The sequence below is a fragment of the Haliotis cracherodii genome, unplaced genomic scaffold (assembly GCF_022045235.1).
Source record: "Haliotis cracherodii isolate W230 unplaced genomic scaffold, xgHalCrac1.p SCAF_9, whole genome shotgun sequence".
NCBI lineage: Eukaryota > Metazoa > Mollusca > Gastropoda > Lepetellida > Haliotidae > Haliotis > Haliotis cracherodii.
The window spans coordinates 9,101,246-9,389,603 of NW_027266343.1; the positions used below are offsets into that span (position 1 = coordinate 9,101,246).

The following is a 288,358-nucleotide window of genomic DNA, read 5'->3' on the forward strand; positions in this document are numbered from 1 at the left end:
TCATGCCTTCAGGCGATTAAAAATATGTCATCAAAACATCCACTTTTAATCGAAATTCTCGAATTATTTAATGATCTTGCTACTGGCCAATATGATATCGTCTTTTGTTGGTTACCAAGCCACGTTGGTATCATTGGTAACACAATGGCCGATACTGCTGCAAAAGCAGCCCTCAACAAATCTGTGACACCACTTCTGATCCCATACACTGATTTTAAACCCATGAGTCGATCTTACATCCGAGATCTTATGCAACAGAAGTGGGACACCCAAGTAGGTATCAATAAATTACATGAAATTAAACCAAATATCGGTTACACCTACCTGGGCTGTCAGTCCAGATTTGAAGAGGTCATTATGCGACGATGTCGTATTGGCCATTCAAGATATACACATGAGTATCTTTTAAATGGTGAGGATCCTCCGTTTTGCATCCCTTGTGATGAAAGAATCACAGTCAAGCATGTCCTGCTTGATTGTATTGATTTTTCCATCACAAGGGATAAATATTTCAATGTTAAAACAATTAAGGACCTTTTTAATGATGTTAATTCTCGTTTACTGTTATGTTTTTTAAAAGAAATAGAGCTTTTTCATAAATTTTGATGTGTTCAATGTATTGTTTTTAAAAATTGTTAGTGCGAATTTCATAACTTAGATTGTTAGTGGCTGTACCCTCGAGGGGGGTTGAAGTAGCGTAAAAGTATTGTCCCCCTAAGAGGGTATGTAAGTCCCATATCAATCGAAGTATTTTTCTGCACTCTAGGCTTTTAAACGTAGTATCTTCGTTCCTTTAATCTAAGGCTTATCTGGTACACTGTCGCCAGTGACTGAATGGATGATATAAATCCTGCCGGGGTCCATGCAGCAAGCAAAAGTACTGTAAGTCCCCATGGTCCCCAGTATGGTGATCTCCCTTCAGTTGCTGACGATTTCTAGCCCATTTTTATATTGTGGTGTTCATTAATGCTTACTGCCTTTTAATATTCTCAACTAGTTTTAAATCAAGTCTGTGATATTCTAGTTATTCTACTGTCCTTCGTTGACAGCTTTTTATTCAGTTTGAATATATGTATCATAAATGTTTCATAAATGTATCATAAATGTAACTTCTCGTCACGATATGGCTGAAATATTGCCCATGTGACGTTAAATAATAACTCACTCACTCACTCACATACGTGTATGCCAAGACATGTAAATGCCAATTCCATAATTCCTGAAACTATTGGAGAGTGTTTGCTGCCTGTAGGTGCTCAAGATATTGAAATACATGTGTTCTGCCTTGCTTTATAGTATGAAACTGACCCCTTCGGACGTCGAAAGATGAAATTCTGTCTCGAAATAACTTGATCAGAACTATAGTCATCGCCGAGAGGTCATACCTGTGGCATTTGCCATATTGCCGTTTCTGGGGGCAACTTAGTAAATTGTTTTTCGGGCACATGCAGAGTGGATCCAGTGCGCATGCGACCCAGGGTTCCAAGAGCAGCTTCAGAGCAAAAGGTTCATTGCGGAAAACTAGAAATCCCCCCTCGTATTCTGTGTAGGGTGAAAATGTACAAGGAGCATCGCCGTAATAGGAGAACATCAGTAGAGACGTGTGCTGTGCCACTGAGCCGTGCCCCGGGCACATCAGGAAGCCTGTATACGTCGCTTTTTCGAACATCTTGTCAAGGTTGTTTGTAATTACGACTGAAGCGTCCATGTATATGACGAATTCAGCTGTGTTGATGTGTGCCTGAAAAGGCACTCGTGAAGAGCAACCTCCTCGTGGTGAGTGCTGGGTAGCGCTAATAGCTCTTCCCCCGTGTGGAACCGGGGTAGAATATTTCCACAGCACCCCATTGCTGGTCGTAAGAGGCGACCAAAGTGGGCAGCCCGTTTGCCGTGGGTTGCGTCCCTGTGTCGGCGGAGGACGGGAGTCTGGTAGTTGAGGGCACTGGTTCCTGGAACTGTGTTCCTTTGCCCAACACACTACTTCGACCCTTACTTCGCCTAGACGGGTGGTAAGATGGGCCCGGTCTTATCAATCGGCTGGTCATGCCAGGCCCTGTGCGTAATATTGTATATGCACACATGTGTTGTATTGTAATGTATATTTTGGTCTTGGCCATGCATACCTTGTGTATATTATCAATTTTGGATTGTATAAATTGCCTAGAGTCTTACGCCAGAAGGCGGTGGCTCATGGGCCAATCTGGTACTTTCGACCTCTGTGTTCTGTATGTCTTCAATTTCTTGTCATGGGCCGAACCAGCCTGGCATTTTATTTGTTAGACAAATGCAGCTATTCATGTTGTTTTTACTGGAGTATACCACCTCTGTATCCCTGATGTTTGCATGTTGGAGATCCGGTGCAATTAAACATCGCTCTTTGTAGCACTCCATGGTGGGTGGGGAGCAGGGGTGCTGAATAAATTACTTTCATCATGGCTCACAATCATTCTGGTTCCAACCGCAATGAAAAGAAGAGACGACTCGAAGCTGAGATTTTATCATCTGATGATGATGTCTCGATTTCACAAAATTCTAATTCTTGGGCACGTTTTATAGTTGTTGAATCACGAAATCAACTACCCTTGAAAATTAATCCTTTTGCTATCTCTAAAGCCATTGCAGGTATTTGTGGTGAAGTCAAGAATGTTTCACGCCTCCGGACCGGTTCTCTTTTGGTAGAGTGTGCACGGAGACAGCAAGCTATCAATCTTTTGAAATGTACTACATTCGCAAACACTGAAGTTGCTGTCTCTGCGCACAGAACGTTAAACTCAAGTCGAGGCATCATCCGCGACAGAGCCCGTTGTCTGGCAGAAATGACAGAAGAGGAAATTCTTGATGAACTCAATGATCAACATGTCACGTCAGTGAAACGTTTCACAAGAAAGGATGGAGATAACATTGTCCCAACAAATACTTATTTGTTCACCTTTTCACTGTCGACCATACCACAATCTATAAAGGCAGGATATTTTAACATCGGAGTGGAGGTGTATGTCCCCAATCCACTCCGATGTTACAAGTGTCAGAAGTTTGGACACGGTTCCAAATCATGCGATCGGCCGATTGTTTGTCACCGTTGTGGTGCAAATCATGACGCCTCAGATTGTTCAGCTGACCCCAAATGTGTGAATTGTAAGGGTAAACATGTTGCATCTTCAAAATCATGTCCTCTTTGGCAACATGAGAAAGATATCTTGACAGTCAAATGTCAAAACAACATTTCTTTTCAGGAAGCAAGAAAAGTCATTGCCAGCCGGTCACCTCCATCAGGGCACACTTATGCTGCTGCTGTCTCTCGACCTTCTACCACAAGATCTATAGAATGTCAAACTGACCTGACATGGGCACACTCTGAACACCCTGTGCCTGTGGTTACAACATCTGAGAGTCAGACAGATGATTCAGATACTCAATCATCTGGCATCTCTCCAGCATCTCAGGTTGTGACTCAGACTATGGCCCAACCTAAACCGACTCCTGAATTACCAGCAACTAACAAACCATCGACTGAAATGCCCAAAAAACAAAAGAAGAAACAAAACAAGAAAATTACTACTAAGATCCCTACTGTCACTGAAACATCTGTTGATGTTCAGAATTTCTTTGATCCTCTCGAGATGGATGTTACTCCATCTACTATGAGTGGTGACTCTTCTTCACGTTCACGTGAGCGATCTCCTATAGAACCGCCATGAACCATTCAAATATTTTTCAATGGAATTGCAGAGGACTTAGGCACAATTTTAACGAGCTGCAATTATTAACAACAGATTTAAGTCCATCAGCAATTTCTTTACAAGAGACGTACTTAAAAAATACAGATAAATTTGAATTAAGGCAGTATAGTTCCTATCATTCTTTTTCTCCTCCGGGAGATAAAGCTACTGGAGGTGCTTCTATGTTGGTGCGGCGGGGCGTTGTTCACAGTCCTGTTCCGCTTGACACGAATTTGCAAGCAGTTGCAGTTAGACTTACACTGCATATTGCCTTCACACTTTGCTCCTTATACATTCCTCCATCTTCAAATCTTCAGCGTAATGATCTACAAAAACTATACGACCAGCTCCCAAAGCCCTGTGTCATCATGGGTGATCTAAATGGGCATAATCCTTTATGGGGAAGTTCAACCATTAATCAAAAGGGAAAAGTGATCGAAGATTTTGTTTCCGATAATGATCTTTGCATTTTTAATGATGACTCAGACACTTACTTACACCCTGCTACTGGTACCTATTCATCTTTAGATCTGTCTTTGACGGATTCAGTTTTGTTAAATGAATTCTCATGGTCCGTCCATGACGACCTATGTGGGAGTGACCATTTCCCCACGGTGCTTAAGCCCATTAATCCCGCTGATGATCCACCTTCACCTCGATGGAATTTTGTGAAGGCTGATTGGCTTTTATTTCAATCTTTATGCAAAGATAAATTACAACCTACGTCTTTTCAGAATGTTATTGACCCCATTCAGTTGTTCTCAGATCAACTGAATGAAATTGCTGATGAATCAATACCTAAGTCCTCTGTCAACCCACGTATTCGTAAACCATGGTTTGATGACACGTGCAAACAAGCTAGGAAATGTCGTAAGAAGGCGGAGAAATACTTCCGTAAACATCCTACTGTCCATAATTTAAACACTGTCAAAATTTCAAATGCTAAGGCAAGACGTCTATTTAAACAAAATAAACGTCAATCATGGAGGAACTATGTCTCCAATATAAACACTCGTACCCCTATGTCCAAGGTATGGAACATGATCAAAAAGATCAAAGGCAAGGGATCAAATTCTACAGTAAACCATTTAAAGGATGGTGACACTTTGCTAACGGATAAATCTGCTATTGCCAATAGACTTGGGAAAACTTTATCTCAACATTCGTCTTCATCAAATTACGTTCCCGAATTTCAAAAATATCAGCTTCAACAGGAAAAGAAAAAAGTAAATTTTACATCTGATAATGGTGAAGATTACAATGAGGTATTTTCACTACATGAGCTACATACTGCCTTAGGGCAAGCTCATGATACAGCAGCAGGCGCTGATAATATTCATTATCAGCTACTTAAACACTTGCCAGAATCATGTCTTGAAACTATGTTGAATATATTCGATGATATTTGGACAGCAGGGACATTTCCACCTTCATGGCATAAAGCCATTGTTATCCCCATACCCAAACCTGGGCGGGATCATTCTGATCCATCAAATTACAGACCTATATCTCTAACTAGCTGCGTTTGTAAAACTATGGAACGCATGGTAAATAATCGATTAGTGTGGTACTTGGAAACGAATAATCTTCTTACCAATATACAATGTGGTTTCCGGAAGAACAGAAGTACTATCGATCACTTAGTGCGTTTAGAATCATTCGTTAAAAATTCCATTGTAAATAGACAACATGCTGTATCGATCTTTTTCGATTTAGAAAAAGCATACGATACAACATGGAAACATGGTATTTTAAAAGATCTTCATGATTTTGGATTACGAGGCCGTCTGCCTCATTTTATATCACAATTTTTAACAGACAGGCAATTTCAAGTCCGCGTGGGTTCTACCCTGTCTGATCATTATAATCAGGATCAGGGTGTCCCACAAGGCAGTATTTTGTCTGTCACTTTATTTAGTATAAAAATTAACAGTTTGTCAAAAGTTTTAAATGATTCAGTTGATGGATCACTTTTTGTGGATGATTTTAATCTATCTTGCCGTGGAAAAAATATGCACACAATAGAAAGGCAATTACAATTATGTCTCAATAAAATTAACAAGTGGTGTCTAGAAAACGGGTTTAAATTTTCCAAATCAAAAACTAATTGTATACATTTCTGCAGAAAATATAAGCCACATAAGGACCCTGAACTATTTCTGAATGGCACTCCTATCAAAGTTGTTAAGGAGGCCAAGTTCTTGGGACTTATTTTTGATAACCACTTAACTTTCCTTCCACATATTAAATACCTTAAAGCTAAATGCCTGAAGGCACTCGACTTATTGAAAGTAGTTTCTAATTCAAAGTGGGGAGGGGATCAAACAACTCTCTTACACTTATACAGGTCACTCATTCGTTCAAAACTTGATTATGGCTCCATCGTCTATGGTGGAGCCTGCAAAAGTAATTTACAAAAACTCGATACCATCCATCATCAAGGCCTGAGGCTTTGCCTTGGAGCCTTCAGAACGTCTCCTATTCACAGTCTTTATATAGAAGCAGATGAGCCTTCTCTTAAACAACGCCGACTAAAATTATCTTTACAATACATCACTAAATTATATTCTAATCAGTCCAATCCAGCTTTTGAATGCATCTTCAATCCTCTCTACGAGGATCTTTACAATAAGAAATCAACACTTACTCCTCCACTCGGAATCAGAATAAAATCTGCAATATCAGCTTCGAATATTCAACTTCAAGATATAGCTCCTACTAAACTTTTCTCATCTCCTCCTTGGCAAATGGTAAAGCCAGAAGTAGACCTGACATTAACAAAACTAAAGAAATCAGATACTAACCAATTAATTTACCAACAAGAATACCTTCAACTAAGAAACACTTACGACACTTATAAATCTATATTTACAGATGGATCCAAGGATGGTGGCGCAGTTGCTAGTGCCACTGTCATTGGATCCAGAACAATCTCTTCACGTTTACCTGATAACAGTTCAATATTCACTGCAGAAGCAAACGCCATTTTTACAGCACTTAAATATGTCAGTAATCAATCTAAACATAAACAATTCATACTGTTTTCAGATTCTCTTTCATGCCTTCAGGCAATTAAAAATATGTCTTCAAAACATCCACTTTTAATCCAAATTCTTGAGTTATTTAATGATCTTGCTACTGGCCAATATGACATCGTGTTTTGTTGGTTACCAAGCCATGTTGGTATCATTGGTAACACAATGGCCGATGCTGCTGCTAAAGCAGCGCTCAACAAATCTGTGACACCACTTCTGATCCCATACACTGATTTTAAACCCATTATTCGATCTTACATCCGAGATCTTATGCAACAGAAGTGGGACGCCCAAGTAGGTATCAATAAATTACATGAAATTAAACCAAATATCGGATATACCTTCTTGGGCTGTCAGTCCAGATTTGAGGAGGTCATTATGCGACGATGTCGTATTGGCCACAGCAGATATACTCATGAATATTTACTAAAAGGTGAGGATCCTCCGTTTTGTATCCCTTGTGATGAAAGAATCACAGTCGGGCATGTCCTGCTTGACTGTGTTGATTTTTCCATCACAAGGGATAAATATTTCAATGTAAAAACAATTAAGGACCTTTTTAATGATGTTAATTCTCGTTTAATATTATGTTTTTTAAAGGAAATAGAACTTGTTCATAAATTTTGATGTGTTCAATGTATTGTTTTAAAAATTGGTAGTGCGAAATTCATAACTTAGATTGTTAGTGGCTGTACCCTTGAGGGGGGTTGAAGTAGTGTAAAATTATTGTCCCCCTAAGAGGGTATGTAAGTCCCAAATCATTCGAAGTATTTTTCAGCACACTAGGATTTTAAACGTAGTATCTTCGTTATTTTAATCTAAGGCTTAACTGGTTCACTGTCGCCAGTGACTGAAGGGATGATATAAATCCTGCCGGGGTCCATGCAGGAAGCAAAAGTACTGTAAGTCCCCATGGTCCCCAGTATGGTGATCTCCCTTCTGTTGCTGACGATTTCTAGCCCATTTTTATATTGTGATGTTCATTAATGCTTACTGTTTTTATTATTCACAACTAGTTTTAAATCAAGTCTGTGATATTCTAGTTATTCTACTGTCCTTCGTCGACAGGTTTTTATTTCGTATAATTATGTGTATTATTAATGTACTTCTCGTCACGATATGGCTGAAATACTGCCGATGTGACGCTAAATCTTAACTCACTCACACTGTGCCTGAAAAAATCAGATACTGCATTAGAAATGTCAGTTTATAACATGTATCATTATCCTATGGAAGTTTTGAATCATTGCAATATTACCATGCTCTAAAATATTGGAATGAGTGTTACAATTTATATTGTCCTAAATGGGTACTTGGGCTAAGGTTTGGGGAAAATAATGTGGGGTTATTGTTAGTGGGGTAGGTCATCGATGAAAAAGATCCCAGACGCATTATTATTTTGAATTGTTGAAGACACATTTCCAGTTATGAAATACGGCATATCATTTAAGCATTTCCCAATTTTCAGAGCCTTGAGGGAATCTCCTTTTGGTTTTGATGTGTATTTGGTTTTCAAATAAAAATATTTTTATTGGATCTTTGATGAGTGAAATATGGGAAAGTGTTCAGGCAAACAAAGACACTGTAACAAAATGCCCACTTGAGTGGACCCGACTTTGGAAGGTGTTTGCACTGTACCTGAATCATGAGTGGTTTCCAGGAATAGCCTTTGAGGAACTGTATCCGTGATGGTAGAAGGCGGAAGGGATATGTCTTGACAACAGCTTTCCCATATGTCGTCACCTGCAATGAAAATCTCAAACTTCACGACTCAGATTTTGGCGTAAGGGACCTACCGTTTTGATTCCGGTGTTTCTGTTTGTCTGTTTATCTCACTGTGTGTCTGTCTATTTGTCTGTCTCTGTGGCTGTGTGTTTTGTGTTGTGTTGTGTTGTGTTGTGTTGTGTTGTGTAGCGTCGCATTCAGCAATATTCTTGCTATGGGTAAGGTGAGGTGAAGTGGGGTTTAACGTCCCATTCAAAATTATTGCACTTATATAGCGACGTGAAGTTAACATGAATACCCCACTCAGACAGAGTATACTGACTTCGGGCCGATAAGTCCTTGTTTTATCCCCTTACTTCAGAGCGCCAGGCAGGGACACAACAAGTACCATCGTGTAATGTTTTTGGTATGACGCGGCACTCGTGAAGAGCAACCTCCTCGTGGTGAGTGCTGGGTAGCGCTAATAGCTCTTCCCCCGTGTGGAACCGGGGCAGAATATTTCCACAGCCTCCCATTGCTGGTCGTATGAGGCGACTAAAATGGGCAACCTGTTTGCCGTGGGTTGCGTCCCTGTGTCGGCGGAGGACGGGAGTCTGGTAGTTGAGGGCACTGGTTCCTGGAACTGTGTTCCTTTGCCCAACACATTACTTCGACCCTTACTTCGCCTAGACGGGTGGTAAGATGGGCCCGGTCTTATCAATCGGCTGGTCATGCCAAGCCCTGTGTGTAATATTGTATATGCACACCTGTGTTGTATTTTGATGTATATTTTGATCTTGGCCATACATAACTTGTGTGAATTCTCAATTTTGGATTGAATAAATTGCCTAGAGTCTTACGCCAGAAGGCGGTGGCTCATGGGCCAATCTGGTGATGTTGACCTCCGAATGATGTATGTTTCCAATTTCTTGTCATGGGCCGAACCAGTCTGGCATTAAATTGGTAGACAAATACAGCTGTTCGCGTCATATTCTCTGGAGTATAGCATCCCTGTATCCCTGGTGTCTGCATCCTGGATATCCGGTGCAATTTGACTCCGTCCTTGTTGTCACTCGGTGGTGGGTGGGGAGCAGGGGTGTGGAATAATTTTCTTTCATCATGTCACTACAACAATCTGGTTCCTCTCGAAATGAAAAGAAGAGACGTATTGAGGATATAGATCAATCAAATGGAAATACTTCTTCAAACATTGATACTTGGGCTAGATTCCTAGTTATTGAGGCTAGGGATCAACTACCCATTAAACTGAACCCGTTTGCTATCTCTAAAGCAGTATCTGGAATTTGTGGAGAGGTGAAAAATGTCACCCGTCTCCGTAGTGGCTCACTTCTGGTTGAGTGTGCACGGAGACAGCAATCTCTCAATCTTTTGTCTATCACAACATTTGCTAATATTGAGGTTGCTGTGTCTGTGCACAGAACATTGAATTCTTGTAGAGGCATCGTTCGCGACCGGGCTCGTTGCTTGTCGGACATGTCGGAAGAGGACATTGCTGCGGAGTTAGAAGAGCAAGCTGTTACTGCAGTGAAACGTTTCACTGTCAAGAAAGAAGGTGTCATAACAAATACAAACACATATCTCTTGACGTTTGCGCGTACATCGATTCCGCAATCAATTCAGGCAGGTTACATCAATATCGGAGTGGAGGTGTATGTCCCCAATCCACTCCGATGTTACAAATGCCAACAGTTCGGTCATGGGTCAAAATCTTGTCACAACTCTGTGGTGTGTCATCGTTGTGGTGGCTCCCACGACAACTCCGACTGTGTAAATGATGTACAATGCTTTAACTGTCATGGCCCACATCCTGCCTCATCAAGGTCCTGCCCTGTGTGGCAAAGAGAATCAAAAATCATGAAAATTAAAAGTGAACAAAACCTATCATACCTAGATGCCAAGAAACTCTTCACTAATCAGACCTCGACTCCTTCTCACTTAACCTACTCTGCTGCAGTCACTCGTTCTGTAGCAATGTCCTCTATTTCATGTCAAACTGACTTGACATGGGTCAAGTCGAAACATCCTGTTGACAAAGATTCAATCCATCAGATTATTGCCGAAGTCACTCAGTCTAGTGCTGGATCTCAGACAGAGAGTCAGCCTGACAAACAATCCTCAACGTCTGTTTCACAACCAGCCACAGTTCCTTTAACAAGAAAAGAAAGAAAAAAACTAAATAGACATTCAACTCCAACCGTCCCTACACCTTCTGAGGTTCCTCTACAGAACCCTTTTGGACCTCTGGATATGGAGGTCACCCTGTCCTCACAGGACAGGCGGAGGAATAGTTCCTCCTCACATTCACGTGAAATATCTCCGATTGAGCCACCATGACTAAATTGCCCAATCTAATGCAATGGAATTGCAGAGGACTTAGACATAATTTCAATGAGATCCAATTATTGATACAAGATTTCAAGCCGTCAGCACTATGTCTTCAAGAAACCTACCTCAAAAGTACAGATAAGTTTACTTTAAGACAGTACGATGATTATCATTCCTTTTCTCCTCCTGGAGATAAGGCAACAGGAGGATCAACTATCTTGGTGCGACAGGGCATCATACATAGCCTAGTCCCTCTTAATACAAATCTTCAAACTGTTGCTGTTCGTCTGACTCTCCACATTGCTTTTACGTTGTGCTCCTTATATATTCCGCCTTCCTCTGATCTTCGTCAATCTGATCTTCAAAATCTATATGATCAACTTCCAAAGCCCTGCATTATCATGGGTGATCTGAACGGACACAACCCGTTGTGGGGAAGTCCAAATGCTAATAATAAAGGAAAAATCATTGAGGATTTTCTTTCTGACAATAACTTATGTATCTTTAATGATGATTCCAGCACTTATTTACATCCAGCCACTGGTACTTATTCTGCCCTCGATCTGTCACTCACAGACTCTACTTTATATAATGAATTTGCATGGTCAGTCCATGATGACCTCTGCGGGAGTGATCATTTTCCCACTATACTTAAAACTGTTAACCCTGCTGATGAACCACCGTCATCCAGGTGGAACTTTACCAAGGCCAATTGGTCCTTATACGAGGTACTGTGTACTGACAAATTAAAACATAACATTTTCCAGAATATTCCAGATCCGATACAGTTGTTTTCGGATTTATTGAATGACATTGCTGACCAAACCATTCCGAAGTCCTCTGCAAATCCCCATATTCGTAAACCATGGTTTACAAATGACTGCAAACAGGCCAGAAAGTGTAGGAAGAAAGCAGAAAAATATTTTCGCCGACATCCTACAGTCCATAATTTGGATAGAGTTAAAATTACAAATGCCAAGGCACGACGTGCTTTTCAACAGAATAAGCGTCAATCTTGGAGGAACTATGTCTCCAAAATAAATTCCCGTACGCCCATGTCCAAGGTGTGGAACATGGTTCAGAAAATAAAAGGCAAAGGCTCAAAATCTTCTGTTCATCATCTTCAGGATGATGACAGGTTATTAACGGATAAAACTGACATTGCAAATAAGCTTGGAGAAACGTTGGCAAAACATTCTTCCACATCTAATTATGTCCCGGAGTTTCAAAAAATTAAGAAACAACAGGAAAAGATCAAATTAAATTTCACTTCTGATAATGGTGAAGACTATAATGAAGTCTTCTCATTACATGAGCTACACACCGCCCTTGGGCAAGCTCATGACACAGCAACGGGTGCTGACAACATACATTATCAGCTTTTAAAACATTTACCTGAATCCTGTCTGGAGACACTTTTAGATATATTTGATCAAATATGGATATCTGGGAATTTTCCTCCTTCATGGCATAATGCCATTGTAGTTCCAATACCAAAGCCTGGCCGGGATCATACAGATCCCTCTAACTATAGACCTATATCCTTAACAAGTTGCGTGTGTAAAACCATGGAACGAATGGTGAATAATAGATTAATTTGGTATCTGGAAACCAATAATCTAATTACAAATATTCAGTGTGGTTTCCGAAAAAATAGAAGTACTATCGACCATTTAGTACGTTTGGAATCCTTTGTGACAAATGCTATTGTAAACAAACAGCATGTAGTATCAGTCTTTTTTGATCTTGAAAAGGCCTATGATACTACTTGGAAGCACGGCATTCTAAAGGATTTACATGATTTTGGTTTGAGAGGCCGTTTGCCTCATTTCATATCCCAGTTTTTAACAGACAGACAATTTCAAGTCCGAGTGGGTTCAACCCTGTCTGACCATTATACTCAGGATCAGGGTGTCCCACAAGGCAGTATTTTGTCTGTAACATTATTTAGTATCAAGATTAACAGTCTGTCAAATGTTTTGAATGATTCCGTTGATGGGTCGCTATTTGTAGACGACTTTAACATTTCTTGTCGCGGGAGAAACATGAACACTATTGAGAGACAACTGCAGTTGTGTCTCAATAAAATCCAGAAATGGTCTCTTGCTAACGGTTTTAAATTTTCTAAAACAAAAACTAATTGTATGCACTTCTGCAGAAAATATAGACAGCACAAAGACCCCGAACTATTTCTATCTGATACACCCATAAAGGTAGTTGAGGAGACCAAGTTCTTGGGGCTTATTTTTGACCGCCACCTAACATTCTTGCCACATATAAAATATCTCAAGGCTAAGTGTCTGAAAGCACTAGACCTGCTGAAAGTCGTATCACACTCTAAATGGGGTGGGGATCAGACAACCCTCCTCCATTTGTACCGATCTTTGATCCGCTCAAAATTAGACTACGGTTCCATCATTTATGGTGGAGCCTGTAAAACTAATTTACAGAAACTAGATACAATTCATCACCAGGGCTTGAGACTCTGTCTTGGAGCTTTCAGGACCTCTCCTGTCGATAGTCTGTATGTAGAGGCTGATGAGCCTCCGTTGAAACAGCGTCGTTTAAAACTTGCATTACAGTATTTAACAAAACTAAAATCAAACCCGTCCAATCCAGCTTATGATTGTGTTTTTAATCCTCTCTACAAGGAGTTATTCCAAACTAAACCAAAACTGGTTCCACCTCTGGGGATCAGATTAAAACCCCATGTAACAGCAGCTAATATAGACCTTGATATTATTGCACCCTACCGTTTATTGTCCACGCCTCCTTGGCAATTGGTCAAACCAGAAGTAGATCTTACACTTACCAACTTTAAGAAATCTGATACAAACCAATTAATCTTTCAGCAAGAATATGTCCAGTTACGCTCTAAATATAATTCTCACCGCTCCATCTTCACAGATGGATCCAAGGACGATGGCAAAGTTGCCAGTGCCACCATCATTGGTTCAAAAACCGTTTCCTCCAGATTACCGGATAACAGCTCAATCTTTACTGCTGAAGCTAAGGCTATTCACACAGCCTTGACATATATTCAAAAACAAACTGTATGTAAACGCTTCATCATTTTCTCCGATTCTTTATCATGCCTACAAGCACTTAAGACTGTTACCTCGAAACACCCGTTAATTCTTGATATTTTAGAACTTTATAATGACCTTGCTACTGGCCAATACGACATCGTACTTTGTTGGTTGCCTAGTCATGTTGGTATTGCTGGTAACACACGAGCTGATGCTGCAGCTAAAGCAGCTCTTGATAAACCAATGTCCCATCTTACCATTCCCTACAGTGATTTTAAACAAGGCATCAAGGAATATATTCGTAGTTTGATGCAGAAAAGATGGGACACCCAAGTAGGTATAAATAAACTTCATGAATTTAAACCCACATTAGGCTATACCTACTTGGGTTGCCAGTCCAGACACGACGAAGTTGTCCTGAGACGATGTCGCATTGGTCACAGTCGCTACACCCACGAGTATTTATTGAAAGGTGAGGATCCTCCGTTTTGTGTCCCTTGTGATGAAAGAATCACGGTCAAGCATGTCCTGCTTGACTGTGTTGATTTTTCCATCACAAGGGATCAATATTTCAAAACATCATCTTTTAAGGATCTTTTTACAAATATCAACTCTCGTTTAATTATAGATTTTTTAAAACATATTGAATTGTTTTCAAAATTTTGATAAATAATATTGTATATAAACTATGTTTTAAAACTTGGTAGAATAAATTAAAAACTGTGATTGTAAATGGCTGTATCCTCGAAGGGGGTTAAAGTACAGTAAAACTATTGTCCCCTGGAGAGGATCCATAACTTCCATTCTTTCAAAGTAAATTTATAGCTATCACATTTTTAATCGTAGTATATTTGTTCGTTTTAATTGGTGGTTACTCTTGCCTACAATCGCCAGCGACTGAAGGGATGGTGTAAATCCTGCTAGGGAGCCGTGCAGGTAGCAAAAGCATCGTAAGTCCCCTCGGTCCCTAGTGTGGTGGCCGAACATTGGTTGCTGGCGATCTATAACCCGTTTTTATATTGTTTTGTTGAATTGTTCCATTGTTCTTTTATATACTCTCAAACTAGTTTTAACTAAAATCCGTGATACTCTAGTTATTGTACTGTCCTTTGTCGACAGGTTTTATAGTTCATTTTTGTGTTTCATGACTATATAACTTGATTTAGTCACGATATGGCTGAAATATTGCCGATGTGACTATAAACCATAACTCACTCACTCACTCACTTTGGTATGACGCGGCCGGGGATTCAACCCCCGACCTTCCGCTCTCCGGGCAGACACTCTATCACTAGGCCACGGAGGTGGTATATATGAAATGCGAGTTTGACAGAATTGTGTCTCTAGGTTGATAAGAATCAGCACCCACTTGCACAAAGTGATCTTAGCCCTCAAATGATCGTAACTCCCATACTTTAACATAGGCTTACAATAGTCTTAGCACTAAGACCGCTTTGTGCAAGTGGGCCCAGATATGTACACGTGGCTTTCTTAACCTCGAGCTTTCCTCCAACATTAAACCAACACGACGTCATGCAACTGGAATACTGTTCAAAGCTGCTTTAAACGCAACTAACTCACTCAAAACCTCAATTACGCTCTTCTATCTCCGAGGTACATACAAAGCGTCGTGCCAAGCACCATCTTCCCGAGGCAAGCGACTTAACTGACTATAAAAGTTCAGTTTCCACCCTTGCCGAACGAGGCTGGTATTATGGAGTTACATTTTAGCTGGACTAACGAGTCTATGCATAGTCCAATCAAAATCGCGCACCGAAATCGAAATCCGGTTCGTAAACCGTCATGCAGATTTCGGTCGATTGCAGGATTTGCACAGCATGTGTACCGCCACCTCGTTTCACCAGATATTTTCCAAATCTTTTCAAGTTTTTAATCAAGGTGCTCACGTGATTTGATGCACTTCGCGATGTAAGCCCCGTTTTATCACAATATTGATCTTGATTATCGATCAGATCGTCCTGACTGGGCGCCACTATTTTGTGTGAAGCAAACGCAAGTGATACGAGAGGTGGAATCTGATTGGTCCATAGGAAAAGCTTAGAAGGGACATAATTGCTAATAGCCCCTGGTGGCGCATCTATCGAGCCGAGTAATTCCAGCCTATACGAGCGCATATTCGAATTTCCAGAAATGATGTCATGATAGAACAATGTTTTATCGTGAAATAAACCACGCTTCGTTCTTCATTGCTCTTGCGATGTGTCCCGTATCCATAAAAAATGCCGACCATTTTTTTAATATTTCAGTATAATGCCCATAATTATTTTATCACGACTAGGACCATCTCCAGTTATTGGGTACATACTTAAGCTGGTTCCCGGCTCCCTATGCGCGTCGTCAACTATATTGTGATATGGGAGACGGGGCCAAGCTTTGGTTTATACTGTACATCAGCAGACGGGAACTCAGTCAAGAATTGACCTATCATTTCCTGTTATACATACCATATCCCTCTGCTCCTTCTTCAAACCAATGTCGTAGAAGTAGAATGAGAAGTTGCTTATGAATGGAAAGACCTTTTCATGAAGGGACTGTATTGTTTGCTGAGCCTCAACGTAGTGATTGTCTGACGCCGCCATTAAGAAGACATACTTTCGTTGTTCTTGTTTTACGCCAAATATTTCCGGTAAGCGGTTGAGGGCGTCATCCCTCAGTTTCATCACCGGTTTAAGGATGCTGCGTAGATTTTCTGGGCTGTTCACGGGAGGCAGTTGTTCGGTGCAGTTTGGATCATGACACCATGCTACATAACGGAAAAAAAATATTTAAGGACTGACTGTTTATTTAATTGCCCTCAATTGAGGTAATGAATCGAAAAACCGATGTGCAAACTGTATTTGCACAAAAGTTTGCACAGCGGAAAAAAACAGGCGAGCGAGCCTCCACGTTTGCTGTTTCATTCCTTCTCGGCCTTCGGACCCAAAGGGTAGTTTGGACAATGAATATGCATGAATTTAACTAAATGTCCTGATCATGACAATGCACGTGAGCAGAAAGGGAATTCCCTCGACTGTAATATTGGGATTCCCCGACATTCCGTGATAATAAGTGTAGTCCGCTTCGGTGGGCGTGGTTTAATTTTTTACATTTATTGGAAAACGAATGCAATAACACGTGACCAATTCAGCTTATCAAAATGCTTGAATTGCAATGAACACAACGAAAAAAATTAATTATATTATCATAAAGCAGCATGAAGTTATAATTTATTTTATAACGAAGTTAAAGGGTCTCACAAAATCATGATTTCTTTATTCACGTTGATCACAATGAAGTCTTTAAATGGCATTTGGAAGTGATACACATTGAGAAGAGAATTATACATCCTTAAATTCTCTTCCTTATTGATCATAATGTTCATTTCAAAATCATGGTTAAATATGTTATATATAGACCTTGCGTCGTTATATCGGACTATTCGTTATATCCATCTTATCGTTTTATCAGTCTGACAATTTATTATATCCGAACATTTACATATCCAACAATACGTTATAACCGACAATTTATTATCCAATTATTCACTATATCCAACTTTTCTTTATTGTGACTTTATTATGTAATGCGAAAATTCGAAACATCCGAATATTCATTAGAACAACTATTCATTATATCCGTTTATTCGTTATGTATGATTATTTATTATATTTCGACCATTCGATACATCCGATTATTCATTGTTCTGTACAACATATGGATAACAACTTCTGCTTTATTGCAGATTACCCTCCCCGTGGTGAGTGCTGGGTAACGCTAATAGCTCTTCCCCCGTGTGGACTCGGGGTAGAATTTGTCCACAGCACCCCATTGCTGGTCGTAAAAGGCGACCAAATTGGGCAACCCGTTTGCCGTGGTTTGCGCCCCTGTGTCGGCGGAGGACGGGATTCTGGTGGTTGAGGGCATTGGAGCCAGGAACAAGTGTTCCTATTGCCCAACACACCACTTCGACCCTTACTTCGCCTAGACGGGTGGTAGAATTGGCCCGATTCTATCAATCGGCTGGTCACGCCATGCCCTGTGCATGGATATGTGTCAATTTAGAAACATGATGTCAAATAATTTATGATGATCAAATATGTTCATAACTATGCCAATGTAATTATTGCCTAGAGTCCTATGCCAGAAGGCGGTGGCTCATGGGCCAATCTGGTGATGTCAACCTCCGAATTCTATATGTCTCCAGGCACTCGTGAAGAGCAACCTCCTCGTGGTGAGTGCTGGGTAGCGCTAATAGCTCTTCCCCCGTGTGGAACCGGGGTAGAATATTTCCACAGCCCCCCATTGCTGGTCGTATGAGGCGACTAAAATGGGCAACCTGTTTGCCGTGGGTTGCGTCCCTGTGTCGGCGGAGGACGGGAGTCTGGTGGTTGAGGGCACTGGTTCCAGGATTAGCGTTCCTTTGTCCAATACACCACTTCGACCCTTACTTCGCCTAGACGGGTGGTAGGATGGGCCCGGTCCTATCAATCGGCTGGTCATGCCGAGCCCTGTGCATTTATTGTATTTGCACAAATTATAATTTTGACTTGTATTTCCACTTTAGGTCTTGGCCAAATTTGTTTATAAAACACTATTGATTTTGAACTACGTGTATATTTTGAATTGCCTAGAGTCTTATGCCCAGAAGGCGGTGGCTCATGGGCCAATCTGGTGGATTGATTAATTTTTAATTAGTCTGCTTGAGTATACCATCTCAGTATCCTTGGTGCTGCCAGCTGGAGATCCACTGGTATTTAGCATTGTCTTTATGATACTCCATGGTGGGTGGGGAGCTGGGATGGCGAACCTTCTATAATCAACCATGGCTCAACAAAAAAAACAAAAACGTGCATTGGATGAATGTTTGTCCTCTGATGAAGACAGTACATTGAACAGCTTTACTGATAGTTGGAGTAGATTTTTGGTGGTATCCTCAAATAATGGTGAACCTCTAAAACTAAACCCTTTTGCAACATCAAAAGCAATTTATGGTCTAGTTGGTGATGTACAAGCTGTTAAGAAAATTAGGTCTGGCTTCCTTCTCATAGAATGTAAAACAGCAAAGCAGTCTGCCACTCTATTAGCCACTAAACAACTCGCCAATACTGCAGTTTCGGTTTCACCACACAAGTCTTTGAACAGCAGTAAAGGCATCATTAGAGACAGGGACCGTTGGCTCTCTGATATGAGTGTAACTGAAATTGAAGCTGAATTACAAGGTCAAGGCGTAACTAACGTCAAACGGTTTACTTCCAGGAGAAATGGTGACATTGTGAAAACTAATACCTATCTGCTTTCTTTTTCACAGCCCAAACACCCTAAATCTATCAAGGCAGGATATTGTTATATCGAAGTGGAACAATATATTCCAAATCCACTTCGGTGTTTCAAATGCCAAAAGTTTGGCCATGGTGCCCAGTCATGTAGAAATCATATGACATGCTTCCGTTGTGGTGCAGCTGCCCACGACGGTACAGATTGCCTGACATCTCCCAAATGTGTCAATTGCTTTGGTGAACATATGTCTTCATCGAAGTCCTGTCCCATCTGGCAGCATGAATATGAGATTGTTAAACTCAAACTTCAACGCAATCTTACATACCATGAAGCAAAACTTGTACTAAAAGCATCCTCTCCACCAACAGCCGGTAAGTCATACTCTACAGTTGTTTCTCGCCCTTTAACCAAATCGGTAAAGTCTGTTACATGTCAGACCGATATCACCTGGGTTAATACAGAGACTTATTCAGTCACCACTCCAAGTTCACATGTAGAGAATAGTGTTTCATCAGAATCACAGACTGATCCTATACCAACAGAGTCATCTCCCAAAGTTAAAAATGCCAGTAAGAAAGTTGATTACTCGAAACAATCTGATCGAGTCCCCAAGGGTTTACGTGACCCTGTGCAGATATACAATAAATTCCAGTTACTGGAAGACATGGATGTTTCCCCTCATCCCCGTGCGCGCAACAGAAGTAAGTCGCCTCGGACAGGGAAAAGTAGATCCCCTGTACTTCCACCTCCTATAACATGAATAGTACAGACACACTAATTCAGTGGAATTGCAGAGGTCTAAGGACTAATCTTTCTGACATTCAATTATTGGTACAAGATTATAAACCATCAGCAATTTGTCTTCAGGAGACGTATCTCAAACAATCAAATACATTTGACCTCCGTCAGTACAGTTCATATCATTCATTTTCTCCTCCGGGTGTTAAGGCTACTGGAGGGTCTTCCATCCTGGTGCGACAGGGTGTGATTCACAGTCCTGTATCCCTTAATTCCAATCTCCAAGCTGTTGCAGTCCGACTCACTTTGCACGTTGCATTTACACTGTGCTCTCTATATATTACTCCCACTTCTACTCTTCAGCCCTCTGATCTACAATCTCTCTATGACCAGCTTCCTAGGCCGTGTATCATAATGGGTGATTTAAACGGTCATAATCCCTTATGGGGTAGCAACAATATTAATTCCAAAGGGAAGCTCCTTGAGGAATTTATTTCCAATAATAACTTATGTATTTTTAATGATGGTTCACATACGTATTTACATCCTGCTACTGGGACGTATTCTGCGTTAGATCTGTCACTATCAGATTCTAACTTGTTAAATGAATTTACTTGGTCGGTTCATGACGATTTGTGTGGAAGCGATCATTTCCCTACAGTTCTGAAAACAAATAACCCATCTGACGTTCCGCCCTCATCCCGGTGGAATTTTAATAAAGCCAACTGGTCTGTGTTTCAAAACCTCTGTACTGACAAGTTAACACGTGACATTTTCGAGAACGCTCCTGATCCTATTAAGTTGTTCTCAGATCAACTGAATGCAATTGCTGATGACACGATACCCAAGTCCTCTGCAAACCCACACATACGAAAACCATGGTTTGATCATACATGCAAACAAGCTAGAAAGATACGGAAAAAGGCAGAAAAATATTTTCGCCGAAACCCTACTGTTCATAATTTGAATCATGTTAAAATTACAAATGCTAAAGCACGACGCACTTTTAAACTGAATAAACGTGTGTCATGGAGAAATTATGTCTCAAGGATCAATTCCCGAACCCCTATGTCCAAGGTTTGGAATATGATTCAGAAGATTAAAGGAAAAGGTTCCAAATCTAGTATTCACCACCTAAAAGATGGTGATCATATCCTAACCAATAAAACTGATATCGCAAATAAATTCGGCGAAACACTTGCTAAACATTCTTCATCAACAAATTATGTTCCACAGTTTCAGAAATACCAGAAACTAGAGGAAAAGAAAACTATTAATTTTACCTCAGATAATGGTGAAGATTATAATGAAGTGTTTTCACTCCATGAGTTACATACTGCCCTTGGCCAAGCTCATGATACTGCGACAGGAGATGACAATATACACTATCAGCTCCTGAAGCATTTGCCTCAGTCCTGTCTTGAGATACTTTTAGACATTTTTGATCAGATTTGGACTTCGGGAAATTTTCCTCCATCATGGCACAATGCCATTGTAATCCCCATACCTAAACCTGGACGGGATCATTCTGATCCATCAAATTATAGACCAATATCATTAACTAGCTGTGTTTGTAAAACTATGGAACGCATTGTCAATAATCGTTTAATATGGTACCTGGAAACCAACAACCTCATTACAAATATTCAGTGTGGTTTCCGTAAAAATAGAAGTACCATTGATCATTTGGTACGTTTAGAATCGTACGTCAAAAATGCCATTGTCCACAAACAACATGCTGTATCGATCTTTTTTGATCTTGAAAAAGCATACGATACGACTTGGAAGCATGGTATCCTTAAAGATTTACATGATTTTGGTTTGAGAGGTCGTTTGCCTCAGTTTGTATCCAAGTTTTTAACAGGCAGACAGTTTCAAGTTCGTGTGGGTCATACCCTGTCTGACCATTATCATCAGGATCAGGGTGTCCCACAGGGCAGTATTCTGTCTGTTACTTTATTTAGCATAAAGATTAATAGCCTTTCCAAAGTTTTAAATGACACAATTGATGGGTCACTTTTTGTGGATGACTTCAATGTTTCATGTCGCGGCAAAAATATGCGTACTATAGAAAGACAACTACAGTTATGTCTTCATAAAATTCAGAAATGGTCACTTGAAAATGGCTTTAAATTTTCTAAAGCCAAGACCAACTGTATTCATTTTTGCAGGAAGTACAAGTTCCATAAAGATCCCGAACTGTTTTTGGATGGCACTCCTATCAAAGTTGTTGAGGAAGCCAAATTCCTGGGACTTGTTTTTGATCGGCATTTGACTTTTCTGCCCCATATCAAATATCTTAAGACTAAATGCCTGAAGGCTCTGGACTTGCTGAAAGTCGTTGCAAATTCAAAGTGGGGTGGTGATAAGAAAACCCTCCTTCACTTGTATAGATCCTTGATCCGATCTAAATTGGATTATGGTTCTATTGTGTATGGTGGTGCTTGCAGAAGTAATTTAGAGAAATTAGATTCCATACACCATCAGGGATTAAGGCTCTGTCTTGGCGCATTTAGAACATCTCCCATTGATAGCCTATATGTGGAAGCTGATGAACCTTCTTTACAGCACCGTCGTATCAAGTTATCCCTTCAGTATGTTACTAAATTATACTCCAACCCATTAAACCCTGCTTACACCTGTGTTTTCAAACCTCCTTATGAAGAGTTGTTTCAAAATAAATCTACGCTGGTCCCACCTCTGGGAATTCGGATAAAACCCCACATTAATGCTGCTAATATTAATCTAGATCTTGTTTCTCCTTGTCGACTTTTGTCTTCTCCACCTTGGCAAATAGTTCGGCCGGAAGTTGATCTTACTCTTACTCAATTTAAAAAATCTGACACGAATCAATTGGTCTTTCAACAGGAATATCTACAATTGAGAGCAAAATATGAATCACATCGCTCAATATTTACAGATGGGTCCAAGGATGGTGACAAAGTAGCGTGTGCCACTGTCATTGGAGCAAAAATTATATCTTTCCGAATACCAGACTGTAGCTCAATTTTCACTGCTGAAGCAAAGGCTATTCTGACTGCCTTGGAATATGTGCGACATCAATCGAGATGTAAACAATTTGTTATCTTTTCAGATTCCCTGTCATGCCTTCAGGCACTAAAACATGTATCTTCCAATCATCCATATGTTCTTGACATTTTAGAATTGTATAATGATCTTTCTACTGCCCAATACGACATCGTTTTTTGTTGGTTACCGAGTCATGTCGGCATAACCGGAAACACACAAGCTGATGCTGCAGCTAAAGCAGCTCTGGATAAATCTCTCTCCCACCTTCTTATACCGTATTCTGATTACAAACCTTATGTCAGCAATTATGTCAGGCGGTTAATGCAGACAAGGTGGAATACCCAGTTAGGTGCAAACAAACTTCACCAGATTAAACCAACTATAGGCTATACTTTCTTGGGTTGCCAGTCCAGGTATGATGAAGTTATTCTACAACGATGTCGCATTGGCCACAGTCGTTATACTCACGAGTATTTATTGAAAGGCGAAGATCCTCCCTTTTGCATCCCTTGTGATGAGAGAATCACTGTCAAGCACGTTTTGCTTGATTGTGTAGAGTTTTCTCTCACAAGGGATACTTTTTATCAAGTTTCAAATTTAAGGGATCTTTTTATCAATGTCAATTCTCATTTAATTATAGATTTTTTAAAGGAAATAGATCTGATAAGCAGCTTTTGAGTAAATGTGTTTTAACTTAGTTAGATGCAATTGATAACTTCTATTATTCTGGTTGTGGCATTTTATGGGGTTGAAGTACAGTAAAATTATTGTCCCCTGATAGTGACACATAAATCCGCATAATATTTAGTACATTGCTGAGAACTAGAATTTTAATACGTTTCCTATTTTGATTTGAATGTGTCTTAATTTATGGCTAGTATTGTCTACTCCTACCAGTGACTAAAGCTATGACTTAAATCCTGTTGGGGATTCATGCAGGTAGCTAAAGTACTGTAAGTCCCCATGATCCCCAATAAGGTGGTCTGGCTTTAGTTACTGGTGGTATATAGCTCGTATTTTAAAAATTAAAATAAAATGTAAAGTTGCTGTATATATGTTTGTTAGAGGTTTTAGAGTTGAATTTGTTAGTTTTTAGACTTCAATCTGTGATACCATGCTAAAGTTTTACTGTCCTTTGTGACAGATATTTATCTTTCAAATTGTTCTCGTCACTATATGGCTGAGATACTGCCGATGTGACGTAAAACTTTAACTCACTCACTCACTATATGTCTCCAATGTTCTGTCACGGGCCGAACCAGCTGGGCATTTCTTTTGGTAGATAAATGTAGCTTTTCGTGTTGTATTTACTGGAGTATACCACCCCTGTAACCCTGGTGTTGTAGACTGGCTTCCTCTTCGGCATCGTCCTTTTTGACACTCGATGGCGGGTGGGGAACAGGGGTGCCGAATAAATTCCTGTCATTATGGCGCAACAAAACCCTGGTTCAAATCGTGAAAAAAAGAGAAGACTCGAAAATGACAGTTTAACTGAAAATGTGATTCAAAACAATGATTCTTGGGCTCGCTTCTTGGTAATCGAGGCTGCTGATCATCAACCGTTAAAACTAAACCCTTTTGCTATTTCAAAAGCTGTTTCCGGAATTTGTGGTGTCGTAAAAAATGTAACCCGTCTTCGGTCTGGCTCCTTACTTGTGGAGTGTGCACGGAGACAGCAATCTCTGAACCTTTTATCAATTACTCAGTTTGCCAATGTTGATGTTGCTGTGTCCGTGCACAGAACACTGAACTCGTGTCGGGGAATTGTTCGGGACAGAGCTCGATGCCTGTCTGATATGTCAGAACAAGAAATTGTGTCTGAACTGGAGGATCAAGGTGTTACGTTTGTCAAACGTTTCACCAGAATCAACGATGGAGTTGTCACCAATACGCATACTTACCTGTTCACTTTTGCGCGTTCTTCCTTACCGCAATCAATCAAAGCTGGTTATGTTAATATCGGAGTGGATATGTATATCCCAAATCCACTCCGATGTTTTAAATGTCAAACTTTTGGCCATGGTTCTAAATCATGTGCTAAACCTGTCAAATGTCATCGTTGTGCTGGCAGCCATGAGGGTAACGACTGTGAGGAGGACATTGTTTGTGCTAACTGTGGTGGCCAACATTTGTCTTCTTCTAAGTCGTGTCCTGTTTGGCAGCTTGAATCAAAAATCAATAAAATGAAATATGAAAATAACATTTCTTTTGCAGATGCAAGAAAACTGTTCACTAAACAATCCACTACTCCATCACATCTTACTTACTCTGCCGCAGTTACACGTTCTGCAACTATATCTACTGCCACTGCATCAATCACATGCCAAACGGATCTGTCATGGGTCCATTCTGATCAGCCCCTTAATACCGCTGGAATCAGTCCACCAACTTCTGATAATCACACCAGTTCCGCAACCCAGACTTCTACTCAGTCTGACACTCAGACTGATACTCTGACTGTTAGTCAGCCGGACACAGTTGTCCAAGAAAAGAACAAAAGCACTGAACCACTTGACAGCTCACTTGACAAAAAGAAAAAAAAGAAATTAAATAGAAAACAATCATCTCCGGCAGCCTCGCCCCCAGAACTATCTCTTCACAACTCCTTTGAGCCTCTTGACATGGAGGTAACTTTGTCTGTACAGGACAGTAGGAGTAATTCGTCCTCACGTTCACGTGTGAGATCTCCAATTGAGCCTCCATGACTCAATTGTCCAATATGATACAATGGAATTGCAGAGGACTTAGAAACAATTTTAATGACATTCAATTATTGATACAGGATTTTAAACCGTCTGCTTTATGTCTTCAGGAGACGTACCTTAAAAGTACAGATCAATTTGATATCAGACAGTATAACTGTCATCATTCATATTCCCCCCCAGGTGACAAAGCAACTGGGGGGTCGTCTATCTTGGTTAGACAGGGCGTGATTCACAGCTCTGTTGCTCTCAATTCAAATCTTCAAGCTGTTGCTGTTCGTTTAACTTTGAACGTTGTCTTTACGCTATGTTCCTTGTATATTCCTCCATCTACTTTGCTTCGACTATCTGATCTTCAAAATCTGTATGATCAGCTTCCCAAGCCATGTATCATCGTGGGTGATCTGAATGGGCACAACCCCCTGTGGGGAAGTGTTACCACAAACAATAAAGGGAAAATACTTGAGGAATTCATTTCTGATAATAATTTGTGTATCTGTAATGATGATTCGAACACCTATCTACATCCTGCAACTGGAACATACTCAGCACTTGATCTGTCTCTCACAGATTCAGAACTATTTAATGAGTTTGAATGGTTGGTCCATGATGACCTCTGCGGAAGCGATCACTTTCCCACCATTCTAAAAGCTGTACATCCAAATCCTGAAACCTCCACATCCAGGTGGAATTTTACAAAGGCCAATTGGTCATTGTATGAAACATTGTGTACTGCAAAATTAATCCCTCATCATTTTCAAAATGTTGAAGATCCCATTCAATTGTTTTCAGATCAGCTCAATGAAATAGCTGATCAAACAATTCCTAAGTCCTCTGCAAATCCTCATATTCGCAAACCGTGGTTTACCTACGAATGTAAACAGGCACGAAAGTGTAGGAAGAAAGCGGAAAAGTACTTCCGCCGACATCCCACAGTTCATAATTTAGATCAAGTTAAAATTACAAATGCAAAAGCCAGGCGGGCTTATAAACAAAATAAGCGTCGTTCTTGGAGGAACTACGTCTCCAAAATAAATTCCCGTACTCCTATATCCAAAGTATGGAACATGATACAAAAAATTAAAGGCAAAGGATCAACGTCTACTGTTCACCATCTTAAGGAAGGTGATCAGTTATTAACTGGTAAATCAGCCATTGCAAATAAACTTGGTGAAACATTGGCAAAACATTCGTCATCGTCTAATTATGCCCCTGAATTCATAAAATATCAGAAACAACAGGAAAAGAAAAATGTTAATTTTCACTCTGATAACGGGGAAGACTATAATGAAGTGTTTTCCTTCCATGAGCTACATACAGCCCTAGGGCAAGCTCACGATACAGCGGCTGGTGCTGATAATATTCACTATCAGCTCCTGAAACATTTGCCTATATCATGTCTAGAAACACTATTGGCTATCTTTGACCAAATATGGACGTCGGGGAATTTTCCTCCTTCGTGGCATACTGCCATTGTAGTCCCTATACCAAAGCCTGGTCGGGATCATACAGATCCTGCAAATTACCGTCCTATATCTTTAACCAGTTGTCGAAATCCTGTCCTCTTTGGAATCATGAAAAGGAAATCTTAACTGTCAAATGTAAAAACAACATTTCTTTTCAGGAGGCTAAAAAAGTCGTTGCCAGCCGGTCACCTCCATCAGCGCACACCTATGCTGCTGCTGTCTCTCGACCTTCTACCACAAGATCTATAGAATGTCAAACTGACTTGACATGGACACACTCTGAACACCCTGTGCCTATGGTTACAACATCAGAGAGTCAGACCAATGATTCAGATAGTCAATCATGTGGCATCTCTTCAGCATCTCAGGTTGTGACTCAGACTATGGCCCCACCTAAACCAACTCCTGAATTACCAGCACCTAACAAACCATCACCTGAAATGCCCAAAAAACAAAAGAAGAAACAAAACAAGAAAATTTCTACTAAGATCCCTACTCTCCCTGAAACATCTGTAGATGTTCACAATTACTTTGATCCTCTCGAGATGGATGTTACTCCATCTTCCATGAGTGGTGACTCTTCTTCACGTTCACGTGAGCGATCTCCTATAGAACCGCCATGAACCATTCAAATATATTTCAATGGAATTGCAGAGGACTTAGGCATAATTTTCATGAATTGCAATTATTAACAACAGATTTAAGTCCATCAGCAATTTGTTTACAAGAGACGTACCTAAAACATACAGATAAATTTGAATTAAGGCAGTATAGTTCCTATCACTCTTTTTCTCCTCCGGGTGATAAAGCTACTGGAGGAGCTACTATTTTGGTGCGGCGGGGCGTTGTTCACAGTCCTGTTCCGCTTGACACAAATCTGCAAGCAGTTGCAGTTAGAATTACACTGCATATTGCCTTGACACTTTGCTCCTTATACATTCCACCTTCTTCAAATCTTCAGCGTAATGATCTACAAAAACTATACGACCAGCTCCCAAAGCCCTGTGTTATCATGGGTGATCTAAATGGGCATAATCCTCTATGGGGAAGTGCAATCATTAATCAAAAGGGAAAAGTGATCGAGGATTTTGTTTCCGACAATGATCTTTGCATCTTTAATGATGACTCCGATACGTATTTACACCCTGCTACTGGCACGTATTCATCTCTCGATCTGTCTCTGACAGATTCAGTTTTGTTACACGAATTCTCCTGGTCAGTCCACAATGACCTGTGTGGAAGTGACCATTTCCCCACCGTACTTAAACCCATTAATCCCGCTGAGGATCCACCTTCCCCTCGATGGAATTTTTTGAAGGCTGATTGGCCTTTATTTCAGTCTTTATGCAAAGATAAATTGCAACCTACGTCTTTTCAGAATGTTACTGACCCGATTCAGTTGTTCTCAGATCAACTGAATAAAATTGCTGATAAATCAATTCCTAAGTCCTCCGTCAACCCACGTGTTCGTAAACCATGGTTTGATGACACTTGCAAACAAGCTAGGAAATGTCGTAAGAAGGCGGAGAAATACTTCCGTAAACATCCCACTGTCCATAATTTAAACACTGTCAAAATTTCAAATGCTAAGGCAAGACGTCTATTTAAGCAAAATAAACGTCTATCATGGAGGAACTATGTCTCCAAAATAAACACTCGTACCCCTATGTCCAAAGTATGGAACATGATTAAAAAGATCAAAGGCAAGGGATCAAATTCTACAGTTAACCATCTGAAGGATGGCGATACTTTACTAACTGATAAAACTGCTATTGCCAATAGACTTGGGAAAACATTATCTCAACATTCGTCTTCATCTAATTACGTTCCCGAATTTCAAAAATATCAGCTCCAACAGGAAAAGAAAAAAGTAAATTTTACATCTGATAATGGTGAAGATTACAATGAGGTATTTTCACTACATGAGCTATATACTGCCTTAGGGCAAGCTCATGATACAGCAGCAGGCGCTGATAATATTCATTATCAGCTACTGAAACACTTGCCCGAATCATGCCTTGAAACTTTGTTGACTATATTCGATGACATTTGGACATCAGGGACGTTTCCACCTTCATGGCATAATGCCATTGTTATACCAATACCCAAACCTGGGCGGGATCATTCTGATCCTTCAAATTACCGACCTATCTCTTTAACTAGCTGTGTTTGTAAAACGATGGAACGCATGGTAAATAATCGATTAGTGTGGTACTTGGAAACAAATAATCTTCTTACCAATATACAATGCGGATTCCGGAAAAACAGAAGTACCATCGATCATTTAGTGCGTTTAGAATCGTTTATTAAAAATTCCATTGTAAATAGACAACATGCTGTATCGATCTTTTTCGATTTAGAAAAAGCATACGATACAACATGGAAACATGGTATTTTAAAAGATCTTCATGATTTTGGATTAAGAGGCCGTCTGCCTCATTTTATATCACAGTTTTTAACAGACAGGCAATTTCAAGTCCGAGTGGGTACAACCCTGTCTGATCATTATAATCAGGATCAGGGTGTCCCACAAGGCAGTATTTTGTCTGTCACTTTATTCAGTATCAAAATTAACAGTTTGTCCAAAGTTTTAAATGATTCAGTTGATGGATCACTTTTTGTGGATGATTTTAATCTATCTTGTCGGGGTAAAAATATGCGCACAATAGAAAGGCAATTACAATTATGTCTTAATAAAATTCACAAGTGGTGTTTAGAAAACGGGTTTAAATTTTCCAAATCAAAAACTAATTGTATACATTTCTGCAGAAAATATAAGCCACACAAGGACCCTGAACTATTTCTGAATGGCACTCCTATCAAAGTTGTTAAAGAGGCCAAGTTCTTGGGACTTATTTTTGATAACCACTTAACTTTCCTTCCACATATAAAATACCTAAAAGCTAAATGCCTGAAGGCACTCGATCTCTTGAAAGTTGTTTCCAATTCAAAGTGGGGAGGGGATCAAACAACCCTCTTACACTTATACAGGTCACTCATCCGTTCAAAACTTGATTATGGCTCCATCGTCTATGGTGGAGCCTGCAAAAGTAATTTACAAAAACTAGATACGATACATCATCAGGGTCTGAGGCTTTGCCTTGGAGCCTTCAGAACGTCTCCCATTCACAGTCTCTATATAGAAGCAGATGAGCCTTCTCTTAAACAACGCCGACTAAAATTATCTCTACAATACATCACTAAATTATATTCTAATCCGTCAAATCCAGCTTTTGAATGTATATTCCATCCTCTCTACGAAGATCTTTACAAAAAGAAATCAGCACTCAATCCACCACTCGGAATTAGAATAAAATCTGCAATATCAGCTTCGAATATTAAACTCCAAGATATAGCTCCTACTCAACTTTTCTCATCTCCTCCTTGGCAAATGGTAAAGCCAGAGGTAGACCTGACATTAACCAAACTTAAGAAATCTGATACTAACCAATTAATATACCAACAAGAATACCATCAACTAAGAAACAATTATGACACTTATAAATCTATATTTACAGATGGATCCAAGGATGGTGGCGCAGTTGCTAGTGCCACTGTCATTGGATCCAGAACAATCTCTTCACGTTTACCTGATAACAGTTCAATATTCACTGCAGAAGCAAACGCCATTTTTACAGCACTTAAATATATCGGTAATCAAGCTAAACATAAACAATTCATACTGTTTTCAGATTCTCTTTCATGCCTTCAGGCAATTAAAAATATGTCTTCAAAACATCCACTTTTAATCCAAATTCTTGAGTTATTTAATGATCTTGCTACTGGCCAATATGACATCGTCTTTTGTTGGTTACCAAGCCATGTTGGTATCAAAGGTAACACAATGGCCGATGCTGCTGCTAAAGCAGCCCTCAACAAATCTGTGACACCACTTCTGATCCCATACACTGATTTTAAACCCATGATTCGATCCTACATCCAAGATCTTATGCAACAGAAGTGGGACGCCCAAGTAGGTATCAATAAATTACATGAAATTAAACCAAATATCGGATATACCTTCTTGGGCTGTCAGTCCAGATTTGAAGAGGTCATTATGCGACGATGTCGTATTGGCCACAGCAGATATACTCATGAATATTTATTAAAAGGTGAGGATCCTCCGTTTTGTATCCCTTGTGATGAGAGAATCACAGTCAAGCATGTCCTGCTTGACTGTGTTGATTTTTCCATCACAAGGGATAAATATTTCAATGTAAAAACAATTAAGGACCTTTTTAATGATGTTAATTCTCGTTTAATATTATGTTTTTTAAAAGAAATAGAACTTGTCCATAAATTTTGATGTGCTTAATGTATTATTTTATTAATTGGTAGTGCTAATTAATAACTTAGATTGTGAGTGGCTGTACCCTCGAGGGGGGTTGAAGCAGCGTAAAATTATTGTCCCCCTAAGAGGGTATGTAAGTCCCCAACCATTCGTAGTATTTGTATGCATACCAGACTTTTAAATCGTAGTATATTTGTTAGTTTTATTCAATGGCTAAACTTGCATATAATCGCCAGCGACTGAAGGGATGGTATAAATCCTACCGGGGTCCATGCAGGAAGCAAAGGCACTGTAAGTCCCCATGGTCCCTGGTGTGGTGATCTCCCTTTAGTTACTGACGATCTCTAGCCCATTTTTATATTGCGTTGTTCCTTACTACTTAATGCTTTTAACTGTTCTGCAACTAGTTTTAAATCTTATCTGTGATATTCTAGTTCTCATACTGTCCTTTGATGACAGCTTTTTATAAAGTTTAAATATTTGTATATTTCATATCTAATTTCTCGTCACGATATGGCTGAAATATTGCCGATGTGACGTAAAGCAGTACCTCACTCACTCACTCACTTTAACCAGTTGTGTCTGTAAAACCATGGAGCGAATTGTAAATAATAGATTAGTCTGGTTCTTAGAAACCAATAATCTACTAACAAATATTCAGTGTGGTTTCCGCAAAAATCGTAGTACTATTGATCATTTAGTACGATTGGAATCGTTTGTAAAAAATGCTATTGTCCACAAACAACATGCAGTGTCAGTATTTTTCGATCTTGAGAAAGCTTACGACACTACCTGGAAGCATGGCATTTTAAAAGATTTACACGAGTTTGGTCTGAGAGGCCGCTTACCACATTTTATATCACAGTTTTTAGACGGCAGGCAATTTCAAGTCCGAGTGGGTTCAACCCTGTCTGACCATTATAATCAGGAGCAGGGTGTCCCACAAGGAAGTATTTTGTCAGTTACTCTATTTAGTATTAAAATCAATAGTCTTTCCAAGGTTTTAAGTGATGCAGTGGATGGATCACTTTTCGTAGATGATTTTAATATATCTTGTCGTGGTACAAATATGCACACTATTGAGCGACAGCTACAACTATGCCTCAATAAAATACAGAAATGGTGTCTAGAGAATGGGTTTAAGTTTTCCAAAGTCAAAACAAACTGTATCCATTTTTGCCGCAAATATAAGCCGCATAAAGACCCTGAACTATTTTTGGCTGGTTTTCCTATTAAAGTTGTTAAGGAAGCCAAGTTCTTGGGTATTATATTTGATAATCATCTAACATTTTTACCACATATCAAATATCTGAAGACTAAATGTCTGAAGGCAATTGACTTGTTGAAAGTTGTTTCTCATTCAAAATGGGGAGGGGATCGGACAACACTCCTTCATTTATATCGTTCTCTCATCCGTTCCAAACTCGATTATGGCTCTATCATTTATGGTGGGGCCTGTAAAAGCAACTTAAAATTATTAGATTCAGTACATCATCAAGGCCTGAGACTTTGTCTTGGAGCCTTTCGAACTTCACCAGTCGATAGCCTATATGTAGAGGCAGATGAGCCATCTCTAAAACAACGTCGAATCAAACTTTCGTTACAATATGTGACTAAATTGTACTCAAACCCTTCGAATCCAGCATATGAATGTGTGTTTAATCCCATGTATGCCAAATTATTTCACTCCAAACCAAAACTTGTTCCTCCTCTGGGGTTCAGAATTCAGCCACATATTACAGCAGCTAATATTGATCTTTCTATTATCTCACCTTCCCGGCTACTGTCTACACCTCCTTGGCAACTAGTTAAACCAGAGGTAGACCTCACTCTAACTACCCTAAAGAAATCTGACACCAACCCATTGGTATATCAACAAGAATATGCCCAATTAAGGTCCAAATATGATTCTCATCGATCTATTTTTACCGATGGTTCAAAGGATGGTGGCAAAGTTTCAAGTGCCACTGTCATTGGATCTAAAAGAGTATCTTCGAGAATTCCTGGTACTAGCTCTATTTTTACAGCTGAGGCCAATGCTATTCTTATAGCATTGGAATACATTCAAAACCAATCATCTCAACAGTTCATCATCTTTTCTGATTCCTTGTCATGCCTTCAGGCCATACATAATTGTTCTTCAGATCATCCGCTGATTCTTAATATTTTAGAATTGAATAATACCCTCGCCACTGCCCAATACGACATCGTATTTTGCTGGCTGCCCAGTCATGTTGGAATTGCTGGTAACACTATGGCTGATACTGCTGCAAAGGCAGCACTCAACAAATCAGTAACACCACTTCTTTTACCTTACAGTGATTACAAGCCAATAATTAGATCCTACATCAAAGATCTAATGCAAAAGAAGTGGAACACCCAAGTAGGTATAAACAAACTTTATGCTATAAAACCAACAATAGGGTATACCTACTTGGGTTGCCATTCGAGACATGACGAAGTTGTTTTGCAACGATGTCGTATTGGACACAGTCGATGTACACACGAGTATCTTTTAAAAGGTGAGGATCCTCCATTTTGTGTCCCTTGTGATGAGAGAATCACAGTCAAGCATGTTTTGCTTGACTGTGTTGATTTTTCTCTCATAAGGGACAATTATTATCATTCAACGTCTTTAAAGGATCTTTTTTATAATACCAGTGCTCATTTAATACTCGGATTTTTAAAAGAAATACTATTATTTGATAAATTTTGAATTGTTTTAGAATAGTTGGATATTCTTGTCAACTGAAATGTATGAAGGCGGTGCCACTCAGGGGGTTAAAGTAGTGTAAAATTATTGTCCCCCTGACTGTGGCACATAATTCCATCTATATTGAAGTAATTAATATCAACTAGTGTTTTAATTCCTTGATTGTGTTTTGATTTTTAATATTGGTTAATATTTCATTCAACCACACGTGACCAAAGTGATGACATAAATCCTGCTGGGAATCATGCAGGAAGCAAAAGTACTGTAAGTCCCCATGATCCCCAGTTAGGTGGTTTAGCTTTGGTTACCAGTGGTCTATAGCCTGGTTTTACTTTCAAATAACTAATACACTGAAGACTTCTTTGTTTTAATATTGCTCAGGTAAGTTTTATGTCTACACTGTGATAATTACCTTACTGTTTTACTGTCCTTTGTCGACAGGTATTTTTATCATAATAAACTTGTTCTCATCGCGATATGGCTGCAATATTGCCGATGCGATGTAAAATCATAACTCACTCACTATTGCAGATTACGACGTTTCGATGTTATCAAGTTGGACTCCAGCGTCATAACGGTGTACGAATCTACATCCAACGTCTCTATGTGCAATAAACCAGAAGTTGTTATCCATAAAGTTCTACGTTTTCTTACTTACTTACCAACTTCTAGGTATCAAACAATTCGTTATACCGACTATCCATCGATTCGTTATATCTGACTATTTACTGGACTCGATTATTATCATTCAGAGTTGACTGTGATTCACAATAGGAAAACGCTCAGGACTAAACTGAAATACGAGGAACGCAGAACATGTGTCATGTGATAGTATGTATTTGGGGGGAAGAAGGAAACAATTAAACTGAAATTGTAAGGGTTGACCAATCTTATGGCGTTTTCGTCTTGTTCCTCAGAAGTACATGACCATATCTAGAAGGCATCAATTCAGGATTTTTCAGAGAAAATGAGTGAGTGAGTTTGGTTTAACGCCGCTCCAGTTATATCGCGGCGTGTCAGCTTCATGTGGGAGGAAAGCCCGAAATGATGCAGGTCTCAGACGTTTACCACTTCGGTGAAACCCACGAGCACGGGTATGGTGCTGACAAACCTAGAAACATAATCGGGGTGAACCGGGATTCGAACCCACAATCATAGGTTTCTGGCGTGCCCAAGGGACGCAACTCTGAACAGCGAATCGCGTGCCTTAGACGACTGGGCCACCCGTGCCCCCTCAGAGAAAATGAGAAATGGATCGGTTTATTTTTTCGTATAAATACCTTCAATGACTATTGTCATTATGTTACTCACCGTCTGGAGATGCATCCTTTGTACATTTGCCTCTTCTTCCCATTGTTTTCAACAGACCCTTGTCTGCCAGCACTAGAGTGAAGACAGGATGTTATTCATAGCAACAACTGCATTTCCATGAAGTCCTTGTATCCAGAGACCCCAACAACAAGGTCCAAACCACTGTCTACTGGAAACCTACCCATTCTGACCAGTAAGTCTGGCATCATCTCAACACTGACCAAGAAAGCCATCTCTTAGGCTCTAAGAACCGTCCTCCAAACTAATGGCCCACCCCACCCCACCCCACCCCACCCCACCCCACCCCACCCCCACCCTCCAACAAGCAAACTCCCAAAGGAGTAATCTATGACATTAATTATTACTGTGGCGACTCCTACATCGGCGAAACCTTCCGCCCAGTAGATACCCGCATCAAAGAACATAAGACTTCAACAGCCAAAGCAGACGGCTTTGAGTTTCAGAGCATATCTCCTTATATATTTATGGGCACTCGTGAAGAGCAACCTCCTCGTGGTGAGTGCTGGGTAGCGCTAATAGCTCTTCCCCCGTGTGGAACCGGGGTAGAATATTTCCACAGCACCCCATTGCTGGTCGTAAAAGGCGACCAAATTGGGCAACCTGTTTGCCGTGGGTTGCGCCCCTGTGTCGGCGGAGGACGGGATTCTGGTGGTTGAGGGCACTGGAGCCAGGAACCGGTGTTCCTTTTGCCCAACACACCACTTCGACCCTTACTTCGCCTAGACGGGTGGTAGAATTGGCCCGATTCTATCAATCGGCTGGTCATGCCATGCCCTGTGCTTGGAATAATTGGAAGTCGAAATATTATATCAAACAGTTTGAAATCACGATATATGATACCCTATTTATGTATATCTGTATTTTGCCTAGAGTCCTATGCCAGAAGGCGGTGGCTCATGGGCCAATCTGGTGATATGGACCTCTGAATTCTGTGCTTCTTGAGAGAGGTGTCATGGGCCGAACCAGCCTGGCACTTATTCTTTTAGTTCTCATAGCTATTCAAGTTTATATTTGCTGGAGTATACCACCCCTGTAGCCCTGGTGTTGCAGGCTGGCTTCCACTGGAACACCGTCCTTGTTGACACTCGATGGTGGGTGGGGAACAGGGGTGCTGAATACTATTCCTTTTACCATGTCTCACACCAATCAATCTGGTTCAGCCAAAAACAACAAACGTAGACATGTAGATTCTACTCATTCTGATGAAGAAATAAACATATCTCCGGATATTTCTGAAGATTCTTGGCCAAGGTTCATCGTCATTGCTTCTGCAGACGGTAATCCATTGCGACTCAATCCTTTTGCTATCTCCCTTGGTATCAAAGGTGCATGCGGAGAAGTTCAAAATGTCACACGCCTTCGTTCAGGTTCGCTGTTAGTTGAATGTGCACGGAGACAACAATCTGTTAATCTGTTGTCCTTACAACAGTTTGTTAACACTAAGGTTGTTGTCTCAGTGCACAAGACACTGAATTCCAAAAAAGGCATCATCAGGGACCGCGCTCATTGTCTGGCTGACATGAGCGAAGAGGAAATTGCTAATGAGCTGAAAAGCCAAGGAGTAACTGATGTTAAACGTTTTACGAGGAAAAAGCAAGATGGAACAATCACACAAACGAATACTTACCTTTTCACCTTTTCTCTATCAGTCCTTCCCACTTCCATTAAAGCCGGATACTTCAACATCGGAGTGGAGGTCTATGTACCTAACCCGCTCCGTTGTTTCAAATGCCAGCAATTTGGACATGGTGCCAAGTATTGTCGTAACAATGCAGCATGCTTCCGTTGTGGTGGAGCTCATGACAGCTCCGAATGCACAAACACCACCAATTGTGTTAACTGCAGCGGAGGGCATATGGCATCTTCCAAATTCTGTCCAAAGTTTGAATATGAAACAAAAATCCTAAAAATCAAATGCAACAACAATATTTCTTATCATGAAGCTAAAAAGTTAATACCTCTTCCATCGCAAACTCCTTTGGCTAAATCTTATTCAGCTGCAGCTTCCTCTCCCTCACCAACCAAAACATCTGTTCAGTGTCAGACATCGATCTCGTGGGTTACTGATCAATATATCATCCCTGATCCTATTATAGCTCTTCCAGGAACATCAACATCAGAGACTCAAACTGATGTTCTACCAGCTGCACCAGACACTCCTGATGCCATGAAACAAATTGAGAATGTTGAGGGCACTGCCCACCTGTCAAACAAGGAAAAAAAACAGCTAAAGAAAAGAGCCAGGGCCCTCCAACACTTGGAGGTGCCTTCTCATACGTCCAACCCTGTTGAGGTTCACAATTCGTTTGAACCTCTGGAGATGGAGGTCACTCCTTCCAACTCCATACCTGGGAGTGGTCCTCCCTCACGTTCCAGATCACCAGTTGAGCCACCATGAGTAGCTCTACAAATATCATCCAGTGGAATTGCAGAGGACTAAGAAATAATTTTAATGATTTGCAGTTATTAATACAAGATCATAAACCATCAGCATTTTGCCTCCAAGAGACTTACTTGAAAACCACGGATCTAATGGATATCAGACAGTATAATTCGTATCATTTCTATTCACCTCCGGGTGCTAAAGCAACTGGAGGTTCTTCTGTCTTGGTGAGGCAGGGTGTTATTCACAGCCCTGTAACTCTTGATACCCCACTTCAAGCTGTCGCTGTCCGTGTAACAATGCACATTGTTCTTACCCTGTGCTCTGTTTACATCCCTCCATCGTCTTCTATGACGCAGACTGACCTTCAGGCCCTGTATGACCAGCTCCCGAAGCCGTGTATTATTGTGGGCGATTTCAATGGACATAACCCGCTTTGGGGCAGTGCGCATACAAGTAGCAAAGGAAAGACCATAGAAGATTTCATTTCTGACAACGATTTGTGCATATATAATGATGGTTCAGACACTTATCTACATCCTGGAACAGGTACCTACTCTTCTCTGGATTTGTCAATTGCAGATTCAGAAATACTGAATGAATTTGAATGGTCAGTCCACAATGACCTCTGTGGAAGTGACCATTTCCCTACTATTTTAAAGCCTGTGACCCCTTCTGATGTTCCTCCATCATCAAGATGGAACTTTAATAGAGCTAACTGGGCCTTCTATGGAACTCTCTGTACAAACAAACTTAAACCTAATCTTTTTATTGGTGTTCCTGATCCTATCAAATATTTTTCTGATGAATTAACAAAAATTGCTGATGAATGTATTCCTAAGTCCTCTGCGGTCCCTCACATACGAAAACCATGGTTTAATGATGCTTGCAAACAAGCTAGGAAGGCCAGGAAAAAGGCCGAGCATTATTTCCGCCGCCATCCAATGGTGCATAATCTAAATAAATTCAAGATTATGAATGCTAAAGCCAGGCGCATATTTAAACAAAACAAACGCCAATCTTGGCAACAATATGTCTCTAAAATAAATTCACGTACTCCATTGTCTAAGGTATGGAACATGATTAAAAGAATTAAAGGTAAGGGTTCGAAAACTAGCATCCACCATCTTAAAAATGGGGATGACTTGTTGACAGATACTTCAGATATTGCCAATAAACTTGGTGAAACCCTGTCTAAACATTCTTCCTCGTCGAATTATGTCCCTAAATTCCAATACTACCAAGAGCAGCAAGAAAAGAAATCTATCAATTTCAAATCAGATAATGGGGAAGATTATAATGAAATCTTCTCCATGCATGAGCTCCATACTGCTCTTGGGCAAGCTCATGATACTGCTTCAGGATCGGATAATATACATTATCAACTCCTCAAACATTTACCACAATCATGTCTAGAAACCCTTTTAACAATATTTGATGATATCTGGACTTCAGGTGAATTTCCTTCTTCGTGGCGTGAAGCTATTATTGTTCCAATACCTAAACCTGGTCGTGATCATACTGATCCTTCAAATTATCGACCAATTTCATTGACCAGCTGCGTTTGCAAAACAATGGAACGTATGATCAATAATCGCTTAGTTTGGTACCTGGAAACCAATAATCTACTAACACATATACAATGTGGTTTCCGTAAAAACAGAAGTACCATCGATCATTTAGTTCGTTTGGAAACTTTTGTTAAAAATGCCATCATAAACAAACAACATGCAGTGTCTATCTTTTTCGATTTAGAAAAAGCATACGACACTACATGGAAACATGGTATTTTAAAAGATTTACATGATTTTGGGTTGCGAGGTCGTTTGCCTCAATTTATCTCCAATTTTTTATCAGACAGGCAATTTCAAGTTCGTGTGGGTTCCACCCTGTCTGATCATTACAATCAGGATCAGGGTGTCCCACAAGGCAGTATTTTGTCTGTCACATTGTTCAGTATTAAAATAAACAGCTTATCTAAGGTTTTAAATGATTCCATTGATGGATCTCTATTCGTGGATGATTTTAACATTTCATGTCGTGGTAAAAATATGCATACTATTGAAAGACAATTACAGTTATGTCTAAATAAAATCCATAAATGGTCATTAGAAAATGGTTTTAAATTTTCAAAATCAAAAACGAATTGTATACATTTTTGTAGAAACTACAAATCACATAAAGACCCAGAACTAGTTTTGGATAGCACTCCTATTAAAGTTGTAAAAGAAGCCAAGTTCTTGGGCATTATTTTTGACCATCATCTGACCTTTTTACCACACATAAAATATTTGAAAAATAAATGCCTGAAGGCCCTTGACCTTCTGAAAGTCGTTTCAAATTCAAAGTGGGGAGGGGATCAGAAAACCCTCCTCCAACTCTACAGAGCCCTTATCCGCTCCAAACTGGATTATGGCTCCATCATCTATGGTGGAGCCTGTAAAAGTACTTTAAAATTATTAGATACAATACATCATCAAGCACTGCGGCTTTGCCTTGGTGCATTCAGAACATCACCCATTAATAGTCTGTACGTGGAGGCTGACGAGCCATCTCTCAAACACCGTCGTATAAAACTATCATTACAATACGTCACAAAACTATTTTCCAATCAATCTAATCCAGCATATGACTGTGTTTTTCATCCTCTGTATGAGGATCTCTATCAAAAGAAACCATCCCTCAATCCACCCCTTGGAATAAGAATAAAACCTGAAATAACTGCTGCAAAAATTGACCTCAATAACATTTCTCCCACTCAAATACTGTCGTCTCCTCCGTGGCAACTGGTAAAGCCAGAAGTAGATCTTTCCTTAACTAAACTAAAGAAATCAGACACTAACCAACTTATGTATCAGCAAGAATATAATCAATTAAGAAGCACTTACAACACTTCCAAGTCCATATTTACTGATGGATCCAAGGACGGTGAAGCAGTTGCTAGCGCCACTGTTATTGGATCCAGAACAATATCATCCAGATTACCGAATGTCAGTTCAATTTTTACAGCAGAATCACAGGCAATCTTAACAGCTCTCAAATATATTAATACTCAGTCTAAACATAAGCAGTTCATCATATTTTCTGATTCCCTTTCCTGTCTTCAGGCCATTAAAAATATTTCATCTGAACATCCACTGTTACGTGAAATTATTGAATTACATAACGATCTTGCGACTGGCCAGTACGACATCGTCTTTTGTTGGTTACCTAGCCACGTTGGAATTATTGGTAACACAATGGCCGATGCTGCTGCAAAAGCAGCACTCAACAAATCTGTGACACCACTTCTGATCCCGTACACTGATTTTAAACCTGTGATTAGATCTTACATCCGTGATCTAATGCAAAAGAAGTGGGACACCCAAGTAGGTATCAATAAATTACATGAAATTAAACCAAATATCGGTTACACCTACTTGGGTTGTCAGTCCAGATTTGAAGAGGTCATTATGCGACGATGTCGTATTGGCCATTCCAGATATACACATGAATATTTGTTACAAGGTGAGGATCCTCCATTTTGTATCCCTTGTGATGAAAGAATCACCGTCAAGCATGTCCTGCTTGATTGTGTTGATTTTTCCATCACAAGGGATAAATATTTCAAAGTTTCATCCTTAAAGGATCTTTTTAATATCAGTGCTCATTTAATTATTAACTTTTTAAAAGAAATTGAATTGTTGACCAAATTTTGATTGATATGTTTTGTATATAGTATAGTTTTTAAAATTGGTAAAATAAATTTGTTAACTGAGATTGTTAGTGGCTGTATCCTCGACGGGGGTTGAAGTAGTGTAAAATTATTGTCCCCCTGAGAGGGTATGTAAGACCACGTCTTTCAAAGTATATTTATTTTGGCCACATTTTTAATAGTAGTATATATGTTCGTTTACCTTTGGCTCAATTTGTCATAATCGCCAACAGCTGAAGGGATGATGTAAATCCGGCTGGGGTCCATGCAGGTAGCAAAAGTAATGTAAGTCCCCATGGACCCTAGCATGGTGATCTGCCTTCAGATGCTGGCGATCTACAGCCCATTTTTATATTGTACTGTTTCATGACTATCTAATGATATCTTTTTATTGTTGTATGCTAGTTTTAAACATTCAATCTGTGATATTCTAGTAATTTTACTGTCCTTCGCTGACAGGTTCTTATTTGGTTTACATATATGTTTAAATATTGTATAACTTCTCGTCACGATATGGCTGAAATATTGCCGATGTGACGTAAAGCATAAACTCACTCACTCACTATATATTTATGTCTAGATTATTTTATAGGTCGTCGAATATAGTGGCGTTACAGTATTAAAGAAGTTGTTATCCATAAATTGTGTCTACTTTGTCAAACAACAAGAAACAAACAAAACCTTTGAAAGGCATATAGAAGTGATAAACATAAGGAAGAGAATTTGTGGATGTCAACTTCTTTATTATGAGGAACACAACGTTTCGGTGTAAATGCTTACTCCTTCATCAACCCTAACACCTGATGAAGAGGTAAGCATATACTCCGTAACGTTTACCTCATAATAAAGAGATTGACATCCATACATTCTCCTCCTTAAAACAAAAGCATCTAGATGTCTCATCGGACGGGATCAATGATAAGACGATGCGCTTGTTTCTGCAGCCCAGGGGCGTTATTGGAGCTTGACAGCATAATGGTATTAAAAGTACCATTATCTTTGTTTGCTTGTTGTTTAACTACGCACTCAGCAACGGCGACCTGTAAATTATCACGTCTGGACCAGACAATCCAGGGTTTCATATTGTGGACAACCATCAAGGTCATCGGATTACAATGACACACAATCAACCAATTCTCCGAACCCGACCACCCGATCCAATTACCTATTACGATCAGCATAGGTTTCTGGGGACATATTCTAACCAGGATTCCCTACTCAGTCAACATATTTGCAGGCTGAAAAACAATTCTATACAGATGGATGACCCGTGAAGATTCCGGGGTAGAATAGGTCTTCAGCAACCCATGCTTGCCGTAAAAGGTGACTATGCTTGTCGTAAAAGGCGACGAACGGGATCGGGTGGTCAGGCTCGCTGACTTGGTTGAAGCATGTCATCGATGCCAATTGCGTGGATCGATGCTCATGATTTCAATCACTGGATTGTCTGGTCCAGATTCGATTATTTACAGACCGCCGTCATATAGCTGGAATATTGCTGAGTGCGGCGTTAAGCAACAAACCAACCAACCAACCAACCAACCAACTATACAGATGGATACTCACACCGTATCTTTTCCGCGTAGAGGCTTTGTATATACGCTATGGTTTCGTCCGTGGGATTCTCGTGAAAAAGATCCGTATCTGAAATAACATACTTCATAAAGGTTACAGGCACACGATACAACGTTCGAGGCAAGGCATTATTTTGCTTAACACTGTTGATATGCATACTTCCTGGAAATTGTTAAGAATTGCACCAATAACCACATTCATGGTTCCATCGTTATTATAATGAATGCATTGTAGTCGAGTACGTTTGGGCAAGCTTCCATTTGAAGACCCAGGTAAATGGAGGATGCTTTCGGGTTTTCTAAGAAATTGCCTGCAGCCACAACACCACAGCGGTGTTTGGACGTCTTCGGTATATCATGCTGATATACTCACCGCCAACAGCCCGGCCGCGTCATACCAAAAGACGTTAAAAGATGGTACTTGTTGTTACCCTGTCTGGCGCTCGGCATAAAGGCGCTAAAACAAGGACTGGTCGGCTCGGAGTCAGTATGCTGTGTCTGTGTGGGGTATCCATATGCATGTTAAACTGCGGCATGGTATCTTAATGAGCTAGCACTATTAATCGGCATCAAGCAGCCACACACACACACTCGCGTACATGCACGTCGCTATATACGTGCAATAATCTTGGACGCGACATTAAACCCCGTTTCACCTCACCGCCAACAGAAACGCGAACCGTCGAAACATATATAGAAGTGTGTACGTTTTAAGAAGACAAGTTTCCAAGGGGTTTCCACTTAACGGCAAAACTTACAATCAGTCAAGTGTTGGCACAGAGTGTCTTTATTTTTATCACGATATGCGCACGTGTTTTCCAAACTTTACACGCTAATCCTGCAGGAGACAAATGGTGTATCTCGAGTCATGGATCCATGACGTCACATGTGATGCGTTCATGAACGTCGGTTCATCGAACCAATCTTATATCTCTTGAAAATGAGTAATTCTTCATATATTCACCAACATGTATGGCATTCGCGTTTCTTTTGGTGGTGAGTATATCCCTGTGAAGATGAAGAAGCGTATACAGTAAACTACGGTTATAACGAACTCCAAAGGACCACTAATTTTAGTTTGTGATAACCGTAGTTCGTTATAAGCATATATACAGCATATGTTCAACAGCTTCCCAGGACTAAAAAATAAGTTCGTTATATCAGTCAGTTCGTTATAAGGGTGTTCGTTATAAACGTAGTTTACTGTACTAAAATTGCGGCGAAATTGTTACACTCAGTTCCGTTCAGAGACATCTTTTTTGGATTATGTGCAGTATAGCCCTTGGGAATGTACTTGAAATACTCACTCCCAGGACCATAGCTACGAAATGCATACTCCTAAACTATTAAACTTTTATGATGTTTCTGAGCCAGGAAATCACTGGCCATTCAATCTGGCCAAGTGTAACGGACGCAGCTATAGGCCATTTTGCAAACTGATAGAGTAAATATTTATTGAACATGTCATGGTTTAAGTCGGAGAAATCTCTCGAATCTACAATGTGCTTCTTTAATCAACAGATTCAAGTGATATCTCCATTACAGAAACGCAAAGCTAGATTTATGGTGTGAGAAATCACCTTTACTTGACATCTAATATCACATTATAATACACTGCAAACAGTGCAAATCGTGCTATACAATGCTATGCGGAGAACCGGGGGCACGGGTGGCCCAGTCGTCTAAGGCGCCGCGATTCGCTGTGCAGAGTTGCGTCCCTTGGGCCAGAAACCTATGATTGTGGGTTCGAATCCCGGTTCACCCTGATTATGTTTCTAGGTTTGTCAGCACCATACCCGTGCTCGTGGGTTTCACCTAAGTGGTAAACGTCTGAGACCTGCATCACTTAGGGTCCCCCCCCCCCCCCCCCCCCCCACACACACACACACACACATTAAGCTGACACGCCGCGATATAACTGGAATACTGTTAAAAACGGCGTGAAACCCAACTCACACACTAACTATAAGCAGAACCCTATAAGTGTGATGCAGCATAGAAACATCGTGCAGCCGTTTCTTCACACACAAAAACTTTGGTCAGTTAAGCTGCCTTGCACTTATTCCAGGTTAGTCCTACACATTTGGGATATTTCCGCCCATAACATTACGCTACCAAAGCAAAACCTGTCCACATCCCTACCTCTCCAATCACCTCGACGCAGCATAAATCTTGATTCGTAGCTAAACCAAACAGTTCTCCATCTCGGGTTCATCGACTCAATGTGACTCAATGCGACTCAGTTCGTGCTTGACACCTCTTACGTTTTCATTAAAGGCGATGTTGCATCATAATAACAACACCGACCTGCCTCAAAATTGTGTTCCGCACTGTCCAGTCAGATACCTTCAGTAATCCTCGGATTGCTTCTTATGATCGATGCAGTTGTACGAAACGGTCCAGGGCCATTGTACCACGTGGACAGCGATAGGTTGGTTATATGACGTACCATGCTCTTGACACCAAAGTCTATAGATAGTGCTCTGGACCAAATTACCATAGTTACAACCGACTGCGATTGTTCTGCTTCCAATCAATCATCGGGCAACTGTGACCGTTGTTCTTCAGGTAGTCGTTGATGACCTTCAGAGTTCGGCAATCTCAGACAACGTGTTGACCTACAAGAACCCTCCACTTTCTTTATGAAGAGGGGCGGTGGGGTAGCCTCGTGGTTAAAGCGTTTGCTCGTCACGCTGAAGACCCGGGTTCGATTCCCTACATGGGCACACTTTTTGAAGCCCATTTCTGGTGTCCCCAGCCGTTATATTGCTTGAATATTGCTAACAGCGGCGTAAAGTCACAATCACTCACTCACTCACTCGTGTTATTAAGACCTATTCTTGATGGTTCACGTGCGTCTATCTCGTGGTTTTCTTGTGTAGCGTTCCTCTGTCTGTCTGTTTGTTGTTTAACGCCGAACTCAGCGATATTCCAGCTATATGACGGCGGTCTGTAAATAATCGAGTCTGGACCAGACAATCCAGTGATTGACATCATGAGCATCGATCCACGCAATTGGGATACGATGACATGCATCAACCACGTCAGCGAGCCTGACCACCCGATCCCGTTAGTCGTCTCTTACGACATGCAAAGTCGCCTTTTACAGCAAGCATAGGTTTCTGAAGACCTATTCTACCCCGGATCTTCACGGGTCGTGTAGCGTTCCTTGATTGCTGCTTTTGGTCGTTTTGTCATCATTACTTTGGTACCCAATAACATCGTATTCTTGCTTCACATATAATGCACCGCTCATTCATGTACATCAATATCACCTCGTCGTCAATACTTTACAGGTGATGCAGCTAGAACATTGCTGAGTACGGCCTTAAATAATTTAACAAATGAGCAAACCAACTTCAACAATCCAAGACCCGGACCCGTACAAACGTCATGCAGAATATGGTTTGATAGATACTCTACCTGTCAATGCCTGTGCCAGTGATGGTCGTATTTCATCAGGTTTGTGGTTCAGTAAGTTGCAAAATGGTGAAAACAGGGTCCCAAGGGCAAACCCTGAAATAGAGAGCTATCATATGGCATCTAGTAGGACCTGGAATCAGCTAATGTTTTTGAAATTCAAAAATAAAATTCACAAAATCATTTTTGCTTATGGCGTTTTGAAATCGAATGCGCTGAAACAAATTATTCTGTTGTTTCCTTTAGTTTTGTTTGATGTTTTCTTTAGTATTGTCATTGTTTAAAGTTATGACATTATACCGTTCTATCATGACATTGAAGAATGCTTAATTCTGATTGGTTAAAATGGTTTCCTGTTTGCTGCGGAAACCCCTTTTAAATATATTAAGCTTTTCACACAGAAAACGCGCGCATGAGTACATCGATAGCCTGCATATCGATTAATAAAAAATGGCTGCCGATCGATCACCCATAGGAACTGTGAAACGCATCGATATTTCCTCTTTTACACGCCGGGTCTCTAATACATACCCGGTAAACGGCTTTCGCGAAATTGAAAGACAGCCTTGCGCCTAATAGAGGAAATACGGTAGTGTGATATCGGATGTTTTTGGCGACAATATGATGTTCTAGGCCGTAACCCTGACTGCTTCGATGATGAGATTACAAGACTTGACGAAGGCATAACAATTTCGCCATTGCAACAACCGACAATGAAAGTAAAATATAACATTATAAAAATGTGTTTGGAGAAACCTTATTCATGAAATGTTGTTAACAAACCTTTTTGTGATCAATAGTTATTGTCATCTCCATCAACCACCACCGTAAAGATTTGGCAGAAGGGGGTTTAAAGACCATCAGAAAACACTCGTCCTTTCGAAAGGCCACGAAAACAATTTCCCGACATCACTGACGTCACAGCTTATCACACTTGATGAAATTCATTTCAGGACAAGCACAATTATGAAAATCATACACGAACCACTATTTCGGAGTCAAACATTGCTTTCACACACAGGCTTTGAATCCGTGAAATCTTGATCGCGAAAGTACTCGGTTCCAAATTAAAATACAGAGGTATCTACTCAACAGTGCGACTACATCAAATTTCAAAACAAAGTTGTTTTATCTCCTAAATCACTGGATTATGGGTGCTGACTCATACACATAAAATAACAGTATCATATCATATCCACACACACGAACACAGCATCATCTCTACACACAGGTTATCTTATCCACACACACAACTCATACACACAGTACTACATCTACGACATTCCTCCGGCCCGTGAAGATCCGGGGTAGAATAGGTCTTCAGCAACCCATGCTTGTCGTAAAAGGTGACTATGCTTGTCGTAAAAGGCGACTAACGGGATCGGGTGGTCAGGCTCGCTGACTTGGTTGATGCACGTCATCGATCCCAATTGCGTGGATCGATGCTCATGATATTAATCACTGGATTGTCTGGTCCAGACTCGATTATTTACAGACCGCCGTCATATAGCTGGAATATTGCTGAGTGCGGCGTAAAACAACCAACCAACTACATTTCCCCGCAAGATGGTAGTGTCCACAGAGCCACGAGAACTACCGTTATTCCCACTAGGGTACTCACCAAACGCAACAGACGCAAACCCAGCTTGCAATCGTCTGTACTTCATGTTCGAGCCGTATTGATGGGACGGTTAAAGTCTGAAAATAACATTGGAAAATATGAAAACGGTACCGACGCCAACGACACGTTGAAAATATGTTACATATCTACGTACACGTGTCTAATTAATATAACACGTCAACCCTGCGATTTATCTTCATTTGAATATCGGCTAAAACAGATCCCAAAAGGGCGTAAAAGGTGACAATTACACACACAAACATAGGTGTATGCTATTGTTTTATGTTATGTCGTAAGGCATGTAAACTGGTGGGTAAAAGAAAACATACACTTGAAAGTTGGATTTGAATTTTTTTTAAAGTACAAACTTTATCAAAACGTTGCTGGGCTAAATATAATATCCGAGTGAGTGAGTGAGTTGGGTTTAACGCCGCTTTTGACAGTATTACAGTCCTATCGCGGCGTCTCAGCTTAATGTGGGAGGAAAGCCTGAAGTGATGCAAGTCTCAGACGTTTACCACTTCGGTGAAACCCACGAGCACGGGTATGGTGCTGACAAACCTAGAAACATAATTGGGGCGAACCGGGATTCGAACCTACAATCATAGGTTTCTCGCGTGCTCAAGGGACGCAACTCTGCACAGCGAATCGCGGCGGCTTAGACGACTGGGCCACCCGTGCCCCCTATTTGATGTGACTTAGAGCCACATTGCTATTGGTAATATAGTGAGGTACATGTAGCTCTTTTTCTGGGTGTAGAACTTGTGACTGCTCTGTAAAACAATCATTAAGGAACTGATTCGATTTCATTATAAAATATGCCACTGTGATATATTGAATGGTAATGCTAATTTGACAAAAACTAGTAATTTGGACTTCTTGAAATCAGTACATTTATACAAACTTTATCAAAACAGGTTTAAACTAACATGAGGCTATAAATCCCGGATAAAAACTTATTGTTTACTCATGACGCCAAACTGAACAAAAAGTTAAACATGATCTCCAGTCAATGGCACTGTCCTTGGGTCATTGTTCATTCGAATGAAAACAATCTGCAAGATATCGATTTCACTGGGAGTACATAATCTGCCCGATTTATTGCAAACTTATAGCGTTTCACCTGGGCGTTGCCCTACATCTGAGATGTTGTATTCGAGAGCGCAGTTCTCGCTTCCGTAAACATTTTGTATCTTCTTATGTTATGTCCTAATTTCTTTCACAAACTAATGACTTATAACCTATGTATAAACCTTTTCTTTACCAAATTCTACTTTACGGCTTGGTTTTGTAACAATAAAAGCTGTCATTTATATCAATATTAATTTTAAAAATAGTTTCTGCAATTGGAGCTGTTCACCCAAACACGTCAAAAGAGAAGGAAAACATCTATCCTCTGACTATTACGTTGTCCTAAATAAGTTCCAGATCTACGTTAGTATACGTTTAGTGTGGGAATGCATGTTAGTGCGACAATAGTCTACACACACCGAATACACATACTACACACATGACAAGGACTACACACAAGTACTTACATATCATCAATGCTAAAACTTATTCATACTGATCAGCATATTCTAGTCAGTCCGGCCTCGTGTAATTATCAAGGGACTGTCTTGCGTTATTACTCACCTATCACAAAACTGAATGTTAAATGTATATTCAGACCGGTCAAATGATACAGGATGTAGTCAGGCTGACCTCATGAGGTCATGTAAACTTACCAGTTATCCCCCGCAGTCACATACACAATAAACCCAACTATTACAAGCCGGACCCTTTAGTCGAGATCTACTCGTAGTGTACACTGCCTGTCTGTGACATTCATCACATGACACTATTGTGTGATATAGTAGAAAACGCAGGCGCAGATATTGTAAAGGTTACAAAGCGCAGAGAGCATGAATAGCCTAACACGTCCTCGTCAGATTTCCAGTTTTTATCAGCTATATGGCGTGCTCGTTGTTGCGAAACATACGTTTTTTAACGTTGTCTTATTTTAACCTTAGTGCTGAAGTTACTGTACAGTCTAGATGGTGTTCGGTTGTTTTGGGATTTGTATCCCACGCAGTTGATCAATGTCGTGAAGGTGGCCATCAGTACTTATAGTACATTGACCGTATCACAGATGATGTCACAAGTATGTCGTGAATGTATCTGCCAATGTGGTAACCTCCCATTTGTCCGACAGCTTATACCGGGATAAGTCAAGGTTGGTTAGCCAAGCAGTAGTATATTTTACCTTTCATTAACGAGGAACAGGTGAGGTTAGGTGAAATTGTGTTTAACGTCGCGTCCAAGATGATTGCACTTATATAGCGACGTGCATTTACGTGTGTGTGTTTGTGTGGCTGCTTGTACTAGTCCGGACTGTTGCCGATTTATAGTGCTAGCTCATTGAGATACCATGCCGCAGTTTAACATGAATACCCCACTCAGACACAGTATACTGACTTCGAGCCGACCAGTCCTTCTTTTAGCTCATTAATGCCGAGCGCCAGACAGGGTAACAACAAGTATCATCTTTTAACGTCTTTTGGTATGACGCGATCGGGGATCGAACCCCTGACCTTCCGCTCTCCGGGCGGACGCTCTACCACTAGACCACGGAGGAGGTCTTAAAGAGGAACAGACCAGAAAACACACGTTTTGAGGAAGTTACGGGATTGGTTTATTATGCACTCATAATCATCGAATCATACCAGAAATCACACTTTTTGAAGTATTCATTACATTATTGCTATATACACAATACACACTGATCACAGTTCAGTACAATGTCTGTTTTCAGCTCAGCGTCAGCAAATGTCCAACAGCTTCCAAGAATTCAAGAGGTGTCTTCTGCCCTCTAACCATTTCACCACATTAGGATTACCAGCTGGGTCAAGGAAGACCTACAAATGTGGTTAACATTTCTTACGAATTATAACGGCATTTCAGTGTTTCAGGACCAACTGTGGGTGGACAGCGATTTCCTCCAGCTGTTTTCAGACGCAGCGGGTGGCGCCGGCTTTGGGGCCTACATGCAGGGCAAATGGTTTAACGGCGCATGGCCACCCCAGTGGGTGACGGATGGAACCACACGGGACTTGACGCTCCTGGAGCTGTTCCCCATCACACTGGCCATCCAAATCTGGGGCAAGCAACTCGCAAACAAAAAGGTCCTCTTTTACTGCGACAACCAAGCCGTCGTAACAATAATCAACAAGCAGTCAACCAAGGCCCCCAGAGTGATGAGCCTACTCCGTCGCCTAATCCTGCAGTGCCTCCGATATAATATTATGTTTAAGGCAAAGTATGTATGTTCCACTGCTAACACTATTGCCGATGCTCTCTCGAGGTTTCAGCTCAAACGCTTCCGAGAGGCAGCACCAGCCGCGGACCAGAACCCAACACCTATCCCGTGCAACATATGGCTGATCTGAGGCAGGAAGCCGGCAGACTCCTACAACAATCTCTGTCTACAAATACATGGGTCACTTACCAAACAGGCATCAATGCCTTGCACCAGTTCCGGTCCGCACACCAGCTACAAGAGGTGTGGCCAGTCCCGCTGGGTCAGGTTGTCAATCAATCAATCAATCTTTATTTCAAGTACTGAAAAGGCCATAGGCTTATAGTACATATATACATACAGTAGCAATGGGTGCAATAGGAATTACTTATATCGTAAGAAAATATCACATCTATAATGCAGAGGATCTGATGTTCATTGCATGATATATATACATTGAAAGATATTTTGTGACTGTTTCATTTTGGGATGACATGAGGATATAAAATTTGTCTATTCTAGGATTCAGATAAAAATAGTTATGTATGTATTCTTTTCATGATATTTGCATACAATGGACAGACTAGCAAAAAATGGTATTCATCTTCTATCTCTTTGCAAGTACAATATTTACACAATCTGTTTTCCCTTGGTATCGCTAAATGTCTACCTTTTTCTATTAGAAGGTCATGAGAACCACATCTGAAACGGGATAGTGCTGTTCGGAATTTCTTAACATTTATATCCAAAAGATATTTTTCGGTCAGAATGAATGATTTAAAACAGGTGTAATGCTTTAACTTATTATGTAAGTTTAGTGAAGAGTACCACTTTTGAAAATACATATCTTTTAGCCTTTGTCTTAAATTATATATGAAACGATCTGGATCAGGTTGTAAACTTTATTGCTTATCTGTCGGTCACTCACCACTCCCCTAACACAGTCAAGACTTACATTGCAGCGCTGTCTTCACACCACAAATTCCAAGGGCTCACCGACTGTACAAACCATTTCCTGGTAGGCAAGTTTTTAACAGGCTTACACAAATCAGCGGGCCGACCAGACACCAGAAAACCGATCACTGCAGACCTGCTGCAGGTAGTAACCAACAATCTGCCTCACGTATGCTCATCAGCATATGAAGCCCGGCTGTTCAAGGCAGTCTACTGCACAGCCTTCTTCGGTTTCTTTAGGGTTAGCGAACTGGTCCAAACTGGACCCTCAAAAGCAGGTTGCGCCATCAAGAAATTTAAGCTTCTCGGGCAACCCCCAGCAGCTTCCAATCCATTTACGACACTCAAAGTCTGATCAGTACAGGATGGGGACAACAGTTACAATGTCATCTATACCAGGTAATCCGCTATGTCCGGTAGTCGCCATCAAGCACTACCTGGAGGCGCGCCCCTCCGGCCCACAACATGCATTCGTTCACTTCGACCATTCCCCGTTACAAGGTACCAATTCCAGGCACTCCTAAAAAAGGCCTTAGCACACAGCAACATAAACACGGCCCGCTATTCTTCGCACTCCTTCCGCATTGGGGCAGCCACATCAGCAGCCATGAACGGGGTGCCCGAACACCTCATACAACAATACGGCAGGTGGAAATCAGATTGCTACAATGCTTACATACACTTACCAACAAATTCAATGTTGCACAATTAATTCCAATAGCCTTTCACGGTACTTACTACACTTCTTATTGTTTACAGTTTGGATGGTGGGATCCAGCTACATGGCCAGGGCACGGCAGTACTTGCTCCTGAAGGGCACCAGTCCGAACCAACCGAGGATGCTATGGCTGGCACGAGGGGATGAGGTGGAAGGAGCTGGACACCATTCTAGATGCACAGGTCAAGGCGACACGGCGCAGCCCCAGAGCCCTCATCATTCACCTGGGCTCCAACGACCTGTGCTCGGTCAAGGGCAGCCAACTCTACCTTGACATGGTGGCATCAATCCTTCGGATACAACTCCAGCTTCCTGACACCAAGATCATCGTATCATCAATGATGCCCAGGCGCTACTGGCACGATGCCAGGGACCCACTAAAGATCGAGGGGATGCGGAAGAATATCAACCGCCGACTGGCCAACCGAGTCAAAGAGCTCGGCGGTACAATGGTGCCACATCCCCAGATCCTGGCATCAGACAAGACATGGTACGCCTGGGAGGGCGTCCACCTCAGTGACAAAGGACTGTGTGTGTTTACGGACAATTTGTTGCATGCCCTGGCGCTTGTTTTGCGCCAGTAAGGATATTATCTCCACAGGTTAGTGTTTCCTTTCAGTACATAGGCAAGCCGGGCAACAATGCTATCTCCGCGTATCGCGTGGCCGTGGGTGTGGGGTAGCACTCTGGTGCTTTGTGGCGGGGTTCTTGTGGGCTACACTGCTAGTAACAATTTAACTTGCTTCCAAATTAATACTCGTGCTTAAGGCTACCTGCTTTTCAGCGGGAACCTTTCCGGGGTTACCTGCTTTTCAGTGGGAACCTTGTCTTTCCCGACTTTTCAGCCGGGGAATCGTAAAATAACATACGTTGGGGCAAACAATTGCCACGTATATGGGCCCGGCGGCGGAAGTCGTCTTGTCAAGCGGTAGCTGACAGTTGGGTCCGTGGCGGGAGCCGCATAATGGTTTTGCTAATGGGGCCAGGCAGTGGGATCTGCTTTGGCCGGCTACCTGGGGCCGGGCAGCGGTAGTCTGACTTAGGCCAGCAGCGTGGAGCTGCTTTTGGCAGCGTGGGAGTTGCCAAGCAATGGTAGCGTTTAAATATGCTACCGTGGGGGCCGGACAGAGGTAGCAGTCTCAGGCCAGCAGCGCTAGCTGCAATCGCCGTTGGCCACGCGCGTGGCCATGGCAACGGTAGCATTTTGGTATACACAATAAGCAGCTAAGTAGCCCACTAGTACCTGCACACCCTCGGCCATTTAACCCAATCTCATCTTCTGTTTTTATTATAGGCACGGGCATCCACGGCTCGGTGGCCCGTGCCTCTCCTTGGCATATCACGGGATAATTACATTTAGTACTAACTACTAAATGACTTTATCGCGCGTATCCAAACCATGGGCTAATTATGTCTGTAACCCAATCACCCCTCGTAACTCAATCACCCCCGGGCCACCACTCGGCACCGTGCCCGGGGAAAAATCCCGCGCAAGCATCATCCCGCCCTTTGTTAGTCCGTCATTCGCGAACAGCCCTTCTCCAAGTACACACGTGTGTCACTGTATCTAATCGCCTTCCCACCCACCCACCCAGCTTGCCACTCATTTTATTTCTTTTTCAGCCTGACGTGTCCTCTTCACCTGGAATGCTAATCACTTCTTTTCTTCAGCATTTATTCTATTCCAGGTACCAGCAGAGCGGATTGTTTATATGTAAATAAACCTTTACATATGTAAAATTGGTTTTCAGGGCCCTTGTATATATGTACATACTTTTAAACGATTCTGATATATGTAAATAAACATGACTTCTTAATAGCTGTATATATGTATATATGCAATACCTGTCTCAACAATAAACTATGTCGAGGTGTGCGGGGTTCTTGTGGGCTACACTGCTAGTAACAATTTAACTTGCTTCCAAATTAATACTCGTGCTTAAGGCTACCTGCTTTTCAGCGGGAACCTTTCCGGGGTTACCTGCTTTTCAGTGGGAACCTTGTCTCTCTTTTCCGACTTTTCAGCCGGGGAATCGTAAAATAACATACGTTGGGGCAAACAATTGCGGGCCCGGCGGCGGAAGTCGTCTTGTCAAGCGGTAGCTGACAGTTGGGTCCGCGGCGGGAGCCGCATAATGGTTTTGCTAATGGGGCCAGGCAGTGGGATCTGCTTTGGCCGGCTACCTGGGGCCGGGCAGCGGTAGTCTGACTTAGGCCAGCAGCGTGGAGCTGCTTTTGGCAGCGTGGGAGTTGCCAAGCAATGGTAGCGTTTAAATATGCTACCGTGAGGGCCGGACAGCGGTAGCAGTCTCAGGCCAGCAGCGCTAGCTGCAATCGCCGTTGGCCACGCGCGTGGCCATGGCAACGGTAGCATTTTGGTATACACAATTAGCAGCTAAGTAGACCACTAGTACCTGCACACCCTCGGCCATTTAACCCAATCTCATCTTCTGTTTTTATTATAGGCACGGGCATCCACGGCACGGTGGCATATCACGGGATAAATCGCTAATATGCATGGTCATGGAACTAATCAACTGATTGGTGCTGCTCCCCCACCGAGGAAGAAGGTCTACGGAGTCAGAGGGAAGGCTGGTCTTAAAGAGGAACAGACCAGAAAACACACGTTTTGAGGAAGTTACGGGATTGGTTTATTATGCACTCATAATCATCGAATCATACCAGAAATCACACTTTTTGAAGTATTCATTACATTATTGCAATATTGCTATATACACAATACACACTGATCACAGTTCAGTACAATGTCTGTTTTCAGCTCAGCGTCAGCAAATGTCCAACAGCTTCCAAGAATTCAAGAGGTGTCTTCTGCCCTCTGACTAGCTTCTCTTTGAGACGCACCAGCCTTCCGTCTGACTCCGTAGACCTTCTTCCTCGGTGGGGGAGCAGCACCAATCAGTTGATTAGTTCCATGACCATGCATATTAGCGATATTGTGTACGTTATGGCCATGTGATTAGTTCTGGGAATGTGCATATTAGCGGTATTGTGTACGTTATGGCCATGTAATTAGTTCTGGGAATGTGCATATTAGCGGTATTGTGTATGTTACGGCTATGTGATTAGTTCCGTGAACGTGCATATTAGCGATATTGTGTACGTTATGGCTATGTGATTAGTTCCGTGAACGTGCATATTAGCGATATTGTGCACGCTACGGCTATGTGATTAGTTCCATGACCATGCATATTAGCGATAATGTGTACGTTACGGCAACCTGATTAGTTCCGTGAACGTGCATATTAGCGATATAGTATATTGACGGCTATCTGATTTGTTCCGTGAACGTGCATATTATTGATGTTATTGTGAGCGTTACGGTTATTTAATTAGTTTCCTGAACGTGCATATCCTGTCAGTATTACGGGTACCTTATTGGTTTCCTGAACGTGCTTATTAGTGATATCATTAATGTGCACGTTACGGCTATCATATCCTGTTGACATAAAAAAAAATGATATGATATGATATGTATGATTTATGTAGCGCTTTGTCAAGAGATGGTCCCTGCTCAAGAGCGCTCAGTCACATGGTCTTTGAAAGAAGTTGGTCTTGAGTGTTGACCGGCAGCTGCTGATCATGATATCCTCGGATCTCCTGACAACTGGAAGCTCATTAAATACAGCAGGGCCAGCTCTGCTAAAGGTTCTGTTTCCATACCTTGTTGTCCGGACTGATAGCACCACCGTCTGTTGTTCGCATGCAGATAGCAATGTTCTCTCAGGTTGGTAAACTTGTTATATGGCAGCGTAGCTTATTGTTACACCATAGTGCAATTGTTTCTGTTGAGATTCAGTAGAAGTTTATAGCATTATGTTTTGACAATAATTAGTTATTGGGAATGTAGTACTACACTACTGCCTAGAAGTTCATTCCCCTTACACGCATGGGCAACGCGTTACGCAACCAGTGTGCATCGGGTTGGTCACGCGTGTGATACCCGTGTGCAACGCGTTGCACACGGGTGTGCACCCCGTCCGCCACTCGTGTGCAACGCGTGACACACTCATTAGAGGGGGAACAAACTTTTGACCAAAGGAGGACCCGTCTTAAGCTGAACCTGGAGGTGGTAACAAGGAGAGAAAATTTTGTTATCCTGACGAAAAATGATAATACACATGTATTTACTAATGTCTCCTTTCTTTATGTGATTTTGTGGGAATGACATGAATACTGTTGTGTTTAAATAGATCTGTCTTGTTTTATACGACCATTGCTTCTAAATCCGATGGTGTTAAGAGAATACATGGTCCTGGAACATGTTATTGCAATTGAAATGCTTTTATTGTGATTTGACATTAACCGTCTGTAGTAAAACTTTCAGTGATAATATGTATGAGGTTTGTCGGCGCATTGTTTTTATTGGACCCTAATTACTTTATGATGACTTGGACTCTTTATCTCAGCTCCATAGCCGTGAGGCTGGAAAAGAGCAGCATGTAATTAATGAGGGTGGGTAATATAATTGAGGATACACTTGAGGGAGAGAATACTAATTACCGTACTACAGGAAGAGGCCTGTAGACGTAAGCGCAGGGTTGTGTTTTAGCTGGCCGTTCGATAATGGCCGCCAGGAGAAGTGAGCTTTGACTGCGTCATCTAAAATAAATAATAAGATACAGCAGTGTTATTTTCACGGGTCTGTTGAATAAACTCCCAGCTCTGCGGTCAATGTATCTTCTACTTGATCCTTGATACATCATTTTGGCATTCACAATATATAGTATTTCAACGTACAAAAGAGCACTGTTCTAAAGCAATTCCGCGGGAGTAGTTGTTACCTGTGCATTACTGTATTTTCCCAGTGAGTACCCGAATGATATAGCAGAAATCTAGACTTGTTCGCGACCTGTGCTCGCCATTCGTAAGCGCATTTTTATTGAAAGTAGAAGGACGTATGGTCACATTGATCAACAAAAATAAAATACAGTTTTGGAAATGTAGGTATATTTGTGGGGAGCATCGGTAATGGTGATGCAGTTTTGGTAAGTCACTTGCTTGGTAATTGTGCGATCTTTGTGTACACTATTTTGACTTGCAACACAAAGTAAATATTTCATCTGAACATTGCTTATTTTCCCGTGTGTATATGTTTACATTCAAAATATAAACAGATTTCACTAAGGAAATTTATTAAACGCCTAAATATTCAGTTTATTTTACAAATTAACTGAAAAATATGTCCATCTTTAGTAATATGATAACGAATTCCAAATATTTGTTTATGTTTGATATCATCACCAAGTACAGTTCTGTATTGTTTGGCTTCTTTTCTTAGCATAATTAATATATTGTGATATTATAAGCTCTTTTTACTCGTCTTTATCATTTTTAGTCAGTCGGTTAAATAAATGAATGGACTATTCAGTCAATTTGTAAAATGACTGAAATATTTAGATATTTAATAAATTGCCTGAGTGAATCATATTTTACACATTGACTGTAACATATACACGCTTACAAAAGAAAATACTTGTGAAAACAACGTCTATCGCGCATCGAAAAACTTCCCAACCAAACGGAAAGGAACAAGAATGATTCTGTTCAAAGCTGCAGCGAATGAATGAAAACAAAATGCAAATATCATTATTACAACCTACCAAAGTTATAATGTATCCGGGAATATCAGCATAAAGGAACAATATCCATTGCGTCTGCAGCTGTACAAAATTACTTATTCGATGTCAAATGTCTATGTGAGAATCAAATACTTTAATAATAATTATTTGGAAACAATATTTGGAATATATATGAAATATATTAACATATTTAAATATATCGTTTTTAAACGTTATTTAAATGTATCGAATAGTATAACCCGTGATCACTTAGTTTGTTTCCATTGTTTCACATAGGTGCCAAGTTAGCTGAGAAAGCCCACGTGAAAACTATTTTTTATAATGTCCACGGTTCTTTAAAACATACATTGAGTTAGATAACAATGAACACCCAGTCAGTGTATTATCGGTTACCCTTTGAACAAAGTATGTTGTTTTTACATCTGTACTTCACGCCATGATATGAGTGTATTGCCTAGGTAAGTAAACCTACCTTCACATGTAAACACTTACTTTTGACATATCCACTCTGCAAGATAACAGTAATTAATCAATCAACGTATTTCCTGTTGATCCTGTGATGTCTGGGAATGATCAGTTGATTTACAACAAAAGTAAAGCAACTGACCATACATCTCTTGCTGGGCTGCCGCGTGCATATCACATAACTCACATTCCACCTCACTTCAAACCTGGATTTAGATTGAATAATTACCCCAGGTACAAGAAAGACCAAATTTGAACCTTTATAATCTGAGTGGTGCTACAACTAAGTATACATGTTATAAATTCATTAACTGAGCAGCAAGTGAATTACGACAAATACACAAGTGTAGGGTTATACCAGAAAATGTGGATGACAACAAGGGAGTAGTAATTGTATCATCCACGCAATCCGAAATCCGCAAATGCTTTCACTCAGGGATACTTTTTTATTATTAAACTGTAACCATCAGGTGTATTTCAAAATAACGACATCCGATGAGCTTTCGCCGTTATTTGTCTGTTTGTTTAGGCTGCAGAAATTAATTACCATGTGCCCTTTGTTGAAATCTTCATAGATCACGGGTAACCAATCAGTTTTCAAAAATGCGTAAGCTTATTTAGCTGTCCTTGTAGACTGGTAGCCCAGTCTCTTGTCACGCTCGGTTGCCTTAACGAGCAAATTGACTCACGGCAGCTAGAAAGCCCAAGCGGAAATCCAAAGGTCGTATTACCTGAAGAATCAACCTTCATTTGCGAAATATCTACTGCTCTCAAAATTAAAGTCAGAACTTTCTAACCAAGGATTACCAGTTGAAACAGGTCGGTGGCTGAACATTCCCAGGGAAGACAGCCAGTGTCCACTCTGTGAATCTTTCACTGTGGGAGATGAATTTCATTATTTATTTCAATGTGAAGCTTTTCACCAACGGCGATATGAACTCTTAAATAAGCAATATCTTAAGTTTCCAAACATTTAAGAAAATTATGACCACTAACAGTGTAAGAAATCTAAAAGGCCTATCTAAATTCCTTAACAATGTGTACAATTGGTAAATTGTATTAGTATCCACGTATCCTATTTTTATTATTTTGTTTAATTGTACATAATAAAAATTGTACATAATCGTATGTCATGTTATTCTAAGAATAAATGAGTTTGAGTTTGAATCCGACACCCGAGAAGAAGCCAGAGATTAGTGCCCCTTTTTGAATAGTTTACAATCATGTGTTTTTGGGTTAGCTGTGTTGCCTTAAACGTATTTTTATTTCAAAAGAAATCTGGATCGGTAAACAAGCAAAACCTGCTTATGTAATACCTCTCCAGGTAACAACTTAACACAGCTGGATATATATAAGAGAGTGATGAACATAAACATAAAAAATGCACAAATGAAACACACGAAGCCAATACACTGAAGCAAGTGGTGTCTGTGAAATAAGGTAATGCAGTTTTCCTTTACTACATGCATAAAATTAAGCTACTCAAACCTTTTGCTATTGACAATGATGTCGTGAACTGATTTAAGAAGAGTCATGTTTGTAGAACTGATTAAATACTGCCACATAATATCATTTTTAGACCATACCCATGTGTGTAGAAATACACAGTGTTTCTGATATTATCGTATTTTTTGACAGTTATAGAAAAAGTGAATTGCATCTTCAAGGTGATATCCACGAGTGCAGTCTGTTATGTCTGATACATGTCGTCTAAACTTATCAGCGTTTTAGTCACTGCATCCGAGCCTAAGGCGCAGTGGACAATTTGGCATGATCTATGAAAATATTTGAAGTCAAAATTTTTATTAGTAATTGCATCAGAACGATTAATTAATGATTTGATTTCTTTTAATGAGCGAGCATTAGTTACTTCATCGGATAGAGGGTTCCGCAGGTTGATCATATCCAGAAGAAATTATTATTAAGCATAGGTCTGTGTTCTACATTTGATTGTTTGTATGTTGAATCTATTTTTAAGGTCATATTTGCTTTTATCAGAGAATTGAATATACACTTTTCAAATATTTTGGCTGAGCAACTTGTGAGTGCTACAGGTCTATAATTTGAGCATTCATGTTCATCGCTGACACTGACACCGCATCAGCCCGGCAGTGGACTTGACACAGTTATTTGCGCACCGATTATATAACTCCTACAGACAGGGTGGGGTGGTTGTTTAAAGCGAAACGGACGACCCCGTCTGTTATCTAACAAATGCTGTGCGGCGCCTTTGATCTTGCCTCAAAACATACACCTTATAGTAGTAAACGACGATCAGGATGGCCTGGAAATAAACACAATTCTGTCTGCCCAGTGTATCCACAATTAACTAGAATGCTTCATATCCACAAATATATATATAGAAAATAGATATTTGCCCACAGCAAATATTCATTTGCTTAATTGCATCAGTGTGGTTTATCAGAACATGTACAATGCTTTCTTACGCTTGGTGAGGCAGACTGAAATTGAACATTAGGATAACGTCAGCAGGGATAAAAGAGGTCATACCAAAGAACTTTAATTACTAGTGGAAAAGTCAGACATTCCAATCAACCACTACAAGGCCAGGCCGGATCTCAAGGTTGACCAGATCAACACCCCAAAGGAACATCTCTACGTCAAACAAGGAGTCCCTTTCGTCATGGTGCACAAGAAGTGGGGACAGGACATCGAGTACGACATCACAAACTACACAGACTTGTACTACTTCTTCCAGAGTAGTGGCGTACCGACCTCAAACCACTTCGTCGCCAATACCGCCGCCCTCCTTGCCAAGAGTCTCTACCAGAATCCCAACCCCTAGGATGAGAAGCTGACCAAGAGACTACTAGAAGGATACCGCCGCTAGACTTCTAGCCACACATGCTCGCCAGCCGACGCCGTGCCTCCCCACGCTTGCCCCCCCCCCCCCCCCTCCCCCCCCGCCCAACTTTATCACCCACTCCCACCCAGCCAAACCCCAAACCCCTTAACTTTGATTGAATAGGCTGTAAACTTATATATTTTTTTGGGGGTGGTGGGGGTGGGGGTGCACTTCTTTATTTAATCATTATGCTTTTTTACCCTAATAGTATAAGTGCTTCCCCGTGTGCGAGATAGGCTTAAGTCGGAAAGCGCACGTTAAATCTCCGAGGTACTTATCTACCAGAACTTTATTTGCTGTTCTGGTCATACATAAATATATGTAAGTTACGTACATGGGGAGGCTAGATTATTTACAGCTAACTAGCAATATAGTGCAAATATTATGTTCAATAAAAGAATACGTTGATAGATCTATAGCACACTTTTTGTACTATTAAGCAAACTGTGGACTTTTAAGACATTTTCGCTTATTGTAATAACATCTAGCTAACAAATCATGTCTATCTCTGAAATCCACAAGCATAGTTGCTGTCAAACCTAAAAAAACATATTCAGGGAGGCCAGTTTTGACTTGCCAAGCACCTTAATGTGAGTTTATTTTTAAACTGTCAAAAGCGATTGTCCCTTCAATACTAGTATATGGCTGGAAGCTGTCTCTCGGACTGTTATGAGTTATGATGTATTTTATGATATTACTGGGGAATGTTCAAATTAGTTACTGTCATTTAATCCAACGTTCTAACTGTCAACTGTCTCAACAGGACCATAGGTTTGGTTATATATCTCCTCCCTGTCTCTATGTCTTAAGTTGTTAATCGGTAACTGCGGTCCAAATGTATCAACTTATTCATCTATTGTTGCATACTTGACTGATTTAAACATATCTAATTGATCATGAACTACTCAGGCAGTCAAGCACCTGTATCAGAAATGTAAATCTAGCCATGTTTCATGTAGTCCCCCAAAAATGCCGATGAAACGTGACATATAAATTTACTCACAGACAATATATTTTTCGTGAGAGTGAAGCACATTTTTATTAAAGTTTTATTAACAATTTCATAAACTATAATAATATTAATATTAAAATTCATCATCACTTGCCAAGTTTATGAACATGTCCCCATTTGGGAGATGTCACATATAAACAAGGATTCGAACTAAGTTTGATCGTCTTTGACACTGAGGTTTATCCCCACTTTGCCAGCAAACTGCAGAAGAATAACAGTGTGTGAGTGAGCATCGTTTCTATGTTTATACAAGAAAAGATGTTATGCCAAAAACGCTCACAGTAGTTAGTGAGTAAACTCACGACCTATCATGACCTGGTTGAGTGACTTTCTCCAATCAACGTGAAAGGATTACCCACAGAGAAAGAAAGGATTAAAGTCACCCATAAATCTTATCCTAACGTAGTACTCCAACTTCTAAATGCCTCTCAAAGAAGGATTAAAATCCTAAACATATCTTATCTACGTGGTATAGGTACTCACTCACAACCTCTAATAATAAACTGTTACGTTTGGTATCCCCAGCAATATTCATTATGGTCATTGGGCAAATGTAAAAATCACAAACCCTAACGAGATTCTGTCTACATGGTCACTCCCGGTGATTGTGAAGATCTCAAATTCTATCAACAGTCAGACAGCATGGCTGTTCATATTCATTTACAACATCCTCTTATAATTAGTATAAAAGTTTCCCACACAAAACCTTCTTTTATTTATTCTTTCAAAATACAAAACAGAAAGTGGGGTGTGGGGAAATGGGACATATTCCTACGTGAAATAATGAGACATTAGTAGTGGTGCCGGCTATATCATAATTGTACTGTCTAAAGCATAAATTTGGCGAACGAAAAACGTTATATTTGCAATCAAATGGAATGACTCGTGTGGGCAAATGAATATGTGCGCAATCCACAAACAATCATTTTATTAATGGCGAACATTTACCAACCCGCGACAATCGTGTCAACACGGTGGTTCCCCTAGCAATAAATTCGCATCTAAATTCACTACTGTTCTTCTGTCGGCTAGCCACAATGACGGGTTCCTAGTGGAATGGTTCATGCCATAAAAGTCTAACAACCGAACACTAATTAAGACGGGCCGACCTTGTATTTACGGTCTGGTGAACACAGCTCAATGGCTGCTCATTAACTCAAATTTCACATCTCACTGTTTTGTTTTATCTCACTATTCATTTGATAATTTTGTCAACTTCAACTGGAACCCGGTCCCGTGTTACACGCGTGGCACACGCGTGTGCAACGGGTTGCACACGCGCTGCACACCCGTTGCACACCCGTGTGCAACGGGTGCTCACCCCGTGTGCAACCCGTTGAGCACCCGTGTCACATGCGTGTTACACGCGTTCTCAACGCGTGTTAGGGGAATGAACTTTTAGGCAGTAGTGTATCTAATGTAAGCAGTGGTGTGGATGTTACTATATTTAGATGTTTTTGGAGTCAAGTATATTCTAGAATGTTCTGGAACGGCTACACTAACCCAGCACCTTGAAGCTTGAGGGGTTATTTAGACGCTATAATGGACAAGCGCGTGCCTTCTCATCTCACATTACATCAAGACCAGCGGATGTGTGAAGATAATTGTTTTCACCCTGAATATCCAGCCTTGGCCTATTTAGAAAGCTTGACCACTGTTGCTGCTAGGTAAATACTATTACCACTGCTTTTATATATAATACTGCCATTGTAATAATACTGTCGTTGTATATTGTACTACCGCTCTATTGTGTACTACCATTGTGATTGGTGTGCAGTAATTTGTGTTGATTTGTGAACCTAGTTAATCTTGTAATACAATTGTTACTTGTATACCATTTCTTTGTTGTTGGTTGGTTTGACACTGAATTCTTGTATCTATACAATTTTGAGTTTACCTATTGCCTCTGTATGGAAGTCGGCACGTAACACACTGCAGCCATGGAGACATATGTGGATAAATATTTGATTAGTTATGTGAATGCACATCTGTAGTGTATGCAGGATGATTATAGTCGTCATGGACTTCAAACTCTGGTATCTGTAACAGTAGAAACATCTATCGAACGCCCTGCCAATCACATAAATCAACAACAAAAACGTCGAGATGAATTGATTAAGGAGTTCTGTGGTTGGCTAAAGTGGCGTACGCCATTGGTTCCTCAGAATTAGTTGATCATACTTTCAGCGTGACTGGCAACACGTTAAAGACACATAGCAGTATCACTGGGAACATCACAGAGAGGAGGAGTCCCGAGCACGCAACATGACGACTCAACTCACACTACTAATACTGAGACCACAGTGTGTTGGTTCACTGTGCAGCTTGTAGCATCTCCGGACACACGAGACAGCCGAGCCATGGATCCAACGATTGTTCCGATTCTTCTTGTGTTACTTCTTGGCGTTGTGGAAGGTGTGGGTTGTGTCTGAGTTTGTTTGATAAAAGGTGGCTACAAACAATCAAGCTAGTCGAAACATCAAAGTTTTACACAACGGTGTTTTACTATATATTATTAGTTATTTCACGGTTGTTCATATGTTCAGTTAAGAGAAAGGTAAAAATGACAAAAATACCATATTGCTTTAATCGACGTATCTGTGTTGGGACCAACTGGCGCCTACGTATAACCGGAGATTGATTTTATATAGCTGGTTAAGTCCTCAAATAATGATCCCGACTTTGGGGACACGTCTTGGGGGTGCCCAGTTATGTTTTCCTGATGTCTATTTTTCAGCTTGTGTCAATGTAGCTCTTGACAAAGCAGCTAAACAGAGCAGTGTCTATAACAATCGATATCTTGGGACCTCATAAGGTCGTTGATGGGAATAGGGTTAACAGAAATACTAAACAGAGTTGTCAACATACTGCACATGGCGACTATTCCCCTTTCTGGCAGGTCGTCCTCCAGGCCACCTGTCATTGACAGTGTTCTCATTGTCTCCAGAGAAAGCATATTTCGTAAGAACCCATCAGGAAACTGCCAGTTTTATCAAACTTCACAAACCCGTGAAGATCCACGTTAGAATGGGTGTTCAGCAACCCATGCTTGCCGTAAGAGGCGACTACCGGAATCGGGTGGACAGGCCCGTTGACTGGGTTTCTACATGGCATCGTATCCCATTTGCGAAGATAGAGCTTGAATCCAGGGCCCACTTGTACAAAGCAATCTCAATCGTAAGCCAATGTTGAAGTATGGGAGTTACAATAATCTTAGCGCTAAGATTGCTTTGTGCAAGAGGGCCCAGACTCGTTTTTTTTTTATTGTACAGACCGCGGTCATATCGCTGGAATATTGCTGCTCAGTGTACCGTTAACAACAAACAAACCTGTGACACTTCACTTTACATCCGCTCCAGTTCCTCACTACAATTGGCAGGAAATGGCAGTAATTGTCGAGAAGGAAACGTGGTCATAAGGCATTAATCTCTTGTATATAACGCTCCATTATTACGCTGATAAAAATTAATATGGGTGTGCGAATTAATTCTTCACATATGCAGGCAAAGCAAATCCATAAACAAATAAGTGATTATTATTAGTACATGGTATACTAAAACCCTGCATTATGTATGGTCTTCACTGAACCCTTGAAAGCGCTTTGATAAGGCCACGTTTCCCCATGGCAACTCAGTGTGTTAGAACGCCACAAAAACGTACAGCAAATTAATATCAGTTTTGTACATCATTTAGATAATATAACGACAACGTGAATAGAGCATGTTTGGAGGGTCATACCTTATGTACGTTGATTTGAAAGGCGACAAGTCATTCAATTAACAACAGTAAACTACGTTTATAATGAAAACGCTCATACCGAACTGACGGATATTACAAACCGTGTTTGGGTCCTGTCCCTTTGATGTATAAAGGCTTTATATGTGCCCATAATGTACTACGGTTATAATGAACTATAATTAGTGGTCCCTTTAAGTTCGTTATAAACGTAGTTTACTGTATATTATATCCATTGCTTTCCAATGAAATTGAAATACAGGTAACTGTGTTCTCCTGCCAGGTGGTAGAACTCATGACTTAACAGTGACCATGTATGGGCATCACCTGCCCCTCCCCTGTCCCTCCCCTGTCCACCTACTCTGGCATACTTAGTCCGACCGAGAGGGAATTCGTCAACTGTACCTCCCCGTTACTGGGCGCTACGTCAAGCTCACCAAGGTTGTTGACAATGATGAAGACGTCCTCAATTTCTGCGAGATCGAGATTTAAGGGACTCCGTCATGTGTGGGTACGTTTCTTTCGAATACTTCTTTTGACAATACAGTGATTGATATCATGCGCATCGATCCACGCAATTGGGATTGATGACATGTATCAACCAGGTCAGCGAGCCTGACCACCCGAACCCTTTTACGACAAGCACAATCTCCTTTTACGGCAAGTATGGGTTGATGAAGACCTATTCTAACCCGGAAGAGGGGCTTGATCACAGATATAGATGGGATACAGTGGTCCGTTTTACCGTTTGTACCTTTGGACCACCACTCGTAGCCAAAAACTTTGCTTGGGACTCTTCATACATCACTTGGAAGTCAATGGTGCCTTTTCTCTACCCGGATCTTCAGGGTCTACGAATAGATAATGGTGCTGACAAACCCAGAAATATAATCAGTGAAAATCAGAGACTCAAACCCAAAATTATAGGTTATTGCCTAAATAACTGCAGCACCTTAGATAGCTTGGCCACATGTGCCCCTCATTCCTTAGAGCATGTAGTGTGTGGAAATCTACAAGGGAGAGAAGAATCTTTAGATCTTAGCATCTCCTCACATGACAACAAACACTTGAGACAGTAACAACTTTATTTGGCAAATGTAACATTGCATCATAGCAGATAAGACAGAAGATTTGCACTTATTACCAGCAAGTGTTACCAGCAACTGTACAACACAATAGTCAATGACCATAAAGGATACATAATTAATAAAAATTGCATTTCATGAAGGAAAGTACATGTCAACAGGATAAACATGAACGATGGACTTCATGGTGCTAATCTCAACGGTTCTGCTTTTATACATCAATAGTTCTGCTTTTATACATCAATAGTTCTGCTTTTATACATCAATAGTTCTGCTTATATATATCTATAATTCTGGAACCAAAGTGACCTTATACTTTAAACAAAAAGAAATGACCTTCAGAGAAATTTGGAGGTCAGCACACTTCCCAGGTAAGTGCAAAGAAACATTTTAGACCTCTAGTGTTCTTCAAATCAAACTATTTTGAGACAAAATGATCAAATTTCATTTCCAAACAATTCTGATCAAACTGTTTAAAGGTCATATAAGCTATCCTGCTTAATGAACAAGTTCAAAGTAAAGTGACTATTTACTTATTTCGGACTCCATAAGGGGAATTTAGACCAGTTCCATGTAAAGCAACTCTTAGAGGTTTACCACTTTGATGAAACCCATGACCACAGGTATGGTGCTGACAAACCAAGAAACACAATCAGAGAAAATCTGCTTTCAAACCCAAGATCAGGGGTTTCTGGCACATCTATGTGAAGAAACACAAACACACTCCAGAATCACAGGAAAGAATCTTTTTATCCTCCCGAAGCCAACTAGATTCTGATTGCACTATCCCTCTGAATATTGAAGTTATAAATAAAAAAATATACTTTACTGTACAAGGCCTGAACTAAATGGAAGAATAACTCATAATTAGAGAAAAACAGCAGTTTGAGGTCAGGTAAAAATAGATAAGTTGGTAATGGTATCTATATAATAAGGCTCACAGTAGCAAAAATTGATATGCATAATAATATGAAGACTTCTTAAACACCATAACTGGGACTGCTCAGTAATGCTTGATAAATGACACACAGAAATAACTGTAGCTAGGCAATAAGCTTGGTGTCTACATGTTGTACATTCATTTGTGTTCAAATGATACCGGTTAAGTCTACACTGATAATGCTGATGAAACATATTCTGTTTGTATTCCTTTTCAATTAGAAATGTCTTTCTGACTTAGTATTTATCACGTTGGGTAGGGATTACATGTGGCATCTTCCAAATACTAATACATACATGCATAAGGGGTTTGGAAGGAGATCTTGTCAGATATCTTTGACATGCTCTAGTGGCATTTTGAATCTGACGTATCAACCAAGACAGGATTGACTAAAGGACTTCAACTTTTTGTACGATTTCAGTTCAGAGGGAATAAGAAGCAAGATGAAATCCAAAAGTGAGATATGAGGGAAAGAATTAATAGTTTACTTTTTAGTGTATTATCGAGGATCATGATCTGAATTTGGTTTAGTAGAAGTTCAATTAATGACACTACAGTTGTGTTGATATGTTAACCATATTTATACTTGATTAGGTTGTGATACAAATCTGAAAGTTACAGTGCTATATGTACAGATAAGAATGAACATCACTTGTAATGTCTGTATAGCTATTAGAGGAAACAGACAAGACATATTATGGTCATATTTAAAATGATGACTATCAGAAATGCTCCAATCACGTGTTACTCACTGAAAGAAAAGGATTGTTATAAGTATAAACAAGAAACCCTGACAAGATCCATCTGATAATTTGTGCTAGGAATGGAACACTGGAAGTTCAACCACAGCATTAAGTATTGCATACCATGACATAAGTTGCATCACGTTGGTGCTTAATACACATGACTGGACAAAAGATCAATTGGACACACTGAGATTCAAAGGTATTATGTGAGCACCTTGCAGTGACTAGCACTCCTTCACAGCCAAAGACTAGCTTGTGTTTCCTAGGTATATGCCATGCTCCTGTTTCACAAGTCCCCGTCACAGTTCATGTCATAAAATTGAAGAGATCAAAGTGTTTCAGTGGCATTAGAGAACTTAAAGATGAGAAAGCCTAATTTACACATCAATCCTGTACTGTGAGGACTGATGAATTGGCAAGTATATTATAGGCTAATACTTCGTCATGTGTATTATCATTGAGATACATTAATGTTACACATTATAAAAAAAAATTGACCTTTATCTGGAAATGTGGAATTTATCTAGGCCTTTCCATTGGCATATTTAAGAATAGGTCACAAATAATGCAAAACCATGTCTCAATTGAACTAGTTTAGTTATACGCAGACTAAAGAAATTTGCACAATCCCACTGAGATCAAATACGTAAAGACAAATATCTAAGGCTTGCTGAGGATCGTTTTACTTTTACAAACAAGTCTTGATATGCTTTAAGCTTGGGAGACACAAGGCAGAAATTGAAATTATCATCCAAAATTATTCTTACAAATTTTTCAGTTAATAAACAGTAATAACCATTATCTTGAGAGTAAATAGTACAGCTAACCAGCTTTGTGGCAGAGATTAGTGATGCCACTTGATTGTGATGTCATCGTTCACCATGGTCTGCAAATCACTCTGAAGCAGTTTCATAGGCTCGGGCATATTGAGTCCCATCCAGCTTGAATCAAGACCTTCTATCACTACCTTGTTTGTCTACCACTTCAAACATCACAATGTTTATAAGTCACCGTGGAGCACAGTCCCCATTTAGGTATACATACATGAATTTTACATACATCTGTTTTTGAAGTGGGTACAAATGTGTATATATACTACTCAAAAGAAGTTAAGGATCACCCAATTCTTTCATATTGGTAATGTTAATCTGTCACGGCATAAGAGATTAACTATTGTAATATGAAAGAATCATATGATCCTTAACTTCTTTTGAGTAGTATATTTGTGGTGAATAATAATCGGTAATGTGATGAGCATAACTTAAAGAGTCTTTTAATAAAACACCATTCCACTTGGGACAATGTGAAAACCATTCCTAGAATCACCCATTTCTACCCAATAATACAAATGTTAATTTGAAACAAAGTTCACTATTAAGTTAGCCACAACAGCAAAATATCACAGACATTAGAAACGTTGAACTGAGAGAAAACGGCTCCTTATACTAATGGCACTAGCAGCACACATGTCACACTGCTTGTTGCTCCCGAAGTGTGAGCATTGTACCCTCCTTGCGTATCACAGTTGCTTCCTTCCTTGACCCGCCATCTGCCTAGTTCTGAACCTTCCAAGACTGGAAAGCCCGTAGGTTGTACTGGAACACAACAAAGCCACCATATATAAATCCACAGTCCCAAAGGGCCGACCATTACATATTCTGGTTGGGGCCTTGGATTTTATTGAAAATGTAATTTGTTCCTGAAAGTTCTTGAAAATATTGTTGGAGCAGAAAGAAAATGTCTGTCACAAAATGTGTTGGTTTTTTAAAAATATTTTGGCTCATAGTTTTAACTTAAATAATATCTGGTCCTGCAGCTGCAGCTGAAAAAAATATATTCTCAATACAAGTCCCAGGTGCCCACACCTTCTCCCCCTCCACCCCCGAATATTAAACGGTTGGCCCCTTAACAGCTACCATTACTGACACATAATTCAAAGTGGCAAGTTCAAATTTATTCAAATAACTAATTACAACTGATTATTATCTTGGGGAACGTGTGTGAACATATGTAATAAAACATACGTGAAATAAGCCTACTTATTTTCAATAATTGGTTTGATCTGTGTATATAATATACATATACTAATTTTTTATAATGCGACTAAGCATGCTTAATAAAGTCAATATTTCGGTTTGCACAACCCTAACATTGTTATTTAAGTCAATCACATCAACTGAAACACGCTTAAGTCATAAGGTAATTAAGGTAACTAGGTAAGGGTATCAAAAAACATATGCACACAATGTGAACAATTGTGAATGATCTAATCTATACGGCCAACACAGTTTAGAGATGTATCTAGTACCTGATACAAGGAAAGAATGTGTGATACTGTTACTATGATAAAATGAACATATAATTATCAAAAAGTAAATTAAATCGTTTGTGATTTTTAGATACTCAAAAATAACCAGGCAACAATTTAATGTCAGAGTGGCCCGCAAGAGTCTGATTACACACAGACATATAGAACCAAGGTCTAAAACATACCTGGCAAAAGTACCAGTATGAAATCAGTGAGCAAATACTGCAATACTATTTGTAAGAAAACTGTTGGGACTTGATAATTAATACCTATAAATGATGGTTGATGAGGTAAACAATGTTGGTCCATTTGATGTGTAACTGATAGATATAACATGCTTTATACAACAATTGCATTGCAGCGATTTATGGAATCAGAACCCGTATATATATATACTGTTTGTTGCTGAAAACAAGCACAGCAGTACTGAACACATGGAAGATAGTATAACACTATGTAGATATATCTCTAAATAATATCAAACAGAACATCAACAATTGTTTCATGTTAACACAAATAATGCATTGTCTTGTACATATATACAATTTACATCACACGACTTCAGATTTATTGTAACGTTTAGAAGTAGACACCAAATGCCATAGATATAAATTGACTTGTTTGAGAATTATGGAGATAAATGGTTATTTCTTTCATTGAAGAGGCTATTTCCTTCATATAAGTGGCCCTTTCGCATGAATGAGGCCAGTTCTTTCAATTAAGAGGCCATTTCTTTCATATAAGAGGTCCTATTTCACTTACGAGGCATAATTTAATATAAGTGGCCCTATTAATACAAGAGGCCATTTCTTTCATACAAGAGGTCATATTTCATATATGAGGCCACATTATCATATAAGTGGGCATGTTAATACAAGAGGCCATTTCTTTCATTTTAGTGGCCTGATGTCATGTAAAAGGCCATTTCTTCTTTCATATAAGAGGCCATATTTAAAATATGACCATATTTAATATACAAGAATATATTTAACATAATAGGCCATTCCTATTATGAATGAGCCCAGGAATCTGAAACACTACACTGTCAAAACAAAAACATCAACAAAACATGAATAACTTAGTTAAATATTGATCACAGCAACTAGAGTTCATAAACAAGATAATATGTATCTAAACGAACAACATTTTTGCAGTGCTGTGAGTCGATGCTGGCATCAGATGAGCGTGTACACTTGCGTGTATATGAAGGCTACCAGAATACATACCTGGTACAGATGAATGTGTGACAGCTATTGTAGGCTTGTATGTTTTGCTAATGATACAACACTGTTTTCAAGCTGTTGGGTTAGCATCAATACCTTTCAAGCCAGATATGAAAATGTTTATATTATTTACAAAGTATTAATCTATTCATAAGATAGAAAGATCTTCACATATTTCTTAACATCAATAGCTCCAATATGATCTTCTAGGACCCTACAAGCCTACACTTAATTTTAACACAGCATCTGCATTGTCTCATGCAATGCTTTTCTTATGCAACGCATTTCATTAAAGCATATCATGCATAGATACATGTGATATCTTACAGACCTTTTCCTAAGCCTACATATACATGAATACATTCATACAATTTCTGTAGTTTCATATCTACTCAAAAGAAGTGTAACAAAAATTGGGTGGTTTTCAATCTCATTAAAATCAGATCTTAGTTCTCGCTATCGTTAAACAAAGATCTGGAGACATCCCATTACGGGTCATGTCTGAACGACCTTTCATCCAACCAATCAGAGCGTCAAGATTACCAGATCATGAAAGTGACAGTCGGAATGTGTTTTCTGATCATGCAACCACGAAATATTTAACACAGGGTATTCCGAACGACAGCTACGGGCTTTACGATTATATCCATACAAAAAAGTAATTCCAGAATGTTCTTCTTATCAGTTTTACAATTTTAATCGAGAATATGTCAAAATATGTTTCGAAACATAGTCGCCAGTATGAAACTAGTGTCGTAAAGCTTGAGAAAGCTGCCTTCTGATTGGCTAATGTCGATTTCTTGTCAGTCATTTCATTGTTCGGTCAAAATTAATGAAAGGTCGCTCTGATGTGACCCCTCATGGGATGTCCTCAGATCTTTGTTTAGCGTTAGCGAAAACTAAGATCTGATTTTAATGAGATTGGGTGTTTTTTTACCTCTTTTGGGTAGTATATATGGCATATGAGCAATACATGCAATATGTCAATATAATCGGAATATGAATCATATCCTTTGACTTTCTACTTTAAATATTACTTCACAATATGACCAAATGCAATCTCCTGAAAAACAGATCATAGTGTTCACAAATGTTATACAAAAATCTAAGGACATCCCATTCCAGGTCACAACAGAAAGACCTTTCATCTGACCCATCTGAGTATTTGTTTGTTTGTTTATTTGTTGTTTAACGCCGCACTCAGCAATATACAAGCTATATGACGTGTCTGTAAATAATCAAGTGTGGACCAGACAATCGAGTGATTGATATGAGGGTCGATCCATGTAATTGGGATACGATGAAATGCATCAACCAAGTCAGCAAGCCTGACCACCCGATCCCGTTAGTCACCTCTTATGACAAGCATAGTCGCCTTTTACGGCAAGCATGGGTTGCTGAAGGCCACTCATCTTCACGGGACAATCGCAGTGTGGTATGTAAGATTGTGAAAGTGAAAATCTGAATGTGTTATCTACTCATGCAAACTTGAAACTATTAACACAGGTATTTCGAAAGACAATTATGGAGCATATGACTGATTCTGTCTCTTGCTTCAGTGGGATAACCATGTGAATAGGAAGACTTTGCACAGCCCATGGGAAGTACTGCCATAAAATCTGAGTGATCTATTTGACAAATATTGAATCGAGAACTTTGTCAAAATAATTTTCAAAACATTTTGGAAAGGAAGTCACCATTTTGAGTGGAAGTGATTCGGGCTTAATGCTGCTTTGAACAGTATTCCAGTTATATCAAGATGTGTCAGCTTTAAGTGGGAGGCAAGCCCGAAGTGATGGATGTCTTTGAACAGTATTCCAGTTATACCAAGATGTGTCAGCTTTATGTGGGAGGCAAGCCCAAAGTGATGGATGTCTTTGATGTTTACAACTTTGGTGAAACCCAAGAGTACGGGTATGATGCTGACAAATCTAGACTTAAATCCATGATCATAGATTTCTGGCATGCCCAGAGGATGCAACTCTGCACAATGAATTACAGTACCTTAGACGACTTGGCTATCTGTGCCCCCTGCACCATTTGAAACTAGTGCCGAAAAGCATTTTGATTGTCTAATGTCGATTCCTGTTAGTCATTTCATCAGTCGCTCATAGTTCGCAAAAGTTCATTCTGACATGACCTGTAATAGGATGCCCTCCGATCCTAAGGTGGTGGAAGCTAGCACTTAGATCTGATTTTAATGAGACATTCGGTCAAATGAAAGTATTTTACAAAACGTCCAGAAAAATCCCAGCAAGATCACAGTGTCCACCTCAATATTATTCTTAGCTGACTGTGCCAGCCACGTTACATCATTCATAAGGATGCATAGCATACACTGCATTAATTTTGCCATGACAGATATCACATGAACTAGAATGCACTTAGTAAAAGGCAGCAGGTTTAATATTTTCCATAAGCTGGAACAAATCTACACAAGTGGAGTCTTTGGTCATGGTGAATGGAAGCTTAATTTGATGGTTTCATATGCAGCATGAAATTTCATGAAATGCATTTAAGTTGGTTGTGTATGGAAGAGACCTGCCTAAAATGAAACCAGCTTTGCCACTGTACCTAGATACTATATAAGAGCCTGAACAAAAGTAATTTTACCACAGGTTTTACAAAAGGAAGTCCTGATAAATGTAGTTCTTCCAGAGATTAAATCTGAATCTCTTGAAGCTGTACTGACAATCCTTGTGGAATCACCTTCCCCATATATCAAATGTTCAGTCAAAACAATTATTAAAGTATTGAAAAATTATATTAATCAAATACATGTATATACATCCATGGCAAGCTGGTTTCATTTAGTTTCATAATCAATCCATGACTTCTGGAGCATGCAATAACTTTTGTGACATTCCATGACTTCTCCAGAACATTCCACAGCTGTCATCCTTTTTCAATGCTAGTCTCATGAATTGCTTTAATCCAGTGTGTATCACCCACATGTGAAGTAGTGTCAGTTAAGGGACCAAACACAAGGACACACATCCATAAATATTTCAATCACAACATTTTCATCACTGTTCTGACACAAAAGTTATTTGTCCAAATACGAAGCACATGGATAGTAAAGGCAAATTGTCCGACTTGTGTTGATTTTTTTCCTCAAATCGCTTTCACCACAACATTGCAGGGTGCTGTTGCAATTTTAGAAGCACCATAGTCACATGACCAACAAGCAGCAAGCAGGACCACGCACTAAACACAGGTCTCAGGAGTAAGAGCAACTCGTACATTTTTCACCCGGCGAACAAGAGTTCCGATATCCGTCATGCACGGAACATGTTGTGGTGACCTCGCTGGGCTCAGGGCTTCATTGATCAGGTGTTTGGGTGACCTTGGTGGGGTTGACCTCTCCGAGGAACACCGCTGCGACCTCAGGGTCATGTTACTGGCGTCAGATGAATTGATGACTGACATCACAGACTCGTTCTCATCATCGTCATCCGGGGAAGGCATTATCTCAGCATTTGGCGAGGGAATAATGTGGTTGATATACTTACTAGAGTTTCCAAAGCAGCAGCAAAAGAAACCAGACACAATTTAGTACAAACTCATCACACATTGAATGGATTTCAATAGGACAATATGGAGTGAGTGTGTGAGTGAGTATGGTTTAACGCCGCTTTTAGCAATATTCCAGCAATATCACGGCGGGGGACACCACAAATGGGCTTCACACATTGTACCCATGCTGGGAATCGAACCAGGGTCTTCGGCGTGACGAGCGAACGCTTTAACCACTAGGCTACCCGACCTCCCCTAGGACAATATGGACATAAACATGGTTGTTGGTTTGTTGTTCAACGCCGCACTCAGCAATATTCCAGCTATATGACAACGGTTTGTAAATAATCGAGTCTGGACCAGACCATCCGGTGATTGACATCATTGGCATCGATCAACACAATTGGGACCGATGACATGCGTCAATGAAGTCGGCAAAACCTGACCACCGATCACGTTAGTCGCCTCTTACGAGCATAGTCACCTTACGGCAAGTATGAGTTGCTGAAGACCTATTCTACTGAGGAAAGTGCCTGACAGTAATCATCCTGTAAACACTGCATCCAGATTAAAAGAGGTCAGACTTATGTGTTTTTGTATCAGCCATTTTTCAAATAATGGCAGCACCTGATTTACTCTTGAGTTGGTTTGACTTCAGCAATAGTCTGCCAATATACATATATATATCAGGCTTCAGCAATAGTCTACCTTTCAGGGTGGAGCCTACCAAGAAAGGGATTCACACACAGAACCATTTAGGGATCTGAACCCAGGTGTCAAACAAGACAAGCCAACTCCTTCACCACTAGGCCACAAGCCAAGGGGTACCGACACATTAATTTACGCAACTAGTCCAAAAGCTCATTTGGACTATTGGTTAAAGTACCGTAACTACATGTTGGAGAGAACAAGAAGTCCTTCCACACGTTCACTTGTTCTGAGATTTATGGACTACTGGACTATGTCCATCTCTCACCCTAGTGCTTCTCAACTGCTTTTGTACTATCAATTCTGATATTTTCTTACTTCAAATCATATTCCATAACAAAGAAGTGAGTGGTATTCTTGTAAAAATATATATTTATTTCTGAAATAATTAAAATAATACTCAAGCACAGCTACACAAAACACATACAGTCTACAACAATATGACACGCTATATAACAGAAATGGGTACTACACATGACAACATATAGGGAAACACTAAAACAGCTCTCGGTAAAACATCAAATTCATGCTCTTCAGCAAACTAACAAATGTATAATAATTGCATACAGTTGGATCTTTATATTTCAAATAAAACAAAACATAAATTGTAGATAACTTGATGCCTCTTGTAAAAATGCTTTAAACCATCAACTTCGTAAAATACCTTCGTATGTGCAACAACACAGGGGCCATTTGCACAAAGCGATCTTAGCGCTAGACTAATGTAAGCCTATGTTAAAGTATGGGCGTTCCGATCATCTTAGCGCTAAGATCGCTTTGTGCAAGTGGGCCCAGGTCTAATTAAAACAAGGTTTCCTGGTCGCCAAACTTCATGAAGACATTATATGAAACATTCTGCTTATAATTGCTTCACACTGTTTTGATACTGAAATTCATATCATTCTTTGATTCATTTAGTTTCATTTGAAATTGGCAATAAGTAAGTTGGCAGAATGTCATTCTCTGTGTGCAAAATAATGAAATTTTCTTGACTTCTGGCAGTATTTCATTCAAACATTTTTCACAAGTGATATTAACATTTCTACATTTTCATAAATGTTGTTATATTATGCAGACCAAACTCCCATTAGTCTTCAATCTACATATGTGGGGAATGCCAAATTTTCTTGGGAATAAGGGAGTTAATTTGGACAAATCAATGACAAGGGACGGAACTCTTGATGCAGTTTCCATAGAATCAGCAGTGACAGATTTGGCAGAAATTGAATGTAATTTGTGCCAATATTAGACTTATTGATGATTATTTAAAGACCACATCCAGAAATCACAAACTATTTTTGTATGTGTGATGTGGCAGCAGGAAATATGCATGTGTCATTTTGGAATTTGTTTCATTTTTGATAATGTAAGGAACTTTGGGCCAAATTAAGAATAAAAATAACTAATCAGTTATTGCAATTACTTTTAATTATTTCAAATATTTTATTAATTTTTATGTCCTGTAATTGAATTACCATGGGATTTCATAAACAGCAAACACATTTTATCAAGCATACACTTAGAATACCCTTTCACCTGACTCACAAATGCGATTAAAGTTTGTGTATAATATCACCTAGTCCCTGAGATACAAAGGTTTGGCATTGATAAAATAAATCTGATTAAATTTTGGCTTTCAAATCAGTTTAAAAAATGTTAAAAATTCACTCATTTCAGAAAAAATGATAAATATGTATATTTACATACAATTGCCCAAACATAAGAAAAATGTTGAACGTTGTCAAATAAAATATTGCATGTATTCCTTATGGGAGATACTTCAGATGTAAAAAATTGATATAATTTTTATCCAATTTAAAAAATTCACAAAACTGATATAGATGACATGTTTCTCCTCATCCTTTCAAGGTTTAATATCTTTATATTTCATCAATAACCAGTAGCATGTAATAATACATTTTCTCTTTGAAACTTAATGTATTGTATCATGGCCACTGTATCGAGATATGATTCATATCGTGTGACACCTGTATCGTGACAATCTCATTAAAACCAGATGTAAGTTCTCGCTGCCGCAAAACAAAGATCTGAGGATATCCCATAACTGTTCACGTCAGAACGACCTTTCGCAAACGTGTCCCACTACTGAAATAACTAACAAGAAGTCGACATCTGCCTATTAGAAAGCAGCTTTTTTGAGCTTTACAGCACTTGTTACAACCTAGTGACTTCCATTTCCGACTAAGCTTGAATAATATGCTGACACAGTTTTCCATTAAAATTTTGAAAACTGAACAAACAAATATTCCGAAATGTCTAATATATGGTTGAGATTGTATGGCAGTGCTTCCCACATACTGTGCTACGCCTCCTCCGTTCAAAGCTTTATCCTACAAAAGCAAGAGATAAATGATAATTTTGATGGAATCAGTCATTTTGAATACCCTGTGTTATTGTATTCCGACTGTCACTTTCATGATCTGGTAATCATCGCTTTGATTGGTTGGATGAAAGGTTGTTCTGAGGTGACCCATAATGGGATGTTCCTCAGATCTTTATTTGGCTATAGCGAGAACTTAGAACTGATTTTAATGAGATTGGTATCGTGACATCCCTAGTTCAACTATACTATGCTCACAGTATGAAATACGACTTGCAAAACACATTCAACATTCAAACTTAAGATATGGTACATAAATTGGTACAACTACCGTATTTTCTTGAGTATAGTGCACACTTTTTTTCGGAAAAACACAGCTGTGTAGAAGGGGGTGCGCATTATACACGAATTATGAGTTTGGATGTTTTTTCCTCCCATGGAAAGACATTACGTACCGTGAGCACGAAACACCGGAAATACCATGTCAACAAATCCATACTGAAGTACGCAAAATAATTATGTAATTACACTGTCTGTCTATAAAAAGTGTTCTTTGTATTTCTGGACTTATGTTTGTAACTTACTTCATTAATTTTATTCAAAATTCCTTATAATATTGTTTTTATTAATTTCGGCGAAATCGTTTGTGAAGCGATCGGAAGATCGCACAACTCACCGTTATTAACAGCAACCACGGTCAGAATACCGCTATTGACGCCTTGAAACGAACTTTAGTTGACAGAGAATGGATACATATATCATAAATGACATACTTTGACTCGTTAAAAGTCATATTTGTTTTTGTTTGACGATTCTATGTCAACATGAAATTCTCGCGCTCACGTGCTCACGTGCACGTGAGCCTTGACGGTGACTGGTCAGACATGTTCCATGTAAAAAATAATACCCGGGAATAGCGATCAGCTGCTTCGCTTAGGGTTATTATTATTTTAAATATGTTTAGTAAAGGCTGCATATAATTAAGAAAATAATGGAATATATTATTCCTGATAAATCAAATAGTTTCAGATACAATTGTTGCCGATCCTTGCATTAAAAATCCTATAAAGTTATATCACTGGGTGTGTCTTGACCGAATCACCGGTCGATTCCAAGAAAACGTGTGTACAGCTGATTGCTGTTTCCTGATTAGTTTACGAGAAAATACACAAGGTAATCTTAATCCCTAGATATAAAACAATGCCTAGCAGAACAATAAATACTATTTAAACGGTAAATAAATATGTCTGGTGATTTTTTATCTCAAATTTCGAATTTGTACTGACGAAGTTTCTCAGCACCCGTTCGTTTGCCGGACTTCGCTGAAAGGGTACGGTGTAAATTTTTTCTGCGCATAATATTCAAATTTCTTTTTTTCCAAAATATTGAACCCGCTAGAGGGGGGTGCGCATTATACATGGGTGCGCACTATACTCAAGAAAATACGGTAATTTGATTTCATTTTTTATTGAAATATTTAGACTCAGTTGACTATAACAAAATTACAATTTAGATTTTTATATGTAGGCACTCTGACAAAACTCTTTTCATACTTTCTTAATTCAACTTTTGATTACCTCCCCTTAAACAGGTCATCGATAACAGGTCGGCAGTTGCAAACGATAGTACTTTCTGCTTATGTGTATGTCAGGATTAAATACATCGACTAAAAACATTTCTAACAAGCTAAACAGGTATGAGACAATTAAAACAAAATAATATTACAATTATTTGTTAATAAAATCAACAACATATATTTTAACAGGTACAAAAAACTTCATTCCTCTGTCAAACAGTCTTTCTATTTCTGCAAAAGAAACAAAAGAAACATGACATATAGACAGCATGCAAGATATCAACGTTTCCTTTCAAACTTCTATTTACAAACCTCAGCACACTGATAACTGAACTAAGTTCCCAAACAAACACAATATGCAACTGAATATGTTAAACAACACGAGGTACCATGCCAATTGTCAGTGACAATAACACAACTGCTGTTCAACAATGCAAAAAAGTATTACACAAGCATGACACGATGCTAAGCAACAGTGACAAGCAATGGTACTGGGATACTGATTGTGGAAGGTAATTCACATTATCATGAGTTCTCTGTTCCTAAATCAATGTCAGGATTTATGTCAAAGAGAAATTGTCGAAAATATATAAATCTATCTTCCTGAGGCAACAAAGTTAACTGACAATAAAAGTCCAGTTTCCATCCTTGCCAAACTTTTCGAAATGGGGAGACAAAAAGGTCACTTGGTCCTGTTTCAAACAACATAGAGCTATGTCTGTCAATGTTAAACTGTGAGAGTGACGACTAACTTAGCACTAAGATCACTTTGTGAAAAAGGTCTGTTTCCAGCACACACCACAGAACTTTGTCTGTCGTAAGTCAATGTTAAACTACAGGAGTTACCATAGTCATAATGCGAAGAAAACTGTGTGAAAAACATCCCATGGTCCTGTTTCAAGAGCTGTCATAAAGCTATGATTGTAAGAAGTCATGTTAAAATATGGATTATGAGTGAGTGAGTGAGTTGGGTTTAATGTACTGCGGTAACAAGGTTAACGAACAAATATTAAAAACTCTCAACATCCCTGGGCTTAATCAACGACATTACATATAGAGATGAAAGTTCACTGAAAGGAGCTTATGCACACACGGTGACCCCAGCAACCCTGTTGCTAGGCTGACATCACATTGCAGTTTCGCCGGTGGATATGGCAACAAAATTACCTTAGTGCTACGATAATTTTCTGGAAAGGAACCCTGAATTCATAAGGTGGGCCGTTGCATGGTATAAAATTAATATGTGTCAACTTTTGACTTGTTTGAAGTATTGTTTCGTTAAACTCAATTGGATTATGCTGCGGATCGCGTAGATGTCTGCCGACATTCACACACAAAATTAAAATTCTAAAAAATAGTTTTAAACGGCAAGTAATAAATAAAATACCAAACTCGCCCCCGAGTAGTACCAATTTAATTCAACTCGTGAATAGTTCTGGAATCTGACTCACTTTCGCTCGTCAGATACCAAAACTATTCACTCGTTTCATAAAATTGGTATTACACGGGAGTTGTTTAGTATTCTATATAGGTCACCTGGTTATTGCCAATATCAGTATCACAGTACCACTGCCAGCGTTACACAACCAACCAACAGTGAGTCACTTGCTTACTTGTCAGGCAGGCCATACAGCTCGTGCTCCTTGATGTGATGGATCACCGCATCCTGCAGCAGGAACTTCACACTTTCACCTCGCCTCAGGGCTCGTCTACAAACACACGGGAACAAACATATGTACAGCTGACTGCTATTTCCAACTTAGCTTACTGGACAAATACACATAGTAATCTTAATCTCTGCATATAAGACATTGCCTGGCATAACAAGACATACAACTGAAAAGGTAAATCATCGTAGTTTACATGGGCTGCCCTCTATCTACAGAATCTTTTTTCTGGTCTTCACAATCAAGATTAACTACAGTCATATACAGTAGTGACAACAGGAAAGTAGTTTCTTCGTTTGTTTGTTGTTTAACCCTGCACTCAGTAATATTCCAGCGTTATGTCGACGGTTTGTAACTAATCAAGTCTGGATCAGACAATCGAGTGATTGACATCATGAGCATCGATCCACATATTGGGATACGATGACATGCATCAACCAAGTCAGCAAGGCTGACCCCCAGATCCCGTTAGTCGCCGCTTATGACAAACATAGTCGCCTCTTACGACAAACACTACGTCAACTAGGAGAGTAGTAAAAACATGTATATCAACACAAGACAAAACAGTGACTGTTATCTGCAGTCCAGTGTCTGTCGGATGCTGGGTGTTGCTGAAACAGTGAGTGCAAAAAAGTCTACATTCTTTTTTCGACTTAACATCTCTTTTCACATGCTCCCTGAAAACAGTGAGAGAGTGACCTTCATAGAATGACTATTCAACTTGTGTAATGTAAATTCAATGTTGCCTTCACATTACAAAGGAAAGAGCCATGTGAAATTTTATCATCGCCTACGTGAACAGATTAGGTGCCAGTTGTGTCATTCTACTGAGATGATAGGGACATAGCTTTCGAGTCAACCATTCACACGACCTCATCCCCCCTAAATATTTTCTCATTGAAATTGATTCACAAGCAGTGTCCAGTTGAAAAAACTAAACATACACGGAGAAGGAGTGAAATTTTGACAAGTCAGACAGCCATCTATTTTACATTTTTCAGTAAGACGTTTGTAATTTTAACTGACCATGGGCCAATGGGCCTGAAGTTAAATCAACCCCTGCAATGTAAGTCTGGACTAATACAAGTAGGCACACACACATGTGCATGCATGTCACAATATAAGTGAAACCTCACCTCACTTGGCCCGAAAAGTAAGTCCACTTTGACGAAGGGACATCACAGCCTTACCAGCTGATACAGGAGTCTGTGAAACACTCGTAAAATCTCTCACCTCACATTTCTTCTGTTGACTCACCTTATCTTCGTAGAACTGATCTCATTTGTGATCCATTCAGTAACTATATGAATATTGTCCTGAAACAGCAGAGTTATCTCCCTTTAACATCATGACAGATACAACAAAGTCATACATGCCAGAAATAACTCAACCAGGATGAAATATTGCCATAGTTATTGTGGACATAATTCCAACTAGATAAAGGACTTCAGCTTTGGATACAGTGTTATCTGAAATAATTCATCTTCACATCATGCTGGTCAAGACTAGCAATGAAGATTCCGGGGTAGAATAGGTCTTCAGCAACCCATGCTTGCCGTAAAAAGTGACTATGCTTGTCGTAAAAGGCGACTAACGGGATCGGGTGGTCAGGCTCGCTGACTTGGTTGATGCATGTCATTGATCCCAATTGCATGGATCGATGTTCATGATATTAATCACTGGATTGTCTGGTCCAGACTCGATTATTTACAGACTGCCGTCATATAGCTGGAATATTGCTGAGTGAGGCGTTAAACAACAAACAAACAAACAAACACAAAAATGGTCAAGACTAGCCATGAAACTTATAACTGGCAACATTATTCATGGTCAAACTTAATGAACTTTGGAAAACAATGAAACTATTTATGAAATATAAATGTATGGCTTAACATTCCACTTACTTGATACTTTGATAAGATATCCGATTCATAGATGAACTTCCGGGGGTCGCATCCTTCTCTTGTGATACAAACTAGTCCATGTTTACTAAGTATATATTCTATCTGAAAACCAAAGGAAATCTGTCATACTCAGGATGGTGACAAAGTACAGTCACAAATTTCTCCTTTTTAAAAATATATCTTTAAACTAAGTCGCTAAACATAGATATTTAACCTCAAAGCAAGGCAAAATGTTATTTCCTTGCACTAAAATTGACAAGGGGAAACCCTGATGGTAACAGACAAGTTGACTTCATTCGAAAAAATATACTTATATGAATATCGCCAATGTTTTGTTCAACAACAAAGATTTATAAGGTACTCAGTTTGCCAGTCCACATGGACTGGCAGTCACATGAATTACCACTCCAAGCCCAATTTTACCAGTAAAAAACTGGTAATTACCGGTAAACGGGAACACTGCAAAAGAAGTTTATTTGCAACCCCAATTATGATGTCTCATTTCTCCATTTAATCTGGGAAGGTACGTAAGTCCGGTATCATTCAACGTATCATTTCATTTCTCTGTGATCTTAATCGTAGTATTTTTGTTGATTTTAACTCTTTGCTTAATCTGTCTGTTCATCGCCAGTGGCCAGAGGGATGGTGTAAATCCTGCTGGGTTCCCATGTAGGTAGCAGAAGTACCGTAAGTCCCCATGGTCCCTAGTATGGTGGCCTAACTTTGGTTGCTGGCGATCTACAGCCCGTTTTTTATATTGTGTCGTCTGTTATAATCTGATTATTTTATTATTCTAAAACTAGTTTTACAATTATCATCTGTGATATTTTGCTAGTTGTTGTACTGTCCTTCGACGACAGGTCTTAATATATTATATAAATACATAACTTGCTCAAGTCACGATATGGCTGAAATAATGCCGATGTGACTTTAAATTTTAACTCACTCACTCACTCTCCATTTAATTATGAATAATTACATTGTAAGTGATTCCAGGTCATTTATTGGCTACAAAGCAATTATTTTTGCTTAATTAATCTAGACCCACATGTGGACGACTTGGGGCTTGAGTTATTGACTAAATTATTATTGTTGATTTATTTATTTATAAGAATTGACTTCAATTTGACGGATGGTTTGTTTAAGTAGTCTGACCTTTGATTGAAAGAAATGCTGAGGAAGGGGCCACAAGCTTTCAAAATTTCATGATTAAAAAGTAAATAGTAAGGGTTATTCCTAGTTACAGTATCGATCTTAATGACCAATGAAATGCTCTCATAAAGTTTGATGTCATTCTGAGAACGTTCAGAACAAATATTGTACTGTTTTCAATCAGAGCTTTTAGCCCCATGCCTAGATTATTGTTCATAACCTGATGATATTATATGTTGTATTGATGTCTTATGTTGACAATGTCGTCTTCTTTTTTTCAACAAAAGGTAAGTAAGAACACGGTAAGGTTTTTTTCCAGTAGGCTTCAACATGGAGAAAGGGTCACACATTGCATGCTTGTGACAGTTGTCCTTGTGTCTGGGGGTGAAGTTAAAGGCAGTATTGCCCATAGACCCTGGTGGGTAGCTGGGTGCGCAGAATCTATGCCCAATTTTTTTAGATTACTGATTTAAGTTTGAAGTTTTACTGCAGTAACCCACACTGACAGATGCAGAGAAGTTGCCATAATTTTAAACACGATGTTTGAACAAATGCATTTTGCAGCATTATTATGTTTTTATTTAATAAAGCGTCTGATTTGCTACATGCTCCGCAATACGGGCTTATTGACTTTTGCCATTGATTTATTACATTTCTCGGGTCCAAGTCATTGACCAAGACCTTGACCTACAGCTTTTGTGTCAAAATCACTGGGACTGCTAACAAAACAAATCTGTGCTGGGTAATGGGTGCTTTTGTCATTCACTGACTTCGATTTATTGTTACTTACACAATACATGAACTTATATTTTAAAAGTTGTCATAAACGACTCAAGAGAGAATAGTCTGGAATTCTGAAAATGAATTTTCATTTCCGAGACAGTAAATGTCAATGAAGGATGGTAACTCACATCCTCCTCAGCCCAGACTCCTGGCTCCCCGAATGACTGCAGCAGGTCTGCGCCACACAGCAGACGGAGCTGTATCGGGATGTCCGCGTCGTTCACTGTGATCTTTGGTGACGATGCATTGTCAGCCTCGTCTGCAACAAACAACCACTGATTACTGGCCTCTTCACAGACTTCACTCAACAAAATTACTGTCATCCATAACAAAGATGATTGAGATATTTTGTATTTTGACATAATTCCTGTTAACCTCAACATGTTCAAGGTTGCAACTTTTGTCTATTACTGTATGCCTTGCCACCACACACCTATCTCACCACCTTCAACCTGCCTCACCATCACACCTATCTCACCACCTTCAACCTGCCTCACCACCTTCAACCTGCCTCACCACCTTCAACCTGCCTCACCATCACATACCTGTCTCACAATCACACCTGTCTCCCACCTTCAACCTGCCTCACCATCACACCAGTCTCACCACCTTCACCTTCAACCTGCCTCACCATCACACCTGTCTCACCACATTTAACCTGCCTCACCATCACAACTGTCTCACCACCTTCAACCTGCCTCACCACCTTCAAGCTGCCTCACCATCACATACCTGTCTCACCATCACACCTGTCTCACCACCTTCAACCTGCCTCACCATCACACCTGTCTCACCACCTTCAACCTGCCTCACCATCACACCTGTCTCACCACCTTCAACCTGCCTCACCATCACACCTGTCTCACCACCTTCAACCTGCCTCACCACCTTCAACCTGCCTCACCACACACCTATCTCACCACCTTCAACCTGCCTCACTATCACACCTATCTCACCACCTTCAACCTGCCTCACCATCACATACCTGTCTTGCCATCACACCTGTCTCACCACCTTCAACCTGCCTCACCATCACACACCTGTCTCACCATCACACCACCATCAACCTGCCTCACAATCACATACCTGTCTTGCCATCACACCTGTCTCACCACCTTCAACCTGCCTCACCATCACACCTGTCTCACCACCTTCAACCTGCCTCACCATCACTCACCTGTCTTACCATCGCACCTGTCTCACCACCTTCATCCTGCCTCACCATCACACGCCTGTCTTACCATCACACCTGTCTCACCACCTTCATCCTGCCTCACCATCACATACCTGTCTCACCATAACACCTATCTCACCACCTTCAACCTGCCTCACCATCACACACCTGTTTCTCATTGTTTTATTTGAGCAAGAACCTACAGAAAAGGAAACTCACCATGTATGTTAGTTTCTTTCATCACATCATGAAACATTTGTCTTAATTCCTAAACACAGTCCTACAAAACATTCATAGTTCATGTGAACCAGGGGCAATTGAATAGACAAGTGGATAAAGTGTTCGCTCACCATGCCGAAGACCCAGGTTCGATTCCCCACAAGGTTACAATGTCCTAAACCCATAACTGATGTCCCCAGCCGTGATATTGCTGGAATATTGCTAACTGTGCCATCCATAAAACCATACTCATTCACTCACATGAGCCAGATTACACACAACACAACACACACACACACAGAGACACAGAGAGAGACACAGACACAGACACAGACACACAGACACACACACACACACACACACACACACACACACACACACACACACACAATGCTTCCCCTTTCAAAATTTTGATTAAAACATAATAATTTATTATTGCCTAAGAAAACACAAAAAGCTGCCAACTAAACACTGTCTACTACAGTTAATCCACCATCTGTCATAATGAACATTTACTTCTCTGAACGAGTAACATTTCGTGAAACAAGGGACATTATGAAGCTGGTTATATGCCTCTTAATCAATCATAGGAAGTCATATTCCCAGGAAAACTGGTCGTTACAAACACGGAATGGCTCGTCTAGACCAGCAAATATTATCTTAATTGACACGTTTCCACATGTGGCTGATCAGTTCCCTGTGTGAGGCTGTGATCTTCCTTCATTAATGGACATCAACAAGCCAAATTACACACAGGATGTCCAACATCACAGAACTGCTTCTCCAGCAGCAGGCTGATAGTAGGGATGATGACAGTGTGTGATGCTGGCGAGATGCAGTAATATACAGGTACATGCCGTGTAATCATCGTTAACATCTGACAAGCTGAGGTAAACAATGGGTTTAACATCACATTCAAGATTATTGTACTTATATAGTGATGTGCATGCACATGGGTGAGTGGCTGCTTTTTAATAGTCCAGACTTAATGCCATTAAGTCTATGAAAGGCATTAAGTGGAAGTGATACATATAAGAAAGAGAATTCACGGATGTCAACTTTAGGAACCCAACCTTTCGGAGTATATGCTTACTCCTTCATCAGGTGAATGAGTATCAATTTTGTAGTGTTAGCCCAATGAAATTATAAACCTAACACTGGCTCCGAGCTGACCAGTCCTTGTGTTATCCCTTAATGCTGAGCAACGGGCAGGGTAACAAGTTTCAACTTTTAATGTCTTTTGGTATGGCTCTTGTGACAGATTTGTTTGCGGTTGATGAGTGATGTACTGGAACACATTGTGTAATCATAGTTAGGAGGTGAGGTGAGGTGAGGTGAGGTGAGGTGAGGTGAGGTGAGGTGAGACGAGACGAGGCGAGGTGAGATGAGGTGTGTCTGTGTGTCTGTGTGTCTGGGCAGACGCTCTACCACAGAGGCGGTCTCATAATTAGGAACAGATGACCCTTTCAGCAGCTGATAAATGAGAACTCGGCAGAGAAGCAAATGGACGCAGTACTAGTAACTTGACCAAATTATTTGATTATTTCTGCAGATGAAAACCATTCCTCAATATTTCTGGTTCGCAACTCTCAAAATATTTTGTTCAAATACTCTGGCTGGTTCTATCAAGCTTCCAGTGTTACTTCCTGTCCACACATTGCATGAGCGTCTCTTTCAAAATCATGACTGGAAATCACAATACCCAGCACCTAACTATCATCACATTGATGTCAATGGCAAATGATGCCTCTAGCATGTCTAGGCACAGAGATGTCCTCAACTCAACTCGGTACCTAAACACTTGCTATCACGGTAATCTGACCCAGAACTTAAGAGAAAGAACAGCTGTATGATGTGTCCACAATCAGCCAATACCCTTACTGGTACCCTTCTTAGGGGTAATCACTTGTAGTAACATGACTGAAGATGAGTGGAGCTGTTAAGCAATCATCAGGGCTAGTTTTTATGATAAAATAAATCCAGAAACCCAAGGTGTTAGATTAATGCAAATGTGGCATTCAGTGATAGTTTGCTGTCTGCTGATGCAGTGACAATGTAAAAACTCAGAGCCTTTAAATTAGTCAAGTGTACCAGTCCCTTTCTGTACACAGAGCAGGCTTCACTTAAGGAATTTTCTTACATGGGCCCTTCATGTGAAAATTTTAAATATTGCAGAGGTACACCCACACTGGCCATACAGCACAATGTTAAAATATCCCATAGTATTTGAAAATGTGGGCCTTTTTTCAAATTTAGGGGCTAAAAGCACAAGGCCCCACCCGAGAAAGATCCCTGACAAAGCATGAGGTTAAAGTGAGTGAGTATGGTTTTACGCCACTTTTAGCAATATTCCAGTGGGGGACACCAGAAATGGGCTTCACACATTGTACCCATATCAGGAATCATCCCGGGTCTTCAGCGTGACGAGCGAACGCTTTAACCACTAGGCTACCCGACCGCCCCCACGAGGTTAAAGTCAGGCACAAACTACATCATGTGATAGTATCAATAAAAATAGCCAATCTAATAGTTTGGAGGGAGAACTTAATCCCACTTCTCTATTAAGTTAAATCTACCTGGAAATAAAACCCTGCAGTGACCTAAACGCAATTACTCCCCATTACTCTCCATTACCTGTGACAGCAGACTGGACATGGTCCCTACTGATGGACACGATCTCCCTTTATTTGCTCCGCCTCTCCGTCCTGGGTTTGCCACGAGTTAATCAATACCTCCATTATCATCATATGCTGAAATCACTGTACAGGAACTCATACACTGTCAGTGGACGAAGTTAATTACCTGGGACGCCATTAGGTTTCAACATACAGCCACCATAAGCTGATACGGTAAAACTCCTCAAAAAAGATTTGTCATGCATTTGAAGTGACATTTTAATCCGCGAAGATAGTTGATCTATGGGTTTCAACTTCCTTCTCGTTTCCATTCAAGAAAAAAAAGATGAGTGGGAGTTGTTTATCGTACAATAAAACACTGCATGGAGAATAAACCATGACGGGGCAGCCCCTGCAGTGTTTATTGTATGATAAACAACCACCACAAGTCGTTTATTTCTCAAGTGAGATATCAACATTATGCATATACTCTATAAGGATGAAAAAAAAATGTACAAGCTTCATAAAAGAATTCCCCTATTTTAATAATGATGACTCCCTGAATAGAACATCTGACCTCGGCAATATCAGGAAAGTCTATTAGCAGCTGGATTAAGTTTGGTATTTCCCTCATATTCTCACATCGATTATTTGTACATTTTCTCCCAATTTGGGATACGATCGTTGAGGCACTGCATTTGTTTTCGTCGCCCAGCTACATCTATGGGGAACAACTCACTTGCATTCTAAAAGACAATGAGTGACAAAACCTACATCCTGCAAGACCTTGCATCCTAAAACACAATGAGTGACAAAACCTACATCCTGCAAGACCTTGCATCTTTAAAGACAATGAGTGACAAAACCTACATCCTGCAAGACCTTGCATCCTAAAAGACATGAGTGACAAATCCTACATCCTGCAAGACCTTGCATCCTTAAAGACAATGAGTGAAAAAACCTACATCCTGCAAGTCATTGCATCCTTAAAGACAATGAGTGACAAAACCTACATCCTGCAAGACCTTGCATCCTAAAAGACACTGAGTGACAAAACCTACATCCTGCAAGACCTTGCATCCTTTTAGACAATGAGTGACAAAACCTACATCCTATGTATATATCTTGCATCCGAAAATCACTATGTGTCCTCTAAGACCTTCATGCCACAAAACTTGCATCCTTGAAGATTTCCAGAAATCTGTGTGCCCTGCCAAAAAACTTTCATCCTAAAAACTCAGGAGACTTTACCTCATAAAGCCAGCTGGACCAATCAATACGACAGACCCATGCAGTTTTAAACAGTTTTACCTCACACCGGTCACAGCCAAAAGACACTTTTGTCCCTGATGAAATGAGTGTGTGAGCTTCAGGATATTTATGAGCAGCTAAGCAGACAAATACTGACCACTCTTCCAGATTAGCAAGTCCACACCCAGCCTACAGTCACCCCATATTGCCACACTCTAAACCACTTTAATATTCTAATATGTCCTTGCCTTCCCAGTTCAGTCAAGCAATCAACAGTTTCACCATAAAGGCAGTAAATTGAGAAAAGCTCTGTAAATATTTGTCAATAATTCACTGGCTATTGAATGAGACTGACTATTGTTTGAAGTTAATTTGCCAGATGATAAATAATATTTACAACATTGAGTAGGCAGGGAAAGTCATATAGTTGTATGGGGTTGGATAAATCTCTGGGAATTATTACTGGTAATTCTTGCTATCAGGACAATCTCCATCACAGAGATAGAAACAACCACATCACTGTTTCCAAAGAGGGAAATGACATTATTGTTTCGGATTCTGACATTGCCATGGTGATCATATTGGAATGTCAATAGTTTTATGAACAAATCAGATTTTACTTGCAAGTCCATCCATCCTGCATGGCCTGGGGCATCAAAATCTCCATTAAAAGCCTGCCCTTCCCACAATACAAACAAGAAACAAAAATACCCAAACAATATTTATATATAAAAAACAGCCCTGTTCCACAAAGTGATCTTAGGGCTATGATAATCATAACTTGCATATGCCCATGAAGATCTGGGTTAGAATTGGTCTTCAGTAACCCTTGCTTGTCGTAAGAGGCGACTGACGGGATCAGGTGGTCAGGCTTACCGACTTGGTTGATGCCTATCAATGTGTCACAATTGCTTAGATCGATGCTCATGATATCAATCACTGGATTGTCAGGTCCAGACTATTATGTACAGACTGCCGTCATACAGCTTGAATATTGCTGAGTGCAATACGTACAATGTGTGAAGCCCATTGTTATTGCTGGAATATTGCAAAAGTGGCGAAAAATCCAACTCTCTCACTCCCTCTGTTGATAATAATTCCAGTAAACTTGACACAAGACTTTCAATATTTCACATGCTTTTTCCTCTTCTTACATCATTGCCTTAGAACCATCCTCTATAATGCAGTGTGTAATACCTCCATTCATGTATGACAGATACCTCAAACCCCGCTTGACTATCACAGCCTTATGGCAAGCCAGAAGTGAATGGAATGTCTATCACTTAATACCGTATTATGTTATAAAAAAATAAGGAAATCAGGAAATTTAGGCAATCTAAACAAATTGTTTTTAACAAATCCAACTTAAGGTAAAAGCAATTTCTGAGGATATAAATTTTATACATAAAATTCCAGAATATTTCAGAAGAGTGAAACTTGCTGTAACATCGTGAACATATGATTAGAAAATGACGTGAACCTAGACTAACATATAGTCTATGAAATCATTTAATACACTATACATATCACACCTCAAAAATTAAAACAATTATTTTTCCTGCTGCTGATTTAGACTTGCTTTTATTCTTACCCACCTGAAGGCGGGGAAGTGTAAGGAGTTGGTTAATTTTGACTGAGGGAGAGAGCCTTTTTTGTTCTCTGAGAGTGGTTTGCTTTGGTTTGGTTTGTTGTTTAACGCAGCACTCAGCAATATTCCAGCTATATGACGGCGATCTGTAAATAATCCAGTCTGGACCAGACAATCCAGTGATTGATATCATGAGCATCGATCCACGCAATTGGGATCGATGACATGGATCAACCAAGTCAGCGAGCCTGACCACCCGATCCCGTTAGTCACCTTTCACGACAAGCATACTCGCCTTTTACGGCAAGCATGGGTTGCAGAAGACCTATTCTAAAATATATCTCGCTAAAGTAAACCGGTCTATATTTTGTAAGAATAAACTATTACGCATTGAGCGATTATCTCCTTTAGCTATAGGCGTTGTACAGAGCGTTATCACACAATGACCTTGCAGTGCTGTGCATCGTATCTTATTCAAGCTGTATCACTGAGAGTGAGTGATTATCTCCCTTACCCAAACAGCTCTATTGCGCACACCTTTGCAATGTATCATATGTTATTCAGGCAGCCATCCAGAAAGGTTCCAGGGAGAAATTTAGGTCAAGCCTGTAATGTGCACTCAATCTATCTCCCTTTACACTGTTTTTGAACTTATTGTGCGACACGATTAAATATCTAGATTTTTGGTTTTGTTTACATAAAATACATATATTCCACAGTCATGGTGCAGGGCTAACATGAACCATGCTATTCCCAATCGGACTGATGACATACTTCAGTGGAATTTCATCTCCGGGCAGCATACACATCCAGTATAAACATGTCTAATCATTTTGAAAGCCTGGCGTCCTAGGTCTTCTGTCTGTCCTGGGACTGTCATCATGTCACTGTTTGTTTATTAATATCTGTCAGTCGATACGACCTATTCATTTCAACATGGCTATGCATTACATGTATCCAACGGGGAATCTGGCCAAAAATTGATCCTTCGCTTGTAACCAGTTAAAAAACATGCTGGTCAGCAGGCTTGGTGACTTGACATATCATCGTACCCCGACGTTACTCAAAATAACAATCACTGGTTTGTCTGGTCCAGCATTGGCTACTTAAAGGCCACCATTATGTATAGCTGGAATATTGCCGAGTGTGGTACTAAACATAAACAAACAACATTGTTACAGTCATGCATCAAGCATTTCTTGTGCTGCTTAATCCTCATATGATGCGGACTATTGTTCTATTTATAACACAGCAGTGTTTATTAACAAATACTGAGCCATGATGTGTTCAGTTGCAAATATCCAACAAATGTTCAATCTGAGCAACTGTAATGAGTTCTCAACGAAATCTGCAGTTGTAACGAGTGAGTGATCGAGTGAGTGATCGAGTGAGTGATCGAGTGAGTGATCGAGTGAGTGGGTGGATGAGTGAGTGAGTGAGTGAGTGAGTGAGTGAGTGAGTGAGTGAGTGAGTGAGTGAGTGAGTGAGTGAGTGAGTGAGTGAGTGAGTGAGTGTTTAACGTCACTTTTAACAGTATTCCAGTCATATCACGGTATCTCAGCTTAATGTTGGAGGAAAGCCCGAAATGAAGCAGGACTTAGATGGTTTGTTTGTCCTCAACAACACAGTGAAGCCCTAATAATAAACTAGCATTACAATTATATTGGGTGTAAAACAGGTTATACAATATTAACTGAAATGAAAGGTTTGTTGCAATGTTCAATCAAGACGTATTTGTGGTTATAACACTGCTTGGTGCCTTGTGCAGAGAGGGAATTTGACTGTGACATATTTTGGTGACACGTTACTTCAGAGGATCTTTAACGGGTTATTTCAAATTGTATTTTGCTAGCTATCATAAAATGAAAATGTTGATGACTGTGTTTGCCTTTATCATCAAGTTTCCATGGCCATTCAGAATTACTTGTAGTAACGAGTCTCATTACATGCAAATCCTTTACACAGCTCCATGTAAACTCTTCCAAATGTTCATCACTGTAGCTCTTGAATAAGGCGATTGAAATCCCAGGAATAGATGTTCATCAAATGTTTGAAAATGACCATCAATCATTTCCATCAATCGATGATTTCAATTTATTAACTTCAACACAAACATGATCCATGGCATCCCACAAGGACTGAGAACTCAGAGAACATGGAAGCTGATATGGCGCCGTGGCCACAAATCAAGATGGCTGCATCCCTACGGGGCTGTCCCAGACTAATAGTGTGTGACCTGTCCACTGATATTATTACCAGGTTAGAGTGTTACACTGCTGGATGACCTCGCAAGCTCTGACTGAAGGCAGCAGGAAGGATGTAGCGTGTGTTCTTTGAGTCTAGTGTGAGTGTGTGTCTGTCTAGTGTGAATGTCTGTCTGAGTCTAGTGTGTCTGTTTGAGTCAAGTGTGAGTCTGTTTGAGTCTAGTGTGAGTGTGTGTCTGAGTCTAGTTTGAGTGTCTGTTTGAGCCTAGAGTGAGTGTGTGTCTGTTTAGTGTGAGTGTCTGTTTTGAGTCTAGTGTGAGTGTCTGTTTGAGTCTAGTGTGAGTGTGTGTTTGAGTCTAGCGTTAGTGTGTGTCTGTGTAGTGTGAGTGTGTGTTTGAGTCTAGTGTGAGTGTCTGTTTGAGTCTAGTGTGAGTGTGTGTCTGAGTCTAGTATGAGTGTCAGTTTGAGTCTGGTGTGTGTGTCTGTTTAAGTCTAGTGTGAGTGTCTGTCTGAGTCTAGTGTGTCTGTTTGAGTCTAGTGTGAGTCTGTTTGAGTCTAGTGTGAGTGTGTGTCTGAGTCTAGTTTGAGTGTCTGTTTGAGCCTAGAGTAAGTGTGTGTCTGTTTAGTGTGTGTGTGTGTGTTTAAGTCTAGTGTGAGTGTCTGTTTGAGTCTAGTGTGAGTGTGTGTTTGAGTCTAGCGTTAGTGCGTGTCTGTTTGGTGTGAGTGTCTGTTTTGAGTCTTGTGTGCATGTCTGTGTAGTGTGAGTGTGTGTTTGAGTCTAGCGTTAGTGCATGTCTGTTTGGTGTGAGTGTCTGTTTTGAGTCTTGTGTGCGTGTCTGTGTAGTGTGAGTGTCTGTTTGAGTCTAGTGTGAGTGTCTGAGTCTAGTGTGAGTGTGTGTCTGAGTCTAGTATGAGTGTCAGTTTGAGTCTGGTGTGTGTGTCTGTTTAAGTCTAGTGTGAGTGTCTGTCTGAGTCTAGATTGAGTGTCTGTTTGAGTCTAGTGTGAGTGTCTGTTTGAGTCTAGTGTGAGTGTGTGTCTGTCTAGTGTGAGTGTCAGTTTGAGTCTGGTGTGTGTGTGTGTTTAAGTCTAGTGTGAGTGTCTGTTTGAGTCTAGTATGAGTGTCTGTTTGATTTGTTTGTTTGTTTGTTGTTTAACGCCGCACTCAGCAATATTCCAGCTATATGACGGCGGTCTGTAAAATAATCGAGTCTGGACCAGACAATCCAGTGATCGACATCATGAGCATCGATCCACGCAATTGGGATCGATGACATGTATCAACCAAGTCAGCGAGCCTGACCACCCGATCCCGTTAGTCGCCTTTTACGACAAGCATAGTCGCCTTTCACAGCAAGCATGGGTTGCTGAAGACCTATTCTATCCCAGTGTCTGTTTGAGCCTAGACTGATTGAGTCTAGTGTGAGTGTGTGTCTGTCTAGTGTGAGTGTCTGTTTGAGTCTAGTGTGAGTGTGTCTCTGAGTCTAGTTTGAGTGTCTGTTTGAGCTTAGAGTGTGTGTCTGTTTAGTGTGAGTGTCTGTTTTGAGTCTAGTGTGAGTGTCTGTTTGAGTCTAGTGTTAGTGGGTGTCTGTGTAGTGTGAGTGTCTGTTTGAGTCTGGTGTGTGTGTCTGTTTAAGTCTAGTGTGAGTGTCTGTTTGAGTCTGGTGTGTGTGTCTGTTTAAGTCTAGTGTGAGTGTGTGTCTGTCTAGTGTGAGTGTGTGTTTGAGTCTAGTGTGAGTGTGATTTTGATTTGACTATGCATAGAGTTGTTAGTCCAGCCAAAATGTAACTCCATAATACCAGCCTAGTTCGGCAAGGGTGGAAACTGGACTTTTATAGTCAGTTAACTCCCTTGCCTCGGGAAGATGCTGCATTGGAACATATGAAGACATCAAGAGGTAACAGCCTTAACAGTCTTCTACATTCTACAAACCCATGGAAGATGATACGAGAGCCAGAACGTGTGGTCCAGCATTAAACACACTCACTGAGCAGGCCATTACAGTGTCCAAACCATTTCCACATTGAATGAAAAGTCTAATGGTGATTAAGCACAAGTAATTCTCAGTGTAATCATCAATTGGTCGTGTAATACAAACTCATTCATCTCTGCGTGGCTCAACATGCTGGTATCTCAAATAGGTTTCATGGCGGACTGTTTGCAGAATAGTGTTAAACATTTCAGCCTTAAATTGCAGCATCAGACATTAGCACTAGTCCTGTAGTTCTTGCCAAACTGCCCAATAGTTAAGGTATCATAAGGACTTATAGAAATTTGCCATTTTTAATTATTGCCATTATAAGGACTAGTGGACTGAAACAATTAGTTTCTGACGCTGCATTGGTCGCATATTCTTTCCAGGAATCTGCATGTGGGTTCTTCACCGAAGACTGGATAAGATTCTGTACATTGTGTAATAAAGACCATTATCTTAAGGTCACTTCCATAGTGATAAAGGTCAACACAAGATATTTCACCATCTAAACAACAAATAATTATTTGCCATTTATAAGGGTTTTGCTATTGTTATCATTATAAGGACAAATGGACTAAACATGTTAGTTTCTACTGCTGGAATCCCAATGTAAAGGCAGGGTACACAGATAACCTGATACTTGGCATGCCTACCAGGTATATCAATCATTCTCCATGTTCTATCACACAACTGCAGTTTCTTTGTTTGGAGTATTTGACACCCCACTCAAAATTCCAGCTCTATGATGACTGGCTTGATATAATCAAGGCCAGACCACATTGACTTAATGAGCAACATCCCACACTACGTCAGATTGTAAGATGACACGCAATCAACAATGTCCCCAGTCTCATCACCTGATCCATTTGGTTGTCTCGTATGACAGCATAGGTTACTAGGGACCAATCCCAACAACGGAAACACAACTATGAATAAATGAGTCACATTGCATTACAGTATTTGTGGAGATCATCCTAACCTAAAATGATGCTGGTCATTTATCAACCTTGTTGTTTTCCTTAATAAACCAAAATAATAATCCGGATGAACCTTTAAGATTCATATCTTCAACAAGCAGATCCTAGTATAGCTAAGGGAAGCAACCCAAGGTGACATAATGTGAAATAAACTGCTGGGTCACCATTTCAAAGATTATGGGCCACTTTACCTATTATGTCTACTTGACCTCAGTATTCACAGCCATCAGCCAACACAAGGCTCTGGAAAAGGAAATTTATCAAGCTCTGGGCATTCTAGACAAGACTTATTTCCGGAGCAATCAAGGCTGGACGTAAACGGCAACCAAAAAGATTGGTGGGTCAGGTTTGGTGACTTGACTGGCTTCATGTCATCTGTGTCTATTACATGGATCTATGCTCATGACGTCAATCACTGGATTATTTCCTGACCACCACCATATTGCTAGAACATTGCTGAGTGTGGAGCCAAACAACAAAGAAACTATAATCATCAGTTTACTGCTATCAACATAACTAACTCAATTACCGGGAAGAATTATTGTCCAAGCAGCCATTATTGCCTCGGAATAGTAATAAATAATTTAGACCAAGACATAAATAACATCTACCTTTCTTTTGCTTCTAATTTAATTTCAATGCAAACAGTAAACACATTTTCAAAGTGTCAAATTCTTAACATGACCCTGATGAAATATTCTGCAATGTATCAAAAACATATCAATTATTCACTAAATGTATTGTTGAAGCTTCTGTCGGTCAGAGGAATCTAATCATGCAATGTCAAGCAATTTGAATTATTAACAGTCACCATTACAATTACGCATGGAAAACACATCCAACAATCGCAAACATTCTACAAACTCCTCCTTGAACACAACTAACCTTTCTCATTACAAGAACGCATCAAGAATATCACAAGAACACAAAACGTATTGGTTAAAATCATTGGTTACAATAAATACACCGGCACATAAAATGTAATTGCCAAGGGAACGTGAATGACACTTAAACATCTCCAGTGATGATGTGTAGTTTAAGCATTATTTGTTCCCCCCATGGCTAAGAGATCTATTATACCAGCCTCTGCCAGCCAATCAATAAAGTATTTAATTCATTCTCCCTCTTATCTATGCCTCTAGGAAATTCCTAACTTCAGACTTCTTCCAACCATTATCTAATGAAATGTGGCCCAAGATCCACAGGAAACTGGACGAGCGACAGAGCTCCAGATAAGCTTTTGGTGTTGTGGGTATTTTACCTATGCATTTTAAAATCATTGGGTATCAGTAATTCTATATGCGTATTCAAATTTCTGTAACCCACTAGTTTTTACACATGTGGGTATTTAAGTTAAATATTTAGTAACACTATTCATCTAGCCCCTGCAAACTGGTGTCGTGTGGGTTCGAGAGCTTTATAGGACTCAAAAACACCATGATACTTCCACATGAAAGTGTGATAGCAAATGATCATGATGTAACTGTCATCGTGGAGTTTGGCAAGGTTGACGGAATGCCCGTTTATAATTTCAAAATAAGTTGCTGATTTGCTAATCAAATACACAGGGTTACTTTACAATATTTTGATGATACACACAAGTATTATTTTGGTAGCGTATCTGTAACGTTGGATGCGTATTTGATACGCTTGGATTTTACGCAGCTTATCTGGAGCTCTGAAGGGATGAGGAGGAAGATGTGAAGAAAAGTGGGCACAAAGTTTCAGCGTCAGAGTGGGTCACAGTTTTCCCTTTTTTGTTGACATCCTTTAAACATGTGGAAAGTGAAATGTTCTTGAGGAACATCTTTGTACCCAAATGTCATAAACTAGCCATTGATCGAAGAATAAACAAAACTCCAATCTCTAGACAATTTGGATAGACCCCATGAGTCATTACTGAAGATAAGAAAACATTTTGTATTCCAGTTTTCGGATATAAATTCAAATATTCTCATTTCAAGAACAAATACATAGTAAAGCATGAATATTTATTCATTTAGAACATCCATTTTCAGGACTGAATATTATCTAGCACTGGCATAACTGTCTTCATTTGTTTGACCAGAATGCAAGATCTCATAATCCATATCTATGCAACAGTTTCCATGCAAATCCAGACAATCGTGACAAATCAAAGGCTTGGAGCAATTCCAGAACTATTAACCTCTCCAAGTGAGGCTGACACTCTGAGTGAAATCCTGGTGTGAACAGATGTTTTATGCCCAGTGGAATGTCCAGACTGAAGGAGCCACACAGGCACTAATCTCCAGTCTCAGACTATCAGGGACACTGGAACCAAGGTATTGGTCTCTGTGGACTTGTGGGATATTTCAGAGTAAATTGTGAAAACTCTCCTCAAGAACAAGCAGTTATTTCTGGTCTACTTTGTGCCACGTTAAGCTCGAATGTCAAAATATGCTCTGACACTAAGGTGCGAGTTTGTGAGTGTTGCAACTTGGAGCTGGATCAATACTTAAGGAGTCTGCTGACTTCTGATAAGACTTCAAGAACTAGGTTATCCAAAGGTCAATATGTCCCTTAACTCTTTCACATAAGGACTGAAAGCGACATTCCGGAACTGTTTGTTTGTTTGTTTGCTCATTAACGCCGCAATCAGCAATATTCCAGCTATATGAAGGCGGTCTGTAAATAATCGAGTATGGACCAGACAATCCAGTCATTGACATCAAGAGCATTGATCCACACAATTGGGACACGACATGCATCAAGCAAGTCAGCGAGCTTGACCACCCGACAAGCACAGTCGCCTTTGATGGCAAGCTTGGGTAGCTGAAGACCGATTCTACCCCGGATCTTCATGGGTATTCAGGAACTGTAGTGATCATATGGGGTCTGCTAAAATGATTCCTCCTCGTGTCTTGTATAATGGTATCAACAAAAGCACATACAAAGTTTTATTATTCTCATATGTTCTTATACAAATGTCCTTCATATGCAGCACTACAAGTTGAATTGAAGATATTTTCAAATCTGTTAACATTGGATCATAGAGCCAGAAACAAACAGAATAGCTCAAGAAACATGACTAGATCAGTGATGAGTGAGTGAATCTCAACTAATGGTTGATAGCATGAGCACCGGTCCTATGTATGAAAACAAAAAGTCACACATTGTAATCTTTAAATACTCATATTGTTGGCTGTATGACATGCATTGGAACACAGGGGTACCTATTCTACCCAGAACTTCCCCTAGATCATTGGTATTGTGGCATATTCTTTCCAGGAATCTGCACGCTGGCTCTTCACAGAAGACTGGATAAGACTCTGTACGTTATGTAAAAAAGACCATTACCTCGAAGGTCACTTCCATATTGATCAAGGTCAACACAAAATATTTCGCCATCTAAACAACAAATAATTATTTTCTCAAGCAAACTGTAACCACCCACAAATAACCATCATCAAAAGTTTTGAAACAAACTTTCTTGCACGTTCAGCATTAAAGAACATTAAAATAAAATGCTCAGTTAAAGAGATCTCCATTCACTTCTGAGAATCAATACCTCAAGGTTAAACAAGATCGATGTAATCTCAGTAGTTTCCCAGTAGTCAGCTGTGTCCAGCTTCCACAACCAGTGTGATCACTCCATGAGGGACTGAGACTTCATCCTAACACTGTCCACCTGACTGGTTAGTTGAGTGGCAAATTGTCTCCTACACATCCCAGCTCTTGTCCTGGAGGCAGACATTGTCATCAATGTAATGACCCGGGATGATACTTTCTACTGGCTTTCAACAACATCCAGAGGATGGGAATAGATCCTTGCTGAAGCCAGTAACTAAATATTGAGAGCCTGATGCTGAGGGAAATTACTCAAAATCAGTATGACATTTGAAATTGAGGTTCCTAATATTTGTTTGTTGTTTGTCTCAGCATTAAAAACTAATGCCTCATGTTAGAGCTGAGCAATAGTTTGTAGATTGTGCATTATTTCTAACAATCCTACACATTTGAACAGCATTTGAAAGTTGGTAGGTGATACTGTAATAAGAGTGAATGAGCGAGTGAGCCACTTTGAACAGTATTGCAGAAATATCAAGGCGTGTCAGCTTAATGAGGGAGAAGAGCCCAAAGTGATGCCCCTCATTCATTTACCACTTTGGTAACTCCCAGGTGCGAGCACAAGCATGGTGCTGACAACCTTGAAACATAATTGGGGGGAACCAGGACTCACAGGTTTCTGGGATGCCCAAGGGATGCAACTCTGCACAGAATTGCAGTGGCTTTGACAACTGGGCCACCCTTGCCCTAGTGTAATAAGAACAGGTTATTTACACCTATGTATATCTATATCAGTTATTTTACAGCAATTTAAATTCTTGTCACTAACGCAAGACAAATAATTAGATTTGGTGTAAAGTATTTTAACATGCAGATTGCATTTCCTGAAACTTGCTCAAACACTAATACATAACTTGAAATCTTTCAGAAATATAAGAAAATCAACACTTTCAGATGGAAATATGAATAATTCAGCAGGTGTTAATAATTATGCTGCAAATTGTGTTTCAAAATCATGCAGCAAGCATTATGATGATGACATTTTTCTTCTTGATAATTCATTGTCCGATGATTATGCAATCAACCATGTAATCATCGAATGTGCTTATTATGATTCAGCAATGTGCTTCATGAATCAGAAATGTGCTTTATGACTGAGTAATGTGCTTCATGATAATGTAATGTGCTTTAAGACTGAGTAATGTGCTTTATGACTGAGTAATGTGCTTTAAGCCTAATTAACATGCTTTATGATAATGTAATGTGCTTTATGACTGAGTAATGTGCCTATGACTGAGTAATGTGCTTTATGATAATGTAATGTGCTTTATGACTGACTAATGTGCTGTGTGATAATGTAATGTGCTTTATGACTGAGTTATGTGCTTTATGAAAATGAATGAGCAATGTGCTTTGTGATAACGTAACAAGAGTAATGATCATGCAAAGTGCATACGTCATTTCATCATCTGATGTCCAAGAATAACTAGCAACTTATCTTTCACAGAAAATAGCAGCTCCTTTAGAAATAATGAAACATCCAAGCAGCATTTCACCTTTCACGTCCAATTAATCTTCAGTTTTTACCAGATCCTTATCAAATATGACAGATTCCCGCTGAAGAGGGTGAGAAAACGTGTGACCCTTACATCAATCAAACGCCAGGACCGAGTAGAATTAAACCAATTTCGGGCCAAATTATCTGAAATTTCTTATTTTGGGTTAACCTTTACATTTTTATTGACATTTTTGTCTAATACATGACTGGGACAATCATACAAACCTAACATTGTGCCAAAGACCAGTAATCTCAACAACATGTCTTGACAGTGCCAAGGCCACTTTTGAGTAGTCATCCATTTCAGCAAAATAGCTCCAGAACTCTGAATATTCGCAGATCCAAAAACCTTATTTTTTAAAACTTTTCAACAAGTACATCTACAAAAAAAAGTCCTGAAGACATTGTCTAGTTTGTTCATAAGGCAATGGTGTGGCCTAGAGATAAAAGTGTTCGCTAAACATGCCGAAGGCTCAGTTTCAATTCCACACAAGGGTACAATGAGAAAAGCTGTTTCCGGTGACCCCAAAAGTGACAATGATGGAGTATTGCCAAAGCAGTGTACAATCCAACTCGCTCATTTACTTTGTTCACAATGACATGACACTCCCGACACTCAACTGTGACAGCAGCATCGATAACTTAATGTACAAACTTCAAAGACCTTTGAAAGTTCCAGTCATTAAACTGTCAGCGAAGATTCCCCAAAACAACAGAGATGTAAAAGGATAACAAAATCGCTGAATAATTCAACATTATTGTAAAACATACAAAGATATCAAGATCCATATATCCTTCCATGCAACTGAGTAAGTATTGATGCCTCTAAGCTCAGCAAAAGCAAGTCTCAAACAACTCCAATGTTAACCGCTCCAGCATCAAAATCAATATTTTTTCTCCCAGCCTAACCTGTGATGTAGAAGTTTGTAGAACACAGAGAAACAAATGGACTGCGATATCCGTACACGAAAAAATCAACTTCTACTTAACTAGCCATCAGCACACACAGACACTAATATGGAACACTATCATCCTGCTGGCAATAACCTTCAACACTGTTGGTGGACATGACTGCAAATGGAAACTAAATCATGCGGTTCATGGGAGGCAGGCTCTTGCTGTTGGTTGGGATGTTTTGTATCAATGTTTTGGTAATCGCCATTTCAGGCAAGTAGTAAGAAAGTTGTATCCTAGCATGAAGGGTATGTTTGACTCATGGCAGGGTCTAATTCCATGTTTGATTAAATAAATGAGACGGCATCCCGTGAGCGGATTGCTTGCTTCTTCATCTGATGCTTGAGTCTATACACGTTCAATGGTAACATGCTAAACGCTTTCATTGCACTTTTAATCGAAACGCCCCACCACGATCATTGTGCTTCAACTGATAGTTGGTTGGTTTTATGCCGCTTTTAGCAATATTCCAGCAATATCACGGCGGGGAACACCAGAAATGGGCTTCACACATTGTACCCATGTCGGGATTCGAACCCAGGTCTTCTGCGTGACGAGCGAACGCTTTACCCACTTGGCAACCCGACCGCCCCTCAACTGATAGGAGCTTACATGATAGTGAATGTGAGCGATCAAAATTTGGTATTATGAAATGTTGAGACCAGCGTTTCAGTCATGTAGGGAAGACGTGAAAAGCATGTTGCAGACACTGAAATAAAAATATAAAAAAAAATGCCAGGAAGCCATCAACACCCAAAGACCTTAGAAGCTGCAGGTCCTGACTAAACACTTTGGGTCGTCACCAAAATACTTAACTGAAATGATTCTGCAGCACAATGTGTCACATTGATTGTGTTGGGTATTGATGAAAACAACATTTGCATAAACAAGGTCCTGCTTTCAAGAATTCAAACCTCTTGGTTGTTAAACTGTTCAACTGGGTGAAGGTTACAACAACGATTCAACCTGATATTAAATTTCTTTATTTTCCCTTTGTGTTTGAAATAAAAGCATTGCCAGGCTGCCATCAGGACCCACAGACTTTAGAGTGAGTGAGTGAGTTGGGTTTTACGCCACTTTTAACAGTATTGCAGTTATATCACGGCGTGTCAGCTTAATGTGGGAGGAAAGCCTGAAGTGATGCAGGTCTCAGACGTTTACCACTTCGGTGAAACCCATGGGCACGGGTATGGTGCAGACAAACCTAGAAAAAAAATCGGGGCGAACCGGGATTCGAACCCACAATCATAGGTTTCTGGCGTGCCCAAGGACGCAACTCTGCACAGCGAATCGCGGCACCTTAAACGACTGGGCTACCCGTGCCCCCTCACAGACTTTAGAAGCTGAGGCCCTGACTAGACACTTCTGGTCCACACTTAAAAAACTACAGTTTACTGTGACAAATACATCAACACATAAAGTTACTGCAGGCCATTAGGACCCTTACAAATTTGAAACATCAGCAGAGCTCCAGATAAGCTGCGTATCTGCGTAAAATCTGCATCAGAGATGCAGAAATACGCAGTAAAATAAAATACAAGCATATCAAATATGCAACGAATATTACCCATACACTACAAAAATAAAACTTGTGCGTATCATCAAAATATTGTGAAGTAACCCTGCGTATTCGATTAGCAAATCAGCAACTTATTTTGAAATTATAAACGGGCATTCCGTCAACTTTGCCAAACTTCACGATGACAGTTACATCATGATCATTTGCCATCACACTTTCTTGTGGAAGTATCACGGTATTTTTGAGTCCTATAAAGCTCTCGAACCTACAAGACACCAGTTTGCAGGGACTAGATGAATAGTTTTTTTAGATATTTAACTTAAATACCCACATGTGTAAAAACTAGTGGGTAACGGAAATGTGAATACCCAGATATAATTACTGATACCCAATGATTTTAAAATGCATGGGTAAAATACCAACAACACCAAAAGCTTATCTGGAGCTCTGCATCAGGCCATCACAAGATCTATTTGCCACCATTTGCCATTATCACACACATTTTCTAAGAACATGGCTGCAAGATAGACAAGATGTCATTATGGAATGCAATGACATCATCAAATAATAAATGACATCACATACTTCTGACAGATAAACCCCTTGATAAGCACGATACAAAGAAAAATCAACAAAAAGCAAAATTTTGGCGACAAATATTTATGAAAAGGCATTTGAACATGATTAAAGGCAATACAAAATTACTAGATTTTCAACCCTACTCGTCTCATAACCAAACACCAGCCTCACATCATCATATTGGAAGTTCAAATATATTCATCTTATTTCACACTTTCAAATACTCCTACAAAAACAAACACCAACATCAGAACATGATAAAAATGATAACTGATATCAAATATCAATTTATGCAAACAAGTCACAATGCAGTCATTATATGTCACAAGCATGACTGAACATGCTGAAGAACTTCCCTACATGGACGTCTGGTGGACGTGACAGACACTTCATCAAGACACGTGACAGTTTGATATTTCACCCACACAGAGTGTTGCTGATTCATGTGACCTTCAACTTGGACCAAAATACTTCACTGAAGCAACTCTGCATCACAAAGTTTTATGCCACGATTGTGTTGGGTATTGATAAGGCAACATTTGCATAAACAAGACCATGTTTTCAAGGAATTCAAACGAGCTGTGAATGCCATACCCTTTGGCTTGTCAAACTGGTTACAAAAACGATTCCCTTTGATATCGGTACGCTATCTATTAAAAATATCAACATGAAATGATGTTATCAATCACTTTCTGATACAATCAATGGGCTTATTGAAGATTTGGGTAATTTCTGTTGTTGACCAAACAAAGTCTTTTGATGCTAAATATGCAGCTAGTTCCGTATAAATATCTGAATTGTATTGATATTTGTGCTGATTTGGTCAATAGTTGAACTATAAAGGCTATTACCCGCCCTTATCATTAATGACCTAACTGTTACATTCCTCATAACCGTTGTCCCAAGCCCAGGACTTACCTGCAAATTTAAACAAAGCCCATGGCAGGCTAACTAGCAAAATATATTTTCCTTCAAAATTGAGAATCAATCCTTATGTCCTTCATTTCAGAGGCACTTCACAATGGGGTAATGTAAAACTAATCATTGAAGGCGGAAAAAACCTGCTCTCAGCGAGAAACAAGTCAAAGACCCGCAATTACAACTAACCTAGGGCAGAGAATGGGAACACCTACACAATGCCGGTAATCATTAAAGCTCCACATGTTGTACCCGAATCGTTGATGGACAAATGATCTGAACTACAAATGTTGGTGAACTGATTTTTTTTCAACTTAAATTGTTGGTACCCTAAAAATCGCTAGATGCCCAAAGTAATGGTACCCTACTTGTGGCCTCATTGTATGCTTCTACTTGTGGGTACCCTACTTGAGGCCTCATTGTATGCTTCTACTTGAGGGTACCCTACTTGTGGTCTCATTGTATGCTTCTACTTGAGGGTACCCTACTTGTGGTCTCATTGTATGCTTCTACTTGTGGCCTAACTGTACACTCCCACTTGTGGGTACCCTACTTGTGGCCTAACTGTGCACTCCCACTTGTGGGTACCCTACTTGTGGTCTAATTGTAAACTCCCACTTGTGGGTACCCTACTTGTGGCCTAACTGTACACTCCCACTTGTTGGTACCCTACTTGTGGCCTAACTGTGCACTCCCACTTGTGGGTACCCTACTTGTGGCCTAACTGTACGCTCCTACTTTATGGGTACCCTACTTGTGGCCTAACTGTACTCTACCACTTGTGGGTACCCTACTTGTGGCCTAACTGTACACTCCCCCTTATGGGTACCCTACTTGTGGCCTAACTGTACGCTCCCACTTGTGGGTACCCTACTTGTGGCCTAACTGTACGCTCCCACTTGAGGGTACCCTACTTGTGGCCTAACTGTGCACTCCCACTTGTGGGTACCCTACTTGTGGCCTAACTGTACGCTCCCACTTGAGGGTACCCTACTTGTGGTCTCATTGTATGCTTCTACTTGTGGCCTAACTGTACACTCCCACTTGTGGGTACCCTACTTGTGGCCTAACTGTGCACTCCCACTTGTGGGTACCCTACTTGTGGCCTAACTGTACGCTCCCACTTGAGGGTACCCTACTTGTGGTCTCATTGTATGCTTCTACTTGTGGCCTAACTGTACGCTCCCACTTGTGGGTACCCTACTTGTGGCCTAACTGTACACTCCCACTAGTGGGTACCCTACTTGTGGCCTAACTGTACACTCCCACTAGTGGGTACCCTACTTGTGGCCTAACTGTACGCTCCGTCTTGTGGGTACCCTACTTGTGGCCTAACTGTACACTCCCTCTTGTGGGTACCCTACTTGTGACCTAACTGTACACTCCTACTTTATGGGTACCCTACTTGTGGCCTAACTGTACACTCCCACTAGTGGCTACCCTACTTGTGGCCTAACAGTGCACTCCCACTTGTGGCTACCCTACTTGTGGCCTAACTGTACACTCCTACTTGTGGGTACCCTACTTGTGGCCTAACAGTGCACTCCCACTTGTGGGTACCCTACTTGTGGCCTAACTGTACGCTCCGTCTTGTGGGTACCCTACTTGTGGCCTAACTGTACACTCCCTCTTGTGGGTACCCTACTTGTGGCCTAACTGTACACTCCCACTTTTGGGTACCCTACTTGTGGCCTAACAGTGCACTCCCACTTGTGGGTACCCTACTTGTGGCCTAACTGTACGCTCCGTCTTGTGGGTACCCTACTTGTGGCCTAACTGTACACTCCCTCTTGTGGGTACCCTACTTGTGGCCTAATTGTAAACTCCCACTTGTGGGTACCCTACTTGTGACCTAACTGTACACTCCTACTTTATGGGTACCCTACTTGTGGCCTAACTGTACGCTCCCACTTGTGGGTACCCTACTTGTGGCCTAACTGTACACTTCTACTTGTGGGTACCCTACTTGTGGCCTAACTGTACACTTCTACTTGTGGGTACCCTACTTGTGGCCTAACTGTACACTCCCACTCGTGGGTACCCTACTTGTGGCCTAACTGTACACTTCTACTTGTGGGTACCCTACTTGTGGCCTAACTGTACGCTCCCACTTGTGGGTACCCTACTTGTGGCCTAACTGTACACTCCCACTTGTGGGTACCCTACTTGTGGCCTAACTGTACACTTCTACTTGTGGGTACCCTACTTGTGGCCTAACAGTGCACTCCCACTAGTGGCTACCCTACTTGTGGCCTAACAGTGCACTCCCACTTGTGGCTACCCTACTTGTGGCCTAACTGTACACTCCTACTTGTGGGTACCCTACTTGTGGCCTAACAGTGCACTCCCACTTGTGGGTACCCTACTTGTGGCCTAACTGTACGCTCCGTCTTGTGGGTACCCTACTTGTGGCCTAACTGTACACTCCCTCTTGTGGGTACCCTACTTGTGGCCTAACTGTACACTCCCACTTGTGGGTACCCTACTTGTGGCCTAACTGTACACTCCCACTAGTGGCTACCCTACTTGTGACCTAACTGTACGCTCCTACTTTATGGGTACCCTACAATGGCCTAACTGTACACTCCCACTTGTGGGTACCCTACTTGTGGCCTAACTGTACACTCCCACTTGTGGGTACCCTACTTGTGGCCTAACTGTACACTCCCACTTGTGGGTACCCTACTTGTGGCCTAACTGTACACTCCCACTTGTGGGTACCCTACTTGTGGCCTAACTGTACACTCCCACTTGAGGGTACCCTACTTGTGGCCTAACTGTACACTCCCACTTGTGGGTACCCTACATGTGGCCTAACTGTGCACTCCCTCTTGTGGGTACCCTACTTGTGGTCTAATTGTAAACTCCCACTTGTGGGTACCCTACTTGTGGCCTAACTGTACACTCCCACTTGTGGGTACCCTACTTGTGGCCTAACTGTACACTCCCACTTGTGGGTACCCTACTTGTGGCCTAACTGTGCACTCCCTCTTGTGGGTACCCTACTTGTGGTCTAATTGTAAACTCCCACTTGTGGGTACCCTACTTGTGGCCTAACTGTACACTCCCACTTGTGGGTACCCTACTTGTGGCCTAACTGTACACTTCTACTTGTGGGTACCCTACTTGTGGCCTAACTGTACACTTCTACTTGTGGGTACCCTACTTGTGGCCTAACTGTACACTTCTACTTGTGGCTACCCTACTTGTGGCCTAACTGTACACTTCTACTCGTGGGTACCCTACTTGTGGCCTAACTGTGCACTCCCACTTGTGGGTACCCTACTTGTGGCCTAACTGTACACTTCTACTCGTGGGTACCCTACTTGTGGCCTAACTGTACACTCCCACTTGTTGGTACCCTACTTGTGGCCTAACAGTACACTACCACCTGCGGGTACCCTACTTGTGGCCTAACTGTACGCTCCCACATGCAGGTACCCTACTTGTGGCCTAACAGTACACTACCACCTGCGGGTACCCTACTTGTGGCCTAACAGTACACTACCACTTGTGGGTACCCTACTTGTGGCCTAACTGTACACTCCCACTTGTGGGTCCCCTACTTGCTATGGCCTTGCACATCCCAGCTGCTGCTTCCATCAACCTACCATGGACTACACAGCACTACATAATTCAGTGATCCAAGTCATCAACACCGTCACACCACTTACACCACAATACTTGATCAATGGTTACATCACTACAGGGTGCTAACTTGATAGAAGTTTCCATTAGAAGGATGTCTCTACGACTAACCTCAACATCTTAAGATGACCACATTGTCCTCACGCTGTCTGTCGGTGCTACATCCATAATTCCATCAGGTATTTATCCAGGATTATAAACTAAGTGCCAGCAAGAGCAAATACCTAAATGAAATACCAGGTCCCAGGACACTACTGTGGTGGTCGGAGTTGATGGGCAGCATAACATAGGATAGAATTGATGTGTCAAATGCTGATAAATGACATGTAACTCTATCTGTGAACTGTTTCTTGTACATGCACAAACAACACATTCATGTTAATAGTCATGCGACGTGAGAGTTATCAATGATCCCAACACTCACCTTCGTAAGTACGGATCTTCTTTCTGCGTTTGGTAGGTGTGGGTTTCATGTTGGTGTTGTACAGGTTGTCGAGCACCTCCTGGTGGTGTCGCAACACCCTAGCGGTCTCACTCCAGTTCTCCTGCTCGGACTCCCATGTGTCGCATCTTCAACAAACAAAACAGCTTTTCAACCTCGGCAATAAAATAATGATGTTATTCAGGAGATAAACATATTATGTTTTCTTTGTCATACTCCTTGAGCCGATTGGGTTACCTGTAGGTACCTGCATAGTTGAATTTAGAAACAAATATGGGGCGGTCGGGTAGCCTAGTGGTTAAAGCGTTCGCTCGTCACGTCGAAGACCCGGGTTCGATTCCCGACATGGGTACAATGTGTGAAGCCCATTTCTGGTGTCCCCCGCCGTGATATTGCTGGAATATTGCTAAAAGTGATGTAAAACCATACTCACTCACTCACAAGAACCAAATACGCAACCGCAGGTTTCAAATGTGACATTTAGCACCAAATATACAGATTGATACAAGGAGCTATGTTCCATGTCTTTGAGGTATGATGACTTGCAATCAGTCCCAGGTGAGGTGAAGGGAAACGGGGTTTACCATTGCATGTGTGTGTGTGTGTGTGTGTGTGTGTGTGTGTGTGTGTGTGTGTGGTGTGTGTGTGTGTGTGTGTGTGTGGTGTGTGTGGTGTGTGTGTGTGTGTAAGGTGTGTGTGTGTGTGTGTGTGTGTGTGTGTGTGTGTGTGTGTGTGTGGCTGCTTGTACTAGTCCGGACTAATGCTGATTTTATAGTACTTGCCCACTGAGATACCATGCCACAGTCTAACAAGAATATCCCACTCAGACACAGTATACTGACTCCGAGCCCACCAGCCCTTCTATTAGCCCCTTAATGCAGAGTGCCATGCAGACAAGGTAACAACCTCTTTTAACCTCATTTGCTATCACCCGCCCGAGGTTCAAACTCCCGACCTTCCGCAACCGCGCTAACACTCTACCACTAGACCACAGTGGTCCAATCAGTCCCCAAGTCTGACCTCCCGATCCACTTAGCACTGGCTACTGGGAATCAACTCTACCCCAAATTCACCATGGACATTTTGCTATTTAATTTTCTACATCTTTTAATTTTTAATTTTAGAAATTAATACTGCATCACAATTTTTCTAATACAGATTTTTATATAGATATCAGAACATTGATGCTCAGTTGGCAAGTTGCCATGAAAACCATATTAATAAGGCTAAATTTGTTCGACATGTCATGCTGATTCTCTGTACTTATTCATGTTAATTGAACTTATTTTTTGAGAGAATCTTCAAGTTGTGTTAACTTGAAATTGGTCTTGTGAAATACACGAAACTCTTCATATATAACCAATGATGAAAGAAGAGCCATTCCACCTTGAAAGTGGGTGTCATAACTATGCAACATCAGCAGTGTTGACCCTTGTAAATGTAAGCTAGACTTATCACTGTTGTCATGGTCATAGCACACTATACTAGTTTCTGTCAACAGCAAATGTCACTGACAAGATTAACTCAATACATTACAACCAAGGCCATAGCAACCCACACATATCTATAGCAGCAACTGCCCACACACCTGATAATGCCAGATGTCCACAGAAGTCAGACCTCCATCTGAGTACTAGCAATGCGATATACTGAGTACGTTGAAGGCCTATAGTCATGTCGACCTGTGAAAACCCGGGTGAGAATAGGTCTACAGCAACCCATGCTTGTCGTAAAAGGGACTAACAGAATCGGGTGGTCAGGTTCGCTGACCTGGTTGATGCATGCCATCGTATCCCAATTGTGTGGATTGATGCTCATGATGTCAATCAATGGATAGTCTGGTCCAGATTCAATTATTTACAGACCGCTGTCATATAGCTGGAATATTGCTGAGTGTGGCATTAAACAACAAACAAACAAACAAACAAACAAATTTATGTCATAATCAGTTGGTCCCCTTTGCTCATGCTACTCAATGTCTGGATGCAAAATTAATCTGAACCTCCGCCGCATCATACCAACAGTTGCTTCCCTGCCTCTCTCTCTCGGCATTATGGGTCTGAAACAAGAACTGGTCGGCTCGGAGTCAGTATACTGTGTCTGAACAGGGTATTCATGTTACACTGCGGCATTGTGTCTCAGTGGGTTGCATCCCTGCCATGAAGCAATTTTGAAAGATTAAGTCTGAGGTGAGTAAGCGTAATTACCATATTCACCGTATTAAGAGCCCTGCTCCAATAAACGCTTCCTGGCCAACTTCTAGATAAACCTGTAGGTAATCTGTTTTAGCACCAACTTCTAAGGTCAAAACTTACATGACAGTCTTTTTCTCATGGATAGTACTGATTTGTTTACAGAAAAAAAAGGGCACAGAAGGGGAAAATAACTGCCTAGTAACTATTTTATTTATATTTTTCTTATTCAGTTTCAGCAACATTTGAACTATGAATAGTTTACATCTTTTGCCGAATATAGCACTTGTTTGTTGTTTAACCTTAACTCAACAGTACATCAGCCATATGACAGCAGCATGGACCATAAGCAAGTCAGGACCAGTGATTGATAATATGAGCAACAAATAATGCCACTGGGGCACGTTCACACCTTATCAACCAAGCCACGGAGTCTGACCACCAGCTGTTTCAAGTCTCCCCCTTAAGACCAGCAGAAATATTGGAATCCCCAAGCTTTTGGCAATATGCCAGCCATATTCTTAGCGGATATTATAGCTAAAATGGATAGAATTATCATTAAACTGCCCGCACGTTATCAGAAATGAGCTGGCCACTGTGACGTGATAATGCCCTCTTATTGCTTGACAACGGGCCAATATCAAGCCAGTTGTTAGGTGACATCATAGGGTAGAGAAAGTGACGTCACGTATTATAGTGATGTCATCTGGTTTAATCTATGACGTTTCCATATTTGTAAAATGTGGTCAGTGACATTCGTGTTGATTGCAGTAAATGTTTCAAAACCGATGTTGTTTCTTTGTATTTGATAACAAATTCCATCAATTTTAGCTATAATAACGATAACGCTCTTTTTCAGGGCATTATCATTTGCAGAAGCCCTCGGTCTTTTCGGTTAATGAAAGACCTCGGGCTTCTGCAAATGATAATGCCCTGAAAAAGAGCGTTACCCTTATACACTGTACTAGAGAATGGGCTTCCCACATTTCACCCATGTAGGGACTGAAACCTGGGCTGTGTGGCATAACAAACTGAAACATTAGCCACTTGGCTACCCTATAATGAGAGAAAGCAAACTTTAGAGTTGTTCAACACCATCTCTCCAGATTTTCACACATATGTTCCCCACCCCTGGCAACGTTCCATAGTTCCCCCTAAGCACATCATGGTGATGCAGAAACTCAATTATGTCTGCTTTGAGGTTTCCTTCACAAGGAAAGTAATCCTATTTGGTGTCCTTCTTTTCTGCTTCCATGAAGTGAGACTGACCTCCATCCCTGACATTCATCCAGTAATATCTTCTTCATCTCGACATTATCCTGGCAACTCATACTGGTAATGTCATTTTCTCAACACTGGGGCATACAATAACATCAACATCTAGCAAAAGGTTGCCTATTGCCTGTAAATTGCTATGGATAAGCCTTTGAACATGTTGAAGAAAGCCATTATTTTGATTTTCCCATGTGTTAGATCTTATCTAAACTACAAAATTTTCTGTGTTTGTAATAATTTTTCCAGTATTCGGGGGTTGGTGATTTTGCTGGAGACACATGCCATTTGAACAATCTAGACCGTTCATTCTTCTGTATCATTATCATTTGTAAAAAGATTTGTTAGGATAGCACTGTCCATGCCTTGAATCTGAGCCCATCTGAACCCATCTGAACAACTGCAAGTGCAAGTTAATCCCAACTTCTCCAAGGCTCAAATAGGTTTTGGGGTTTATGCATCATAACAAGACCTGTGAAGATCCGGGGTGGAATAGGTCTTCAGCAACCCATGCTTGCTGTAAAGAGCGACTATGCTTGTCGTAAGGGACGATTAAAGGGATAGGGTGGTCAGGCTCAATGACTTGGTTGATACAGGTGATTGTATCCCAATTGCCTGGTCCAAATAATCCAGTGACTGACATAATGAGCATTGATCCACAAAATTTGAACAACCAAGTCAGCGAGCCTGACCACCCGATCCCATTAGTCAACTATTACGACAAGAACATTCGCCTATTGCGGCAAGCATGGGTTGCTGAAGACCTTTTCTGACCTAAGTCTTCATGGACCGTCTGTGTACAAGTCAGAGTCTTGCTTTCATCAATCATGACAGAACGGAGGTGTCAGCTTTCTTTGCTTCCTCTACATGTATTTCAAGTACATAAACCTGATGAACAAAACAAACTTAAATAGTAAAGGTATATGATCAAAGTGCCACTTGGCAACTTGTGTATTTAATGAATTGAAAAACAATCAGATTCATCATTATAACTTGTGCAGAGTGCACGGTTGGCCAAGCGGTCTAAGGTGTTTCAATTCACCTTGCAGAGTTGCATCCCTTAGGCACGACAGGATCATCTTGGGTTTGTATCCCAGACTATCTGAATATGATAGCACTATACCCGTTTTTGTGGTTCATAAAAGTAGTTAAAGTCAATGATTTGTATCACTGCTGACATTCCTCCCACAGTCACAAGCGTGACATTTTGCAATTTCTACAGGAACAATACCTTCCTGAGTGACATCCCCATCAAGTGTTTGAGTGTATTCAGGCAACAAATCTCAAAGTGTGAATTTCTCCTTGCCAAATTATCGATTTTTCTCTCCTCCCTGATTGATTTTGACTACGTCCAGATTAGCTGGACATCGGTCAGCGACCAGACCCGGCATTCTATAATTAAGCTGCGTTCTTCACCACCGATATAATGGCGGTCATTTGTAGAAGCGTCCAATGAAGAACGATGTCCATTCCCACCAATTGTATTTCCATCAAGGCCACCTTGCCCCAACCCCACACCACCATGTTAACCAGTCTGCAGGAAAATAGATTATTATTGATTTACGTATTTCTGCTTACAAGTATGATCTATAACACGATGCCCACAATCGCCATCCCTGATACAACAAAGAACTGAATCTGATTAGCTCAGAAACCATTCAAACTAAAGTGATCCTGAGTCTTAAATTGTTAATTAGCGGTAGAAACTAACATTTTTGGTCCACTAGTCCTTATAATGATAATATATAGCAAAATCCTTGAAAATGGCTAATATCTAGTAGCCCTTATGATACCTTAACTATTGGGCAGATTGGCAAGGACTATAGGACTAGTGCCAATTTCTAACCCTGTGTCTCTATAAGAGTGTTGATCATAATCAAACATCATATTTCTAAGTCAACTCAACAGTGAGATGGGTTTTTTTTAACTTTTTCTGAGCTGAAACAGAATGAAAACCACCATTGCAACACACGCAGCAGGACAAGGCCGTTTGTCGCCCATTGGAAATGGGAATTGTTACAAACTGTAACACTGGTATGAAAGTTACCAGACATCTTCAGATGATTGACTACAACCCTCTTCTCTTGCAATCAAAGAACATGTATCAGTGTTAGAAATTCACACTAGTCCTGTAGTCCTTGCCAAACTGGCCAATAGTTAAGGTATCATAAGGAACTAGTGGAAATTTGCCATTTTTAAGGGTTTTGCTGTATGTTATCATTATAAGGACTAGAGGACTGTTATTTTCTACCCATGTTGTATTCCTGCATAAGTATGTCAAAAATCAGTGAAACGTCTCAAAAGAGAACATATATAAGAAACAAACACAGTCACGGTTTATTCTCCCTGCAGTGTTTATGTACGATAAACAACAACCAAGACTTGTTTATTTCTTATATGAGATATCAACATTATGTTCAGCCTCTGTTGTAGCATAAGCTCACAACAGCACATGACACATTAAGTGAGATGTGACACATTAAGTGAGATGTGACACTTTTTTGCATTTGTCACTTAGAGTTCATCATGTTCACATATATACATGATGCCTCTATTCCATCAGTCCGGCTACAGTTACATTCTGTTTTACCATCTGCACCAGGTAAATTAATCAGGCTGCACAACCAAAATACTGGCTGCACTAGATTATTATAAATTGAAACACTGTATTTTCAGATACTTTGAATATCAAATAAATTCAAAGAGAACAAAAACTTGAGAATGTGCTCCAGTATTTTATCTTGGGTAAATCTGCATATGGCTTTCCAGTAAACAACCTTAAAAAGAAGTTTCAAGTGTCTGTTTGATGTGATTGTTACCTCGCGTGAAACTTCCCACTATTCTAGTGGTAATTGTGAAGAATTAGTTCTGCAAGTTCACTGCATTCAGACCACCTCTCTATTCCAAACATTTCTTTTGTGTCCTGGATTCAAAAAGATTTGCAGCCAACTCTAAAAGAATTCATTTTTCCACTTACCCGCACTGGGTGCATCACGACTATAAAAGTTACCTGCACTAGCAATGTTTTACCCACACTGGTGCATCATGACAATAAAAGTTACCTGCACAAGCAATGTTTTACCTGCACTGGGTGAATCATGACAATTAAAGTTACCTGCACTTGCAATGTTTTACCCACACTGGGTGCATCATGACAATAAAAGTTACCTGTACAAGCAATGTTTTACCCACACTGGGTGCATCATGACAATAAAAGTTACCTGCACTAGCAATGTTTTACCTGCACTGGGTGCATCATGACAATAAAAGTTACCTGTACAAGCAATGTTTTACCTGCACTGGGTGCATCATGACAATAAAAGTTACCTGTACAAGCAATGTTTTACCCACACTGGGTGCATCATGACAATAAAAGTTACCTGCACTAGCAATGTTTTACCTGCACTGGGTGCATCATGACAATAAAAGTTACCTGTACAAGCAATGTTTTACCTGCACTGGGTGCATCATGACAATAAAAGTTACCAGCACTAGCAATGTTTTACGCACACTGGGTGCATCATGACAATAAAAGTTACCAGCACTAGCAATGTTTTACCCACACTGGGTGCATCATGACAATAAAAGTTACCTGCACAAGCAATGTTTTACCCCCACTGGGTGCATCATGACTATAAAAGTTACCAGCACTAGCAATGTTTTACCTGCACTGGGTGCATCATGACAATAAAAGTTACCTGTACAAGCAATGTTTTACCTGCACTGGGTGCATCATGACAATAAAAGTTACCTGCACTAGCAATGTTTTACCTGCACTGGGTGCATCATGACAATAAAAGTTACCTGTACAAGCAATGTTTTACCTGCACTGGGTGCATCATGACAATAAAAGTTACCAGCACTAGCAATGTTTTACGCACACTGGGTGCATCATGACAATAAAAGTTACCAGCACTAGCAATGTTTTACCCACACTGGGTGCATCATGACAATAAAAGTTACCTGCACAAGCAATGTTTTACCCCCACTGGGTGCATCATGACTATAAAAGTTACCAGCACTAGCAATGTTTTACCTGCACTGGGTGCATCATGACAATAAAAGTTACCTGCACTAGCAATGTTTTACCTGCACTGGGTGCATCATGACAATAAAAGTTACCTGCACTAGCAATGTTTTACCCACACTGGGTGCATCATGACTATAAAAGTTACCTGCACAAGCAATGTTTTACCTGCACTGGGTGCATCATGACTATAAAAGTTACCTGCACAAGCAATGTTTTACCCACACTGGGTGCATCATGACTATAAAAGTTACCTGCACAAGCAATGTTTTACCTGCACTGGGTGCATCATGACAATAAAGGTTACCTGCACTAGCAATGTTTTACCTGCACTGGGTGAATCATGACAATAAAAGTTACCTGCACTAGCAATGTTTTACCCACACTGGGTGCATCATGACAATAAAAGTTACCTGCACTAGCAATGTTTTACCCACACTGGGTGCATCATGACTATAAAAGTTACCTGCACTAGCAATGTTTTACCTGCACTGGGTGCATCATGACAATAAAAGTTACCTGCACTAGCAATGTTTTACCCACACTGGGTGCATCATGACTATAAAAGTTACCTGCACTAGCAATGTTTTACCCCCACTGGGTGCATCATGACTATAAAAGTTACCTGCACTAGCAATGTTTTACCTGCACTGGTGCAGCTTGGACAGCGTTAGAAATTCACACTAGTCCTGTAGTCCTTTCCAAACTGGCTAATAGTTAAGGTATCATAAGGACTAGTAGAAATTTGTCATTTTTAAGGGTTTTGCTATATCTTATCATTTTAAGGACTAGTAGACTACAAATGTTTGTTTCTACCCTGATGGATACAATGAAATCGATCCCTGCTTGAACGGCACAGCAGCCAGCTTTAGACAAAGAAATAATTTCAGTGTTGAGAATGTTTTTTATGTAAGTTATGGGCTGTGTCAGACCTCTTTCACCTACCCATGTAAATAGAGATCAGAAGATATACACAGGCATGCAAGCTGAAAAGGCGACAGTAGGCTTGGTAGGTAAATACAGCGATGTGATACTACTGGTGTTTGATATTTCCAAGTGTATTTGTTGTGGGCTGGGACGGATAACTCGGGTATCCTGGTCGGGTGGGTACTGAGTAGGACCCGGGTTAGTCAAGTGATATATTGTTTAATAACAAAAATTATCTAGAACTCTATGGTTACACTACAACACACTAATGTTCACATTTCTTTCTGACTATGCACCCATATATAATATTCCTTCTGATTTTTCATGTGGTTGAATAAAGATATAACTTAATTCAACTTTTGGTGTATGAATGACCAGATTGTTTAATACATGTATCTAAATATGATTGGCCAGGGCTATGCTAAAATTGTTCCTAATCAGTAGGGCTGGTGATTTAGATGGATCATCGTAATTATCATCGATGAAAGAAGGTTGTGACGATTATCGATATGAATATAATGCTATCGATAATGACATGTATTTTTTCGACAAATAAAAGTTTTTACTGCAACACATTTGACTTAGGCCTATTTGTTTTGCTGTCCTTGTAATTATCGCTAGATATAAACAGATTCAACCTTACATACAGTTTTCTCACCTTCGCTTTATGTTTAGTCGCAAATAATAATCAAATGTTTCAAAAAGTAAAAAGTTCTACTTTCAATCGAATGACAACGCCATTACGTGTTGTTAGTGGGTAATTACAAATTTTGTCACTGGCATCTAAATGCGGGAGTCAGGATTTTAGGAAATATGTATATTTTCGAAATAGTATGAAGTATCGTGATTAAAATAGGTTTCATAATATTTTATTTCTTAAAAAAGAATTTTTCCCATTCTATTTTATAAAATTTCAAATTTTATGTCTATTTGGTAACTACGTATTCTAGCCTGTTTCGTTTTTTTCCAATGATCATAGTTTTTGTTTTTTCCTGGTGTTCTCAACTCAGAGCCCACGTGAGGTCCATGTGGGGTTTGACATTTTTACGATATGGCAGCAAAAATTCATAATTTCCCCGGAAAGGTAAAAAGTGGTGTGGAACATTTTTGGTTTCCATCAAAACGAAACTGATAAAGAACTTGATAAATCACATGCCGTGTGCAGGCAGTGCTTTACTAAAGTAAAGTATACCGGCAATACTACTAATTTGCAAGTCCATATCGACAAGTATCATGGTTCAAAAACAGGTCAGAAATGGCAACCAACTATTCAACAGTGTATTTCCCCAAATGCTAGTGCAGTAAAATTGCCTATGCACAGCCCCAAAGCTGAATCCATTACAAATGCAACAGCTGAACATATCGTGCTCGACATGAGGCTGGTCTCCATTGTGGAGTCCCAGTCTTTCCGTAAGATTCTAAAGGCTTTGAAAACATCCGTTGCAGATTGGGGATTCGATCCCTTCACTATTGTCTCAGACAATGCAGCAAACGTTGTTAAGGCCATTGGCATGTTTGAAAACACAATGCACATTCCTTGCATCGCCCATACTTTGAACTTAGCTGCAAAGGCGGGTCTGAACGCAAATGCTAGTCTCAGCAAACTGCAATCTCGCTGCAGACACCTTGTTGGTTATTTCAAAAGAAGTCCGCTGGCCACAAATGTCTTACAGTGGGCTTGTTAAAGCTGTTAAATCGGCAATTTCAGCTAACTTGTCCAAACGTTACACCAAAGACAAACTCAGAGAAACACTTGTAGCGTCAACGCTGCTGGATCCACGTTACAATGGGATACCTTGTATCACTGAGGATGAAAAATCTGCAGCAGAGGATCAGCTACAAAGAGAAGTGACAGAAGTACATCGCAAGTTATCAGAAACACCAAAGCGTTTGAGCATAAAGCAGGAGAAAGCTGACTTAGCTGAGAGCGAACCAGCCCTTCCCGACTTGCCCCGATTGCCAGATTTTCCCAACGTACCAGATACTGCAGATAGTACAGATTCAAGCAAGTCTGGGGTGACAGTTGAGACTGAGCCACCCGTGAAAAGGATCAAGACTGAATCTGACAGCATAAAATCGAAGTCACTATGAGTTGACGACTGGTTCTCAGATGTCATTGTCACAGGAGTGGAGAAGGTTGCTGGAGATCATAATCAATGGGCAAGGGAGGAGATATGTAGGTTTCTGAAGGAATCCCGGCTATCCGGGGACATGTCTACCCTGAAATGGTGGAAGATGAAGGAAGTGGCATATCCAGAACTGGCAGTGCTAGCCAAGCGTTATCTCTCCATCCCTGCCACATCGGTCCCCAGTGATCGGGTTTTCAGCACCGCGGGACTTGTTGTTAATAAACAACGAAGCAGCTTGAAAACAGATAAGCTGATATTCTTGAACAAAAACCTTAAAAAGGTCTTTGATCAGTGATGATTTTCATGTTCAATACCAAATGAACTCATTACTATTTGTCGTATTTGAGGCAAGTGACCTTGCCAGATACAAATAAGCTTTCAAGTGTTAGCATTTTGATATTTAGCCGTACATTCACAAAAGTCAAAAACATGCAAAATGAATTGCTGTTCGGTATTTTATTTTTTTGCATTTACAAAATGAATTAATGTTAAATTTAATACTAGTTCTTTATATTTTATACATTTACAAAATGAATTGATATTACGCATTTTAAAGTTCATAGTTTGATTGTTTCTCAAATTTGGTGACTGACACCGATTGCCGATATTCCAACTGAACGTTTATAAAGTTATTTTAAAAGTGCATTCTTCGGGTTTTTTTATCTCATGACTTCAGACTATTAGACTTATCAATATATAGTAATCATGAGAAAGTTTCGTAACACATTAGTGCTGAGACGATCATAACTACATTATTACAAGGGTATACAAACTTACATCGTTATAATCGCACAATGTTTGTTTAATATCAGTCTGTAACCCAATCTGTGCCCCACCACAAAAACAATGACGTAGCACTCACCTGACCTATTACGTATCACACCTGTGAACCAAGTACAACCTACTACGTAGCACACACCTGTACACACCTGACATTCACAATGGCGGAATATTTGATGATTTTTTATCCGAAAAGTTTCGTGAATACTGTACATAAATGACAAACGACTATATCAGGTGAAATTACATTTAATTTTTAATTATTCTCACTTTATACAAATAATAATTGTCTTTGACGACATGAATCTTAAACTCAGATTGTTCATCGCTAAAAATGCGATGTAACGTGCGTATTGTTGAAACACTGAGTCTCCGGAGAAGTGAATTGCCATTTTTCTGTAATGTCATTTTACCAAAATAGAATTCTTCGATATTTATCGATTATTGATCGATATGTGACTACCGATAATCGATCTGAGTAATCCATATCGATAACCAGCCCTACCAATCAGACATTTTGAGACATCTCCTGAGACCTACAGTGGGTACCCGGGTAGGGTCGGGTAACAGGGGGATGGGTAGCCGGGTAGTAAATTTTGACTCGTCCCAGCCCTAATTTGTACACAAGCAAGTCAAACTCAATGTTAATTGGGTTATGGTGACCGCGTGTGCATATCTACACAAACAGAACTTATCTTGAGTTCTGGAACCTTAAGGAAAACGAAGCCGTGAGACCAGCATAATATGTCAAACAGCCAGCAAACTGATTGATTGGTGATGTATGAAAGGAGACTTATCCGTAGCGTCTGTGCAAGGATTGTGTCTAGTCTAGGTCAGGTTGCCATTCCATTGGTAATTAGCAAACTAAACAGTTTCCATGCAAAAACCTCACACTGTGTCAGACAAGAAAACGTACAACTTTATGGATAATAACGTCTAGTTTATTGCATATAGCAACGTATTGATGTAGATTCTTACACCGTTATCAAGCTTGATAATATAAAACTTAATAAACGGTGTAATAACCTACATCCAAAAGTCACTATATGCACTAAACCAGAACTTGTTGTCCAGAAGTTGTAGGTTTTCTTACTAACTTACCAATTTCTAGAATGCCAATCACGCAGTTACTGTGACAGACTGAAGTTGGTTGGTTTGTTGTTTAACACCGCACTCAGCAATATTCCAGCTATATGATGACGGTCTGTAAATAATCAAGTCTGGACAAGACAATCCAGTGACTGATATCATGAGCATCGATCCACGCAATTGGGATACGATGACATGCATCAACCAAGTCAGCGAGCCTGACCACCCGATCCTGTTAGTCGCCTCTTACGGCAAGCATGGGTTGCTGAAGACCTATTCTACCCAGGAACACGCTTATAACGAACTGGCGGATATAACGAACTTACTTTTTTGGTCCCGACTATTTGCTGTAGTTATGCTGTATATATATGCTTATAACGAACTACAGTTATAGCGAACTAAAATCAGTAGTCCCTTTGAGTTCGTTATAACCGTACTTTACTGTATTGAAGTTTGCCCCTTGGAATAGTTTTGGTCCATCTTCAAACTCAGTGAATGTCATTCATGAGCTTGATAACATATGTTATTGTTTGCCCCTCTGCTTTGATTGAGATTGATAACATTTTCTGAATCCCAGTTATTTATTTCAAGCACCACAGTGTGCTACAGGCATGTGAAGCAAGTTTATATTTACATTTTTCATGATTATCCTGAATACCTGTGTAAAAGAACATTTATCACTGACATCACATAAAACAGTTCATCAAAGGTGTGTCAGAAATTGGCACTAGTCTTGTAGTCTGCCAAACTGCCCAATAGTTAAGGTATCATAAGGACTAGTAGACATTTGCCATTTTAAAGGGTTTTGCTTTATGTTATCATTATAAGGACTAGTGGACTACAGTAAAACTGCTAGTTTCTACCACTGTCAATGATCTAAAAATATATATATATATATATATATATATATATATATATATATATATATATATATATATATATATATATATATATACGGGCCTGTTATTCTTCATGAGTAACCAATATTAGGACTATAAACAGTGAATTGACTGTTGGGAGATCACAATGTGTAAATTGTGTGTCATCAGCAGTCATGGAGTCAACTACAGATTTACTTGGCTGGGACTTCACCAACCACCATGATTGACTACTGAGGCGTAAAACAACACTCACTCTCTTCTCTTCTATTGTGAGTGAGTTTGACTTGCTTGAATCTGTCTATCAGGGTTATCCTGTTAGGGTCACAGATGACCAGGGTGTTCATGGGCCCAGGAACAAGGCCAAATTGGGATTCAAACCTACATGCTTAATCCACAGTGTCAGACCACTGAGCCCACTGTACCATCAAAATGCAACAAGTGCAGTGAATGGGCTTAGAACAGTATTTTACTTGTATGGTGGAGTCACTGGTGTGTCAGTTTGGTGTGAATATAAATCCTGAAGTGATGCAGGTTTCAGATGTTTACCACTTTGATGAGTGAGTGAGTATGGTTTTACGCCGCTTTTAGCAATATTCCTGCAATATCATGGCGGGGGACACCAGAAATGGTCCTCACACATTGTACCCATGTCGGGATTCGAACCCAGGTCATCGGCGTGACAAGCTAACGCTTTAACCACTAGGCTACCCGACCGCCCATCCACTTTGATGAAACCCACAAGCACAGGTATGGGGCTGATGAGCGTAGAATCATAATCAGGGCCATGCAACAACTGCAGGTGTCAGTACGTCATACTGGGGTAGTATTAGTTGTGGGACGATACACTGATGCATCGGTTGATCACAATTTTTTACTTCTTGAAACAAATATTGATCACATAAGTAAAATGCATTGATTCTTACCTGAAATGTAATTTTTAATACATGTTACACCAAACACTAATTAGTAGTAAAATTAGAAGTGAAAAACGTAAATATGTTCAGTCATTGTGCCGTACTTGACACTGCCAACTGTAAATCATTAGTGTGCCAGGTATTTGACAATCCTCTCTTTGAAAAAGATGGCTTCCACAGTTCATTCATTTTATCATTTAAATCTTTTATTTTGGGGGGGTATTTTACGCAAATATGCTGCTTATCTGTAACTCTGGAACAAAGTGTTAAGACCCACTACTAAATACACATATAACAAACTTCATTACAGAAACAAGGGGAATCTGAAGATGACAAATCCACACGGCCCCTACAATAGCAAAAGGCAATACTTCAACCTCTGGTTCATACATGCACCAAATTTGGATGAAAAATCTTTCAAGGTTTTCCAGTCATGCTCTGGAGACAAAATATGGACAGACAGACAGACCAGATGATGACCACATCCCCCCTGTATTATTGGCAGCAGGGATGAAAAGGGGTTGAGTAATTTAATGAGCTTTCAGTATGGTCAAAATGCAATGGTCAAATAAAGGTCAATATCAAAATATCACAAAATAAACAAAATATATATATATATTCAGCCCCACACTAACTTCACATGTGAGACATTTCATGACATTTTGTACACAAATGACTGAGGAATGGCCATAAATTGTTTTTTTAATATGACCATACTGAAAATCAGATTTGAACCTCTTGAACAAAGTAGGGTGTAATCCACGATGGGAAGAAATTTGTGAAAGTCAGCTTCATTAGTTTCTGAAGAAGATGTTTACGACTAATGGCGGTCAATAAATATATACCGTAATTCAACGTAATAAGCGCCCAGGGCGCACTCAAAATTAGAAATATTGGGCTCTTATTAGAATATAATTTTGGTGAAAAAAAACACAAGAGTTGAAAGATCGTAAATTTGTGGTTTAAGCTGACAGCCTGAAATGATACAGAAGAAAAGTCTGTGCGTATTATACACAACAGACATGTATTTCAAGAATTTTATTGCCCATAATTAAGGGTTCATATAACATACGAGTGCGTATAGTACACAAATAAATAAGTCTTGTGTACATTGATCAGTTGTAAGGGGTGCTGATTGGGAATGTTCACAAGCCAAAATATTAGCAAATTTCATCGTGGGCGCTTATTAGAGTCGGGCTCTTATTACATCGAATATGGTATACTTTCCAAATAAATTACTGCATTACACACTGATTACCAATGCAGGAGTAATGGGTCATAAAAGATATTTTCAAGAGGCACTGAGAAATGCAGTTGGTCAGCACTTTAAGTTTAAGACATACCAGTTCTTCTCTGAAAGGAGCGGCCACAGCTCCATCAACAGCCTTTGTTTCAGAACTTTTAAAGCATGTGTCTGATGGGTTCATATCAGGAAGTAGGCCTTTTGTTTAACCACAATGGGGGCGGTCGGGTAGCCTAGTGGTTAAAGCGTTCGCTCGTCACGACGAAGACCCGGGTTCGATTCACCACAAGGGCACAACGTAAAACCATACTCACTCACCCACTTTAACCACAATGCAGGGTTCACTCAAAGAACTTTTTTTACATGGGCCCTTTCTGTGAAAATTTCAAGCATTCCAGAGGTACGCCCGTACAGCACAATGTTAAAATGCCCCATTGTATTTGAAAATGTGGCCTTTTTTCAAATTTAGGGGCTAAAAGCACAAGGCCCCACCTTAGAATTATCCCTCATGACGGCAATAATGCGGTTGCTGTATTTATTCTTATGAGCAAATTGATGCTGAAATCTGGAACAAAACAGACTATTGTGAAACTGAGCATAACCAGGTGTTAGTAGATCAAGGTGAATGTCCATGACCTATGACACCTTGACGACAGGTGCTTGAAACCCACGTGAATGTGATTTGCCAGTGGTTAGTGATTTGTGAGTGGCATTGTGGGATAGTGAATCATCGTCAAAATATCAGAACGTAAAAGTAACATATTCCCTTCTCAAACAACATCTTACATGTCATTATTATTATGTACACAAACATAGCTGTTATTTTTATTGTTGTTTTGATAACTTTTTTCCAGGCTAATTTGCATAATGCATATAGCCTGTTTCTGCCATGTCAATTTGGACTGTTTTATTTTTGAATGTTGAAAGTGCCTACAAATTACCTCCTGTAAAGTATATTTTGTATTGAGCACTGAAATAAAACTATCAAATCCAGACTAGTTGTTTTGTATTTTCGTATTTACATCTACGTAATTCTTTGTGTCGATTATTAAATCAGGCAAAACAGGGTTTTTTCATTTCCATGAGTACTTTCATGCCTATATGCATGAAGACAGCAGATGACTAGAGTCTACCACCAACAAGACTAATCTTAACAAATGTTATCTGTATCACTATGGCAACCAGACACTCACCTGACCCATTCCAGGCTCTTCAACGCCAGTTTCAACATGGCGATCCTGTGTTTGGCAGACAGGAGGTCCTGAAGTCAAAGGTTTATACTGTTAAATACTGATAACAGAGTGATTATGCTTGTTTGGCCAGTCTCCAATCCCTGCCCAGACATTGATACCAGTACCACATATGGAAGTAAGATATTGTCTTTGTGTAAATAGTGAAATCACTAACTGCCAGATCATGTAGCTAGATTGCATCCTAAAATTACCTGACAAAGAACAAGAATTTTGAAATACTCAAACTTGAAATGACTGCAAATTGTCCCAATGAATAGAAAGATAATTCCTTTTCAAATTCAACAAAAAATGAATGAAAAGCTTTAAAAAAATCAAATCTAAAAAGTGATGTTTTCAATTCAAAGAAAGCAAACTTAAGGTTCACAAAGAACTGTGCATTCCACAGCTAAACAACATGAAAGGTTATCTTATAACACAACAAACACGGCAAATATGGCAACATATTACATATATTCAGAAAACTTTATTATCTGAAATCTATGTTGTTTTTTTCACAATTTAATACCAACTACCGAACATAAAATCTTTGAACACAGACAAAAAGGTTTGACAATAAAAAACTTAAAAGACATTTTACAGAAAATAGACTAAAGATTCATGTCCTGCTCACCTTCTTGCCATAGTTATCATTGACGGGAGATATGATACCCTCTACCACCGTGTATCGCCCTGTCCTCTGCAGGCTGTCTCGAGCTATCTCTGAAATGACAACAATCAACCAGTTTACTTGCCTGTGTGACTGACATTTATTATTGTATGTTTTTCAACGACACAACTAAATTATGTACATTTGCCTAAAAGTTATAAAATATCTTGTACCCTCTGTAATAAAAAAAGTAATAAACGTTATCACTTCTAGACATCATTAAATATCAAAATCTTCACGTTAAATAAACAAATTAGAAAAGGCATTTAATATATGATTGTTTGCAATAGTTGTCAAGTCATGGAAGTACCTACTTATGCCGTTATGTCAGACAATACGTAACTAATTATCTTAGGTCTTAAAATAATCATAACCAACAAAAATGTTACAGTGCGTTCCGGCCAATCTGATTTGTTTCCAAGCAAAACTAATAATTACCGAACATCCTGAGATGCATATTAGTAACGGGATTGAAAGACCCGCAGGATAACAACACCACCTTCGCCGCTGAGGCCATTCTGATACTGGTCGGACGCGGAAACATTTCTAGTAGACATTGAGCGAGCTATCGTAATGCATCACGTGACCCTACCGGTTGTTGATATTTATTAGCCTTATTCTCGTCAGTCTCAGATTGAAAAAAAATGTAATCATGCCATTATACATGTTATAACACACATTATGTATTGAGTCAAGTAAAAATATTTTGTTTGAGTATTTAGTGTAAATTAAGTTTGAAATCTCGTTCTGAACGAGAATAATGGCTGCGCCCATGAACATGTGCGAGTTTGGATTATATCGTCAATGATGCCATACTGCTAGTTGCTTATCCAAGACGTCTTCATAACACATTTGGTAATGTCAGTCTGGAGAATTGGTTGTAGTGTTTTTGTTAAGTGATGTCCAAAACATACAATGTACATTATGTGAAATATTGTTTCTTTTTCTTATGAGCTTGGACTGATAAGGTATCAGCACTACTGATGCTTTTCATAAATGATGAGTCTCAAGCTGTAGCTTGACTAGTTTGGATACATAGGTACCGTAGACATATCGTGGTGTGGGAAGAACTTAGATGTAGGACATGTACATGATTGTATCCTCGAATGCTCCATCCCGTTATCGACTCCAGGTTGCTTTATAAATCCCAGATAGCACGACAGTGGTAGGCCATGTAAACAACAAACAAACACGTACACATACAGGCAGTGTGTTGCGGGATGAGCAGATTTTGCATGGTCATGTGACTGTGACGAGGTGTATTACTTCACAAGTGATTCATGAAGATGTGTCCGTGTAGTTTTAGATATACCGAATTCGACGAAATATAAGCGACCGGCCGTTCAAATAGCGCCCATATATTGGCTAGTGAACAATCCCAATTAGCACCCCATCCAATTGATCAATGTACACAAGACTTATTTATTCATGTATAATACGCACTCGTGTGTTATATGCACCCTTAATTATGGGCAATTAAAATCTGGAAAAAAATATCTCTCGTATATATATATATATTAAAACATTTCAGGCTGTCAGCATGGTCAGCATATAAACCATGAAATTTACGATCTTTCAAATCTGTTTTTTTATCACTAAAATAATATTCTAATAAGAGACCACTATTTCTAATTTTGAGAGCGCTCTGAACGCTTATTACGCCGAATACGGTAGTTTGACTGCGAAAGGTCCAGAGTTTGATTCCCGGCTGTGCCATACCAAAAGACATTAAAAGATGGTAGTTGTTGTTACCCTGCCTGGTGCTTGGCATTAAGCGGCTAAAACAAGGACTGGTGGGCCTGGAGTCAGTACTGTGCCTGAGTGGAGTATCCATGTTAAATTGAGGCATGATATCTCAGTGGGCTGGCACTATAAAATTGGTATTATTCAGAACTGACAGAGTATGGTTTTACGCCGCTTTTAGCAATATTCCAGCAATATCACGGCGGGGACACCAGAAATGGGCTTCACATATTGTACCAATGTCGGGAATCGAACCCGGGTCTTCGGCGTGACGAGCGAACGCTTTAACCACTAGGCTACCCGACCGCCCCTTAGTCAGAACTACTACAAGCAGCCACGCGCATGCACACACGTTGCTTTATTAGTGCAATAATTTTGAGTGCGACATTATACCCCATTTCACCTCATACGTAGTTTCATATCCTGCAGTTTCATATCCTGCAGTTTCATATCCTGCAGTTTCATATCCTGCAGTTTCATATCCTGCAGTTTCATCATGTGGTTCATGTACACGATGTAGCAATTTTCTAATTTCAGTTACTTCACTGAAGTTTTTCAAAATGGCCAAGAAAAAGAGATTTATAGCTGATAAAGTGAGAAGTAAGAAGACAGATGGACAAAAGAAAACTAACCCATTTGAAGTGAAAGTAAATCGCCAAAAGCACCAAGTACTGGGAAGAAAAGTTGCTAAACATGACCGAGGCTTACCAGGTGTATCCCGGTCGAAGGCTAACAAAAGGGTAAGAAAGGCGAACATTAGTTTCTGCTGAGAGCAAGGTGAGTGAGGGAGTTTGGTTTTGATTAGCTCCACTTTGACCAGTATTTCAATTACCGTATTCGACGTAATAAGCGCCCCGCTCCAATAAGTGCCCATGGCGATATTTGCTAATATATTGGCTAGTGTACAATCCCAATTAGCACCCCTTCCAATTGATCAATGTACACAAGACGTATTTATTCTCGTATAATACGTATGTTATATGCACCCTTAATAATGGGAAATTAAATTCTGGAAAAATATATCTGTCGTATATAAACATTTTACGCTGTCAGCATAAACCACGAATCTTTCAACTCTGTTGTTTTTCACCAAAAGTATATTCTAATAAGAGCCCCCCATTTCTAATTTTGAGTGCGCCCTGGGCGCTTATTATGTCGAATACGGTATACTATGGCGTATCAGTTTGATGTGGGAGAAAAGCCTGAAGTGATACTTGTCTTTGGAATTTACCATTTTGGGCGGTGAGGATTCTGGGTTAGAGTGTCCTCAGCAACCTATATTTGTTGTGCGAGGAGACAAAATGGATTGAGTGATCACTCTGTAATTTGATCGATAGTGTATAATTGAACCCTGATGATTTGGATCATTGCTCATAATATCAATCACTGGGTTGTCTGGTTCAGTGTTGGTTATTTACAGTGTGCCGTCATGTGGCTGGAATATTGCAAAGTGTGACGTTAAATAATAATACACATTTGGCCCTTTTTGTCCGCATGAGAATCATGACATACTTGATTACATGTTGTACTGTACTGGTTGTCATGGTTGTCGGGGCACAGGTAGGGCTGGCTGTCGATATAGATTATTATAGAGATCGCTAATCGCTAACTAAATATCGATCAATTTTTGATAAATATCGAAGAAGTAACTTTAAGCAAATATGCAAGAAAGTCCCCAAAGAAATCAACATCTTTCACACCAATGGTAAGCAGTGACACATATATGCATTGACATATATTGAGATATTCTTCGGCAATAGACATGTCATTGACAATAACAATTCTGTTTCAGTAAATCTAATATTTATCTCATCACAATAGTTTATGTGAGATATTATCAATGACATCAATTTCATTTCAATAATCGTTAATATTTCTTCCCATTGACGACAATTCTGATTATCGACCTTTTAAGCCAGCCCTAGGCACGGAGGTTTTTTGTTTTTTTTGTGGTTTAATGCCACAATCAGCAATATTCCAGCTATATAATGGGTGTCTGTAAATAATCGAGTCTAGACAAGACAACCCAGTGATGGACATCATGAGCATCTATCCACACAATCGGGCTACAATGACATGCATCAACCAAGTCAGTGAGCCTGACCATCCTATCCTGTTAGTCGCCTCTTACGACAAGCATAGTCACCTTTGATGGCAAGCATGGGTTCATGAAGACCTATTCTACCCTGGATCTTCACGGGTCAGACTCAGGTGGACAAAGTGCCTATGATGCCACAATCTGGCAGGCAAAAAACATATGATCACAGACTGTGATTTGAGCAGCTGGTCCGAAGCCAAAGTCCAGTGGAAGCCTGTTGGGCTCATCTAATAACTGCCCATATGAATAATAATTATAACACTAAACATGATAAAATTACCAATGTTCAGGTTTGTAGACTCAAAGTGTTTGGCACAGACTGTGATCGGTAGCCTTGAGTCCAAGATTTGCCCTGTTTATGTTTCTCGGTATGTTTTCACCCTACCCATGCTCGTAGATTTCTTGTTTATTTGGTCTGTTTTGTTCCGGTTCATTGGTCATAAGTAGGTAACAAGTGGGTCTCCGATAAGATCTGGGTGAGAGTTAATAATCCACAAACCCATACTTGTCGTTAGGGGTGACTAACGCAATTGGGTGGTGAGGCTTGTTGACGGGATAAAAAAAAGACTGGTCATTTTGGAGTCAGAATACTGTGTTTGAGTGCGGTATCAGCGTTAGAAATTGGCATTAGTCCTATAGTCCTTGTCAATCTATCCAATAGTTAAGGTATCATAAGGATTAGTAGAAATTTGCCATTTTAATGGTTTTTCTTCATATTATCACTGTAAGGACTAGTGGACTATAACTCTTAGTTTCTACCCTTCGGTATCCATGTAAACTATGGCATGGTATCTCAGTAGGCTAGCACTGTATTACTGACATTAATTTGGCCTAGTACAAGCAGCCACACATACGCAAGCATGTACGTGAACACGTACATGCTTGTAACCGAAAAATCCTAAACACACCATTAAACCCCATTTTACCTCACCTCAAATAATAGGTCTTCAGCTGGTCTATGCTTGCCGTAAAAAGCGACTATGCTTGTCGTAAGAGGTGACTTGTCAGCCTCGTTGACTTGGTTGATGCATGTCATCGTATCCTGATTGCGTGGATCGATGCTCATGATGTCCATCACTGGATAGTCTGGTCCAGATTTGATCATTTACAGACTGCCATCAAAAAGCTGGAATATTGCAGAGTGTGCGTTAAACAACAACAAACAAACAAAAACAAAACTCCTCAAATATTGAAACATAAGCACCATGAATGTGAAAAGTCAAAGTCCATCGAAGGAAGGACTGTTTTCTCTGAACACCTGGTGCTGACTATTTTCAGCGCAAGGAGACACTGCTACAGGAATATGAACAACGATTCAAATCTAACAAGTTGGTGGATCGGCGGTTTGGGGAGAACGATACCAGCCTCAGTGTGGAGGACAAGATGTTGAAGAGATATGCCATAGAGAGAGAGGTAGGTAGATTATTTATTGTTGAATTTTTATTGGGTTTATGTTGTATTTATTGGAGCAGTTATGTCAAAACTCAGATTTAGAGTTTGCTACACACCTGGCCCCCCTGAGTCTCTGAAAATAGTGCAGATTTTGTATAAATTAAGTTCTTTGAATCATTTTGAAATGTACACTGGTAGAGGTTAGGGCTGGGATGATACACTAATTGTGTGATCCGATACGTATCACGATACATGCATGTGCTCTTATCTGTGATGCGTAAACGCCATTGTTCATAGACAGGATGGCCAAATACCTGGCCCACGGACGATTTTTAGTTGGCAGTGTCAAGTACGGTGCAATGGATGAATATATTTACGTTTTCACTACTCATTTTCACAAGTGATTAGTGTTTAGTGTGACATTTATGAAAGATTACATTTTTGGTAAGAATCAATGTTTTTTTGCTTATTGTGAGATTGTGATCCGATGATCCACCGATGCATCCGTCTATTATCCCATAACTGGTAGAGGTGATACGAAACTGTATCAAACTGGATGATTTTACAGATTTTCAGTATTTGTTTTTCTAATAGTTGAACCATGTTGAACATGAAAAAAAATGAAAAGAGGCTCCTTATCATGCTAAAGATTTTTATTATGTCCTGAATTTTGTTTTTCAGAAACACACAGGTGGAAATAAGTTTAACTTGAATGATGATGAAGAATTGACCCACTACGGTCAGTCACTGTCCGAGATTGAAAAGTTTGATGACCCAGAAATCAGTGATGAAGATGAGGATTCTGGGAAGATTGGAGGTACTTCCATCTTTTTTGTTTGTTTGTTTGTTGTTTACACTGCCATCTTGACACAGATTAAGAACATGTGGTCTAAGGTGCCACGATTCGCTGTGCAGAGTTGCATCCCTTGGGCACACCAGAAACCTATGATTGTGGGTTTGAATCCTGGTTCGCCCCAATAATGTTTTTAGGTTTGTCAGCACCATACCCGTGCTCGTGCGTTTCGGTGGTAAACGTCTGAGACCTGCATCACTTCGGGCTTTCCTCCCACATTAAGCTGACACACTGTTATATAACTGAAATACTGTTAAAATCAGAGTTAAACCCAACTCACTCACTCACTCACTGAATAAAAGAAGTTGCTATCTATGAAAAAGTGACATGTAGCTCCCTTTCAGTTCATATACATGGTGTATAAATCGGTGTATATCTTACAATTTTTAACAGAAAGATGTATTGCAAGTCAGCCCCCAGAAGTAGCTGTCTGTACTGTCTGGGATGAAAACTTGCAGATAGAAACTGAAATCATGACCCAAGACTGTCTGATATAGACACACTTGTGTTTGATTGCAAACAAGCTAAAGTAGGCGACATCAAGTCAGTGTTAAGCATCAAATAAAGCATTGAAATTCAAGAGATCGTTGTCGTAACCGTAATGTTAAAAGTGTGTCTTTTCATTTAAAGACTGATGCAGCGTTAAGCAGTACTCGCTCGCTCTCTCGATCACTCACTCACTCACTCACTCGAACACCCACCCACTCACTCACTCACTCACTCACTCACCCACCAACACACTCACTCACTCACTCACATAGCTGGAATACTGCCAAGTTCAAGTGACTTTAATGAAAGAAAGACATGCTCTGTTTATGACTCTGGGCAAGTACCCAGCTTTATATATTGCAAGTCAGCCCCCAGAAGTAGCTGTCTGTATTGTCAGGGATGAAAACTTGCAGATAGAAACTGAAATCATGACCCAAGACTGTCTGATATAGACACACTTGTGTTTGATTGCAAACAAGCTAAAGTAGGTGACATCAAGTCATTGTTAAGCATCAAATTAAGCATTGAAATTCAAGAGATCGTTGTCGTAACCATAAGGTTAAAAGTAGGTCTTTTCATTTCAAGACTGATGCAGCATTAAGCAGTACTCGCTCGCTCGATCACTCACTCACTCACTCACTCGAACACCCACCCACTCACTCACTCACTCGAACACCCACCCACCCACTCACTCACTCACTCACCCACCAACACACTCACTCACTCACTCACATAGCTGGAATACTGCCAAGTTCAAGTGACTTTAATGAAAGAAAGACATGCTCTGTTTATGACTCTGGGCAAGTACCCAGCTTTATATATTGCAAGTCAGCCCCCAGAAGTAGCTGTCTGTACTGTCAGGGATGAAAACTTGCAGATAGAAACTGAAATCATGACCCAAGACTGTCTGATATAGACACACTTGTGTTTGATTGCAAACAAACTAAAACATTTGAAACCAAGGCAACGTTATGCATCAAAATAGGCGTGAAAGTCAAGGGGTCGTTGCCCTAACAGTAATGTTAAAAGTGGGAGTATAGAATCTAGATAGTAGATTTATATTGAAGTTGAAGATAGCATTTTGCAATATATGTTTATACCACTTTACATCATCATGTAATGATGAAGGGGGGCACGGGTGACCCAGTCGTCTAAGGCGCCGCCATTCGCTGTGCAGAGTTGCGTCCCTTGGGCACGCCAGAAACCTATGATTGTGGGTTCGAATCCCGGTTCGCCCTGATTATGTTTCTAGGTTTGTCAGCACCATACCCGTGCTTGTGGGTTTCACCAAAGTGGTAAACGTCTGAGACCTGCATCACATCGGGCTTTCCTCCCACATCAAGCTTACACGCCGTGATATAACTGGAATACTGTTAAAAGCGGCGATAAATCCAACTCACTCACTCACTCACTCACTCACTCACTCACTCTCTCTCTGTAATGATGAAGTTTTGTTTTGATGCACCAATGAATCAATATATCTCTGATGTAAACTATCGCTCAGCGCTTATGACTAAAGGGGTTTGGGTAAGTCTGTGACTAAAGCCAATGTCTACTGTTTGCAGGAGATATGGTCGCCCGGGAACACTTCGGAGGCTTCATGACGCGGAAAGATCCATCCGAAGCGGAAGATGACCAACGGTCGTGGAAAGAGAAAATGGAGGCCATGATAGCCAAGTCGAAGAAGGAGAAGGTGAGCTAACAGGTCACGTGTGTGGTGGATGACATGGTTTGAAGATTACATAAAAGTCTTTACAAGGGGCAGAAAGAATAAATGCAATTTGGGCCGAAAAAGTACACTTTGAAAAGGTTCGATTCATAAAGTTAAAACACCAATGTGTTAATTTGCTCACTTTAATTTTGAAAGGTGTCGCAGTTTCATGGCAATTTCTGTTGTCCACTGGACGCAAGGGATATGTTGTGTGATGTACCCTGTGTGTGACCCTATGTAGGTATATATGGTATATCACTATATGGACTAGTTGACGATACATTTATTTTACCAGCATAATTTTTGCCTTTGCATCTAAAATGTCTTCATTGGTATGGCTAGCAAACTGTTTCATGGACATGTTGACAGCTAGCACTGTCATAAGCACATGCAGAGTTATTTCCCTTGCATTACAATCGGATCAAGCTCCTTACCAGCGCGTGACACCTTGTTACACTCTCCGTTACATGGCTGCCACCAGTGTGGGCGAGGCCATTACAAGAATCTTGAAATTTGCCCTCTAACCCCAAATGTATTACTTAACGTTTATACTTTTGTTTATGTCTTTGGGAATGCCATCATATTTAATTTTGAAAAGGTTTATGGCTGACCATGTTTTTCAGATGAATTTGCTTTCTTGTTTTAATAATCAGATTGGTTCGAGATTGCAGACTAACGGAAAATCAACCAACTTCTCCCTTACATTCTTACTATGTCAAAAACACGATATTTTTAATGAAACAGAAATTCAAATTGACAAACAAAGAAAGTAATTTAGCAGCGAAAAGTATATTCGGCGTCATGACAGTCGTCACTTGTATGTAAACATAACGGTCATTCGGTTGCGAGTTCAACTCCAAGCATGGTTGTGGCCACCTATCACAGTGGGGAGTTATGACCGGTGGCAGCGATAGTATAGAGAGCTCCGCGAACAGGCTATCGCTGTGAGAGGTTGACAATCGGATATGCCTTGTTAAATTTGCTAAACTGTATTTGATAGGCATTCACTTTCAGGGTAATATGATTACATCAATATATTCCCAGTGGGTGTTATATTCCCAGTGAAATTTGTACCCTATCTATCACCGGGGTACACGTGAACAAACTGCCCATTCAGACACCAGTCAGAAACAAGTATCTTAGAAACAAAAGCTTAGATAATCCATATTATCCAGTACGAGGGCTGTAACAATTCACTGATACCTACTATATCATTGGGGGTGATCGGGTAGCCCAGTGGTTAAAGCGTTCGCTCGTCATGCCGAAGACCCGGGTTCGAATCCCGACATGCGCACAATGTGTGAAGCCCATTTCTGGTGTCCCCCGCCGTGATATTGCTTGAATATTGCTAAAAGCGGCGTAAAAACAAACTTCTATATCATTGATACTTAGGTGTACACGATACTTAAATCATCAGTTTGTGAGATCACGATACGGTATACATTCAGGAACTAACAGAGTTAGCTCCCATGGCAGAAGTAGCATAGCGTCACCTGTAAGCATGGCAGAACACAGGGACGTGGTAGCCGAGTACGTGCCAACTGGCTGTTACATTAATAACAATCCCTTCATTTAAAAAACTGTTTAGTTCTTGTGTTTTTCCTTGTTAAATTTTTTGAGATAACAATAAATAAGTGTATGAAGAAAGAGGTTTTAGAGCAGTATTTCAGTGATTTCATCATTTCTAACTATTTGATGTAGTGTATTGTTATACCAGAAGTATCGTCAGACTGTATCGTGATACGAATCGTATCCCAAGATATCAGGAGATAATCAGCTCCATCAGTGCACAATGCATACATCGATCTACGATTTGTACTGGAATACTGTTAAAATCGGTGGTAAACCCAACTCACTCACTCACTGAATAAAAGAAGTTGCTATCTTTGAAAAATTGACATGTAGCTCCCTTTCAGTTCATATACATGGTATATAAATCAGTGTATATCTTACAATTTTTAACAGAAAGATGTATTGCAAGTCAGCCCCCAGAAGTAGCTGTCTGTACTGTCTGGGATGAAAACTTGCAGATAGAAACTGAAATCATGACCCAAGACTGTCTGATATAGACACACTTGTGTTTGATTGCAAACAAGATTATATAAAAAGCAAATAGGTATCCTTTGAAATAGGCTCGGTGTCAACTGCATGCTGTGGATTGAATATGGACTGCTGGTTCTTGTTGAAAACTTTAGTTCCGGTGGAGTAGATCTGAGGACATCCCATTATTGGTCACGTCAGAAAAACCTTTCATATGACCAATCAGAGTGTCGCTTACCAGATTATGAAAGTGATAGTCTGAATGTGTTTTCTAATCATGCAACCTTAAAAAACTTAACATGGGGTATTCCGACTGCATCCATACAATCTAGGTCATCTATTACCCTTTCCAGAATGATCTTTTGTTCAGTTTTCAAAATTTTAATAAAAATTTATCAAATTCTTTTCCGAAGAGTAGTCGCATGTTTGAAACATGTGCTGTAAAGCAAATGGAAGCTGCCTACTGATTATCAGACATTGCATTTGTTGGTCAAAGTTTGTGAAAGGTTGGTCTAGCATAACTCTCATTGACATGTCCTCAGATCTTTGTTTGGAGGTGGTGAGGACTAAGATCTGGTTTTAATGAAGTGTACTTTGTGTGCTGGTGATTAGATGCCTCACTCTGGCAGTGTGGGTTTGAATCCCGGATGGGACTCGACCCAAAAAAGTACAAGAATGTGTACTTAACTAAGAAAGTGTTATCCCAAATATAACATTTGTTACTAATTTTATGAGATTATTATTTTGTAAATGTGTTGTAATAATTTACATGAAGTTGCTGAAATGATAATCTTGAAATTTCTTACTTAATGATCTAAGAATATATAGAAATATTATTGTATTTTTTTTTAATGTACATAATGCTGTGTGCTGTACATTGTGTTGTAGTTTGAATTGTTGACGTTGCAGTTTGACCGACAGTTTGAGCGGGAGAAGACAGCTGAGCTGACAGAGGAGTTGGATGAGCAGTGGAAGGATGTTGCTCAACTGCTACGAGGAATGACTGTAAGTTGATACAGTGGAATCCGCTAGAGAATTCCACTTTTATCCCTCAGTTTGAATCAGTCCATAGGTCTCCTTGGCGCCAACACTGGAAGGAATCCATTTTGGAACTGGTCTTGACGTGACTTATCCTGGCAGCAGTCGTGAACCTTATCTAACTTTTAAAGTTACATTTGCTTTTGTCTTCAATTTAGAGTGAAAACATAATTTCTGGTGAGCACAGATGACCTGTCTTCATACCTGTGAAGGGGCGGTCGGGTAGCCTAGTGGTTAAAGCGTTGGCTCGTCACGCCGAAGACCAGGGTTCGATTCCCGACATGGGTATAATGTGTGAAGCCCATTTCTTGTGTCCCCCGCCGTGATATTGCTGGAATATTGCTAAAAGCGGCGTAAAACCATACTCACTCACTCACTCACTCATACCTGTGAAGATCCTGGTTATCATTGGTGTTCAGCAACCGATGTGGGTAATATAAGGCTTTAAAAAATAGGTTCTCAGGCAATGGCTTTTAAAAATATTGTGCAGGCGGGCAGTGTTTTTGGTTGTTGTTATTTGTGTTGAAGTTAGTCTGTAACCAAAGTTTGTTAACAATAATTTTGGCAAAATCATGAAGTCATGAAGTCTTCATTATTGTAGCATTTCACTGCCGGGGTTGTGTGTTCGAGACGCCGAATATTTAGAGATTTTTTGAGGGGAGGGAATGGAAATGAAAACAAAACATGCAGTGGAGTTAATTATGTTGCAGGCAGTGCCTGTGATAAATGTGAGAGCCAAGACTATTATTTTTTTTAGGCTAATGTGACTAACAGGATCATGTGGTCAGGATCGCTGACTTGATTGTCTTGTTCAGACTCAATAATTTACAGACCACCATGATATAGCTGGAATATTGCTGAGTTAAACTACAAACAAACAAACCTATCTTCAAAATGGCCATCATGTTATTCAAACTATTTAAGGCAGTAGGCGGTATCTGGCTTAAAGCATTGTTCATGCAATAATCGACCTACATGGTATTATGCAAGTAGCGGATAAACCTTGTGGCCTAGTGACCACATTTTTGGAATGAGTTGTCTCCCTTGATGTGCCTCGGGGAATGAAAGCATAACTGGTTAGTGTTGTTGTAATGTGGGAAGTATCTACTGATTACAGTGTGTGCATATAAGAAACGCATATTGTTTTGTGTTTTCAGGGCAAGACAGAGAACAAGCCTGCAAATGATGATTATGACATTGCAGTGCGGGAGCTGAAGTTCGAGATCAAAGGAAAAGTGAGTCGTTGTGGATGTTCTGAATGTCAATGATACTGTTTTGTTGTCATGATAATCATTATCAGTTAATGGTTTGTGAAGCTGTGATCATTGATAATCGTTTTCGTCTGGGGTAGTGATGGATTTGTGTAGTAGTCATTAAACTTAGATTCTGGTGTTCCCCGCCTTGATATTGCCGGGATGTTGCTATAAACAGCGTAAAGAAACCTCACTCACTCACTCACTCATTAAACTTAGGACCTGGATTTGCTTCTATGCATGGATGTGATGTGTGAAGCTATTTGGGGCACATCACTGTGATATTGCTGGAATATTACCATCAGGAATATCTTGCTCGCTCACTCACAACAACCCACCCAACCCCTTGCAAGACATGTAAGAGGTGACCAGACTCGTGGTCACACTTGGCGACCTGGCCCGTGAAGATCCCGGGTAGAATAGGTCCTCAGCAACCCATGCATGCCGTAAATGGCGACTATTCTTGTCGAAAGAGACGACTAATCGGGTGGTCAGTTTCGCTGACTTGGTTGATGCATGTCATCGTATCCCAATTGTGTGGATTGATGCTCATGATATCAATCACTGGATTGTCTGGTTCAGACTCGATTATTTACAGACCGCCGTCATATAGCTGGAATATTGCTGAGTGCGGCGTTAAACAACAAACAAAACTGGGTGTCTTGGTTGACTGAGTGTTTTGGTTGACTGAGTGTCTTCATACACTGATTGCGTGGATCATATATTCACGGGATTGTTTGGCCCAGATTTGCTTATTTATTAGTTGTTATATGGCTCGATTACTGCAAAGTTCATGGTATAAAACAAAAATGGGTCGATTCATTCATATACAATAGCAGCAAATGCCACGCTTTATATATTGCAAGTCAGCCCCCAGAAGTAGCTGTCTGTACTGTCAGGGATGAAAACTTGCAGATAGAAACTGAAATCATGACCCAAGACTGTCTGATATAGGCACACTTGTGTTTGATTGCATACAATCTAAAGCGTGTTGATCTTAGGCACTGTTCGAATTTAAGCCCTTTCATTCCAATGCTATAGCAGTAATGTGTACTGATCATATGACTCAATGTGAAATTGCTGATGCAGCCTCAAGTCAGTTGTGTTAAGCATCAAATTAAGCATTAAAATTCAAGAGGTCGTAACCATAATGTTAGGAGTGGGTCTTTTCATTTGAAGACTGATGCAGCATTAAGCAGCACTCTCACTCACTCACTCACTCACTCACTCACTCACTCACTCACTCACTCACTCAACCCTCCACCCACCCACCCACTCACTCACTCATTCACTCACCCCTTCACTCACTCACTCACTCAACCCTCCACCCACCCACTCACTCACTCATTCACTCACCCCTTCACTCACTCTCACTCAACCCTCCACCCACTCACTCACTCACCCCTCCACTCACTCACTCACTCACTCACTCACCCCCCACTGACTCACTCGCTCTCTCACTCATTCACTCACCCCTCCATTCACTCACTCACTCACTCACCCACTCACCCACTCACCCCTCCACTCACTCACCCACTCACTCACCCTCCACCCACTTGTAAGAGGTGACCAAATGGATTGGATGGTCAGGCTTCATCACCGATGACTTAGTTGATTAAGCGTCGTAGTCCCCTGAATTGTATTTTCTCTGGATTGTCTTCAGATGTAATACTGGGAATACTGGGTTCAGGATTATCAAACAAACAAACAAACAAACAAACAGATCTGATTATTTATGACTTTGGACAATAATACCACACATCGTATATTGCAAGTCAGCCCCCAGAAGTAGCTGTCTGTACTGTCAGGGATGAAAACTTGCAGATAGAAACTGAAATCATGACCCAAGACTGTCTGATATAGACACACTTGTGTTTGATTGCAAACAAGCTAAAGCAGATGACATCAAGTCAGTTGTGTTAAGCATCAAATTAAGCATTGAAATTCAAGAGATCGTTGTCGTAACCGTAATGTTAAAAGTGGGTCTTTTCATTTGAAGACTTTAAGCAGTACTCGCTCGCTCACTCACTCACTCACCCCTCCACTCACTCACTCACTCAACCCTCCACCCACTCACTCACTCACTCAACCCTCCACCCATTCACTCACTCACTCACTCAACCCTCCACCCACTCACTCACTCACTCACTCACCCCTCCACTCACTCACTCACCCACCCCTCCACTCACTCTCACTCAACCTTCCACCCACCCACTCACTCACTCACTCACCCCTCCACCCACTCACTCACTCACTCACTCACTCACCCCTCCACTCACTCACTCACCCCTCCACCCACTCATTCACTCACTCACTCACTCACCCCTCCACTCACTCACTCACCCCTCCACCCACTCACTCACTCACTCACTCACTCACCCCTCCACTCACTCACTCAACCTTCCACCCACCCACTCACTCACTCACTCACTCACTCACTCACTCAACCTTCCACCCACCCACTCACTCACTCACTCACTCACTCACTCAACCTTCCACCCACCCACTCACTCACTCACTCACTCACTCACCCACCCCTCCACTCACTCACTCACACCTGAATGGTATTTTCTCTGGATTGTCTTCAGATTGAATACTGGGAATACTGGGTTCAGGGGTATCAAACAAACAAACAAACAAACAAACAGATCTGATTATTTATAACTTTGGACAATTATACCCTTGTATATTGCAAGTCAGCCCCCAGAAGTAGTTGTCTGTACTGTCAGGGATGAAAACTTGCAGATAGAAATTGAAATCATGACCCAAGACTGTCTGATATAGACACACTTGTGTTTGATTGCAAACAAACTAAAGCGTGTTAATCTAAGGCACTGTTCGAAATTTGGCATCAAAACATGAAAGTCAAGGGATCGCCATGACTATAAAGCTAAAAGTCGGCCCTTTCATTCAGATACTATAGCACTCACTCACTCACTCACTCAACCCTCCACCCACCCACCCAATCTCTCACTCATTCACTCACCCCTCCAATCACTCACTCACTCACCCTCCACCCACCTACTCACTCACCCCTCCACTCACTCACTCACTCACCCCTCCACTCACTCACTCACTCACCCCTCCACTCACTCACTCACTCACCCCTCCACTCACTCACTCACTCACCCCTCCACTCACTCACCCACCCACTCACCCCTCCACTCACTCACTCACTCACCCCTCCACTCACTCACTCACTCACCCCTCCACTCACTCACTCACTCACTCACTCACCCCTCCACTCACTCACTCCCCTCCACCCACCCACTCACTCACCCCTCCACTCACCCACTCACTCACCCCTCCACTCACTCACCCACCCACTCACTCACCCCTCCACGCACTCACCCACTCACTCACTCACCCCTCCACTCACTCACCCCTCCACGCACTCACTCACTCACCCCTCCACTCACTCACTCACTCACCCCTCCACTCACTCACTCCCCTCCACTCACCCACCCACTCACCCCTCCACTCACTCACTCACTCACCCCTCCACTCACCCACTCACTCACCCCTCCACTCACTCACTCACTCACTCCTCCACTCACTCACCCCTCCACCCACCCACTCACTCACTCCTCCACTCACTCACTCACTCCTCCACTCACTCACCCCTCCACCCACCCACTCACTCACTCCTCCACTCACTCACTCACTCCTCCACTCACTCACCCCTCCACTCACCCACTCACTCACCCCTCCACTCACTCACCCCTCCACTCACTCACTCACTCACCCCTCCACTCACTCACCCACCCACTCACCCCTCCACTCACTCACTCACTCACCCCTCCACTCACTCACTCACTCACCCCTCCACTCACTCACTCACTCACTCACTCACCCCTCCACTCACTCACTCCCCTCCACCCACCCACTCACTCACCCCTCCACTCACCCACTCACTCACCCCTCCACTCACTCACCCACCCACTCACTCACCCCTCCACGCACTCACCCACTCACTCACTCACCCCTCCACTCACTCACCCCTCCACGCACTCACTCACTCACTCACCCCTCCACTCACTCACTCACTCACCCCTCCACTCACTCACTCACTCACCCCTCCACTCACTCACTCCCCTCCACCCACCCACTCACTCACCCCTCCACTCACTCACTCACTCACCCCTCCACTCACCCACTCACTCACCCCTCCACTCACTCACTCACTCACTCCTCCACTCACTCACCCCTCCACCCACCCACTCACTCACTCCTCCACTCACTCACTCACTCCTCCACTCACTCACCCCTCCACCCACCCACTCACTCACTCCTCCACTCACTCACTCACCCCTCCACTCACTCACCCCTCCACCCACCCACTCACTCACTCCTCCACTCACTCACTCACTCACCCCTCCACTCACTCACTCACTCACTCACCCCTCCACTCACTCACTCACCCACTCACCCCTCCACGCACTCACTCACTCACCCCTCCACCCACCCACTCACTCACCCCTCCACTCACTCACCCACCCACTCACTCACCCCTCCACGCACTCACCCACTCACTCACTCACCCCTCCACTCACTCACCTCTCCACGCACTCACTCACTCACCCCTCCACTCACTCACCCCTCCACGCACTCACTCACTCACCCACTCACCCCTCCACGCACTCACTCACTCACCCCTCCACTCACTCACCCACCCACTCACCCCTCCACGCACTCACTCACTCACCCCTCCACCCACCCACTCACTCACCCCTCCACTCACTCACCCACTCACTCACTCACCCCTCCACCCACCCACTCACTAACCCCTCCACGCACTCACCCACTCACTCACTCACCCCTCCACTCACTCACCCCTCCACCCACCCACCCACTCATTCACTCACTCCCCTCCACCCACCCACTCACTCACCCCTCCACTCACTCACTCACTCACCCCTCCACTCACTCACTCACTCACTCACCCCTCCACTCACTCACCCACTCACTCACTCACCCCTCCACCCACCCACTCACTCACCCCTCCACTCACTCACTCACTCACCCCTCCACTCACTCACTCACTCACTCACCCCTCCACTCACTCACTCACCCACTCACCCCTCCACGCACTCACTCACTCACCCCTCCACCCACCCACTCACTCACCCCTCCACTCACTCACCCACCCACTCACTCACCCCTCCACGCACTCACCCACTCACTCACTCACCCCTCCACTCACTCACCCACCCACTCACTCACCCCTCCACGCACTCACCCACTCACTCACTCACCCCTCCACTCACTCACCTCTCCACGCACTCACTCACTCACCCCTCCACTCACTCACCCCTCCACGCACTCACTCACTCACCCACTCACCCCTCCACGCACTCACTCACTCACCCCTCCACTCACTCACCCACCCACTCACCCCTCCACGCACTCACTCACTCACCCCTCCACCCACCCACTCACTCACCCCTCCACTCACTCACCCACTCACTCACTCACCCCTCCACCCACCCACTCACTAACCCCTCCACGCACTCACCCACTCACTCACTCACCCCTCCACTCACTCACCCCTCCACCCACCCACCCACTCACCCCTCCACTCACTCACCCACTCATTCACTCACTCCCCTCCACCCACCCACTCACTCACCCCTCCACTCACTCACCCACCCACTCACTCACCCCTCCACTCACTCACCCACTCACTCACTCACCCCTCCACCCACCCACCCACTCACCCCTCCACGCACTCACTCACTCCCCTCCACCCACCCACTCACTCACCCCTCCACTCACTCACCCACCCACTCACCCCTCCACGCACTCACTCACTCACCCCTCCACCCACTCACTCACTCACCCACTCACCCCTCCACTCACTCACTCACTCACCCCTCCACTCACTCACTCACTCACCCCTCCACTCACTCACCCACTCACCCCTCCACGCACTCACCCACTCACCCCTCCACTCACTCACTCACTCACCCCTCCACCCACTCACTCACTCACCCACTCACCCCTCCACTCACTCACCCACTCACTCACCCTCCACCCACTTGTAAGAGGTGACCAAATGGATTGGATGGTCAGGCTTCATCACCGATGACTTTGTTGATTAAGCGTCATCGCCCCCTGAATGGTATTTTCTCTGAATTGTCTTCAGATGAAATACTGGGTTCAGGAGTATCAAATAAACAAACAAACAAACAGATCTGATTATTTATGACTTTGGACAATAATACCACACATCGTATATTGCAAGTCAGCCCCCAGAAGTAGCTGTCTGTACTGTCAGGGATGAAAACTTGCAGATAGAAACTGAAATCATGACCCAAGACTGTCTGATATAGGCACACTTGTGTTTGATTGCAAACAATCTAAAGCTTCTGTCTGTCTATCAATCTATCTATTATATGTTTTTTCAGATTGCAGAATGACTTATGATTTTGACATTTCTTTGAGTGAAGCTTTTTCATTTTGTTTTTAGGCAACAGATAGGCTAAAAACAGTTGAGGAACTGGCAAAAGAGGAAAAGGAGAGATTGGAAAATTTGGAGGTATGTAACAGAGTTTGATAGCATCATCTGTATAAAATATTATTTTTCGTGAATGTCCAAGTAATAAATATAAGGTTTAACATGGTTATGTGAACTATTGTTGATATGATTGTGACAATATTTGCCATCCATCCAATTCTGACATTGTTGTCACACCTAGATGTCATTCAGATCATATTTATCAAAGTGATAGACATTTTTTTTAAAATGGTTGTTTTCTAATATGACTTATTGAAAGTGCAATTCTCCAGATATATTCATGTAAACATTTTGAATTATTAGGAAAAGAAAAATATAAACAATATATTGTTTTTCAATGTATCTGGAACTTTTGATATACACAGTGTTATTGTTATTCATTGAGTGAAAAGCATCAATATATCTGGAAATGTAACAAGGCATGTTGTGAGAAGTAGGGCTGTTTTCTACCCGGGCACCCACCCCCCTATAACCCGACCCTACCTGGGTACCCACTGTAGGTCTCAGGAGATGTCTCAAAATGTCCGATTGGGAACATCTTTAGCATAGCCCTGGTAAAACGTTTTTAGATACATGTATTATACAATCTGGTCTTTCATACACTGAAGTTGAATTAAGTTATCTTTATTCAACCATATGAAAAATCGGAAGGAATGGGTGCATAGTCAGAAAGAAATGCGAACATTAGTGACTTGTAGTGTTACCATAGACTTCTAGATAATTTTTGTCATTAAACAATATATCACATGACTAATAGAGTTGTATATAGTTTTTGCCAATAAACAATATATCACATGACTAACCACGGGTCCGGGTAGTTCTGTGGGTACCCGGGTCCTACTCAGTACCTACCCGACCTGGGTACCCGAGTTAGCCGTCCCAGCCCTAGTCAAAAGTTATCTGCTTAAAATCATGTTACCATATTCGACATAATAAGCGACCAGGGCGCTCTCAAAATTAGAAACAGGGGGCTCTTAATAGAATAAAATTTTGGTGAAAAACAACAGAGTTGAAAGGTTGTAAATTTCGTGGTTTATGCTGACAGACTGAAATGATACAAAAGAAAAGTCTGTGCGTATTATACACGACAGATATATTTTTCAAAAATTTAATTGCACATAATTAAGGGTGCATATAACACATGAGTGTGTACTATACACAAAAAAATAAGTCTTGTGTACATTGATCAATCGGAAGGAATTGGAGTTGTTCACTAGCCAATATATTAGCAAATATCGTCATGGGCGCTTATTACGTCGAATACGGTAATTTGGATAAGCATGGCAACTGATTCTCACTTGATTGTCTGGGTGTGGTTAACTCTGTCAACTGTTGTCCTGCAGGCTGATCGTGTGAGGAGGATGAAGGGTGTCCTCCCACACAGCGTCACATCACAGCCACAACACTACTCTGCCGACAGTCTGGATGATGGGTAGGATTATCTCCCTTGCAATATGCTTCTTGAGGCGGTTTGCCCATTAATGAATCGTTACTGCAAAGCTGTTTTTCCTCAGTGCAAGATTGACATATTTGGATGTAGAGAGATACAGAGTGATCTCATTAAAAAAGTGTTTATCTCAAGTGATGGTGTCTGGAAACTGAGGATGTTACCAAGGTTCATACAGGCTTCAAAAGGCTTTGCATTTTATGGTCCCTCTTGAGAAGCCTTAATTTTTACTGTTTAATCTCTAAAGCCTTGAAAATCCCCAAAATATCTTGAAACGACTTGAATTTGAACAAAATGATATATGCTATGAATAAAAGTATTAAAATTCTTGACACTTACTTTATGTTATTGTTGGTTGTGTAAATCAATCTTGTTGGAAAATTTGTGATGTTCATACTGATTTTTATAATGAATATATGTTATAACAGACAAGGGCTAATAACTCAACTATAAAGCCTTGAAAAGGACAGTTTAAAGCCTTGAAATATTCATTGATGTAGGTTTGTGCTGGACGCAGATGATAGGAATCGGGGGAAAGTGCGCTTCCTCGAGGAAGAAGAGGAAGATTCTGAGGACGAAGAAGAGGAATGTGAGGAAGAGGAAAAGGAAGGTAGTGACGAAGAGGAGAATGGTGGAGAAGACAGCGATCGTGGTGATAATGACGATGATGATGTTGATGAAGCTGACAAGGACAGTGATGAACATTCAGAAGGAGACAGCGAGGACAGTTATGCTGATATTCATTCAGATTCAGAGGGAGAGAAAGACAATGAGCAAAGTGTGTCTAAGACAAAGTCTATTTTAAAAAAGAAACCGGAGACAAAAGCAGAGAAACAGGTATGTCAAACAAATGTAATTTGTGTACACATGGTGTTGCTAAGTTACCAAGACTCATTCCAACTGCTGGACCCGTAAAGATCTGGGTCTTCAGCAACCCATGCTTGTCATAAAAGGTGACTGTGCTTGTCGTAAGGGGCGACTAACGGGATCAGGTGGTCAGGCTCGCTGAGCATGTCATTGATCCCAATTGCATAGATCAATGCTCATGATGTCAATCACTGAATTGTCAGGCCTAGACTTGATTATTTACAGACCGCCGTCATATAGCTGGAATATTGCTGATTGTGGTGTTAAACAACAAACAAACTTTGCAACTGCAGGATATCATCTGTTGGGATTCTGGATTGAACTAAGCTCCCAGCAACCTGTGCTTGTCATACAAGGCCACTGGATGGGTCAGGTGGTCAGGTGGTCAGGATCGCTGGATGACATGGTTGATTTTCTATTCAGTCATCATTTCATTATTTACAGGCCGCTATCATCTAGTTTGAATATTGCAGTGTCAAACATCTAGCAAACAAACAAACAATCATTCTTGTGATATTTTGTATCCCATGGTAACCATTGGTCATCCTGGATTATTCCGTTTTAGTGGATTTGACTTAATAAGCATCTCACCTTATCATGCCTTATGGCAAATTCTTTTTGCAGATATGATATTTCATTATGCATCTTTAATATTGCATGTTTATGAATATGGACATATTGTAAATGGGTCTGAATTAAGTGAACATTGATATCCTTCTGAGACATGTGCCTCCGTGGTCTAGTGGTAGAGCAATCGCCCAGAGAGCGGAAGGTCTGGGGTTCGATCCCTTGCCACATCATACAAAAAGACGTTAAAAGATGGTACTTACTGTTTCCCTGTTTGGTGCTAAAACATGACTGGTCAGCTCGGAGTCAGGATACTGTGTCTGAGTGGGGTATTCATGTTAAACTGGGGCATGGTATCTCAGTGAGCTAGCACTATAAAATCGGCATCAGTCCAGACTACTACAAGCGCACACGCACACGCACACGCACACGCACATCTTGGAAACAATGTTAAACCCCATTTCACCTCACCTCACCATGTGACATAAGTGCATGGATTTAATTACGGTATAATGAAAATATGAAAGTGGTTTTCTGTGTTGATTATTATACATGTTGAGTTTATTTGAATGAATATAACACTATAATATTCCATGTTTTGCAGAAGAAAAAAGAAGTGAGACAGGCAGCAGCCAATGAGTTGCCTTACACCTTCGAAGGTAATTACCTCGGCTATGTTCATGTGTAACCATGGTAACTGTTTATCTACACAGGTACTACTCAGTGAAGATCTGGGTTAGAATAGGTCTTCAGTAACCCAGGCTTGTCATAAGAGGTGACATTGCTTGTCGTAAGAGGCGACTAACGGGATTGGGTGGTCAGGATCGCTGACTTGGTTGATGCATGTCATCGTATCCCAATTGCATAGACCGATGTTCATGATGGCAATCAGTGGATTGTCTGGCCCAGTTTCAATTATTTTCAGACTGACGTCATCTAGCTGAACAAACAAACAAACAAACAAACAGTTCAGTTCGTATTGCAAGTCAGCCCCCAGAAGTAGCTGTCTGTACTGTCAGGGATAAAAACTTGCAGATAAAAACTGAAATCATGACCGAAGACTGTCTGATATAGACACACTTGTGTTTGATTGCAAACAAGCCTAAGCCAGTGGCTACAATTATCATGGATTCCCAGATTCTCCTTAATTATGTTTCTAGGTTTGTCAGCATCATAACGATGCTCATGGCTTTCATCAAAGGGTGAACACCTAAGACCTGTATCACATCTCTCTTATTAGGCTCATTAAGATTGATGCAGCTGAAAGTCTTTGTGGCATAAAAACCCTGCTTACTCTCTCATTCCCTAAGACCGCCTCCGTGGTCTAGTGGTAGAGCGTCCGCCCGGAGAGTGGAAGGTCCAGGGTTCGATCCCCGGCTGCGTCATACCAAAAGATGTTAAAAGATGGTACTTGTTGTTACCCTGTCTGGCGCTCGGCATTAAGGGGTTAAAGCAAGGCCTGGTCGGCTCGGAGTCAGTATACTGTGTCTGAGTGGGGTATTCATGTTAAACTGCGGCATGGTATGTCAGTGGGCTATCACTCTAAGTCGGCATCAGTCTGGTCTAGTACAAGCAGACACACACACACACGCGTGCATGCACGTCGCTATATAAGTGAAGTAATCTTGGACACGACGTTAAACCCAATTTCACCTCACCTCATTCCCTCAATGTCCAAACACAGACTTGATAATGCACAGACAGCCATCACATGACCATATTATATTGTGATGTTATCATACAACATCATCATATTGCTGCTGAAACAACTTTCACTCTGTGTTCGAAACAAGCGCTTGCCCGTAGGCCTGTGGCAGGTACAATTAGTGTTGGGCCTGTAGTTCAAATTCCCATGGGTCCTTAGGACCTTATGACCTTCAGTAAATTTATGTGTCAATGTATTTATCACAATACGCTGCAGTTTTAGTCAGGGCTAGAATTATGGAGTTATAGTTTGGCTGGACAAACAAGTCTATGAATAGTCCAATCATCATCGCGTAACGAAATTGATATCCTGTTCGTGAACAACATGACGACTGCTGTGCATATTTTGGATGACTGCAGGATTTGCAAACTCTGTGTACCTTCAATTTGGCTTTGACAGATATTTTACAGGTTGTATTATGTTTTTAGTCAATGTGCTCAAGTGTGCTCAATGCTCATGCAACAGTGAGGCAGGGAATGTGAAACGTTTCTTCGATCAACTTGATTTTCTTGACTGGGCATCCCCATTTAGTTGGAAGCAAATGCAAGTGATATGAGAGGTGGAATCTGTTTGGTCAGCACTGGTGGCACTACGATCAAGTCACGAAATTCCACGAAGTTTGGCAGGGGTAGAAACTGGACATTTATAGTTTGTTAACTTCCTTGACTTGGGAAGATTTGTACGCTATAGGTATGGATTGTTGTTCATAATATCAATCACTTGGTTGTCTGGTCCAGGGTTGATTGTTTACAGGCTTCGGTCATATAGCTGGAATATTGCTAAGTGCGGTGTTAAACATTAAACAATACAAATACCAAGTTTGATCAATCAATGTTTCTGCCTCCCAGCCCCTGACAACTATGATGCTCTGCTGGACATGCTCCACGGCCGGTCAGATACTGACCAACTGACCATCATAGACAGGATCAGGAAGTGCCACCATGCCAGTCTCGCAGATGGGAACAAGGTCAAGATGGAGGTAGGTCATTTGGCTTGCAAACACAAAAATAATTATTCCTAATAATTGTTGGGTTTGACCTTTGACCGTGACCTTGAAAATGATAATGTCTATTAAGTTTATATGTTAATAGAAATCAAATGTGTTACGACAAGCTTCAAAATGGCATCCTAAGTGATGAGGAACGATGGTGATGTTTCAGAACTTGCTGCAGCTGTTGATCCACTACTTCGGTAGTCTGGCGCTGCAGGAGGCGCCATCCCTGTCACTGCTGGACAAGCTGACCGGGCAGATATACGACCTGACCCAATCGGCACCGAACACTGCCGCGGAAACCTTGCAGGAAATTATCAAGAACCAGCAGGCAGACTTCACTCAGATGAGAGAGATCAGGAGGCCAGTTGTTCTGGGTTTGGACACCGTGAGTTGCTCAAATGTTTACTGGTATTTGTTTTTGGGATATTAGTACATAATATTGACGTAATGTTTGGTAGCTATACATGATAAAGTCACCTGCCCAAATAATAACAGAGTTCATTTCTACAGCACCAATTTCCATACCTGCTGGTATGCTCATAGTTCACATCATTATAAACCCTGGTCAATGGATCAGTGTGCTCTCAAATGTCATTCTCAGCTCCCTGGGGAACAATTAGGCAAGGAGTTTTTTAGGCACGCTAAGTGGGCGGTCGGGTAGTCTAGTGGTTAAAGTGTTCACTCATCACGCCGAAAACCCGGGTTTGAATCCCGACATGGGTACAATGTGTGACGCCCATTTCTGGTGTCTCCTGTCGTGATATTGCTGGAATATTGCTAAAAGCAGTGTAAAACCATACTCACTCACTCATCACGCTAAGACGATCATTGTAAGCTTTACCAGTTTCAGTCAAAGGATTGTGTGGCAGGCTACGTCCTAAAAAAACCTTGATTTTCAGAAGAGTGACTATTATGGGAATTAGATGTACATAATGGCTGCTGAGTATGGCAGCCATCTCAAACTATGGTTCAGCAGCTTCCAGATCAGACAAGCAAGTTGCAATCTGACAGCATGTCAGCCATTAGTTTTAACATCACATGTTGAGCTGACGATGACGAGTGCGTTGTTTTGCAGCTGCTGTATCTGAAGCTGGTGTCAGTGCTGTTCCCAACCTCCGACTTCAACCATCCTGTGACGGTCCCCGCCCTCATCTTCATGGGCCAGCTGCTTGGTCAGGTAGAACCTCCACTTGTTCATTCTGCTTTAGATTTCCTTCCTCTAGTAGCTAAGTGAAGATCAGGGTTAGTTTAGGTCTTCAGCAAAGCAGTCGGGTAGCCTAGTGATTAAAGCGTTCGCTCGTCACCCAGAAGACCCGGTTTCGATTCCCGACATGGGTACAATGTGTGATGCCCATTCTGGTGTCCCCCACCGTGATATTGCTGGAATATTGCTAAAAGCGGTGTAAAAGTGTACTCACTCACTTACTCAGCAAAGCAAGCCAGCTGTAAAAGGCGACTATGCTTGTCATACGAGGCGACTAACGGGATCGACTGGTCATTAACATTTTGTACAGCCTCTTTAAGTATGCTAATAAAATGTTCAAGCTTTAAAGATATTTACCCTTATTTTAATAATGATGACCCTGAATAAAATATGACCTCAGCAATGTCGGAGGAGTCCACTTTAGCTTCAAGTTTGGTACCAGTATTTCCCAGATATTCACATCATTTTCATGACATTGTCAATGTCAATGTACCTTTTCTCCTTATACCGATTGTCATCTCTCCCACTTTTGAATGTGATCAGTCAGCCATTGCATTCAACTACGTCTATTGGGAGCAACTGACTAGACACTTCACTCTCAAAAATAACGTCTTCCAATTGACATCAAGTTGCGAATGCGTGTTCAAATTTCTAGAAATGATGTCATGATAGTACAATGTATTATCATAAAATAAACCATGCTTCATTCTTTGTTCTGTGATTTATCTCGTAGCTATCTTATTTTAGCAGCTATCATAGTGTTCCAGTGTATGAGACCGCCTCCGTGGTCCAGTGGTAGATCGTCCGCCCAGAGAGCGGAAGGTCCGGGGTTCAATCCCCGGCCGCGTCATACCAAAAGACGTTAAAAGATGGTACTTGTTGTTACCCTGTCTGGCGCTCGGCATTAAGGGGCTAAAACAAGGACTAGTCGGCTTGGAGTCAGTATACTGTTATGTGTCTGAGTGGGGTATTCATGTTAAACTGCGGCATGGTATCTCAGTTAGCTAGGACTATAAATCGGCATCAGTCTGGACTAGTACAAGCAGCCACACAAACACACGTGCATGCACGTCGCTATATAGATGCAATAATCTTGGACGCGACGTTAAACCTCATATCACCTCACCTCACCTCACCTCACCTCACCTCACCTCACCTCACCTCACCTCACCTCACCTCCAGTGTATGAGCTGTACTGTTTTTCAGACTCCCGTCAACACCGAGAGAGACGTGGCCTGTGGCTTATTCCTCTGTGATCTGTGCTTGGAGGTAGAGTATGGTCTGTTAACAAATCTATGTGTGCATGTACGAGAGATGATGTAGCCTACAGGTGTTTGTGTCAGTTTGTCTGACAATGGATGAATTTCTCATGTAATATGTGTTTCAACTATGGTTGCAGCTTTTGTGAAAAATTGGTGTTCATTTAATATAAAAAAATGGCATATCTTTTGGACAACATTGTGTGTCAGGCAAACATATGTCAATTTATTGTTATATTTGAAACATGTCACCAAATGTTTGTTTGTTTATTTGTTGTTTAATGCCGCACTCAGCAATATTCCAGCTATATGACGGCAGTCTGTAAATAATCAAGTCTGGCCCAGACAATCCAGTGATTGACATCATGATCATTGATTCACGAAGTTGGAATACGATGACATGCATCAACCAGGTCAGCGAGCCTGACTACCCGATCCTGTTACTTGACTCTTACAACAAGCATAGTTGCCTTTTACGGCAAGCATGGGTTGCTGAATTGTCACTGGATTGTCAGACTCAATTGTTTACAGACCACCTACATACAGCTGAAATTGGGCGTTAAACAACAAAAAAACAAACACAGTGACCTTGTTGATTGCATGTCATCGTAACCTGAGGGCGTGGATCGTTGTTCACAATATCAATCACAGGATTGTCTTGTCCAGACTCAATTATTTACAGGCAACCATCATCTAGCTGGAATATATTTGAGCATTGTGTTGACCAACGCACAAACAATATGATGATTGTCAGTCCATGATTGTTTGTTTCAGTATGTGTCGGAGTCCAAGCGGTTTATCCCGGAAGTGATCAGCTTCCTGCACGGAGTCCTCTTCCTGTCAGCCAACAAACAACTCAACAAAAGTAGGTGGTCGATGTGTCTCACGCTGATCAGACAATGTTTGACCGTCTATGATCTGTTTTGTAATAATTGTAGCCGGTAGATAGGGAATGTCTTCCTACAGAAATATAACTTGATTGTTGTTGTCAGTAGTGTCTGCCGGTGTGTTCACGCTTGTCTCAGGTACCACAAATCTCTCTGCTGAGTTTTGTTTTGATCATGTGTTAAAATGTTGATTCACCCTGAATATGTTTCGTTAAGATCTGGGGTAGAATAGGTCTTCAGCAATCCATGCTTGCCGTAAAAGGCGACTAACAAGATTGGGTGATCAGGTTCGCTGACTTGGTTGAAGCATGTCATCGTATCCCAATTGTGTGGATCGTTGCTCATGATGTTAGTCGCTGGTTTGTCTGATCTAGACTTGATTATTTACAGACTGCTGTCATATAGCTGCAATATTGCTGAGTGCGGCGTAAAACAACAAACCAACCAAACCAAACCAAACCTCACCATACCTGTTACTTCCATCACTTCGGTCAATCCTCCTGCATGAATGTTGCTCACAATTCAAGTAATGTCTTTTGCAAGAGTATTCTTCCTTCCAATGTTAGACCACCAGATGATTTCATGGTTTCTGCACATGTGTCCATGAAGACACTGTGTGATGTCCTTGACATCAAATTAAAAATTGTTATTCTGGGACAAAGTATTTCCCTAGTTGGAGTCAACTCAAATGAGGTGAGATGAAATGGGGATTAAAGCTGTGTCGTGCATGCACATGTTTGTGTGTGTGGCTGCTGGTTCTGGTCCGGACTAATAGCCCACTGAGATACCATGCCTCAGTTGAATACCCCTCTCAGACACAGTATACTGACTCCAAGCCAACCAGTCCTTGTTTTAGCCCCTTAATGCCATGTGCCAGGCAGGGTAACACCATGTACCATCTTTTAACGTCCTTTGGTATGACGCGGCCCGCACTCCAATAGACCACAGAGGCGTTCTCCAGCAAGAATGTGGTATTTCACGCACGCACGCACGCATGCACGCACGCACCCACGCACCCACGCACCCACGCACCCACGCCGGCACGCAAGCACCCACGCCGGCACGCAAGCACCCATGCCGGCACGCACGCACCACATTGATGCAGGAGGATACACTAAGGTGACGGAATTAACAAGTATGGTGCAATAACTGGAAACATATATTCACATGCAGAGGTGTAAGCGGTGACCAAATGGATTGGATGGTCAGGCTTCATCATTCATGACTTTGTTGATTAAGTGTCATCGTCCCCTGAATGGTATTTTCTCTGGATTGTCTTCAGATGGAATACTGGGTTTAGGGGTATCAAACAAACAAACAAACAAACAGATCTGATTTTTTTAAACTCTAGACAGTAATACCACACATCATATATTGCAAGTCAGCCCCCAGAAGTAGCTGTCTGTACTGTCAGGGATGAAAACTTGCATATAGAAACTGAAATCATGACCCAAGACTGTCTGATATAGACACACTTGTGTTTGATTGCAAACAAGCTAAAGCGTGTTGATCTAAGGCACTGTTCGAAACTGGGCATCAAAGCATGAAAGTCAAGGGGTCGCCATGACAATAATGTGAAAAGTGGGCACTTTCATTCAGAAACAAAAGCATTCACTCACTCACTCACTCACTCACTCACTCACATTCTCGAGGTGGTCAGGCTCTCTGACTTGGTTGATGGATGTCATCGTATCCCAATTGTGTGGATCAATGCTCATGACATGAATCACTGGATTGTCTCATCCAGACTCGGATTATTTACAGAACATGGTCATGTAGCTTGAATATTACTGAGTGCGGCTTTTAACAACATGAAACAAACAAACATCTATTCTATTCTCTAAGTGAGTACAATGTATTCAGCCCCTTCTTCCTTCAGATGGGCCAACACACTCACTCTTCACAGACCCGCGAAGATCCGGGGTAGAATAGGTCTTCAGCAACCCATGCTTGCCCGTAAAAGGCAACTATGCTTGTCATAAAAGGCGAATAACGGGATCGTGTGGTCAGGCTCACTGACTTGGTTTGATGCATGTCATCGATCCAATTGCGTGGATCGATGTTCATGATGTAAATCACTGGATTGTCTGATCCAGACTCGATTATTTACAGACCGCCGTCATATAGCTTGAATATTGCTGAGTGCGGCATAAAACAACAAACCAAACCAAACCAAACCAAACCACTCTTCACACATACCATTTAATTTACTCTGTTCGTTTCAGTTGAGAGAGTCTCAGGTCCTTTCAAACCAGTAGGAAAGTCCATCAGCCTGCTTCATATAAGTGATAAGAAGTCAAGGTAAACCAGCTAGTTTCACTGTCATCCTTAGCTCTGTTGGTGCAAGCAGCTCTGGACACTAAAGCTTCAGCAGAGCTTCACATACATAGGTTTTACAGAAGGTCACAGCGTTACGGTGATGTCTTCTTTGCACCTGTACCCTGTTATTTTCACATTGACGAAAAGAATTTAATGCTGATTGTTTCCTTTAACTTTAGTATGGTAGAAATATGATTAGTAGCAAAAGATTTTTCATCAGTATCTTGGTATAGGCATATAATATTAAGGCTAAAACAAATGATAGTCTCATCCCCATCCTCATAAAGTTCTCCACATGTTTCATTTTTCTTTCCATTTTTAAAAAGAAATAAAAATCCTTAAATATTCCAAGTCCAGTGGTAGCCAAATACTGAATTCCAGTTTTTTACTCATCAAGGAATACATTTATGTAGGGAGGCCCAGGGCATTTAACAAACAAACAAACAAACAGTTCAGTTAGTATTGCAAGTCAGCCCCCAGAAGTAGCTGTCTGTACTGTCAGGGATGAAAACTTGCAGATAGAAACTGAAATCATGACCCAAGACTGTCTGATATAGACACACTTGTGTTTGATTGCAAACAAGCCTTAGCCAGTGGCTACAACTAACTTATCCTCCACTGTGTGCGATTAAAGATTTATGTCCTTTTTCCATGTAATGTATTGTTGACGAGAGACACGTGTACCCATGGGAATTCAGCCAATCAGCTTACTTATACAATAACAATCGGCTACAACAGTCCACTTGACCTGTGAAGATCTGGGGTAGAATAGGTCTTCAGCAACCCATGCCTGTCGTAAGAGATGACTGCTTGTTGTAAGAGGCAACTAACGGGACTGGGTCAGGCTCGCTGACTTTGTTGATGCATGTCATCCTATCCCAATTGCGTGGTTTCGTCACGATATGGCTGAAATATTGCCGATGTGACGTTAAGCTTTAACTCACTCACCCAATTGCGTGGATCGATGCTCATGATGTCAACCACTGGATTGTCTGGTCCAGACTTGATTATTTACAGACTGACGTCATATAGCTGGAATATTGCTGAGTGCGGCGATAAACAACAAACAAACAAACAACAGACCGCCTAGCGAGAGGCGACTAAATGGATCGGGTGGTCAAGCACAGTGACTTTGTTGATGGCGTCATCGTACCCTGAGGGCGTGGATTGTTGTTTACAATATCAATCACAGGATTGTCTGGTCCAGACTCACAGCAGCCTATGGTAGTAGAAAAAGATGACTTGATCTTTGTTCAGTCTTTGAGAAATCATTTACATACATATTCTCATTGTGGCACCATGTGAAAAGTGTAGGAGTATTATCTGGGACCAGCAATATCAGATGCGGTATGGAAAAACTGTGTTTGTTCTTGCAGATCATGTAGCTTTGAGGTGATGAAGCTGAGTCAAGTGTTCGGAGTTGCTGTGGAGAGAGGAGATCTTTCAAGCTCACAATTCAAGTATGTATTTTGCAGATGTTATGACATGCAAGAGTATTCTTCTTTTCAATGTTAGACCGCCTCCGTGGTCTAGTGGTAGAGCGCCTGCCCGGAGAGCAGAAGGTCCGGCGTTTGATCCCCGGCCTCATACCAAAAGATGTTAAAAGATGGTTCTTGTTGTTACCTTGTCTGGCGATCAGCATTAAGGGGCTAAAGCAAGGACTGGTCGGCTCGGAGTCAGTATACTGTGTCTGAGTGGGGTATTCATGTTAAACTGCAGCATGGTATCTCAGTGGGCAAGCACTATAAATCGGCATCAGTCCGGTCTAGTACAAGCAGACACACACACACACACATGCATGCACGTTGCTATGAAATGGCAATTATCTTGGACGCGACGTTAAACCCAATTTCACCTCACCTCTTTTCAATGTTAATCAAATCAAATTCAATCAGGTCTTTCGTGTGGTATTCTGGGACAAAATATGTCGAATGAGGTGAGGTGAAATGTGGTTTAACGCCGCGTCCAAGATAATTGACATTTCATAGCGACGTGCATGCATGTTTGTGTGTGTGTGGCTGCTTGTAGTTGTCCGGACTGATGCCGATTTATAGTGCTTGCCCACTGAGATACCATAGCATTCACATGTGCGTGCGTTGCCAGGATGCACCCAATGCAGGTAACATTTGCCACCACTGCGGTTATGTTTGATAAGAGTGGAAAACTGAATTCATTAAGAATTGGCTGCAAATCTTTTTGAATCCAGGAAATAAAAGCTTATGAAATTAGTGAAATACACAGATGGTCTGAATGCAGTGAACTTGCAGAACTGATTCTTCACAATTACTATTAGAACAGTCACTCACATCAAACAGACACTTTGAAACTTCCTTTAACTTCAGTTAACTTCAGAAACTTCCAGGTTGTTTACTGGTTTTAGATGTGAAAAGTAATTTACAGATTTATACTGGAGCACATTCTAAAGTATATGTTATCTTTGAATTTATTTTACTGTATTCGACGTAATAAGCGCCCAGGGCGCTCTCAAAATTAGAAATAGGGGCTGTTATTAGAATATTATTTTGGTGGAAAAAAGAGAGTTGAAAGATAAATATCGTGGTTTATGCTGACACACTGAAATGTTTATATGCAACAGATACATTTTTCGATAATTTAATTGCCCATAATTAAGAATGCATATAACACACGAGTGCGTTTTATACACGAATAAATACGTCTTGTGTACATTGATCAATCAGAAGGGGTGCTAATTGGGATTGTTCACTAGCCAATATATTAGCAAATATCGCCGTGGCTGTTATTAGAGCAGGGCGCTTATTGCATCGAATACAGTATATTGAAATTAGCTGAAAATACAGTGTTTCAATTTATAATAAACTGGTACAGCCAGTATTTTGGTTGTGCAACCTGATTAATTTACCTGGTGCAGGTGGTAAAACAGAATGTAATCGTACCCTGTTAACTAATGTATCCTTTTCCCTACAGACTGTGTCTGATTCAGTGCTGTGTGAGTCTCCTGCAGGAGTTCTCCCGACTGTACAGTGACCTGCCGGCACACACAGACATATTCTCCCCTGTACTGTACATGTGTGACTAACTGATGTATTCTCTCCCTACAGACTGTGTCTGATTCACTGCTGTGTGAGTCTCCTGCAGGAGTTCTCCCGACTGTACAGTGACCTGCCGGCACACACAGACATATTCTCCCCTGTACTGTACATGTGTGACTAACTGATGTATTCTCTCCCTACAGACTGTGTCTGATTCACTGCTGTGTGAGTCTCCTGCAGGAGTTCTCCCGACTGTACAGCGACCTGCCGGCACACACAGACATTTTCTCCCCGGTACTGTTCATGTGCGACAGACTGCCAACCTCCCACTACCCAACACAGCTCAAGGTATGTTTACCCCAGGATCCGTGAGCTGCCCTCATGCATCTTGCTGCTCATTTGTTGTTTTTTTGTTTAACGCCGCCCTCAGCAATATTCCAGCCATATGACGGCGGTCTGTAAATAATCACTGGACCAGACAACCCAGTGACTGACATCATGAGCATCGATCCACGCAATTGGGATCGATGACATGCATCAACCAAGTCAGCGAGCCCGACAACCTGATCCCATTAGTCGCTTCTTACGACAAGCATAATCGCTTTTACAGCAAGCATGGGTTGCTGAAGATCTATTCAACCCATCACAGGTCCTGCCCATTAGTGCTTAAAGGGGAACTATACTGCGTGATCTGTCGCCCTTTTAGCGCTATCTGGACAATGTGTGTTGTAAATTGTAATTTGTGCCATGTGTGAAATGAGGCATTGTCTCTGTATTGTTTGGCTCTTCATCAACTGCTTGACTGAATTCCATCATAAGCTAGCAGACAAAACAAGAGGCAGATAACCAAGAGGTGTTTGAACTACTTGAAACAAGCTTGCTGGAACAGCCAATTTGCTCGAGCAAATAGTTCCCTTTTAATAGGCTCGGCCAAACTGACAGTCCCGTCAACACCACTTTGGTTATCTTTGGTATGTGACATTCTGGTGTAGTCTCAACCTGTTGAGATCTGGGGTAGAATAGGTCTTCAGCAAACCAAGCTTGGCGCAAAAGGCGACCATTCTTGCCGTATTAGGCGACTAACGGGATCGGGTGGTCAGACTTGCTGACTTGGCTGATGCATACGTCGTATCCCAATTGCATGGATGGATGCTCATGATGTCAAACACTGGATTATCTGGTCCAGACTCAATTATTTACATACCGCCGTCATATAGCTGGAATATTGCTGAGTGTGGCGTTAAACAAACAAACAAACAAATGGTATAGTCGTGTAATCAGAAATATTGTCTGACAATGGCTAGACCGAGACTGAAAACTGATGCCAAATCACATGAAGGCTCTACTCCCACAGAGCGGGGCTAAACCTTAGCTCAGTCACTGTTTGGAATTTGTATTTAAGTATGGGTCATCAGCAAATAGCCTCTCAGTCCTGCAGTTGTCTCCCTTTGTTCCCCAGGATTCTGTGAGTGGTCTGCAGGAGTACCTGAAGGGAGAGAGGCAGAAGGCCAGGAAGAGCCTCGTCTTCAACAGGGTGAAACCCAAGCCTCTGAAGATGTTTGAACCCCTGATAGAAGAGACGTAAGTCCACATGTTCCATCATGGTACTTTACGAATTGCATCTAATCATGTTAACACCTGGAAAATATCTGTTGACGCCGAGTTGGCAGTAAACATGCTTTGCAAATCCTGCAATCGACTGAAATCGGCTCTGCAGTTTGCAAACCAGATGTTGATTTTGTTACACGATGAATAGACTTGTTAGTTCAGCCTAGTTCGGCAAGGTTGGAAACTGGACTTTTATAGTCAGTTAACATCCATGTCTTGGGAAGATGACATGTTCAAATTGCATCAGGTTTCATTAAACAGGAGCAGGGTCATATTTAAACTAACTTGCAACATATTGTGAGTGTCTAACCATGCTTCAGTGAATATTTTGCATTTTGTTCACATGCTCTATAGATAATGAACTATTGTTCATAAATTTGGCAGTTTCTACCTAGAAATGCTGTTATAATATAAATTAGATTAGGGCCATGTTGAACTTTTTTGGTTTCAGTCATAGTGTGTATGCCATTTGTACTGATGGTGTGTGTCTGCCATGTGTACTGATGGTGTGTGTCTGCCATGTGTACTGATGGTGTGTGTCTGCCATGTGTACTGATGGTGTGTGTCTGCCATGTGTACTGATGGTGTGTGTCTGCCATGTGTACTGATGGTGTGTGTCTGCCATGTGTACTGATGGTGTGTGTCTGCCATGTGTACTGATGGTGTGTGTCTGCCATGTGTACTGATGGTGCATGTCTGCCATGTATTCAGGATGTGTGTGTACTGAACTGATGATGTGTATGCTGTGTCTTCTAGGTGGGACGGCCAGAAGAAGAAGAGTGGCGGTGGCAGCAAGGCGTACAATGAGAAGCAGCGGCTGCTACACAAGGTGAAGAAGGAGATGAAGGGGGCGATGAGGGAGATAAGGAAGGACTCGCAGTTCCTGGCCCGGCATCAGCAGCAGGAGACACTGGAGAGGTGGGCCACGTAGCAGACTACTTGTACTGTTCACACCGCCTCTGTGGCCTAGTGTTAGAGCATCCGCCTGGGAGAGCGGAAGCTCCGGCCGCGTCATACCAAAAGATGTTAAAAGATGGTGCTTGTTGTTACCCTGCCAAGCCCTCTGCATTAATATCTGGAGATTTAAACTGAACTCATTGTTCATGTTTTCAGCGCATCAAACAAAATAATTTGCTTCAACTTTTGACCAGTAGTTGTCCTGTAGTGTTAGGTAGTCAAGGTCTGGCTGTTTTCTTGCACCGGTGACCGCCTCCACGGTCGAGTGGTAGAGCGTCCGCCCGGAGCGCGGAAGGTCTGGGGTTGGATCCCCATCCGTGTCATACCAAAAGACGTTAAAAGATGGTACTTGTTGTTACCCTCTGTGGCGCTCGGCATTAAGGGGCTAAAACAAGGACCGGTCGGCTCAGAGTCAGAATACTGTGTCCGAGTCTGGTATTCATGTTAAATTGCAGCAGCATGGTATCTCATTGTGCTAACACTATAAATGGGCATCAGTCCGGACTAGTGCGAGCGCACGCACGCACACACACACACACACACACACACACACACACACACTCACTCACTAACACACTAGGAGTAGGAACCATTCAGCAGTTATTATTTGGATGATAAATAAAATCTCACCCTCGTGTCTTTTGATATCAACTCGTGTTGATATATTTGATATCAAAAGACACGAGGGTCAATCTCATTCAAATCAGACCTCAGTTCTCGCTACTGCTAAACAAAGATCTGAGGACATCCCATTAGGGTTCACATCAGAATGACCTTTCATCCGACCAATCAGAGCATAGGTTACCAGATTATGATAGTGACAGTCGGAATGTGTTTCTAATCATGCAACCTCGAAAACTTTAACTCCGAAAAATAGTTACGGGTTTAACAACTGAATCCATACAATCTAGACCATCTATTAGCCATTCCAGAATGTTCTTTTGTTCAGGTTTCAAATTTGTCAAAATGTGTTTTGAAGCGTAGTCGCCAATTTGAAATTAGTGCCTTAAAGCACGTGATAGCTGCCTTCTGATTGGTCATTCCATTGGTCGGTCAAAGTTCACGCAAAGTCGGTCTGACGTGGCACGTACTGGGATGTCCTCAGATCTTTGTTTAGCGGTAGCGAGAACTAAGATCTGATTTTAATGAGATTGTATTTAGCCAAGTGCTGTATGTATATCCTCACATCACATGAATGTCCTATGGTGTTGCAGAGACTCGGACAGGAAGAGAAAGGTCAAGGTCCTCTACGGCCATCTTGCCAACCAGGAGGGCGATTACAACAAGCTCAAGAAGAAGAAGAAAAAATAACCTGCACTTTTCAAAACACTGTACATAGTGTAAATAAAATGTTGATCATCAATAGTTCTTTGTAGTTTGGGAGCATTATTGGTTGAACAATTGGTTTAAATTGCTCGAACGATTGGTTTAAATTGCTCTGTACTTTTACAGAGATGTTAGATGTATGGAGAACGGTACTAGATATACTTGCATTTCTCAAAACTGTTAATGTGGCAATGCCAGCTTTGAGATAAAAGTACAAAATGCTCTGGTCAAGTTGGGACCCTCTTCTAGGTTTCGATAGCGGTATGTCTTTTCATCTCGATTTCAAGATAAACATGCTAATTTATATTGATACATTCGAGATGAAGGAGGGTTCGGCTGTATGAAACCATGACTGCCTCAGATATGTTATTGAAAGAATTACTCAAGTCTGCACATGTTGTGTTCTGGAATTGCAAATCGTGACGACCCACACAATAGTTCCACATTCACTTGTAACTGACATTCATCCCCATTACTTTCATTCGTTTGGGCTTGATCTTGTCACAGGTCAACATGAGAGTTGTCTCCCTTACACCAGTCACACAAAACTATGAGCAACACTTTTTTGGTTTTGTTTCTTGATTTGTTTGTTGTTTAACGCTGCACTATGAAATATTCCAGCGATATGACAGTGGTCTGTAAATAATCGAGTCTGGACCTGACAATCCAGTGATTGACATCATGAGCATCCATCCACGCAATTGGGATACTATGACATGCATCAACCAAGTCAGCGAGTCTGACCACACTATCCCGTAGTCGCCTCTTACGATAAGCATAGTCACCTTTTACGGCAAACATGGGTTGCTGAAGACCTATTCTACCCCTGATCTTCAGGGGTCTATTGGCAACACAGAAACACAACTATGACAACATATGCATGTTTTATTAGGTCATGTATTTCCTGATCCATTTTACCTGGAATATATAACAATGTTGATAGTTCACAAAACTACAACAGCTTATAAAATTTGATAACAATTGTCCTGTTTGATCGACTATGTTCACATTGCTTGAAAAAGCACACATAATCAAAAGTCATGTTTGTATCAGCATGTTCTTTACCAGTTAAAAACATTTCTAAGAACTGACCACCACCACATTTGAAATTTGACTTCTTTTTTACTGTTGTTAGTGTGCCTCAAATAATTAAAGCATACAGAAAAGTACAAACATGGTCTTGCAAACTTCATGATAACAGTTATTTAAAGGGTAATTATAAATTACTTATAAGCAGATACAGATTTCCTCTCAGTGATTGGTTGGTTGGTTTGTTGTTTAACGCCGCACTCAGCAATATTCCAGCTATATCATGTATATGACGGCGGTCTGTAAATAATCGAGTCTGGACCAGACAATCCTGTGACTGAAATCATGAGCATCGATCCACGCAATTGGGATCGATGACATGCATCAACCAAGTCAGTGAGCCTGACCACCCAATCCCGTTAGTCGCCTTTTACGACAAGCATAGTCACCTTTTACGACAAGCATGGGTTCCGGAAGGCCTATTCTACCCCGAAATCTTCACGGGTCTCCTCTCGATGAAGAGAATGTGATGATAATGGATGATTCAGGGCTACAGCAGGGGAATACATTTCAATAGAATCAAAAGAATTCAACTAATACTCATGTTCCAGCTTGGATAAAAATAATAGATCTTTCAGGTCAAAATTACATTTGAAGAAGTTGAGGGACGCCCGGTAACCAAGTGGTTAGAGCGTTTGGTCGTCATGCTGAAGTGAGTGAGTGAGTTGGGTTTAATGCCGCTTTTAACATTATTCCAGTTATATCACGGCGTGTCAGCTTAATGTGGGAGGAAAGCCCGAAGTGATGCAGGTCTCAGACGTTTACCACTTCGGTGAAACCCACAAGCACGGGTATAATGCTGACAAACCTAGAAACATAATCGTGGCGAAACGGGATTCGAACCCACAATCAATGGTTTCTGGCGTGTCCAAGGGACGCAACTCTGCACAGCCAATCGCGGCGCCTTAGACAACTGGGCCACCCATGCCCCCTCATGCTGAAGACCCGGGCTCGATTCCAGACATGGGTACAATGTATGAAGCCTATTTCTGGTGTACCCCGCCATGATATTGCTGGAATATTGCTAAAAGCGGCATAAAACCATACTCACTTACTCACTTGAAGAACTTGAGCTATCACCCCAGTCTCAACATCTGAATCTTTATAATAGTCCATTTGTGTGCCGCTTTTCAATACTGGATATCATGCACAACGTGCACAGAGAATTATTAGCCTGTCATTGGATCAGTGTGCACTCAATTTTCATTCTCAGCTCCCTGGGGATTATACAACCCATGCTGCCTGTGAGGCGCGAGAAGGTTAATAGTCACATTACCATCTCATCCTACCGGGTACCCATTCACTGCTGGCTGAACAGTGGCATATTTCCAACAATGTCACTTGCCCAGGGAGACACCACATGTGGTACTTGTGCTTCAGTGTGAGGCAGGACCGAAGCCTTAGAAACTCTCAGGCACCAAGCTGCCGAATATAGTCACCCATCCAAGAACTCTCTGTGACCAACTTTGCTTAACTTTGGCACAGTACAACAGACCAAACGCCACCATTAGGCATCCAATTTTATTGTACATTTCTATACAATCTTGTTATGCTTCTTACCCATGTACCTCTTCACATAACAAATAAATATATTGTGTAAGCAATAATCAGATTAAAATATTTAAAGGAACACTTCTTCAAATCCTTATTAGGAAAATCATCTTTGAATTATGGGGAAAAAAAATCAAGATATTTTGAATAACTCAAAAGTTAGCAAAGATGCATTTATTTTAAGTCTGTTTCAAGGCATGATCATTTTTTTAACATAGCACATGTACCCAATGTTAGTACCAGTTAAACTTGCCTTTAAAATATATACAAAACATCTTCAAGAAAATCTGGTTTCAACCTGTAATCCTCAAATCTGACCCTGTGGGAATTCAGTGTGAACAATGTTCTCCAGCACCAGCACCAGCACCAGCACCAGCACCAGCACCAGCACCAGCACCAGCACCGGCATCTTCCTGAGGCAAGAGAGCTAGCTGACTTTAAAAGTCCAGTTTCCACCCTTGCCGAACTAGGCTGGAATTCCTGGGCTCGATCGTAGCGCCACCAGTGGTTATTACGAGTTATGTCCCTTATAAGCCTCTCCTATGGACCAATCAGGTTCCACCTCTCGTATCACTTGCATTTGTTTCAAACAAAATGGCGGCACTGAGTCAGGACGATATGATCGATAATCAAGATCTATATTGTGATAAAACGGGTCTTACATTGCGAAGTGCGTCAAATCACGCGAGGACCTGAATTAAAAACATGAAAAGATTTGGAAAATATCTGTTGGCTTTGCAAAACCTGCATTCGACCAAAATCTGCACGAAAGTTTACAAACCGGATTTCGATTTCGTTGCGCGATTTTGATTGGACTATGCATAGACTCGTTAGTCCAGCCAAAATGCAACTCCATTATACCAGCCTAGTTTGGCAAGGGTGGAAACTGGACTTAAAAAGTCAGTTAACTCTCTTGCCTCGGGAAGATGCAGCATCGGAAGAGATGACTGCATGGATCAGCAGGGACAAGCTTGGCAACCTGTTCTGATTGTGTGTCATTCTAAACCACTGATTTGGGACTTTGATCTTACCATCCACACAGTTCGTCTGGTTCGTATTTACAGGCTGACATCATATAACTGGAATGCAGCATTAAACAAGCAAACAAACAAATAACAACTTGGACCAGACAATCCAGTGATTAATATCATGAGCATCGATCCACGCAATTAGGATCGATGACATGTATCAACCAAGTCAGTGAGCCTGACCACCCGAACCCGTTAGTTGCCTTTTATGACAAGCATGGGTTGCTGAAGACCTATTCTATCCCGGAATCTACACGGGTCTTATGGTCATGGCAGCAACAGGAGTTTGTATGTAGGGAGGCCCTTTCCCAGGTTGATGGTACACAACTGTTTATTTGGTTACATACTAGTTTGAACAAACGAGAAAAAAAACCACCGCCCTCTCGCACTATATTTTCAAAAGTCATTGCCCGAGAACCAACTCTTTTATTTTTTTAAGCCAAAGGACAGGTCATTTGTTGAAGGTGAGGGTGGGCTGGTGAGATTAATGGAGGAGGGAATGAAATAATGATAAAGTAAAAGAGGGGTGGGGATGTCATCAAAAGTGGTCACAACGAAGTAGCCCACACTATTACAATAGTATCGCTATAGTTGTCAACTATTGCAATAGCACTGTGATATTAGTAAAAACAACATTATGGCTTGATAATTATATTAATCAATATAATGGAAAAGAATAAAGTATTGCTGACAATCTCAAGTCGTCCATTTTCCTCCATCAATACTTAAACCAAAGGGAAGTAACTCTAATCTGAAGTTAAACCAAAGGGAAGTAACTCCAATCTGAACTTGTCGTAACCCTTGCAAACCAACAAACAGGGAGGTTTGAAATTCACATAATTTATATTTTATTTACATCTAATTGGAACTATTGAAACTATCAGTTGCTATGTATTCTATCAACAATACTATTGTTGAATTCCTATCGGTATGGTACTATCGTATGGCAACAATTGCAAAACATCAATAGTTTGAAATATCGTTACACTCCTACTGAAGAGGCACATTCATGTTTAGTAATCTGTAGATTTAATAAATGGTTTCAGATTTGAAGTAAATATTCAGTGATACAGCTGAATCATGAAAACATCACCGGCACTTACCATCGAAGGAGGTGGGGTGAAGGGGGGGTTACTGTTCACTTGTTGTCGGAAGGCTTCCAGGAACTGGTCACTCAAAGACTGCTTGATGACGATGTTGCGAGCATTCCGCACCGGTGATTGGAGCTTCTCTTTGAGGTCTCCAAACTCTGTAGCATTCAGTCTAGTGGAAACACAGAATAGTTGTTTGATTGCACTTTTTTAAAATCTAAATATAATACAAATAGAGCCTTTATTCACCATATATACAAATTATCAGTGCAATGAGCACATCGGTCATGTAGGTGATATTATTTATGTCTAAAGCTTATTATCTTCCCATCTTCCATAGGCAAGGAGTTAGCTGACAGTAAAAGTCCAGTTTCCACCCTTGCCGAATTAGGCTGGGATTTCTAGGCTCCATCGTAGCGCCACCAGTGGCTATTGTGAGTTATGTCCCTTTGATGCCCCTCCTATTGACCAAGCAGATAACACATTTCATATCACTTGCATTTGCTTCAAACAATATGGCAGTGCCCTGTCAAGACTATGATCAATAATCAAAATCTATATTGTGATTGTGGGATCTTACTTCGGGAAGTGCATCAAATCACGTAAGCTCTGACTGAAGGACTTGTAAAGCATGTGTACAACCAAGTGGGCGTCGACAGATTTGCAAATCTGTTCATGTTTTTAATCAAGGTGCTCATGTGATTGGATGCACCTCGCGAGACTGAGGAACCATTTTATTACAATACAGATGTTGATTATTGATCAGATCGTCTTGACTGCATGGGTGCCACCATTTTGTTTGAAGCAATTGCAAGTGATATGAGAAGTGAAATCTGATTGGACAATAGGAGGGACATTGATGGGACACAACTCGTAATCTATATTGTACTAAAACAGGTCTTCATCGCGGAGATCATCAAATCATGTGAGCACCTTGATCAATAACATGAAAAGATTAGGAAAATATCTGTTGGCCCCGAGTTGGCGGTGCACATGCTTTGCAAATCCTGGAATCAACCAAAATCTGCACAGCAGTTTATGAACCAGATGTTCATTTCGTAACACGGTTTTGATTGGACTATGCGCAGACTCGTTTGTGCAGCCAAAATATAACTCCATAATCCTACCTAGTTCAGCAAGGTTGGAAACTGGACTTTTACAGTGAGTTAACTCCTTTGCCTTGGAAAATGATACAGGGTACTGGGGACCTATTCTTACCCATAATGGGGGCTGTATGAACATGATGAAAATAAAAATAAATACCTGACATCAAATGAACTGATGTTTGGGTTGACAACTCCAACAGAAATGTGCAGATACTGCGATGGTATGGTATTCTCATAGGAGATCTCATGTTCCTCAGACCCCGCGAGTGTGAGGTGAATGTCCTGCTGGTGAGCTATGTTCACAAAGTACGTCGAAGTTCTCATGATCCAAGAATCTGTCACAATAAGTCTCCTCCCGTAGGGTCCGGTTGTGAACTTATCAAACCTCCGAAACTCAACATCTATAGAAGATGCGACTGATCTCCAGCTGGAAGTCGAGTCATTGACGAGGTATGAAAGCTGCCTGGAGATCGGGTGGTTGTTCCACTTGTCTCGATACCAAAATAAACACAGGAGGCCTGCCAGAGTTGGGAGAACCAATGAGAATGCCAGGAATATCTGACCTTTACGGTCAATCAGCCAAGGATAGAAAAGGTCCAGTTCCGGTGAAAACAAACCCAAGGTGGTATAGTAAGCTGAAATTAAATGAAAAAGATTGTCACAATGAAGAAATATCACAAACAATCTTCCATGTTCAGTTAAGAATTGCAGAGCTCCAGATAAGCTGCATATCTGCGTAAAATATGCATCAGAAATGCAGAAAAAAGCAGTAAAATAAAATCCAAGCGTATCAAATACGCAACGAACATTACAGATACGCTACAAAAATAAATCTTGTGCCTATCATCAAAATATTGTGAAGTAACCCTGCGTATTCAATTAGCAAATCAGCAACTTATTTTGAAATTATAAACAGGCATTCCGTCAACCTTGCCAAACTCCATGATGACAGTTACATTCTTGTGGAAGTATCGTGGTATCGTCCTATAAAGCTCTCAAACCCACACGCCACCAGTTTGCAGAGACTAGATGAATAGTGTTTGTAAAGATTTAACTTAAATACACAAATGTGTAAAAACTAGTGGGTAACAGAAATTTGAATACCCCAATAGAATTACTGAGACCCAATGATTTTAAAATGCATGGGTAAAATACCCACAACACCAAAAGTTTATCTGGAGCTCTCGAAATGACTTCAATACTTTTTGAATTTATGGAGGTATACACGTAAATGCCATTGTGCACATATATATGCAAAGTGTGCACACTGTGTAAATATCTAAAGCATAAATGCGCAGTGTTGCATACATGTTTTTACATTGTAACACCATAAACATGAAAAACTGTTAACAAAAACATATTGAAGTCAATTCGTATAAACATATATATCAACAATAATAACTTTACAGACTGTTTATAGCTGTTGACAACAATATAAAATGCACGACATTGTTTATGACAATAATACAACACGAGCCCCGCCCATTCTGTTATCAGACAATCAGCAAACAGGAGTCTGTTGGTTAGTTAGGCATATTTTGTTTTAGGTTCATGGAAACATAAATGCAAAAAGAATCACTTGATTAGCAAATCAAATGCCACAGAATCACTTGCAATTTAATTTTATATTACTGATAAATCATATTGTTATATATACATGATATAGGTAAGCATGATTTTCCTGTTCATTAAAAACATGTTGAAATGTACGCAAGACTTTAAAAAGTCATAAACATTTTCTGTTCAAATTTCGATTTTCAACACAGCCACATAAGATAAAGTCAAACCGGCCACAGAAAAATTTAAAATAGACACAGCACATAGTGAAAACGGCCACAAAAAATAACCATAACAGCCACAAAAAAAAAAGTCATAACCGCAACACAATAAATAAAATAGACAAACTCAAGTATTGTGTCATGTTGATTATATTATATTTTCATTGGATAACAGTTCATAACACTATAGAGAGAGAGAGAGAGAGAGAGAGAGAGAGAGAGAGAGAGAGAGAGAGAGAGAGAGAGAGAGAGAGAGAGAGAGAGAGAGAGAGAGAGAGAGAGAGAGAGAGAGAGTTTATTGCAGTAACACTATATGCACACATGCATTGTGACAGTGATGGCACACAATCCTGCATGTTGTACATGTATTAAGTTGACACTGAGTTTTACTACTCACGATTAGATTAGTTTGAAACAAAAACACTGAAAGGTTTCATCTTTAGGATAAATTAAAAGATTATTCATGTTTTCACAAAAGAGTGTAACACTGTTCAGTAAATTGATGAGATCGTTTAAAACAACTCATGAACTCTACTGGAAGATATTACATGATTATGTGCATTATTTTATAGCTACACATGATTTCATTAAGTGATCATATGGCAGTAATTTGAGTAATAGTTTAAAGAAAATCCAAATAACTACTCTACATCGCCTAAAACGATTTTTGTGTAATGTCGAAGGCATAAAATATATGTAGTATTTATCAATTATCAGAAACTGCCAAAGTACTCATTTGATTGTCCCGTGTCATCAATCTTACCAAGTGGAAACAGGGAATGTACAAGAAGTGTCGCAGTCGTCCTTCTGATGTGGTAGTACACAAAATTCATCTGCTCGCTGCCCAGGAAATTCGACAAAATGTTTTGTATGGTGATTCCTGCCGATACAAACTCGGTCGGTGGAGCCACGAGCAGAAGACAGAAGAAGAGAAAAATGAGTGTGAAGAAGACATAGATAGTTGATTGGTTTTCTGGTGCTAAAAACATTTTTCCTTTTTCACATTTGAAAGAAATATCAAGAGAAATTGAGGTTGACGTGTCTCTCTCGAGTGTTTGTAACTCTTTTGTGACAGGAGATACACTTACTGTTCACTTCCGGGTCCAAGCTCTCTTCCGGTAAAATGGCGACCGCCATAGCAGAGAACGTGGAAATCAAACAAATTGGTTCTTTAAAGGTGCTTATGGAGATTATCATTTTTATTTTGCGACAAAAATCATTTCAGAATTACCTCATTGTTGATTGAATTTGTTCTTAGGCTTTATCATCACCGAATAAATCAAGATATGTTGTTGTAAAGTCGAACATGTATGTTGGTCTACTCAAATTATCATACTTCATTAGGCATATAATTCATGTTTGTTTTATCAAATTATTTAGTGCAGACATAGATAAGAGACACAGGCTCAAGACAGGCACAGTATACATAAATAGGAGAACAGATAGGAAACTCTCCTCCCCTGTTGATTGATGACCTGTGGATTTTAGGTCAGGATGACCCAAGCTCAACTGTCATGTTATATTAACACTCTCTAACCAAGAGTTGCATGCGGCCAGCATAGTACCTCTGACACCCGCCAGCACCATGTGACAATTCATCACATCTTACACAGTCTATTCAAGATAGGGCATATATTTTCTCTTCCATTTGAGTCTATACATTTAGAAAAAGATAAACAAGAGACCATATATCGGTATGGTCTTTGAATAAACATATGTCATAGAATGGTTAACTGTCATTGAGAAAATGTCCTAAAATGTGAAAAAAAACATTTTTGGATTCTATCAAATTCTTAATGTTATTATGGCGGTTGGGTAGCCTAGTGGTTAAAGCGTTCGCTCGTTACACAGAAGACCCGGGTTTGATTCCCGACATGGGTACAATCTGTGAAGCCCATTTCTGGTGTCCCCCGTTGTGATATTGCGGGAATATTGCTAAATGCGGCGTTAAATCATATTCACTCACTCACATAATGTTATTTACAGTGTACAATAACTTGAATAGAATAAATATATCATGTTTATACCATGTATTCTTGAAAATACTGTAAATAGCCCATCAAATTCAACATGTGCTAAAAGCCATGCATGTATACATACCTGAGTTCATATCAAGTGTTTGTATTCTCATAAAGAGGAACATAATAATTTTTACAATCTGAGGAATGCAAATGACAGCACTACATTTCACTGTCAGTAGAAAGAGTAGGAGATTGTTTCATGAAGCTTGTAATAAACATGCAGATTCCATGACAGTTGATTCAGAAATAGTTTTAGTGATCAGAACTGAACCAGTGATTGGGTTGAGCAACATACATTTAGGTTGAAATGGTAAGCAGTGACAATGTTTTTACAGCGCTGATTGGTGTGAGTGATTATTTTCAACTGATTGGAACTGATACTAATCATGCTAATTGAAGTTCGCTGCTCTATGGACTGTATTGGCAATGGGATTATTACATGGGCATTGTTTGTTTCACCTTTGATGGGGATTGACACTGACAGAGTTAGACTTGTTCGTTACTCATGTGAGAATATGTATGTACAGTTTGAGGCTTGCACTCATCATTGAAAGGATAAAACAGGGACTGGTTTTTATCTTGACAGGGTTTTATCTTGACTTACAAAAGTGGGGGTCTTAAGTTATGAAATGCTGTAGGGTACTATACGTTTAGATAATTACTTTAGAGCCTGGAATTCATCAGTGATCATGTGGACCCGTGAAAATCCAGGGTAGAACAGGTCTTCAGCAACCCATGCTTGCCGTAAAAGGCAACTATGCTTGTCGTAAGAGGCGACTAACGGGATCGGGTGGTCAGGCTCACTGACTTGGTTGATGGATGTCACCGATCCCGATTGCATGGATTTTTTTGATTTTTTTTTGTTATAATTTATTATTTTTGTTTCATTTATTGCATGGATTGATGCTCATGGATTGTGTGGTCCAGACTCGATTATTTACAGACCGCCATCATATAGCTGGAATATTGCTGAGTGCGGCGTTAAACTACAAACCAAACCAAAATCAGTGATCATGTCGACAGTGGTCATGATTACTGGATAAAATAACAGACATATAAATTATGTTAAAGCAGTGAGGTGAGGTGAGATGAAAGGTGGTTTAACGTCGCGTCCAAGATTATTGCACTTATATAGCAACGCGCATGTACAAGTGTGTGTTTGTGTGGCTACTTGTACTAGTCCAGACTGATGCCGATTTATAGTGCTAGCTCACTGAGATACCATGCCGCAGTTTAACATGAATATTCCACTCAGACACGACTCCGAGCCGACTAGTCCTTGTTTTAGCCCCTTAATGTCGAGCGACAGACAGGGTAACAACAAGTACCATCTTTTAACGTCTTTTGGTATCACGCAGTCGGGGATCAACCCCGGACCTTCCGCTCTCCGGGCAGACACTTAAAAAGTCAGGCCTTGAAATACTTTGTTATGACTGTTAGTACATTACATCTGTGTTCTACTGTGTCATGCTGTATGTGACAATAACACCACATGCATCATCTCCAAGGGCAAGGGAATTAACTGACTGTAAATGTCCAGTTTCCACCCCTTGGCTTGAATTTCTGGGCTCCATCGTAGCGCCACCAGTGGCTATTATGAGTTATGTCCCTTTGATGCCCCTCCTATTGACCAAGCAGATAACACATTTCGTATCACTTGCATTTGCTTCAAACAATATGGCAGTGCCCTGTCAAGACTATGATCGATAATCAAAATCTATATTGTGATAAAACAGATCTTACTTCACGCCGTGCATCAAATCACTGTGCAAATCAAAGTGCATGTTTACCACCAAGTGGGCGTTGACAGATATTTTGCAAATCTGTTCATGTTTCTAATCAAGGTGCTCCTGTGATTGGATGCACCTCGTGAGGTAGGACCCGTTTTATACAGATGTTGATCATCGATCAGAACGTCATGATTGGGTGACACCATTTTGTTTGAAGCAATTGCAAGTGATATGATAGGTGGAATCTGATTGGACAACAGGAGGGACATAGAAGGAACATAACTCGTAATAGCCACTGGTGGCGCTACGATCGAGCCCAGAAATTCCAGGGTAGTTCGGCAAGGGTGGAAACTGGACTTTTACAGGCAGTTATAACTACCTTGTCCTGGGGAGATGATATATGACAGGCACATCTTCCCGAGGCAAGTGAGTTAACTGACTATAAAATCCAGTTTCCACCTTTGTTGAACTAGGCTGGTGTTATGGAGTTACATTTTGGCTGGACTAACGAGTCTGCATAGTCCAATCAAATTCACACACCGAAATCGAAATCCGGTTCGGAAACTGTCATGCAGATTTCGGTCAATTGCAGGATTTGCAAAGCATGTGCACCGCCAACTCATTGTCAGCAGATATTTTCCAAATTTTTTTCATGTTTTTAATCAAGGTGCTCACGTGATTTGATGCATTTCGCGATGTAAGACACGTTTTTTCACAATATAGATCTTGATTATCGATCAGATCATTTTGACTGGGCGCCACCATTTTGTGTGAAGCAAACGCAAGTGATACGAGAGGTGGAATCTGATTGGTCCATAGGAGAGGCTTAGAACTGGTTATAGCCACTAGTGGCGCTACGATCGAGCCCAGTAATTCCAGCCTAGTTCGTCAAGGGTGAAAACTGGACTTTTATAGTCAGTTAACTCTCTTGCCCTGGGGAGATGATATATGGCAGGCATTGTGTGTGTAGCACAGCTACTTCATAAACCAACGTGAAGTGTTCACCGCTAAAGAAAATGAAGCAGCTATTGCAAAGTTTCGTTCAACACCACATGTCACTATCACAATTTTCATCATTTCAGGGCAAAGGTTTGTTTTCAAAGACAGCTTTCAAGAAAGGTGATGTTATTTTTGAAGAGAAACCCCTAGTGTCATGTCAGTTTGCCTGGAATGAACTTTACAAATACAAGGCGTGTGAGTTTTGTATGCAGGCATTGGAAACAGCGGAGGAAAACAGTCGACGTCTGACAGAAAACAAAGGTATCACACTCCCGTACCCCGAGTGTTGTGAGGTCAAGCCAGAGGAGCATGCTGTTTGTCCGCAGTGCCAGGTCAGTTGGCTTTATTTCGGGCCTGTGATATTTCCATTTATTACTTGCCCGTGAAGAGATCACCCGTTTAATAAACATACAGCTGTATTACACATTGTGTAATACCAAAAGGCGTGCTTATGTACTCTCTGAACACGTTTCAGGAACAAATATTGAAAGCTCTCAACATCCCTTTGCTTAATCAACGCCATTGCGTGTGGAGTTGATAGATCACTGAGAGGAGCTTATGCACACTCGATGAATCTTGCTACAAAATTCCACAAATTACGTCATCGGGTATTGTGACGTGATTGTAAACTTTGAGGTGCAAGGCCCCGTTCCACAAGGTGATCGCACGGTAGTGCAACGACAGTCGTTGGTCTAAGTTAAGTATATGAGTTGCGATAACCTTAACGCTACGATAATTTTGTGGAACGGATGCCTGAAGTCTAAAGGTGGGCCGTTCATACGTTCATACGTTTCAACTTTTGACGTGTTTGAAGTATTATTGTGTTAAACTCAATTGGATTATGCAGTGGATCGTGTAGATGTCAGCCTATTCATACTCAACGGTATAATTCTAAAAACGTTATAAATAGCAAGTAATAAATAAAATACTAAACTCGCTCCCGTGTAAAACCAATTTTATGAAACTCGTGAATAGTTGTGGTATACACTCGTTTCATGAAATTGGTATTACACGGGAGCTCGTTTAGTGTTCTATATTTATCATCAGGGGGCACGGGTGGCCAAGTCGTCTAAGGTGCCGCAATTCGCTGTGCAAAGTTGCGTCCCTTGGGCTCGCCAGAAACCTATGATTGTGGGTTCGAATCCTGGTTCGTCCTGATTATGTTTTTAGGTTTCTCAGCATCATACTCGTGCTCGTGGGTTTCACCAAAGTGGTAAACGTCTGAGACCTGCATCACTCTGGGCTTTCCTCCCACATGATTCGAATATGCGCTCGGAACTCGATGATGTCATATATTGGACAATGTTATTTTTGAGAGGGAAGTGTCTGGTCAGTTGTTCCCCATTGATGTAGCTGGAATACACACATAAACACAGTGGCCGAACAATCGAGTCCAAAAGTGGGAGAGATATGCGGGAAATACAAAACTTAACCCACCTCTTCGTAAAATGGAAGTCCGACATTTCTGGTGTCTAATTCTATTGTGATGTCCTGTAGATCGAGTACTGCAGTGCCCAGTGCCGGGACGCAGCGTGGGCCCAGTACCATCGTGTCCTGTGTCTTGGGATGTCCAGGGAAGACCAAGACCACCCCATCAACAGACTCCTGGAAGCCTGGCGGTGAGCAACCACACACCCAACCCACCCATCAGGCGCATCCATTCCACACTCTAGGTGCACCCAACCCACCCATCAGGCGCATCCATTCCACACTCTAGGGGCACCCACCCAACCCATCAGGTGCATCCATTCCACACTCTAGGGGCAACCACCCAACCCAACAGGTGCATCCATTCCACATTCTTGGGGCACCCACCCCACACAACGGGTGCATCCATTCCACACTCTAGGGACACCCACCCCACCCATTAGGTGCATCTATTCCCTACTCTAGGTGCACCCACCCCACACAATGGGTGCATCCATTCCACACTCTCGGGGCACCAACACACCCAACCCTCCCATCAGCACCCACCCCACCCATCAGGTGCATCTATTCCCTACTCTAGGGGCACCCACCCCACACAACGGGTGCATCAATTTCCCTACTCTAGGGACACCCACCCCTCCCATAAGGTGCATCCATTCCCTACTCTAGGTGCACCCACCCCACACAACGGGTGCATCCATTCCCTACTCTAGGGACACCCACCCCTCCCATAAGGTGCATCCATTCCCTACTCTAGGTGCACCCACCCCACACAATGGGTGCATCCATTCCACACTCTAGGGGCACCCACCCCACCCATCAGGTGCATCCATTCCACATTCTTAGGGCACCCACCCCACACAACGGGTGCATCCATTCCACACTCTAGGGACACCCAACCCTCCCATCAGGTGCATCCATTCCACATTCTTCGGGCACCCACCCCACACAACAGGTGCATCCATTCAACACTCTAGGGACACCCAACCCTCCCATCAGCACCCACCCCACCCATCGGGTGCATCTATTCCCTACTCTAGGGGCACACACCCCACCCATCAGGTGCATCTATTCCCTACTCTAGGGGCACCCACCCCACCCATCAGGTGCATCTATTCCCTACTCCAGGGGCACCCACCCCACCCATCGGGTGCATCCATTCCCTACTCTAGGTGCACCCACCCCACCCATCAGGTGCATCCATTCCCTACTCTAGGTGCACCCACCCCACCCATCAGGTGCATCCATTCCCTACTCTAGGGGCACCCACCCCACCCATCAGGTGCATCTATTCCCTACTCTAGGGGCACCCTACCCACCCATCGGGTGCATCTATTCCCTACTCTAGGGGCACCCACCCCACCCATCAGGTGCATCTATTCCCTACTCTAGGTGCACCCACTTCACCCATCGGGTGCATCCATTCCACGCTCTAGGGGCACCCAGCCCACACAACAGGTGCTACATCTCACCCATCAGGTGCACACAAGCTGCACAACATTTTCTTTACAGTACAAATTCTTTGTGGTCGAACCCACACTCTCATAGTGAGGCACCTGATAGCCAGCCCACAAAATCATCGATCTTACCCACTCATCCACCAACGCTTCCACAAAAATGGAAGCGCGACAACTGGAACTCAGATCGCGTACTTTGTGTTCCCCAACTTATGCTTTTCATTGGGGTATCTGTTACATATGTGTATAGGTTATAAATACAGTCAAGTCCCGTTAATCCGACATCGATGGTTGCATATGATTATGTCGGATTAACGAGTATGTCGGGTAAACGAAATTAAGTAGTATCAACGTTCGTGATCGGAAATTGTTAAGCAAGTTTATCTCTGCAGCCGTTGAAATATGCAGCTACTCGCCGTCTCGTTTTGCATCAAAACACGGGACTGTGTACTCACGGGCAGATGACCACGGAGTACGCTGATCACTGTGTCGGATTAACGAGACTGATTAATGAGTGATTTCAGCAATTCGTTGCAAATTAGGTGTGTCGGATTCGGAGTGTGAGACTGTCGGATTAACGGGTCTAAATAGCACTGATTAAATCGGTTCCCATCATTTGTGTCGGATAATGCCGATTGTCGGATAAACGAGTGTCGGATTAACGAGACTTGACTGTACTTGTTTTCAACATGGCTATTGTTTTCTGTGAGTTTCAGGAATATCCACTTCCCCCCTGAGACTGCCACAATAATGTTGCTCGCCAAAATGATTGCCACAGTCAAACAAGTAAGTAACAGATGACGGGATCCCCAGCTCTGTTTCATTTTACCAGTTACTTTTCTGAGCCCTGAAATATCAATGTCTTCTGGCCTTTGAAAGTCATTTTCTGATTTGAAATGCAATTGTCATATTGATATGCTGTATTTTACCTTAAACCCTGTAGGAATTCCCTTGCACACACCCGGACATGTCAATCTGGTGGGAGATATGAGTATTTCATGCTTGTTATTTCATTTTTCAACTCGATTCTCAGGCTGAAGATAAAGATGCTGTCCTGGGTATGTTCTCCTCGTTTGTACAGAACACAGTAAACGAGGAGGAGCAGATCGTCCATAAACTGCTTGGAGAACAATTTCAGGTTCGTGGCGCCAAATTCAGGCATATAATAGATGGAAAATAACAAAATATATATTGGGTTCTTGGGCACTGTGAACACTAGTTGAGGTCAATAATTCAGTAAAATATCTGACATCAGTATTGTTTGATTTTTATCTTTGTTGTTTAGTGCTGCACTCAAAATTCAAGATAAACAATGCTGTCTGTAAATAATTGTGTCTGTACCAGACAGTCCAGTGATTGGCATAACAAGCATCGATCTACGTAATTGGTATATGATGACATGCATCAATCAAGTCAGGGAGACTGACCACCCAATCCTCTTACGACAATCATGGGTTGCTGAACACAAATTCTTACTAGGACCATATTTGTAAAGTATGTATGTACACGAGGGCTGTTACGATTCACTCGCGTATTCAGTGAATCGAACCGTATCCATTCATGAATTGAATTCGTTATTCGTAGTGACTAGAATCGAATATTTATGAATATGCAGTCATGTGCATTTACATACCCTGACCCTTAAAATAACCATAAGAACATATTATATGCATAGATTTCTTCAAAGATTTCTTCTCTTTTATATTTAATTTGGCATATTGTGGTTACTGGTCATTGTTTCATTTCAGCAGATACTAGTACTAGTGCAGCGTATAAATGCATAATAAATTAATAATTAACAAACCATGTTAAAAAATTGTTTCATTGAATATCATAAATAATACGGCAACTCTTGACTTGTTATTGTATTCGTGAATAAATATTTGTATTCGTTATACTATATTCATGATATGAATCGTATTCACCTCATAGTGTATTCGTTGCACCCCTAATGTACACCATGCAACAATTACGTAAAGCACCTTCCATTATTAACACACATCAACACTAGTATTGAAACTCCACATCAGTAAAGTATCTCTGCATAAGTAAGTACAGTCATGCACCGCTTATACGGACTTCAGATATCCGGAAACCTCGGTTCCCGGAAGATTTTCATTCAAAACGAAATAATTACTATATAAATTTACCCATATAGACGGAAATTCAGTTTCTGGAACCGGATGGTCATTTTCATACACAAAACACTGAAATGCACACAAAATTGTCTCACTTACCCGGACAATACACTTCCGCTGGTGGTAATCCTTTGATTCATGAGAAGTCAATTAACCAAGTAACACTGAGTTACGTTTGAGACGAGCTTGTTTATTGTACATGTAATCCCCTTCGATAAATATGGCGTCTGTGGAGGTCAGAGGTCAGCAAGTTTGGAAACCATCAGTAAGCATAATGGCACTGAATTTCGACATACCATAGGAAAATCAACAATTGGTGACATTTAAATCTCCCAGAAAATTCAAATGAATTATCACGATCCTGTGTAGCAAAATACCAGAAGCTGGAAGATGCATTATATCTTTAGTTGTGTGTCATGACTAGTCGTAATGTGCCCGTTAATGATAAAATGCTGATAGAGAAAGTATCTGTTTGCTCTGTCATCTGTCATGAGTTGCATAATTGAAGGGAAGTAACTCTTCCAGTAAGAAACTGGTTTCAGTTATACGGAAATTCGTTTATACGGGCGAATTGTGAAATGACGCAATAAACAAGGCACGACTGTACTTAATTCATGAAGCAGCACTGCACAAACAATGCTTTCCCCTGCCAACTATTAAGTTACTCTTTACAGGTGCAAAAGGTTGATGATTGCTTCATTGTCCGCAAAGTGTTTACTGTATGTGAATGTTGTTTGGATCCTATCAGGATCCTATGGAGCTGCTGTGGAGACTCACATCGGAGGCACTGTACGAGGAAGCAGCACAACAGGTGAGTGTTAGAAACTCACATGTGAAGCATTCTGGTGGAGGCAGCACAACAGGTGATTGTTGTTAACCCAATCTCATTAAAATCAGATCTTAGTTCTCTCTATCCTTAAACAAAGATCTGAGGACATCCCATTATGGGTCACGTCAGACCGACCTTGTGCCAACTTGGACCAACCAATGGAATGACCAATGAGAAGGCAGCTTTCTCTGCACTATTTGCAAATTGGTGACAACGCTTCGAAACATATTTTGACAAATTCTCGTTTAAAAATTTGAAACCTGAACAAAAGAACATTCTAGAATGGCTAATAGATGGTCTAGATTGTAAGGATTAAGTTATTAAACCTGTAACTATCGTTCGAAATACTCCATGTTTAAGTTTTCGAGATTGCATGATTAGAAATCACATTCCGACTGTCACTTTCATAATCTGGTAAGCGACGCACTGATTGGTCGGATGAACCTGACCCATAATGGGATGTCTTCAGATCTTTGTTTAGCGGTAGCGAGAACTGAGGTCTGATTTTAATGAGATTTTGTCTGAACCTTTCTCCTAATACCAATTGTCATATCTCTCCCAACTTTGGATTCGATCGTTCGGCCACTGCGTTTACCTGCATAGCCCAGCTACATCTATGGTGAAGAACTTACTAAACACTTCCCTCTCAAAATTAACATCGTCCAATATATGCTGCATCAAATTGTGAGCACATGTTTGAATCTCCAAAAATTATGTCATGATAGAACAATGATATATCATGAAATAAACCAAGCTTCATTCGTTATTTTTCTTTGCAATTTATCGCGTAGCTATCTTATGTATCAACACATATGAGTCGTGAGAGTTTTGTTTGATTTATTAGCATTACACTTGTACAACTGCAAGAAATGACCGCCACTTGTTGAATAATAAACAGGTCATGTGACCAGCAAATAAACCAGTCACATGAAATCCCTCAATCTTCAAAATAAGAAGTTACTCAATGGAGTTTCCTGGTCTGTTTCAGTGGTTCACACCGGAGGGCTTCAAGTCTCTGTTTGCTCTCATCGGGCGAAATGGCCAGGGTATTGGCAGCAGGTGAGTGAGAACAGAAACTCTTCTTTGTCACATGGCCTTAAGGGGGCATGGGTTGCCCAGTCGTCTAAGGCGCCGCGATTCACTGTGCAGAGTTGCGTCCCTTGGGCACGCCAGAAACCTATGATTGTGGGTTCGAATCCCGTTTCACCCTGATTATGTTTCTAGGTTTGTCAGCGCCATACCCGTGCTCGTGGGTTTCACCAAAGTGGTAAATATCTGAGACCTGCATCACTTTGGGCTTTCCTCCCACATTAAGCTGACACGCCGTGATATAACTGGAATAATGTTAAAAGCGTCGTTAAACCCAACTCACTCACTCTCTCATATTGAGAGGTTATTATATAATGGGGTGTGATTTCGTGTATGTTCGTAAAACAGTAAGGAAAAAACATGTTCACCTTGTCATGAGAAAGCTAGCCGAGCTGACGACACACTCACTCACTCACAAGGCCACAAAGCCTTCATAATCAATTTAGATTCTTTAATCATCTCAATGATTTGTGTTTGTTCTGACAGGTGAAGTTAAAGATGTTTTAGACCTGCACAGCGTTTGTTTGTTGGATATGTTCCGATATGACATAGGGGTAGTGTTCTGGAGACTGTGTTTAAGAACTTAGAATATTTGTGCCTGTTTGTGTTTATGAAACGTAGAATATTCGTGTAAACACCATTTGCTTTGCAGATATTTAACATTGTAAAAATCAAACAGCGCATGGAGTAGAACATGCAAGAGGTATTTTTGACAGCCTCTTGTCTCAATTCATTCAGTTTCAAGGGCGAGTGATCATGTATTAGACGGCATATTGTTACATTCATGTTGGAACTGAGCAGGCGACTGGTCGTATGTTAGACAGCATTTGTATTACAACTTAACTAGGGGCGGTCGGCTAGCCTAGTGGTTAAAACGTTCGATCGTCACGCCGATGACCCGGGTTCGATTCCTGACATGGGTACAATGTGTGAAGCCCATTTCTGGTGTCCCCGGCCGTGATATTGCTGGAATATTGCTAAAAGCGGCGTAAAACCATACTCACTCACTCCCTACAACTTAACTTATGCTTATGGGGAACGAAAATGACCGGATATTTCACCCACTTGTGTCAGAAACACAAAAATTGCTCAGCACCTATAACATTTTGAAATATTACTCTCAGCAGAGAGGTAGTTCATATGTCAAAATATAACAAGTGCTTTTAACAAACAATTTTTTGGTGTTTTATTTTGTCATTTTGGTCCATAATAATGTTATGATATTTTCAAAACGGGATTGGGATTCAACTTCCCATAAACCCCACTTCCCATAAACCCCACTTCCCATAAACCCAACTTCCCATAAACTCCACTTCCCATAAACCCCCATCAACCCCCCACAATCTTCTGCTCCACCTCTGAGACATGAGTGCCACATAAACAGAGGAGTGAGATATGTTTGTTCTCCCCCAGCTCCATCAGCGTGTGGGTGAGGAACTGCGAGGCCCTGGAGCACTCGACGGAGGAGAAGGAGAAGGTGGAGGAGTTCATTGACCAGCTTTACGAACAACTGGACCAAGGTCAGCACCCAACATAAGCCAGTCGTAACAGCACGCAGTACCCAACATAAGCCAGTCGTAACAACACGCAGTACCCAACACAAGGCAGTCGTAACAACACGCAGTACCCAACACAAGCCAGTCGTAACAACACGCAGTACCCAACATAAGCCAGTCGTAACAACACGCAGTACCCAACACAAGCCAGTCGTAACAACACGCAGTACCCAACATAAGCCAGTCGTAACAACACGCAGTACCCAACATAAGCCAGTCGTAACAACACGCAGTACCCAACATAAGCCAGTCGTAACAACACGCAGTACCCAACACAAGCCAGTCGTAACAACACACAGTCGCAACAACAAGCAGTCGTCAAAACTAACAGTAAAAGTTCTATTAAATAATAAAAAGCTGTTTGTTTCTCCTCATGATTTCACCACTTGACATCTAATGCTTTTTACATGATTTTTGCCATTTAATGAAACTAGACATACCGTATTTGACGTAATAAGCGCCCCGCTCTCATAAGCGCCCACGGCGATATTTGCATATATATATGGGCCGTGAACAATCCCAATTAACTCCCTTTCCGATTGATCAATGTACACAATACTTATTTATTCGCGTATAATACGCACTCGTGTGTTATATACACCCTTAATTATGGGCAATTAAATTCTGGTAAAATATATCTCTCGTATATAAACATTTCAGGCTGTCAGCATAAACCACGAAATTTATCTTTCAACTGTTTTTTTCGACAAAATAATATTCTAATAAGAGCCCCCTATTTCTAATTTTGAGAGCGCCCTGGGCGCTTATTACGTCGAATACGGTAATACACTAGATCATAGAGGATGGAGGGAATATATATCAATATTTCAGAGGGGCAGTGGGGTAGCCTAGTGGTTAAAGCGTTCACTCGTCATACTAAAGGCCCGGGTTCGATTCCCCACATGTTTGAATACCATTTTTGGTATTCCCCGCCTTGATATTGCTGGAATATTGCTAAAAGCTCCGTAAAAACACACTCACTCACTCACACAATATTCAGAATGTTTGGTGTAGTTGGTGCCAACAAGATAATTCATTATCTGAGTGTACTGCTGTATCGTGAATATCAAATGTTAGGCATTAAAATTGTAGAATAATAACCTCTGGCATTTCCTTAAGAGTGAGTTAGATGTACAAATGGAGCTATAATTCCGACAATGAAATAAGAAAGAATGTCTCAATACATTGAGGGGGGGCACGGTTAGCCCAGTCGTCTAAGGCGCCACGATTCGCTGTGAAGAGTTGTGTCCCTTTGACACGCCAGAAACCCATGATTGTGGGTTCGAATTCACGGTTCACCCCTATTAAGTTTCTAGGTTTGTCAGCACCATACCCATGCTCGTGGGTTTCTCCGATGTGGTAAACGTCTGAGACCTGCATCACTTCGGGCTTTCTTCCCACATTAAGCTGACACGCCGCGATATAACTGGAATACTGTTAAAAGTTGCGTTTAACCCAACACACTCCCTCACTTGGATCATAAATTTGTCCTTGAAAAGTGACGAAAACCATTAACTTAATAAGCCTTAGATTTGGTGGCTGAAGTTTTGTATGAACCAGTTAAAAGTCTCCATCATGTGTTTCAGTGGCAGGAATGTTCCTCAATGTTGAAGGTTCCGGACTGTACCAATTACAAAGTGCTTGTAAGTATGCTGTCTTATTTCAGCTGTGAAGATCCGGGTTACATAAGGTCTTCAGCAACCCATTCTTGCCGTAAAAGGCGACTATGCTTGTCATAAGAGGCAACTAACGGGATCGGGTGGTCAGACTCGCTGCCTTGGTTGATGCATATCATCGATCCAAATTGCGTGGATCGATGCTCATGATATTAATCACCGGATTGTCTGGTCCGTATTCGATTATTTACAGACTGCTGTCATATAGCTGGAATATTGCTGAATGCAGCATAAAACAACAAACAAACAACAACAACTAATGCTGTGCTAAATGTGTAGTGGCCATATGTACCCCTTGTACAACTGATGGGGCTTCTGGTTGGAATAGTAGTGAGGTGAAATGGGGTTTGACGTTGCGTTGAAGATTATTGCTGTTATATAGCGATGTGCAATGCTGATTTTTATAGTGCATGCATGCGTGCGTTCATGACAGACTTAATTTTATATTTTCCATGTTGCTTTTTAGGTTTTACAACTAATACGTAGTATGTTGGATTTAAAGAAATGTTGATGACTGTCACTTACAGGCCAATAAAAAAGCCTTGAAAATGACAGTTGAAAGCCTTTAAAAGCCTTGAAAGCCCTTGAAGTTTTAGTGTTCCATATCTGTATGAACCTTGGATAATCACTTGCATACAACTATTCCACCAGGTAATCTCTATGCTATTCTTGCATACAACTATTCCACCAGGTAATCACTGTGCTATTCTTGCATACAACTATTCCACCAGATAATCACTATGCTTTTCTTGCATACAACTATTCCACCAGATGATCACTATGCTTTTCTTGCATACAACTATTCCACCAGGTAATCGCTATGCTATTCTTGCATACAACTATTCCACCAGGTAATCTCAATGCTATTCTTGCATACAACTATTCCACCAGATAATCACTATGCTTTTCTTGCATACAACTATTCCACCAGATAATCACTATGCTATTCTTGCACACAACTATTCCACCAGATAATCACTATGCTTTTTTTGCATACAACTATTCCACCAGGTAATCGCTATGCTATTCTTGCATACAACTATCCCACCAGGTAATCTCTATGCTATTCTTGCATACAACTATTCCACAGGGTAATCGCTGTGCTATTCTTGCATACAACTATTCCACCAAGTAATCACTCTGCTATTCTTGCATACAACTATTCCACAAGGTAATCGCTATGCTATTCTTGCATACAACTATTCCACCAAGTAATCACTGTGCTATTCTTGCATACAACTATTCCACAAGATAATCACTATGCTATTCTTGCATACAACTATTCCACCAGGTAATCACTATGCTATTTCACCAGGTAATCACAGTTGTGTTCCAAACGCTGAGATAACCTTCCCCCACAACAACCACACACTTGTCCTGGTTGCCATGGAGACCATAGAGCCTGAGCAGGTACAGGAAAACTTTCTATTGTTACTGATTCTTTGCTTATGGCCTGCTTTCATACAGCTGTATGGCATACAGCTTAGTTGTGGCCTGTTGTCATACAGCTGTATAGCATACAACCTAATCGTGGCCTGTTATCATACAGTTGTATGGCATACAGCCTAGTCGTGGCCTGTTGTCATACAGTTGTATGGCATACAGCTTAGTTGTGGCCTGTTGTCATACAGTTGTATGGCATACAGTTTAGTTGTGGCCTGTTGTCATACAGCTGTATAGCATACAACCTAATCGTGGCCTGTTATCATACAGTTGTATGGCATACAGCCTAGTCGTGGCCTGTTGTCATACAGTTGTATGGCATACAGCTTAGTTGTGGCCTGTTGTCATACAGTTGTATGGCTACAGCTGTATAGCATACAACCTAATCGTGGCCTGTTATCATACAGTTGTATGGCATACAGCTTAGTCGTGGCCTGTTGTCATACAGTTGTATGGCATACAGCTTAGTCGTGGCCTGTTGTCATACAGTTGTATGGCATACAGCTTAGTCGTGGCCTGCTTTCATACAGTTGTATGGCATACAGCTTAGTCGTGGCCTGTTGTCGTACAGTTGTATGGCATACAGCTTAGTTGTGGCCTGCTTTCATACAGTTGTATGGCATACAGCTTAGTCGTGGCCTGTTGTCATACAGTTGTATGACATACAGCTTAGTCGTGGCCTGTTGTCATACAGTTTAGTCGTGGCCTGTTTGTATATTCATTTAATATTTAATATTCCTTCATGGCTATTACTTGGTCATTATGCTCAAAGACCCGTGAGATTTGATACATGTGTTGGTAGTAGTTAGGCTCAACGTATGTGTTTCTATTTTTGCGATATATTTAAGATTTTGACTTTGAATCATTTTATTGCCATTACCCAGCTACTTTTGTACACAATGTAATGAAAATTGGAATTAGTTTTGCTTGATGTGGAATTCAACACATGTGTTCCAGTGGTTTTTCAAAATTTTATGTTAACGTTCTCTCCAAATGCATATGTGGCTCTGTAAACATGTCCAACTGAGGAAGCTGAACATGACATGTATAATTCTCCTGATGATGACACATTTTGCTCAAATTGTTTGCTTTTAGTACTAGTTTTAGCTCAGCTGATATACAGAAAACTATGCATATCAATTTTGACAGCAACATTTGTGAAGTGGCTGATTCTGGGGGGGCATTTTTATCTTTTGGCTACATATCCAGGTGAGCTTTTTCCAATATTTGACCAATTGTATTTGAGGATTAGTGAGGAATTTGACCATTCATTGCATGTGTTAGATATCCAACATGTTTCATGAATGAAATTTATTTATGATTGTGTTTCCATTTAATGAAACAGTTTGTTCTAAGGTCCACTGTGTGTGTTTCAGGAGATTTGTATCAGCTACCTGAGTGAGTGTTCACTGAGCAGGAGTAGGCACAGCAGACAAAGGGTACTCAAGTGAGTGTAGAGTGAGTGAGTGAGTGTTCCCTAGGCAGGAGTAGGCACAGCAGACAGAGGGTACTCAAGTGAGTGTAGAGTGAGTGAGTGAGTGTTCCCTAGGCAGGAGTAGGCACAGCAGACAGAGGGTACTCAAGTGAGTGTAGAGTGAGTGAGTGAGTGTTCCCTGGGCAGGAGTAGGCACAGCAGACAGAGGGTACTCAAGTGAGTGTAGAGTGAGTGAGTGTTCCCCGGGTAGGAGTAGGCACAGCAGACAGAGGGTACTCAAGTGAGTGTAGAGTGAGTGAGTGAGTGTTCCCTAGGCAGGAGTAGGCACAGCAGACAGAGGGTACTCAAGTGAGTGTAGAGTGAGTGAGTGAGTGTTCCCTGGGCAGGAGTAGGCACAGCAGACAGAGGGTACTCAAGTGAGTGTAGAGTGAGTGTGTGAGTGTTCCCTGGGCAGGAGTAGGCACAGCAGACAGAGGGTACTCAAGTGAGTGTAGAGTGAGTGAGTGAGTGTTCCCTGAGCAGGAGTAGGCACAGCAGACAGAGAGTACTCAAGTGAGTGTAGAGTGAGTGAGTGTTCCCTAGGCAGGAGTAGGCACAGCAGACAGAGGGTACTCAAGTGAGTGTAGAGTGAGTGAGTGAGTGTTCCCTGAGCAGGAGTAGGCACAGCAGACAGAGGGTACTCAAGTGAGTGTAGAGTGAGTGAGTGAGTGAGTGTTCCCTGGGCAGGAGTAGGCACAGCAGACAGAGGGTATTCAAGTGAGTGTAGAGTGAGTGAGTGAGTGTTCCCTAGGCAGGAGTAGGCACAGCAGACAGAGGGTACTCAAGTGAGTGTAGAGTGAGTGAGTGAGTGTTCCCTGAGCAGGAGTAGGCACAGCAGACAGAGGGTACTCAAGTGAGTGTAGAGTGAGTGAGTGAGTGAGTGTTCCCTGGGCAGGAGTAGGCACAGCAGACAGAGGGTATTCAAGTGAGTGTAGAGTGAGTGAGTGAGTGTTCCCTAGGCAGGAGTAGGCACAGCAGACAGAGGGTACTCAAGTGAGTGTAGAGTGAGTGAGTGAGTGTTCCCTGAGCAGGAGTAGGCACAGCAGACAGAGGGTACTCAAGTGAGTGTAGAGTGAGTGAGTGAGTGTTCCCTGAGCAGGAGTAGGCACAGCAGACAGAGGGTACTCAAGTGAGTGTAGAGTGAGTGAGTGTGTGAGTGTTCCCTGAGCAGGAGTAGGCACAGCAGACAGAGGGTATTCAAGTGAGTGTAGAGTGAGTGAGTGATTGAGTGTTCCCTAGGCAGGAGTAGGCACAGCAGACAGAGGGTACTCAAGTGAGTGTAGAGTGAGTGAGTGAGTGTTCCCTGAGCAGGAGTAGGCACAGCAGACAGAGGGTACTCAAGTGAGTGTAGAGTGAGTGAGTGAGTGTTCCCTGGGCAGGAGTAGGCACAGCAGACAGAGGGTACTCAAGTGAGTGTAGAGTGAGTGAGTGAGTGTTCCCTGAGCAGGAGTAGGCACAGCAGACAGAGGGTACTCAAGTGAGTGTAGGGTGAGTGAGTGAGTGTTCCCTGAGCAGGAGTAGGCACAGCAGACAGAGGGTACTCAAGTGAGTGAAGAGTGAGTGAGTGAGTGAGTGTTCCCTAGGCAGGAGTAGGCACAGCAGACAGAGGGTACTCAAGTGAGTGTAGAGTGAGTGAGTGAGTGAGTGAGTGTTCCCTGAGCAGGAGTAGGCACAGCAGACAGAGGGTACTCAAGTGAGTGTAGAGTGAGTGAGTGAGTGTTCCCTAGGCAGGAGTAGGCACAGCAGACAGAGGGTACTCAAGTGAGTGTAGAGTGAGTGAGTGAGTGTTCCCTGGGCAGGAGTAGGCACAGCAGACAGAGGGTACTCAAGTGAGTGTAGAGTGAGTGAGTGAGTGTTCCCTGGGCAGGAGTAGGCACAGCAGACAGAGGGTACTCAAGTGAGTGTAGAGTGAGTGAGTGTTCCCTGGGCAGGAGTAGGCACAGCAGACAGAGGGTACTCAAGTGAGTGTAGAGTGAGTGAGTGAGTGTTACCTGGGCAGGAGTAGGCACAGCAGACAGAGGGTACTCAAGTGAGTGTAGAGTGAGTGAGTGTTCGCTGGGCAGGAGTAGGCACAGCACACAGAGGGTACTGAAGTGAGTGTAGAGTGAGTGAGTTAGGTTTAGTGCTGCTTTTAACAGTATTCTAGTTATATCACGGCGTGTCAGCTAATGCAGGAGGAAAGCCCGAAGTGATGCAGGTCTCAGGCATTTATCACCTAGGTGAAACCCACAAACACGGGTATGGTGCTGACAAACCTAGAAAAATGATCGGGGCGAACCGGGAATGGACCCCACAGTCATTTGTTTCTGGCATCCCTAGGAGACGCAACTCTTCACAGCGAGTTGCGGTGCCTTTAGACGACTGAGACGAGTTATTGAACACACTGCTTCTGGTGATGGAACATTTGGAAAACCTGGTCTCTTGGCTCTATTGTCAATTTTCATTGGCAGGAAGAATAATGAAATTCATGACAGGTATCCCAATCAAAATATGAGAAAAATATGAAAATATAAGAAACTCTAGGTAAGGTAATCTGTTAGAGTTCTAAGGGACATTGATGGCCCAAAAGTGGTTACATCCCTTTGGGGTACCAGCATCCGCTGATTGTAATTTTGTAACTGTATTTGCCCTGATTATGATCCCTGGACCTTCCGCTCTCTGGGCAGACGCTCTACCACTTGACCACGGAGGCAGTCTCAGACTATTTGAAAGTAAAGAATTAACAACATAGCCCTTTTTGGTTTCAGAGACAACTACTTGTTCAGTTGCAACTGCCCGAAGTGTCTCAGTCAGGCTGATGACCCTGATGTGACCTCTGAGGAAGAGATGGATGATGAGGAGGAGGAAGGGGAGGAGGAAAGAGGAACTGGTGATGGCTGAAACTGCCATCTTGAAATAGATGTCTTTTAACTGTCAATAGCAATAAAATGTCTTTCTGCTCAAATTGGCATTGTTTTGTATGTCAGATGTTGAAACATTACAGAAGAGTACTGGACAAGGAACTTTCATTTGATATTCTGGGACGGGGGTGGGCTGGTATTTTTTTTAATAAGAGAAATTGCCCCTGAAAATACTTCCTGAAAAAAATACTTATGCTTTAGACTGTTGTTAAAAAAATGTCTAGCCCCCATACAAATTCCCCCCCACATAATATCAAATGGACAGTCCCTAAAAACAAAGGGTTTCAAATACAATCTTGATCTACAAGAAGGTGCTATTATACATTAAGTATTTTGGAACAAATCAATATTAGGATATGACAGAATGTCAGAATCATTTCAAAGAATCAAGAAAGTGAATTTCCCTTTATGCCAAAGTTGGCAATAATCTAGCAATATCACGTGACCGGAACAGACGCCATCTTGACGGGATCTCGCTCAAAGTGACGAGATCACACCGGAAGTAACGGGATCTCGCGTAGACGACCATGGCTGCAAATAAGTTGGCATAAATGGGGCGCTTCAATCAAACATTGTATTTATTCGAGGGTTCTAAAGTTACTCCTTTGAGTGAAATTATGTTTTGAACATGGACTCGTTTGGGAGTGACATTACATGATGAAGAGGTTAATATTACCCTCGTGTATTTCCGTATCGTAAATCTCATATGTTAGAAATACAAACTATGTATTTTATGCCAAAGGCTCGAACAGTAGAATCTGTATTCCATATATGTTATATTTGTGTTACGGACACATCCTCCACTTATAATCTCTGTGTATTGCCCGTTGACATTGTAAGAAAGATAATGAAGAAAAACGCGTAAAATGTAGCACTACAGAGATCATTTCCCTGCAGGCAGCCTGTTGTTTTGATAACCTAATGTTATCAATTTGTGGCGTCAATTTTGACGACGTCCTTATCGTTTGTTTCTTAACGAAAAATCACTGTGTGGTCCTGTGACTTCTACGGACTAATCGGGTTTGAGAATAGTTAAAATGCTGTAGGGCCGGGATAGGTAACTCTTGTACCCTGGTTGGACCCGGGTACCGACAGGACTACCCAGACCAGATTTAAAGTTTAATGACCAAAAAAGTATCTGGAATTCTATGGTTACACTACAAGTCACGAATGTTCGCATTTCTCTCTATGCACCCATTCCTTCTGACTGACTTTTCTTATATTTGAATAAAGATACAACTTGAGTCAACTTCAGTGTATGCATGGCCAGATTGTTTAATTACATGTATCTAAATACGTTTTGCCAGTGCTATGGTAAAGAAATGTACCCATCTCTTGAGACCCACAGCGGGTACCCGGGTAAGGTCGGGTAATAGGGGGTGGGTACCCGGGTAGTAAATTCGGACTCGCACCAGCCCTCAAATGCAGTGTAAATGTCGGAAAGTTACGATACGATCTTTTGCCTTCATGTATAATAAAATCTATGTTATTGATATTGATGACACTATACGGCCAGTGTTAAAGTTTGAACACGCCATCTTCCATCTTCAATATAGCAATGCAGCCAAGCTGGAATCCAATGTAAGATGATCAACATGTTTTCAGTTGAAAGACTAATGAGGGTGACCATTGTCATCCGAGTTGCGTCCCGTAGGCGTGCCCGCATCCTATCATTGTGGGTTCGAGCATTGATTATGATTCTTGATCTCCCTGCACCATCCATGTGAATTCCACCAAAGCGGTAAACGTCTTCATTTCTTCCCAAATTTAGCTGACACGCTTTGTTCAAAACAACATCAAGCACAACTCACTCATTAATTTTTCTCACTTTATATCGGGGCACGGGTGGCCCAGTCGCCTAAGGCGCCGCAATTGGCTGTGCAGAGTTACGTCCCTTGGGGACGCCACAAACTTATGATTGTGGGTTCCAATCCCGGTTTGCCCTGATTATGTTTCTAGGTTTGTCAGCACCATACCCGTGCTTGTGCGTTTGATTGAAGTGGTATACGTCTGAGACCTGCATCACTTCGGGCTTTCCTCCCACATTAAGCTGACACGACGTGATACAACTGGAATACTGTTAAAAGCGGCGTTAAACCCAACTCACACACTCATTATATACCAATCAGTTTAAACATCTCTCCCTTTATAGTACCGGTTTGCGATTTTTGATCGACAAAAACTACTTATGCGGTTGTATGATGAATGACCAAGTTATACTTTTGATGTGTAATAAGTTGACATAGTGACAAACATGGTCCACTTGTTGTCGAAGTCCGCAACTTGCTGTCAATCGCGGCCTGTTTTACTTTGGCTTTCTAACACTAAGCTGACAACTGTGATATTGTTTGTCTGTAAGTTTTGGTTTAACGCCGCACTCGATAATATTGCAGCTATGTGACGGCGGTCTGTAACTAATCGAGTCTGGACCAGACAATCCAGATATTGACATCATGAGCATCGATCTAGGTAATTGGGATAGGATGTCATGCACCAACCAAGTCAGCGAGCCTGACAACCCGAGCCCGTTCGTCTCCGTTTACAACAAGCATAGTCTCCCCTTACGACAAGCATGGGTTACTGAAGACCTATTCGACCCGGGATGTTCACGGGTCCGATATAACTGGATTTATGACACGAACAAAAGGCCTGATTCAAACCTGTTTGAAATGCCTATTGATGAATTACGGAGCTGAGCCGATCGTTGAAGCGTGTCCCGATTATCATGACAAACAAGCCTTTATATTTTGATTTAGTTGGATGCCTTTGAAGTATTATAATGTGGATGAATGTAATTGGAGCGTAAATTTGTCTATTTGATTTATATCCTGTGTTGAATCACGCGTGTGGGTGTTTGTCAAGAGCCATTATCAGCTGGACAAAAATCAACTAGAGAAAAAAAAACACATGCAAAACGTCGTTGTCACATGAATATCATGCATAAATATATTCCCACAGTGCATTGATGCATACTTCAGCGGCGTTCTCATAAATGACACAATAGCAATGAATAACACTGTATGAGTGTCAGACCCACCGCTTTGTGGGGCGTGTCACTATGTATGCACCCACATACACGTTAGCCTCACGACAAACCTATTTCGCAAACATTCAATGTTGTTCGACCACTCTGCCCGTTTACACTTGAGAAGATTGTGTTCATGTGGGTATGCCATTTGGTACACACGGTACACCCTAATAAAACATCAGTCAGTTTTCAGTGTCCAAGTAGCTGATGCAAGTTGGATGTTTTGTTGATGTATAGTTGATGTGTATGTTTGCTTGTTGTTAAACGCCTCACTCAGCAATATTCCAGCTATATGACGGCGGTCTGTAAATAATCCAGTCTGGACCAGACAATCCAGTGACTGACATCATGAGCATCGATCTACGCAAGTGGGATTGGATGGCATGCATCAACCAAGTCAGCAAGTCTGACCACCCGATCGCGTTAGTGGCCTCCTACGGCAAACATGGGTTGCTGAAGACCTTTTCTACCCCGGATCTTCGTGGGACCAAATCTCCGAATGTGATGCAATGTTGATGTGAACATCAGACATCACATGGGGAAAGGAAGGGTTACGTGTGTTTTCTTTGGTCGAGCGTCTGAGTTTGGTTGAACACCGTCTTGAACAGTGTTTCAGTGAGTGAGTGAGTTTTACGCCGCTTTTAGCAATATTCCAGCAATATCACGGCGGGGGACACCAGAAATGGGCTTCACACATTGTACCCATGTCGGGAATCGAACCCGGGTCTTCGGCGTGACGAGCGAACGCTTTAACCACTAGGCTACCCGACCGCCCCGAACAGTATTTCACTGTTCCAGTTATATCACAGCGTTTGTTAGCTTAACTGAGGACGAAAACGTAAAGCGATGCAGGTCTCCGACGTCAAGCCACGATCACGGTTATCGTGCTGACAATCCAAGAATCATAATCAGGGCGAATCGAGGATTCTCATCCACGACCATAAGCTCCTGGCACGCGCAAGGGACGCAACTCGGCAAGTTCATTGTGGCACCTTTGACAACCAGGTCACCCGTGTCCATGGTTCTTAAATCCATGATTCATTATCCACGGTTAAGCCAGAATCTATTATAAGAAGTATTTTCTATACTCCTCGATTTGTCGAAGGATTTAGTAGATTTCCAACAGTCCTCTTTTGAAAATGTATTCTCAGCGCAGCTAATTATAAATACTATTTCGAAATCGCCATTTGTTTACGAGGATATATATTTATACGCAAGTTAAGTTCATGCTAAATGTGTGCTTTGAATAATCCAGAATATTTGTGACAGATGTTTTTTGGGGAATATTTTCATGTCATTATTACTCTCCCAGTTACTTTATCAGTGAAGGCAGTTGGGTAGCCTTGTGGTTAAAGCGTTCACCCGTCACGCCGAAGACCCGGGTTCGATTCCCCACATGGGTTCAATGTGTGAAGCCCATTTCTGGTGTCCCCCGTCGTGATGTTGCTGGAATAATGCTAAAGGCGGCATAAAACAATACTCACTCACCTTATCAGTGAGTGAGTGAGTTTAGTTTAACATCTGTAACAGTTCAGGTAATAAATTCACGACGTGTCTGCTTCATGTGGGAGGAAACCCCGGAGCGACGCAGTTCTTAGTTGTTTTCCACTTTGGTAATGTACGAGCAGGTATCTGGTGCTGACAAACCTGGAAACATAATCAGGAAGAATCTGATCATAGGTTTCTGACACAATAATATTAATGATGAAGCTGGCGATCAGTGAATCCTTGCATGCCCACGGGACGCAACTCTGCATGGTAAATTCCGGCCCCATAGACCACTTAATTCAAATGTGTTTCGTAAGAAAATTCATTTAGGGTATTATTTTCAAAATGGCTATTATGTATGGAAATTCATTGTAAGGGCTCCGAACCCTCGGGCGTATAGGTGAAATTCTCTTGTGTCAATGTTAATGTGTCCCAAATAACGCCATTACTACAGTTCTTATCATGTTATTCCAGAACGGCAGATATACGTGTTATATTTGATCATAAAGCGCCCATTGTAAGGACCTGACCAGTCGGTCACAGTTTGGGTGTGCGTATGAATCACCTACATCGGTAAGGAAATATTATCCTACCGACAGAGACTGTGTATGGAGTCGCCGACGCTATCTATAGACGCAATAGAAACTGTGTAAGAATAGGTCCCTTTTCTCAAACATGTCAACAGACTTGGGTTTTCATAAATGAATAGCTTTATGTGTTACACCCTAGTAGACACATTATGATATGTCACCAAACAACTCACTTAGCTCATACAGCTCAAACAGCTTACCCAGAGCTGCTCCTATTGTACCTGTAGGGGTATTGCGGATATGTTAAACCGAATCGTTCAATCGGGCGACAGCAAGCCCCCCGAGAACGAGTTCTAATGTCCGCCAACTGAAACTGGCGTGTTTGTGTAGCTAATGAAGTGTCTGTTAGAAAATGAAACGTGACGGGATATACCGGAGCTAATCGTTACGGGACAAAGTCAAGGTAGGTTGTTTGTGTGTGTGTCGTGGAGGTCTTGGGATTCTGGACGCAGTGGAACCGCTGTTGACCACCGTGAAACACACGTACTGTTTCGGGTGTGTCATTCATGTCGTTAAGCGACTGGGACGGTAGGCGAGGCGTCATGTATTCAGTTAATAAACTCACGTCCGAGACTAGGGGAAATTAAGGATTGTGTGTGTGTATCTGTGATATGTGTGTGTGTGTGTGTGTGTGTGTGTGTGTGTGTGTCTGTGTGTCTGTGTGTGTGTGTGATGTTTGTATGTGTGTGTGTGTGTGTGTGTGAGGGAGAGAGAGAGTATGAGAGAGGATAGGATGTTCGATGTCCAGCAAGAGTAAAAAAAATACATACAAAAGGGAGAAAATGTATAACAAAATAGAAAATGGGGAAGTGGAGAGAGAGAGAGAGAGAGAGGGTGTGTGTGTATCTGTGTATATGTGTGTGTGGAGGGGGTGGGGGGGTGGGGGGGTGGGGGGGGGGTGGGGGGTGTGTTCCAAGCAATACACTAAAACCAAAAGTGATAAAAGAGTTAATGAATGAGTTGGTGTTATACAACTATATACTCAATCCCACTTCGACAGCACACGTTTATTTACCAACACCAACATCCTGTTATGACATGAAGAGTACATAGTTCGCCATCTTCTTCTTTGAACAGCCACAACACTGTGCACTGTTACTGTACAGCGCCTATGAGGGCGTGTTCTACATTATGGGTCCACGCCTAAAAGCTAATATTTGTTTGCTAGCATTCCGTAAGTAAAGTGCACAGCATCCATTCAAAGCTACGCTTGGGACGTCATGGCATGTTACTGTTTTGAGTCATCCCTGCCATGACAATATAACATACAAAACCCTTAAAGCTGTGAACAGCCCTCCGTCGTTTGCAGTCATGCTCCAACTAAATTTAGACACGCGACTGATACCTTGAGAAAAGAGATGCGTTTTCGCAATCGAACAGTGTTCGATAACAGGAGTTCCACCACACAATAGATAAATTGTTTCATCTTCCTGGAACTGAGATACATTGCCGTTGTGAGTGAGTGAGTGAGTTGGGTTTAACGCCGCCCTTAACAGTATTCCAGTTATATCACGGCGTGTCAGCTTAATGTGGGAGGAAAGCCCGAAGTGATGCAGGTCTCAGACGTTTACCACTTCGGTGAAACCCACGAGCACGGGTATGGTGCTGACAAACCTAAAAACATAATCGTGGCGAACCGGGATTCGAACCCACAATCAAAGGTTTGTGGTGTGCCCAAGGGACGCAACTCTGCACAGCGAATCGCGGCGCCTTAGACGACTGGGCCACCTGTGCCCACCACTGCCGTTGTGATCTGGAGAAGCGATACATATTTATTAATATAGAAGCTTAACGATACAACCTGTGGCTTTTCCAATGCTTACAAGAAACACATTTTCATATCATTTACAATATGTGCATGTTATGAATAGGCAGTAAACGTTTGCCACGCATGCATACAGGTTTGCAATGAAAGACGTGTACTTTTGTGAGTTGCGCCCTTAGTGGAACAAATATCCGAGTTCCTATTTCAGTGTGGTTTTAGTTTAAACATATTTTTGTTTCAAAAGAAATCTGGTTCGGTAAACAAGCAAAACTTGCATATGTAAATGCCTCTCCAGGTATAGTAACTTAGCAACAGCTGGTTATATATAAGATAGTGCTTAACTTAAACGTACAAAATGTAAAATGAAATACATGAAGCCAATACATTGAAGCCAGTGGTGTCTGTGAAGTAAGATAATGCCGTTTTCCATTATTACGTGCATAAAACTAAGCTACTGAAATCTTTTGTTTTTGGTAATGAAATCGTGAACTGATTGAAGAATAGTCATGTTTGTAGAACTGTTGACTGAACTACTGCCATGTAATATAGTTTTTAATTCATACCCATGTGTGTAGAAATACATTATGTTTCTGATATTATCGTATTTTTGACAGGTATAGATAAAGTGAATTGCATCTTCAAAGTGATATCCACAAGTGCAGTCTGATATGTCTGATACATGTCGTCTAAACTTATCAGCATTTACGTCACTGTAGCAGAGCCAAACGCGACAGTGGACAATTTGGCATGATCTATGACCGTATTTTAAGTAAAAATTATTAATGATTGTATCAAAACGATTAAACTTGTGGTTATCAACTGCTTCATGGGTTATGCTCATTAAGCGTACCAGAATCCTATGATCCTGGGTTCGAATCCCAGATTCGCCCCGATGATTCTTGGTTTGTCAGCACTATACTCATGTTGCCGTTGTATCAAACTGTTTACCGTCTAAGACATGCATCACTTCGGGCTAAGCTGGGCCCCGTCTCTAATATCACAATAAAGTTGACGACGCGCATAGGAAGCCGGGAACCAGCTTACACTTCGGGCTTCCTTCAATCGCTTATGCGCCGTGATATAACTAAAATATTGTTCAAAGGCATCACACATTATCCTACCATGAATTCATTCGTGACCAACTCGTGTTATTCCGGGACAAGCCGAATAGCGGCTCGTGCCCAGATCATGGCCATTTTTAGTGACCGTGCCCTGTCTTAGCGCAAACGGGCATACCTAAAACAGTTGTCATCTCGTTGCGTAAATTTCCCCATATATTGTATTTCAGATGCAATTTAAAGCACATCGGGAATTATACGGTATGATTGAACACATTTAACTGTGTCTTGGGTATATTCTTAGATGCAAGACATATGTTAAATCTAAAATTATTTCTGAGGGATTCTTTGATGAAGAACTTGAAATCATACGCGCATTCTGATTGGTTTGTCATATTTTCGCACATAACATTCATCGATAGGGGGACGAGTCTTCTTGCAGGTTACGGAAAGGGGCGAGTGGTGACGAATGCCATGAATTTGGAAAATACTCGATTTTGATTGGTCAGTCAGAGGTATCAAATCACAATAACCCTCTCTGAATGAAACATCCGATTTGACGGCCGCATCACCGCGGAAGCTGATATTTCGAATAGTAATTCTTTTCTTTCATTGTCAGTAGGCATTTTTAAAAAACTATATCTACAATTATAGGAAACAAATGCACAGTTGTGGTTACTACAATATTCAAAGCTTGTGTTGCAATATATTAAGTGCAAAAAAACACAATAGAAATCTGCAAAGAGAATGTATTTGAAGGTTCGAGGACAACAGAGAGCTTGCTGTGTGGCGCTTTTCTTTATTAATTGCCCGTGAAGAGATCACCCGTTTAATAAACATACAGCTGTATTACACATTGTGTAATACCAAAACGCGTGCTTGTGTACTCTCGGAACACGTTTCACGAACAAATATTGAAAGCTCTCAACATCTCTTGGCTTATTCAAAGACATTGCGTGTGGAGTTGATAGATCACTGAGAGGAGCTTATGCACACTCGATGACCCCAGCAACCTTGTTGCTAGGGTGACGTCACATGGCATTGTTTCGCCGATGGGTCTTGCAACAAAATTCCACAAATTACGTCATCGGGTATTGTGACGTTATTGTAAAGTTTGAGGTACAAGGCCCGTTCCACAAGGCGATCGTATTGTAGCGCAACGACAGTCGTTAGTCTAAGTTAAAGTATGTGAGTTGCGATAGTCTTAGCCCTACGATAATTTTGTGAATTCTAAAGGTGGACCGTTGTATGGTATTAAATTCATACCTTTCAACTTTTGACGTGTTTGAAGTATTATTCTGTTAAACTCAATTGGACTATGCCGTGGATCGTGTAGGTGACAGCTAGCCTATTCATACTCAACAGTATAATTCTAAAAACATTGTAAATGGCAAGTAATAAATAAAATACTAAACTCGCTCCCGTGTAAAACCAATTTTATGAAACTCGTGAATAGTTATGGTATCTGACGAGCTTTCGCTCGTCAGATACCAGAACTATTCACTCGTTTCATAAAATTGGTATTACACGGGAGCTCGTTTAGTATTCTATTTATATACGACTGTGACGTCATAGCTGTTGCGTCACGATGAGCGATATAGCGTCATAATGGTGACGTGCGATGTAGAACGAAATCTTTGCAATGCTTGCTTAGTTATATAGGCTGCCCACCTCATGTTAGCTTACGAAGATGCTGTGCAACATGTTTCCAGTGCCTGGCATAGGTTTGTGTGAAGTATTACGGTGTTAACAAACTGCTTCAGCATATTGATCGCCATATTTTGTTTAAAGGCTGTTGTGCGGTGACTCCGTAAATTGTGACCCCACTCACAAAACTGGATTCCACCTATGCAGCTTCACCTAACATATTTGCTAACACAAAGGAGTTCGCGTTTTATTTAGTCATGGTAGAATGGAGATAAACATACTGTGTTTAAAATGTAGAGCTAGGTTACCTGCAGATTTAACCGGGCTACATTTAACATATGCAAGTGCGGCGTTAAACAACAAACAAAGAAACATTTGAAACCTCACGATGCGCGTTCGGTTCGAAATTCAATTTAGCGCGGTAAATCTACAAGTTACCTAGCTCTACATTGAAAACGCAGTATGTGTATCACCTAGATATCATATATGTAAGGATAAACTGAATGTACTTAAAGCGTGAGTTGCGTGAGTTTATAGCAATTCAAACATGGAATGCAGAGATTACACATTCTTCTAAAGGTATCACATATCGCATATTTAAAACTGAACTCGTCCTTGAAAAGTATTTATTAGTTATCCCTTTCTCGTTGGCTGTAAAATTCCTTGTTTAGAACCTAATGCCACCACTTACCTATTGAACTAGGTTGGTGGCACAAAATCCCTGTCAATGAACGAACGTGTAAACTCTGCGACATGAGCGATGTTGGTGATGAATTCCATTATATTTTTGTCTGTCCTTTTTTCAAACCCCAACAGAAAATATATGTTCCAATTTCATATGCTAAAACCCCAAATATGTTTAAATTCAAAGAACTTTTTAATTCCAAAAAAATAAATGTTATTAAGAAACTCTGCACATTCTGTAATGTCATTATGAAAACTGTAAACTTTTCTACGTAAACCATCCCGCCATCTTGTGTATTTACTGGTTGCAAATTTGTACCTCATATGCCGAGGATCCCGGCCTGAGCGTAAATAAAGTTCTGTTCTGTTCTGCCCCCAGTGTCTTCTGCACTGTAACAAAACTATGGTTCCCAAATTCAAAGCAGGATCGTGACTTTGTACATTGAATGTCTGCAGGATTCAATACCGTTAGTGGGTCAGGGTGTCGTTGTACAAAGCGTGCTATGCGCTGAGGTGATCGCAGCCATACCTTACATAGACTATAACGACAGTCGTGGCGCTAAGATATAGTTTTGTACGATGGCGCCCAGGTGGTTTCAATAGTATATGCATGGCCTGGGTTAATGTGTCATCGGAACCACATTATTGTTGGTTTAAACATTTATTTTCACAAATGTGTGAAAATGGATTGGTAAACAAGTGAAGCGCTTATGTTAATACCGCTCCATTACACATAGGACATATTACAATAAATACATCAATGAAGGTTAGATGTAACAAATGAATTGTACGTGCCAAACTAGATGTGTATATATATACTACTCAAAAGAAGTAAAGGAACACCCGATTCTTTCAAATTACTATAGTTAATCTGTAATGCCATGACAGATTAACTTCTACAATTTGAAAGAACTAGGTGTTCCTTAACATCTTTTGAGTAGTATATAATAAATCTATTTGTTCATCGATCATTGTTCATCGACCACTTTCTAGGTTATATCTTAGACAACTGCATGCCACAATAGAGCTGGAATTATGCTGGCCGTGGTTTAAAAAAATATTCTGTCTGGTTTAACAGTTATTTGAGCTGGATTTCGGGAAACGGTAGTGCCCTTAATTACGACGATGCCTGAACAGTGAGGGAATGAGTTTGGTTTTACGCCGCTTTTAACAGTATTCCAGTTATATCACGGTGTGTCAGCTTAATGTGGGAGGAAAGCCCGAAGTGATGCAGGTCTCGGACGTTTGCCACTTCAGTGAAACCCACAAGCACGGTATGGTGCTGATAAACCTAGAAAACATAATCGGGGCTGACCTGGATTCGAACCCACAATCATAGGTTTAGACGCCTTAGACGACTGCCCCCCCCCCCCCCCCCCCCCCCCCCCCCCGACCCCCGATGTGTAAGCAAGTCAACAATGTGAAGACGTTAGAAGCAATACTTTTAAGTCACGTGCCATAACGGTTTCAACAGTTACTGTAGCTCATTACACAACAGAGTACGATTGATAGCCCAGTGGCAAAAGTGTTAGCCCGTCACGGCGAAGACCTGGGTTCGATCTCCATGTTCAGGGATCCGACTTGACACAAGCCGCTTGACAGAGTTAGTTTGCCTAACATAAAGGTATCCTGAACCGTCCTTATAAGTAATTACTATTCGAGTTTATCAATAGTTCCGGCAGATGCCTCCCTCTTAGAGGGGGGCACGGGTGGCCCAGTCGTCTAAGAGAGCCGCGATTCGCTGTGCAGATCTGCGTCCCTTGGACACGCCAGAAACCTATAATTGTGGGTTCGAATCCCGGTTCGCCCCGATTATGTTTCTAGGTTTCTCAGCACCATACCCGTGCTCGTTGGTTTCATCGAAGCGGTAAACGTCTGAGACCTTTCGGACTTTCCTCCCACATTAAGCTGACACGCCGCGATATAACTGGAATACTGTTAAGGGCGGCGTTAAACCCACCTCACCCACTCACTCACTCTCTCTTAAAGTGTGGGTTCGAATCCCGGAGGGGACTCAACCCAAAATAAAGTACTAGAATTTGTACTTCAAAATTCTAAAATGGCATTGTGTATTCATACAAAGAACAAGTCCCAAGACAATCCTATCCGGAACTGTTTAAGGAGAACATGTTCACGGACGCTATCGCCAGAACACAGCATATCCTGCCACACCGGTTACACGGCTTTTTTTTTATAAACTCATTCATTTTGTAACAAGTCTTGGGCTCGTGTCACATAGATGCAAACGAATGTTTAGTAATAATCTATTCGCGTACTACCAAAACCTGTTATTCATATCACTTGACATGCGGGTAGCTGGAACGCGCAGTCAAGGACTATTTTACCCCCAAGGAACCCTTTAGTCTTAAACCATCCATGCGTGCGTCGTTCACATTGAGGAAGGCTTCTGACAAATAGTGCACGGACTGTGTATACCTGGTAATGAATAAGTGATGATTCATGGTATAAGACCTGCGTTATTTTTGTTAGTTTCTATGGTGACGTCACACATGACCACACATGTGTCAATGCATGAGACATGTAGATACGATGTAGTGTGTTGATGCTGGTGGTGATATCGTGCTATGAAGCAGTATGTATATTTTGTTACTCAGATGAGGTGAGGTGAAATGGGATTTTCTAGCTAGTTTGAATACATGACACTTTGTTTATGGATAGCATATAGATATTTCTTATATTTGTACATTAATCCTATCCCATCGGCTTTGTCATCATATTGTTATCATTGTACATTAATCCTATGTCATTGGCTTTGTCATCATATTGTTATCATTGTACATTAATCCTACGTCATTGGCTTAGTCATCATATTGTTATCATTGTACATTAATCCTACGTCATTGGCTTTGTCATCATATTGTTATCATTGTACATTCATCCCGCCTCGTGTTCTGTAAACATCACGATATATATAAAGTACTCATATATGTGAACGTACTTAGGATTCACCTGACGAAGGAGGAAGAATAGCTCTGAAAGTCGTACAAAGAATAGAAGTTGCTATCCATGTGTCATGTATTCATGTTCTCACAAGATCGAAATGCCTATTAAAAACATTACAGCTGTTTTATTCCACTTATATATATAGGGACATGCAAGCGACATGCATGCGCGCGCGCGTGCGCGCGTGCGTGCGTGTGTGTGTGTACTAGTCCGGATGAATGCCGACTTTATAGTGCCAGCCCAGTGAGATACCATGCCGCAGGTTAACATGAATACAAGGTATACTAACTCCGAGCCGACCAGTCCTTGTTTTAGCACTTTAATGCCGAACAGCAAACCATCTATTAACATATTTTGGTGTAACGCGGTCAGACGATCGAACCACAGACCTTCTGCTGGGGCAGGGTGTTGGTGTAGGTGTGGGTGTGGGAGTGGGTGGGGCGGTTGTACTGCACAAACAAGGGCGGATCCAGCATGTTTAAAAGGGTGTGGTCAATAATATCAACATTCTCTATCAGTAAATTTAATTTTACTGCCTGTGCAGACAAGATACTACATTTTGTCCCCCCCTCCTCCCCACCCCCAACACACACACGTACCCATCCCCCACACCTCCGTCTGAATCCGCCTATGACAGAGTAGGTACAGAAGACTGCAAGATTACAACGTAGCTGGATGTAACCATCCACGTTGTAAGTGTATGCGGATATGGACGTGTTATCAACTATTTCATGTGTGTACTGCGGATGTCAATCTGAACAGTATTCAGTTAAATCACGGCGTATCAGCTTGATGCCGCAGTGACGAGCAATGGATTTAATTTGGCAGACATGGCATTAGAGGAACCTGGGATTCGAACCAAGAATCAGTGTGGTGGCACAAGCTCCACAGCGATAGCGCGAGTGTAACGAAGGTATCACGCGCTTGGAAAGAGCTTGGTATTGGCACGGCTAAGGGGCGCAACTCTAGAGGTCTTACTCTTTAACTCACTGTACAGAGTTGTGTCCCTTAGCTGACGCATACATTCACTCACTATCCAACCGTCCAAGTTGTTGTTGTTGTTGCTGTTGTTTAATGCACTTAGCAATATTCCAGCTATATGACGTCGGCCTGTAAATAATCGACTCTGGACCAGATAATCCAGTCGTGTGGGTTGCTAAAAACCAAATCTGACCCTGATCTTCACAGTAGTCTTGTGTATACTTCGTTTCTTAACATCAACAAAGATTGCGTTCTGAATGAAGTTCTTATATATGTTCTAAAAAAGACACTTGTTGATTTGCTGTGAATAAATGCAATATGATTCGTCCTGTTTCAGCAAGTTTAATATAGATTAACCCTAAACTGTTGATTTGTTTCAGATATAATAACCGCTAGCAATGGATAACGGTGGTACCACTGTTGGTGGTGTTAAGCTGGGTGAGTATGTACATGTATATTGATGCGGGATGGTCACTGCAAACCCTTGCATCTCAAACTGATGGGGCGGTCGGGTAGCCTAGCTAGTGGTTAAAGCGTTCGCTCGTCACGCCGAAGACCCGGGTTCGATTCCCGACATGGGTACAATGTGTGAGGCCCATTTCTGGTGTCACCCGCCGTGATATTGCTGGAATATTGCTAAAAGCGGCGTAAAACCATACTCACTCACTCACTCACCCAAACTGATAATTCTAGCATTAAAAGTGTTTCACAATGGTTTATCGTTTCATTAAGAACTATATTTTGAACCTTGTAATATTGACCTTAATACGTATTATAAAGTCGATATATATATTCGAAAGAATGTATGAACGAATTCAAAGATAAAATCATTACAGATGAGTGAGGGATGTTGATGTCTGTTTCTTGTAACTCTGGTACATCACATCTCTAGATACCACAGTTCTAACAAGACGTACTCAGTTATTATAGTTCCATTTGAAGCAAGGTCGCAAATCACAAATTGAGTCACTTTGTCACATGTATGCTGAGAATTCACGCGAACATGTCTTAGGTACAAGTGAAGCTTTCTGTGTGGCCGAGTGCTCATATGTTCTAACTCATTGTGTAAAGTTACGTCCCTTAGACAAGCCAGAATCTGCTTGTTGAATCACAGTTTTCCATTCGGTCCATGAGCACTGTATCAGTTCTCGTGGACTTTATCAACGCCTGTGTGATCGCGAGATTTCCTTAATCTGTCTTTGAGCCCACACTCACAGTGTGTTAAACCTGATCACTCGTATAATTGCATCAGTTTAAGAACGATTATGATGACAACATCACCTAAACTTTTTCATCAGCAGTTGCATGAACCGTTGTAGTATTTACCACTCAAAATAAGGTGAGGCACCCGATTTTTTCAAATCATTATAGTTAATGTTTCATGTCACACCATATTCTTTCCACGACCTCCCGATTCTTTCAAATCATTATAGTTAATGTTTCACGTCACGACATATTCTTTCCACGACCTCCCGATTCCTTCATATCACTATGGTTAATGTTTCATGTCACGACATATTCTTTCCATGACCTCCCGATTTTTTCAAATCATTATAGTTAATGTTTCATGCCACGACATATTCTTTCCATGACCTCCCGATTCTTTCATATCACTATAGTTAATGTTTAATTCTTGACAGATTAACAACAGTAATATGAAAGAATCGGATGGTCCTTTACTTCTTTTGAGTAGTATACATGCTGCGCCTTAACGTGTTCAGTGTGTGAGTTAAGTATTGCGTTTCACTGCACTCAGCAATATTTTTTATACGGCAGTCTTTTGTCAACTTAGTCGGGCTAGATTAAGTAGTTGCTTACAACGTGAGGTGCGATCCACGTCGTTTGGGTACGGTGGAACCCATGAACCCGGCAATATCTAATATCCCACGAGCTCTCATGATCCATCAAATATTCTTTCTATATCTTCCAGAGACAATAGTGTACATTGGTATAGCTGCCGATGTCGTGCTGGCTGTCGTGGTGGGGGTCCTCATCGTCTGGTGGAGGTAAGCTCTCCCTCGTAAAAGAACGAGATCAATCAGATATCAAACATACATTATGGCGATGTTCGACAGATCCGGATTTGTTTTACGTACAACCCTTGATGATCCGGGGTAGAATAGGTCTTTAGTAACCCATGCTTGCTGTGAAAGGCGACTATGCTTGTCGTAAAAGGCGACTAACGGGATCGGGTGGTCAGGTTCGCTGACTTGGTTGATGCATGTCATCGATCCCAATTGCGTGGATCGATGCTCATGATGTCAATCACTGGATTGTCTGGTCCAGACATGATTAATTACAGACCGCCGTCATATAGCTGGAATATTGCTGCGTGCTCATTAGAAAGTAAACCAACAAATCTATTAGAAGAGCTGTATTACAGACCTACAAAATGTATCTTGTCTCGAGGCCCTGATGTAAACTGCAGTCATCATCTGGTGGTACGACAATATTTCTTCATTTCATTCTCCCTAAGAACCACAATATAATGTGAAAATTTGATATCTGTTATCGAAAAGTTAACGAAGCTGCGGTCTTTGCATCTGTTTTTCTTGGGGTCGTCCGGTAAGAAAACTCTGCCCCGGCTTCTGTGGGACATACAGCGCATTTATTCATCTCCCATATGCTTCAAATCACCACACCAATCGCTACCTTTCTGACCTACCTCCAAATACAAATACATGTACTTTATTCAATCAAAAGTGAAATTTCAATACGGTTTTTCAGATCGAAATCGAAAACCAATAGGGGTTTTAAAAAACAAGATGGCGACCTTCTCAAAACCACCAACGTTTCTTGTTTTTTTTTACAGGGAATCCATATTCAATGTTCACTTTAAGTGATCCGGTAAATTCCAATTGTATTGTGGTTTGTGATCACAGAATGCATCCATCCTTTTCCAAAAAGCTGTATCAGCCCCTGGGAATTTTTCTAATCATATAGAGGGGTGGTGGGGTAGTCTAGTGGTTAAAGCGTTCGCTCGTCACGCCGAAGACCCGGGTTCGATTCTCTACATGAGTACAATGTGTGAAGCCCATTCCTGGTATCCCCCGCCGTGATATTGCTGGAATACTGCTAAAAGCTGTGTTAAATAATAATCACTCACTCTAATTATATAGACACATGTGTAATATAGACAAACTTGAACTGTATCACAAACGCAATCCACGTGCTTCCTCTGTCTTCAGGAACAATTCCAAGAAAAGAAGGGACGCGAAGATACAGGCATATCGAGATGCTGCTGCGGACTCCAGATCGGACTTCGCCGACGACGGGTCAGTGACCCCACGACAGGTGGACAGACCCCCTGACCAGGTACAAGGCCATCAACAGCTAGCTGGGGAGCGAGTGGCCTCCCGGTCGGGTAAGTGGAACTGAACCGTTTGTTTCTATACGCCTTAACAATGGCTTGTGTAGCTGCACCTTCCTCCCAGGTCCAGGGTCAGCAAGCTGATACATAGATTGAACATCGCTTTGGCCAGTTGAGCTTCTGCAGTGCCTCGGCTCTGGTCATCTGTTTTTTTATACAATATACTGAACAAATACTTGATTTTATTTCCACATTGGTTCAAGGAGAGTACCTTATTCCTTCTGCTAAATCGGGTCATAATAGTTGATCAAATATCACAAATAATAAAACATTTTAAAGCTTGTTCTGACGACGATAACTTGATGATTGTACCAAATTTCACTCAGAGATGCAAGTGAGTCCCTTGTAGGCAGATAAGCTCGATAACCAGCCAAATGGGTCAATCATGGATTTAATATTCCAAAAATGCTGAGTTTATATTATCATTCGACATATTGTGAGGGCTTGACACGCCCACCCGAGCCCTGGTTCTGTTGATTTCTGCGGATGTTGTAGGGGAATGACGGAGGTAGCTTTGATATATTGTACTACATCTTTGATTGACTTTGTAGCAGTTGGGTACCGCGCTAGTGTCTGCTCTATAAGGTCACAGCTGTGTAAGGGGCGGTCGGGTAGCCTAGTGGTTAAAGCGTTCGCTCGTCACGCCGAAGACCCGGGTTCGATTCCCGATATGGGTACAATGTGTGAAGCCCATTTCTTGTGTTCCCCCCCCGCCCCCCCCCCCCCCCCCCCCTCCCCCGTGATTTTGCTGGAATATTGCTAAAAGCGTCGTAAAACCATACTCACTCACCCACAGCTGTGTAAACCAAAAAACTGTCTTCTACACAAGTTGCTTGTCACTGATAAAAAATAATTACTGTGTTCTGAATTCATAGCCATTTTCCACTTCAAATATTTTGTTGTATGTAAAAAATACTGAATAGAATATATTATTGACACAACGTCAACAGAAAGTCAAAACATCATTAAGTAAAAAAAAATTAAATACGACAAAATTAGTCTTTGCAGAGTCTTTTTCTTACAGACATATTTATTTAAAAGCAAAAATATTGTACCGAGTCCTATTTAGTTTTTTACAAAATGGACAATGAACCACATGCTCTGACAAATAGGGGTTGAAGACTATAGTGTATTGTTACTCAATGTTTTACATTGTAACTTTGTTTGTTGTTCAACGCCGCATTCAGCAATATTCCAGCTTCACACATTGTACCCATGTCGGGAATCGAACCCGGGTCTTCGGCGTGACGAGCGAACGCTTTAACCACTAGGCTATCCGACCGCCCCACAAGTTTATTCGAATTTGGTAAACTCACTTGTTGGAATTTAAAGAAAGCCACCGACAGAGCCAAAAGGCTGAAACACCTAACTTAGCATGTGACCTAAATACTTCTTAATGACTCGATTATTTACAGACCGCCGTCATTTACCTTTAATTTTGCAAAAACAAATAAAGAAATATCAAATACTGTGCTAACCATATTTCGTTCAGTCTTCAACAAAGTATATAATTTGGATATTCTGAATATTCTCCAAAAACTATTTTGGGGTGATAATTTTATAGTTCATCGAGACATGCGAATCGGGAACATCGAACGTGGCCTTTATCAAAACGGGGCTGTGGCGTGGTCGTTGCATTGTGTACACTCCGGTGAAGGTAAGTACATAAATAGTCGTTCTTCTAGGATTAGGTCTAGGTTTAGGACCAAGAATAGGATTAGGACTCTAGACTTAGTCGTTTGCCTCATGTACACGTCACTACAGTACCACTTTTAGGTCTCACGAAATAATTTTCTTATAATTAATGGCATTAAAGTTGGACCGTTGTATGTCAGATTTACGGAATATCCAAACTATGGGATTCCACATTAAACAGCGCATGTCATAATTATGGTTAATGGCAAAGAGTGCTCTTTCATCTTGGATGTGCATAAGTATGTTTGGCGATTCGTGCTTTATATTGGCTTACTAAAATGATATAAAACGTTTTATACCCTGGACACATTATTGATTGTTATTTATTATGCCTTATATTGGTCGTGTGTTTTGTGATGCTTATGAACAGTATCTTGTGATCAACGTCGTTGAACTTTTCGTTCGCATAAACAATTCGCATATTTTTATACTTGGCAGGAAAATGCTTTTTTCTTGGTTCTCGGCTTCTCGTCTTATAGAGAGTTGGTCTAGCTACAGAAGTATATACGTTAGTCAGTCGTTTAGCACTAAGCGTTGTTGAGCCATGGATGCGAGGTGCTGATAGTTCAATTTGGGACGAACTCTTTGGCGTAATCGTGAGAGGTGGGGGTGTTAGTTTGGGGGTTGGGTCCGGTGCGTGAGGCGTGTGTTTGGTGTGGGTGTGAATGGGGTTGTTGGTGTTGGTGTGGGTGGATGTGGATGTTGGTGTGGGTGCGGGTTTGGGTGTGGATGGGGTTGTTGGTGGGGGTGTGGCTGTGGGTGTGGTTGTGGGTTTGGGTGTGGATGGGGTTGTTGGTGTGGGTGTGGGTGTAGGTGTGGGTGTGGGTATGGATGTGGGTGTGGATGTGGGTGCGGTGGGGGTGGGTGTGGCTGCGGATGTGGGTGTGGGTGTACGTGCGGGTGAGGGTGTGGGTGGGTGTGGATGTGGGTGCGGGTGTGGCTGCGGATGTGGGTGTGGGTGTACGTGCGGGTGTGGGTGGATGTGGGTTTGGGTGTGGATGGGGTTGTTGGTGTTGGTTTGGCTGTTGGTGTGGGTGCGGGTGAGGATGTGGGTGCGAATGTGGATGGAGCTGTTGGTGTGGGTGCGGATGTGGATGCGGGTGTGGGTGTACGTGCGGGTGCGGGTGTGGATGTGGATGTGGGTGAGGTAGGGTGTGGGTGCGGGAGGGTGTATGATCATATATATAAAGACCAGGGAAAAACTACGACAACAGGGAAGGAAATATGCATTCCTTACATCTATAAAACAGTATATGGAGAGAAAGATTCAGCACGACAGTTAGGCATTCCCAACACGCCTGGCATTGCTAAAATTATCCCGGTCGGCCGATGAGCGTATATTCAAATTTCATTCTCAACTCCCTTAGGATTGTACAACCATTGTTGATTGTCAGGGTACCCGAACCGTTACACATTACTGAAATATATTTGTAATACATGCACTTTGATTAATGTTAATATATAACCAATGTCAAAGTCTTCTCTTGTGTGAACGTTTTGTGCACTTTAATCTTTTGTAACAGCCCATGATTTAGTTATTTTTTTACTAATCATAGCAGTCAGACATATGTATGCTCATTATACATTTGTCAATATAGCTTACAATCCTTAGATAACTTGTTGAGATTGTGTACATAAAAGAGCGATCAATGTGTTATTAAACGTGCGGTCAAGGCGTATCTGTTTCAGTTAAAACGTATTATCAGTTATTGTGTAGAAAACCTGAGATGTTTACAACACCTGATTCAGTAGACAGTATACGTAAAATCCGAAAGGTTTGCCTGATATTTTAGACATAATAACTGAATTTAGATAAGTAAGAATATGATATTCAACAATCAGGTATTATACATACATCATTCGACGTCATAAGGGCCAATGGCGCTCTCAAAATTAGAAATAGGGGGCTCTTATTAGAATGTTATTTTGGTGAAAACAGAGTTGAAAGATAAATTTCGTGGTTTATGCTGACAGCCTGAAATGTTTATGTATGACAGATACATTTTTCCCGAATTTAATTGCCCATAAATAAGGGTGCATAAAACACACAATTGCGTATCATACGCGAATGAATAAGTCTTGTGTACATTGATCAATCGGAACGGGTGCTAATTGGGATTGTTCACTAGCCAATGTATTTACAAATATCGCCCGTGGGCGCTTATTAGAGCGGGGCGCTTATTACGTCGAATCCGGTAATAGCTAAATATACGTTCAACTGTAAGATATGTGAACGAGCGGTCAAGGTGTCTGCACCTTACGATCGTAAGAAACAGCCCTTGTTCAACAGAACCCAGTCACATTGCCTTCAAGATTGGTCTTCCTATATCACGGAGGTAACGCTGTCCGTCACGTCATTATGGTTTGTAAAGACTGGGGTCTTTTAAGTGCCCCACGAAAGAAAGAGTGAGTGAGTGAGAGAATATTGCTTTACGCCGCATCAGCAGCCTTGCAGCCATTCGCGGTGACCCGACCAAGGAGGACAGTTGCCCAGATGTCGAGCTGCTGAAGATGACAATGACCCGAAAGAAAACCCTTTAGATTGATTGAAACGTAAACCGAAAGAATTAACCTTTGCTTAATCATATCCCAATAATAACAAAAGAAAAACAAACTTCTATGTACGGTAATCAGTCGTATCACAGGTAGCGAGACGTCATTCGACCTTGGTCTTCAATTCCGCCATAAATGGGAGAAGGCAATTTTAGGAGCTATTGGAACATCTATTTTCTGAGGTGTTTTTTTATTATTTAATAGTGCAGTGATTAATTCTGGTACCAAGAGGGTTAAGGTTTCTACCTTAACGTGGAAGGTTGAGGCCTGTTGCAATTTATCGGCTCAGTCTACCCTCCATCTGCAATCTAGGGAGTGTTGTCTCCTCAAAATCAAAGACGCTTTCTACTAAATCTTTGCACTGGACTGCTTCCACCTTATTCGCGGTGACCCAACCAAGGAGGACAGTTGCCCAGATGTCGAGCTGCTGCAGATGACAATGACCCGAAAGAAAACCCTTTAGATTGACTAAAACGTAAACCGAAAGAATTAACCTTTGCTTAATCATATCCCAATAATAACAAAAGAAAAACAAACTTCTATGTACGGTAATCAGTCGTATCACAGGTAGCGAGACGTCATTCGACCTTGGTCTTCAATTCCGCCATAAATGGGAGAAGGCAATTTTAGGAGCTATTGGAACATCTATTTTCTGAGGTGTTTTTTTATTATTTAATAGTGCAGTGATTAATTCTGGTACCAAGAGGGTTAAGGCTTCTACCTAAACGTGGAAGGTTGAGGCCTGTTGCAATTTATCGGCTCAGTCTACCCTCCATCTGCAATCTAGGGAGTGTTTTCTCCTCAAAATCAAAGACGCTTTCTACTAAATCTTTGCACTGGACTGCTTCCACCCTATATCATGAATGAGGGGTCTGATGTGAAGGTGGTGGTAAAAATGGGGTTCAAGTACCATCTTTTACCGTCTTTTTGACGCGACCGGGAATCGAACCCCCGACCTTCCGATCTCCGGGAAGACACTCCTCAAGACCACGAACGCGGCCCTGTTGTATGAACCCAGTCGACATGGCCGTGTTGATACAGTCTGACGCCATGCTTGTTTACATCACTTTGCAAATTACCTAAGCCGACATATGACAATGCGATTGATTGGTCAGTTGTTCAGCAAAACCAGGAAATTTTCAAATAAGTTGTCTGCCCTTTACCTGATACCTTGTGGGCCGTTTAATAATAATTCTATCCATTTCAGGTATAACTTCGAATTTCCGATATCTTCAACAGCGTATGCCTAATAGTGTTACACACATGCATTACATTATGTTGTAGGTCACGTTAAGTCTTGTTGTTTGATCACTATTTTTAACTGTGATTGATCAGCTATTGATGCATTAAGTTAAACATGTATCTACCTTGCGCAGACGCCCCCTTCCATTCAATTCATTAAGCTCTTGGAACAATTAATGTCTATTCATTGGTAATATATTGTAGATCTGATCTGGGAAAAGAGTCTTTGACGCTCATATCAGATGAGAAAAACAAACTATTCGGCATTTTTAATCTAAAAAAGATGAAAAAAACGTCTAATGAGTATTTATGTATTCTATCAGGAGTGAGTGAGTGAGTGAGTATGGTTTTACGTCGCTTCTAGCAATGTTCCACTAATATCACATATTCGAACCCGGGTCTTCGGGTGGACGAGCGAACGCTTTAACCACCAGGCTACCCGACCGCCCCTATTCTATCAGGATCTTTGAAATTATATTCATCAAAAACGGAAGTTAACAAACTGTTTTTATGTTTGCAGTTCGCACAGAATTCACAGAGGTGGAGGAAGACTTTGGGTTTCTGAATGATAATCAATCCGGAAAAAGTCAGCAGAGTGGTCATGTGGTGTCCGGACCTCCACCCCACGTGATCGGCGCTGCAGACACCCGTGTGTCCTTTCATGAGGCCATTAACTCAGAAAACCAGGAAGATGGAGCATATACCGTGGAGAATGACGAGAGGGTGGTCCACAACCCACTGTCAGCATCCCGTAAGTCTGCAAACGCTTTCGAGGAGGAAACCACAGAGGAACATGAAGTAGCGAAGTCGGTTTACTACACCTACAACGACCCACCGACACTCGAAACACCACAAGACCTCGTGGAGGGTGATGAAGCGGATGCCCCTTCATCCCTGGACTATCTTGAACCTCTTCAAACCTCAGCAGCTTATGAGGAGGAGGAGGAGGAGGCCCGGGAATCGGTAGCATCAGAGGAAGCGTATTCCCCACCATCACCGCCCCCTCCACCTCCACCTCCACTTTCGCAAGAGGATGAGGTGGTATTTATGAATGAAGAGTCGACTAACCACTACTACTCTTCTCTTGATAGCCAGGCCAAGGCGGTTGAAACTGAAGTTGAAGAGGTTCGGTTCCACGATATGGCAGAGTGGTCCAAGATGAACTTTGGATATGAGGAGCCTGAGAAACGTTATATCATTCAGCTGGAGGACAGTACTGATGTCATGTGAGATGCTGACATACTGCACGTCATGGTCTTTTGTAGTAACATACATGTATAATATACTCCATTCCACAGTCACCTGTGAATGCCTACGGGCCCTTTGCAGTGTAAAAGGGATGCTTGCTTATTTGAATAATCAATGAAATGAGTGTTATAGTATAGACGTAGTCAAATTAGCTCAGTAGTATAGACGATGGGGGTACTGGTTCAGCTGAGGCAGTACCCCCATCGCCTATACTACTAGCTCTGTTCCGCGCATGAAGTTTGAATGAACCCTACTGTTTCATTACTATGTCACATGTTGCACAATTTGTAATCTAAGCGCTCATTGGTCCAAGCACTTGCTGGTTTCTCTATCGCTGGTACCAGTCAGTGGATTGGTTTGGTGGTTAAATTTAGCGACTATCCAGAGAAGACAGACAGACAGATATTTTATTTACGTCTCACTGTGTGTACAGGCATACATAAATACATTGATAAAACATTTTTCAAATATACACACACATTTCTTTTTGGAATTATGAGAGACTAAATCTAAAATATATACAACATAATTAATCTGAAAATAAAAAGGTATTAAATACAATAGCTAAAAGTAGATGCACCCATTTCTATGTGCTATATAAAAGACGATGCCTGACAACAATATTTACTAAATCAATAGAAGAGAACAAATAACATAGTTTATCAACATCACTAAAATCATAATAACTTTCATTCATCTCATATGCAGTACATTCCATGGCATGTCTCAGATCATCATATACAGGACATTTCAATATAACGTGGGGATCATCTTCTGTCTCATTACAACAAGCGCCTGTAAATTTTCACAGGTGATGGAGGAAGGTCGTGTATACACAACCATGAATGAATATAACGATGACTGCACATATGTTTGTCGGTACACACATTGTCTGTGTTCTCGCAGGAGGGTCGTATTGCCAAACAACATTTGTCAAAGAGGGCTGATTATGTCTGAACAAAGGAGTACTTTACTGTACGGATTTCAAAACTCAAAAGATTGTTTGTCTCGTAAAACTTTGCCATCAACATTTGTGCTTCCTTTGAACGTGAAGGTCTCGTCGAGTCAACAAAGTCTTTATTGCTTAAGTATTACATGAAATGTGTATGAAAGCAATCATATAAGTTGTAGCTTCTAACGGAGGCAATAAGGTTTTGTGTTCGCTGTGTGTTGTTGTGTACCCTGAGCGGATGTCTTTCGTTGAGGTTGAGACGCAAAACGTTTGTTGCCCGAGTAACATTTGAGCTCCACACTACGTACGTCTCAAGTCAATATTAACATACAGTAAACTACGGTTATAACGAACACGCTTATAACGAACTGACGGATATAACGAACTTCTTTTTTGGTCCCGACTATTTGCTGTAGTTATGCTGTATATATGCTTATAACGAACTACGGTTAAAACGAACTAAAATTAGTAGTCCCTTTGAGTTCGTTAAAACCGTACTTTACTGTACATTACGCAACGCCGTTTCACTGTAAGGAGCTTGGTATGTCTGTTGCAATGACAGAAGGATTTTGTTTTCATTTGTACTCCGCTATTGCTGGGGGACATTGGAATACTTACCATCATTGACGAATAAATTCAAGTATTTCACATATAAGGTAAAATAAAGATGCCAACATACTGGCAATAGAACACCATGGTGGTTCTTACAGTCAACTACTGATATAACGAAGTGTATTGAAAAACGGATATACCGAACCTGACTATAATCCGAGTGTGTAACAAATGTTAGGGGTTCGTTATAAGATTTAACGAGTGTCACACGTGCAGCCAGTTACGCGGTCAGGGCTTGATAATTAGGTTTTGGTAAATAACACGATAGCATTTGGATGTGAATAACGAATATTCAGATATAACGATTTCAGAGTTATTTGAAGTTTGTTATATCTGTGGTTGACTGTATAAGTCGATGGTAAGTTTTGTTTCTTAATTTGATTAGCAGCTATCAGAGTTAAGCTTTATGGAATAATATATACAATAATCAGAAGGTTCGTGATGAGGTCGTGGTGGGAATACTTTTGATCAGATTATAGAGCTTCTATGTCAAGTATTATATAATTTATAACCATGTTTACTGTATATTTGTATATATCCATTTAAAGGCCCTAACGTTGACCTTATTGTCAATCGTTAATAGAACGCAATCAACAGGTATGTTGTCAACAAATCATGGTGTACGATCATTCTTGTTCTTATATAAACATCCGCATTGTTTTGTTTTTAAAATTAGCTGTAAGTAATTGGATTTTGTATGCTTTGAAATCAAATATGGATCGATAGTTTAGTCTGGATATAGCTGGAATACTGTTAAAAGCGGTGTGAAACTTAACTCACTCACTAATTAGCCAGTGGAGGTCGGTCTTGTAGCCTCGTGGTTAAAGCGTTCGCTCGTCATGCCGATGGCACGGGTTTGATTCCCGACATGGGTACAATGTGGAAAGCCCATTTCTGGTATCCCCCGCCGTGATATTGCTGGAATATTGCTAAAAGCGGCGTAAAAAACATTTTCACTCACTCATTAGCCATTCGAACATTTGATATTATGTTGGATCTGGGGTTAGATTAAATGGTCACCCCCTTAATAGATGTTCAACCTAGACAAAGGAGCTATGTTTAGAGTGTAGGTACAACGTTCCCCTTGCTGAATCTATAAGAATATTTTTTGTACTTTTTATATTGAGAATAAAAATGTTCTATGCTTCATTTTTTTTTCGTTTTTCAAGACTGGGTCATTGAAAACTGTGTAAATGTATTTTTAATGACAGGAGAGAGTCATTTGTTTTTATTTTCAACCAGACAAACAGTGCAGACAGAACAGACAAACAGTGCAGACAAAACAGACACAGACAAGACAAACAGTGCAGACACAACAGACACAGACAAGACAAACAGGCGGACAGTGATATGCGCATAATAACAGTACAGACTTAATACAAACAAACAGTACAAGCGGACAGTGATGTACTCTACATACAGCACACACACACTAGAAACAGTACAAACAGTCCATACACACAGTACTGAGAATACAGAAACAATACAAACAAGCAGAAGAGATTGTACAAACACAATATGACAGGGTTGATTTTCTGTTTGAGAATAATATTTTTCCGGCTAACGGCTGCAATTTGTATACCACGACACAAATTATTTTGTTCTCGCAGTTTTAGGAACTGATTTGATTAAGTACCAGAATTGAGTCTCCATCCTACCACAAATGAAGCACCGTAATTACTTCCAGAAAATCGAAATGCCCTTGAAAAGACACATGTTCTCTTTGCTTAATGAACATTGGCAACTACACCTGTCTTATTATGAGCAATGACATGCTTGCCAGCAAATATAGTAATTGGAACATAAACTGTTTAGATCGGAATGTTACTAATTGTAATTCGTACATTATCATGACATATAACTCTTGTTTGTCAGACGGTGGGACGCATGTATGTACTTGTGTTACCTCTAAGTACATCGGCGGAGGATGTGTGTCTTTCAGAAGACCACACACACACACATATCTTCCCCTGATGTGTTAGATAATTATCTCTTTTGGCTTATTGTTGCTATGTTTAGGATATATATTGTTGTTTTTTCTACATCTGGTAAATAATTTCTGATGTTTCAAGTAACCTTGCATTGTCCACAAGAATGCATTTTCCACTTGGGTGCAATTGCTACCAGGATGCATATATCGTTTGGGATAGAAACGGACAGATCCTCATATAAAACATTTGAAACTGTGACCTCTATCTGACCTAGAGTGAGTGAGTGAGTGAGTGAGTGAGTGATTGGCCGCTGTTTTTCAACAATATCTCGGTGTAACTCCAAGAATAGGTTTCGCCCATTATAACCTTATACGGAGTCAAACCCGGTTCTATGGCGTAGCGAATCAAAGCTATACCCTCAGGGCAACGACTCCGTACCTGTTTTAGTTTAACCATATTTTATTTCACACAATTTAGGGACAAGATTTGCTGGACAACGGTATAAGGATCTATACCGAAACGTCGCCTTCACAGTAATTAAATACGGACTGGTAGCCAATTGTAACAGCCATCTGCATAATGCTACCCCTGCGTCACAGGGCCATATGACACAGTAGAACCAATCAACTCATGATCAACTCGAAAGGTTGCACGGGAGACGCCCAACGCTAACACCGTATTCGTGCGTGCGTGATTCCCGTGCAACCTTTCGAGTTGATCACTCTTGCTCAAAAGGTGTTTGCTCCTTGTTATAAAGTCTCAGCTTTCAAAACGTTTTATGGTAGACATGTGGAGAACATGTGAAAATTTGATGGATCAGTGACACAAAAGTAATTATATCCGATGCAATTCCCTATTTTAACGTGTGCAATATGTTCCCGTGGTTATGCAGGTGAACAATTGACTTGCCTTTCAATGTGTGGCACGTAGGTGCAGGATACCCTAAACATTTCGCGAACAATTGGTATCATCACTATTTGATTCATAGACACATGTTCATCAATCGTAAATGGCATGAAGCAGATATTTCTTATGAATATTGAAAGGGTTTATGTAAACTGTAAGTTCGTTTATTCTAAATGAGGTGAGGTGAAATTGGGTTTAACGTCGCGTCCAAGATTATTGCACTTATATAGTGACATGCATGCACGCGTGTGTGGCTGCTTGTACTAGTCCGGACTGACGCCGATTTATAGTGCTAGCCCACTGAGATACCATGCCGCAGTTTAACATGAATACCCCACTCAGACACAGTATACTGACTCCGAGCCGACCAGTCCTTGTTTTAGCCCCTTAATGCCGAGCGCAAGACAGGGTAACAACAAGTACCATCTTTTAACGTCTTTTGGTATGACGCAGCCGGGGATCAAATCCCGGACCTTCCGCTCTCCGGGCGGACGCTCTACCACTAGACCACGGAGGCGGTCTTATTCTAAATGAACGGGCAACGTGAACGGCGATTCGTTACATTTCCTTCACAACAATAAATGCAAAGGCAAAGTAGAGATAATGTATGGCTAACAACTTCTGTATCTACTGTAAAGGCGACGTTTCGGTATAGATCATTGTACCGTTGTAACATCATTTGTCTGTAGGATGTCTTTGAAAGCATGCGTATATAAGACGCATGATTGAAGACACGTGGCAAAATCATTATTAATTGCGGTTGCCGAACATTTGCCCTATCGGTGGAAGGAGTTGAATTGTTCATCTCTTGATTGCACGTAATGAGAATTGCATCGATTTTATGACCGCTAGATCAATCAAAGAGTTGGCTAAAAAGTGGTCCGGTGAAGACAAGTAAGTGCGGAGATATTGACAAAAATACAGATCTCTTTATTCAGCATTAAATGCAACATAGCCCAAAGAAGAATAGTGAGTGAGTGTGGTTTTACGCCGCTTTTATCAATATCCCAGCAATATCACGGCGGGGGACACCAGAAATGGGCTTCACACTTTGTACCCATGTCGGGAATCGAACTTCATCGCTTTAACAACTAGACCCCCCCCCCCCCCCCCCCAAAAAAAAATAAAATAAATAAATAAATAAAAAAAAAATAAATAAATAAATAAAAATAAGAATATATGACAGATACAGATGTGTGCAGTACAGGCTGTACAAGTAGCTGAAATTCAAACAGTTAAGAACACCTTACGAAGATGTATTTTTAATAATACTCCCTTTAAATTAAATTGACTAAACCCTTTTTTTTATAAGAATTCTCTGCTGAAAGCAGCGTCCAGTGTACGACACCGAGATCATGAACATGTGGTTTTGAATCACTATCAGATAGTGAGGATATCAGGTGTTCGCGAAAAGTTGAGCGTATCCTACCTCACTGGGGGCATCCGTCACAAACACATGCAAAGGCAAATCAATTGTTTTCCTAGGAACACACGACAAAACATGTACACTTTTCCATCTAAAAGACATTTCACTTTTCGAGTTTGCCAAGGCTTGCAATTTGTATCTTGAAGTAAAATTATAATAATATGATGGGAATTTTATAAAACAGGTATGTCAACAATAAATCAAATCGATATTTAGAAGAACTAATTCATTGAGCGCATGACGCAACAAAATTGTCGTTCGCAATACGTCTCCTCGTGCTTACCTTTGACAAGATGCATGATATGGAGTGCCGCGAAACCGTTCATTGGTTTCGAGGTACTCAAATAATGATGGTTCATTTTACGAAAGTGGTGGTCACATTGGCCCGATGTTGCATAAATGCGTTTGTTGGGCCCATTTGAGACTTTGAGGTCCCCCCTGTGATTTTCACTGACTTCGGAGTGTCATCTCAATGAACTCGAACCCCTCGAACTTCTTTATTACAATTAAGAGCGACGTTTCGGTGTTAGAACCTACACCGAAACGTCGCTCTTAATTGTAATAAAGAAGTTGTTTATCCATAAATTCTTATCCTTACTTATCCTTAAATAGGCTGAACATAATATGGATATCTTACATAAGAAGTAAACAACTTTTGGTCGTTGTTTATCGAAAAACAACAACAACAAAAAACACTGCAGGGAGAATAAACCACTTATGATTTAATCTCCCTGCAGTGTTTTATCATACGATAAACAAGCCCCACTCGCCGTATATTTCTTAAATAACGTCTTTTAAAAGTTTGTAAGAAGTGATTAATGTTTCCACAATCCTGAACTATGCATACAAATGCGATAAAGAGCGACAATGCTTGACATGTCTGACATGTTTGATAGTGATAGTGGTAGTGGTAGTGATCACGTGCTCATGGTGTGGGCGGAATTGTACGGTCGACTCTGCTTTTGGCAGAGATAACTTATGAATATGGAAAGGGTTTGGTCGCTTGTATTTACATTGGGATTCCGGGGCAGAATAGACCCCCACCCTGTGCTTGCGGTAGGATTCGACTAAAAGGATTAAATGTGTGTGTCATCTTTTCTCAATGGCGTGGCAGCTTGATTCTTCACTTTGATACAATATATAAAATAGGTGATATTGCTAGAATATTTCTAACAACATAAAACCATTCTCGCTCACTCCTCAGCGATCGGACTATACCCACTAGGTTCAGCGAGTGAGTGAGTGAGTTAAAATTTGACGTCGCATCGGCATTATTTCAGCCATATAGCGACGAGAACAAGTTGATATGTTCACACGTGAGTCATTTATATAAAGTTATTTTTAAAAACAAATATCATCTTACACAATTGGGCATAACAATATCATTCATACAGTTTAAAACACGGGCTATAGGCCACCAGTAAACAAAGCTAGGCCACCTCGCTAGGATTTACGTCATCCCTTCAGCTACTGGTACATGTAGTTGCGCACAATACTAGCCAATATTAAAATATATTCAACAGTGAGTTGGCTTTATACACTGGTTGTTGACAGTTAGAACGATTGTGATTGGAATTACGTGTCACACAGAGGGACAATCAGTTTACGGAACTTTACCTTCTGCATATAGAGCTTTCAGTATTGTCAGTTGGTAAAATCATCACATCAAATTTAAAAACAATCAATTCATTATCCACAAACATATCTAAATGTATTATACAGACCATTTCCTTTCAACTAACTTGGAATGAGATGCCCGCTTACACGGGAGAAGAGATCTTTGAGATTAATGCGTTGATAAAGTGAATCCCTTGTGATTGCCAAGTCCACACAGTCAAGCAATATATGCTTGACGGTGAGGCTTTCACCACAAAGGAAACACTTTGGAGTTTATTTAGTTTATTGATTCCTACCTGGGTGTCCCACCTCGTTTGCATGAGATCCCGAGCATAACTTTTGTTGGTTGATTTGAAATCGTACGGGATAAGCAGTGGAGATAACGGTTTGTCAAGAGCTGCTTTAGCTGCAGCATCAGCTTTTGAGTTACCTGTTATGACTTGGTAACCAGCAACAGACGATGTCACACTGGCCAATAGAAAGATCATTGAAAACTTCTAAAATGTCAAGGATTATGGGATGATTTGAGGAGACACTTTTAACTGCCTGACGACAGGACAATGAATCTTAAAAGATGATGACATTTTTAAATTGGATTTGTTGTTTAACATAGGTCAAAGCTGTTATGATAGCATTCGCCTCAGCAGTAAAAATTATACTATTTTCTGGGATTCTTGAGAAGACAATTCTAGTGATTGTGGTACTTGCAACTTTGCCACCATCCTTGGACCTGTCTGTAAAAATGGATCTGTGAGAATTATATTTTGTTCGCAATTGGTTATATGCTTGTTGATAAACCAAAGGTTTTGTTTCATTTCTTTTTTAGCTGGGTGAGGGTGAGGTCTACCACTGGTTTCTCCGCCTGAGTGAATGAGTTGGGTTTAACGCCGCTTTTAACAGTATTCCAGTTATATCACGGCGTGTCAGCTTAATGTGGGAGGAAAGCCCGAAGTGATGCAGGTCTCAGACGTTTACCATTTCGGTGAAACCCACGAGCACGGGTATGGTGCTGACAAACCTAGAAACATTATCGGGGCGAACCGGGATTCGAACCCACATTCATAGGTTTCTGGCGTGCCCAAGGGATTCTCCATCTGAAGTCGGGAGGGTGATATATAGAGAATCTCACCTGAGTTTATTTTGAAATCAAAAGACACGAGGGTGAGATTTTATTTATCATCCAACATCATTCTTCAAACTTTTTAAGTTTGTAGACAGTAATTAGCAGTGTCTTCAGTGTAAAAAAGTACTGCTAACAGCTTCAGTAGCCGAGTCATTAGTAATGTCATTTGATTATGACGTCATGACGTCAATGGTCTGCAAAGCATTGTGATGCAATTTCATTGCAGCGATATATACAGTGTAGATATCGCTTGATTTCATCCAAGCATATGTCCTGTGGGAGCCAGTTTTGGATGATAAAATATTTAGATCTATTCTAGCTGCAGTGATGTGTGGTTTAATTCTGATTCCAAGTGGTGGAACCAGGTTGAACAAATTTCGAAACAGGTTTTCATACAGAGGGTTGAAAACACAATTAAAATCTGGATTTGATTTATTTGAATGCAAGTTAGTGATGTATTGCAGTGAGAGTCTAGTGCGGCGCAGTTCGAGGGAAGGTTCTCTACATACAAACTGTCCACGGGATAGGTCCCAACAGCTCCGAGACAGAGCCTTAGGTCTTGGTGGTGTGTAGTGTCTAATTTTTCTAAATTGCTTTTGCATGCTCCACCATAGACAATGGAACTGTAGTCTAGTTTTGAGCGTTTAATGATCTTTACAAGTGGAGGAGGGTTGTCTGAACCCATCCCCACTCGCAATTTGAAAAGACTTTTAACAAGTCGAGAGTCTTCAGGCACTTTGAACTCAAGTATTTGATGTGTGGTAAGAATGTCAGATAAGGTCAAATATGAGGTCTAGGAATTTGGCTCTACTACCTTAATTGATAGGATTACCATCTAAAAGTAAAAAGAAGATCATTATGCGGTTATTATTTAGGGCATTTTGTTTGGAATTTCGAAAATTCGAAGCCATTGTCGTTGGCCTATTTCTGAATTTTTGTTGATAATGTGAATTTCTTTCTATTGTATGCATATTCATACCACGACAAGAACTGTTGAAATCGTCCACTAAAAGTGAACTATCAAAGCTATTTTTAATACTTTGGAGAGACTATTAATTCTGATGCTAAAAAGTGTGACAGATAGGATGCTGCCTTGAGGGACGCCCTGATCTTGATCGAACTTGAAATTGTCTATTGTTTAAAAATAGAGACATGAACTGAGGCAGTCTTCCTCTCAATCCAAATTCATGTAAATCTTTTATAACATCAAGTTTCCACGTTGTATCAATTGTCTCTTCTAGGTCGAAAAGGGTTGATACAGTATGTTATTTGTTGACAGAATGAAATTTTTGATAAATGATTCTAAACGCACCAAATAGTCAATGGTACTTCTGTTTTTTTCGGAAACCACACTGGATGTCACACAGGATGTTATTGGTCTCCAAGTATCAGACTTATCGATTGATAATCTTGCGCTTGATTGTTTTACAACTAGATAATGATATTGGACGGTAATGGGATGGATCTGTATGATCTCACTTGGCAAAGCACGGTCCAATCGGGCCGATCGTAACAAATAACAATCGTTAATACTTCATTACTTATTTACAGTTACTTCATTCAAAAAACAATATCTATATTCCCTCGTGTCCAACATCAGTTGGCCAGTGCAGTATAAAAATCTATATTAAAACGCCACTGTCAATAAAGCAGAACTTGGTGTACATAATGTTTGCTATTTTTGGTTTTGTGCCGAAAAGGACACTAGGTGACAGCGTACATCTATTGGTGTACGTTCTGAAGCCATATCGAACTTCATATTCCATTTTATTTAGCACCGTATACTTCCTGGGTTCCCTGGAAAGTATTGTCTCCTGGATGTGCGTTAGGTTAGGAACAATTGAAAACTAAAGTTGTGTATGTGTTAATGTAAATAGTGATGATTAATCGATAATAAACAATCTATATTTGTTGGTTGGTTGGTTGGTTTTTTGTTTAACGCCGCACTCAGCAATATTTCAGCTATTTGACGGCGGTCTGTAAATAATCGAGTCTGGACCAGACAATCCAGTGATTGATATCATGAGCATCGATCCACGCAAATTAGATCGATGACATGCATCAACCAAGTCAGCGAGCCTGACCACCTAATCCCGTTAGTCGTCGCTTATGACAAGCATATAGTCGCATTTTACGGCAAGCATGGGTTGCTGAAGACCTATTCTACCCCGGAATCTTCACGGATCCTATATTTGTTAGTACTGTGCAACATGATATATCCATACAGTGTGTGAGTGCGTGTGTGTGTGTGCAAGCGCGCGCGTGGCTGTGAAGTGTTTATGTGAGTGTGTGAGTGTGTGAGTGTGTGTGTGTGTGTGTGTGTGTGTGTGTGTGTGTGTGTGTGTTTATATATGTTTATGTTAGGTTTATGTGTGTATGTGTGACTATGTGTGTGTTGGGTTGGTATGTGTTGCAGAGGTCTATAGTACTGTGGCAGAAATATGTAATTTTTGGATTCGAATCTCAGAATCACATTGATTCTATTGCCAGGTTTGTCAGCACAAAGTACTTGACGTAAACTTAGGGCGTTGCTTCCTCACCAAGCCGATACGCCGCGAAATAACGAACTACTGTCCAAAACTCACTCACTATTAACAGTAACTGCCATATGACTCGGGCCACACAACAATAGATCTTGTAATAGTTTGTTTTGTTTGTTTGTTGTTTAACGCAGCCCTTAGCAGCATTCCAGCTATATGACAGCGATCTATAAATAATAGAGTCTGGACCAGATAACCCACTGATTGACATCATGAGCATCGATCCACGCAATTTGGATATTATGACATGCATCAACGAAGTCAGCGAGCCTGACCACCCGATCACGTTAGTCGCCTCTTACGACAAGCATGGGTTGCTGAAGTACGGTGGCCCATACCCGCCACTGGTGAGATCATTTTTCACTGTATGCCTTTATATTTTATCAGGCATACAATGAAAAATGATCTCACCAGTGGCGGGTATGGGCCACCGTACTGAAGACCTATTATACCCCGGATCTTCACGGGTCAGTCTACAGTCAATCATAAGTGATAACTGATGAGTGCTGGTCTTTCTCTCACGATGTGGTGTGGACAAAACCTTCGGCTGATAATGCCGCACTACCAATTATGTAGGTTCTATACAAGGATACAAATATATCATTCTGAGTTGCAGTGACATTTCTTTAAGCAAAGTATCTTTCCTTAAGAGATCAGTGCAGACAGATTGAGTCTTAAGATTATGTTTGTATATCTAGATATGTAAATATGCTTGCTATTTTGGAGGAGAGCTCATGTCTTGGAAACAGATCTTTCTCTGACTGTGTGCCAGTCTTGTGGAACTCTCTTCCGCTTGACAGTCAGACAGAAGCCTTCACACTTTTCGATCGAAACTGAAAAGACATATTTTCACTGCCTATGTTTCAGTTCCTGTTTTGGTAATGTTTCGTCTCATGCATCATTATGATCATGTATCATCATAAATTGGCGCATTAGATATGTGCATTTTTCATTGAGTACATATCAAAATATAAAATGCAGCAAAGAGGGTTTGAGTGATCCTGGCACAGTCAGGCTAGCTAGGGTCATCAGCTCAGGTCCCTTGCCCCCTCTACACGCAGCCCAGACAGCGAATGTGCCAAGTCGAACCCACCAAGAACATTTCGGAGAATGTGAAGACTCCCCAACACTGCAGCCTTCTGCATTACACAAATTGTCAGAAGGGCTGTATTCCTGGCAACAAACTCAGGTACTATCCCCTGTCAGTCAACAGATTTGGAAGGTACCAAACCTAAGGCACCGAGAACAATGAGGGGTTCGGAAAACTTGGTACATTGGATGCAAGCTCTCTCTCTCTCTCTCTTTGTGTTCTCCTTGTCCCATTTTCTATAAAATATCCATTCCATGTTCGCATTACGTCTTACCCCGTTCACTACTTCGTCATCCCTTCTGTTGCTTGTGTAGAAAGTATATCGCCATATCGTTATATTTATTTAGGTCAATCGCTACATCCTCTTGACGTCAGATGTGCGTCCGGAAAGTGTTGGATAAGGGTCAAGTATTGACCAGGATGTATTTTGATCCAGGCATCAATGTCGATGAGCGAACGTTGTTTTTAACAAAAGCCTCGTGTACATGCATCATATTAATTTCAAGGAAACAACACTGCCATCCCTTTTTATCGATTTGTCAAAGACCCAGAAATAGGAAAAGTAACAGTCCTTATCAAGGTAAAATCAATCAATGTTTTGAGATATCATTACTGTTTAGGCAGAGATTCGTTATACTCAAAATGACAATAACGTTAGAATGGAAATACTTTTCATTAGCAATTGCATTCGTGTCTCTATTGAAGGAAGGAGATGCGGCCGAAATTAAGCCTTATAGGGCATAGAAATGATCCCATTGTAATGTACCATGTAAAGGTTAGACACGAATGTGTGAAGCAGCCCGCGTTTGTACAAACAAATTTAAAAATACTACCGTATTCGACGTAATAAGCGCCCCGCTCTAATAAGCGCCCACGGCGATATTCTCTAATATATTGGCTCGTGAACAATCCCAGTTAGCACCCTTTCCGATTGATCAATGTACACAATACTTATTTATTCGCTTATAATACGCACTCGTGTGTTATATACACCCTTAAGTATGGGCAATTAAGTTCTGGAAAAAATATATCTCTCCTATATAAACATTTCAGGCTGTCAGCATAAACCACGACATTTAACTTTCAACTCTGTTTTTTTTCGACAAAATAATATTCTAATAAGAGCCCCCTACTTCTAATTTTGAGAGCGCCCTTGGCGCTTATTACGTCGAAGACGGTATTTGTGTTGGGTATCCGTACACAAATAAAACGATAAAGCAGCTCATAAAATATTATTTTTTTGAAACCAAACGATATTTCGAAGATATATTGAAAGGATATAGAGATTACTTCACGAGTCTCTGTCAGATACCATTGATCTTACAACGAGTTGTTTCAAAACGTATCTAACGAGCGAAAGCGAGTTAGATACGCTTTGTAACAACGAGTTGTAAGATCAATGGTATCTGACAGGCACGAGTGCAGTAATATGATTCTTATACACCCTAAAATCGCACCTTTTTAGCATCGAATCAATGCATTTTGTCTATTCTGATGATCGCAGTAGCGCATTAATACATAACACCACTGTCATAAGTGACGTCATCCTATGTACTGCTTACTACTTATAAATAATGTGACCCTACACAAAAAGGTTTCCGCCATATCTGAGGATTATCAAGGCGATGATGATAATGCAAACTACAAGTAGACGAAAACAAAGAACACGCTGGATGCCGAGTCAAAAGTTTACACCTCAAAGAAATTACCAAATATGTACACCATTGTTTACTTCCGTATGACATCACTACCGGTGACCGACTTTTACGAAATGGCGTGTTCAATGACAACAGTACGCGGGATTTCCAGAGGAGGATTTTTGTTACTTGCAGCGTTAGAAACTGGCACTAGTCCTATAGTCTTTGCCAAACTGCCCAATAGTAAAGGTATTATAAGGACTAGTAGACATTTGCCCCTTTTAAGGGTTTTGCTATATGTTATCATTATAAGGACTAGTGGCCGAAAACTGTTAGTTTCTAACCCTGACTTGAGGGATCGTATATACCTAAATGTGTCACGTAAGTAATCAGAAACATTCTGACAATCTGCGTACTGTTATTTGTTTACCATGTTTTCCAATGTAACAAAGAGAATTAGATCTAGTCAGAAATGCAAATAACTACCGTCGTCGTTGTGCGTGATTCAGCGTCAGATATGGCGTCACGCATGACGGAAACGTTTACGGCTTCTGTTGAATTTACCACATCTTTGTAATGTATATATTTGAAATTCCATAATAAGTGCAAATATACTCTTCCCAGGAATATTTTCAAACGCGTGATCGAGCCAGTGTATGCAACAATCAAACGAAAGTACCCCTAAAATTTTACACAGTGTAGGCCTAAAATCTGAATTTTGCTTTGTTTACATTTCAGCAAGTACAGTTTTCCGAGCACGGTGTTCGTTTCCCCACCCAATTTATTTCGCATGATTTCATCTAGATAATTTGCATTGGTGACAAAGACCATTTGTCATTTGTTTCTGAAATGTATGAGGAATTCGGGGAAGCATGTATAGCAGCTGAGTTTGAAATTACCTGATCGAATAGGCGTCTCATAACCGGCATTTTGTAAACATGTGTATGCGTATTTTCCAAACATTCCAAAAGGATTCTAGGCTTATCAGAGACGTTTCAGAATTATCATTAGTGATTGATACCCGTGATCACTAATATGCATTTGTTTATACTTTAATTATTCAAGTAAATATCCGATATATAGATTTCAAAACACACAGTAGATCTAAATAACGCCATGAATTATGATTTGGCGAGATTTACGATGTACCTAATTTTCAGAAGTAATTTTCATTAATTTCGCTTTGCCTAAAATGACAGGAAATGATAGACAGAAGGGGGAATTTAAAACTGTGACGTGTATTAGTTTGTGTGATGTATGTTGAATTTTATTCGATTTCGAAGTGAGGGTTGAAGAGGAGGGACATATGTCTCGTTGTGGCATCCAGGGGGTTCATACTATAAACCCCCCCGTTAAAGTTGACATAACAACAGTTAGAGAAGAGGATGAGTTTGTTTATTATTATTAATAATAATTACACGGTCCTGTGGTTCAACACAGACGTAGGTGAACATTCGACTGAAGCACGAGCAACTTGCAATGACTTACAATCAGAAATCATCTGACCTCAGGTCATCACCATGGAGTAACCAATCACTGGCCAGTAATTCGATCTCACACATATGTTTGATACCAGTTATCTCAAATGGATTTCTCACCCACAGGTGTGTAAGAAAGAAAAATGATCATCCCAAACTGGAGATATTACTACAATGAAATTGCATCACAATGCTTTGCAGAGTATTATGAGTAATCGCTTACCGTGACGTCACAAGCAAATGACATCACTTATCTCTGCTGCTGAAGCTGGTAAGCTGTATATGTTACACTGAAGACACCGGTTATTAATGTTTACAAACAGAAAAAAGGTAAGAATTCTATTGTTTATAAATACTATCTCACGCTCGTGTCGTTTACATATATCAACACTTGTCAATAAAAGTTTAAAAATTTATTGATTCCAGTTGAGATATTTGATATGAAAAGACATAGAGGTTATCACGCGACTGTGTTTTGGGATGGTAAATATCCTGCATTAGGAATAAACATTGTATTTAGCGAGCCTTGGCGGGCTAAATACATAGTGTTTATTCCCAATACAGGATATTTACCATCTCCAAACACACAAGCGTGATAACCTCTTTATCATATAATGTCATGCTTTAATTCTGTGCTTTAAAATCGCTATCCCTCTCTCACAAACATTACCGAAACATTGCGAGTTTTCCTGGAATGCGCGAATTTATATTTATTACGTCACAGGGTAAGTGATGTGTCAGTCAGACAGTGACAGTAGCCAATATAGTTCCAACTGAAATCTGTATCTTATACAGTGGCGAAGCAACATATACACAAAACAACAGTTGTTTTTAATTGCCTTTCGCGGCAATCCATCGGTCTGTGAGCTAGAGTAACTGCCCTTTGTCAAAGGGAAGCTACTCTAACCCTAGTCTATGAGACGTCACGGGCACGGTCAGACGTTGTTGACAGTCGGTCTGTCCTGTCATAACGTTAAGAAGTGTAGTCAGATGTACACACAGCGACAAAACCAAACAAGGTAACAATTCAAACATATTTCGGCCAAATCCAACTATTTTAATTTGTGGAGAAGGTTTCAAGTCGCAGAGGTCTACAAGCACAGATATTGCTACTGATCCCGCTTGGCTATCTTGGCAGGATAAAGCCAACGGATAAAAACGATATCCGTTGGGGTCATATGCTTATAGAGATGCAAATATCAAAGGTCAAGTAGGACTGCTTTCAGTGCACACTCCGTCGCTGCGGTGACTCAGCATAACACCACTGCCACAGGCTAATTTGCATATCACGTGACCGGACTTTTCTCTTGTTTGTAAACAAACGCGCTTTTTCAGAAATCAGTATAGAACGGACTAATGCAAGTATTTGGGGGCGCTTTACATATTGTTTTGCATAACAATATAGATATGCTACTACAACTGCGACAGTGAGTTGCATGACAATATATATTTATGCATCAAAGTGACCGTGTCGCTAGCTCTCCGTTGGGCTTCGATGACAGCACGTGGAGCCGTACAACCAATGTAAACATAGGATAACTACGCAAAAACAAGTAGATTTTTACGAATTTGCATACTTTCTCAATGAAAGTTAACCATTCTTTGACATTTGTTTATGAAAATGTGTAGACCTGTCAAACATGAAACGGATGAAAAGCATATGCAATATCTTGAATGGACTGTGAAAGATGTGACGAATCGTCACATGGCGCTGGCCTGTGGCAGAGGTACTATGCTAGCTGGCTGCCGGCCGCATGGAACTCTGGGTAGGAGAGTGCTTTCAGTGTTTATAAACGAACATGGCGTCGCCCTTGTCATTCGGCGATCGAGTCAGAATTAACCATCGGGAATCTGGATAAACGACAGGGATAATTGCTATCATTATCAAAAGAACAGTCTAATATACCGAAAATCAGTGTCTAACTGTGACGTAGCTAAGGTATTTTATTTTATATGTTTTGGCAACTTAGGAGAAAATAATTTCGAAGCGGGATCAGTAGCCATATCTGTGCTTGTAGAACTCTGCCGCTTGAAACCTTTTCTACAAATTAAAATAGTTGGTTTTGGCCGAAATATGTTTGAATTGTTACCTTGTTTCGTTTTGTCACTGTGTGTACAGCTGAATGTACTTCCTAACGTTGTGCTTGGACAGGGCGACTGTCAACAACGTCTGAACGTGGCCGTGACGTCTCATAGACTAGGGTTAGAGTAGCTTCCCTTTGACAAAGGGCAGTTACTCTAGCTCACAGAACGATGGATTGCCGCGAAAGGCAAGTAAAAACACATGTTGTTTACGTATATGTTGCTTCGCCACTGTATAAGAAATGGATTTCGGTTGGAACTATATTGGCTACCGTCACTGTCTGACTGACACATCACTTACCCTGTAACGTAATAAATATTAATGCGCGCATTCCAGGAAAACTCGCAATGTTTCGGTAATTTTTGTGAGAGAGGGAAAACGATTTTCAAGCACAGAATGACATTATATGATAAAGAAGTTATCACGCTTGTTTGTTTGGGGATAGTAAATATCCTGTATTAGGAATTAACACTTTGTATTTAGCTCGCCAAGGCTCGCTAAATACAATGTTTATACCTAATGCAGGATATTAACCATCCCCAAACACAAGCGTTAATAACCTCTCTATCTCTGATGCTCTCTCGTCGACAGTTGTAAAAGTTCAAGGCCCGGTTCATGCCTCTTGATCAGGATTTTGAAGCGGCATTTCAAATTTATTCTTGAAGAAACCCTTTTACGCCGGCGACATTATAAGCCAACGTCCACGGCATATACTGTCGCAGGCGACCACATATGCCGAAGCTCACAGCACATTTTGTCGGCATGTCGTCAGAGCAAGAAAAACACAAAAAACTTGAAGATGACGATGTTGATGATGATGGTCGTATTGATCATGACGATCATCAATATTTTCATAGAAAACAATTTAGACTTGATTTTTATCACCTGCCATATAACGACGGGGGACATACAGTCGTCAGTATGTCTGTCTGTCCGTCCGCCTGTCTATCTGTCTGTCTGTCTCCTACTCATGAACACAACTGTTGCGGCATACAATCATATGTATAGTGGATGGGGATTTATAAACAAGGTTTCCCTCTTATAAATATCTCTCCCCTAAATAAATTATATAATAAATTTTACAGAATAGATCAATAAACATACTTAGCAAAATGAAAACGGTGTTCAAATAAGTGCCACCATGATATAGTCATTAGATAAATATACACATCTACATAGACATTCCAAAGTTTCACAGATAAATAATTATTCCGCAATCTATAGATGTCTAACTAGCGTATCACTTGTATATCACTACTTTATAGTAAGAGCATCAGAGGTATGTTATAACACTACCCATTTCATAAGATAAAACATTTCTGGTTTCTGGTCGTAGATTAATATCTTAAGTTAAATTTGTATTTCCATATAAAAAGTTTAAAGGTCATATCCATTCTTATTGAAGCAACACTTGCATCTAATAACCGCACACTGAGGGCAAGTGAAAACATGTGAAAAGCATCTTCAAAATGGTGTCTGCATTGACAATATCCTGATTCATCTAAACATCTATCATATCTATGACCTTTCATATCACTGTACCCCCGGCATATCTCGTCTCCGACGATAATATGTGGCGATTAGCGACAATATGTGGCGTGAACATTGGCATATATTGTCGCCAGGGACAATTCTTGCCCGGCGACAATATATGCCGTATATATAACAAACCCCACAGACGCTTTTCACTTGATAATTGACAGATGTCTGAGAGTATTTCTTTGTTCCATGACATTTCCTGTCAATGAATCATCTGGGTAGTTAATTCTCTATTGATTAGAAGGGCTGAATGTTTACAAGCGAATCATCAGATTAAATGTCTTCTGATTTCAAAACAGAATTTTCCTGAACGTCAACAACGTTGGACATTACACTTGTTATGCATCCAAAATGATTCCATCACGTTATGTTTTTCTTCAGTTTGATGTTTTCTCGACATGTTTTCCGTTAAACACTAAGGTAACAAATAATCACGATCTACGATCTGAAAGTGATGGGGATTCGAACGAGTTTCTGTTCGAGTATTTTAAGGTATTGTGAAGAAAACCCGATTAAATACAGCTTGATTAAATACTATGTTTATACTACATGCTATATTACTTAAGGGGCGGTGTGTAGCCTAGTGGTTAAAGCGTTCGCTCGTCACGCCGAAGGCCGGGTTCGATTTCCTACATGGGTACAATGTGTGATGCCCATTTCTGGTGCCCATGCCGTGATATTGGTGGAATATTGCTGAAAGCAGCGTAAAACCATACTCACTCGTTCACTCACTACGTTATTTAAAGATAGACTGAAATAATTACATAATGCACGGATTTCTATAACAAGAAATATATCAAATTGAAAACTATATGACGGCGGTCTGTAAATAATCGAGTCTGGACCAGACAATCCAGTGATTGATATCATGAGCATCGATCCACGCAATTGGGATCGATGACATGTATAAACCAAGTCAGCGAGCCTGACCACCCGATCCCGTTAGTCGCCTCTTACGACAAGCATAGTCGCTTTTTTACGGCAAGTATGGGTTGCTGAAGACCTATTCTATCCCGGATCTTCACGGGTCTCAAAGATTACATTACGCCCAGTGCCCTCTCACATCCCTATCAGTCAGTAGGCCACACTGATATAGGGCATATTGGATATGTTTGACCTTGCAATCGATTAAGCCTTAATACAAGTGGGTATTAATATATTTGAGCTTATTACCTTCTTACGTGACAACATTATTATCCTATTAAGTATGTGCAGTCTCTCATCATTTCCAAATTGTCATTGATCTGGTCGTGCCAAGACTATTGTAAAGTTCGTGTGTTCGTTTAATACAAAGAGGAATATATCAATATGATTCGACCAAGCTATTATCACATTACTGTCATAATTATTACAAGAGTGAATGAGTAGGTGTCACTGCCACTCTGAATGGAATCAATATTAGCCATATTACGGCTGGTTATTGCAATCTTGAAAGAAACCCCAAAACCGTACATAGGTCCTAAGTGTGTCCTACGAAAGCCTAATGGTGCTACTTTGGTAGCATAGATCCATATTTGTTTAAATCGAAAATTCTCGTTATTTCAATTATTTTTGTATTTTCTCGAAATGTGTCAACTTGCTTTTTCTCGTTGCTTCGATTATATTTTCGTAATTTCAATTATTGCTCGCTACTTCGAGTTCTCGTTATTTCAAGTTTGTTCCCAAAATTCGAAATTTCGATATTTTCTTGTTGCTTCCACTTTTTCTCGTTATTTCGATTATTTTCTCGTTATTTCAAGTTTATATGTTAAAAACTCGAAATTTCGATTATTTTCGCCTTACTTCAATCATTTACTCGTTTTTTCAATTATTTTCTCGTTGCTTCGATTTTTTTCTCGTTACTTCGATTATTATCTCGTTATTTAAAGTTTATTTCAAAAACTCGACATTTCGAGAAAATAATTGAAATAAGGGAGCGAGCGAGTGAGGTGTAATTCCGCTTTAAACAGTATTTCACATATATCACGGCATGCCTGCTTTATGTGGGAGAAATGACCGAAGTAGTGCTGGTAATAGACATTTAATCCTTTGACAAAACCTACGATCGCGGACAAGGTGCTGATAAATCCTGAACCGGAATACGGACCAGCAGTCATAGTTTTTTGGCACGTCAAAGAGCCACTACTTACCTAACAATAAAATATACTCGCAAAAAAGTATTTGCACAAGCCAGTATATTTAATTGCGTCATGGGTTATTTACCAAGCAATATATTCTTTTCTTATGTCCTGTCTTAATTCAACTACCCCATACCGTGTTGAAACATTGAGTATAACATTATCGTTTGTACAGCTTTGACTATTAGATGTAAACTTAATTTGACGCGTAACACGTGACATCTCAGTTTTCACTTTTATGTTTTTATGTGAAAAAAAGTATGTTCCTACAGTCTGTCACAGGGTCGTAAAACCAGTCTAGTAGCGGTCTAGTGACCGTTCTGCTTCCCTCTCCCTTAATAACGACCCGTGAAGATTCCGTAAAAGCCGACTATGTTTGTCGTAAAAGGCGACTAACGGGATCGGGTGGTCAGCCTCGCTGACTTTATTGATGCATGTTATCGTATCCAAATTGCGTAGATAGAGGATTCATCACGAGTGTTTTTTGAGTGTATAGATCGTGCGTAGTGATACATGTTTTCCATAGCCGTGTAAACCAAAATAAACAACCTCTTAACTCTCCAACATCAAAGGTATCCATGTTGTTTGTAAACACCTACTCACGTGCACCGGCGAAAAAAGTCCCACTTCCGGTTATCTAATTTGCATATCTAATTTGCATACTTATGTCATTGGGGTATGACATACATGTTTTTATGTCATAAGCTTATGTCATGGATAAATGCTTTAGTTAAATGATAAATCGATGTTCATGATATCAATCACTGGATTGTCTGGTCCAGACTCGATTATTTACAGACTGCTGTCATAAAGCTGGAATATTGCTGAGTCCGGTGATAAAAAACAAACAATCCAATCCGTTAATAACCCGCCGTCGACTCCGTTCGGCAAAGTTCGGCGGTCGTCGAACTCCGGTGTCTGTACGTTCATTGTTAGAGAATTGGTGAGCCGTAAATTTTAGTCTCTAGCTGTTTAACCGCATACTCTTATCATGTATTGATTTGATATATGTTTTCTTATGTATGTTTGCTTCCTTACTCATGTGTGGAAAATGTTTTAGGAACATTGATCTTCGCGTATTAGCGGGATTATCTAGTACTAGTAGATATTTCTCGTGTATTTATGGTATTTCTTGCCTCTTCAATAATTGTAAACATCTGGTTATAAATCTTCATTAGTACCGTTGGATAACGCACGTTCAGTTTGGTATCTACATCTCCCACGTTGGTTTAGTAGTTATTTTTCCATTCGGGTTTTCCCTATGCTTGAAAGACACTTTGTTTTGCGCGCCATTCTATAGCATTTCCCCTACTGACCCAGTGAGGTTGCTTTCTCCGAGGTCCGCGTGTCACGTATAAAACTCTTGGCGAATTGATGTGTCTTCATCAGTAGGTATCGATAGACCGTTTATGGGTCATCGTGCTAGGCATTTATATCTGGTACACCGCTTTTCTTGTAATCCGTGGATTTCTCGTGATTACTTAGTTTAGGTAAATTAGTAAACATTTTCGATTGGAAGCCAAGTTACACTTTTTTTACACTTTTGGTCAAGTACGTTTCTTAATGATTGTGGGTCTAGATACTCTGTAGGTCAAGTACCTTGTATTTTAGGGGAGTCCAGTGAGTGAGTGAGTATGGTTTTACGCCGCTTTTAGCAATATTCCACCATAATCACGGCGGCCCAGTTGAGGTTATTCACTCATGACAGTGTTGAGTTAATTAACTCTTATTTGGCTGTCTATGCATCTTGCCCATTTTCTTATCAAAGTGTTAGCTACTCTCCTTTTTTTATCACTCTTATATAGATAACCAGCTTGTATATTTAATCTGATTTAATTAATCAGTGATCATAGTCAGTATAAAGTTTGATTTCGATTTTGATTTTGATAATAAATCTGTGGATTTTACTTTATTCTTGTTTAATGACATCCTGGTCTCAGAAGTATACTCCGTGACAAGGCAACAATCCAAGTCAGCCAGCCTCATCACCCGATCCTGTGTTTCAAACTCCCTGTTCCGCCTCTGGTCGACAATAGTCCGGCTATATTGTGAAGGCCAGTTCATATTAGAATCGGACAAGAAAAAGAGTCATGTTTACACAACATTAAGCATGTCTCGCATCTAACTTATCCACTTATCCTCTTAAAGAATGAATATCTCCCTTCCACTTTGCATCTCATAATTCAATAACGAGCAAACATAAAAGGACAATCATGTTCCCACATTTCTTTCAATCATTCTTGCAAGGTCTTCTCTGATTATGATATATACAAACTGTCAACGCCAGAGAAAATCCGCCGAAAGAAATTCCGTTGGGCGCAAAAGGCAAAAATCGGTGAAAACTACTAGAAAAGCACATGCGGTAAGTCTACCATCGTCGATGTCCATACTTCATCCTTTTCGCACACGCCCTCCAAGACACAAGCCAGGAAGAGATCAGGTTTAGTCAGTGTCCTTTTCTTCCACTTCCATAGTTAAAGGCCGACTCCATAAACACAGTTTTACATTACCTTTAACATTGTGTGATATGATCAGCGTCTGGCCGTTACCAACACACAAGCTTTCTTCTCTTCCTACGCTGTGTATTGTCACGGGAAGAGTATCTCCACCGAACACACCCTTCCCTTTTGTGCATTTAAATCAATAAAACAATATTTCCATATCAAATAAACTATGTAACGTTTCACAGTTCTTCGTCCACTTCCAGTGTAGACACATTGGTATTGGATTGGTGTCTTGTGAAGTTTTCTTTCCCATTGAGATGCTGGTCTTGTCGGCTAAATACCTTCGGGAACATCTTCCTTATGATTCTCTTAATCTCCGCCTGACGAAGAGCGTAGATGATTGGATTCCCCAGGGAGTTGGATGCAGCTAGGGTCAATCCTATACGACTGAACTCGTGACTGAACCGTTGGCGTCCTCTTATGTACGAGCTAATAATATCAAGGAAATGTGGCGTCCAAGACATCAGGAAGTAGCCACAGAGAAGTGCGAAAAGCTTTGCAGCCTTGAAGTGGGCGGATAGCTGGCTGGTGACTTCATCCCGCCCTACTGTGATACGTCGGCGATGGGAGAACGCTACCCTGTAGGACAGACAATTGACATTAGGAATTTTGTATGAAGGCTGGATATTTCAGATACATTTGCAAACATGCTTTAAAATAACTATGAAAAAAACATCTCGCAACAATGTCTTTTTGTGGCATACACATTCCTTTTTATTCATGTCATCGATCCCAATTGCGTGGATCGATGCTCATGATATCAATCACTGGATTGTCTGGTCCAGACTCGATTATTTTCGAGACCGCCGTCATATATCTGTAATATTGCTGAGTGCGGCGTTAAACAACAAACCAACCAACCAACCTATTTATTCCACCGCCGTAGTCATATTAATTATTTCGTTCAAGCATTCCCCGGGACAATTATTTTTTCTCGATACCCCAACACCCCCACCCCAACGGATATCAAATGGTAGGTACCTTAGATGGAACTTACAATATTCAAGGTATATCAAGGTAGCCTGTGCATTATATCGGACTGGGAAACCAGTGGTTGATTTCATAAGCTATGACCAATGTCGTCGTGATAGGATTACACATAATCAGCCCCATACATTTCAACATCCCGATCTTGATTAGTCAGCTGTCACGAGAACCACAGTGTATTTAATACCTATATTGTCCACAAGGGGGCGCGGGTGGCCCGGTCGCCGCGATTCGCTGTGCAATGTTGCGTCCCTTGGTCATGCCAGAAGCCTATGTTTGTGGGTTCGAATTCCGGTCAGCCCCGATTATGTTTCTAGGTTTGTCAGCACCATACCCGTGCTCGTGGGTTTCACCAAAGTGGTAAACGTCTGAGACCTGCATCACTTCGGGCTTTCCTCCCACATTAAGCTGACACGCCGCGATATAACTGGAATACTGTTAAAATCGGCGTTAAACGCAACTCACTCACTCACTCTTGCCGGGGTAAGGGAGTTAATTGACTATAAAAGTTCAGTTTCCACCCTTGTCGAACTAGGCTGGAATTATGGAGTAATATTTTGGCTGGACTAATGAGTCTATGCATAGTACAATCAAAATAGCGTAAGGAAATCGACATCCGGTTCGTAAACTGTCGTGCAGATTTCGGTCGATTGCAGGTTTTGCAAAACATGTATCCCGCAAATTCAGCGTTAACAGATATTTTCCAAATCTTTTCATGTTTTTAATCAAGGTGCTCTAGTGATCTGATGCACTTCGTGAAGTAGGACACGTTTTAACACAAAATAGGTTTTGATTATCTTTCAGATCGTCTTGACTGGGCGCTGCCATTTTGTTTAAAGTAAATGAAAGTGATATGAGAGGTGGAATCTGATTGGTCAATAGGAGGGACATAAAAGGGACATAACTCGTAACAGCCACTGGTGGTGCTACGATCGAGCCCAGAAATACCAATCTAGTTCGACAGGGGTGGAAACTGGACATTTGCTCTTGAGGATACTATTTTCAGGATAACACTAGAAACATTGACAATGGCGACAAAACTGCGTATTTATATTTCGTACCTGTATATTTTGTAGTAAACGTACACCAAGATGGAGATGCAGATCATGAAGGTGCAACCGACTGTCAGGATGAAATACACTGGTGTCATGATGAACTCGGCGCTGCACGTACTGCCGTCAAAATCGTCCCTTCGTACCCCCATAACAGGGCTGAAAGCCATTACAGCACAGAATGTGAGGTCTATCGCTATGCCTATACCAACTCGCTTGTAGGTGACGATGTTGTAGTAATGGAGAGGACGTGTGATTTGGATGTAGCGGTCGATGCTGACGAAGATGAGCATATGCATTGACACTGATCCCGACATTATAGCCACGGAGTAGACGAAAAGACATCCCCAGTAGCTTTGGAAAATGCCAGTCTCAATAAGTGATATTCCGGAAAGATTAAATCCAAATCCAAGGTCACCGAAGGCCATGACGCAAAGGATGACGTTTGTTGGCGAATGTAAGGACGTGCTACGTATGAGGACGACTATGATGAAGATGTTGGCTATGACGATGAGGACAGAAAGTAGCATGCTGAAACAGACGTCCACCAGTACCAATGAAGGCGACATCTTTTGGTAGAGCTGTGTAAAAAAGAAGATGTTTTGGTGAGTGAGTAAGATAGCAATTGTTGTTCTACGATTCGGTCAGCAATGTTTCCACTGCGGCCTGTTAATAATCGAGTTAGATACAGACAACCAGTGGTTGATATCATGAGCGACAAACAATCACAACACATTATCACCACATGTATTCAGCTATAACGCTAGGCAAGGATACAGTGAGCTTCTTCTGCTCTACAAATAGGATTCGAAACATAGGTTTGAACTATACTCTGCAAAGGAATTGAAAGTCGAAAGTAGTAAAATCGTAAATATCTGACAGTGCTGCCGATATCTATACAAAATTAATAACAAACGTGAATTAGTTATTTCTGCATGGATTGGAATATTTGTGTGGATCAAATGTGCAACAGCCACGTGAGAGCCTGGCGTTGAAACACACCCACATGACATGCACGTCCAACATCAGTTTTGGGGCTATAAAGGTTTGGTTTAGTGACGAGTCACGTTTTATGCTTCGCCGAGCTGATGGTAGTCTTCGTGTTAACAGGCGTCGCGGGGAACTTTATGCACGGAATTGCATACATGAAGTGGACAGATTTGGTGGTGGTAGTGTGATGATGTGGGCGGAATTCCCTACACCGGTAGAGCAGAATTGATGCAAGTTCTGGGGAATTTAACAGCAAAACAGTTTTTGTTGTTGCAGGAATCACTACATCGACGTCCTGCCATGACCCTCCAGGTCTCCAGATTTAAACCCAAATCGAACATTTATGGGATGCACTGGATCAACAACTACGAGGGCGTTAGCAAGAACCACAGTAGCTCCGACAGTTGGCACAAGCACTGCAGGCAGAGGGGGTGAACATTCCCCAAGCAACGTTTCGGGATCTGATTGCTTCCATGGGACGACAATGCTAGTCAATTTGGACTCTTATGACGGCCATACAAGATATTGAGTACAGATGATCTTCGTCTTGGAAGTCTACTGTTCCAGGTGTGCCATTTGGAACCTGGTTCAATGACAATGGTGTGTGCCAATTTTGATCCATCGATTGCCATTTGTTTATTATTTATATGATATATTAAATTTATATCTAAAATCACTTTTGCGTTTCTTTTTTTGCAGAGCACATTTTCGCTTTTCGTGCATTATTTACTTTCAACACACAGTATTCATGCACAGATAATAGAAACGATCCGGTATTGGTATTTGTAGAATTTAAGGTTTCATCTTTTAAAGATTTTACCCATTTCTGAGATTCACCGTTCTTCTGTCCTTAAAGTTCTTCGTAATTTTCCCTCTTATAACTTGAAACTATGGATCTGAACAATAAGTGATTGAGGATTTACAGTGTTAATAGTGTTTCTGCCATATCGTGACTAGAAAATGTAATATATTAATAATATTCTATCAAAACATGTCGACAATGGACACTACAATAACGAGATTATCACAGATTATATTTATTAGTATTACAGCATTAAAATGTGGTAACTATGATTAGGAAGTTCTTATCCATAAGAACCTATGTACTTGAGCTGCGTTTTAACAAGCGTTGGAAATATTTGGAAAGATAAAAATGCGAAATACAAACCTATACAAAGTCTATAATATATACACTCAGTGAATTACGGTTATAACGAACTCAAAGGGACCACTAGTTATAGTTCGTGATAACCGTAGTTTGTTGTAAGCATATATACAGCATAACTTCAACAAATGGTCGGAGAAAAATAAGTTCGTTATGGAACAGTAAAGTAATCCTCCGTAAAGCGAGGTTTCCGGTTTAAAAGGGTCCGGATTTACAAGATGTGTCTGTGTTACTTACCCGGAACTTTCAAAGCACTCAGACGTTCCTACTGGTCTGTTCTGGATCAATGCGTTATTTAGACGTTGAGTAGCTACATCGTACCGTTACAAACAGCTTACACTTACTGCTGAGCGTAGGTCAGAACATATCAAACAATGAGACGACGAACAATTGATGATTGGCATCGATAGTGTCCTAACCAACCATTCGCTGACAAGATGGTGTGAGCGAGTAACTTTAACGATCGCGCTGTCGTTCTCAACTGACACACTGATACACTCAACATCATATGATTTGATACCCTGTCTTCCTGGTTGAAATATGGTCAACCCAATTTTAAACGGTTAATTAAAATTTAAAGTGGACATTAAGAATACCATATTTGGAGCCTCATACCAATTACAACAAGAAATTCAAGGCTTTACTGCGAGTATTTTATTAAACTATGAAATTGTGTTTTATATTAACACAGAAAGCTCCACAACAAAACTCTTATTGAAAAATGTATTCATATGATAAACCAAACCTACATTTTAGAAGCTTGTGTTGTGGTTGTGATACATATGTGCATGCTATATATTATTTCATGCTGTTTATATTCATCAGTACTTTGTTGACCAATGTATCGCGTATTGGAGATTTACGTGTACGCTGATATTACGTTGATTCAGCCCAAAAGATACCACGAGGTTTTCAATTAGCATCCAGTGACAGTTAGGCTATATCCACTGATACATTTTCAATATAATGATGATGAAGAGGAAGCGTATGTCTGTGTCAAATGATTGCAAAAGCTTCGGTGGGGAAGGATTGCTTTTGGCATCGCGTTATTAGCGTGTGTATGTTTAGATCATTAGCTAACGGTGAGGCATCTCATATACCGGTGGTTATTCCAGGCTACGGGGACGTAAAGTATATAGTTAAAATTATAGAAACAGTGTAGATGTAGCGACAGTGTTCCTGGCGTCCGTCCATTGTATCTACTTGACTCTACAGGACCGCCTCCGTGGTCTAGTGGTAGAGCGTCCGCCCGGAGAGCGGAAGGTCCGGGGTTCGATCCCTGGCCGCGTCATACCAAAATACGTTAAAAGATGGTACTTGTTGTTACCCTGTCTGGCGCTCGGCATTAAGGGGCTAAAACAAGGACTGGTCGGCTCGGAGTCAGTGTAGTGTGTCTGAGTGGGGTATTCATGTTAAACTGCGGCATGGTATCTCAGTGAGCTAGCACTATGAATCGGCATCAGTTCGGACTAGTACAAGCAGCCTCACACATACATTCACGTGCATGCAATAATCTTGGACGCGACGTTAAACCCCATTTCACCTCACCTCACCTCACCTCACCTCGCCTCACCTTGACACTACAGACATGGAGTACTTATGACAAAGTGGATCATTGTAACATATGTTATACTTGGGATAACATTTCGTAGTAAAATACAAATGCTAGTACATTTTTGTTTTGTTTTGCCGGAAAGTGCACAAAATAAAGTTTCTTAAAGTATTGTGTATTCACAGATCATTGATAGTGCCCAACTCCATACTGAACTGTGTTAATGTTTAGTGAGTGAGTATGGTTTTACGTCGCCTGTAGCAATATTCCAGCAATATCGCGGCGGGGGACCCCAGAAATTGGCTTCACACATGGTACCTATGTCGGGAATCGAACCCGGGTCGTCAGCGTGACGAGCGAACGCTTTGACCACTAGGCTACCGGACCGCTTCAACAATGTTTAGATATTTTCCTGTTCAATTTATCTATGTTTAGAGAATACCCTTCTACAGTGAATCGATGTTTAGAGAACCACCTGACAAGGGTGAGGATGTTAAGAGAATCTCCAGCTACTGTACGAGGGCTGGTCAAAATGTTCTCAGCCTGACTAACTTTCAACTATGGGCCATATACACTGAACTAGTCATGTAGTACATTGTTTGAGTAGTTCATTGCAAGTGTATTTGGTCTATTGAGGCCGTGTGTATATTAGTGACAGCCAGTTGAACGTATTAGGGGTCCAAATTGACATAGAAATGGAAAAGAACGAGTTCCGAGCAGTCATCAAGTTTTTGACATTTACAGAAAAGTACTCACCAAGACATTGATGACCGTATGTGTATTGGGATAAGTGCCTAGCTATTCCACTGTTAAACGTTGGGTAGGTATGTTTAAGGCTGTGAGAACAAGCCTTGATTATGACCCTTGGGCTAGACGTCCCTCGACTTCTATCAATGAAGATTCAATCAAGGAGATTACCATTGCTGATCTTGAGGAAGACACAGGTCTAAGCCAAGGATCCATTCAAACTATTATTCATGAACATTTACAGATGAATGACATAACTGCTTGTTGGGTGCCAAAGTTTCCAAATTCTGATCTTCAAGAAAAAGGAACTGACATTGCCAGAGTAAATTCAATAAGTGATTAGTAACGGGTGATGAAATATGGGTCTACCACTTTGATCCCGAGTCAAAACGTCAATCCATGGAATGGCACCATTCCACTTCTCCTGCCCAAAGGAAATTCAAGATCAGTGAACAAAGTTAAGGCCACTGTATTTTGGGATGCAAAGGGTGTGATCCTTGTTGATCCTAACTTAGAAAGTCAAAAGACGATTACGGGTGCCTATTGTGCTGGTTTACGTCATCGTTAGAGAAGAAAAGAAACGCGGCGAGAAATGCAGACTGCTGGAGTTCTATTGATTCATGACAATGTCTCTTCTGACACCTCTCGACTTGCAAAGGCTGCTGTGCGACAATGTGGGCTCGAAGAGCTTTCTCACCCTCCATTCTCGCCAGACCTGTAACAAAGTGATATCCACCTGTTTCCTAAACTAAAAGAACACCTTCGTAGAAAGCGCTATGACGACAACGGTGACCTCAAAGCTGTCGGTAATGGGTTTTTGCAGTGTGGCTTCAGGAAACTTCTTCTTGACTGAAATTGAAAAGCTTCACTGTCGATATGAAAAGTGTATTGAAAAACAGAGAGATTATGTTGAAAAATAAAATTAAAAACACTTTCACAATTGTTGATTTTGTTTGTTAGGCTTCGACCTTTTGACCAGTCCTCGCATACCGATGAACCGCCTGACACAGTGTTTCAATGTTTAGAGAACCGCCTGACACAGTGTTTCAATGTTAAGAGAACCGCCTGACACAGTGTATCGATGTGTAGAGAACCGCCGGACTCAGTGTTTCAATGTTTAGAGAACCGCCTGACAGTGTTTCAATGTTTAGAGATCCACCTAACACAATGTATCGATCTTAAGAGTGTCTGATGCTGGAGTATATCAACGTTTAGAGAACCTATTGCTACAGTGTATCGATGTTCCGAGAACCCTCTGACATCGATAGTTTAGATCTGTTAGTTACGACCTCGGAAGACACGACCTGTAGCTTCTTCTACACCAAGGACTATAAAAGGAAAAACATCAAAATCAACCAAAGGATGCAAGATACCTGAAAGGGCTAAACAACGGTAAACTCAGGTTACAACCAATATGTGTTCAGTACACAGGTATTGTAATTTCATTCTTGGTTGGGGGGCACGTGTGGCATACGATCGAAACACGTGATTGCAGGTTCTTAATGAATGGTGATTCGGCTTTTCCCTGCCACTTTGTTGACAAGTTTCAATTAAGGAATCTTCCTAATGAAGTGCCCTTCAATATTGATAACGACACTAAGATCACTAAACACGACAAGTAAATAATCCGTTGGAGTATTACTGAGTTACTGGTTACCTCTGTTCGGATGTTTGGAATACCAGACCCTTCATCCTGAGTGAGTGAGTGAGTGAGTGAGTGAGTGAGTGAGTGAGTGAGTTGGGTTTAACGCCGCTTTTAACAGTATTCCAGTTATATCACGGCGTGTCAGCTTAATGTGGGAGGAAAGCCCGAAGTGATGAAGGTCTCAGACGTTTACCACTTCGGTGAAACCCACGAGCACGGGTATGTAGAAACATAATCGGGGCGAACCGGGATTCGAACCCACAATCATAGGTTTTGGGCGTGCCAAAGGGACGCAACTCTGCACAGCGAATCGCGGCGCCTTAGACGACTGGGCCGACCGTGCCCCCCTTCATCATGAAACGAATTTGATTTAACAAACTACACGAACCAATAGTCGTGAAGGGGTAAGTGAACAGCTGGAAATCAGAGTTGTTTGTTGGACATATTCAGGTAGACGTTTTGGAAATAGTGACTGTAGCTCACCTTATAATGTGAGTGAGCGAGTTAAGTTTTACATCGCATCGGCAATATTTCAGCCATACAGCGATGGAAACTAAGTATTAGATATAGTTATACATAAATTAAGTCTTATCAATTAAAACAAGGCTATAGACCACTAACAATTAAAGTTAGACCACCTTACTGGAGATCATTGGGACTTACAGTACCTATGCCTCCTGCATGATTCCCCAGCAAGATTTATGCCATCACTTTGGTTACCAGTGGCTGCACCTTTAGGTCACCAATATTAAAAAAAGACACAATATATTCTAAGTTCTATAACACAAGTCAATATTAAGTACCTTGATCGAGAATAGACTTAAGTGTCACCAGCAGCTGCAGCTGCAGGATACCCGATAATGTAACACGACAGTCATGTCAACAGCTTCATAAGCTGACAATAATGTTTTTTTGGATATTATCAATAGTTGTGTCATTGTGAATAGTTTGATACACTATACATGTACCTATTGTATTATAAAAATGTATCACTCACAAAATTAAAAGCTGTATTTCCTCACAGTTGACTGCTATACAGTAAACTACGTTTATAACGAACTCACAGGGATCACTAATACTGCTATACAGTAAACTACATGTATAACGAACTCACAGGGATCACTAATACTGCTATACAGTAAACTACGTTTATAACGAACTCACAGGGATCACTAATACTGCTATACAGTAAACTACATGTATAACGAACTCACAGGGATCACTAATACTGCTATACAGTAAACTACGTTTATAACGAACTCACAGGGATCACTAATTTTAGTATGTTATAACCGTAGTTCGTTATAAGCATATATACAACATATGGCCGGGACTAAAAAAATAAGTTCGTTACATCCGTCAGTTCGTTATAAACGTAATGTACTGTAATGGTATTTATAACCGTGCTTACATTAACGATTTCAAGAGCAGTAAACAAAGACACAGATTTATAAAAAAAACACACAAGAAAACAAAGACAATAATGACTACCCATAGCTTACTCCTATCATTGTCATTCCTAATGCCAGTCATCCACGTAAATCACAATATTTTTAGTTGTATAATTATATCGTATGTGTGTTTATTCATAATACTGAGAGGCCATAGGCCAAAAGAACATGTTATATAGTAATGGGTGTATAAATATTGTAAAGGTAACACATTTATAGCTTCTTAGATTCATAGCGTGCAATATGTACATTGACAGCTTGTTCGTTATTACTACATTCTTACTTGACATTAATGTAACAAATTTCTGTAGACTCGTATAACGGATATAATATTTATCAATTAATTGTTTTCTGAGTTCGGCATACAACGGACAAAGTGGTAAGAAATTGTATTCACTTTCTACAGTGTTTAAATCACAAAACTGACAAAGTCTGTGTTCTCTCACGATCCCTATATATCTTCCAGTCTCGATCAAGAGTTCATGTGAACCACATCTGAACCTTGCAAGTGCAATTCGAAATGTGTTTTAGTGTCACATCCAATAAGTATTGCTCTCCACAGAAGCTGTTTTTAAACAGGGAATAACTTGTAGTTTCTTTGATATAATTTGTATTATTATATAAAACAGAACGTTTCATTATTGTCACATGATATATATTCATACTGTCAACTTTGACCACATGCCAATACATTTCTATCAAGCATGTTGATGTGGGACTCGACAAGTCTGAAAATTATGTACTGTTGCTTCAAACATACATATTTGTTCTCATGAAAAGGTTAAAATATAGTATGTGTGTGTGCTCTGTATTTATATATTCGATTCTATTTGATCACACTTTTCATGGTAAGAGGGTTCTGTGATATGAGGAATCTGGATCTGTTTATATAACGTCAGCATAAATGTGTACTAAGAAAACGCTTTGAACATGTATAAAACTACATAGACATAAATCTTTTTTGTCAAATGTTAAATGACAAAAGCAAATTACAAAGGACCAAGTATCTATTTTAATCGTCATCAAACATCATGCATCTTTACAAAATCCTTTTACTCCTTAGGATAGGTTATTGTATCTTAAGAGGCTCACTTATAACGTATTACTTGAATTATACTTTGAATGAGTGTACATCAATGGCGGGGTGAATATACTAAACGTTTCAAAGTAGTCCGACGGAGAATGAACTTGGAAGACCACACTATGTACAGATGAAAGTGGTTTCTCATCTCAATTGTTAATATTGTTGTCTGGATCAGTGAAAGTTCAAGAAGGTCGGTGCACTTTATATATACCTGCAGGATATTTGTCTTCTCTATATTATCATACTGAAGTTCTTTTTATATACAGGATAATAACCTTTAGATATACTAATTAGTGGTATTCTGATTTGTATGATTTATTGATTTAATTTTCAACGCTATTTACCTTTTACGCCCAGTGGGATCTGTTACGGCGGATATTCGAGACTGGTTTCTCTCTGGCCTTGACGTTTCATACTTTCATACGCAGAACAAGTTTGCTTTTTAAACTTACATAATAACGCTGTTATTTACATACACAGCTAAATGTTCGTCTGTATATGAACAAAATCATGGCCTTCTCAGAAAAGACCCAAGTATAATTGTGTCAAAACATTTGATTTTACAGCTTTGTACACCACTGTCATCAAATGCCATCTGACGTTTACTGAGAAAATACTATGTAAAATGCTGAACGTCGTCATTGATAACAGCTTTGTAAAATTAGGGCGTTAAACATTTGGGCAAGAAGTAGGCATCTCCAAAGGCATCAACTGTGTCCCCCTTCCTTCAAATCAGTTTCTTTATACATATGAATCTGCTCGTATTGGCAAAGTCAAAATAAGTGAATTTGGTATTTGAAAGCCATACCCACTTCCAGTCTTGAAAAAAACATTTAAGTAGACAAATGATGTAAATGACATTGGTACCGGTGGTGTTTTGTTACAGGAAGATGCAAAAGGCAGCGATCACGGTGTTTGTATACATTTTAAAGAAATATGATAAGCACCAAAAGGATCACATTATAATTGAGAAAGAACCCTTGTCTTAATTTTGTTGAATCTTGAGATAAAACATATTAAGGGCAAAGACAATGTGATCGCGGATGATCTTTTTAGAGACAATTGATTGAATCAGTACTCAAATGCAGTTTTGCTAATGATGTATTTTATTATCTTTCTAGAGACAATTGGTTGAATCAGTACTCACATGCAGTTTTGCTAATGATGTATTTTATGATCTTTCTAGAGACAATTGATTGAATCAGTACCCACATGCAGTTTTGCTAATTATGCATTTTATGATCTTTCTAGAGACAATTGATTGAATCAGTACTTACATGCAGTTTTGCTAATTATGCATTTTATGATCTTTCTAGAGACAATTGATTGAATCAGTACTCACATGAAGTTTTGCTAATTATGCATTTTATGATCTTTCTAGAGACAATTGATTGAATCAGTACTCACATGCAGTTTTGCTAATTATGCATTTTATGATCTTTCTAGAGACAATTGATTGAATCAGTACTCACATGCAGTTTTGCTAATTATGCATTTTATGTTCTTTCAAAGGAGAATGAAATATACATTTTCTACTTGATGACCCTTCTACAGAAAGTTTTTAGTGCATTCAAATTTTCTTAACTTGAATGTATGTGGGGTGTGTTACGTGTACGGAGTTTAGTGTACAAATACAGTAAGATTACTTACACATAACACATATTATTAACTCACCTTTTAAGTAATATACACATGTGTGAAAACATGAAATTTCACAACATTCTATCGCGTGTCGCCGAAGCCGAGATCGACTATTACTGTTTTGTCTACAAATCGATATTATTCACTTGAGTATTAAGTAAAACAGTTCCGTTAATTCCAAGAATACATGATTCACCATCAACTTACATTCGTGAACAATAATGCATCGTATAAACAATAGAATGACGTCACAGATGTGGTGTAGCCGCTACAATTCAAGTATGGAGGGATTACAACACATCTGTGTCATCATGCTATTGTTTATACGATACATTATTGTTCACGATCGCTACACTTCAAATTCGGAGAACCCTTGAAGATCTGGGGTATAATAGGTCTTCAGCAACCAATGCTTGCCTTAAAAGGCGACTATCGGGATCGGATGGTCAGGCTCGCTGATTTGGTTGATGCATGTTATCGTATCCAAATTGCGTGGATCGATCCTCATGATGTCAATCACTGGATTGTCTGGTCCAGACTCGATTATTTACAGACCGCCGCCATCGAACTGGAATATTGCTGAGTGCGGCGTAAAACAACAATCAATCTGTGAAGTATGGAGAATACACTCACGATAGTAATCATCTCTCTATGCTCTTACAACCACCTCCGTGGTCTCGTGGTAGAGCGTCCGGAGAGCGCAAGGTCCGGAGTTCGATCCTCGGTCGCGTCATACCAAAAGACGTTAAAAGATGGTACTTGTTGTTACCCTGCCTGGCGCTCGGCCTTAAGCGGCTAAAACAAGGATTGGTCGGCTCGGAGTCAGTATACTGTGGGATATTCATGTTAAAAAACTGCGGCATGGTATCTCAGTGAGCTAGCACTATAAATCGGCATCAGTCCGGACTAGTACAAAGAGCCACACAAACACACACGCGTCAATGCACGTCGCTATAAGTGCAATAATCTTGGACGCGACGTTAAACCCAATTTCATCACCCCACCTATCCTCTTATCTGTAAAATACTCTACCATACATGGCGTTGCTGTAGAATTCAAGCATACATTTCAGCAGATGTAAGCCTGCCCAGGTACATCTATCAATGGCAAACAGTGTGTCCTAGTAAAGCCATAATGAAAGTCAAACATCAACTAATAGAAGCCAGGCTCGCTCTTTTTATTTTAATAGTAGAGTGATCATTCAATCCATAATCTCGAACATTGGGTTCAGAGAAAGGCAGCTAGGAGACACTGACGCCTATGGTTCTGAAGATAATGAGTTGTGATTGGTTTATCACTATCAATGTCCACGTGAATAATGAGCAGATAAATGAGACGCCTGGAACATGATTATCCGATATTGAAATCATCATCATCGCCGCTTATTGGACCCACACGAAATGGTTTGTTTGTTTGTTTGTTTGTTGTTTAATGCCGCACTTAGCAATATTCCACCTGTATGACGGCGGTCTGTAAATAATCCAGTCTGGACAAGACAATCCACTGAGTGACATCATAAGCATCAATCCACTCAACTGGGATCAATAACATGCATCAACCATGTCAGCGAGTTAGTCGCCTCTTTCGGCAAGCATAGTCGCCTTTTACGGCAAGCATTGGTTGCTGAAGGACCTATTCTACACCGGAAGGTTATTCCGTCTAACTCAACGTTTTTTTATGTTTTAAATATGAATTAATGCACAGTATTAATAATTCATTATTGTCCAACAGGGTCTCACTCGTACGTTAAATTGTGTACGTATGTCCGTCGAGGCAATATCATGACGATATCAACATACCATATATCTATTGTCAGACTATTTTAATGTTGTTAATTTGTTCTTGTTAACAAACATAACCGAAGCAATATCGTTACATTATGAACTCCAACGGACTGTTGAAGTTACTATTATATCTGTAGTTCTTTACAAGCGAACCATCTGCCCAAAGTCTATACTGTACTGAAAGATACGACAAACTCCAGGATTATCTGAATGATCTTTCACAACAATAACAATACTGTATACATGATAATGTAATTAAAACAATTTTACATCAGCGTCTACAAGTTACATACGGTTCACAGCGAAGTCCGTGGTGGGAGTCTGTTCACGATTGGCTTTAGGCACCTTTCGACAGGCGTCGTTGCGGTCAACCAGCGAGTCGCAAACGTGAGAATAGGATCTCTCCTGGTCTTGATAAAAAGCCATTTAGCGCCTGGAGAGCTGTGTAAAGATCGGCAAAGGAGGATCCTTGAAAGATATATGTCTGTACTACATCTGTAATGGCACTGCATGTCAACTGTAATGTGAATATATCACATTAACGCGTTTACTACTTGAAAGGTTATATTTTCAAGCAGGTGTGTAATTATAATGTACCGTGTGAATATTGATTCGTCGTTTTTGTGTGTAGGATTCAGGATGTTTGAGTGCACTGACGTGTAAATGGGAAAACATGAACGGTGTTGGAGTGTCCATTGATGCTGATTGATACCTTGTGATACTGATGAGTTCGTTAATCATGTGAAAAAGTATTGATTTATATGTGTATTAGGATACACATTCATTTCTCTCAAAATACATATGGGGCGGTCGGGTAGCCTAGTGGTTAAAGCGTTCGCTCGTCACGCCGAAGACCCAGGTTCAATTCCCGACATGGGTACAATGTGTGAAGCCCATTTCTGGTGTCCCCCGCCGTGATATTGCTGGAATATTGCTAAAAGCGGCGTAAAACCATACTCAGTCAGTCGGTCAGTCAGTCAAAATACATATGTGCCCAACGAACGGCAATACAGCTGTATATGACGGTGATTAGGTGGTTAGGTTCGCTGATGCATGTCATCGTATTCAAATTGCGTAGATCAATGATCATGATATCAATCCCTGGATCTGGGTTAGAATTGATCTTCAGCAACCTATGCTTATCGTGGGAGGCGTCTGACGTGATCGGGTGGTTAGGTTCGCTGATGCATGTCATCGTATTCAAATTACGTAGATCAATGGTCATGATATCAATCCCTGGATCTGGGATAGAACTGATCTTCAGCAACCTATGCTTATCGTGGGAGGCGTCTGACGTGATCGGGTGGTTAGGTTCGCTGATGCATGCCATCGTATTCAAATTGCGTAGATCAATGATAATGATATCAATCTCTGGATTGACTCGATTATGTACAGCCTGCCGTCATATGACTGGAATAGTGTTGAGGGCGGCGTTTAACAAACAACCAAAAGATGAAAGTTTCTTCCAAGACGGCGGGGCGGTCGGGTAGCCTAGTGGTTAAACTGTTCGCTCGTCACGCTGAAGACCCGGGTTCGATTCCCGATATGGGTACAATGTGTGAAGCCATTTCTGGTGCTCCCCGTCGTGATGTTGCTGGAATATTGCTAAAAGCGGCGTAAAACATACTTACTCACTCTCACCAAGGGAGCAGAGTTGTAGCAAACTTTAAACCGACTTTAGTAAAATTTAAAAAATGACAACTGTAGTGGATGATCTGTTTGTTTGTATTATATTTAACGCAGCAATAAACATTTAGTGATGAAAGCCGAATGCGACCAGAACTAAACCTATTGCAATCTTACAACGATCAGCGGTAGCTTCGATATGATACGTGCGCCATCGACCCGTGAAGATTCCGGGGTAGAATAGGTCTTCAGCAACCCATGCTTGCCGTAAAAGGCGACTATGCTTGTCGTAAAAGGCGACTAATGGGATCGGGTGATCAGACTCGCTGACTTGGTTGATGCATGTCATCGATCCCAAATGCGCGGATCGATGCTCATGATGTCACTCACTTGATTGTCTGGTCCAGACTGGATTATTAACAGACCGCCGTCATGTAGCTGGAATATTGCTGAGTGCGGCGTTAAACAACAAACAAACAAAACGTGCGCTATCATTACGACCGTTCCATTGGTTGCTGGGGTCTAAATGCGACAAGCGTTCATCCTCAAGCGACGAACCTATCCTGAATGATCTAGCGTTACCCACGAGAGAGATATCACTGAACAATAATTAATAGAACCCTTCTGAATATATTCTCAAAAGCATATCCCCTTTCTGTTCATAAAGTAATCCAAAAGCGCGCCATGACAACATACACCATTACATGGATGTGAACAAGACAAAGCAACTTTTCCTAATGGTGCATTTGCCTCAGAAATATATTCTTCTATTGTTAAATGTTAACCGGCACTCTAACAATTAATGGGCTGCTCCAATATTAATGCAGGTACGGGCAGGAGATGAGATCGAATATGCTTGGGTCATGTCAAATGGGAATATGACAAAAGGGAGCGAAATGATAGGTAAAATCTGTGTGACATTTAGGGATTTAGGGATAGGCATTTAGGTAAGATATAGGCATCCGCCGATCATACTCCTCTCCTTGCCGTCTCCTGCTTGTTAACGCATAGGAATCGGAATTTCAAATCATATTGGCAAAATCAAAACACGTGAATTTGGCCATGGAGTTTGATTTAGACTTCGGGTATAATATGATGTGATATCATTCAATGATGTTTAAATAGCTTATTATTTTTACCTTTCACTGACTTACAAACCTGACAGTCACCTGAAACTAGAATCAACAAGTAACACTGCCTCATCTTTTCATATTTAGATCAATAAAGATTCAGAGTGACAAGAAATGATCCTCAAGGCTGTAAGCCAAGAGGAATGGCTTCAAGAAATGTTCCTAAAGGCAGTAAGTTAAGAGGAATGGCTTCAAGAAATGTTCCTCAAGGCTGTATGCCAAGGGGAATGGCTTCAAGAAATGATCCTCAAGGCTGTAAGCCATGAGGAATGACTTCAAGAAATGATCCTCAAGGCTGTAAGCCAAGAGGAATGACTTCAAGAAATGATCATAAAGGCTGGAAGCTCTTGCTGCCAAATATTGTGAAATGTTCTTGTTCAAGCGTTGGTCATGTTGGAAATAAAGATAACGTTCCAGGCGGTTGTTTGTTTGTTTGTTAGATGTTTCAGGCCGCATTCAGCAACTTTAAAGTATATGGCGGCAGTCTGTAAATAGTCGAGTTTGAACGTGGCAATCTAATTGGGATAGGATGACATGCATCAATCACCTCAGTGATCCCGTTAGTCACCACTTATAACAACTTCAGCAATCCATGCCTGTCGTAAAAGGCGACTATGCTTGTCGTGAGAGGCTACTAACGAGATCGGGTGGTCAGACTCGCTGACTTGGTTGATGCATGTCATCGATCCCAATCGATGCTCGTGATGTCAATCACTGGATTGTCTGGTCTAGACTCGATTATTTACAGACCGCCGTCATATATCTGGAATATATAGTGCAACAACAAACAAAAAAACCCACTTATAACAAGCAAGGGTTCTTAAAGACCAATAATTCTAATCCGGAATTTCACGGGTCCCATTCGTCGGTGACACTATATTCATGAAAAATGGTGACATGACTTAACGACAAAGGGCATAATCTCTGTAACACCAATATTGCAGCAGAAGAGAAACAGTCTTCTTACCTTCAGTACATGCAGGGGACGGACAGAGTGTTTTAAAATTCAAAATGTCAACGCCGGCGAATAATCAGTATCGATTATCTGCCGAAACAGATTCCACAGGGCTTACAAGGCAAACGGAAATTAAATGAAATACACGTGTTCATGATGAGGGGAAACATGTCCTGCAGCACAGGTAAAACACCATTGACATAAAAAGTAAGCTTGTTCATAATGCCGTCCATATACGCTTCTGCCATGCGACAGCGACCTGGATTGTCGGTGTCGTAAACAATGATCCACGTCCTCGGGAAACGACACCATACTGTTAACCAAGTCAACAAGCCTAAACACCCGATCCATTAAAGTAAGTGCCAGTAAGTAAGGAGATGTGAAAGCCCCTGGAAGGTCAGAGTATGGGATAGTATCGCGCATCATGTTACAAGCCTCGTGTTTCATCTGACCGTCTTGCTGAATATCTGTCATTAACATTCTGGATTAACATAGCCAGGCCTTTGATGGCGAAACTTTGATGGAGAGCTTAGCAGTAAGCAAGGTGTATTTTCCGTTATTCCATCACAACAGGAGGTGGGGCATGCTGAAAAAGAATTACGATCTATCAGAGGCAACCGGATCAGCCTAGCATTATTTAGTCACAAAGGTGACAAGTATAGGCAACACCCACAGGTGTGAATGGTAATCCTTGATTGTAGCACTAATAGGGAGTGAGTGAGTATGGTTGTACGACGCTTTTAGCAATATTCCAGCAATATCATGGCGGGGGACACCGGAAAATGGGCTTCACACATTGTACCCATGTCGGGAATCGAACCCGTGTCTTCGGCGTGACGAGCGAACGCTTTAACTCCTAAGCTACCCGACCGCCCCGTCTATTTTAATATAATGACATATCTCATTATCCCTATCAAAAGTTGAGTAGTATAACTACTCACTATCCCAGCATTTCGTTCATATTAGTTCACCCTCCTATTTGTCAAGGCCCTAGCACACTGGATCTGACTTGCCCATGCTTGCTTCTGTATAGTTACAGCCTAATTGGCAGAGTGCCCAGCGAACAATTTAACAATGGGAGAAGTTATATTCTAGATGAAATTGACATCAGGAATGGTTCTAAAGCTTGAACTGAAAACACATTATGTTTATCTCCATGACAAAGTGAGAACACAAACGTGAAAGGTTTTGTAAAAGCCTCTGTGATGAAGCCCCTGTGATGAAGCCCCTGTGATGAAGCCTCTGTGATGAAGCCTCTGTGATGAAGCCCCTGTGATGAAGCCCCTGTGATGAAGCCTCTGTGGCCTCTGTGATGAAGCCCCTGTGATGAAGCCTCTGTGATGAAGCCCCTGTGATGAGGCCTCTGTGATGAGGCCTCTGTGATGAGGCCTCTGTGATGAAGCCTCTGTGATGAAGCCTCTGTGATGAAGCCTCTGTGATGAAGCCCATGTGATGAAACCTCTGTGGCCTCTGTGATGAAGCCCCTGTGATGAAACCTCTGTGATGAAGCCTCTGTGATGAATCCTCTGTGATGAAACCTCTGTGATGAAGCCTCTGTGATGAAGCCTCTGTGATGAAGCCTCTGTGATGAAGCCTCTGTGATGAAGCCCCTGTGATGAAGCCCCTGTGATGAAGCCTCTGTGGCCTCTGTGATGAAGCCCCTGTGATGAAACCTCTGTGATGAAGCCTCTGAGTAATATTGTCAATGGGTTGATGGCTGTATTCGTGGATCATCGACGATCAGCTATATTCCAGCTAGGTCTGCTTTCATTGTCACTCAAACCCACTTTTTTCACCACAAACCTTAACTTCGCTCAGTGTGAGATAATAGGTTCCTCTAGCTATAGTGTAGATACCATGTCAGGATTATTCTAACGCACTTCCAAATGTGAACTGATACGACCTTTGCAACGTTTGGTTCTGACATGCCACTGATATTAAAGTTGGTTGGTTGGTTTGTTGTTTAATGCCGCATTCAGCAATATTCCAGCTATATGGATCCACGATCCACGCAATTGGGATCGATGACATGCATCATCCAAGTCAGCGAGCCTGATCACCCGATCCCGTTAGTCACCTTTTACGGCAAGCATGGGTTGCTGAAGACCTATTCTACCATGGATCTTCACGGGTCAATAATATTAAGGAGCAGTCATTTGATTTTCGGGAGGGGGATTTTGGTTTGACATTAGGAATTGTCTTTAATACTAAGGGGGCTTACACATTTCTTCCCATCGAGAACATCGTAAATTGAATCTCGAAAGTCTGCTGGATTCACTTCCGTGGAGCATGTCTTCCGCTTCAACAATATTGGAATGCAGAGTGCACCTACATAAAGTGTTGCAACTGTAGAGGAAAAATTGTTGGCAAACAAGTCATGGCTTTTTTTTGTCTAAGTATCTCCTACGTAGGACTTAGTATCTTCTACGTAGGACTTACTATCTCCTACGTAGGACTTAGTATCTTCTACGTAGGACTTACTATCTCCTACGTAGGACTTAGTATCTTCTACGTAGGACTTACTATCTCCTACGTAGGACTTAGTATCTCCTACGTAGGACTTACTATCTCCTACGTAGGACTTAGTATCTCCTACGTAGGACTTAATATCTCCTACGTAGGATTTAGTATCTTCTACGTAGGACTTAATATCACTTATGTAGGAGATACTAAGTCCTACGTAGGAGATAGTTATTCTAGTCCATACTAAGTCCTACGTAGGAGATAGTAAGTCCTACGTGGGAGATACTAAGTCCTAGAGATACTTAGACCAAAACAATTCACCGTGGCCTTACTACGCTTCCGTAGGTTAAAATGCAGTATAACCCTCTGGAATGTTCTAGAAGTACTTGCACGATATTGAGACTGCGTCAGATTCACCCTCAACATCAAACACTCAAAGATGTATTATGTTCACATTAATTGAAGAAGAAGATTGATATTGGGTACATATGACACTTTCTGCAGTTAGTTGTCTTGTATTAGACATACATCCCAAAACGGAAGTAAAGTCATTTTACTATCTTTTTAACGTTGTTCGAAGCAGGACACTTCCTGATGAATAGTCGCAGTGCACTTGACAAGCATTTTCAGCAAAAGGAAGTTTGCATAGATTTCTAAGTAGAAAAAAGAGGTTATGCAGTTGTTAAAGCGTTCGCTCGTCACGCCGAAGACCCGGGTTCGATTCCCGACATGGGGACAATGTGTGAACCCCGTTTCTGGTGCCCCCCGCCGTGATATTGCTGGAATATTGCTAAAAGCGGCGTAAAACCGAACTCACTCACTCACTCTACATGAGATCGCACAGTGCAATCGAACATCAGTGTTGTGAATCATAAACAAAAATTAACGGTACAGTCGGAATCGCACAGCAGACTCCTCTGCTTCAAGAAAATTTATCTTATGATTATGTCGCTTTTTTACAGTCAATTTAATCATTCAATTCAGCTGAGAGTACATTTTATACATAAGCGTGAATTAAATTTTGAAACCCCTCTCCGCTGGCAACCATCCATAATACCAATCCCCCGCAAGTGACCACCCGTTGTTTGCGCAATTCTGAATGTATTACGTTGTTTTTTTGAGTATCTCTATTTGGATTAAAAGTTGTATGAGATTATTGATTAATGGGTGTACGTAATCACTACCGTAACATCTGCGAGTAATGGCATTTAATTATGAATTTCGTGCCTTTAGGTACTAGTAGTAGTGTTAATAATTTGATTCATGTATATGACGGATTCATTTACAGTTACAGTTTACTTGATCAAGCATTTGAAGAGCTTGGAGCCATAACGGCCAATGTCATGTGGAGTCTGTTTTGAGAAAAGTGATAAAAACACATAATATAATGCATGTTAATTAACTTTTTTTAAACCGATAAATTCCTAGACATTAACGCATTCTGACAGCAGAGATATAAATGTTTATAAAAAAACCATTCAAAGAAGGAAATAAACTTACGTTTTTTATTTGTGTAAGTGTGGAAAGGGTCAATGTCTGTATTTTGGCCCTTTTTTACCCTCAGGCATTTGCATGGGATTTAACATGTGAGATTGATAAACTACTACTGAAAGTACAAACACATATTATTGAAGTTTTTTAAAATGATTTAAACTAATGCCAACTTTGTTGAAATAGTTGAAACATAATAACAAGGAGTCCAAACTTTCAAAATCTCTCTCAGACAACCAGTCTCAACCACACACGGAAATGAAAACTAAAAGGGCCAAAATATAGCAAAGTGACTTTGGCCCTTTTAGAACTTATATGATTTTAAGTAGCTATATTTCAAAAACACATCAATGAAAACAAACAATATTTTTTCTACAGGTAGGCAAGAACTTAAAGATGTTATTTATGCAATAATATGCAAAAAAGGCCAAAGTGCATTTTGGCCCCTTTTAGCTCTAAGCTCTTCATTTGAGGATTTTCTACGAAGATTTCAAAGAGAATTATACGACTCTTGCTCAAAAGATATTTGATCAGGGTTACATCATTCAGTGCTAGTAAGGTTTTCAAAACGTTTCATGATAGACATGTGGACGGCATTTCCAAAATGTTTCACATCAGTCACCGGGGGCACGGGTGGCCCAGTCGTCTAAGGCGCCGCGATTCGCTGTGCAGAGTTGCGTCCCTTGGACACGCCAGAAGCCTATGGTTGTGGGTTCGAATCCCGATTCGCCTCGATCATGTTTCTCGGCTTGTGAGCACCGTGCCCGTGCTGGTGGGTTTCACCGAAGTGGTAAACGTCTGAGACCTGCATCACTTCGGGCTTTCCTACCACATTAAGCTGACACGCCATGATATAACTGGAATACTGTTAAAAGTGGCGTTAAACCCAACTCACTCACTCACATCAGTGACCAAAATGTTGTCCGATGCATTTCCTCATTTGTATTTGTACCATATTATGTTTCGATGTTTTTGTCCAGTCTTCAATCAATTGGCACGTGGTCCTGTGCACAGCTCAAAGATCACTAAACAGGGGAAATTAAGCACCGCTGGTCTCGGAGAGTAGTTGGATGGGTGACCTCGTGGAGCGTGACTTCAGAGAGTGTCTAGGGCTTCGGTCCTACTCCACACTGAAGCACATGTTCTACGTGTCGTGTCTCCTTAGGCAAGTGATTTTGTTCGAAATGTGCCTCTGTTCAACTAGCAGTGAGTGGGTACCCGGTAGGATGAGATGGTACATGTCAAAAACTAAAATGAAAATACAGAAAATTATAGTTTTCTGTATTTTCATTTTAGTTTTTGACATTTTTGCTTTTGTTTTTTGACATTTTCGTTTTTGTTTTTGACATTTTCATTTTAGTTTTTGACATTTTCGCTTCACATTTCAGCGATTCAATAGCTACTTGAAAGTATATTTTCCATGTTTTCGGTTGTTTATATACATGATTTATCACATATTTGTATGACAAATTGTGTTAATTTGCAAAAGGTTATGGTAAACGTGAGTGAAATATCAAAATATTGAAAAGCAGACACCATGTGCCTTATGGGCCACCGTAGATATGTGAAGAAGTGAAGAAAATGTTGTTTAACAAACTATCATGTTAGATGCTTGTGTGTGTGTCTGTTACTGTCAACTGAAATAACAATTTCACTGTTTACCTCAAGTTTACTGCTGCATGATCTAAACCATCTAATAAGGCTTCAATTCCGGTCTCAACTTTGTCAACGCACGTGGCCCAATTTCTTTACAAATACTGTCTGAACTATTTCTGTTTCTCCACATCGGATAGTTTGAATGTTGTAATGATTGCTTCTGTCAGCATCGCCCTCCACAATGCCCCAGACATATTCTATATGGTTTAGGTCTTAGTGATAGGACCGCCTCCGTGGTCTAGTGGTTGAGTGTCCGCCCGGAGAGCGGAAGGTCCGGGGTTCTGCATTAAGGGGTTAAAGCAAGGACTGGTCGGCTCGGAGTCAGTATACTGTGTCTGAGTGGGGTATTCATGTTAAACTGCGGCATGGTATCTCAGTGGGCGGGCACTATAAATCGGCATCAGTCCGGACAAGTACAAGCAGCCACACACACATGCATGCACGTCGGTATATTAATGCAATAATCTTGGACGCGACGTTAAACCCCATTTCACCTCAACTCACCTGTTGAGGGAATCAAATGTAGGCGTCGGCAGAACTGTCCACACAAGGTTTCTCCTTTCTTCAAAGCGGGGGAAAATAGAACCTTCAAATTGTTCCCAAACTCAAGATATACGTCTGCATAATATGCATGTATCACACCTGGTTAAACTATTGACATAATTTACTTCATTATGTTAGGTATGTGAGGTTTTGCAGCTGCCTTGGAGCTAGCACAGGACACAAATATTTATAATCGAGAGAACATACGGACGCTTCACCTAGTATTATAGGTGATGTGAGGTGAAATGGAGTTTAACGTCGAGTCTAAGATTATTGCACTTATATAGCGACATGCATGCACGTGTATGTATGTGCGGCTGCTTGTACTAGTCTACACTGGTGCCGATTTATAGTGCCAGCTCACTGAGATACCACGCCGCAGTTTAACATGAATACCCCACTCAGACACAGTATACTGACTCCGAGCCGACCAGTCCTTGTTTTAGCCCCTAACGCCGAACGCCAGACAGGGTAACAACAAGTACCATCTTTCAGCGTCTTTTGGTATGACGCGGCGCGGCCGGGGATTGAACCCCGGACCTTCCGCTCTCCGCGCGGACGCTCTACCACTAGACCACGGAGGTGGTCCCTTGTATTATAGTAATCCCTGAGTGAGTGAGTTGGGTTAAACGTCGCTTTGAACAGTATTCCAGTATATCCCATGTCAGCTTGATGTGGGAGGAAAACCTGAAGTGATGCAGGTCTTAGACGCTTACCAATTGGGTGAAACCCACGAACAATGGTATGATTCTGACAAATCTAGAAACACAATCGGGTCGAATCGGTCATCGAACCTACGATCATAGATTTCTTGCGGGCCAAAGGGATGCAACTCTGCCAACCGCCCTCCATTTAAGTGATGCAAACATCCTGAACGTTCAGAACATCAGCGATAAATGACACACCACCGCACTAAAATTGATCGCCGGAGTATTCACGGTCTTTACTTTCGTGTTGCAAAGTAAGAGTTGCCTCCCTTAGGCAAGGAGTCGAGTCGTTCGAACTATACTCGTCAGTGAAACGTCGTGTCATGAGTCGTTGGCTTGGAGAACTTGCAAAAACGTTCATAACTTCCAACAATTTGCTCGCTACTAAAACGAGTTTGATAATCATAATGAAGTGTTCTTTTTGGTTACCTAACTGTGATGTCGGCTTTTTATTTCAACATTGTTAAATTAAGTCCTCGTTTTATTCCAAAAATGCTGAGCACTAGGCAGGGTAACAACAAGTACCATCTTGAACATCATTTTGGATCAAATCCCGGACCTTCAACTCTCTGAGTGGACGCTCTGCCACATATCACGGAGGCGGTTTGTTTAACAGGAGTACTGCTGTATGGCGTCAGGCAGTGAATATTTACTTTTTTATGCAAATTGGTTGGTTGGTTTGTTGTTTAACGCCGCAATTGGGATCGATGACATGCATCAAGCAAGTCAGCGAGCCTGACTACCCGATCCCGTTAGTCGCCTTTCACGACAAACATAGTCACCTTTTACAGCAAGCATGGGTTGCTGAAGACCTATTCTACCCCGGAATATCCACGGGTCTTATGCAAATTGAGTGAGTGGCGGGTGCTATCAATAGGGCAGGACACGCTTGCCATTTTTTACAACATCTGGTGACATCACTGATTTCCAGTTCTCCTTTTATGTAATGTTTGCAGCTATTTTCACTTTTACGCCAAATGGAATCTGTTTCGGCAGATAATCTGGACTGGTTTTCTCTTGCATTGACTTTTCATGTTTAAAAATAATGTATCGATCAAGGTATTTTTTATGTGCAATGAATGCGAGTAAATATCTTTATGTAACAATTTATTTCTACATTCAGATGCTCGATTGCAAGAGGCAGCGAATTGATTGAGGCGCTCGTATAATAATATGAGTTTGGGCGGTGATCAATGCTTTGTGGGTGTTTATCGTCTAAGCTCCGTCCCAACACTTGACGCCCACGTTAACCAGCCGGTAAAGATAACGCCGTGACATATTCATATTCTGGACATTCGTGATTGTACTGATTTATGTAAAAACACCTGAATTCTTTGCTGGTACAACATGTTTTTGACCCATTGTATTTCCGTTTATGACTGTAAACATAATCCTGTGTCGGAAATGTCAGATTGTGTTAGATTGGACCAAGAAAAGGACAGTTTTGTTTTACGAGAGCATTGGGTTAGGATAATGCAAAGTGTTTTGATGGGCAACATTTTGAAGACTTCAAACACTGTGTGCATGCTGAGATTAAGATTTACGAGTACTCGGGTCAATTCAGGCAGTAATGGTCAAGGTACTTTCAGGGGGGGGACAGGGGCGGTCGGCTAGCCTAGTGGTTAAAGCGTTCGCTCGTCACGCCGAGGACCCGGGCTCGATTCCCGACATGGGTACAATGGGTCCATGATATTGCTGGAATATTGCTAAAAGCAGCGTAAAACCATACTCACTCACTGAGGTGAGGGCAGTAGACTAATCAGGTTAAGTCAGTCGGCTAATTCAGGTCAGGAAAGGTCAGCTATTACACTGTATTACGCATCATTTCATCCACTAGATCTGTTATTTACAGATTAGCTTTCAACTGTTCAAACCCTCTCAGCATCTCTTTAATGGAATCTGTAGTGTAGCGCATCTCGCCAAAGATCCAGGTATAATCAGGTTCGAATCCTAGAGAGGCAGGTAGTTCATTCTCTATGAAGCCAGATTCCTCCTGTTGGTTCAAACAGGATTAAGGTTTGTAATTAGGCATTTGATATATATTTGATTTCAGAGTGTCGTATGCTAAAGGCCAAGATTAGTCACAAACTTCACCCTATGCTTTTGTGAATGCCAATCCCAGCCTATTTCTGATGTCTTTCCTATGTGGAGGAGTAAGATTGTCTAGTTCAGCTACCAAAGTCTGCTGTTCTTAGGGAGGAGAGACGAGGCCCCTGTCATCTCTCGGGGAGGTGGCATAGCCTTGTGGTTGAAGTATTCGCTCGTCATAATGAAGATCCGGGTACGATTCCCTACATTTTGTTACATAACATAGGAGGAAAAAAGGTAGTATTGTTCAGTCCGCAATCGTCTCTCTATTATATGTGGCCACAGCACAATTTCATCATAGCTACCACATGGTATCTTTACTCTTAAGCTTGGTTAAACACTTTTATTCAACAGCACTATTTTTTTAAGAAGGCTAACAGCCAAGAGAACGTGAAAACATGTTTAGAACATTTATTATGCCAAGTGAGTGAGTGAGGGAGTATGGTTTTACGCCGCTTTTAGCAATATTCCAGCAATATCACGGCGGGGGACACCAGAAATGGGCTTCACACATTGTCCCCATGTCGGGAATCGAACCCGGGTCTTCGGCGTGACGAGCGAACTCTTTAACCACTAGGCTACCCGACCGCCCCTTATTATGTCAAGAGATCAGAGGTCCAGGTTTCTAAATTGAAAACTGCTGAATGATATGTTTTGTTGTATATGTTTCCTTCAATGTATTAACGATTCTGACATATCTTGGCATTGACTTCATATTAAGAGGAGGGGAGCACAGTTAGTGGGCATGGAGGATGCTACATCTTGCCTTAATGTTCTATCCCTAAATGTCACATATATTTTATCTTTAAGGTGATGTGAAGTGGGGTTTAATGTCGCGCTCAAGATTATTTGCACTTACATATCGGGCGTGCGTGTATGTGTTTGTGTCGCTGCTTGTACGAATTCGGAATAATGCCGATTTTATAGTGCTAGATGCCACACTTTAGCAGACACAGTACACTGACTCCGAGCTGACCAATCGTTCTTTTAGCCCCTTAATGCCCAGCGCGAGTCAGGGTAACAACAAAAACATTTTTTTTAATACAGTCTTTTGGTATGACGTGGACGGGGATCGAAACCCAAACCTATCGCTCTCCGGGTGGACGCTCTCCCACAAGACCACGGAGGCGGGCTGCTATCTATGAGGAAGTCCAGCATATCAAATATTGTTTTACTAGTTAACTTCAGATGACATTTGCTTTCATGCTTGAACAATATCGCCCTGTACCATTGACGATTTATATGTAACTAGATCTATGTTCATCACGTTTATCGCCCCATAAATCAAGGAGCGACGTTTTACCCGCTGGCGTGTGGGATAGTGGCGTATGATGTTGACAAATCAAATCGTTTGAAATGGATACTTAACTGAAATTGAAACAAAATCAAGCAAATCCTTTGAATTTTTAATAATATACATGGTTTTAATTCAGCTTGTATAAAACACTTTTTGTGAATTATAAAGAAATATAAAACGTCAATGTCAGAGAATAGGCAGCCTCGATTATCCCACAACGGGCAAAACAGTGGTGAAAAGAAATATGCATCAAATATACTGTGTCAAAGTCAAAGGGGATTATATTAAAAAACAAAGTGCAAACTGTTTTTGAACGACTTCCAATGTGAGACCACTACCACCTCCGTGGCCTTGTGGTAGAGCGTCCGCCCGGAGAGCGGAAGGTCCGGAGTTCGATCCCCGGCCAAGTCATATCAAAAGACGTTAAAAGATGGTACTTGTTGTTACCCTGTCTGGCGCTCGACATTAAGGGACTGAAACAAGGACTGGTCGGCTCGGAGTCAGTATACTGTGTCTGAGTGGGGTATTCATGTTAAACTGCAGCATGGTATCTCAGTGAGCTAGCACTATAAATCGGCATCAGTCCGGACTAGTACAAGCAGCACACACACACACACGTGCATGCACGTCGCTATATAAGTGCAATAATCTTAGACGCGACGTTAAACCCAATTTCACCTCACCTCATCTCAAAATAAAATGTCAAAAAGACCTGTCTTTTCCACTCATAACGTGGCAATTGTGCAACCAGAAATGGGATTTTTAAAAAAACAAATCGACATATTGTAAAACGGGGATTAATTCACATGTTCGATGATATCAAACGCTTAAATTTCCGATTTGAAGTTTTGTCCAATATCCTCGCTATCACTTCTCTGTATCAACAATAGATTGGATTAGAATTTGATGCGTGGCTGTTCACTGAGGAATACAAAACTTACAAACAGACATACCTGAGCCCAATCAAAGGTAGAAATGTCATTTGAACACTGAAAGTAACAACACAGTGGATAATAAAAAAGCAAGTTGATGATGTAGGTAACTGAACGAGTAGATGAATACTCCTTATCTCAGGAAACCTCACTTGGAGAAGCCCAAACAAGTTGATGATGTAGGTACCTGAACGAGTTATTTATTGTAGATGAATACTCCTTATCTCAGGAAACCTTCTACAAATCTCACTTGGAGAAAACCCAAACAAGTTGATGATGTAGGTACCTGAACGAGTTATTTACTGTAGATGAATACTCCTTATTTCAGGAAACCATCTCTAAATCTCATTTGGAGAAAGCCCAAACAAATTGGTGATGCAGGTAACTGAACGAGTAGATGAATACTCCTTATTTCAGGAAACCTTCTACAAATCTCACTTGGAGAAAGCCCAAACAAGTTGATGATGTAGGTACCTGAACGAGTTATTTACTGTAGATCAATACTCCTTATTTCAGGAAAACATCTACAAATCTCACTTGGAGAAGCCCAAACAAGTTGATGATGTAGGTACCTGAAGGAGTTATTTACTGTAGATGAATACTCCTTATTTCAGGAAACCTTCTACAAATCTCACTTGGAGAATGCCCAAACAAGTTGATGATCTGGGGTACCTGAACGAGTTATTTACTGTAGATGAATACTCCTTATTTCAGGAAACCTTCTACAAATCTCACTTGGAGAAAGCCCAAACAAGTTGATGATGTAGGTACCTGAACGAGTTATTTACTGTAGATCAATACTCCTTATTTCAGGAAACCTTCTACAAATCTCACTTGGAGAAGCCCAAACAAGTTGATGATGTAGGTACCTGAACGAGTTATTTACTGTAGATGGATACTCTTATTTCAGGAAACCATCTACAAATCTCACTTGGAGAAAGCCCAAACAAGTTGATGATGTAGGTACCTGAAGGAGTTATTTACTGTAGGTGAATACTCCTTATCTCAGGAAACCTTCTACAAATCTCACTTGGAGAAAACCCAAACAAGTTGATGATGTAGGTAACTGAACGAGTTATTTACTGTAGATGAATACTCCATATTTCAGGAAACCATCTACAAATCTCATTTGGAGAAAGTCCAAACAAGTTGATGATGTAGGTACCTGAAGGAGTTATTTACTGTAGATGAATACTCCTTATTTCAGGAAACCATCTACAAATCTCACTTGGAGAAAGCCCAAAAAAATTGGTGATGTAGGTAACTGAACGAGTAGATGAATACTCCTTATTTCAGGAAACCTTCTACAAATCTCACTTGGAGAAAGCAGCTATTTATACTTAATAAGTCGCATTGACTATATACATAAACGTTAGTCTAGTATGGTCTATGTATAAGAGACCTGTCTAACGTGCCAGAACATTACCCTCATAATGTGACACATGGATATCGTTTAAACTAACTCATCAAAGTGAACGTTTCAGTAATCTATGTTCACCATATGGAAGGTGGGTGTGTCAACCGCCCAAACACTTGATCGGCAAAACCGTTTACAGGTCGTAAAACTGATGTACTATGCCATACATGAATGGGTAGTTCGAATGTTCAGACTTTGATATTCAGTCTGCATTACATCTCATTTTTAACCATCATTATGGATACCGTTATTTCTTACGGTTCATGGCTTTATCTACAAGTGAAATAAATACAAAAGATCAACTTGACATTTCTATTCCTTGTGTATAACTACAACCTGTGCTCCCTTTTACTGAATGGACTGAACCCTTTCAGGTTCTTATAAATGCCACGACAGGGATCGTCTACGACCACACTACCAACATGATGGCTGTTCAAGCATTAGCCGTTCTCTTGGGGCTCCTTGTGAAGGTGAATGGACAGATAAGTATGTGTAGACATGTATAAATGCATCTATAACATTCATATTTCAATCTTAAAAATGTATCACAATTCATATGTAGCATCCATGTTATTCCATTATGTACAATGCGTAATAATTCCAGATTTATTTACTTTGAACAATTATTATGAGGTGAAATTACGTCCTTTCCAAAAATGTTCAATTTGATGATAACCTACGAACATGGAAGGATTCTGATGATCAGGTACTTTTTATCAAGGATGTATTTTGATACTCCGGCATGATGCGATGTGGTTGGTAAAGGTTTCCGGTGTCAGTTGAACTCTAAAATGTATTTAGTTATCCGGAATCAAATGATAAATTGAGATGACGAATAAACATCGGCCAAGGATTCAAAAACCCGTTAATGCTATTTATATTTCTTGTAAAGGATTTATCTATTCTCAAAAGGGAAAAGGCTATTACACTAAGGAATTAAAGAATATCTCAGTATGTTTTAGCCGATGCTTTTGTCAAATTCAGTCAGTAGGTTTTCAAAATGAACAGTACGAAACGTTCCACAAATTAACAACAAAATGTTTATTTTCTGTGTTTTTTTTCAATGCAGATTGCGCATCTGAAAAGGTTGACCTTAGTATAATCCTTGACGAGTCATCGTCAGTGGGGACCGCGAACTTCGACATTTCTAAACAGTTCTTGGTAGATTTGGTATCTGGTGCAAACATCAGTTCAGATTCGATACAGGTAGCGGTCATAACATTCTCAAGTGCTGTAGGTATTGATATAAACTTTGACGATTATTCTAATGACAAAACCGGCCTCCTGGCCGCTATTAACGGTTTGGCGTATGGTGGAGGATCGGGAACTGACACAGCGATGGCCCTGAATCTCGCAGCCAGTAGGGTTTTCCAAGCAAATCGGCGAGGCGAACGACCAGATGCCCGGAACCTTATCATCATGTTGACTGACGGAATGGCCAGTAACGCAGCTTTTACTCTACAAATGGCAATAAATGCAGCGCAAAATAAAGCTGAGGTGTTCGCAGTTGGTGTTGGAGGACAAATATCTCCCAGTGAACTTCAAAAAATTGCCTCAGACCCGGACGCGGAGCACGTGTATGAAGTAGCAACTTTCGACACCCTCATGTGTATCGTGGATTCGCTCTTCACTTCACTATGTAAGTATGAACGGAAAACGGGTGGTCTGTATCATACTTACAGTGACATATACACCAAAAACTAGAAATACACATGTGATACTGAAACGATATGAGAAGCATGACAATGAAATTGTTTTTGTACCAATTTGGTAATTTGTTCGTTTGTTCGTTGTTTAACGCCGCACTCAACAATATACCAGCTATAAGACGGCGGTCTGTCAATAATCGCGTTTGGAGCAGACAGTCCAGTGCTTAATATCATGAGCATCGATCTACGCAACTGGGATACGATGACGTGCATGAACCAAGTCAGCAAGCCTGACCACTCGATCCCGTTAGTCGCCTCTCACGACAAGCATAGTCGCCTTTACGACAAGCATGGTTTTGTGGGAGGTTCTCCGTTGCTGAAAACGTCTGTATGCAGCTGTTCGACAGCAAAATTACGACTGACTGCAACACAGTAGAACAACATTGTCGGACGATTGAAAGTAAGAGAATTGCAATCAGCTATAAGCCAGGGTATTATATTTGTACCAGACCACCATTACTTTATTATGGGGCTGTCGGGTAGCCTAGTGGTTAGAGCGTTCGATCGTCACGCCGAAGACCCGGGTTCGATTCCCGACATGGGTACAATGTGTGAAGCCCATTTCTGGTATCCCCCGCCGTGATATTGCTGGAATATTGCTAAAAGCAGCGTTAAACTATACTCACCCACTCTATTTAATTTTTGACTTGGGTAGCGGTACCAATGCGGGAAAGTTGGAAAGCAGTGTCCTCTATAACATCAATAATTCAATGATTGGTTGTCCTAATCGGACGTAGTAGAATAGGCTTTGCATTCTTGTTTAACGCCTACATCCGCAATATTTCTGCTATATGACGGCCACTTGCGACCACAATAGGTTGTTTGGGATCAATGTTAACACAGAATCCCCACGGGGTGGAAGTGTAATGCTGTGGGCGGAAGTCTCCCACACTGGTGTAAGTTCGAGGCAACACCACTGCATGTTATTCCCATTATGAGCAATGCTGACATAAACTAACAACAGGACAATGCTAGACCGCATACGTCAACTGTAACAGCAGCATTTCTTCCGAACCTCAAGGCACAGTTCCTTCACGTACTTTCAGCATCGCCAGATGTGAACTTGTTATGCGTTAGATTACCGCATATAACAGCCTGCAGTACAGGCCGATTTCAGCAATCTTCCCCAATGTGTAATCTCCTTTCTCCCATACGCATGTGCCAGTCAAATGATGAACACATGACATTTGAGCTTTGTCATTTTCCTTGAAATGTCTTCGTATTGGACACGTGTACTCCATTATCCTGTGTGCAATATGTTATCTTCCAATAAGTGATGTCAGATGAGGTGAAATGGAGCTTAACGTCGCGTCCAAGATTGTTGCACTTATAAAGCGATGCGTGCGTGCGTGCGTGCGCGTGTGTGTGTGTGTGTGTGTATGTGTGTGTGCGTGTGTGTGTGCACGCGCGCGCGCGCGCCTGTGTGCTTGTGTGTGTGGGTAGATTTTGTCTGGATGTGATATACAGCTGCAAATTCCAGGTCTCCCCTTCAACAGCCACCCAAACCACACAACACCCCACCTGGGAGATCAAATGGTCGGTCTCTTAATCGAGATGTGTGATCAAGGAAAGAATATCTGTGTGTCAATTTGCTGACACCTTTCCATTACTAAAGGCTTACCGTTTCATTCGGCCGCCAATCACAATTGCACAAACATCACAGAGTAGATTTCTATGTATTGTCTATAGAATCCTATGTTTACCAAAATAGTGAACCTGTCACCTACTCTTCAAACTATAAACTCTATCCATAACCTGTTGTATACAATGTTCATCCAGGCCCGCCATGTGTTGTGAATTGCGCCACCGGTCAAATCTGTGATCGACCCGCAAGCGTCTGTGTTACACGTAAGCTATACTATTATTTTATACGGTCACTTCTCCTTTTCCTTTTCTTTGAGCGTTCCATTTTAGATATGATTTCTTTATGTCTGTGCCGTTGTTGTTGTTAACTCGGAGATTTTACGTGCGCTTTCCGCGTGTAATAATAACATTTTAGAGAATCTCGCACATCTAGGTCCGTGCCAAGGAGGCCACAGGCCTATACTACAGTAAACTACGGTTATAACGAACACGCTTATAACGAACTGACCGATATAACGAACTTATATTTTAGTCCCGGCCATTTGTTGTACATATGCTGTATATAGGTTTATAACGAACTACGGTTATAACGAACTAAAATTAGTGGTCCCTTTGAGTTCGTTATAACCGTAGTTTACTGTACTGTCATAATAAGTACATTCAGAGCAGTAGAGTCTATAACATAATATTTTCCTGGGTCTCATTGCATGATATATGTACAAAGATTAATTTTGTAAAAGTAAGTACTTCGAATTGTTTAACAGAGATATAAATTCAAAGACATTGGGATTGACATAGTGATATTCAGGTACATACTTAGCCCTTAATGTTGCATAAAATGGGCATATGAGAAGGAAGTGGTATTCATCGTCAATGTCATTCAGGGCGCCCAATTGACACATGCGTTCTTCTCTTTTAATACACGCGTAACGCCAAGCTTCAATAAATAGGTCATGTGAACAACATCGATATCTTCCGGAAACTCGGAATCTTTTTAACATTTAAACAAGCTAAATACTGTTCGGGATATAAATGTTTTTTTTACCATTTGGTTATAAATACCTTTGTTTGATTCAGATTTAGATTGAGACCAATTTTGCAAATACATGTCTTTTAGTCTGTGTGTCAATAATCGAATGAAATAAGAGCGACATTGTTTATTATCAGATAATATATGTGTTGAGTTGATGATGTCCTCGCCTTTGTCATGTTAACGTTTAAAATGTCCATTTCCTCTGCAATTACTGCTGAATGTAAACAAGTTATATTTGTTCTTATTATAGTTCCGTTCATCATGAAATATCGCCATTCCAATAGCACTGAATGTCATTAAGATACTTCACCGACCACTTTGTTTGTATCGTATTTCAGCTGTTGACGAATGTACTGAAGGCACTGACAACTGCGACCCAAATGCAGCTTGTGAAGATACTCCCACTTCCTTCGAATGCATGTGCAACTCGCCCTTCGTCGGAAATGGGACTGTTGGAAACTGTAATCCTCGTGAGTAGAACCCATTATTATACAAAATGATTTAACGACCAACTCAGCAATATTCCTGCTATTCCGTCGGTCTGTTACTTTAAATCACAAGTTGATATTATCACATTCTACAAACCAGTGATATGGCCACGTGCCCACCATCAGGGCCCACTTGCACAAAGCGATCTTAGCGCTACGACTATTGTAAGCCTATGTTAAAGTATGGGAGTTAAGATCATCTTAGCGCTAAGATCGCTGTGTGCAAGTGGACCCAGGTCATCTTTTTAAAATATTGTAGACATAATTTTTTTACAACGACATTTCATTGTTATGTCTTGCCCAGGTCTGTGACCACCATTAGCATGTGCGTCGGTATCACCTTGTTTAGTGAACAACTTGTACCATGGTTTTCCTCTCATACATGTATCAGACAGAATCGTCGTGACACAATAGAAATCAAATCGAATCAACAATGACACACTGATTATAACAATATTTCCTTTTCTGGGATTTACTAATACTGCAGACACTGCAATTATCTCTTGTAAAGGCATATACAGTATATGTAAACTATAATGTTTTTAACATCGGATGGTAGGCATCCATGCATCAAATTATATAGTATGTATACAAATACAGTCTAAATCACCGACAAGATATTCCTTCTAAATGAGAAGACTATATAATACCATAGAGCCAGTCCACTGATCAGTCCTCTCAGTTTGCATTGAAATTTCAAGATACAGAAGTTGAAATTTCAAGATATTAAGTTGAAATTTCAAGATAATAAGTTGAAATTTCAAGATACTAGTATCAACTTCTGTTTCTTGATATTTCAAGATAGTATCTTGAAATTTCAACTTAGTATCTTGAAATTACAAGATAGTATCGAAAAGAATAGAAAAAATGGCCCTAAAAGGCTTCCGTACCATCACGCATCTCCCACATTACAATTTATATACTGTTTACTGCAAACATGCAAATGGAATCGGGAAACCTAAATAATAATGTTTGTTATAATGCCCGTCCTCACCATTTGCCCATATGTGCTTGAAAGAAAGGGAAAGTAAAGTTGTATATTCATGACACATGTATGTGTAACAATGCATGGACAATCTTCAGGGAAACATTCCAGGCTCTTGTCGACCTTGTGACTTATACCATACTAAGCCACTCTTCACATGTACAGATTTTGAAGTATCATCAACTGCCTATGATATCTTCGACTATCGACCCTATATTTACATTGCACATATTCCAAGACCAGGAACAATCAAAGGATTGTGAAGCAGAACCTCAAGTGACAACTTGTATATCTCAGACAAAATGACATGCATAATATCATCATAGACATGTAGACACATATATTAACTGCCGGGCAAAAGTAAGATTCACTTACTATTGGATTTAATTAAATAAATGTTATCAAAAGGTTACTAGGCCTAATGTCTTGTATCTGTAATCATTTAAACTGATCATGAGAATACCTGCTTCCCTCTTCACATGACATCATCATTGGATAACCATTTCTTATTGTTTAATTGCAAGCCACAATAAAACCCGTCAGCATACTAACATTTACTGCTCAAAGTGGCGTTAAACATAACTGTCCTGTACTTTTTAATGGTTAGATTCCATACCAATAGGTTACATTTATGTCAGGTAACTATTCTAGTGATGTATGATTGTTCCAGCTGACCCGTGTATAGGCAACGATTGTGATGGTAACGCTACATGTTCTTCAATGGCGAATGAATTTAACTGTACCTGCAATCCCGGATTCCTTGGCGATGGCAGAGAGTGTGTTGGTAGGTGCTTGCATGTTAAAGAATCATTTAAACTACGAGGAGAGGCTGAGCGTACTTAAGAAGGATGTTTAATACACCTTTAACATTTTGCTTGTATTGAGTACTTTCCTTGGTTACAGGCTGCAAATACACAACCATACATCCTTTTTCTGCAGGTATCAAAGTGTATTCATAGTGGCTGAATCGTTGTTACATAATTGTAGTCAAATTCACAATGGCAAACTGAATATAACAATATATTTTTCATGCATTTACAAATACCACAAAACCTGTAAATATGGAATCCTGTTAAGGCATATATGGCATATGGGAAATATGTTTTAGCATCGCGTAGTTCGCATCAAATTTTATAGCAAGTATACTGATAACTGGTCTCATCTAAATTACATTGAAGGTACTGATCCCGATTAGAAAGCTATACGTACAATACCATAGATCCGGGCCTACAACATGATATCTGATCACAGAGTACGCTTTCGGTTTCCACAGCGTCATTAATATTTCTTTTCTATATTCAGCCAAATAATAATGAAAAACATTATTCGCCCACATTCTAATTTTATTTTATTCTCGTAGCTATGTGGAATGTTTACTGTGTACTCATGACATGCAAATGGAATAGTGACATTTAAGTAGTAAATGCTTGTTATTCTCCACTGTACGCATGTGCCTGAACAGAAAAGGAAAGTGAACATTGAATTTTCATGACAAATGTATCTGCGGTACAATGCGTGGATAATTTCAGGGAAATATACCTGGCTCTAGTCGACCTTGTGTTTCATGCCATACTAAGCCAATCTATACCTGTACTAATTTTAAAGTACCATCCTCTGCCTGTTATATCTCCCAGTGATGGTGGACTAGTGGTAGAGCGTCCGTCCGGAGAGCGGAAGGTCCGGGGATCGATCCCCGGCCGCGTCATTCCAAAAGACGTTAAAAGATGGTACTTGTTACCCTATCTGGCAATCGGCATTAAGGGGCTAAAAAAAGGACTGGTCGGCTCGGATTCAGTATACTGTGTCTGAGTGGGGTATTCATGTTAAACTGCAGCATGGTATCTCAGTGAGCTAGCGCTGTAAATCGGCAACAGTCCGGACTAGTACAAGCAGCCACACACACGTACATGCACGTCGTTATATAAGTGCAATAATCTTGGACGCGACGTTAAACCCCATTTCACCTCACCCATAATATATACATTTGCATTGCACATATTCCACTACCTAAAACCATCAAAGGATTGTGAAGCACAAGTACAAGTGACAACTTGAGTTTCTTAGTCATGATAAAATTACAATATCATTAGGGACACCAAAATGAACTGTTGCGCAAAAGAAGTATATACTCGAATATTGTACTTGGCTAAAAAATTGAAACGTTGCCAGGTCGAATGTTTTTTATCAGACAGCTTAAGCTGATCAGGAAAACATCTGTCTCTCTCTACTCATGTAACCGCCATGGAATACCCATCTTGTTTGTGTCATTGTTAGCCGCCATTAAACATGGGTTTATACCTTCTTATGTCATACAGTTTTCTGACATGTCACTTGAAATATATAGAAATAGCCCGATACCACCATCATCTGAAACAAAGAATAACACTGGCAAACATTCACCGCTTTGATGTAACTGAAATACCATAAATGGCGTTAAACACAAATGACTCATTCTTGATGGTTCGCTTTCATAGGAAGTGACTACATTATGTTTAGTTACTGCTTTAATCCATTCTCTTTGATTGGGATCAGCTGACCCGTGTATGGACAACGATTGTGATTTTAACGCTACCTGTAATGCAATGGAGAATGGATCATTTACCTGTACCTGCATTAACGGATTCTTGGGCGATGGCAGAATCTGTGTTGGTAGGTGTATGCATGTTGAATGATCATGTGAAGAACGAGGGGTAGCTGAAGGGACCTGAGCCTACCTACGAAGGATGTTTAACACACCCTTAACATTTTGCGTCCATTAAGTACAATACCTGCAATGGTAACAAGCAGCATATGTCTGCAGGCATTAAAGCGTGGCTTGGTATTCGTGTGATGAAAATGGACAAATCTGGCTACAGGGCTGTCATAAATTACCTCCAACTGATAGGGGTAACTCCAAAAGCCATCCATGGGGACATAGTGTCAGCGATAGAGGATGATGCTCTTTCGGTTGCCTCTGTTGAGAGGTGGGTAGCAGAGTTCAAGAAGGGAAGAGAGAGCCTTGTAGGTAGAGAATCAGGATGACCACCAACATTTTATATGATATCACACCAGACATTGCTTCACACATTGTACCCATGTAGGGAATCGCACCCGGGTCTTCGGCGTGACGAGAAAACGCTTTCACTACAGGGCTTCCCCATCGCTCCTCTCTTATTAGAGATTTGAGAACATTCAGAGGAATGAACGGGGCACGACAAAGGTTTGGGAACGTCTTGGCCCCACAACGTTTGACTCCTGGGCCCACTTTCACAAAGCGATCTTAGCGCTAAGACTATCGTAAGCCTATGTTAAAGTATGGGAGTTACGATCATCTTAGTGCTTAGATCGCTTTGTGCAAGTGGGCCCTGATCGGAATTGCTCCAGATTCATCAGGTCCCGTGATAGTTTACATCATTGGATGATATTGTTGAGCAATGTATAGCCACAGATGAGTCTTGGGGTGTCTTCTATCAGCCACAGACAAAACATCAACAATAATTAGCCACCTTCACCATCAAAGCGGTCCATCATAGTTAGGCTCAGAGCTGTTCGCCCACCCCTCGTACCACAGCCAATTTGGATCTTTAAGATATACCGATCCATTACATTTCTCTGAAAGTACTTTCTTACTTTCACACTGTATGATGGAATATATTTGTAATTGAGTAACTATGCTTGTATCATCGTACATGCTTATGCCAGACACATGTTATTAAGATTCAAACGTCCATACATGATACTAATAGCAACCTATTCATCGATAGAGCCTATGTAACCCTAACCCTAACCCTAGCACTAACACTAACACTAACACTAACACTAACACTAACACTAACACTAACACAAACCCTGTATACTGTTTCAGCTGACCCGTGTGTCTCAAGCGAAGACAACAATTGTGATGATGACGCCATCTGTACTGGCTTTGCGACCGGTGGATTCAATTGCACTTGCAATGACGGGTTCTTCGGGGATGGCACAGAAGGAAACTGTATGGGTAGGTAACTGGAGCATTGTACCGGGAACAACGTAATCCAGATTAGGTCACTACTATCTAAGTAAGACTAAGGAAGTAAAAAATCCATCTGTCATACATTTTGTTACGTGTCGATACCCAATTTGAAACTGCATGTTAATCCGGAAATCTGTACATAAACGAACTTACTGTGAAACCAACAAACAGCCAGCGAATGGAATACAATTGACAGTTGTATCACACAATTAACTAGGTTACAATTCAATATAAATAACGGCACATCAATTACAATGGCAGTATGCAAAGGAGTGGAAGTACAGTATTCAATAGCAGTATCAAATAAAAAATATATTGGCAGTCGTGATTTCAAAATGGTCAGTGGTCAAGCTTCTGAGATTGACCTAGGCATGGCGTCCGGGGTGATAAGTGATCTTCACACAATCGCTCGTATTGATGTTATCTCAGATGAAATGTGACATGAGACAGGTACGCGCCTGCTCTACTCATATAATCTTACTAGCTTCCAGAACTTTCCACGCAGTGCTTGACCAGTCCAGTGTCCCTAGAACATCACGAAATAGACCACATGTCTCTATAACGCTTAGCATCCATCCATGCTATTCCGGATGTTTACAGATAATTCGAGCATCTAGATATAATAACGTCCTCACCACTGTAACACTAAGTTATACTTAATTCCTGACAACTAAAATCATTGTCCAAATACAATGTAATGAACGTCTACTGAATCTCAACAGACAATGTAATACAGTTACAATCAGTGTTTAACAATAAATTACACCGCCAAATAACAAATTATTTGCAAAATCCCACAGGCAAAGGCAAAATGTATTTGAAGCTATTTGGGACACACAAATTTAACCAATCATTAACTGAAGTTATGTAGGGTGGTGTAAATTTGCACACGAGTACACATTCACGTATATAAGTCTTTGTCAATTTTCAGCTTTCCATTTGTACATATATGTCTTTAGCAAAGAAAAACATCTCTACTACAGTCAACGCTCTCTGTTTCAAAGGGCATAGGTGAGTTAAATATAAAGCCTGTCTAACCATAACTTTATTTTTGCAGCTTGTCTCTGAGCCAACGAAATGCGGCGAGCAAGTCACCCTCGATCTTCCAGTCTTCGATCGACAAAGCACCATGTAGTACATGTTAAATAAACCTAGAGAGCATTGACAAAAATATCTTATCTTATTCTTCAATTGCCTTTTTGCTTACTGCCAGGGATTTGGGAAGTCATTGAACTGCAGGTCATTGAACAACTGAGCAACGCCTATGACGGATTATTTATTGGGTATCTATCTGTATAAACCCTAAATCTAACCCAAACCTACCAAACAGAAGGTAATTTGGGGGATTTTTATTTTTTTAATTTATTTTTTTATTTTTCCCATTTTGTGGAAACTATCTGCCGATAACAAATCCGTGAGAATAGGGAGTTTGCTTCCACGTATCTGAGTACGTGTCATACGAGAACGCTAAATGCTTGGACCCGTGTATTGTGCTTGACATGATGGGAAAAATGACGAGTGTAGGCACAGTTCATGAGATAACCAGTTTGAAAGGCCCCCTCCGTGGTCTAGTGGTAGAGCATCCGCCCGGAGAGCGGAAGGTCCGGGGTTTGATCCCCGGCCGCGTCATACCAAAAGACGTTAAAAGATGGTACTTGTTGTTACCCTGTCTGGCGCTCGACATTAAGGGGCTAAAACAAGGTCTGGTCAGCTCTGAGTCAGTATACTGTGTCTGTGTGGGGTATTCATGTTAAACTGCAGCATGGTATCTCAGTGAGCTAGCACTATAAATCGGCATCAGTCCGGACTAGTACAAGCAGCCACACACACACACACACACACACACGTGCATGCACGTCGCTATATACGTGCAATAATCTTTGACGCGACGTTAAACCCAATTTCACCTCACCTCACCTCACCTGTTTGAAATAAGTTTTAAATGATGTGTGCATGGTGAATGTGCAGGTAATTTAAAAGTAAATATAAAAACTGTTTACGACGTAATAACATAGTTGTTTAGTGTTATTGGTGAACGCCGTACTCGTAAATACACGTGCTTCATAAATCCGGCCTATAAAAATCGAGTGCTGGATCAGACTTATCAGTGACGTGCAACATACCACTCCAACGACATGCAATGAACAAGGTCACCAAGCGTCAGCCGATGCATTCAGTCGCTTCTCAAGACAACCATCCTTGGGACCTTATCACACGTTTTTATTAATCTAGTTAGAATGAAGGAATAAAATACTGTGATAGTCATGGAAGCCTATACTACATAATTACTAAATATTATGGTAAAAATGCCTATGGCCTATTCTGTTTGATTTCTCTGGATATATTATTTAAATAGCATGACACCTTGCTGTCTCCAGCGAATATAGTTCTTGGGGAGATTGAAGGACCAACATCACTGATCCGGAACATTTTATCTATACCATATAAATAAAACAACAAATACACAAAGAGTGAGTGAGTTGGGTTTAACACCGATTTTAACAGTATTCCAGTCATATCACGACGTGTCTGCTTAATGTGGGAGGAAAGCCCGAAGTGAATCAGTTCTCATCCGCTTACCACTTCGGTGAAACCCACGAGCACGGATATGGTGCTGACAAACCTAGAAACATAATCGGGGCGAACCGGGATTCGAACCCACAATGATTGGTTTCTGGCGTGCCCAAGCGACGCAACTCTGCAAAGCGAATTGTGGCGCCTTAGACGACTGGTGTGTCAGCTTAATGTGGGAGGAAAGCCCGAAGTGATGCAGGTCTTAGACGTTTACCACCTCGGTGAAACCCACGAGCACGGGTATGGTGCTGACAAACCTAGAAACATAATCGGGGCGAACCAGGATTCGAACCCACAATCATAGGTTTCTGGCGTGCCCAAGGGACGCAACTCTGCACAGCGAATCGCGGCGCCTTAGACGACTGGGCCACCCGTGCCCCCCACTTTACAATGAGGAAGGGGACTATTGACTTAAACTATTGTAAATTAAGACTTGCGAAACAGCTGATAAGGTACGACCATTTATAGATTAAAGATGACACGGACCTAATTACAGTTCATATCTAAATCAAACATCGGGACTACTCAATCAAATAATCAAACAAAAAGTGTCACACTGTGGCACAAAAAAACTTCCAATAGTAAGAAGAAGTATTATGGCAGCATCTGGCAATATTTGTTTAAAAGTTTTAAGACTAAAGAAACGACATAAGATCTTAAAAAGCTTGAAGTGTGTGTTCATGGCCGAGTAGAGTGAGATATATGCAAAACCAGAATTAAAAAAAGTATTTTCAGAAGGTATTTATCATCATTCAAAAAAGGAAGTATCATTTAACTTGGAACCTAACTTTCCTTGGTGTACTCAAGGTCACCACACACCTCATCTGGCTTAACATTTTATTACAAACTTTCTTGAAATAAAACAAATTTTAATCAAGGACGGAAGCCTTCAAGGTTCATTTTTTATATATGTAAATTCTTGACATTTCAAGATTTCAATGTTAAGTTTTACATTTGGAGTATCAACTTCTACCTTCTGGGGCCCACTACGATGATTGCCGATGTTGAGATCAAACAGGACCCGGAATTCATTCATACCAGCGAGTACCATGTTATATACGAGGGCTGGTCAAAAAGTCTTAAGCCTAACAAAATCAAACCAACAATTATAAAAGAATTTTGTTTTCTACAAAATCTCTCTTCATACACTTCTCATATCGTTAATGAAGCTTTTCAATTCCGGTGAGGAAGAAGTTATCTGAAGACACCCTGAACAAAACATTCACGGCAGCTTTGAGGTCATCGTTGTCGTCATCGCACTTTCCGCCAGGTGTTCATTCAGTTTAGGAAACAGGTGGAAATCACTTGGTGCAAGGTCTGGCGTGTATTGGAGGTAAAGAAGCTCTTCGAGCCCCCATTGTTGCACAGCAGCCTTTGCAAGTCGAGAGGTGTCAGAAGAGGCATTGTCATGAAACAGGAAACTCCTGCAGTCAGCATTCTTCGCAACTTTTCATTGATAGAATATCTCAGGCGATTAAGCAAAGCAGCATAGTGGGCACCAGTATTTGCCTTTTGACTTTCTAAGTAATCAACAATAATCACACCCTTTAATCCCAGAATACGGTGGCCATAACCTTCTTCACTGATCTTGAATTTTGGTGGTGCCGGAGAAGTGGAATGGTGCCATTCCATGGATTGACGTTTTGACGCGGGATCATAGTGGTCGACCCATGTTACTAGTCTCTTTTTGAATTGACGAAATCCTCCTCAGTTAGCTCTATATTTTCTCTGGCAATGACAAATATCGAGTCGATAACTATTCATCTGTAAATGTTTATGAATAATAGTTTCAACTTCAGCCATGGTAATACGTCTATCTGATAGTATAAGGTTTTCGTCTCCTTGATTGAATCTTTACTGATGAAAGTTGAGCGACGTCCAGGCCTTGGGTCATCATCAAGGCTTGCTCTACCAGCCTTAAACATAGCTGCCCAACGTTTGACAGTGGATTAGCAAAGACACTTATTCCCCATACACTTGTGACATGCGGTCATGAATTTCTTGGGGAGTACTTTTTTCTAAAGTCAAAAGCCTGATGCCTGCCCGGTACTCGTTCTGTTCCATTCTGTGTCCATTTGGACCACTATCACTTTAAACTGGCTGTCACTAATATACAAAAGGCTTCAACAGACCAAATACATTTACAGTCAACTTCTTTTTTGACTAGTTCACTTTGTTATCTTATCCATCCATCCATCCGTCCATCCATCTTTTCATTTTCAAATTACAACGTGTCTGGTTAGAATTAGTCCCCCGAAGCTTTGCCTCGCATGGTCAGACAACATTGTGGTGTGTTTGATTGCGTGTTAACATTGTGTCTTCGCGTCAAATTAAGATAGTTCTAAGTGATTGTTGCGGGGTTGGACTGTCAGGTGCGTTGACTTGGTTTAACAGCGTCTCGTAATTAACGTAACACAACAGCCTGGACCAGATCGATCATTTAAGGCCTCTTTACACCTGGAATAATCCTAAGTGAGCCGTTAAAACAAAACACAGATAGAATCAAACACATTTAATGCAATATTAGCTAAATAATAGCTGAAAGCGTTACTCGTTCGCTTTGTCTTGGTACAACCTGTCGTCCCTATCAGTGAGTAAGCTGGACCCGAACTTTAACTCGGACTAATACTGCAATTGGAGCAGTCGTAACGACAAAATTGACAAGATGATGACAGTTACCATTGTTGTCCTCTTGGCGCTTGTTACTATGGGGAAGGGGCAGATCGGTAAGCTATACATATATCTTTCACCATAACTTTCTGTACCCAGGACCTGTTATTTTCCTGCATCGCATTTATAGTTCCCAGTATTACAGAAAACATGGGACCGCCTCCGTGGTCTAGTGGTAGAGCGTCCGCCCGGAGAGCGGAAGGTCCGGGGTTCGATCCCTGGCCGCGTCATACC

General features: G+C 40.9%; 10 protein-coding genes and 2 pseudogenes across 11 annotated transcripts in view; 8 read left to right on the forward strand and 4 right to left on the reverse strand.

Annotated features, from left to right (window-relative positions):
* Positions 1 to 1,020: 1,020 nt before the first annotated feature.
* Positions 1,021 to 49,880, reverse strand: LOC139453000 (uncharacterized). Its single transcript, XM_071234630.1, has 8 exons — positions 49,802 to 49,880; positions 48,075 to 48,151; positions 46,457 to 46,549; positions 43,026 to 43,103; positions 35,362 to 35,433; positions 16,299 to 16,597; positions 8,393 to 8,497; positions 1,021 to 1,741 (listed from the first exon to the last, which is right to left on the reverse strand). Exons 2-8 carry the CDS (start codon positions 48,118 to 48,120, stop codon positions 1,226 to 1,228), a joined length of 1,209 nt encoding a protein of 402 aa, XP_071090731.1. The 5' UTR covers positions 48,121 to 48,151; positions 49,802 to 49,880; the 3' UTR covers positions 1,021 to 1,225.
* Positions 49,881 to 50,977: 1,097 nt separating this feature from the next.
* On the forward strand, positions 50,978 to 51,502 carry LOC139451697 (uncharacterized). The gene has a single exon (XM_071233016.1). The coding sequence runs from the start codon at positions 50,978 to 50,980 to the stop codon at positions 51,500 to 51,502; it is 525 nt and encodes a 174-aa protein (XP_071089117.1).
* A 1,545-nt stretch (positions 51,503 to 53,047) lies between these two features.
* Positions 53,048 to 53,731, forward strand: LOC139453196 (uncharacterized; annotated as a pseudogene).
* Positions 53,732 to 69,576: 15,845 nt separating this feature from the next.
* LOC139452105 (nicotinamide/nicotinic acid mononucleotide adenylyltransferase 3-like) lies at positions 69,577 to 129,716 on the reverse strand. The gene is made up of 10 exons (XM_071233424.1): positions 129,590 to 129,716; positions 129,116 to 129,204; positions 128,446 to 128,513; positions 111,781 to 111,926; positions 86,779 to 86,909; positions 84,716 to 84,817; positions 84,069 to 84,127; positions 82,758 to 82,853; positions 76,247 to 76,514; positions 69,577 to 71,067 (listed from the first exon to the last, which is right to left on the reverse strand). The coding sequence occupies exons 1-10, from the start codon at positions 129,693 to 129,695 to the stop codon at positions 71,026 to 71,028; spliced, it is 1,107 nt and encodes a 368-aa protein (XP_071089525.1). The 5' UTR covers positions 129,696 to 129,716; the 3' UTR covers positions 69,577 to 71,025.
* On the forward strand, positions 121,879 to 122,640 carry LOC139452889 (E3 SUMO-protein ligase ZBED1-like; annotated as a pseudogene).
* Positions 129,717 to 129,916: 200 nt separating the features above from the next.
* Positions 129,917 to 166,435, forward strand: LOC139452284 (nucleolar protein 14-like). Of its 2 annotated transcripts, XM_071233693.1 has the most exons (22): positions 129,917 to 130,006; positions 131,432 to 131,634; positions 134,271 to 134,405; positions 135,066 to 135,201; positions 137,292 to 137,419; positions 140,387 to 140,482; positions 141,673 to 141,750; positions 148,238 to 148,306; positions 149,629 to 149,717; positions 150,233 to 150,569; positions 151,771 to 151,825; positions 153,720 to 153,850; positions 154,032 to 154,250; positions 154,941 to 155,042; positions 156,276 to 156,338; positions 157,103 to 157,193; positions 159,441 to 159,516; positions 160,911 to 160,994; positions 162,749 to 162,893; positions 164,005 to 164,126; positions 164,910 to 165,071; positions 166,325 to 166,435. In XM_071233693.1, the coding sequence occupies exons 2-22, from the start codon at positions 131,455 to 131,457 to the stop codon at positions 166,419 to 166,421; spliced, it is 2,595 nt and encodes an 864-aa protein (XP_071089794.1). In that variant the 5' UTR covers positions 129,917 to 130,006; positions 131,432 to 131,454; the 3' UTR covers positions 166,422 to 166,435. The 2 variants fall into 2 exon arrangements, with proteins under 2 accessions (XP_071089794.1, XP_071089793.1); XM_071233692.1 differs by lacking the exons at positions 164,005 to 164,126; positions 164,910 to 165,071; positions 166,325 to 166,435 and having other exon boundaries at positions 162,615 to 162,811.
* Positions 166,436 to 169,383: 2,948 nt separating this feature from the next.
* LOC139451698 (E3 ubiquitin-protein ligase TM129-like) lies at positions 169,384 to 175,139 on the reverse strand. The gene is made up of 5 exons (XM_071233017.1): positions 174,843 to 175,139; positions 172,459 to 172,936; positions 171,208 to 171,367; positions 169,938 to 170,023; positions 169,384 to 169,489 (listed from the first exon to the last, which is right to left on the reverse strand). The coding sequence occupies exons 1-5, from the start codon at positions 175,066 to 175,068 to the stop codon at positions 169,384 to 169,386; spliced, it is 1,056 nt and encodes a 351-aa protein (XP_071089118.1). The 5' UTR covers positions 175,069 to 175,139.
* A 51-nt stretch (positions 175,140 to 175,190) lies between these two features.
* LOC139452345 (protein-lysine N-trimethyltransferase SMYD5-like) lies at positions 175,191 to 194,863 on the forward strand. The gene is made up of 12 exons (XM_071233792.1): positions 175,191 to 175,256; positions 178,913 to 179,161; positions 180,327 to 180,448; positions 182,431 to 182,500; positions 182,748 to 182,852; positions 184,601 to 184,663; positions 185,670 to 185,740; positions 187,184 to 187,290; positions 188,913 to 188,969; positions 190,318 to 190,412; positions 191,822 to 191,892; positions 194,667 to 194,863. Exons 1-12 carry the CDS (start codon positions 175,203 to 175,205, stop codon positions 194,797 to 194,799), a joined length of 1,197 nt encoding a protein of 398 aa, XP_071089893.1. The 5' UTR covers positions 175,191 to 175,202; the 3' UTR covers positions 194,800 to 194,863.
* Positions 194,864 to 200,130: 5,267 nt separating this feature from the next.
* LOC139452114 (uncharacterized) lies at positions 200,131 to 221,845 on the forward strand. Its single transcript, XM_071233436.1, has 6 exons — positions 200,131 to 200,328; positions 209,405 to 209,462; positions 210,955 to 211,030; positions 212,213 to 212,388; positions 213,959 to 214,051; positions 218,405 to 221,845. Exons 2-6 carry the CDS (start codon positions 209,423 to 209,425, stop codon positions 219,112 to 219,114), a joined length of 1,095 nt encoding a protein of 364 aa, XP_071089537.1. The 5' UTR covers positions 200,131 to 200,328; positions 209,405 to 209,422; the 3' UTR covers positions 219,115 to 221,845.
* A 21,021-nt stretch (positions 221,846 to 242,866) lies between these two features.
* On the reverse strand, positions 242,867 to 257,211 carry LOC139451699 (adenosine receptor A2b-like). Its single transcript, XM_071233018.1, has 4 exons — positions 257,079 to 257,211; positions 246,003 to 246,132; positions 244,736 to 245,257; positions 242,867 to 243,266 (listed from the first exon to the last, which is right to left on the reverse strand). Exons 1-4 carry the CDS (start codon positions 257,209 to 257,211, stop codon positions 242,867 to 242,869), a joined length of 1,185 nt encoding a protein of 394 aa, XP_071089119.1.
* Positions 257,212 to 273,512: 16,301 nt separating this feature from the next.
* LOC139451700 (matrilin-2-like) lies at positions 273,513 to 284,179 on the forward strand. Its single transcript, XM_071233019.1, has 8 exons — positions 273,513 to 273,576; positions 274,160 to 274,729; positions 276,579 to 276,647; positions 277,755 to 277,886; positions 279,560 to 279,673; positions 281,422 to 281,538; positions 282,734 to 282,865; positions 284,094 to 284,179. Exons 1-8 carry the CDS (start codon positions 273,513 to 273,515, stop codon positions 284,177 to 284,179), a joined length of 1,284 nt encoding a protein of 427 aa, XP_071089120.1.
* A 3,940-nt stretch (positions 284,180 to 288,119) lies between these two features.
* The window catches only part of LOC139451702 (cartilage matrix protein-like), an 8,785-nt gene continuing 8,546 nt past the window's right edge, over positions 288,120 to 288,358 (forward strand). Inside the window, exon 1 of the mRNA XM_071233020.1 lies at positions 288,120 to 288,180. Coding sequence (XP_071089121.1) covers positions 288,120 to 288,180 — 61 coding nt within the window. The remainder of the gene's footprint in view (positions 288,181 to 288,358) is intronic.

What these genes read in the sequence shown, in the direction of transcription:
- LOC139451700 (XM_071233019.1), top strand. Translation starts at nt 273,513, where the DNA reads ATGATGGCTGTTCAAGCATTAGCCGTTCTCTTGGGGCTCCTTGTGAAG. An exon ending in GAAGGTGAATGGACAGATAA is followed by an intron (nt 273,577 to 274,159) that starts GTATGTGTAGAC and finishes TTTTCAATGCAG; the next exon opens with ATTGCGCATCTGAAAAGGTT. An exon ending in CGCAAGCGTCTGTGTTACAC is followed by an intron (nt 276,648 to 277,754) that starts GTAAGCTATACT and finishes ATCGTATTTCAG; the next exon opens with CTGTTGACGAATGTACTGAA.
- LOC139451698 (XM_071233017.1), bottom strand. Translation starts at nt 175,068, where the DNA reads ATGTTTTTAGCACCAGAAAACCAATCAACTATCTATGTCTTCTTCACA. An exon ending in ACATTCCCTGTTTCCACTTG is followed by an intron (nt 172,937 to 174,842) that starts GTAAGATTGATG and finishes ATTTAATTTCAG; the next exon opens with CTTACTATACCACCTTGGGT. An exon ending in TCACCCCACCTCCTTCGATG is followed by an intron (nt 170,024 to 171,207) that starts GTAAGTGCCGGT and finishes TGATCCATGCAG; the next exon opens with TCATCTCTTCCGATGCTGCA.
- LOC139451697 (XM_071233016.1), top strand. Translation starts at nt 50,978, where the DNA reads ATGTGGTTAACATTTCTTACGAATTATAACGGCATTTCAGTGTTTCAG.
- LOC139452105 (XM_071233424.1), bottom strand. Translation starts at nt 129,695, where the DNA reads ATGTTTCCGCGTCCGACCAGTATCAGAATGGCCTCAGCGGCGAAGGTG. An exon ending in GAAGATCCGTACTTACGAAG is followed by an intron (nt 86,910 to 111,780) that starts GTGAGTGTTGGG and finishes TGTTTGTTGCAG; the next exon opens with ACGAGGCTGACAATGCATCG. An exon ending in ATATCTTATCAAAGTATCAA is followed by an intron (nt 84,128 to 84,715) that starts GTAAGTGGAATG and finishes CTGCTGTTTCAG; the next exon opens with GACAATATTCATATAGTTAC.
- LOC139452284 (XM_071233693.1), top strand. Translation starts at nt 131,455, where the DNA reads ATGGCCAAGAAAAAGAGATTTATAGCTGATAAAGTGAGAAGTAAGAAG. An exon ending in GATATGCCATAGAGAGAGAG is followed by an intron (nt 134,406 to 135,065) that starts GTAGGTAGATTA and finishes TTTGTTTTTCAG; the next exon opens with AAACACACAGGTGGAAATAA. An exon ending in CCAAGTCGAAGAAGGAGAAG is followed by an intron (nt 137,420 to 140,386) that starts GTGAGCTAACAG and finishes TTGACGTTGCAG; the next exon opens with TTTGACCGACAGTTTGAGCG.
- LOC139452114 (XM_071233436.1), top strand. Translation starts at nt 209,423, where the DNA reads ATGGATAACGGTGGTACCACTGTTGGTGGTGTTAAGCTGG. An exon ending in TGTTGGTGGTGTTAAGCTGG is followed by an intron (nt 209,463 to 210,954) that starts GTGAGTATGTAC and finishes TATATCTTCCAG; the next exon opens with AGACAATAGTGTACATTGGT. An exon ending in TTGTGTACACTCCGGTGAAG is followed by an intron (nt 214,052 to 218,404) that starts GTAAGTACATAA and finishes TTATGTTTGCAG; the next exon opens with TTCGCACAGAATTCACAGAG.
- LOC139451699 (XM_071233018.1), bottom strand. Translation starts at nt 257,211, where the DNA reads ATGGCTTTTTATCAAGACCAGGAGAGATCCTATTCTCACGTTTGCGAC. An exon ending in CACGGACTTCGCTGTGAACC is followed by an intron (nt 246,133 to 257,078) that starts GTATGTAACTTG and finishes CTCTGCCTGCAG; the next exon opens with TGCTTGTGCCAACTGTCGGA. An exon ending in GGTCATGGCAGGACGTCGAT is followed by an intron (nt 245,258 to 246,002) that starts GTAGTGATTCCT and finishes CGTCTGTTTCAG; the next exon opens with CATGCTACTTTCTGTCCTCA.
- LOC139452345 (XM_071233792.1), top strand. Translation starts at nt 175,203, where the DNA reads ATGGCGACCGCCATAGCAGAGAACGTGGAAATCAAACAAATTGGTTCT. An exon ending in CTGTTTGTCCGCAGTGCCAG is followed by an intron (nt 179,162 to 180,326) that starts GTCAGTTGGCTT and finishes GATGTCCTGTAG; the next exon opens with ATCGAGTACTGCAGTGCCCA. An exon ending in TTACGAACAACTGGACCAAG is followed by an intron (nt 187,291 to 188,912) that starts GTCAGCACCCAA and finishes CATGTGTTTCAG; the next exon opens with TGGCAGGAATGTTCCTCAAT.
- LOC139453000 (XM_071234630.1), bottom strand. Translation starts at nt 48,120, where the DNA reads ATGAAGTACAGACGATTGCAAGCTGGGTTTGCGTCTGTTGCGTTTG. An exon ending in AGAAGGAGCAGAGGGATATG is followed by an intron (nt 8,498 to 16,298) that starts GTATGTATAACA and finishes TTTTCATTGCAG; the next exon opens with GTGACGACATATGGGAAAGC. An exon ending in GGAAACCACTCATGATTCAG is followed by an intron (nt 1,742 to 8,392) that starts GTACAGTGCAAA and finishes GTGCCTTTTCAG; the next exon opens with GCACACATCAACACAGCTGA.